General features: G+C 39.1%; 4 protein-coding genes and 1 long non-coding RNA gene across 6 annotated transcripts; 2 read left to right on the top strand and 3 right to left on the bottom strand.

Annotated features, from left to right (window-relative positions):
• Positions 1-13,832: 13,832 nt before the first annotated feature.
• Positions 13,833-15,329, bottom strand: LOC119773295. Its single transcript, XM_038270234.1, has one exon. It carries the CDS (start codon positions 15,213-15,215, stop codon positions 14,247-14,249), a length of 969 nt encoding a protein of 322 aa, XP_038126162.1. The 5' UTR covers positions 15,216-15,329; the 3' UTR covers positions 13,833-14,246.
• A 5,010-nt stretch (positions 15,330-20,339) lies between these two features.
• LOC119773294 lies at positions 20,340-21,402 on the top strand. The gene is made up of 2 exons (XR_005279371.1): positions 20,340-20,662; positions 20,746-21,402. It is a non-coding gene; the product is annotated as an uncharacterized LOC119773294 (long non-coding RNA).
• Positions 21,403-33,480: 12,078 nt separating this feature from the next.
• vsig8b (V-set and immunoglobulin domain containing 8b) lies at positions 33,481-45,186 on the bottom strand. The gene is made up of 8 exons (XM_038270232.1): positions 45,065-45,186; positions 44,717-44,792; positions 42,482-42,642; positions 42,198-42,396; positions 34,573-34,725; positions 34,381-34,503; positions 34,030-34,168; positions 33,481-33,920 (listed from the first exon to the last, which is right to left on the bottom strand). The coding sequence occupies exons 2-8, from the start codon at positions 44,787-44,789 to the stop codon at positions 33,695-33,697; spliced, it is 1,074 nt and encodes a 357-aa protein (XP_038126160.1). The 5' UTR covers positions 44,790-44,792; positions 45,065-45,186; the 3' UTR covers positions 33,481-33,694.
• Positions 45,187-115,552: 70,366 nt separating this feature from the next.
• lrrtm4l2 (leucine rich repeat transmembrane neuronal 4 like 2) lies at positions 115,553-121,104 on the bottom strand. Its single transcript, XM_038270230.1, has 2 exons — positions 120,816-121,104; positions 115,553-120,427 (listed from the first exon to the last, which is right to left on the bottom strand). The coding sequence occupies exons 1-2, from the start codon at positions 120,817-120,819 to the stop codon at positions 118,806-118,808; spliced, it is 1,626 nt and encodes a 541-aa protein (XP_038126158.1). The 5' UTR covers positions 120,820-121,104; the 3' UTR covers positions 115,553-118,805.
• Positions 121,105-154,957: 33,853 nt separating this feature from the next.
• Positions 154,958-283,922, top strand: LOC119773296 (leucine-rich repeat transmembrane neuronal protein 4). 2 transcript variants are annotated; one of them, XM_038270235.1, is made up of 3 exons: positions 154,958-155,444; positions 156,897-158,437; positions 282,567-283,922. In XM_038270235.1, the coding sequence occupies exons 1-3, from the start codon at positions 155,414-155,416 to the stop codon at positions 282,783-282,785; spliced, it is 1,791 nt and encodes a 596-aa protein (XP_038126163.1). In that variant the 5' UTR covers positions 154,958-155,413; the 3' UTR covers positions 282,786-283,922. The 2 variants fall into 2 exon arrangements, with proteins under 2 accessions (XP_038126163.1, XP_038126164.1); XM_038270236.1 differs by having other exon boundaries at positions 156,897-158,486; positions 282,567-282,688.
• The last annotated feature ends 4,436 nt before the right edge of the window (positions 283,923-288,358 follow it).

Genomic DNA, 288,358 nt, shown 5'->3' with positions numbered 1-288,358 from the left:
GGTTATTCTCTGCGGTTCTCCTGCACTTAGACGGTGTTTGGATCCTGGTAGTGTAACAAATTACACATCCAGTTTCAACACATCCAACAAGCTGGCATAAAAACAGGTGATTAATGCTTTTCAAATGCCTGGGGTCAGATGAAGGTAAATGATGCTGCTGTAGCTCAGGGTGATTCACACGGGGTCGATATTGATGGGGGGGAGGGAGGTTATAAGATGTTAATGGTGGGTGTGTGTGTGTAGTGGGGGGGTTCGGGTCTGGCTAATCAGTATTTTTAATGGCCTGTACCCTCCTGTCAGATTGTGAGGTAAGGGAGATAACTCTGCTAGGAAATCTCAGGAGCAATGAACACTTGTACTGATGTTCGCTCATGCGAACAGAGCACTGTTGTAGCTGCCAGCTTTAACTAGATCCTCAGGAACTCCTCTGTGGAAGCTCCCTGCATAATGCAACATGCTTACAACTTCATGCTAAATTGATAAAAAAAAAAAATATATTTTTTTTTTTTCGGGGGTAACTTTATCGTTCTTTTTATTCCTTTTTGTGTCTTTCCAGCTTCCTTTCAGTTGACTGGAGGCCAGCGGCCATCTGTGTGTTACTTTGACTCTCTGTAGAGACACGCACATTGGAAGCTGAGCTGAACGTCTGTTAAACTTTAAAAATCTACATCTTAGGACTATTATGGAGGAAAAACAGGGAATGTTTTTGAAGTTTGGTATACCCACTAATGCATTTCTCTGCTTCTGTATTTGGGCCTGCTCCGTTCCACATAACAGAGGAGCAATTTTCATTTCAAAAGTTTGCAAAATGTTGATCAACCGACTCTAAAGGGCTGGTTATCCTCCCGCAGGAGTGTGTTGCAGTGACCTTGTCGCAGCTATGATGCAGATTTTTGATTTATGCCCAATTGTGAAGCGTGGTCTGCGCTAGGTTATTCCACGCCACAACACGAGGGACAATCAGTAGGGCTGTGAATATTTGGGATTCCCACGATTCGATTTAGAATCGATTCTTGGGGCCACAATTCGATTTATTTCCGATTCTTTTAAATCCAAAGGATTCGATTCATTTACGATTCAAAACGATAGGGCTTGGTCATCATGACATAAGCACTTTGCGTCACCGCCATCTTGAATGCCTCTTTTACCGCTGCTCATACTACTGCCTATGACTTACCTTTGTACGGATTACTCCACTCATTGTTTGGAACTTCATATGGATCCAAATTATTAATAATGCTGATTTTTTTCAACATACCGGTCCCTGGCTTCTCTATTAATGTGTCCCGGTAAATTCCAGATCCTTTTCGGGATTTTAACATCTTTTTTTTCTCTCACAACGTTGTGTCGGAGCTGTGCTTTCGGAGCGATGCTACCAGAGCTACGGTATAAGAGCTATGCTATCGGAGCTATGCTATCAGGGCATAGCATTCAACATGGCCGCCGCGTCCCACAATGCAACGCGGAGCCCGAGCCCTATTCTCAGGATCTATTCCAGTCTGCTGGCATGAAAGAAGAGTACATTTATAAAGTAAATGTTTATAAAGTAAATGATGATGTAAAATCCAAACTGTTTCCAAATGGTTGCTTTTAAAGACCGTGGAGGCGGTTTAATTTCTTTTTCTTTGTCCTCCATACTTTAGCGGCAACAAACACAGTAGCTTACACAACACTACACACCACTCTGTAGCCTGCTAGGCTAACGCTTGCATGCCTGTGCATAGCTCACGCTGCTCTTTGGTTTCGCCAAACACTACGGTGCCTGATAAGGCACATCCGCACCCACAAAAGAAAAATCGTTTTTAAAGAAAATGAGAATCGATTCTGAATCTTTAAATGTTAGAAACGCGATTTGAGCTCAAATCGATTTTTTTTTTCTTCACCCCTAACAATCAGGACCTAGCTGTGGGTTCTAGACATGGCCCAAGCGGCAAGGAAGTTGAAAAATATAAGGGCCAGGTTTGTGTGACTACGGAGGGACATGAGGGCGAAAAAGAGCGAAATCCAGGTGGAAAAAGGGTCCCAGCGTTCTATAATGGCTGGTTAATGTTCAGAAACCATGCTGTCTGCATGTGTGCTGTAGTTAATGCAGATATGCTGCCCACTTCCTTCCGCAGACACCTCTCTAAAATTATAGGTGACAGCAGACAGTGCAGAGAGGAGGCTTCTGATTGGTCAAATCTACATCTGCTCCACAGCTAGTTTGTGATTGTCCCTCTTGCTTTGTGGCGTGGAACAACATAGAGCAGACCACGCTTCACAAGTGGGCATAAATCAAAAGTATCTGCATCATACCTGCGACACACTTTTGTGGGAGTATACCCAGCCCTTAAGGCCTCAGTACATGGGTCATGCTCTCTAGACACTGCGCCACCGAAGCACAACTGACAATTTCATTTAATTTGTTTGTTTTTTTTCCAGTGTCCTGTCTGCCAATGTGGCAATAAGAATGATTGCCTTGATGCCAAAAAGAGCCCAACAGATTTTACTTTCACAAGTGGAGCAGTACTAGCCTCATGAGACCATCCTGATCTCGCGAGCTTTCAAGGTTTCACTCGCAGATCAGTCTGGAGACTCTCCCTTAAAGAAAATTTGGAGCCGTTCACCAAACGAACGTCCAATCAGCGTTGGCTTTGAGGCGGGTTGAGGTGTGACGCAACGAGAAGCGCGACAGTTCAGTCTAAAGAACATGGTGGCTTCAGCCGATGAAACTAGCGTTAGCGTGGCTATCGAGCAAGTTTTATCGGAATTACAGAGTATTTCTTCACTGAAAGAAGAGCAAAACACTGCTCTGGAGGCTTTTCTCAGAGGAAAATATGTTTTTACTCTTCTCCCGACTGGCTTCGGCAAGAGTAGCCTGGCTTGTAGTTGTGTTTTCGTCGTCGCTCTGTTAGTACGTCATATGCTTCGTTGATCTGATTGGTTTATTTGGCCCGTCTATCACCAACATAGGCCAATCAGCTAACCAGTATTTTCTCCCCCTCCCAAAATTACTTCAACGGAAGGTTTCCAGATGGATATGCGGAGCAAATCCATCTGGCGGAGTCAGGTTAAAGCAGTATGGCTACTTCCATATTGTTCTGCTGGATTTATGCATATAAATAGCTTTATTATAATTATGCAGGGAGTTTTACAGATTATATGGACACTGCAATGTAAGTAGAACAGGTTAGGAAAAACGGGAAAAAAGGAGAAAAGATGAAAGAATGAGGAGATTAAAGGGCGATAATGATAAAACATTTTCAGTCTGCTTCATCACCTGCAAAGAGATTTAAAAAGAACAGCACAACCAACGGACATGGTTCGAGACATACAATAAAGTAACACCTAGATACTATCGCTGACAATTTAATTTCTAAAGTTTGGAAAATCTTGATCAACCTACTCTAAGGCCTTACTACCTGGTGGGACACAGTTGCCATTAAAATGAAGCTGAAAATGCAAACCAGGCATTCTCATCCAACATTAGGTCCTGACTTCACAGATGCACTTCTAAAAGGATAACCCAATGTCCCTAAAACATGTGGACATCCTCTCTAGATAACTGGGACGGCTGCAGATGGTGGGCTGAAAGAAATGCATGTTATAAACTTTGTGTGTGAAAGCTAATGGTTAATTCTCTATGGTAAGATGGTTCCTTATCTCAACATTTAAAGAGCTCTAGTCTCCTCATGGCTTTTTAAATATACATAGCCTTGTCAAAATATTTAGCCACATTGCACTTTTCAACCTTTTTCCACATTCCAGATTTCAAACATAAAGATATAAAATTTTAATTTGTAGTGAAGAAACGACAAGTGGGACAAAATCATGAGGTGGAATGAAACTTATTGGATATTTTTAACTTTTTTAGCATGCAGTGCAGCAAACTCTCTCCAGAAGTTCAGTGAGGATCTCTGAATGATCCGATGTTGGACTAAAGGTCTGATGATTATAAATAGAATCCACCTGTGTGGAATCAAGTCTCTGTATAAAAGCACCTCCTCTGTGATCGTCTCATAGGTCTGTTTAAAGCGCAGAGAGCATCATAAAGGACAAGGAACACACCAGGCAGGTCCAAGATACTGTTGTGCAGAAGATTTAATTTGGATTTTGATACAAAAAGATTTCCCAAGCTTTAAACACACTAAGGAGCACTGAGCAAGCAACCAGTATTAGACCACTGCAAATTCAATTAAATTTAGTTTATTTATATAGCACCAATTCACAACACGTCATCTCAAGGCACTTTAAAGAGACATCCAGTTAAATTGATTCAATTTTCTATCTAAGTAAAGCCAGATTGCATCGACTCATTGACTCAAATGCAATCCCTCATGCTAAGCATGCTTGTAGTGACAGTGGAGAGGAAAAACTCCCTTTTAACAGGAAGAAACCTCCAGCAGAACCAGGCTCAGTGTGAGCGGCCATCTGCTGAGGCCGACTGGGGTTCAAGGAGACCGAAAAGATCTTGAAATAAGTAAAAAAAAAACATTTAATTAAGTGTATTTATCCTTAATTTGAGCAGGTAAATGAGATACTTTGCCAATGGAATGAGTATTTTTACTCTTAAAATAAGATAATTAGATAATATGCACTTGGAACAAGACAATGCAATTATGTTAAGTGTAAATTGTCTTGTTCCATTGGCAAAATGTATCTTCTATCCAAGAACAAATGCACTTCTTTTGGGGAAAAAATTACTTATCTGGATTGAGATTTTTTTCCAGTGGCAGATACAAAAAGCAGCTGTAAAAGGCGACACCATCCAGGAAACACACTCCAAATGCTCCCATGTCAGAGGATGAAGAGAGCACATCCAGTTAGTCACAGTCAGAGAAACAGGACTACACTGGAAAAACAGGCCGATCTCCAACATTTATAAACAAAGGTGTTGATGGCAGCAGCACAGCTGACATTTCTGTTCGTCTGTTCACCGCACCTGGTGCTAGAATGGCAGAGTCTGAAAAAGGGCTAAAAAAAACCCTCTCAGAACTGGTGCTTTGTGTAAATAACCTACTTTTTTTTTTTAAGATTCAAATGGTTTTTATATTTTCGTATTGCCATATAATGTGACAAGGCCACCTTTTAAACGCAACCTGTGCTGCTGCAACCTCATGTAACAGTAAGGACTTTTATCACATAGAATCTGAATTTCTGTAGGAGACACTGAATGGTTGATGTAAATAAAAAGAAACAGGCAAAAGTTGGAGTCTCTAGATGTGCAGGGCAGGTGAAAACATACCCTAGAAGACCTGCAGCTGTAATTGCAGCACCAAAGGGGCTCTGCACATCATTCCCTCAGGTGCCTGGGTACAGATGCACACAGCACATTTCAGATTTTTTAAATATTTGTAAAATGTCATACGCTGAGGTTTAAAATTAGATCCTCTCCCTGTTACTTTACCAGATATATGTTTGACATGTTTCATCAGATTCTTGTCATAATGAGGGATTCAAACTAGGTTAATAAGTCCTCCATCGACGAAACTTCAAATTTATCTGGTTGAATCCGAGTTTGCGTAAAGCAGCATATTGTTACCTGTGTGCGCCCAGAGTCTGAACAGGAAGATCATCTCTGGGTGATTCTTTCAGGTCAGAGAAATGGTTTCAACTGCAGCCTTTCAGCTCCGTTTCTGCTCTGTTTCTCCTGTGTGTGTGTTTAGTTATAAACTGTAGGCACAGCTTGGCTCTGTGTCTGTCCGAGGGACGCACTGAGCTGTCTCCCTGAAGCAGGATGTTTCCCCCCCCTCTTATAAACAACTCTTATAAACAACACGGCTCCGTGTGTTTCATGGAGAAACACGCTACTGTGATGTTTCAGGGAAAAATAAACAGGAAGCTCATCTAGAGAGAGAGAAGAAGGGAGGATATATTATCAAGTTAAAAAGTTTGAGACGTTTCAAAATGAAGAAGGATTTTGTGTTGTTTTCAAATCAATAAATGTATTACTTTATGCCCAGATAAATAGAATTAATTAATGTATCCTCTTAGTCGGCTCTCAGTATTGAATTTCTACTCCTGCACTGACTGTGAACCTGGTAGATCTGACTGTTTTTGCACATATTTCACTCCCAGAAACGACCTTTGCAGAAAGCCTTCATCATAGCATAAGTTTGAACTTATAATGATCTATTTTTATTCAGTAGAGGATGTTTCTGAGGCTGCCAAAACCATGCAACCATGCTAATGTTCAATTAGATCCATGTTGATGCAGCTTAAGGTATCTATTTATTCTGATGGTGTAGAACAGAGTGAGCTACTGTGAGGATTCATATGTAATTTATAAGTGGGTTTTGTAACATGGATTACATACTTCAAATGCAATACTGTTTTATTAATCCTTAACAGCTTAAAAACCTTGAGCCCCTTCAGCTTGCAGCCAGAAAGAGATTTTATCCAACAAAATCTCTGAAAACTTTAACGATAAGGTTGAAAATGATAATCAGAGCTCTTTCTTGGTGGCGTGTTGGCCAAGTGCAGAGGTCACGGATTAGCCTGATTTAAGACATTTATAAATTACCGCATGTTGCCCGACAACAGTGTCTAATTTCACTTGCTCCGCTTCTCCTGTTAATACGGTAAAGCCCTCAGGAGCGTCCGGCTCCAGGCTGCACGTGATCCAAATTAGCCAATGAGCTGCTGTCAGTCTGAGTTGCTGCTGCTGCTACTTTTAGACACAGCAGGCAAACCTGTGGCAAGCCGAGCGATGGGAAAGAAGGAGAAGACGATGAGAAAAAGAGAGAAGAGAAAGTGTGGACTGCTGGAAGAACTGCGGTGAACTGGTGAAAGAAAAGTGAAATGGTGCTCAAAGATGACCCTGCACATTTAGAGGATGTTTGGCTCAACCTGCTGCTGTGAAGCAGGATTCTCCACCATGAACAGAATCAGAAATAAATCTGGATCCAGGCTCAAAATGAGCACCTTGATATGTGCTTGAGAATGGCTTAGTCTCCATTCAAACCCAGGTTTAAAGCCTTGCAGGGCAGCCTAAAGCCCACTGCCAACATTAAGACAGAAAAAAGAAGGGGGAAAAATGGTCAGTGTCAGGTTCATAAAATGTAAGTTTTTGCTTAAGAAGAACTGAAATACACAATTTATGGATACAATTCCTGCAGGAAGGAGAGATAGTTGAACCCCAGACTCAAACACACTGTCTCCCACTGGATTTCCTCCGCAGAGCGTTTTATTAACAGAACATGACACATGGTTACAAACAGAGTATTGTTCTGACAGAACAATTGATCAGTTCATGAAGACAGAATTCTCCATCAGAATGACAAGGAAGGATGATCTCCTGACTGAATCATGACACAGGAGTGGAGCATCCTCTTGCAAAAATGTTTCATAAGCACACATTAATTTTATAATCATCATTGAATAAACCCAACAGTCAGTTCAGATATTTCATAAAATATGTGAATCAGGAAATTGTCTATATATCAAACTGAACGATTGTTGTTCTCTACATGAAAAAATACAACAAAAAAACTTTAAATTTTAGCATGGAAAACATTTTCAGTTTTTAGAAAAATATTTTTTAATCTAAAAATTCAATGTATAGCATAGATGCATAAAAACATGCTTTTTATTTCAGTGTTAAATTCTTTTTAAATTAACAGATTTTAATTAAAAATGTCTCCGGACCTTTACTGGTTGATGAATTTCTTTATTCTGACCCCACTGCGCTTGTGCGCTTAGATTGGTGCCCAGTAGTCAGTTCGATCCCCACAGCCTGCACTCTGCACTGGAAAAAAATCAAAATCTAGATAAGTATTTTTTTCTTAAAATAGGTGCATTTGTTCTTGGATTGAGGAGGTAAAAGTGACATTTTGCCAATGGAGGAAGACAATTTACGTTTAAAATAAGAAAACACAATTGCAGTATCTCATTTCAAGTGCATTTTATCTAATTATCTTATTTAAAGAGTAAAAATATGAATTCCATTGGCAAACCACCTCATTTATCTACTCAAATTAAGGGTAAATACAATCAATTTAAGAGATTTTTACTTATTTTTAGATCATTTTTCCAGTGTGGGACTCGTAGCAAGACCCTTAACCCCACACTGCTCCCCGGGCGCTGCACAATGGCAGCCCACTGCTCCCCAAGGGGATGGGTTAAATGCAGAGGTGAATTCTTTAATTTGAGATCATCAATAAAGTTAAATTTTTTATTTGGTTTTATGGTAATCTCTAACCTTATAACAGTGGAGTCCTTAATTCTTATTGTGCACATTGGCATAATGCATCAAAAGCACCAAATCAATCAAGTTTTAATTCCATATCTGCTCATGTTCAGTTTAAATCCATTTATTATTTTCTTTCCCTGCTAATTTTGTCCGCATGCTCGACATTCTGGACAGGAGGCCAGTCTGCTGCAGGACGACACAGACTCATGCACACACTCACAAGCAGAGCAACAGATAAACCTAATGTGCATATTTAGAGGCAGGAAACCAGAACACCCAGAGGAAACCGCGCATGCATGGGAGGAACATGCAAAGTTAATGCAGAACTTTTTCACCAGCCAGGATACTGCGCTCCTCTGCAACCCCGAGTCCTAATAAATGATTAGTTGAAGCAGATTTATATACAGAATTATGAATATGTATTAGTGTAATAATTGATGGGATAATACTCGATTCTGTTAGTGGAAGTTCCAATATGTTAATTACCTTTTTTATTGAGCTTTTAACTTTAAAAGTAAGATATCTTTTTGAATCTATGAGGTTTTCATAAGAACTGCACCCAGATAGTTGACTAAAGCAGAACATAAATTTGTGCGATGTTTTCAAATACCTTATGTATAAATAACTTTCGGGCAAATTGGCTATATTTTTAATAATTTTTTATTCATTTATACATTTTTGGGAGCTCTTTTTTGGAAATCCATGAGAGCGTCCCTGAGTTGATCTGAGTCGATCCACAAAGTACATTTCTGTCTTCATTAGCAATTTTTTTTAATACATTCATCATTTAGAAGTATCCTTTTAGGTAAAAAACCTAAAATAGCCAAATAATTTATGCTGTAATTGTCAATCTGTCATGCTCTCTGTAAAATGAATGCGGATAAATATTTCATCTGTGAATAATTTGTCCATAGATATAAGGAAAGAGATTTAATCATCACTTTGCCTTTAAAGACCAGTTTCTTTGCTGACTTTAATTTTTCTAAATATGTAGACATCACTTCCGCTGCTGCTGCTGCTGCCGCCATGTTGGTCACAGTTTTGATCCCTTTGACCTGCTCTCACCTCTGCACTGGAAAAAAATCTAAATCTAGATAACTCATTTTTTCTTAAAATATGTGCATTTCTTCTTGGATTGAGGAGGTACAAGAGACATTTTGCCGATGGAACAAGAAAATTTACATTTAAAATAAAAAAACTTAATTGCATTATCTTATTTCAAGTGCATGTTATGTAATTATCTTATTTTAAGGGTAAAAATGCTCATTACATTGGCAAAATACCTAATTTACCTACTCAGATTAAGTGTAAATACACTTTTTACCTATTTCTAGATCATTTTTCCAGTGTGTCATGTTGACCCCAACTCTAAAGACGGTAGTTATGAGAGCAGAGGCCTTGCTATGACTTTATCCCTCTGCATCAAAAGAAAAAATAGCCTTTTATTTACTGTCCACTGGGCTGCTGGAGGCATCCTAACCTAGAGGATGTAGCAGCACTGACTGCATATTAGTCTTCAGTCTTTGAACCTCACTAGGTGGTGCCAGAGGCTGTGAGCTAGTGTAGCTTTGCAAACACGTCTGCTCCTTTTCTTTCCTTAAGAAACTTTTGTTTGCTCAAGGTAAGGGTTTCTTTTTTTTTTACGTTTAAAGTCACACCTACAAGCTGTCAAAAGCAGCCATGTGCAGCCATAAGGAGGGCCAATAAACAGAGCGTGGAGGAGGAGGAGGAGCTGCTTTTCCTCATCAAGGTTATGTTTTGTCACTCGGATGGTGTTCAGCCTGGAATATTTCCACCTACAAGCAGGCCGCTGAGGTCCCCTGAGGTGACGGGACCTGGCCGAACAAAAAAAAGAAACTGTCCTGGAGAAATGGAAAAAAAAATCAGGTTGTATGTGCTGTCTTGTTTTATTAATACGCTCTGCGCTCTCTTCGCAGTCACATTTATTTTTTAACGTTTTAGATGGGCACAGTCTTACATCATGTCCAGCCAAGCATGCTAGCAGATAGACTTCCCAGCCAGGCCTCTCTATTATTTGTCTCGCTGAAAAATTAATAGCGATCATGCTACCTGATGAGGTTGTGTTTAGCATGTTACGGTGGTTACCTGCTTACCATGTGCACAAGTCAAACAGCTCTACGGTTTCTCCTCTAACAAGCAGGAGAACGGCGACGGTCTCCTACCGACGAGGGGACCTGTCATGCTGCGGGACATCAGTCATTACTGAAGCCAATGAGATGAAAGACCTTCAGCAGAGAGCTCCACCGCCTTTTAGAGAGCTTGACATTTTTCACATTTTGTCACGCTATGACTGCAAACTTTTATGTTTTTTTTATGTGACAGATCAATCACAAAGTAGAACATCTTTGTGATGTGCAATTAAAACAATGTTTGATTCTTAACATTTTTGTCCAAGTAAAAAGTAACATTATTTATTCCCACCTTAAGTCCATATTAAGTGTTTAGAGGGACGTGTCCACCAGCTTTGGACAGTCAGATTGGATTTATAGTGTAAACACATAGTAAATGTTGATTCCTGTCTCAGCTTCTTTATCAGATTCATGTGTGGACAGCAGTGATGGGACTAACGGCGTTGAAAGTAACGGCGTTACTAACGCCGTTACCTTGTTTTAGTAACGAGTAATCTAACTAATTACTTTGACTGTAACTATAACGCAGTTACCATTGCAGACACCCCGTTACTGCGCGTTACTCAGGTCGCACAATGAACCTTTTTTCATGATAGGACTCGTGCGCAGCTGCGTGAAGCTGACACCCCACCCACGTCAAAAAACTCTGCAAATAGACTGAATGGTTAGTGCAGATTTGTGCAGAAAAAAAATATTGTTTGTGCTACTTTTGTTTAAGAGATATTAAAGATAATTTTTTAGGTCATCCAGAGGTGCGCGCCTTGTCATGAGAGAGGGGAGGATGAGAATGGCTGATGTATGGTGAGATTCCGTCTGTCAGTTGGGTAGGATGGTGTTTCTGCTGGTGGGTGTTAACGTACAGCACACACAGAGAGATGGAGAGTGAGGAGGACTCCAGCAGCAAAACAGAGTTTTCCAGATGGAAATACCGGTGTTACATCGAGCTGCGTTTCCCCACTACATACAGTTTCCCCTGCATCTCCGCACTGCGCAGGCGGCACGAGTCAACACGCAAGCGACCGGAAACGCGCATGCTCGCTAAAGGCGCGTAACAGTCGCCCTGTGCTCGCGCCACAGGAGAACTATGGAGAGCGTGAACGATCAAATAAAAGGGAGAGATCTGGATGGATGGATGGATGGATGGATGGATGGATGGATGGATGGATGGATGGATGGATGGATGGATGGATGGATGGATGGATACTCTGCCTTTTCAACCTACTGTATTTTTTATTTTAAACATTATTTGATGGCCTTTGTGGCAGGGATGGAGATCCATATTTTATGTTACCACGCAGAGCATAGATCTAGATAGATAGATGGATAGATAGATGTTGCAGTATCCATAACAACCCAAACACACAGGATTTCAGAATTAGACATCCCCAGTTATTAATTTCATTCACTCACCGGATCTGAATGTCCTGTTATAAAACTTCACATCGCGTTCCCCCATGATGTCATTTACGTTGAGTTGCAATAAATGCTAAACTGTCTGCAGGTTCTTGTCTTCGTCGTCCACTCTATTCAGCTGGCTTTGGAAACACACGGCGAGAAGGTGGGGGCCGGGTGGTGAGGGTTACCGGGGCGAGAAACGCAAAAGTAACGCAATAGTTACTTTTACTAGTAATTAGTTACTTTTATTGTGGAGTAACTCAGTTAGTAACTCAGTTACTTTTTGGGAGAAGTAACTAGTAACTATAACTAATTACTTTTTCAAAGTAACGTGCCCAACACTGGTGGACAGTGACTAAAACCTTATAGCTACTGGCTGACTCAATCTAACCCATTTAGAGTCATCCAGCTAGAAGGTCAGTCTCCACCTGTCAAAGCGTTTACTCCTCTGCAACGGTTTTTTCTTCTGCTGTTTCTATGTATTTTCTATGGAGCTAAATTGGGGTCAAGGAGTTTGTTGAAAAGCATTTTTGTGTCAGACACCACAAATACATACATACATATATGTGTCACTAAAAAAGTTAAAAACAACCCACTGGACTTTTGTTGCCAACTTTGAAGACGTTTCGCTTCCCATCCAGGAAGCTTTTTCAATTCAAAATGTATGAATTACGGTTGAGTTCGAAGCTTTATGGAGGGGATCAAAAAACAAGCCTTGTTTAGACTTAGAAAATTTACAAATTGAACCGGACGAACGGGTCCACTAACCTGACTCCGCCAGATGGATTTGCTCCGCATATCCATCTGGAAACCTTCCGTTGAAGTAATTTTGGGAAGGGGCGAAAATACTGGTTAGCTGATTGGCCTATGTTGGTGATAGACGGGCCAAATAAACCAATCAGATCAACCAAGTATATGACGTACTAACAGCCAGGCTACTCTTGCCGAAACCAGTCGGGAGAAGAGCAAAAACATCTTTTCCTCTGAGAAAAGCCTCCAGAGCAGTGTTTTGCTCTTCTTTCAGTGAAGAAATACTCTGTAATTCCGATAAAACTTGCTCGATAGCCACGCTAACGCTAGTTTCTTCGGCTGAAGCCGCCATGTTCTTTAGACTGAACTGTCGCGCTTCTCGTTGCGTCACACCTCAACCCGCCTCAAAGCCAACGCTGTTGGACGTTCGTTTGGTGAACGGCTCCAAATTTTCTTCAAGGGAGAGTCTCCAGACTGATTAGCAAGTGAAATCTTGAAAGCTCACGAGATCAGGATGGTCTCACGAGGCTACGGGTCCACCCCTTAGGAATGGGGGTCATTTAGCCTGAAATACCCCATACTTGTCTATTTCTGAACAGGGGGTCGGTAAAGTCTGGTTATCCTCCTGCAGCAGTGTGTCGCAGTGATCTTGTCGCAGATATTTTTGATTTACGCCCAATTTTCTAGCGTGTCTATGTTGTTCCACGTCACAACACAAGAGGGACAATTACAAACTAGCTGTGGGTCTAGATACGGCCAAGGCGGCGAGGAAGAGGAAAAACGCAAGGGGCAAGTTTGTGCGACATTGGAGGGACATGAGGGCGAGAAAGAGCGGGGATCCAGGTGGAAAAAGGGTCCCAGCGTTCTCACGCACCTTGCTGTTCTAGCTGGTCCATCTTCACGAGTCATTTTTTTCTGAAATGGCGGCCATACAAACAAAACAAGCTGGTAAGGTACCAAACAGGAAATATGCATAGAGTAGAGCAGATCTAGATTTTACCAATCAGATGCTTTCTGTATGCGGCACTGTACAATTTTGGGGAGGTGCAGCAGAGTGTGTGTGGGAGGGGTGGGGCCAAATTTGCGTTAACTGCAAGTGACACGCAGATGACCTTGTTTCTAAATCTGGGAGTAATGATGGACTCAGCTGAGCCTTCTATCACCTGGATAACCTCCTGGATTAAAGGTCTAATGTCTCAGCAGATAAAGATAAACAAACAAATTTGTGTATTTATCTTTAGTAGAATTGATTTCTGCAGCTGTGTCTTCACAGGTCTGCCTAAAAACTCCATCAAACACCTGCAGCGGATCCAGAATGCTGCTGCCAGCATCCTCACTAAAATTAAGAAAGTGGAGAACATTGCTCTTTGATAATAGACTTTAATTAATTCTGTTAGTCTCTCAATCACTGAATTGCCAAGCACCAAAATAAAACAGACTTATTGTCAGTGGATCAAACAACCAGACCTCTGGCTCTAATCTTCATCTCTAATCTACTTCATCTTCAGCAGTCTGCTGTGCTTTTGTGTGTTTCACTGATGTTCTCTAACAGACTTCCTCAGAACAGCTGTCAAGTAGAATATATTTAAAGATTATATTTTAATGACATTAAGTTGTACTGTTTTATTTATGCTTATTCAATTAAAAGAATAAGAATAGAAATAAATGCAGCATGTTTGGATTTTAAAACCTTTCATCTTTCTCTAGCTTCACATTTTTACTCTAGTTTTGGTGTAAAGTGACAAAATAAGAAAAGTTCAGAAGATAAAAAATCTGCATCTTCATTTTTCTGGTGGAGCCTTTTCTTCTGGCAGTTGGATGTAGGAAAAGCATGGATATGCACCCAGGCACATGTTGATGTCCTTCACCATGTTTTTCCAAACTGTGTGTTTGCCATAGATGAGGAGCATGGCTGTGAAAGTGGTATAGACAGACGTGATGAAGAATGTGACCCCAATAGAGTTATCGTGTTTCACCACAACCTGGTAGTTGATGTACAGGTCGACACTGAGGAAGATCAGGAAATTCACCACCAGGGACAGAGACATCTTGACCACCCTCATCTGGGAGCTGAGCTTCGGAGGGTGGGCGCCGTTGGTGCTGGCTTTCATGTGGCGCAGGTGGATGACCAGGTGGATGGAGATGGAAATGCAGCACTTCAACATCAACAAGCCAGGCAGCACATCAGAGAGCAGCAGGTAGATGATGTCGTAGACCAAGCCGGTGGTGGAATTTGGCAGGAGAAACCCACATGTCATCTCAGGATCTACCTCCTCAGTGATGTTTTCATAGTTAAAAACTGCAAATATCGGAATGCAGGTCGCAAAACCAAACAGGGGGATGAGGAAAACGGCTAGGGTCACGTGTTTGAGGATGCTCGCTTGGATCTGGGTGTAGCACTGGTTGGGCGTGCTGACCAGCTTGGTACTGTAGTAGAAAGTCAGAAAACTAGTGTCCCAAATGATGATGAACTTAAAGCTGGACAGGATCACCATCAGGACAGAGTAGAATATCGGCACAATCCGGCAGTCGCTGTCAATTTCGTCCATGGTCATCCAGGTGCAGCACACAAACTGGTGTGTCAAATCAGCCGCAGCCAGAGCCATGATGATGGTGTCACTGGGACTCCTCTCCTTCCCCGCCGTCTTGTTCCACAGAGTCATCAGAAAAATGTAGACGTTAAAGAAGATGGTGGTGCCAGACACCAGGCCTGTCAGGACCCAGAAGGTCAATTTACTCACTCCGAACATATCACTAATTTTCCTCACAAACACATCTGAGCCGTAAACCCCTGAGAATAATTCAAGAACGCCGTGTCAAACTCCGCCGTCTCTCAGGGGCTCTGCAGCAGCTCGATTTTTTTTTTTTTTCTGTGTTCAAAGAGATGACAAGTAGACAAAAAATTAGGTCAACACACTTCAAACCAGACGATTCATCACTGCTGTGACAGAATAAAATTGGTCACATTCACTATCCGAGGGGGCCTAGGGAAAAGATTCTCACATTTGGCTTTTGAAAAACAGAAAACAGACCCAAATAGGCTCAGTTCAACTCTTCCATTGCAGTTTAATTGGTCTCATGCAAATCAGGTTTAGATACGAAGGTTAGATCAGTTAAGACAATAAAAGTTTTCTATTTTCACCTGAAATGGAGCTCCAGATAAGGTCAAATGAGGTGTTTCAAGCTTTTAAAAGTTCTTCTGAATAGAAGTTTGTAGAAACTCTAGCTTTATCTGCAGTCGACGAATTCCTTTCCCTCCTATCAGTCACCTCCTAATGTGAAGCCCTTCAATCCGAGGGAGGAATTTATATGTCAGCACCAGATTTGCATCCTGTCTGACCACAGGTAGTGGGGAGGCAGGATCTGCACTAACACAGGCTGAGTACCTTACTGTACGTCTGTCAGCCCTGCATGGCGGCTCAGTCTGCCCACATACCACAGTCTACCACATGCCAAATGCAAATGGTTATTCCTGCAACAGCACCGCAGATTTACAAACACCGGACCAGCTGCAGACCTGTTTACCTGATAATGACAGCAAATCACCGCAACATTTCCTCTGGGAGTCTCCCATATGCAGGGCCTTATCACTGCATGCTCTGCAGTGCAGGAGGTTAAGTTTGTGGAGCGCTTTAAATTTACTATAAGTTATTTACCATCTCTTTATAGGATTCTTGTTTACTTGCAATGATGCAAGATGATAAATCCCATCCAAGTTTCAGTCTGTATCAAACAGAAATGAGAAATTACTTGCTTTCAAAATAATAAAAAAAAACCACTCTATTTTAAGTGCTTTGGAGGGATTTTCCTGCAGCTTTTCCTTTTTTGCATATTTTAGCTAAAGGCATCATTTGCAGTGGAATACAGAATTAGCTAATACATTGTTCATTAACTTTTATCAAGTTTAGATTTGAGAAATAGAGAGAATATCAGTTGAGAATAATAGTAGAGAAATATCAGCTGTGCTGCTGCCATCAACACGACTGTTCATAGATGTTTGAGCTTGGCCTGTTTTTGAGTGTAGTCCTGTTTCTCTGACTGTGACTTGATGGATGTGTTCTCTTCATCCTCTCACATGGAGTTGGCTCGGAGTGTGTTTCCTTTTACAGCTGCTTTTTGTGTCTCTGCTTCTGTCTCCTTGAACCCCAGTCAGCCTCAGCAGATGGCCGCTCACACTGAGCCTGGTTCTGCTGGAGGTTTCTTCCTGTTCAAAGGGAGTTTTTCCTCTCCACTGTCCCTACAAGCATGCTTAGTGTGAGGGATTGCCATTCGAGTCAATGAGTCGATGCAATCAGCTGGTTTTCCTTAGATAGCACCTTTAAACCAATCTGACTGTATGATCTGGTTGAATCGTCTCTGTAAAGTGCCTTGAGATGACGTGTGTTGTGAATTGTCCCGATATAAATAAACTGAATTGATATTTTGATTATTTAGTGATGACTTCCAGGTTTTTTCAAGAGCGCAGGTATCCTTGACATCACCATAATCTTTAGCTCCCTTCATGGAGTCTTAATCGGATAAAATTTGGGGCTTCAGCTGGGACTCTGATGTACTTTTCCATCAGTAGTAGAATTTCCAACTTAAAGGGATCCATGATTAGTTGTAACAATAGAATTTTTAATGTAAATGTAATATAGTATAAATACTGCTCTTTAGTTTGAATAACTTTGTATAAAATAATTTCACAAGGATGTTGCCATGTTTTTTACACCAAAATCAATTTGACATAAATGGCATCTGCAAGGTGCTGTAGTGCTAGCTCCATCCACCAAAGGCAGTAATGAGTAATGTTATGTTAAATAGAAATGTTGGTAATTTTAAATCAGTTCACTCTGAGTCGGAGCGCATCACCCCGTAATGTAGAAATCACAAGAGATGATGAAGATGCAGAAGACCAAAGGGAGGAGGAGGGGAGAGTTGTCCTAAGACGCTTGTCACTATCCGATCCGTCCCAGAAGCACGTCCTGCGCATGTGTGAACAGATATACATCCGGGTGTCCATAAATAATCTAATTATGGTACTAAAATTACTTATTTCTATCCTTAACTCTCTAAAGAATGCTGATACACATCTTTAAAAAATGTTTTATGACTTTTGTGAGACAATTTTGATGCTTTCCGGTGCAGATCGTTTCTGTCATTCATTAGACTATGTTAATTTACTAGTGTGCTGCCGCGGGTTGGATACCATGCTCTAGCTACCTTCACGTTGCCAGAACCTAGCTTCCATGAACTTGTGTTGATTAGGCTTCAAAATAATTAAATTAAAATCCAAATACATGTAATAGTAAAATAAAAAACTTTAAAACATTTCCCCAAATATTCATTAGAAATTAAAAAATTGTGCAAATATTTTTTAATAAATATTTTTTTTATCTCCCACTTGGGGGCCGCTGCAGCACCCCCATTTCCCATGGTCTCATGTATAAGGGCTCATGAAAAATTTGAGGCAGTAACACAGTGTAGCATTGTCTACGTTTAGTCAGTCAAAGGAAATAAACAACTTAAACCAGGCATACACTGTACGACTCTTTACCCTTTTCGGGCTGATTTTCCAGTCGTACAAGAATTTTTTCAATCGGGCTGAGTTTCAGCCTTATTGTGCGTCTTGCATCGTCTAGTTTACAGGCATAAAGAGGGGTGATCAGCCTCTCATAACCACCTCACGATCAGAAATCGTAAGGTCGGGAGAAAATCAAACATGTTTCAATTTCAGTCGGCCGTCATGAGGTGTTCGTGTGCAAATCCTGCAGTTGAAGCAGAGCGATGAGCCGATTTACCAGAACCTCCAGCATTGCACATGTGCAAACAAGGGAGTTCTTCTTCTTCCAGAATGTCATTGCCATCTCTTTGCGCTGGGTCTGACGGGTGGTTTTTGGACATGCAGTGTCAGCAGGTAGATCGCATCAGAGCGTCGGGTCGCACAGTGTGAGATCAAACATCGAGAGCTGTGAACTATTCAACCCTACGGTTTTATCGTACAGTTTGAGCTGTAGCTGTGAGCAACAATTGAAAATATCGGACAGTGTATGCCCGGCTTTATGTAACCTTAGCATTTCACCGGGCATGTGAGAAGATGGTGACCCTTTCTGGTGATAAATATAAAAAAATGTATACAACTTTTGAAGTAATCATGAGTTTTTTCTTTTGTTTTTCCAAACAGCAATTTTAAGTTAACTTCCAAAAGGGAAAAAAGCTGGAAATTTTTCTAAAATTCCAGAATGCGGGTGTCATGATTTTTCTATGGGCTTGGACCCACATGCAGCAAAGCCAAACAGAGAGACACAGTATAAAAGTTCAACGGTTTTTATTGAAGAGTATATGAGTTCGGTGCAGAGTTCCTCCGAACTCTGCTCAGCCGGGAAACTGGAAGATGAGGGGAAGACAGATTGTTAGATTCAGGCTCAGTGGGAAATTGGAGTTGTTTATCTTGAAGGAGAGGATTTGTTGCCACTCACGTTTCCAGAGAAGAAGAGACACGTAGACTCCAGTCTGTGTGTTGGTCTTCCAGAGTTTGATTGATTTGGTGGAGGGTGGAACAGGGTTTACCCAGAACTCGGACGGAGTGGAATGATGCAGCCGCTGGTTGCAACTCAGTTTTCCTGTGGTACTTGAACGGGTCATGGTGAAGATGAATTCCTTACTCAGAGAGTGGTCTCAGCGTGCTCAACGGTGGCTGGATCCAAACCTCCTGTTTGGAATCCGTCGCTCAGTGTAAGACTCAGTTGATCCCACTTGGGAGAAGGCCTTTCGGCAGGAAAGGCAAAGAACAAACAAAGTTGAGACTCAGGGAGAAACAAGCGCTCAGTTAAACTCAATGAGATCTCAGCTTGGCTAGAGAACAAAAACTCAAAATGCAAAAACTCAGATTAGACTCAGAATAAACAAGGCTTGGCTAGAGTACCCCAAACTGGCAAACACTCTGGCGTCGAAGTAGTGGCAACCAGCAGCTTAAGTCAGTCCGGTGATGAGGCAATCGTTTGCAGGTGCGTGAGGAGGCGAACTGGAGCCAGGCGCCTCCTGGTGGTGGAAGGGAGAAACACAAAAGACAAGACAAATAGACAAACACAAAAACTGGGATCCTGACAGCAGGAGATAAAAATGGGGTCAGGGAATATGCCAAGAGGCTACCAGCAACATTGTAGGACCAACAGGAAATTCTGCACGCAAAAACTTCCCTCTGTAATCTCAAATTACCTTAACCTAGACAGGGTTTTGAGAGAAAATCCTTTACTTCCTTTGCTAGAACTGTCTATAATCTCCCTAAAACTGTGACCTGAAGAAATCACTGCAATTCCGGGGTCCAAATTTTTATGTATATGGCCCTGAAAAAAAACAACTTTGGATCACTTCAAATGTAACAGGCGCTGAAACTTAGACCCAATATTCTTACTTTGATTACAAGGAGATTGATCACAGGTTTATTGGCTAGTTGGAGCTGAGGCCAAAAACATCAACTTTTGCAATACTGAAATATCGTCAGTTAAAATGCTATCATAGTTTATGCCAATATCGGTTGTATTGATTGTATGGTTATTTTGATTGATTGATTGAGTTTATTGATCTCACAGTGCAGAAATCTACTCGTTACATCGGCTCAAGTAGTGAAAGGAGAAGAAAGGAAGAAAAAGTGCATATATAGTATATACAGTTTTTTTATATACTAGGATTAGTATACATCATTGCACAGGGTGTTTACATTGGGTATTTATATAGATGTGTATATATATATATATATATATATATATATATATATATATATATATATATAGTTATTGCACTGGGTGTTAAATATAGAGAAACAGGTTTCTGCATAGATAATTAAATAGTTGCACATTATACATTGCACAAGTTGTTGCTGCCATCAGAGTCAACTCATTTAAATGTTCTAATATTTAGTTAAAAACGAGAGTTAATACATAATAGTATTGAAATTAAAAGTTTAATCATAAATAAATAAATAACTTTTAGTAAATTTATGTTTTTGTACATTGGTTAAAAAGCTCATTAAAATGTAAGGAGGAACCTATGTTTTTTGTTCCGCATTTCACGTTGTTGCCCACGGGAAGATTGATTGACACAATTCTTTTTTTTGCACGTTTCTTCAAGAAGTTTCACCAGAAAGCTTTAAGACTGATTTTCTAAGAAAAGCTGTATAAGTTATCTTTATTCCTCTGGAGTTTATGCGGCCAATGAGGTATGACTTTGTTTTACCTATATTTATTTGTGTAAAGCTTTATATTTGTTTAGAGCTAATTTGGGTTCTGTTTCCCTTCTTAGTTCTGACGGCATTTTTTGGGGCTTTGTAAGACGTGTCCACAATAAATGGCTGTTAAAACCAAAAGAACGACGTTGAGCCTTGATTATCTCTAGAGGAGTAACAGTCAGAACTCAGCCTGCTTCGGGTTGGAGAAGTGCAGAGAGGGGAATGGAGCCTGCAGCCGCTGCGGAGCCGACAAGGAGCAGCTCGTTAAGGGGTGACGTCACTCTCTAGCATCAAAGGAAAGACTGACCGCAAGCTGAAATGACCCGAACCAAAGGCAGCAGATGTCCAGGAGTGCAGCGGGCTTAATTTACCACCAAGTAACACGTTTAAAATAAGTTAAATGTGAAGAGGTGAATTAATCTTGCTAACTTTGAAAGGGACTCTATAAGTGCTTAAGGGGGTAAGCAGTGTTGCATAAAGTCAAGCTGAAGTTTAAGAAATTTTTTCTGTTTGAAGCACGGTAATTTTTACCAAGCTATTTAGGTCTATTACAAGAGTTTTAACAATTTAAGAGGGAAATAAGGTACTTTAAAGGCAAGTTATAATTTAGTTTCACATGAAAGATATTTTTTCTGTGTTTTGTAACAAGTGAAAGAAGATTTATTGTTCTGTTTAAGGTGTTATACCACATTTTAGTTCATCCTGAAGATAGAAATAATTTAAGTTTAAAAAGATTAATAAAATAAAAAAATAAGGAAAAAAAGGTGGTATTTAAGTAGAGTTAAAGTTACACTAAATTTGAGTTCATTTAAGGAAAAAATAATAATTGAAAGGTTAGTGCTAGAAGCTACATTTTATTATAGAAATATTTTTAAGTTAGATTTAAGTAAACCTTTATCACATAAACGAAATGGACAGTGAAATGGCCATGCAGGAAGACTGTATGACTGAAGCTGTGAAGGTGCAACAAAAAGGAAACCCTGAAGAGGTGACCACAAGTGAAGCTGCTTCTGCAGAAGGCTTAAGGAAAAGCACAAGACAGAGGAAATTTACTGAAAAAGGCCAAGTGATGCACGAAGAAAAAATGAATAAGCTTTATGCTTGTTTCAAGGTCAGTTATGACAAATGGAAAACTGCTGCTAAACAAGCTAAAAGAGCACTTGAAGCACATATAACAACAAGTTTGCACAATCATATTGTTCAAATTCAACATACAGCAGGAGAAGTGATGCAAGTCTATGAAGAGCTGCGCAGTTTTGAAACACCTGATAGAGACACTCGTCGTAGAGTGGACACATGTGATGCAGTTTCCAGAAAAATTATTAAGCAAGCCCAAGAAAATATGGCTGCAAAAGAAGATGATAGGGATCTAGAAAAGAGATCATTGGGCCGTACTGAAGCTAGTTCTGTGAGCACTCCAAAAAGTTACCAAAGTTCCAAACAGTCAAGTAGTGTACGTTCAAGCCACTCAAGTAAGCTGTCTGTCAAAAGGCAAGAGGCAGCAGCAGAACTGGCTGCCATGGAAGCCACTCTAAAGATGATGGAAGAAATGGAGTGTGAGAGAAAGAAACTTGAAGAGCTTGAATTAGAAAACAAAGAAAGGCTTGCAAAACAAGAAGCAGAAAATGCTGAAACTCAAAGATTATTAGAGCAAAGAAGAAGAGAGCTTAAGCGTTTAGAAGCTGTAAAGCAAATGAATGCTGCTAAAGCAAGACTGAAAGTGTATGATCAGGAATACAGCTCTGATGAAGAAATATCAGATATTTTGCATAATAGGAACCAATCACAAAGAAGCATAGACAATGTTGTAAACCAGTCTGAACCCAAGCTTCCAACTTCAAACCTCAATCCAAGAGCACAAGCTTTCAACATGCCACAAGACACCTCTATTGGGCAACCTACCAACATTACGACACAGGAAGACGGAACAGCAGTACTAGCTAAGGTTTTAGCAGAGACCATCAGCATTAGCCGGCTACCAGTTCCTGAACCTGCTGTTTTCAATGGTGATCCAATCAAATACAAGGACTGGAAAATTTCCTTTCAAATGTTGATTGAAAGAAAGAACATTCCAGTGGGTGAAAAGATCTACTACCTACGAAAGTATGTTGGTGGTCCTGCAAGAAAGACAATCGAAGCTTACTTTCTACTGGAAACAGACACAGCATATCAGTCAGCTTGGAACATTCTAGAGGAAAGATACGGAAGTTCATTCATAATCGCTAAAGCCTTCAGAGATAAGCTCTCATCATGGCCGAAAATTGGAACAAAGGACTGTATTGAACTGAGAGAGTTCTCTGATTTTCTCCGGGGTTGTGAAGCAGCAATGTCTCAGATAAAGAGTCTCGAGGTTCTAAATGACTGCAGTGAGAACCAGAGAATGCTCAACAAGTTGCCTGATTGGCTTACAGCAAGATGGAATAGACAAGTCATTCAGATTGAAGAGGAGACAGGTTCATTTCCAACATTCAGCAACTTTGTTGACTTTGTCATAAGAGAAGCTAAAATAGCATGTAACCCAGTGACATCGCTACATGCTCCCAAAGCAAATGACTCAGAGAAAGTGAAACTTTAAAGGCTCAAAGTGTCGGTGCTAAGGCCTTTGCAAGCAGCACAGAAGAGAGAACAGAAACAAACAAATGTGTTTTCTTTGAAAAATTAAATCACAACATTCAGAATTGTCGGAAGTTTATGGAGAAAGCCATACCTGAAAGAGTGAAGTTTGTAAAATTAAAAGGACTATGTTTTGGATGTCTCAGCTTGGGACACCAATCCAAAAAATGTGAAAGAAGAAGCATTTGTAACACCTGTAAGGGAAAACACCCAACATGTTTACACGAAGAACGGGACAAAGAGTCCAGAAGAAACAGGGACAGCGATAAAGAACAAAGTGAAGTGAAGTGAAAGTAACCAAAGAACAAGGTAAAGAAATATCAAATGAAGCAATCTCAAACCGTGTTGTCCAAGGTGATAAGAGCAATCTCACATCTACAATGATTCCAGTTTGGTTATCCACAGCAAGCAATCCAGAACAGGAAATATTAGTATACGCCCTTCTGGATAGTCAAAGTGACACTACATTTGTTCTCAAAGAAAAGGCAGATGCTCTGGACACAGAGAAAATAGAAGTACATTTAAAGCTCTCTACATTGTCATCTAAAGATACGGATGTTGCAAGTCAAAGGCTCTCTGGGCTACAAATCAGAGGCTTCTACTCTTCAAAGAGAATCCTTCTTCCTATGACATATACTAGAGAGTTTATTCCTGCCAATTTAAGCCATATTCCCACACCAAAGACTGCAAAAGCATGGCCTCACCTGGAGCACCTTGCTGAAGAGATCGCCCCTCTTATTGAATGCGATGTTGCTCTACTAATAGGTTATAACTGTTCGCAAGCATTGGCACCAAGAGAAATTGTGTCAGGTAAAGACAATGAGCCCTTTGCTCAAAGGACAGATCTGGGCTGGACAATAGTTGGAGGTGGTGATCATTGTGTTGACTATGGAGACATTATTGGATGTAGTCAAAGGATAATTGTTAAGGAAGTGACACCCAATTCACCATCTGATCAGCTATCTAAAGAGGTGGACTTTATTTGCCGCACTCAGGTCAAGGAAGTTTTCACGTCATCAGATGTGATTAAAGTTCTTGAATCTGATTTTAATGAAAGGAAAGTGGAAGATTCTCATCTCTCTCATGAGGATTTATGCTTCATTTCCATAATGGAGCATGGAGTGAAAATTCAAGAAGATGGACATTGTGAGCTACCTTTACCATTTAAGGAGGATAGACCGATTCTACCAAACAACAAGAGCTGTGCGGAACACAGACTCAAGTGCCTTAAGAAGAGATTCGGAAAGGACAAACAATATCATAGTGACTATGTGAAGTTTATGAATGAAATAATAGAGTGTGGAGATGCAGTGAAGGTGCCTCCTGAAGAGCTGTACAAACATCCAGCATGGTACATACCTCACCATGGGGTTTACCATCCTCAGAAACCAGGAAAAATAAGAGTGGTGTTTGATTGCTCAGCAAAATATGAAGGAGTCTCATTGAATGATTACCTGTTGACAGGACCAGAGTTAACCAACACACTTGTAGGAGTCCTATGCAGATTCCGAAAAGGGCAAGTGGCAGTGATGTGTGATATCAAACGCATGTTTCATCAATTCAGAGTCAGAGTAGAAGATCAAGATTATTTTCGCTTCCTGTGGTGGGATGATGGAGATTTCCACTCAACTCCATCGGTCTACCGAATGCGTGTCCACCTGTTTGGAGCCGCTTCATCACCAGCATGCTCAAACTTTGGTCTCAAGTACATTGCAGCACAGGGTCAAGGACAGTTTAGTGAAGCAACAATAAAATTTATTGAAAGAAATTTGTACGTGGACGATGGATTGATCAGTTTTCATTCAGAAAAGGAAGCAATTCATCTAGTGAAGGAAGCAAAGCAACTCTGTCAAACTGGGAAATTACAACTTAATAAGTTTGTTTCCAACAGTCAACAAGTCCTCAACTCACTTCCTAAAGAAGACTGTGCGGAGACAGTGAAATCTCAAGACCTTGCACTTGGTGAGCAACAGACAGACAGAGCTCTAGGAATTAAGTGGTGTGTTGCCTCTGATTCTTTCCAGTTTCTAGTGGTTGTGAAGGAGCACCCACTTTCCAGAAGAGGTGTATTGTCTACTGTGGCCTCCATCTTTGACCCACTTGGACTTGTGGCACCTTTCGTTTTACTCGGCAAGCAAATATTACAACAGATGTGTCGTGATAAAGCAGATTGGGATGTGCCACTCTCAAGTGAACTCAAGCCCCGGTGGGAGTCCTGGGTCTCAGATGTCAAGAACCTTGCAGATGTTAAAGTTTATCGTTGTTACCTTCCTAAGGACTTCAAAGAAGTTCAGAGATATGAACTCCACTATTTTTCAGATGCAAGTGTTGCAGGATATGGAGTTTGTACCTACCTAAGAGCCATCAGTGTATCAGGACAAATCCATTGCTCTCTTGTATTTGCCAAATCCAGAGTAGCGCCCACAAAGGTGACTACAGTACCAAGATTGGAGCTGTCTGCAGCAGTCGTCGCGGTACGCATAAGTGACATGCTCAAAGCAGAATTAGAGCTGGAAAATGCTCAAGAATTCTTTTGGACAGATTCCCAAGTTGTGTTGGGATACATCAACAATGAAGCAAGACGTTTTCACGTTTTTGTAGCGAATCGAATCCAACGCATTAAAGAGAGTACTGTACCAACACAGTGGAAATACATTCCTTCAGATGAAAATCCTGCAGACCATGCGTCTCGTGGATTAAAAGCCAAAGACCTTGTTTCTTCCAACTGGTTTAGAGGACCGAGTTTTCTCTGGCAAGAAGAGCTACCCAGTGGAGAGGTTAAGGTGGAAGAACTTGGATCAGAGACCCAGAAGTAAGGAAAGTAGTTGCACACCATACGCTGGCAAGTATAGATTCTTTGGCGGAACGTTTTGTGAAGTTCTCCAGCTGGTCAAGACTAGTCAAAGCTATCGCAAGACTCATCAGGTTTGGGAAAGAGTTCAAGAGAAAGCAAAAGATAACCAATGAACCTACAAGTCTTGAAGAAAGACAAGAAGCTGAACTTGCGATCATAGCCATCGTACAAGGCTCAGTCTTCTCCAAAGAGATCAAGGAGCTTCAGTCCCGAAAGGAGTTAACGAAAGACGACAAGTAAGCTCTATAGACTCAACCCCTTTCTCGACCACAAAGGTGTCCTCAGAGTGGGAGGTAGGTTAGAGCAAGCTACTCTTCATCCATACGTCAAGCACCCAGCTATTTTACCAAAGACCAGCCACATCACACGGTTACTGATTGATCACTATCATCAACGTGTGAGACATCAGGGCCGGGGCATGACAATAAATGAGATAAGAGCAAATGGCATTTGGATACTTGGATGTAGTCAAGCAGTGTCATCCTATATCTACAACTGTGTCAAATGCAGGAAATTCAGACGGGGAACTGAAGAACAGAAAATGGCAAACCTGCCTAATGAAAGAATGGAAACAACCTCTCCATTTACATATTGTGGGATGGATTGTTTTGGCCCGTTTTATGTCAAAGAAGGACGTAAAGAGCTCAAACGCTATGGACTTTTGTTCACATGCTTGTGTTCCCGTGCAGTACACATTGAGTTACTCGATGATTTGTCAACTGACGCCTTCCTTAATTCACTCCGCACTTTCATTGCCCTACGTGGAAATGTGCGGCAGCTACGATCGGACCAGGGTACTAACTTCGTTGGGGCAGGAAGAGAATTCCTTGAAGCGGTAAGAGAGATGAACCAGGAAAGCCTGAAGCAACTTGGCTGCGAGTTTGTTATGAACCCTCCCTCTGCTAGTCATATGGGTGGGGCCTGGGAGAGGCAAATTCGTACAATCAAAAGCGTGTTGTCCTCCATCCTAGACCAGTCTTCAAGAACATTGGACAGTTCATCATTAAGGACCTATCTCTACGAAGTGATGGCCATAGTAAACAGTCGACCCATCACCCCACACCTACTCAATGATCCTACTGGACCTCAACCGCTCACTCCCAATCTTCTTTTAACAATGAAAACATCTGTAATACTACCACCTCCAGGAGAGTTTGTGCGGCAGGACCTGTATCTTCGAAAGAGATGGCGTAGAGTTCAATACCTAGCCAATGAGTTCTGGAACAGATGGAGAAAGGAATATTTGTTGGGTCTACAGCAACGACAAAAATGGCAGAAAACAAAGAGAAATGCAAAAGTCAATGACATAGTCATCATCAAAGATGAAACGGCACCAAGAAACGACTGGAAACTTGCTAAGATCACAGCAGTTTATCCAAGTGAAGATGGATGTGTGCGAAAGGTGCAGCTATCGATCAGTGACTCTTCCTTAGATAACCATGGAAAGAGACAGACTAAACAAGTATAATTGGACAGACCTATTCATAAGACAGTGACATTGTTGGAGGCAGAGTAGACGCTTTTAAGTTATTAAGGAAATCACAAGTGATTTGGTGGGAGTGTAGCTGCCATCAGAGTCAACTCATTTAAATGTTCTAATATTTAGTTAAAAACGAGAGTTAATACATAATAGTATTGAAATTAAAAGTTTAATCATAAATAAATAAATAACTTTTAGTAAATTTATGTTTTTGTACATTGGTTAAAAAGCTCATTAAAATGTAAGGAGGAACCTATGTTTTTTGTTCCGCATTTCACGTTGTTGCCCACGGGAAGATTGATTGACACAATTCTTTTTTTTTGCACGTTTCTTCAAGAAGTTTCACCAGAAAGCTTTAAGACTGATTTTCTAAGAAAAGCTGTATAAGTTATCTTTATTCCTCTGGAGTTTATGCGGCCAATTTGGTATGACTTTGTTTTACCTATATTTATTTGTGTAAAGCTTTATATTTGTTTAGAGCTAATTTGGGTTCTGTTTCCCTTCTTAGTTCTGCTGGCATTTTTTGGGGCTTTGTAAGACGTGTCCACAATAAATGGCTGTTAAAACCAAAAGAACGACGTTGAGCCTTGATTATCTCTAGAGGAGTAACACAAGTTATTGCCATTGTAGAGTCTGGTTGCAGCAGGGATGAATGACCTGCAGTCTGGCTCCTTTTTTACACATAATTCCATTAAGGAAAATCTCATGAACACATCTGAATCATTGCGGAGGAATTTCCCAGGAGCGTAAGACCCCCCCGCTGCGCTGAGAGCCTCTTGCAACTTCAGCTTGGTTTTCCCAGCGGCTCCTGAGTCTTCGTCGCTGGTTTCCCTGCATACCCTGTGGGACGAGGAAACATAAAGGGGATCGCTTCGGAAACCCTTTAAATAAGTAAACCTGGGAAAAACAGAAAAGTGCAACACAGCCCAAATTAATCTGCTGTTATATGTAACATAACTATAGAATATTAATGTTTTTCTGTAATTCTGGCACCTCCTGCTTTAATGTTGATGTAAGTGATGTCAGAGATGAGTGAATTTAAGGTTTTTATGTTGGATGACTGGTCCAATGCTAAATGACCTGAGTGAAAGTTTTATTTTTATATAACTTATCTTCATGTTCACCTTTGAATTATCGCCACCATGCCTGCTACAGCTCCTCAAATAAGACTGCGTCTCACAGAAACCGTGAAGTCAGTTTCTTTATTATTTATTTCCATTAATGTTTCACCATAAAATGCATTATATAGCATTATATAGGGATATTATTGCTTTTTATTTCTACACTGCGTATATTTCAGGGGTTGTGGGAAGAAATAAACTTAAATCAGTGTAATTTTACCTTTACTTTAAATCTGAAAACTTGTTTTAATATTAAAATAATTTCAGAGGTACAAATTGTCTTTCAGAAGGAGTTTAAATTTACTTCAGAAGTTCAAGGTTCAAAACTTTCAGGAAGTTTTTAGGACTGAGCAACTATTTGAAAAGTTATAAGACAAATCAATAGTAATGCTTTCATTATTATGCTACCATAGTTGTTTATTATAGGTAAAATGATTTTTATATACTTTTGCTTTTATTAAATTTAATTTTTTTTCATTTTATAATGTCATGATTTTAGTTATTTTCTAGTTTTTCAAAAACTTCAAATTCCTTCTATCCGGATTGTTCCCTTTTTTGGTTTTATGTCATACTTTTGCTTGTTCAGCACTTTGAGTTTTAAAAGGGCAATACAAATAAAACTATATTGAACTGATTCTAGTATAGAAATGTCTAGGCCCTTATTTAAAAAGATGGCAGATGGAAATTCTGTAACTGTTTTTACAAACAAACATTGCAGGGAAGATGACTAATGCAGGTAAAATACTGAATTACGACATATGTTAAAGGGGAACGCCGTTTTTTTTTTTTTTTACGTTGGCCCCTTGATTTTACGTTATTACATCATGTTCTACTCACCCATATAAGTTTTGTGTCATTTGGAGCCATTCTAAAGGTATTCCATTAGGTTATATCCAAGTAACGTCTATGGGCAAACAACTTGAAGGCACAAACTAAACTGTTCATAATTTATCATTTATGGTACGCTAGCATTCATTAAATGTAGGCGAATCACTGTCCCCCAGACATCCGCGGTTATATTTTTTATATCTATATCTTTTAAAAACTAAGCAGCACGTGTATGACATAAAAAAAATTTCACTCTCAAAGTCTGTGTTTAAGTTTTCATTATCTAATGCAGGCCAGTAAGTTAAACGTCAGCTTGTACACCTAAGCTCGGCCAATCATATATCAACGGTCATCTGTCACTCAAATTTTTTCGGTCATAGCATCTTGATTCATATGTCACAGCTAATATATGCAACGGTTGAAATAAGAATCATTTATTTCCCATTGAGTTGCGTCCCAGTGTTCACGGGGATGGACGTCTGTGTCTTCGGCAGCCGTAGAGCTAATAGAACTGGCAGCGTTGCGAGGCAAGGGCTCAAACATGGACGGCTGGAAGCCTTCTACACCAAACCAAGCCTCTTGCATGTTTCCGCTGTCCATAGCGTTCCTTGACAGTGTCGTTTCTAAGTCACCAATTTAGTGCTACTTGGTCCCAATGGAATTTCCCATTGGGAACCTACTAGCACTAAGTTGCTAACTGGTTAGCAAGATGCTTCAGACAAACCGGCCACCATCAAACTAGCTTGCGAACCTTCCAACAATCCCGCCCCCTTGATAAACGACCAATCACATTCACTTTATTCACTCGTGTAAAGTCGAGCACCATTCGGGAGAATTCGAAAATAAAACGGTCGGAACAGCCGCTTCCCTACAAGTTTAAAATGAAAGTCAGATTTACTGGTGATGACTCCTCTAATTTATCTCAAATTGAGCCAATAGTTGGGTCACAAGTCAAGCAGTGTTGCTTGAATTTCTCTATTAATCGACTTTATATTCTTTCTTGTGTTTTGAATTGCAGCAGGATTCGCCATCATGCATGCAGAGCTTTTTCAGGTGTTTGTCATGATCGGTAAATGAGGCTGTCGTATTTGTTACCAGTTCCTGTTTATTTTTACTTGCACGTCAAATAAACGTGATCCTATTGAAATGTTTGGTTTTAGCCAAAGGTGGCAGAATTTTGACCCACCATGTGTCAATTTGACTTTAAGCGAAGCACAAAACTCAAACAGAATGGAAGGGCTGCTAAGGTCGAAGGAGTACAAATAGAGACGATTCCGCTATATTAGCACAGGACGGCCTGTTCCTCCGAGAGGAGCTGGAGAATATTTTTTTTTTTTGCTGACATCACAGCTCAGTTTAGCTGCTCTTATTAATTCAACAGAAATTCTGAAGCTGGGATCGGAGCATGAAGAGGTTTTTAGAAGAGGTTGGGCCGCGGGCACATTGGTGACTCTGCCTGCCGAGGTTTCTGCTGCAGGTTAGAGCTTCAACTGTTCACAGTCGACTAATAAAGCATTTTAGTGGCTGCTTGGAAGAAACACCGGAAGGAAAGACACAACAGAGTGAAAAAAGAAAAAGTCAATTTTGGAGCTTTGTTTCTTCCAAAACAAATGTTTCAGGGGGAAACTGGGAGGAAGATTGTGAGCACAACAGGTGCCTCTTCCTCCTCACGCTCTGACTCATGAGCAGCTCAAAGTTCAACCTCACATTGATCGATAAACACTAGAGAGATGTCTGTTTTCTCACTTTCATTTTCAAAGCAACGATTTTTTATTTCTTTAACCTTGCCTAATCTCAGAGGTTACGTTTTTAAACTTTTTGTTTTTGTCTTGTTCTTCCAGACAATGGAGTCTTTTAGAAATCACTGTTTATTTAAAGATATAATTAGTCAGAAAATGAGCAAACAGAGATGAAGACAAGAGATGGTGCAAAGCTCTGAAGGCAGGGAATCCAACCCCACACAGCCTCTGTAACTGCACCTCCACCATTTAGACTCAAAGATAAATTATTTATATAATTTATATATATTCATTTATATTACATTTAGGACATAAAGGTATAGTATAAAAGATTTGAAGCTTTTAATTAGTTATATGTTGCACTGTCACAGTATTGCAAGTATTGAGAATTTCTTTTTAAGTATATATATATATATGGTGTGTTCTAGATTCATTTACATTTCTTAGGTTTTTCTTTGTCTGTCCTCTGTTGCCCTCTTGTGTTTTCTTTTCCCTTGGCTTCGTCATCAGCTCTACTCACACCTGCTCCTTATCAGCTCGTTAGTCCTGCCTTTGTTCAGTCAGCCATTAATATTCTCCCCCTGCAGTCCCTCTGTTCTGGTTCCTCGTCTTACTTTGTCTCACCCTGGCTCCTTGTGATGGTTCTCCCCTGATGTCTCCGTGGTTCTGGTTTGTGTTTTATTTTTATGTTGGATTTTTTGGATTTGTGTTTTTGCTGCCTGATCTTTCATTAAATATTTAAATAAGTCACCCCTGACTGTCAGCCTCTGCATTTGGGTCCTCACAAACCTCCAAACAAATCGTGACATATATATGAATAGGAGAAAAGCTAACCATTAAACATGTTTTATTGATTTACTTTTTGATCCTCTGAGATTAAATAGATGTAGCAACTGTAGTAATCCACACTTTCAAAGAAATCTAAGCTTAATTTTTCCACAAATAAATCCCCGCCACATGGAAATGTAACAAACGCATAAGTAAGCATCATGGGCCCAACGAGCGAAGAAACTAGTTGCAATATGTCAGTATTCAGAAAGTAATCCTTCCCGATCAGTGCTAAATATTAACTGCTGGTTATATTTTAACTGATTGCCTGTAATAAAGGTGCTGATAACTAAGCTGTCACACAAGAAGCATCTTAGAAGCTTCACTTTTCAGAGGGGTTAGAGGAGAGCTTTGGTTATTTAAAAATAAAATTAAGAAGGGTATTTTATTATTTAATTTTATTTTGTGAACTTTATGTCTTTAATAATGTATATGTTGACAAGAAATGGGGTTAAAAGAAGAGGAAAGGCCTCCATACCTGGGTAACACCTGTAGAATAGATTTTAAAATGAAACTTTTCAGCCATTTGGGTGTCTGTACAGAAGAACTTGTTTTGATGGTTTATTTAATTTCCCTCTATTTTGAATGAGGCTTGCATCACCTCTTAACACCAGGTTACAGAAATTTGAAATGTCGTGACGTTACGCGACAGCACGTCACCAGACCCACGCTCGAGGGCGGGAACATCAGGATTGCGCCACTTTAGGCATGTGCACCCTCACGCTCTGTTCAACGTGGTGAGTATAAACCTAGCTTAAGTCGGCAGCAATACTCATAAGCTTGATAAATGTCTTTTCTAGGTTAGTGAATCTCTGACGTCGGGAACAAGCCTTTTCTCTGTTGTTTGTAGAGCTACCAAGACCCGCCTCAAAGTGACTCTAAACTAGTATTCCTATTGGTGCAGTTTTCTGTCCCTCATAACCAGAATATTTATCCATTCTGGATCCATAAAATTCATAAAGCAATTATTTATATTGTATTTTTTGTCGGTAAAATTGTTAGATTTATTCTGTCCAACTCTAGATGCTATTTTTTTTACTAAAAGGTTGTATGTGACCTTTAATGCATAAGATATTTATAATTTATTTCTCTCTGCTCCTTAAACTGAGCCGTTCTTCCAGACACGTTCGTAGAAGCCGTCTTCTCTCCTTGGTTTCTGTTCTTTACACTCCTGAGGTCAATAATCTAGACGCGGTGACCAAACACTCGGTTCAGTACACAATGATATGAAGACTCTGTGGGGGTCACGGCCCCAACGTTTCCAACAGCCCCCAGTCTGACCCTCCCTTTGAGACAACGCAATATCTGTTAAAAATAAATGATTTATTTTCCTTTACAAATAAAAACAAACATTACTCTCATGTCAGGGGTAAAAAAAAAAAAACACCTCAAAGAGTTATATAAACCTTTGATATTATACATTTTACATAAAAATTCAGCTAAATTTGTGCTTAAATGGTGAGAACCAGTCCTTCCCATGTTTTAAAGAGCATTTCCCTAACAGTGCATTTTCATATTTTACATTTTATACAGTTGGTCAAAGAATAACCCATCCTGCAGTTAGACGGCGTATCCGTACTGATGGTCGTATTTTAGAGAAGTTCTGCCTCCCGCCGTGCTCGGTGCATTGCTGCCAGCGGTGAAGATGGGGCCCGATTCGTGGATCCCGGACAGGTTACCCCTCACTGAGCTGTACTGCACCCCATGGTGGGTACGGTATCCCATTACTGACTGGAAACTGGAGTGCCTGCTGGTGGGTCTGCTCTCGGGAGCAGGGGCATCCTCCCTGTGAAAACAAGGTAAAAACAGGAGCCTCCATTAGAGGATGCTCTGATCTGGGATTTCCGCCCATCACCACCCGTGGGCACCAAACACTCCCAGCTGTGATGTAATACCTGATTTCATTTGCTGCCTCCTTCTGGTAGCGCTTCTTTTGGCAGCAGCAGATCAGGAGCCAGATGAGAAGCAGGAGGAGGAGGAGGAGCAGCAGGGCGCCTATCACCGCTCCGACTATGACGCCCACTTTATCGGTCGCTGGAAGAGAGGACGCGGCACCAAGACATCAAACCACTGGATCCCCCTCTATACATATCATTTGATTTCACTGGAGGCCTTTACTGATTTTCCTTCTTTTTGTTTTTTAATAAGGTCTCCAGCAAAATAGAAAAACAGCATAAAGAATAAAAAAGCAGCTTGAGGGTATTTACATGTTCAGAGTTTTGATTACATGAATATCATGGACTTACGGTTGTATGCATTCAGTTTGTATTTGCACTGCGCCTGGCCCACTGCATTTTTCACCTCGCACACATACGTCCCGGTGTTGCTGTCTGTGTGGTTCTTTATGAGGAGCTCTCCGGTCTCCGGATCTAAACGAAAGGAGGGATGTTTCAGGACACCCGTACATAAAACACAAACGTCTCTGTGGAGCTGCGTACCTTGGGTGGCGGTGGTTGGCATGGTGCCCCCGCTCTCTCTTTTCCACACATAACTGAGAGGGATGGTTCCCTTGGAGGATTTACAGCGGAGGGACACCGTAGATCCTTTCTCCTCTCCGCCTTCAACCCAACACTTTGGCACGGAGGGGGGAACTAATGATAAGACAAACACAAATCAGGTCATATACAGAGCCTCACAAAAGGCCTCAGAGTGTTTTACTGAGGTTTTATATGATGCAGCACACTTGCATAAGCGTGTGACGTGGATTTAATTCTGCTCCCCTGAGAAAACTCTTTGTAGAACAACCTCCTGCTGCAGTTACAGCTGCAAGTCTTTATGTCTCCGCCAGCTTTGCGCGTACTGAGACTCGACATGTTGTCAGTTCTTTGTAAAATAGGTCAAAGCCAGGCAGATTGGATAGAGAGCGTCAGTGAACATCAAACTTTTGAGTCATTCTACTGATCTTTAACTGGGTTTGTGTCTGACTGAATGGGCTTTGATCTAAATCGGTCCACTGTGGCTGATAGTGCTATTAGCCTGTTAGCTTCCACATGTTCCCATCAGCTAGGAAGGGCTTCACTTTAGCTGCTTGATGACCATTTCCCCGCAGCATGCTGCTGCCAACACCATGCCTCACAACTACCACCTTTCTCCATGTTTGTGCTGAATGTTAAAAAGGACTTCTTATAGCTTTTTCTCATGATTTTTTTTTTCCTAATTAGTCTTTTTGGCAAACAGATAAATAAATAAATCAATAAAATCAAGAAGATTATATACATCAGTTTTCGTCGACGGTCCATTTTGAGTATATCAACCAAACAAGACACAAACCAAAATAAAAAGAAAAAAAAGGTGACAAACCATACATAAAACATTGACTTCTGAGCAACTCAAATTGGTACAGGAGTATTGCATAAATGACATTTATCCCGTCATGTCTTCCAAATAATTCAAAAATACCCCCCAAACCTGATTGAGCACTGGAAAAAAATCTAAATCTAGATAAGTCATTTTTTCTTAAGATAGGTGCTTTTGTTCTTGGATTGAGGAGGTAAAAGATAAATTTTGCAAATGGAACAAGACAATTTACATTTAAAATAAGAAAACACTATTGCATTGTTTTATTTCAAGTGCATATTATCTAGTGATCTTATTTTAAGAGTAAAATACTCATTACATTGGCAAACTATCTTATTTACCTTCTCAAATTAAGGATAAATACACTTAATTTAAAACATTTTAGCTTATTTATAGATCATTTTTCCAGTGAACCGATCGTCTCTCCCTCCACCATTGAAGGTTACCCTCTCATATAAGGCCATTTTTTTCATCAGTTCTGTCCATTCCCTAAAGCAGCAGATGACAGCTGTTATCCAATGCCTCAGTATTATCCTACTACATCCAGTTACGGTTGCTATCGTATCCAAAGCCTCTGTCTTCCAGATAGACTAATATTCACTGGTAACACTCCCAGAATTTATAAGGCAGGAGATTTAGAGAAATTAAGCTGAAATAGATTGTGGAGTAAAAAATGTTGAGGTATGTCAGCCTCGTTCATGGCACGAAGGGGAGGACTGTTGTTTTGAGAAGGTCTATCCGGACAGTGAAAGATATATTAACCTAACAGGGAATGGCCCTGATGAACTCAAGTTATTTTTCCTCCAAATGTTCACGTGTGAGAAAGTTCTTTATACAGGAGGTGGGTTGGTTCCCCGGGGGGAAGTGTGTGTGTGTTGGGATTTTAGGTAGAAATGAATGTACTGAGTTTTGCTTAGTCAGAGCCCTATATCTCTGTCTTAGTACGTTAAATAAATTTAAACCTTATTTCTTGCAGGAAATGCCTCAGCTTCTTAAAGGAATAGTACACCCAAAACATGATTAGCCTTCATTTTCTACTCACCCCCATGCTGAACAACACTCTGGAGTACTTTTTTGATATCTCAAATGCATCTGGAGATCTGGGAGGCTTCTTGCTGTCTGCTGACATTGAAATAATGGAGGTCTATGGCGCCCGAGGCAGAAAGGTCCATAAAAATCCACAAAAAACGTGTCAATATTCCTCCATACTGCTCGTCCAATGTATTCCAAGTGTCCTGAGTGGGTAGCATCCAGAATTTACTCGAAACGAAGTCATTTAGAATGTTTTTAGAGCATAAACAGTAGTGTATAGGATTTCCTGAAAGCGTGCACCTGCGCGTTCACGACGCTACGGAAGCCGGCAGACCAAACCAGATGAAAATGCGCATTCAGCGTCTGCTCTGCCGATAATGCAAGCGTAGAAGAAGAAATGTGCTGTTTACCTGTGCAAAGAAAGAAACAACGAAAGAAAAATGTCTGAGGACTTCAGTGTTGAGGAAGAGCATGAGTTCTTTGCCGAGCTGAATGCGCACTTTCATCTGGTTTGGTCTGCCGCGGTTTCCGTAGCGCCGTGAACTCGCTTTCAGGAAATCCTATACACTACTGTTTATGCTCTAAAAACATTCTAAAGGACTTCGTTTCGAGTAAATTCTGGATGCTACCCACTCAGGACACTTGGAATACATTGGACGAGCAGTATGGAGGAATATTGACACGTTTTTTGTGGACTTTTATGGACCTTTCTGCCTCGGGCGCCATAGACCTCCATTATTTGAATGTCAGCAGACAGCAAGAAGCCTCCCAGATCTCCAGATGCATTTGAGATATCAAAAAATTACTCCAGAGTGTTGTTCAGCATGGGGGTGAGTAGAAAATGAAGGCTAATCATGTTTTGGGTGTACTATTCCTTTAACTCCACCAGTTTTTTTTCAAGAGAGTAATAATTCCAGCCCAAAGCTGATAATTTTTTTCACAACCAAAGAGCATATGAACTGCCCACTTCTTTCTGGCATTTCCAGCAGGAATCCTTATCTGTTTATATTCTATTTGTTGGAGCCTATTAAGAATTAGATTAATTAATTTTTTGCAAAATTATTAATGTTAAAGATCTAAAGTTGTGTGAATGGTAGAGCTATTGTTTATTTGTTTATTTACCGTATTGGTTTTGCTTTGACCCTCTTCCTTGTCAGTCCGCCTCCTGCTGAGATTAACAAGTAGAAGCAGCTGATGAGGTGGATCTGATTGTTTGTTTGAAGAAGTGAGGAGTGCAACAGTTTTTTCACACACACATCACTTAACTTTATATTTAAATTTTTTGTAAGTCAACTCTGAGAATATTTCTGTTATTTTTTATAAGTAAAGGAAACACCCCTTTTTCGAAACAAGAAAAACAAGTGCTTTTTGTTTTGTGAGTCGAAAAAACCTCCTAAGACTACTCTGGCAGTTTTTAATTTTTTGGGAAACTAATTTACTGAGGGTCCAAAACTTTCTAGTAAGTATTTTGTACTGAATCATCTGTGCATGTGTTTCCCTTGAACGGATGTACCAAGAGGCCAAAAGCTTCTCCCAAAAAATTTGAGTATCGAAATCGTTCTCCCAGCCCTTTCTCAACCCCTCCAACTGGGGTGCCTGAGCCTCTCTAATAACCCTAAAGGATTTTGATGCCCTGCTACTACTGCCAGGCGTGAGACATTTCCTGAATACTGGATGGGGGGGTCTGGATTACCATTAGGGATATCTTTGATGCAGGGTCTAATTTGTAGTTTTCAATGATGATTTTAATCTTGGATGATCGTTCTACCATCAACAAACTAAATATGATCTGATAGATGTTCTTCCCTTTAGATGTTGTTCTATATCCCAGTTTGCTTAATTTGGCCCCTTCAACATGATTTTTGATATATAATGCAATTAAAATAAGGTAATGGAGAAGTTTTTAAAAAGGTTTTTATGATAATTTTGCTTAGCTACTCAAATCAAATACTTATTTTAAGAATAGTTTAGTAGTATCCCTTTTTGCACTGGCTGTTGCCTTCCTTTGTCTTCATGATGCTGTACTGTTGTCTAAAAGAGGCTCTGGGAGCGTTTTTATTCTGAGTAAATCACAAAAAGCTGCACCTCATCTACTGTCTGAGTGCAACATGTTCCACAGGATTTTATTTAGGGATTCTGAGGTAAAGGCGACCGAATACAAATGTACATCCCAACTTCTTCAGCTTTGTTCTGTGTTTTTCAGAGAATGTTGACAAATTCAGTGGATATGAAGAATGGGAATGTTGAGGCAATGTCAAAGAATACAACATCGTCAGTGTTTCTGTAGTAGTAAGAAGGAGAAAAACAAAAGATATATACTTGTTAGCCGTATATATGCAAGACCAGGTCTTAAATTTGGATGGGGGAAAATGTAAATAATAAGATCCTGTTTATTAATGGCGACTTCAGCATCGATCTATTAAACTGAAATAGCCATGAAGAAACCCAGGAGTCTAAAAATACCATTAATACATTTACTAATCATGGTGAAACAATAATTGATAAAACATTTACCGATTATATGGAAAGCAACACAGCAGGTGGTTTTCTAATTAATATTAGTGATAAAATTCCAGTTTCTGTCAATCAACAAAAGACGAATAAGTCTATTATTATAGAATCAGAACGTCAAGGAAAACAGTTATAGAGATTAATACAGATTATTTTGAAATCAGTCAACGTATCCTGGATTTTTTGGGGCCATATCGAAGCTTATATTCCTTTTTATTTCTCCATTAACGTGATAAAAACGGACAGATGGAAAACAAATGTGATTCAAGTAAGTCTAAGTTTAAATTTATCCACAAACAAAAAGAAGTGTTAACAATGGATAGAAGATGGAGGGAGTGGCGTTTGCATTCCTGCTAAATGCGCCAATCCATCTGTAAATGCATGAAAGTATCGACTGATGCAAGAAAAAACCTGTTAGCGTTGAACAAAGATATCTGTCTATCTCTACGCTGGAATGGCTTCCCTACACAAAACAGGGAATGAGTTCAAAAACTGAAACAAGTAATAAATATAGAGACACCTCACATGTTTATAGCTGAGATTTTTTTTATTTTTTATTCCTACATCAGATGATACCTGCATGCATTCTCCGCATAATTAGCACATTGAGCAGCCATGTCTTAGGATAACATGAAGTACACACATTGCACCCTCCATTTGGAAGCATTTTAAACTGTTAATTAAAGTTTAGTTTATGTTTTAAAGGTCCAGTGTGTTATAACTACAGGGATTTACTGGCATAAATGGTATATATAATCTATATGTATATTATTTATTACCATCTATAAACTGAGAGTCTCAATCTTTATGTTTGCCTTGCCTTAGAAATTGCTATTTATTATTACATAGCAGTGGGTTCGCATTTGTGGAGGAAGACATCTACGACAAACTAGTGACTATAGAGATCACTATTACGCCCAAATGGGACTGTAATAGGCCTATATGCTTAGCCTGAGGTAGTCCTACTCAATTCTAGTCAGAATATGAGTCTGATGCTGCTCCATAGAGCTGTGATTATGGGGCGTGTTTCGAACGAACCAGGAAAAAAAATGCCTCTGCACTCAATTGGATAGACCTACAACCAATAAGAGCAACGGAGTGCGTGACGTATGTTAAGCGACGCATAGTTGTTGTCAACAAAAATCAAAGCGTGCAGTTGCACGCCTAGAATAAGAAGATGAGCCTTGATCACGTTTCTCTGTTCCTCTTTTAAAATTAATTTGCTGTCGATATCTTCTAGAACAGACCTAATAGCAGAATCTACTCACCTCAACTCTCCAGCGGCAGCCATTGTTGTTGTCACCCAAGCGCGCTTTGGTGACGTGGTTGATTACGTTACTGTTGATCATCTGTCCATCATCGTATAAAGCCCGCACTGACAATTTGATTGGCCCGCCAGATATTGTGCGAGCATACTCGCACTACTATGGAGCAATGCCAGACCGAACTTCCCGACCTCAAACGTTGTGGGCGGGACTACGTTCGGAATGGCATCCAGGCTACTATATGCTATCCTACACAGACTAATAAAATACTATTTATAAAATTCACTATGTAAACTAGACTTACACCGGCCATTATCAGTAACAACCTGGTTGTTGAAGACGGCAAACTTCAAGTGTCAGTTGTTGTGTTTTTGTTAGTTGTTTTCTGACCGGACGCATATCTTTCTCCTGCCCTCGGTCCATGTTTGTTTTGATCATAATGCTGAAAACAGGTGGACCAATCACCTGGACAACAGAGGTAAGGGGACACAGCATTCCTGCAGAGCTAATGCAGAAGCAGCGGGGAATCACTGATCACTAGATCAGGAAGACGGCTGAGGAGCACAGCGGCAGATCGAGAGGCCTGCTGGGAAACAGCGCTAATGGCCCGGAAGAGGGTAGAGCTGGCCCGGGCTAACTAGAGGCTAACTGCAGAGGGTTGAAGCGGAACAGAGGAAGATCAGATTAGTCCACAGGGTGGAGGGAGGTCTGAAGACAGGGGAGATAGGCTGTGGCTTATTGTGAGGAGGACGGTGCGACGTTACAGGAGCCACCAGGGAGACGGAGAAGAACGAGACGATGGCAGGCCAAGGCTAGCATCCAGAGGCTAAGTGCTGGGTTTTATCCCGGAGTGAGCGGGATAAAAGAAGCAGCAGTTGGAGGTAGGATAGGAAACAGCCCTTCTACGGCTAAATAAAAACAGCTTTTCAAAAAGCTTGATGCTGCGATTGAATGCAAATGAATTTCGTTATCTCTTGATAATATAGGTAGAGTGATGTTTCGGAAGCCATTTTTTACCATGACGGCCTCTGAATTGTTTAAGGTGAAAGACAGTGTGAGGGGGTGGTTCATGTCGCTGCAGTCTGACCATTAGAAGTCACTGAAAGTTACACATTGTGGCTTTAATTGAGATTCGTGAAACATTTGTTATCATCGTGTCAATTTTTATGATGTAAATAGAGAAATAAAAAGGAATATCAGGCCCATATATAAGTTCAAAAAATTTATGATCGGTTGAACTGATTTCAAATAATCAGTATCGGCCTTAAAGAAAGTAAAACTGTATCAGTCCATCTCTAATGAATTGCTACAGGTATTTACAGTAGCAGACATTCAAAATGGCCCTTCCCAGTCAAATGCCAGCAGAATGGTAGCCTACTCCCAGCAGCAAAATCCCCTCCAACTTCCAGCACTGGCCCTCTGCTGGGCGGGCATATTTTCTTTTTACTCCGACTCCACCCATTCACTGAATTACAGGATCTGACAGGAGAAGGCGTTTCTCTTTAGATCTTAATGTCCACAAATCATGACAGAAAGAATATTTTAGTGCAAAGATTGATTGATGAATGAATGAATTGTAGGGGACCTGCCGAGGGCCCATCAAGGAAAGTGGCGAAACCTTGAATGGCTTCTACTGTATGAAATTATGTAACCAGAACTCTCACTATTGAACAATGTTGAAAGATTTTTCTTATTTTTGAAATTCTGAAAAGATAATTGCTGTGTTTAAATGTGTGATGTCATATTTGCTCTTTGCCAACATGTTTAAATAAATAAAATATTCTGAATTCATTCTGGAGGTTTTGAGAAGTGTGAGGTTCCCACCTAAAGCTAAATAAAGCGTGAGAGAAGTAGGAGCGCAGACATTCCAGGTGAATGACAGGGACAGGTAGACAATGAAAGGGAACTTTGTGATAATAAACAGGTACAACCGGTAAAAAGCAGAAGTTCCACCTTACCTTGAACAACCAGTGTGACTTTTCTCATGTCCACGCCCGGTGCCTTTTTGACTTTACACTGGTAGGTTCCTGTGTCTGAATCTGTCAGAGCTGAGATGGTGATGGAAGCATCCCCCTGCTTTGGGTCTGTGGAAAACTTCAACCTTTTGGTAAGGTCTGGGTCATGGATGTGCGTTTCAGTGACTGTGTATGATAAGATCTGAGATGCAAAGTTTCAGACTTTTGTTTGGTTTAAAATATAAACACCAAAGATCCACCGAACACAAATAGCATGAACAACTCACCAGGTGGTCTTTCTGTGTCATGTCAGGGCTGACGTTGGACCACTCTATGTCCAGGTCTCCTGTGTCCCCCGCTGCCGGGGTGTAGGTGCACCCCAGGCTGACCGTCTCCCCTTCTGCTTTCTGAACAGTCTGCGGCCCCGATGATGTAATCTGCATCGCCTCTGTGATGGAAAAGGTTCCAAACTATCAACTTATCAAATCTACTTTTTCCTTCCTTTTACATTTTAATTCCATTAAACCCAACACGCACAAGAGGGGGGAAAAGAAAAAGAATAAAACTAATTTCCCTCAGAAATGCATTAACCATTTTTTTTCTTTGCAGCTTAATGATATTCAAGCTGTGGGCCAGAGCTCCCTAGAATGCTCCGAGTGGGAAAGACGTACTGACGTGAGACTAATTGGCCTCTTAAGTCAACTGAAGATTGAGGACTTAGAGCTGGAATACAAAAAAAATAGAGTGATACATTTTTTTTTAAAGGAGCTGCAACCCAATATAATTCTGGAGGCTCATTAGCTGGAAGTGATACACACATACATATGAATATGTATATATACACATACATATGTATACACACACATATATATATATATATATATATATATATACATATATACACACATATATATACACACATATATATGTATATGTATATGTGTGTGTATATACCGGTATATATATATATATATATATATATATATATATATATATATATATATATATATATATATATATATATATATATATATATATATACACAGATATATGTGTGTGTATATATATGTGTATATATATATATACACATATATATGTGTGTGTGTATATATATATATATATATATATATATGTGTGTGCGTGTATATCTATGTGTGTATATATACATATATACACACATATATATAAGTATATGTGTGTATATATATGTATATACATATATATGTGTATATATATATATATACACACATATACACACTCACACATATATATATATATATATATATATATATATATATATATATATATACACACACACATATATATGTGTATATATATATATACACATATATATACACACACATATATCTGTGTATATATATATATATATATATACACACACATATATATACATATACATAGACATATATATAAATATATATATATGATATGATTATAAACTGATCAGAAAAAAGTTGAAAACACAGCTAACAAGATGGTATTTTTTCCCCTGGGAGTCTGAGCTTCCACACACACCCTCATGACTCACTGTTTACAGCAATGAGCTTCAACCATTTCATCCTCACAAACAGCAATTTAGTGGAAATAAACTGAAACAAACCCGACTTCTTTATTCATCTGTGAGGCATAAAAATAATAAACTTTTATTCCTCACAGTTAGATCTTTAACCTTAACTGTATACATAAAAAAAAACAAAAAAGGAGCGCTATTTAAATCCTCCTGTTGCCGCTTCATCAAAACCGACACTCCAAATTGAAGCAGCAAACAAATAAAGTGTGTCGCAGGTATTTATGAAAGCATGCAAATGTCAGACATGATGAGGAGAGGCAGGAAAGCAGCTAAAACTAGTCCATCAAATGTTTACACGGTGAAACAGCCCCCCTGGGCGTAACACTGCTGTAAGGAAGATGTGGAGTATTTTTTTTTTCTCCTCTATCTTAGGAGGCTTGCCAATGAGCCCAGTCACTAAGCTTGATACAAAGAGCTGAAAATATTCAAATCCTCCCCATCCTCTGGCCTGATGTGCATCATGTTTTTATCAGTGTTTTTCAAAGGAGCCATCAACATGGCTTTTTCACTTTGCACAATAAACTGGTCTGATGCTGAACGGTGAAGATCTGGATGCTTTGTCTTAACTATCACTGTTCACCTGCTGCATCATGCATCTGATTGCATTTACCTCAGCTGGAAACAGAAAGCTTCAGAGAACTCTCAGAAATAATTTCTCTCTCAGGGACAGAAAGGGAAAGAAGAAAAAAGCTGTCTCTCAGGGTTGTGCTGCACATGCAGACACAGCTCTGATCCTTAGCAACAGGGGAGGAAGAAAAAGGATGAATGTTACTCAAGGTGCTCATCAGACACCTGCATTTTTTACATTTGGTTTCCTGAGCGCCCCGAAAGGAATCCGCCAATCAGTTCGAGGCTGAGGCATGGAAGGTTGATCAACAGGACCCATCTGAACACCTAGAGCACTTTGTGTAGATCTGAAAGCAAGCCTCACCTGTCCTCGGGTGAACGGCTATTAGAAACAGCACAGCCAGCTCCAGCCACGCTCTCCAGCCTGTAGGATCCATTCCCTGAGAGCAAACAGGACGTTAAGCAGAGAAAATATCCTGAAAGTCACTTCAATCACAGCCTGTTATCTCTGAACGCTTCGTCCTTCAACGGGAGTCTCAAAAGAGAAAATTAAATGCTGTATTTTTTAGATTTTCAATGCATGAGTGAGGTCTGGAATACATCATGATCTAGCAGAAGCCTGACAAACAGGGTCTGTCAGTACACAGCAGGAATATCAAGATCTATTCATCAATAAAGAAAGAGAAATAAAAACCGAGGAGCTCTGATGTACCTTAAAGAGATCAGGTCCAATTTAAATGTGGTTCCTTTGAGGCCTGTCACTGTTTCACTGTTTCACTGCTGCTTGCCTGTTTTGCTCTCAGGTGAAACTCAGCAGAGGTAAGCAGGCCACACCCTCTCTGATCATAGTGCATGTTCTGGCCCCTCCCAGAGATACAAAACCAGATGAACTTCCTTCATACTGGTTTTATGGGTTTAAAGTCCCCCTGCTAGAGCTCTTTGCTTTGATATCACGGCACAAAATGAGAAATATATATCAATTGATAGAGCTGCTTTTATTCAGGACGAAACAGCAGTGGATATTGCTTTTTACAGTTGTTTTTAGCACTGTATAAAGATGTCTTAGATTTATTAACTATGATATACATTTTCATTCGTATACTCAGACATTAATCTACAATAATAGCAAAGTTTGTGGGATTTTTAATCTTCCTGTTGAGTATATCAGTGGTTTGTTGGTTTTTTCTATACATAGGCAAAAAATATATACCATCTGCTCCGGTAAGTTCAGCTGCATAAGGAGCCATTCACCATTTCCAACATTTCAACAAATATACAAAACGTCTCTTTTTGGACATCGCCTCTAAAATAATAATAAAAAAAAATTCTAATTTATTTCCCCATCCCTATTTTATTGTAGACCAGAGGTGACCATGTCTGTTCTTTAATTTCTGATTACTTTATCCCAGTTTATTTCTTACTTTATTTCTTTATCTCATTACAAACATCTGTACTTTCTACTCCTTACTTTCTACAGAGCGTCTCGTTACGTCTATGTTGATATCAACAAGATTTAACAGCTGCGATAAAACAGGGAGAATCAAAAGCGCAAAGAGAATCGGTTCAGTTGAAGACCAGTTAGTTTATAAGAGCTGTGCTGCTGCCATCAACACCTTTGTTTATAGATGTTCCAGATTTTCCAGTGTAGTCCTGTTTCTCTGACTGTGACTGGCTGGATCTGATTCTGTCTACAGTGTTTACACTGTCATTGTAACCAAAGTAAATATCTATTTATTCTGGACCCTTAAAATTTTTTACAGATTTTTCTTTTTAGTAGAATAAATTTCTTTATTCTCCACCACGCTTGATTTTCTGTGGATTTATTAAATTTTGATTGAAAAAAAAAAAGGTTGGTAAGAAAGTTGTTATTTTGACCTTTAAATTTACATGTTATCCAATCCAATCCACTTTATTTATATAGCACGATTTCAATAAACACAAGGTTTCCAAAGTGCTGCACAAAAAAGATAAAATAACTAAAATAAATAAAAGTTAATAAAATAAAATGAAATAAAAGCACTGCCCGCACAGGATAAAAATATGCATGTGTAAACATACATGTTATGCAAATTTTAATGCTATTTGCAACTTTAATCGTCTGAACATCGAAGCTCTAAAAGTATTCGACTCCCTATTGAGAACTGTCTGCTTTAATCTGTATCATTCTGTCTGAAATATGGATCTAGAAGAAAACTAGACCAAGTCAGTTTTGTTCTGTTCTCCCAACCAGCACACTGAGCAAAGGAGGAAAATTAACCCAGTTTCTATTTATGGAGTTTCTTCTTTTAAGAAAAGAGCTTTTAAATGATCTTGCATCTTTTAGTGCTAAAGCTTAAATTTACTTAAATATATGATAAAATCTTTAGTGTTTTACTTTCAATTATGGAGCCTAATCTGTACTTTTATCTTCATTGGATTCTTTTTAACCCTTTAAAGCCCGATCCAAGAATAAAACAAAACAGAAAATTACTTTTTTTTGGTTTGAAGTCCTTATTTGGCCTTTTAATAAAATATGTAAAAAGAAAAAACAGAAATAAATTTTTGATATTAATAATTTATTACTATGCGATAAGTCAAGTTTATTTTTGTGTAGTCTTCTGCCCTCTGTTATCAGGTATATCTGATTGTGTACAATAGGATTTGGAGCAAAGTTTTTACCATTAAATTATGCAAAAGGTGTCAGACGCAAAACATTTCAGAAACCGTATATATCAAATACGATACATTTGGCATTATAGGGTTAAATGATCTTGTATCGTTTAGTGCTAATGCTTAAATTTACTTAAATATATGGTAAAATCTTTAGTGTTTTACTTTCAATTATGGAGCCTAATCTGTACATTTAATTTTATTAGATTCTTTTTAAAGCAGGAATCTTAAGCTTTACGTACTTTCGACACCTCTGGCACAAAGAACTCATGATTATAGGTGACTATTGAAAATGAATTACGGAAAAATTTAAATTGCTGATTACTTACAAGCTTTCTATTAAAAAAACTACATATGGATATACAATACCTAAATGAACATCAATTTAAATTAGCTAAATCAGTAAAATGTGTACAACCGCTTAATAAAAATGAGCAAATAACCCCTAATAGATGCACGGCATCCACTTTAATGGGGCTTTATGACTCTCCACCCAGGACGCTTCAGCCTAGGGGGTGGCATGAGAGAAAGTCAGATAAATCAATGAATGAATACATGATTTACGAACAAGGCAAGTCTTTTCCAAAAACACTTTTATTTATAATAAAGAGCCTATCAGGTTGTAAAAAAGTAAAGCACAAGAAAATGGTTGAAAAAAGGAAATGTGCTACTGTCTCTTAAAAAAAAATCTTCAGTTTTTAAACAAAAGAATCTGATTACTCTTCTTGAAAATCTATGACTGTGTTTAAACACCACAGGCTTTAAGACCCAGATGTTCATGGATACATAGTTATGCTCAATACTAAGCTGCAGTCTCAACTATATTTAGCTCTGAAGAATATTGCGTAATCCTCATCGGTTTGACTTCGGATGATTGTATGCATGTATTTACTGCGTGTCCACGGGATACTCCCTCTGTTGTCTTGGTTGGTGTGAAGACTTAATCAAGCCTGGGCTTGTTATCCATCACCGAGCTGAGAGTTTAGATGATTATTATTTGTTTTATTTGTAAATAAATAAGTTGCAATATGCAGTTTTTTGATATTTGAACACGTATCCTGGTACACATCTAGGAATAGATCCATTTATCTCTTGATGGCTCGTTTGGAGCATCAAAGGGGTGGGGCATTAGGATTAGACAGTAACAATGGTTGCCATGGTGAAAATATTTGTTAAAAAAAAACATTTTTTTTCTATTTGTAATTGAGGGAAAGGTTTCACCGCCTTCTTTCATACAGCTTAATGGCAGTGCACAGCAATACTAGGTGGGGAGGGGCTAAGGCTGCCATATGTGGAGTTAATTTAGTTCCATAAATAAAAAAATAAAAATAAAAACACATTTAGTAAATGGAAATTAAAAAAGTTGAAAATAATTAGTTTCTAAGATTTTTATTTAAGTTTTTTTATTATTATTTCCATTATTATTTTTTGATTTTTTTTTCCATCCAGATTTTATATTTTTTAAATGTTTTTTTTTTTATTTCTCTTTTTTCACAGAGCCTTAAAAACTGTATTCCTTTCCAATTGCATTTTTTACAGGTCACATTGTCTTTACTTTAATAGAAATAGATTCGCTAACGTCCAGCAGACCCATAGAAAAGCAACTTTGCTCCTCACTCAGGTCAACCTCCAAGAATAAAGAAAATAAGATCTGTGAAACGCAATTGGAGAAAAAATTCAAATATATAAATAAATAAGTAAATGAATAAATAAAACTGAATCTGAAAAAGAGACATTTGAAAAATAAAATATGACATAAAAAAGGAAGAGAATCCGAAAAAAGAAAATTGAAAAATTTAAATGAAAAAAAAAAACAGCAGTTATTCTTTTTTTCTTTATTAAGGAGGTGATCAAGGTTTCGTTTCTGGATTGCATTTTGTTTTATTTTCAATTTATAAAAAGTGTTCTTTGCTTGCAATAATGGAACAAAATCACCTCCATAGGTACGACTGTTTTCTACATTCCATGAATTCAAAAGAAAAAAAAAAAAAAATAGAAAATTCATAAACCGAAACTGTGAAACGGTACAACAGGATATTTCAAATGTTTTAAAACCAAAACATTTCTGCAAACATCAGGGCCTTGATGCTAGTAACCTATATGGGTGGCCTGTTCCTGTCTGAGTGATACCGGTTTTTTTTTATGTAAGGTTTATGTAAAGCAGCTGATGACAGGAGTTAAAATGCACCCAAGTGTCTCATGAGTAGCTCAACAACTATGTTGCTGAACAACCTTTTGTGTAGATCATCTACCATGATATGTTGCTGGGAAGCAATGCATGTCTGCAGGCACGCCTCTCTGTGAAAGCTGTAAAAGTCTGCAGTGGCAGAAGTGAACAAGTCTCCCTAAAATAATGAATGCATTTTTTATCTTTATGATTTTTTTTTAAAGAAATAACTAAGTCTGACAAGCCCCACAAGTTGTTTCCCCTCATTCTTTCTTTTTTTGTTTTTTTGACAACACATTCACGGTTGTTATTCCGCACTGACAGACAGCAGACAATAGGAGCTGTGACAATTTGACGGCTGCAAATTTAGACCTGCAAACTGTGTGACAGCTGCTGCTGCTGTTTATGCTCCTTTGCCTTTTTTTTTTTGTTTTGTTTTTTTAAATTTTGAGTTCATCTAAAGAGTCACAGATGGCTTGAATTTTGTATTAAATATCACAAAATCTCCCTGTGTGTCTCCTCCAATGAACATCAGTGGAATCACTTGGTATCGATTACAGGAGGGCGAACAGGAGCTATATGATGTGAGCACAGAGTGTGACGTTAGCCATTAGGAAACTTAAGTGCTGGTTTAATGCTGTGCTGCCAATAACGTTCATTATGGAGATCAGTATGAGGCATGATCGGAAAGCAAATTCCAACTCCACCCCTGTCGTCTCCTAGATGTGTATTTTCATGGCGTGAACCTGCTGCTGTATGCAGAGTGGCTGACTAGCACCACGCCCCGACACTTCTGCTATGCAAGGTGCTCCTGATTGAACCTGCAAATGTCAGTGTTTGTGTGAGATTGTGAGGTATTGGCTGCCTTCCTAGCGGATGGTTAATTGCTCCTCTTCCTCCTCCTGGGGAGGAGGTGTTCCTGGCACGGAGCGTGGAGCCAAGCAGTGTGACCAGAATAGAATAGTTGAATAGAAATATCCTTGAATGTCCCACAATGGAGACGTTCTAGTGTAAGAGAAGCAAAGTTAAAGCCACAAACACACAAGGGTAAGAAAATAAATACTGGATATCAGAGTAAGAGACATTTAAATACCACTCTGAAATGCAGGAAAATAAAGAAATTACTTTTGTTCAGTCATTGTTGAAAGGAAAGAACACGTTTTGTAAATTAAAATAAATAAGGAAAAAGCAATTCAGGAATGAAACTGAAAAACTTTTGAACAAAAAACTTTTTAGAGAGTAACTTTGTTGTTATCGTAGAATTCATTATTTTAAATATTTCATGCTTCAGTTTTTAATTTTATTTGTTTAACAGATTTCATTTTAAGTATAGTTTTTTTTTTTTTACAGATTCTATTTTGTAATTTTACAAATTGCATTCCTTTCAAATTGCCTGTCACATTCTTTTCTGGTGACGCACACATTGACCAATGAAAATGCTGTTGCTAACTTCATACAGACCAATAGAAAAGCATCTTTGCTTTTTAATCAAGAGGAAAGCCCGCCCCCATAATGTAATTAATTTATGCAATCTGAAAAAGAGAAATTTGAAACAGAAGCTGAAAATATGAAAGCTGTTAAAAATTGAAAGAACTAGTTTGAAAAATAAAACTAAAATATCAAAAATGTATTTGAAAAAAACTATTCTATGAAAACACCTTTTTTTTTTATTTCATTTTATATATTTTTTGTATTAAAAAATTGTATTAAAAAAGTTTTATAAAAAAAGTTTTTATAATAACATTTAACAAAGTTTCATTTCTGGATTGCATTATATTCTAAATATAATTACAAAATACGTATTTTTTCATCTCTATGTTTTTCTAATCTGATATTCAAAACATGTTGTTTGCTTGAAAGTATATTGTAACAAAATTCACTCCATAGATATAATACTATGCATTAAAAATAACATGCTCAGGTCAAAGTAATTATGTGACTGAGGTCATTTGTAAAACGTGCAAAGTGTACATGTGTTTTCATGTATTGAAAATAAATTATTAACAACAAATGAAAAAAAAAGGTGTAAACCAGCATGGAGGTTAGCAATTTAATAAATTGACAGCTGCTGGGAAGAAGGATCTGCGATAACGCTTCTGAGAGCTCCTGGGGTGCAACAATCTGTCACAGAAGCTCTGCAGCAGCTTCATGCTTTGGGATTCAGAGTCCAACAGTGATTTAATTAATTCTAGAGTTCTTTGCTCTCTTGTTAGAGGTAAGAGGAAGTTTCTGATGAACTCAACTCATCCACTTCCTGTCATCTATTTATACCATATAACTACAGCAGAGAAGACAGCTGATAAATAAAGAAAAGTTATTCTGCAGCGTCCTCTTCCAAGGGTAGAGATTCCATCCAGTTCAGTTTTCGGGAGATTTATCTAAATTATTCACAAAATAATTCTAACTATTCACCAATTGAAAATCCACCCTAAAGAAGAGGATAATTAATTAAATCATAACAGCAATCAAGCAAATATCGAATCAATTAATTCAGCCGTCGTCAAAAACAGTTTAGACACTAAATTTTCTTTCACCCTTTTTCTTTCTACGCTCCTTTCTCTCCTCTGAGTCTCAGCTCTTTCACACATCGCTTGGACAGTGGCTCCCGTTTAAAACTCCTTAGACTTACATTTAGATAACTTTTATTGTCATATTGTATACACAGAGTGTATACAAAATAAAATTCGCTTTTTACATCTTTCAAACAGTTTCAGAAGTAACATTGGTTTGAGTATTATTGAGTAAGTTTAGCTCATATTTACTCCCTTGGCATAACAAGTAAATGGGAACTAATGGCAATTAGTTCCCAGTAACATTAACAATTAACATTTGAACTTAATTAAAAGTTAAAAACACTTAAAAGATATTTTTCAATTACTTTGAGTGTCTTTATGATGCTGTCTATACTTTACTGCATTTGGAAACTGATGAAGCAGCTCCTCTCAGATGTGAGGCACAGGTAGGTTCACACTAACCTGACTCCGCCAGATGGATTTGCTCCACATATCCATCTGGAAACCTTCCGTTGAAGTAATTTTGGGAAGGGGCGAAAATACTGGTTAGCTGATTGGCCTATGTTGGTGATAGACGGGACAAATAAACCAATCAGATCAACGAAGCATATGACGTACTAACAGAGCGACAACGAAAACACAACCACAAGCCAGGCTACTCTTGCCGAAACCAGTCGGGAGAAGAGCAAAAACATATTTTCCTCTGAGAAAAGCCTCCAGAGCAGTGTTTTGCTCTTCTTTCAGTGAAGAAATACTCTGTAATTCCGATAAAACTTGCTCGATAGCCACGCTAACGCTAGTTTTATCGGCTGAAGCCGCCATGTTCTTTAGACTGAACTGTCGCGCTTCTCGTTGCGTCACACCTCAACCCGCCTGAAAGCCAACGCTGATTGGACGTTCGTTTGGTGAACGGCTCCAAATTTTCTTTAACCGAGAGTCTCCAGACTGATTAGCGAGTGAAACCTTGAAAGCTCGCGAGATCAGGATGGTCTCACGAGGCTAGGTTCACACTTCATGCACTGCATTCTGAAAATACCTTTACTGCTTCGGTATTTTCACACGACCTCTAGCTTTTAGCTACAGAACAGAGCAGCTTAACAACCAGAGTGCAGAGGATCCAGAGTGTCAGAGCGTCAAAGCAACTTGACCTGTGTTTGACCCAGCGTCCAAATTTCTGCGTTTAAATGTTTTTGATGCTCAAAATGCATCCGGTTTGAACGCACCATTAGCCTCATGGTAAGCATGTTAAGCATAACTGGTGCTGGTTAGCCTTCATTTTCACTCTTTCCTGTTTATTTTATCTCCAGTTTCTTTCTCAGTGTAACGCAGGCACTCAGTCTATCACCACTCATCGGTGTCTCCATTTGCACCACCAACTGCACTTCATCATCTTCAGCGCGATCAACTGCGCTAACACAATCTAACCATCAGCACCCCCATCTGCATGGTCTCAGTCTAACTAGCTGGAACATCAACAGCACTAAGATTGCTATAATCCCTGTCCTAGGTTACTCATCTTAGTGAACATCAATCCTCAGCATCAAAATCTGTTGCCAGGGCCTGAGCGCCAAAGAACTTATTTAATTCATGTCAGCGCCTGTATTTCTACCTTTTCTCCTTGAACCCGAGTCAGCCTCGGCAGACGGCCGCTCACACCGAGCCACCGAGTTTTCCTCTCCACTGTCGCTACAAGCATGCTCAGTATGAGGAATTGCTGCCAATGAGTCGATGCAATCAGCTGTTTTTTCCTTAGATAGAAAACTTTGAACCAATCTGACTGTATGAAAGTGCCTTTAGATGACGTGTTGCAAATTGGCGTTATGTAGATACACTGAATTGAAAGTCAATATTAATTTCCAAATTTAGAAAACAATTATTATTTATAATTATTTATTCATTTTTCCCAAAAAATTGAGGCTGGAAGTCGCAGGGAAGCGGCTGTTCTGACCGATGCATTTCCGAATTTTCCAGAGTGGTGCCCGACTTTACACGACTGAATAAAGAACCTTTAAATCCTAAAGAAGAAAAAGCTGGAAAATATAAAAACAAAAGCAAAAAGAAAAGCCAAACACCTGGATGTGATGATAGAAAAGGTCCCACAGCGCCTCTTTAGTCCCATCAGAAGAAGAAAAAACAAGTCTGGATCAAACAGACATCACAGAAAACTGGACCAGATGAGCACAAACGAGATGGGGGGGGGGGGGCGTTGGACAAGCAGATATGAAATGCTCTGAACTTGTTGCATCCCAGCAGCCTCTTTTTGCCACCTGGCGCCTTCTTAATTATCCTGGTAGATGAAAAGCAGTGGGAATTTGGCAGCCTTCACAGCCAAGACCTGCTCCTGTCTGCATACATCTTCGCTAGTTTGGAAAAGGCGGCCTAATCAGACAACAGGGTGGCGAGCACGCCGCTTTGACAGATCTCCAAATTACATGTAAACAGGAAAGCAGGGGTGGAAACAAATGGCCAAAACAAGGAGGGGAGAAAAATCTGGGGCTTGCCAGCAGCCATGTTCAAACAACACAGCATCATGACTCACCGTGTGTCAATGTCAGAAAGCCTGTTGGACGGATATATTTGTCTTCTAAAGGTGGAAATTCACTACGATGAGGATGTTGCCTCTGGCAGGAAGGAGAGGATGCAGTCAGCTCTTTAAAGAGGAACAGAACTGATATACAGCTGGACTGAGTATCAGTGGTCCACTGATTTTAACAAGATACTCATTATGCAACTTTTTATGTTTGAACAACAATCAGTGTTCAGTCGATTTGTCCCCCACATGCAGGCTCTGCAGTCTGGATGGTGCTAGAGTTTAAAAGAAGTTGCAGAAGGGGGATTCATCATGTTTAGATCAAGTTACCATCCAGAAGCAGCTTTTTATCTTCTACCACTTGGAATTTAACACCCACCAAGAAAAGAAGAGAGAAGCAGCAGGGAGCGCTGTTTATCAGAACTAAACGGCTGTACGGAGCGAGGGAAACATCCTTCTCAAGTTTTCCCTCAATGAAGCAGAAAAAAAACATGTTTTTAATGGGCAGTTTAAACTAAGAGCTTATCAGAGCTGGGCAAGTATGGAGGGAATTTTGTTCCATTATTTTTCCCAGCAAAGGAAACTGGAGATTCTAGAAAAAAAAAAACATTTTGAGGATTGAGATTTGAAAAACAAGAAAAAAACAAAAAAACGAAAAACAAAAGACAATCTAGAAATTAAACTTTTTTTAATATATATTTTTCAAGTTTAGTCTTTTTTAGATTTAATTTTCTCAAATACTTTTCAAAGATTTTAATGCTTTGAAATGTATTTTTATCTTGTATTTTATGTTTCTTTTTTGGAGATTTTATATTCCTTTTTTTCCCCTCAAATTTCTGTTTCTAGAGTGAGTTTTACATTTTCCAGTCCTTTAAAATTGTATTTTCCAGATCACACTCTCTTTAATTTTTTTTGGAGCAGGCTTTCCTCTGGAATGAGGAGCAAAGATGCATGTCAAGAGTGAGCTTAGCAAAGTGAAGTTAATGTGATCTAAGAAATGCAATTCAAAAAAATGCAGTTTGTAAAACCCTAACTGAAAAAAAGGGAATTTGAAAAGAAATTATGAAAAAAAAAATATATAATATAATATAAAATCTGCAAACAAAATTATAAATTAAAAATCTTAAAAAAACAATTTGAAGAAAGAAAATGACAAAACATTATCTGTAAACAAAAAAAATACAAAACTTAAAAGGATACATTTTGAAGAAAGCTAATTTTAAAGACAAAATCTGCAAAAACAAAAATTCATAAAATAAAATTTGAAAATATAAAATAAGAAAAAATTAAGAAATTCAAATGAGATCGATGAAAACAGAAAATTTACTCCCAAAACCTTTTTACCAAACACACTGGTTCATAGGTTCATTTTAGATTGCATTGATTTTAATTTACAAAATATGTCCTTCGCTTGCAAAGATAATGCAACAAAATTTACTCCAAACAGGTTCCACCACAGCAAAGTATCTTGAACACTTTTGTAGCATCAAGATCAAAATGTTATCCACTAATTAATTTTTATTTTACAGATAATCAACCTTTTATTCTGTTGCTTTTATCCCCAACACAGCAAACACTAGAGGCCATTTCCCGTTGTGTATCTTTATTAGATGAATTAAATAATTAAAACTGCAATAAGTGGACTCTCAACAGCTAAAAAGTTATTTTGGCCATAAGATTTTCAGCCCAAATATAAACATGTTATGCAAGCAGAGGGAGAATTTGTACAGCCCTATTCTATGGAAAGCCAAAAAGGCCACATATTCGACACTTTGAGTGACAAAAAATTATATTTGGAAAAAAATCAATGTGACTTCAGACATATCTGTAAAGTTATTTATCTTTACTCAATATAAATGAATAAATAAATTATAGTTTTTGTTGAAATTATTAGTAATTTACATACTCTCACTTTACGGCCAAGTGGTGACATACGTATAGAGTCAAAAAAGACAAAATAATTTTTCTTATCTCTTCACCGCACAATTGCCATTTATTTTTACTATAAGAAAGTCATTCATAATGTTTTGGTTTGTAAGGTGATCTGCAGCTGACTTTCATTATTTGCTCTAATTTAGAATGGGATGTAAAATGAACATTTCTAGGCATCATTTTGTAAACTATTTTATCTAGAATTCTATTAGATTTCGCATTTTACTCGCTAAGTCTTTTGATAAATACGTTCCAAGTATAATTAAAATTGTATAATTTAACAATAGAGTTGAAAAGGATTTTTAAAAATTCCCTTTTTTATGTAACAAACCATAATGTAATTTATTTTTCCCATGCTTTTATGTAGCGACAATGAAGCTATCAGTGTGCAGTTATATCAATTCCAAGCCCAACTAAGGAAAATCATTAGGCTGTTTAGTTTTCATGGAAAACATAAGGTTCATAATATCTTTTTTAGTTTACCATACATTGGTTAAAATCAAAATCAAGGACTTTTCTGGGGCAATTATCTGAAATTAGAGAACCACACACAGCCTATTTGGTGTTAGCCTGATTGGTGATAGGCCAGCTGGAAATGAAAATTTTTAATCTTTTTGCAGGCCTTTTCAAACCTCCATATCTCAGTTGTGACAGGCTTTCCTAACAAAAAACAACAAAGACAAAAACGCATATTTAAAAAAAAAAAGACCTGAAAGAAAAATGTTTTTCCTATGGGCTAGCCATGTTAACTCTTCAGGTCATTTTAATGTTCCTGTAAGAGCAAATCAAGCTGATTTCCTTCTGTTTCATTGGAAAGCAGAAACTAGAATTTTGATTAAGTCTGTTGTTTAATTTTTATTAAGCTGAAAGTAAAGAACGTGACTGATCATCAGCTGTGCTCGGTAGCATTTATTTGCTCAACAAACTGCATCAAGAAGATCAAATTGACCCTGAGGCGACTTCAAATAATTGAACTGGGAGGGTTGAACATTTCACAGCAAATTCCCTCCTTTCTAATTTTAACATTTATCTGTCAGTGAAGACAGTGGAATTAAAAATGCTGGCAGCTTTTAGGGAAATCTGAGTTATGGTGATGATGTGTACAAACAGGGAAAGTTATGCAAACAGCTAGACAGGCTAACTCTACTAGCATCTATGCTAACGGATATTTTAACTTTCAGATCACCAGCTGTTTCCTTATTTTATAACAACTAAAAACCATGATTCTATAGTATGAGGTTGATATGATTGGCTGACATATAACTAACTGTCCTGCATAAGATAAGGGAAAATAAACAAAGATTTTAAGACAGGGTTTTTTTTTTATTAGAAATTTTCTAACTTTTGGGACAATATTGTCTGATAAAGAGTACATTTATATACACGCGTATGCCAGAATGATTTGACATTTAAATGTGACTTCCCTCCCACTTTAAACTCAGACCCAGAGCTGTTTCTTCTTTATAACGACTAAAAATCATGTTTCTATAGTATGAGGTTGTCTCTGCTCCATATATTAAGAATTAAAGCTCACAGCAGGAAGGCAACATTCTGAGCTAAATACAGTTTTGAGCTGAAAGCCGCGTTGGCATATTTTTAGCTTTCAAAAATCTGCAGATTGGAAGTTGTCCAAAAACACAGCAGAGGTGCATCTTTATAATAAGGGCGAAAATAAAACAAATCAAACAAAAACATGTTATTTTTAATCACTCTCTGTAGCATTTAATAACTGCCCTTGGTCCCACATCAACAAAATATGTTTCAATGGTAACTGCAGGCTTACAATTGAGAGTAAAATTATAGTTATATTACGATATGAATCAGTATAAGCTCAACAACATGTTTTAAATGTTTTAAATATATCACCTTTCTTTACAAAGTTATTAGCTTCAATTAACTGAGACAACTTTGGAAGTATATGTTAGGCTTATTCAATGATGATTATAAAATTAATTTATGTATATATAAAACATTGGAGAAATGAGATGCTTCACTCTGTCTTATGATTCAATCAGAAGACCGCTCTACCTTGTGATTCAGTCAGTGGAGCATCCTGTCCTACAGTATGACCTGATCAATTGTCCTGTCAGAACAATACTCTGTTTTGTAACCATGTGTTATGTTCTGTTAATAAAACCGCTCTGCAGAGGAGGTCCGAGAGAGAGAATGTTAGTAAGTTGGGTGCAGCTCTTTCCCCTTCTGCAGAAGCTGTTGTTGAGAATCCCTTTCTGTGTGAACTCAGTCCTTCTTTTACGAACCTACATTTTTGAACCTAACAGTATATACTCATACAACATTGTTGTTTTAATTCAACTAGTAACTCACTGTATAACAAGATCAGTGATAAAAAAAAACAAGTTAAAAGAAGTTAATTTTTCATTTTTACTGTTAAAAGCTGGTATCGCAGAAAAACAGAGACAGCATTAAAGAGGGGGATGAATAAAATGTTCAGCTCTACCTGGAAACCAATCACTGAAATGTTAAAGTCGTAGGGAAGCGACTCCATCTTTTGCATTTCCGAATTCTCCCGAGTGGTGCCGGATTTTACACGAGTGAATGAAGTGAATGTGATTGGTCGTTTATCAAGGGGGCAGGATTGTTGGTAAATGGTCAATGGCATGTACTTATATAGCTCCTTTATTTAAGTCAGGAGACTTGACCAAAGCGCTTTACACTACATTCATTCACCCATTCACGACTCACACAATGATGGTGGTAAGCTACATTGTAGCCACAGCTGCCCTGGGGCTCACTGACAGAAGCGGGGCTGCCATACACTGGCTCCACTGGGCCCTCTGACCACCATCAGTAGACAATGCAGGTGAAGTGTCTTGCCCAAGGACACAACGACACTGAAAGTCGGAGTCGGGGCTTGAACCGTCAATCCTTCAATTTCAGGGCAAACTCCAACATTCAACGCCACTGTCGCCCCAGGCTTTTGATTGTTGTGGCGAAAGGTTCGTAAGCAAGTTTGGTTGTGGCGGCTTTGTTGGAAGCATCTAGCTAACCAGTTAGCAACTTATTGCTAGTAGGTTCCCAATGGGAAATTCCATTGGGACCAAGTAGCACTAAATTGGTGACTTAGAAACGACACTGTCAAGGAACGCTATGAACAGCGGAAACATGCAAGAGGAGGAGAGTTTAGTGTCGGAGGTCGTGGATGAGTCTCCTCCGTCATACATTTTTTATTTAGAGGAGGAAAGCGGGAAAGAAGATGTTGTGGAAGAGGACGCCAGGGCGGCAGAAGCTTGGTTTGGTGTAGAAGGCTTCCAGCCGTACATGTTTAAGCCCTTGCCTCGCAACGCTGCCAGTTCTGTTAGCTCTACGCCTGCTGAAGACACAGACGTCCATCCCCGTGAACACTGGGACGCAACTCAATGGGAAAGGAAAGGATTCTGATTACTTATTTCAACTGTAGCGTATATTAGCTGCGACATATGAATCAAGATGCTATGACCGAAAACAAGTTGATTGACAGATGACCGTTGATATATGATGGGCCGAATTTAGGTGTTCAAGCTGACATATAACTAACTGGCCTGCATAAGATAACGGCAAAAAAACACAGATTTTAAGAAAGGATTTTTTTTTAATTGGAAATTTTCACAATTTTGGGACAATATAGTTTCATAAAGAGTTAATTTATATACATGTTTAAGCCAGAAGGATTGGACATTTAAAGATGATTTCCCTACGACTTTAAGGGGTTTTAAATGCATCAAACAAGAGACTGAGACTACAGATAGAAAGCATGCCAGTAAATCACTGCTACTTCAAATCTCTCATTGTGCTCAATTATGCAGCATTATATCATCAGCAGGGAGTCCAACGAACAGAGACAGAGCGCCAAAAGCGTATCCTCTCTGTGCAGACACAACACTCCCCCAGGACTGAAATTAGAGTGCAGCAGTTAAATCCATGTGAAACAAGAAGCCCTAATGAGCCTTGAAGTGTTGAACTACCGACCAATAGACATGGGAAGGCATCTTAAACAAGCAGGTAAAGTTATAAATTTACCATCCTTTTTTCCTATGATCTCAAGCTGACCATATATCCCACGCGCATTCACAAACACACAGCCTCCAGCTGCATGAAAAGAGACAGAGGACTCCATAATCCAATAAATTGTGCTTCTTGAGCTAAAACCCGGTGAAGGCTGGCACACGGAGGGAGACCATGGAGAGTTTGGTCCTCTAAGCTGGCCTTGCAGCAGTAGGGTGGAAACTAGCCTGTGAAGAAGAAGGAAAAAAAAAAGCAGGGAAATCTCAGCCTGTCTCTACTGTAATGACAGCTCTTATTTCCCTTAAACATCAGGGAATTATTATTTAACGATGTCATTTCGAGCTCATTTCTTTTATTTTTCTTCAGAAAACACAAATTAGGGAAGAGTAGCGGCGCATTCGCCCACCAACTGTGCCGTGGAGAATAACTGCTGATGAGGATGAGATTGGACGGAAGACGTTCTGCTCCACCGTCCGTCGTATCATCCGTCAATAAGAGGCAGGCATTCATTTGGAAAGCAAATTATTTCTGGAGAGCTGAAGCTTCTCTGAATGGAGTCGCCTACATGTGTACTTGAAACCGAAAGAAGAATTTATACAGTAATGGCAATTTTTTTTTTTTTACATCCACACACTCGTGAGAAAATTAATTTTCGTTCCTCTTGATGCCGTTTGTTCTTGGCCAGAGCTGCAAATTAGCAAATATCACTCTGTTCTCTGCTCGGCCTTAATGCAAAAACAAAACAAAAAAAACTTGAATCCCAAGCCTGTGTTGCACGGTTTGGAAAAGCTTTTTATTTGCATACTGCTGCTCTCTGATTGTATTATTTTAAATGTGGGCAAGCTCGACTCTTAGCACCAAACTAGCTTTGACCACAAATCTAGGTCTTTGTTCTGCGTAGTTTGAAGTGTTGTAAATTTGATTTAAAACACTTTAAATCAAATTGGTCTGGTTCATGCATATTTATAGGATACTCTCACATGATTGCAAGTATTTTACAGCTTGATTATCTGGAGTGTTTTGATTTCAATTGATTTGCTAAAACGTAAACTTGGCCTTTGTTTCGCCCTAAGAGTGTGCTGAAAAACCTCTGGCCGGGTTGTTTCATTTGATCACCTCCTATCAGCTCTTAATAACCTTAAAGGAAAATCCGGTGAGCAAGGAATAATCAATGGATCATTATCTATACCTAAAACTATTACGTGGCGTTAATTAGTAAAAACGAATAAAGTAATACATTTTGTCGCGATCACTGAGTCCAGAAGTCTTCATTTTTGCAAAATTATAGTAACCCCTCCCTCCTGCCATCTTCCAGCAGTGATGTCACGGTGTGGTAAGCCTAGCGCCATTCTCCCCGCTTTACAAGCAAAATCAATGGGAACTACTAGACACACCTGCAATCAACAACAATTGTTGAAGATTTCCTGAGGACTTCACCATTGAAATTCACCAGAGCTATAGTGAAACTGACAATGCCCACGTGCATGGCAGCTGGATGTCGGAATACATTGGGGAAAAGTGAAAAAAAAGAGTTATTCCACCTTTCGGATTCCTGATCCTCCACGGACGGGTTGGTCGTTGGATCGCCAACTTGAAGAGGGAGGATTTACCATCGAACTTCTGGCCAGAGAAAACACGTAATATGTAGCCAACATTTGGAAGAAGAATGTTTTCAAGATGACTTGGATAATAGCGCGTTGTGACAAACACCAGATACAGAACTGGGACTTGATCAACAGCGGATACTGCACCGTGACGTCACAAACCAGTAGGTGGCAGTAGTAGTGTTTAGTTGCTACGTAGCGTAGCCTTCAGCTGGGAACGCGTTGCCTAGCCTTCGAGCGGCACAGGCCCACCTGCAAAATAGGAGGCTAATATGGGAGGCTAGTGTTTTTAAACTCTACGTCGGACGTGCATCTCTGTCTTCAGAGATGCTTTGTTCCGGTCACATTGGCGAGAATGGATCGCAACAACGTGTACATTTGTGAGATATTATTTTATATTACTATAATCTCAAAAGCTGTAAGTTCATCTAATACTTTAAAAAAATAGTTTAAAAACTTGGCTTTTGAAAATTATTTTTTTTCTTCTGTAAAAATGCCAATTTATTTTATTTTACATGTATTAAATTGTTTAAAAACCTGCATATCACCAAAAATAAAGAGCAGTAAAAAAAGAAATGGAATAATTGTACAAATAATTACTTTTGACACTTTTGAAAACACACAAAAAGACAAACCTTAAAACAAAGTCCCTTAATGTTTTTGCAAGGACATATTTATTAATGTTCAGATTGCGTTTGGGCCTCTGCCAGGTGTTATAAATGTATGGAGTCGGAAAGGAAGGAATCAAAAGTATTGTTTATTTGACAAAAGAGCTGTGGAAGCTGAAAAAGTTCAAGCTGCATATGAAATATTTATCTTGTGATATATCATCCAGGTGCAGCGATACAGTATTTTCCTTCCCGCTATCATTGCAAACCCCACCCCGCCTAGAGGGGAACAGAATACCTCCCACATTTTACGGAATAGATATTGCAGACTAACATGGAACCCAAACGACCCCCATTCCTATTGGGTTACCCATTATTCCGGGTCATTTTCATGTTTTCTATGCCAGAACAAGGCTTTGTTTTTGGTCCACTCTATAAAACCTCCAACTCCCTATTTCTGACATTTTGAATTGAGGAAACTTCCTGGATGTGAAACGAAATGTCATCAAACTTGGAAACAAAATCCAGTGGATTGTTTTTTAATTTTTTTGGAAGAATTCAGTTGATTTTTTTTAAACTTATTTTTTTATTGTTGCATTTAATTCATTTTTCAAGCTATTATCTATTTTTGTTTGAAAGTCACTTTAAATTTTTTTTTCATATTTTCAATTTAGTTTTTTGTAAGTCAATTTTGACCCCAGTCTGACATGAGTGGGCGGGCAAACATGATTGGCAGCCTTTAGTATCACCCCCTTCCATGTTGCATTCATGGACTGTGGGAACTGCAACAACTTTTTCAACACACTGTCTGCAGAAAGGAAAATTCAACGAAAAACCTAATTTTAAAGACTTTTATGTTACAACTGTCACTAATCGAAGTTCCAGACAGTAAAATAAAACAGCAACAGCTTAGAGCATAGAAATTTGGGATAACCACAAAAACACTCGAGCATCAATTCACAGAAAGATGCCGTCTGGATTAAGTAGTTGTCAGTCCAGACGCCATCTTTCCCATTTTTTTATATTTAAGAGAAATGAAATGGACAGATTTTTGCTGTCAAATATGTATTGACCGCTATATGTAGCCCCAGGGAGCATTTGAATTCAATATAAAGCTTTGAGAAATTAACTATTGTTCGATACAATTGCTGAAAAGCTTTATCAGTGAAATGTGAATATTAATTAATGTTATAAATATGATCAGTTTTAATGCTGGCTGTATAACTATTTCAATTTTTATTCATTCTGGTCGTGCAACTTCTAAACCATTCAGTTTTCTTTTATTTAAATGTAATTTTCATTGTATTAAAATGGTTTAATGGTCAACTTCAGCCGTCGCAGTTGGAATAGGCCATTTACATTTTAGAACATTTAGTCATGAAAAGTCCTTGAATTTGATGTTAACTAAGGCGTGGGAACCCTTAGAAGCGATTGCAAAATGTTCCGGTACAGAATTTATTCGAGGCACGTTGAATTCAAAAAAAGGTTAAAACGCAAGACCGATGGACTTCAGTTCTGTAGTTAAAGACGTTTTGATCTTCATCTGCTGAGCTTCTTCAGTTCACTCTGAGGTTAATGAGGGAGAAGTTCCACGGTTTAAAGCCGCATGAGCGAGCTGCTATGCAATCTAAATTTACATGCAGATTAAGCTGCCTTAACGATGGGACTCGTTAGAGCCTTTGTTTGCCTGGTTCATTCAGAATTGTTTTGGTCTCATTCAATGAACGAGTGATTTAGGCTGAAACTGTCTCAGAGCTGAGCCAAAGGTTTCATAAAGCTGCAATCTGAGACATCCTCTTCTGTTTGGAGATGGTTTCTGTCATTTGATGAAAAGGTCTTTCTTTATTTCCCTCTCAAACCATCTATCTTCACTATAGACATCTTGATCCTGAGAACCTTAACCTTGGGTTATATGTGCTCTGCTGTCCTGAACAGCTGGCTCTTCTGTTTTGAGCCATGCAACATTCTCTCTTGCATCTGATTTGTATTTTTATCAGCCTGTCTCAGTGTAATCGTTTTTTTCCACTCCACTGATCAACCTCCCAAGTATTCATATTAGTTAGATTCTAATTATTTTGTCAGGTTCTTCTGTTACAGCCTTGTGTCTTTATTGCACATTGGTTGATTTCATCTCAGAGTCATCTTTTATTTCTATAGATCTATTTATTAAGTGAACGGCATGACCTTGCCTGTATTTGGGTCCTCAAAACTACTCCATAAAACAGGGTACAGTGTGAGAAAAGAATTAGGATCTACTGATTATCACCAGTAGGATAAAGTGAGTTGTTCTAGGCCCAACCCATTGGACCTAATTGTTCACTTGCCTGAGATTTCTTTTATACATTGAAAAACATAGTTTTGACGCTTATCAATATTACAAAGTACCTTTACAGTAACAGACATTCTATCATTTGGTTGAGGCACAGATTCAGTTAGATAATGTCCAATAATGTCCATTGCAACAAGCAAATGTTTGTTACTGCATATAGCTATTGTCTTGTTCACTTAACCAATTTTGTGGTAACAGATCTTGTGGAAAGTCAAGAGATCCCTCTCCCGTTTAGCACTTTTTATTTAATTCTCTGGGTTTCAAAGGTGTTTCACCTTGAAAGAGGATATTTAGTCCCCTCAATAGGTTCCGGGTCTGGCCTAAGGTGTTATCGCTAACTATTGGGTTGAGAAAACCTCCAGATGGAGGTATGCAGATCCAAGAACCACCCCAGATGACTGTTTTTTGATAAAGAGGAGCAGTACCTTAAACGTAAGCTTCCCCAGATGACAAAAACTACATTCACAGCCCCTTATGGTAAAGGACCTCTATCCTGGCTCTCATACTTCCAGCCCTGAAATTAAAAGAATTCTGTTCATTTATATAGGCACATGCCACCTCAAGACAATGACATAACATAATTCATTCAGAGTGCTTAAAAGTTTTCTATAGAGGAAAAAAACTGGTTACGTCCAGTTTTGACGTCGCATGATTTGCTCACTACAAAGCATGTGGTAAAATGAGCTATTTGGCCCTTCCACAGATACATGATCATGATAAAAGTAGCCATTCACAGGTAGTTTGCTTTCTCTGGTTGGCCCTTAAGTGTGTTAAAAGTAAACCTAGGCACACAGAAACTGGTCCACACGCAAGTAGAAGAGAATCTACAGCTGCATTAGAAAAAAAGAGGGCACAAAGAAGGAGGATGGACTCAGGTTTGTGACATATGGCGTGCATAAAATGTCCAAAATGGACGTAGAGGATAATTCACGTACATATGTGTTTGAAATAAAACTGCTGGTATGAGTACTTGATTCTGGCATCATGCTGTTGGGGCTTTAAACAGCAGGTCATATTCAGTTTGATTCAGTTTATTTATATAGCGCCAATTCACAACACAGGTGATCTCAAGGCACTTTACAGTTCAACCAGATCATCCAGTCAAATTGATTCAAAGTTTTCTATCTAAAGAAAACCAGTTGATTGCATTGACTCATTGACTCTTCAGCAATCCCTCACACTAAGCATGCTTGTAGCGACAGTGGAGAGGAAAAACTCCCTTTTAACAGGAAGAAACCTCCAGCAGAACCAGGCTCAGTGTGAGCGGCCATCTGCTGAGGCCGACAAGGAGACAGAAGCAGAGATACAAAAAGCAGCTGTAAAAGATGGCCCAGTCCAGGAAACACACAGCCAAGCAGACGAGCTCCGAGCCAGCTCCCATGTCAGAGTATGAGGAGAGCACATCCAGCCAGTCAGAGTAACAGGACTACACTGGAAAACAGGCCCCTCTCAAACATCTATAAACAAAGGTGTTCATGGCAGCAGCATAGCTGAAAATTCTCTCCAGGAGGGAGTAACAGCCAAACAGGAACAGACCAGATTAAGCTACTAAAAAAAGCAGAGAGAGCAGAACGTTAGATATTGAACTAACAGATTCTGCAGAGTGAGAGAATAGAGAAAGAATGAAGCAAAAATTATGAAATAAGGGTCCCTATGTCCTCCAGCAGTCTAACCCTATAGCAGCATAACTATAGAGATAGCTCAGGATAACCTGAGCCACTATAACTTTAAGCTTTATAAAAAAAAAAAGTTTTAAGCCTAGCCTTAAAGGTAGACAGGTTTTCTGCCTCACGGACTAAAACTGGTAGTTGGTTCCACAGGAGAGGAGCCTTAGATATTCCACATCTTCTAACTGTTGGCGGGGTCTGAGTAGAGTGATGTTGGCTTTGCTTTTTCTTCACGGCATCCTTTCTTACTTTTTTATTTGTAATATTGGCTTAAAAAGTACTGAATCTTTCCACTGGCACTAACCTTTTCATTTAGGTTCAAAAGAACAAAAAAAGTGCTAGTGCCTGTTTTACATCTCTGGCATTTACTTTTTAATTTTACAGTGATGCCAGAAAAAAATGGCAAAGAGAAAGCCAGCGCAAGTTCATACGCTGGGATCTAAGCCACAGAAAATACAGTTAACACGGCTTAAACAGCTGGTCACCAGTGGGTTTAAAAAAATGTTTTCACCATTTTTGCAATGTTAAAAAAAGTTTCAGCTTAAGCTGCTACTTACCAAGGCACATGGAGTTCCACTTCTCTAAGAGTTGTTTTTCATTTATAAACTGCTGTTGCTGCTGGTATAAAAACATACTCCCACAAGGTTATCCAGATGAATGAGTGGCGTGGGCGGGTGAGCCAGCTCTAAACTCAGCTGCCCATTCTCGCTGGAGAGGGAAAAAAGGAAGAGTTTTGACACCAGACCAGCTTGGCCGAAAACACACAGATGGCAAATATCAACAGGTTCAATGGGGATTACATGGGCTGACCCAACCAGTCTGAGCAGTTTTCCTCATGGACCACAAACAACAGGATAACTTTCAGACATATGAGCTGCAAAAACTTGTTTAAAAACTGTTTAGCTTCAAACATTTACGGATCTCTATTTGCTTTGACCTCCAAAAGGTTTTGTGTTCTCAGGAAAAAAACCCTTTGAGATAAAATGTCCGCAAAGGCTGACGTTGATAGATTTAACTTAAAAAAAATCTACTTATACAAATATAAGCATGCGATTTCTTTATTTAGATATTATTATATAAGTTGTATGCACTATTTTTATCAAAGTGCTGATTAAAAAATAAATTGTCATGGATTTGGTCCTGAAACAAAACAAGCAGACCAAGCTGTCAAGTCTTAGGATATAATCTCTTCAGAAAAATTCAATTTTCCGACTGTTGAAATGTGAAAAGCTGCTGCTGGCGGAGCAGTCACACAGGTCAGTCTTCATCAAGATGTTTTAATGAGAAATTTAATGATTGGCTCAAAGATCTGACGAGTGTCTGGATGTATAGAGAAGACTCTCACTAATAGAAAGCTGATAAATTATGGAACACAAACAACATTAAACTGAGTGAGACTTCTAATTAAATTCTGTTTTATTGTATCAAATTGTTACTTTATTTCTGGCTTTAGATTGAGATGCTGCAGCTCAATCATCTAATGTGAAAGACTAACTGCAGCTGAGTTCGATCACCACTGGTGAGACTGTTACACCTTGCTAATTTAATGTTTTTATGTTTTTTTCCTGTGCACATTATCCATTTTTCATGATTTAACAGTGAGGAAGCTGTTAGATTCTTAAAAGGGGATGGTGTTAACGGGTGAATACTGTAGATTTACAATTATATAAATTTCCTTCCTTTCATTCAACTTTCTCATGGATTGATGGATGGATGGATGGATGGATGGATGGATGGTTCATAATGGCCCAGGGTCATAAGAGAAAAAGTGTCTACGAACTGTATGAGAACAAAAGAAAAGAGGTGGATATGTCCCAGAATGCTTTGCAGAGAGCTCTCCTCGCAAAGCATTATGGGATTTGCTTTCACAGCGGCCCGCTGTCGCCATAGGCTGCCCAACATAAGCGACTGATAACAAAGATGGCACAGGCTCAGCGCAGTGGAGGAGGAGTTATGACACCAATGAGAAGCAAAAAATAGTGTGAGTGATTTATAGTACTGGCTCTATATAGTGATTGAGGGATTTAGGGCCGACGGATGGATGAATGATGAATGATGGATGGATGGATGGATGGATGGATAGATGGATGGATGGATGGATGGATGGATGGAAGGATGAATGATGGATGGATGGATGGATGGATGGATGGATGATGGATGGATGGATGAATGATGGATGGATGAATAGATGGATGGATGGATGGATGGATGAATGGATGGATGGATGGATGGATGGATGGATGATGGATGGATGGATGGATGGATGGATGAATGATGGATGGATGGATGGATGGATGGATGATGGATGGATGGATGGATGATGGATGGATGGATGGATGAATGATGGATGGATGAATAGATGGATGGATGATGGATGGATGGATGGATGGATGGATGGATGGATGGATGGATGATGGATGGATGGATGGATGGATGATGGATGGATGGATGGATGGATGATGGATGGATGAATAGATGGATGGATGGATGGATGGATGGATGGATGGATGGATGGATGGATGGATGGATGGATGGATGGATGGATGGATGGATGGATGGGGGTTCTTCCTGTCAGGGCAAAACTGACTTAATTATCACTTTGTGTTTTTTCATCTTTAATCTATATTTCTAGATTAATAGTTTATTCCCATTCATTGATCTAAATGTTTTACTCTAATTAATATTTAATAAATCCTCATTTCTAAAACATAATTCAAGTGACATTAACTCAACATAAGCAGCTCTCCATCCATGTAAAATGTGTAGGAATGAGCCCTCCTGTCACCGCCTCCTCTGATGTTTCTTTGTAAATTGGGTTCTTCAAAGGATGCAGCCCCTGAATTGGGACACGGCCAGTGTCTGTTCAAACTAGCAATAGTAGCTTATTACTTTAAGTTCTGTTTCTTACTGGAGTTATTTTCTTTATGAATTCTACATTACTCCATTACTCCTTTTTCTTATACTAGATTATTTAACCTCTTGGGAAGATCCAGGTCACAGCACTGTTACCTTTTCAAAAAAAAGAGCCACCATGAAAAAGAACAACAAACCGTTGTTTTTGCAGAAGTCCTCTTACACCGTTCCTGTTTCTGGAGCTTTCTTCCTGTTAAAAGGGAGTTTTTCCTCTCCGCTGTCGCTGAACGCATGCTGAGTGTGAGCTGTTAAACCATAAACCATGATATTAATTTTGAACATTGAGCACCAATGTTAACATTAACTTTGACCTTTTGTATAGGGGGATGATTTTGTTTTTCTTTTCTGTTAAACTCTCCTCTCCAGCTGCAAACCTCCCCTCCCACGAGTCCCTCTCACAAGACCCTGTCTTCCACTGTGCTTGGGGACAAAGACCTTACTTCACAGACTCTCATTCTCTTTGCCGTTAATCTGTCTTGAGGGTCCGACCGGGGAGAGAAGATGATTGTTTTTAAACACTAATTAAACACTTAGTCTATAAAGACAAATACAATGTTTATGTGTTTCCTTATATGCTTATTATATTTCATTACCCAGAGTCCTTTAAAATAAGTGCCCTCATGTCCGCTAGCTAATAGCTTTTTAGGTTAAGAATCACTTAACTAAAGGTTATTAATTTCTAGCCCTTATTCTAAATTCTTCAAGATAAAGTTTGGTTCTCAAACATAAAGTACGTGAAAAACTGTGATGTCATTTAATCGTTTTATCGATTATAGTTTTCAGTGGAGTATTGCTGGTTCAGTCAAAAGTTTATAACTGCAATATGTTTCACTTGGGGTTGAATGGAAAGGACTTTAAATGTATTCCACATGTGTGGAGAGTCAGCTGTTTGACCATCATTTAAGCTAATCCCACTTTTCATCTCTTGTCCTAATGACTGGATGCCATCAGCTGGTGTACAGTGGATCCATGTCTTATACTGTGGAAGTCATAAAGCCTGCTAAGGACCCTGTTGTTTCAAGTTCTGTTAAGTTTGATGTGAGGAGACTAATTATCCCGAAGGCTTTATGGTTCTGTGCTCCAGTTTGCCTCCAGAACATGACGTTAGCTCATGCTTTGACGCATCAACAGTAGGGAGGGAGCTTGGGGGCAACAAAGGGTCCTTTGAGTTTGTCTGACAGTCTTTGATGGCTCCTTTTCTGAACATAACTGTGCCGGACCAAAGAAAGTCGATTGTCCAATATCACCCCAGGGTTTTAAAACGGTCAATTATTTCCACAGCTTGATCCCTGAAAAAGATGGAGTAAAGAGGGAACGGGGGTCTGATTTTTATTTCCTTTGTGTTAGTGGCATGGAGATCGTCGTCCTCGCACCCCTGAGTCCAAACAATCTTTATAATTTATTTGTTTTTTCCTGCTACAAAAAAAAACGGTTTGATTATAAGAAAAATAACATCTACCAACAGGAGGTCATTATTTTTGATTATCACAGTAGAATTTGAGATATGATTATTTTTACTACTTATTTCTTTTAAAAGCACATTGATACGTAAAAGCCCATTTAAAGAGCCATAAGTAAGACAGGTTAAGAAAAAGTTGGAGAAAAATCCTATACTAATGATGTTTTAAATAAAATTCAGGACAAATTATGATCTTATTTCAATTTTCCTTTTCACGAACCAAAAGCATGTATGCTTTCATTATTTCCATGACCTTCAAAGCTTGCTTGTCCAGAGGCAATTGAATGCAATGCAAGGCATTGCAGGACTTTATTGCGACTGTTTTATCATAAGGTATTACTTTTTATATTATAAGGTATTAGTAGGAAATTCATATTTTAATTTTAACTCAATCTGGCTTGTAAAGCCACAGAGTACAACAACGTTTGAGCTTAAAATTGGAGACCAGCAGATAAGAGACAGTCAACAAATAGCCCAGGAATTTAATAATTATTTTGTGTCATCTGTGGAGGAGCTGGTCCAACAGTTTGATTTTGGAAACCTTACAAGACCAATTCAACAACAGGTTACATCAGGCACAACATTCTCCATAGAGCAGACTGGTGAATCTATTGTGCCTGATGCCATAAATACAATTAAACAAAGCAATTGCATGGATCTCTCCCACATTAATACTGCTTTTGTAAAGCGAAACAAAAATGCACTCATAAAACCTCTAACGCATGTAATTAATTTGTCCATTGAGAGCGGGCAATTCCCTGCACCCTGGAAACAGGCTAGAGTTATGCCTATCTTTAAGTCAGGATCCCAAGACCAGGCCTGTAACTATCGGCCTATAAGCATCCTGCCTGTATTTTCTAAGGTGTTAGAAAAAAATAGTCTGCAATCAGTTAATGGCGTACATACAGCATCATAAAATCTTACATCCTTTACAGTTTGGCTTCCGACCACATTATTCTACGGATACAGCAAACTGTTATTTTGTTGAACAAATAAAGTTGGCAATAGACAGTGGGGAAATAGTAGGCGCAGTCTTTTTGGATCTCAAAAGGGCATTTGATACGTTAAATCATAAAATTCTAATTGCAAAATTATCCAAATAAAAATTTTCACCGAAAACTTTACAGTGGTTTGAATCCTACTTAGAAGGAAGAGAGCAGTGTGTCACAATAAACAATGAAAAATCATCATTTTTAAAGATAAATACAGGAGTGCCACAGGGATCCATCCTTGGCCCTCTACTCTTTACATTATACATTAATGACTTGTCAGATTCTTGTCCAACAGCAGGTTTTCAGTTATATGCTGAATGCAGTAATTTATGTTCGTGGAAAGACTGTGCAAGCAGTTTCTAATGAACTGTCAGGACATCTACAAACTGTGTCAGTGTGGTTCCATAATTCAGGGTTGTCTCTGAATGTTAAAAAAAAAACTATGTCTGTCTCTTTCTCTTCTAGGACCAAGCACATATCTCAAGAACTAAATTTACAGATAAATGGAGCTAGAATCCAGCAGGTCTCAGAAATCAAGTATCTAGGACTAATACTTGACTCACAATTGAAATTTGACATTATCTGCACTCCATGATATTTTCCCATCTAAGTTACTGCATTAGTTCTTGGTCACAGGCCACAAGCACTACTATCAAGCCTCTTCAGATGATATATAATAGAGCTATAAAAATCTTAGATAAAAAACCAATCAGGTCCCATCACTGTGTTAGTCTGAACAATTTAAAAATGCTGAATTTCGAAAACTTTGTGAAATTTGCTCAGTTAAAACTGGTTTACAAATGCTTGCATGATAAGGCCCCTAAGGTTTTGAGTAACTGTGTAGTTCCTCTCAGAGCTGTGGGCTCAGTCACAAGAGGAGCCCACAGTGGAAACTATCAAGTTCCCAGACGCATAACCTCTTTTGGTCAATCAGCTTTCATTGCAAAAGGCACCAAAACATGGAATACATTACCTGCAGAACTGAAGGGAGAGTCAAACTGGGTCATTTTTAAACATAAACTTAAAGACTTTTTATTGAGAGGTCAGTCATGTGAACATTGATAATCTAACTGACCTGATTTTATTTCTGTGATGTTTTAATGTGTAATTTGCTCTGTTGTTCTTGTGTACAGTCACTGTGTTTGTGTAAAAGCCTAACTGGGGACAGACATTGAGAATTAGCCTTAGCTAAAATGTTGTAGTGAAACATACTTGTCCCTATCAAATAAACGAATAAATAAATAAATAAAATAAATATGTTTATAAATGTACTCTTTATCAGATAATATTGTCCCAAAAGTTTTTTTCCCCCTTATCTTATGCAGGCCAGTTAATTATACGTCAGCCTGAACACCTAAATTCGGCTAATCATATATCAAATATAAATTTTTTCAGTCATAGCATCTTGATTCATATGTCGCAGTTAATATTCGCAACAGTTGAAATAAGAATAATTTCATTTACTATTGAGTTGCGTCCCAGTGTTCACGGGGATGGACGTCTGTGTCTTCGGCAGGCGTAGAGCTAACAGAACTGGCAGCGTTGCGAGGAAAGGGCTCAAACATGTACGGCTGTGTAATGGTTTTGGTTTTGTCCAAGTTTTATTTTGAGTTTTCATTGGTGTTATTTTGATTCTTGCGATCTAGGTACCGTATTTTAGATTGTATTTGAGTTCTTGGATATTTCCTGTTTGACCTCTTGTGTCAGTCTCCTAGCTCCCTTCTTGCCTCTGTCCACACCTGCTCCCAATCTGCTAATTAGCCTTGTCTTTGTTTCTCTCTCTCATATAATCTCCTGTCCAGTCACTGTTGTTGTGAGTATTCTTGGTTTTGAGCATTTTTTGGATTTTTGCTTCTTCTGAACTTTTGGTTAATTAAAGTTCAAGAAAACTCCTTCAGCTTCAGTCTGCATTTGGCTTCTGTCTAACCTCCACCTCCACTGTCACAGGCTGTAAGCCAATAAATAAATTAATAAAATGGTAAAATCTCCATCTGGTTCACTATAACTTCAATTCACCAAGAAAATTGAGTTTATTACAGTAATGATTTCTAATAGAAAATGTTGTTTATGTTATTTTTTTATTATTTTTTTTTATTTATGTTTTTTTTTTTTTTACAGTGTCCTGTCTGGCAATGTGGCAATAAGAATAATTGTCTTGATGCCAAAAAGAGCCCAACAGATTTTACTTTCACAAGTGTAGCAGTACGGCAATTGCCATATTGCTCCACTTGTTTCATGCATATAAATTGCTTTATTATAATTATGCAGGGAGTTTTACAGTTTATATGGACACTGCAATGTAAATAGAGCAGAAAAACAGAAGAAGAAAAGAAAAAAAAAAAAACGAGAAAAGATGAAAGAAAGAAGAGATAGAAAGGAGATAATGACAAAGCATTTTCAGTCTGCTTCATCACCTTTAACAAGAATAAAAAAGAACAGCACAACCGAAAGACATGGTACGAGACATACAATAAAGCAACACCTTGAAACTATCGCTAAAGTAATATTATTAAGTCTGACATGTACTCTGTGTTACCTGAAGATATGAATGTGGGGTTTCTGTATGGAAGTGAATCTCTGAGTACCGTGAGTCAAGCACCTGTAATTATATTGTTTATGTTATTTAAAAAATAAGAATATACTAATAATAAAATCATTTTCAAGGTCCTATGGAAAACTGAACACCGATCTGAAAGGTAATTCACCTGATACAGCTGCTAAAGAAGTAATTCAGTGTTTTTAGATCCAGTAATCATTGAACTCAGTGTGAAATAGAAAACCTTGCATCTGTCCCTGAGTGCAGCAAACCTGAATGGATCATACTGTCATAACGCCATTTAGGCATACAATGAGTAACAGAGTGCTCACTTCAAACCATTAGTGTGTTGTAAAAACCAAAGTAAACATTGCACTGAATTGTGAAGCCCATCATATCTTGCAGCTAACCTGAGCTCATTTTATAACTATGAAAAGCATGGCTATGAAACAAAGGCTTCGAATGCAGCAGACGTCCTCTATTCATTAGGGGAACATCATCATTAGTGAAAGCATTTTGAATATCTTCATTCTAACAGCACTCAAATTTATATCCTGAAAAAGGCTGCTGCTTTAAAAAAAAAATCACCTCACTAACATTGAATTTCAGCTCATATAAATTCATTAAATAAATGAAAAAAAAAAAAAGATTTGAGCTAAATCTTTGCTGAACCAAAGGCTAGACATCTGTTTTTTTCCCACCAGCTCAATACAGAAACATATGAAATTTGCAAAGTAGAAAAAAAAGACCTGAAAATTAATTTGTTTATTTTCTACACAATGCATTATAAAAGTATCCGGGACTCAGTGACTTTACATTGAACTGACCTTAATATATTTATTTAGCATTTCATGTGAACAAAGAACAGTACAACATTGTGGAGAACTAGGCAAGGCAAGGCAAATTTATTTGTATAGCACAATTCAGTACAAAGACAAGGCAAAGTGCTTTACATGATTAAAATATAGGAAGATAAAACAGAATCAAATCAAGTAGGGAAAAATAATCTAACATTGAATTTCAACTCATATAAATTCATTAAATGGAAGAAGAAAAAAAAAGATTTGAGCTAAATCTCTGCTGAGCAAAAAGCTAGACATCTTTTCCCCCCCAACCAGCTCAATGCAGAAACATAAAATTTGCAAAGTAGAAAAAAAAGACCTTAAAATAAATTTGTTTATTTTCTACACAATGAATTATAAAAGTATCCGGGCCTGAGTGACTTTACATTGAACTGACCTTAATATATTTAATTAGCATTTCATGTGAACAGAGAACAGTACAACACTGAAGAACTAGACAAGGCAAGGCAAATTTATTTGTACAGCACAATTCAGTACAAAGACAAGGCAAAGTGCTTTACATGATTAAAATACAGGGAAATAAAACTGAATCAAAGCAAGTAGGGGAAAAAACTAATAAAAAAAACTATTAACCCTTTATAGGGCACTTAGTGAAATACTTTGAAAATCAAAATTTCAAGCTAGTGGTTATTGTAATCCAGGAGAAGACCTTATCACCCTTGTAACATAAAAAAAAGGATATTTTGATGGCAAATAATAATTTCAATGTAATAATAAGAAATGCCAACTTGCAAAAGTGCTTCTATAAGAAATTCATGAAAAATGCACCTAGAATGAAAGAAACACAAATTTGTTTGGTATAACCTAACATTAGAGGCATTAAAGCTGATACTGGCACTGACATTTTGTAGTTTATACAGCTAAATATAATTGTTATCTAGGCCTATACACTTTTTAACTTTACTTTTTAACTTTTCAATTAGCATTTTTCTTGACTTGTTTCTTAATTTACAGTAGGTAATATATCATTCAAGCGCTCATCTAATCGGTCAATGCAATTGGTTAAAAAATGGTAACTTGGCCTATAAAGGGTTAAAGTATGTTCTATTGTTTCATTTCTACCAAATCTGAAAACTATGGTCTGATATGACTCATATTCAGGGTACCTAGCTTTATCTACCTTCCCATCTCACCTGACAGGTTTCCTTGTCCTGCAGCTGAAGAAGAGCAACAAAGCATGATTTACTGTGAGGAAAGTTAGTTACCTCTGCAAGGAGGTCATGCTTTCATTGCTTGTCCGTTTGTTTGTCTGCAAAATAATAAAAAAAGTTAAGGACAGATTTGCTGAAATCTTTAGAGGTGTGTACCAAATAATTACATTTTGGTGATGATCGCCATCTTATCAACATCTGCATCCATTAATGTTTTGAAAGATTCTGTGAATACAGGCGTTGGGAAGTCATATTTAAATGTCAAATCCTTCTGGCTAAAACATGTATATAAATGTACGCTTTATAAAATTATATTGTCCCAAAAGTTAGAAAATTTCTATTAAAAAAAAAAAAATCCTGTCTTAAAATCTGTTTTTTTTACCCATTATTTTTGTTTACTAATTAAGACATTTGTAAGGATACCAATGTGCTTTTATTTAGGAGGATAAAGAAATAAACTTGGACTGAATAGAAATAAACACCACATTTTTTAGATGGTTTTTGAATAACCTGCTTAAAAAAATGGCTAACAGATGTTTGTTATCACATTCAGGTAAGCACAGCACAGTTCAAGGCACTCAGCCTACCAAATCCTCTTACTAGCTACAGGGTCCACCCTGCATAGAGTCTATTAGAGGGCCAACATGAGAAAAAACAAAACAATCTTATGAACACATTCATGCTTTTAATTAGGAAGGAAAAACATGGAAAATCCACAAAAATTGATATATTATGGCTGTAGGAGCTTTCAACTAGTTCAGTATAGGAAGAGGACCCTCAGTAGGGGGTATCGTTTGCTTTTAGTTTAAGGATTTGGTTAAAAGTTGGCATGAGATGAAATGCAGAGCAATCATTTCAATCTGAATCTGCAGCAGGAGTTATGCTAAAAACAAACCCAGTGGCCTCTTTTTGGGGTATTTTTGCAATGTTTCTGCAAATCAACTGTAAACATGCTGTATTTATTGTAGAAGTTTATTTGAGCATAAGAACATCACTTCCTTGTACATTTGTTAGGAATACAATGAGACACGTGTCAAAAAGGGAAATTTACTGACCCCTCTATCTTCCGGTTAGATGTTACCCAGTAGCATTTACAGTAAAATGAAAAAGTTAGGTCCTAACAATAATAGGACCCTCGAAGTCAAAGATTCCCTCCCCTGAGCGTGCCCCAGGGTTCCATTCTTGGTCCTATGCAGTTCACCCTCGTTCTACTGCCATTTGGGGCTGTTTTTAGGAAACATTTCTATTTATGCTGATGACTGCCAGGTCTGTTTATCTCTAAAACATTGTATAATGGATGGTTCTGAATTTGCTTAGCTTTAATAAAAAAAAAACTGACTATATAAATCTATTATTTGCTTTTTAAGCTACTTATGTCTGTCTGGTCATGATTTTTATACAGAAATCTTTCACTGCTCCTTTAATCAAAGAAGGCTGAACTTGTAACTTTAAGAAATGAAGTCTAATTTAATCTACATTGGATCAGATTAACTGTGTTCCCTTCACATTATTTACTAAAAACCTGTGGAAGGAAATCTTTACTTCACAATGTTTAGTTCAGCTTGTTTATCTTCTGAATGGGATCACACCTCAATTCTGACAACAGATCAGGTATGGTTCTACGAATAATACAGTATCGTTAATACATAATTTTATGATTGCTGATTAGAGTGGTGTCATTTTTTAAATCCCAATCACAACAAAAAATGATTGGTCACATGAGATCCTTTGCTGTCTGCCTATAGTAACAGAATTGAAAGTTGTAGGGAAATCATATTTAAATGTCAAATCATTCTGGCTTCAACATGTATGTAAATGTACGCTTTATCAGACCATATTGTCCCAAAATTTAGACCATTTCTATTTAAAAAAAAATCTTGTCTTAAAATCTGTGTTGTTTTTTTTTTCATTATCTTATGAAGGCCAGTTAGTTATACGTCAGCCTGAATACCTAAATTCGGCCAATCATATATCAACGGTCATCTGTCAATCAAACAGGTTTCTTCCTGTTTTTCCTCTCCACTGTCGCTGCAAGCATGCTTAGTGTGAGGGATTGCATTTTAATCAATAAGTCGATGCTATCAACTGGTTTTCCTTGGATAGAAAACTTTGAATTAGTTTGACTGGATGATCTGGTTGAACTGTAAAGTGCCTTGAGATGAAATGTGTTGTGAATTGACGCTTTATGAATAAACTAATTTGAATTGAAATTAATTAACACAGACTAATTGTTTTCGTTAAAAACTAGTGCTTGTTTGGAAGGAGCAGTAGATGAAAAGTCAACTAAGACCTTTGGCCCTCTCTAGGTATTTTTGTAGCATGCATGTGTAATAATTACAGGGTTGTCAGTCTTGCTCTTGCTGTGGATTGGAGTCTCGCTCAGGAAGCACATCTAGATTGAGCAATATTGAATGCATGGATGAGGCAGGTATAGAAAATGAATAAATCAAATCAAACAGTGGGTTGGCTGAATTGTTGGGCTGAATACAAGATAAGAGATGTTTGATTTTGTCCTAAGCTCCCAGACAAACAGAGAATATTTTTCAGGAAAGGTGATGGTCGTGGAAAGCATAGTGTGACCCAATAATTAAAAATAAGCAAACCCTACGGCAGAATAATAACAAACATCTAAACTTTCTTACATGCTAAAATAGTTCGGATCATTAAACCAAGTTTTACATCCAAGTAAACATTTTTAGAGGGAGGAGTTTCTATTACATCTGACAAAAAATAAGCAGAACAACAACACCACACCTATAGGAAAGGGCCAAAGGCAGTGTGATGGTCTGGGTCTGCTTAACTGCTTCAGGAAATGCAGTATTTGACATATTTGATGGAAGTTTTAATTACAAAAATAAATTTGTCCAATGAAAAAAAAGCATGCATAAAAAAACAGCCTAAAAGAGTTTGAAAGAGTCCTAATATAATATGTTTTATATTGCAAGTTACCTTTCATGGAAAGTAATACGGTTCTTTACAATATTACCATGTGTGTAAAGTAATTAGTTGAGCAACTTTCACTAAAATGAAAATTTTAGTGAAAGTTGGGGATTACAAAATGAAGGTGGGCAGTAAATTGCCTAGCCTCGTGAGACCATCCTGATCTCGTGAGCTTTCAAGGTTTCACTCGCAGATCAGTCTGGAGACTCTCCGTTAAAGAAAATTTGGAGCCGTTCACCAAACGAACGTCCAATCAGCGTTGGCTTTGAGGCGGGTTGAGGTGTGACGCAACGAGAAGCGCGACAGTTCAGTCTAAAGAACATGGCGGCTTCAGAGAAGAGCAAAACACTGCTCTGGAGGCTTTCCTCAGAGGAAAACATGTTTTTGCTCTTCTCCCGACTGGTTTCAGCAAGAGTTTGATCTATCAATTGGCTCCTCTTCGTCGTCGCTCTGTTAGTACGTCATATGCTTCGTTGATCTGATTGGTTTATTTGGCCCGTCTATCACCAACATAGGCCAATCAGCTAACCAGTATTTTCGTCCCTTCCCAAAATTACTTCAACGGAAGGTTTCCAGATGGATATGCGGAGCAAATCCATCTGGCGGAGTCAGGTTATAAATTGCCATGAATAGCTGAATCACAAAAAATATAATGAAATAGAATAATTAAAGGTATCGTGGAGAATTTTCTCAAATTTTTTAAAAGACCCGTCCTCTCCACTTAAAAAAAAAATGCACGTGCGAGAGCGTGCACAAGCCCATTTCTCCTTGTGGGCTTCTGTTTAAAAGTTGCTGTTCTCATAGCTTGTACAAGCTTTCCGAATAACCCCTAAATCCCTCAATCACCATATAGAGCTGCGACTATAAAGGGAAACGCCGTTTTTTACATTGGCCCCTTGATTTTACGTTATTACATCATGTTCTTCTCATCCATATGAGTTTTGTGTCATTTGGAGCCGTTCTGAAGATATTCAGAATATTATTTATATTTATATCTTTTAAAGACAAAGCGGATTGTGCATGACGTCTGCTATAGGTTTAGACTTCTGGAGGACATAGGGACCCCCATTTCATCATTCTGCTTCATTCTATCTCTATTCTCCCATTCTGCAGAATCTGTTAGTTCAATCTCTAACCTTCTGCTCTCTCTGCTTTTCCTCAGAGTAGCTTTGCCTCATCTGTTCCTGTTTGGCTGTGACTCCATCCTGGAGAGAAACATCAGCTGTGCTGCTTCCATCAACACCCTTGTTTATAGATGCTGGAGATCGGCCTGTTTTCCAGTGTGGTCCTGTTTCTCTGACTGTGACTGGCTGGATGTGCTCTCTTCGTCCTCTGGCATGGGAGCTGGCTCGGAGCTCCTCTGCCTGGCTGTGTGTTTCCTGTACGGGGCCACCTTTTACGGTTGCCTTTTGTATCTCTGCTTCTGTCTCCTTGAACCCCAGTCAGCATCAGCAGATGGCCGCTCACACTGAGCCTGGTTCTGCTGGAGGTTTCTTCCTGTTAAAAGGGAGTTTTTCCTCTCCACTGTCGCTACAAACATGCTTAGTGTTAGGGATTGTATTTGAGTCAATGAGTCAATGCAATCAACTGGTTTTCCTTAGATAGAAAACTTTTAATCAATTTGACTGTATGATCTGGTTGAACTGTAAAGTGCCTTGAGATGACATGTGTTGGGAATTTGGCGCTATATAAATAAACTGAACTGAATTGAATTGAATCCAGGCTTTTTAAAATTTAAATGTTAAATCACTCTGGCTTACACATGTATATAAATGTACTCTTTATCAGATGATATTGTCCCAAATGTAGAAAATTTCTATAAAAAAAAGAAATCTGTGTTTATTTTTACCTTATCTTATACAGTCCAGTTAGTTATATGTCAGCTTGTACACCTAAATTCGGCCAATCATATATCAACGGTCATCTGTCATTTAAAATTTAACATTTACTTTATTTACTCGTGTAAAGTCTTGCACCACTGGGGAGAATTTGGAAATGCAACGGTTGAAACAGCCGCTTCCCTACGACTTTAAGCTGTTGGCTGAGGGTGTCACGTTTTGGTTGTGGTTTGGAGGACCCAAATGCAGAGGCAGAGAGGCTGAGGTGAATACTTGTAGTTTAAAGGTATACTATGCAACCGGTGTTGATTTTCCAGCGAGGCTCCCCCTAGAGGGCGAAAGTAAAAGTGCACTGTCGTAAATATGCTCAGCTGTTCTCCTGGTTTCTCCGTCAAGCCAGGCGCGGTTGTTTTGAGGTTAGCAGACAGGCGAACGCAACGAATCACTATGTCTACTGCGGTAAGTGACTTTTTTTTGTTCCAATTTTTGAGTTTGAAAATTTAGCATGTTTTCATACATTATTTGTTATGCATGTGTCTAAATAACAAAGATTGTAGTTAGCCAAGTTGGAGTTTCCCATACATTTATCCGACTGTCGTTGGGGGTTCTGATTTCTGTGGTTTTGTACCTCGAGCACTGAATTAGTACATTTCAAAGAATTGAAAATGGTCTAAACAACCTTATGCATGCATCAGAAATATTTGAAATAGTATGGTAGATAATCAGACTATTCTAGTCTATTCTGGGCTTTCGCTGTTTTCTCGCTGGTTCCGCCATGATAACTGCACAAATATCGCCACTGCGCTAGCAACGAGCATGCCTTTCACTGGGGGCGTGTAGCAGTTCTCGCCGTAAAGCCAGACCGACTCTCGCGATGCACGAGACTTCTGAGCCTGTGGGTGCGGGCCGAGGGCTCCTGCTATTGCAAGTATGGTATTTCCCCCACAGACCACCAGGGCGGCCTAGAAAACCTTTGTTCGACCTGAAATGACTCATTTAATCATCCAAAACGTTATGGAACACATTAATTAACTGAAAAATTTTGCATAGTATGCCTTTAATGATGAAAATGGATAACAAAGGCAGTCCAAAAATCCAACTAAAAATGTAACAGACCAGAACCATGAAGACATCAAGGGAAAACACCTACAAGGAGCCAGGGAGAGACGAGGTGAGACAACGACAGCGATGACAGGACCAGCAACAACAAGGAACCAACAAAGAGTGAGAGCAGAGGGAGAGCATAAATACAGTAGCTGACAGAGACAAAGGGAGGGCTAACGAGCTGACAAGGAGCAGGTGTGAGAGGAGACATCAAGGGAGCCAAGGGGAAAGGAAAACACACACACACACGAGGGCTACAGAGGACAACAGAAAAACATGAGAACATAAATCTAGAAATCACAACAAAATTGGAATTAAACCAATAAAACTAGAAAACAAGGAGCAAAGTAAAGTACAACAGAACCAAGACCATGGCAGTGGGTTTATTTTTTTTTTTTTAACTGACAGCTTAGATTGTAATGTGTTACTTGCCTAAGAAACTGTAAAAAAAATACCAAAATTTTGTTTGTGGTGCATCATATTACTCCTTTATTGCCAAATGTAATATATAACGGTGATGCATTACTTTTGTAAACCCCCGTTCACCTCTCAAAAGGAACAAAAAGAACCCCTAATGAAATAAACAGCTTCCACAGCGGCCGCCCAATGCCGCTCACGTACACCAGAAAGTCCACCTCTCAATAGCTTAGAATAAACAAGCCTGGAGGTTTAGGAATGGCTTAAGTCCAACAGAACTGCTGTTCTATGACCTTAAACAGAACCATTTGTGCTCAAAACCCCTCAGTGTGCTTTAAATTGTTTAATTCTGCAATGAGAAATGGACCAAGAAGCCTCCATAGCATTGTAAAAGATTTGCTGGCATTTAATGGTAGTTTTGCCGCCATCTGTGGCACAATTATTTTTTAATTTAGAGTAAAAGTATCCTGTCACGTAGGCTCAGGTTGATTCTGAGGACAGTCACTCTCATATTAAAACTAAGACTAAAGAAATATGCAGGGGTAAATCATTTTTATTAACCCTGTATAACTAAAGAAACAGAATATATTTCAGGGACGTTTGATGTAGAGGTGAACCCATTTAAAAAAGCAATGTATTCAAGTTTCCTTTGTAAATTTTCATGCTAATGGAGCCTGGATTCATAACTGAAAACCAGATCTGAGGAGGAAGGTTTAGGTCAACAAAAGTGATGATGGCGATTAGGAGTTCAAAAATATTCAATCACATAAATCCACATGTCAGAGTTTTGCTTACAATATTGTTCAACTGATTCCTTAAAAAAACTAAATAGCACCAAAATTTATGATCTGGGATGAGTCTTTCCTTGATCTTACATGTCTGCTAATTAAAACCCTTTTTAGGCAAGTTAGCATCTTTGATCACTTGCATACTCCTTAGAAATGGAGCCCCCCCCCCTCCCTCAGTGAGGTCTAGAAGAACAAGATCTATATCCAGCCATTAAAAGATCCTGCTACATGACTGTACATCTAATTTTGGCAATTGCCCAATTAGATGAGACTTTAAATGATAGATTACCTACTGTAAATTAAACTGAAAAAAAGTTAACAAGTCAAGAAAAAAGGTAAAATGCTAATTGAAAAGTTAAAAAGTAAAGTTAAAAAGTTAATTAGCCTAGTTAACAATTATATTTAGGTATATAACCTAAAAAATGTCAGTGCCAGTATCAGCATTAAAGCCTCTAAGGTTATGTTGTACCAAAAAAATGTGTTTCTTTCACTCTGAGTGTTTTTCATGAATTTCTTATAGAAGCACTTTTGATATTTTTCTTAATATATTTGGGCAAATTGGTTTCTTGTTATTGATATTCATTTTTGTCATCAAAATATCAATTATTTTATGTTACAAAGGTAATAAGATCTTTTCCTGGATTCCACACTGCAAAAAATTTAAATTTAAATATTTTTTTCTCAAAATAAGTGCATTTTTTCTTGAATTGAGGAGATAAATGAGACACTTTGCCAATGGAACAAGACAATTTACATTTATAATGAGAAAAAACAACTGCATTTTCATATTTCAAGCCCATATGATCTAATAATCTCATTTTAAGAGTAAAGATACTAATTCCATTGGCAAATCATCCTATTTACCATCTCAAATTAAGATTAAATACACTTTATTTAAGAAATATTTTACTTATTTCTAGACCATTTTTGCAGTGCAATAACACTATTGGCTTGAAACTTTCATATTTCACTGAGTGCCCATTAAAGGGTTAATAAACCGGTAATCAGCCTTTAATATTCACCTTTGTTTCGTCCAACTTGCCCGGCTTACGTTGGATGCCGTCACAATATTTCCCAGAAGAGGTTAACAAATGCCACATATTTCTAGAGCAAACTCATAAAAAAGTGGTAAAAGAACGAGCTGCTGTGGAATCTGATAGAACCCCGTGGGGTAAATTTCAGCTGCCATAAGGATCAAGTCGTTAAAGGCAGTCAAAGCTCATTAATGTAACAGTCCATTCATCGCTGTAAAGCCACGTTTTTTTCCCCCCTCTGCCCTTTAACGACCTTCAGCATGAAGCCTTCTCTATCTTCATTAAGACGGGCATGATACCTTTTATCTCTGAGAGGACAGTGTGCAGCACTGATGCTGTTTTCATTAATGCAGCGGTCAGGACGACCACAGCATTGGACCACAGGTACTTTAGCCGAGAGAACTCCTTCCATCAAAAACAATATAGGAGAAAAACATTTTAATGCTTTATATTTGAGGGTGCTTGGGATCTAATGTTGTTTTCTCTATGAATTAGAATAAGTGATGCTGCTGTAAATGCATTTTACTGCTTCTTCCTAATAATTCAACTATATTCAACTCTGAGGTCTCTGAGTCTCTTTGACATTTAATGGACTTGGTCAAAGTAAGAACTAATTTCTAAATGTTTTAAGTATTGCATTTTTTCTGTAGTTTATTGGTGCACACGCGGTACGAGTACATGATTTTCATGCAAATTCAAAAGGCTGTGCAACCTTAAAGTTAGAATATACACAAAACACATGCAAAGGAAAAATTGCTGCATGTAGCAAAAACAAACGCAAGTTGAGAAAAGCTTCGGGGTTGCTCCGCAAGAAAGAAGAGCTACAGTAAAGGCTGATTTATACTCAGAAACCAGGTCGTCTGCGTGTGTCGCAAATGTGCCCCCGTCCCTGCCGCAGACAGGAGGCCTCGTGACCCTCCAATGCCGCACAAACTTGCCCCCACTTCCTCACCGCCTCGGCCGTATCTAGACCCACAAGTGGTTTGTTATTGTCCCTCTTGCATTGTGGCATGGAACAGAGGTGTCAACTAGCGAAGTACGAATACTTTGTTACTGTACTTAAGTACACTTTTTAGGTATCTATACTTTAGTCCAATATAGGGCTGCAACAACGAATCGATAAAATCGATAAAAATCGACTTTTAAAAGCGTTGGCAACGAATTTAATCATCGATTAGTTGTGTCGCGCGATTAATTCGTCTTCCGCCGCCGTCGTCATCACTGCCACTTGATTGAAACGCGGGAAGAAAAAAAAAAATACGGCAGAGCGAGCCAGCGCTCTATTGACCGATACCGCAAACGCAAGCTGCGTCTCAATTCGCAGACAGCCTGCGCTTTGTAAAGCGAAAAAAAGTGGTAACATGCAACTTTTGTAAAAACAAATGAACATGGCACGGAAGCACCACTGTTATGACGCAGCACCTGAAAAGGAAACACGTTGGAGCCTTCGATGGCAGGGAAGAGAGCTGATCAGCAGGGTGAGCGACCATGCTTGTTTGGTTTTAAAGTGGGGAAACGTAACGTTAGTTTCTCAGGTAGCTCATCTGATGCTTTCCTTACCTTGTTAGTAGGTTACAGACAGTGATAAGGTTGGCTACTTATTTTACTTTTAATTTCATTTGAATTAGCTTAAGCAGCGTTTATATTTACTTTATAAATAAATTAACTTGCAAATTATGAGGGCAAGGCTTTTAAAGTTTAAATCTTCTGGCAAAGATAAAGAAAAGAAGATCCTGCAATTTATGGAAGTAAAGCAGAATAAAATCCAGCAAGATCAGTAATATGTCAATTAATTATCTGCCACATTCCCATGTAAATATCTGTCTTTGGAGGATGTGTTTTTTAGCACCCCTAGTTCTCTCATTTTTATTCCAAATACAATTTATAATTTGAATCACAGGGCTATTTTTATCTCTATGGTTCAGTATTTTCTCAAATAGCAACTTTAACTGCTATACTTTCCTGTCTTAAAAGGCAGAACTCTTCTAGTCTAAAAAAAACTCATTTGTTGAAATGGGGGGGCCTGTTGTTTGAACCCCTTAGAGGCTTTTAAAAACAAAAATGTCTTTTTTGCGCTTTATGAAACAAAGTAGCCTATATTTTGTGGATGTACAGCTACATTTCTCATGTAAGTTTGCGTAGTTTTAACACAAACATTTATTTTTCATATTGCACCAGTACAGTTAATGAGCAACCTGTACTTGTGTGCTTGTTTGTTCTGTCTAAAATGTTTATTTTGGAATAAAGAGGTTAATATAAAAAATTTTTTTTTGGCCAATTCATCGATTAATCGAAAAAATAATCGGCCGATTCATCGATTTTTAAAATAATCGTTAGTTGCAGCCCTAGTCCATTACTTATTTTTCTTCCTACTTCTGACTTCTACTCATTACATTTTCACACAAGTATCTGTACTTTCTATTCCTTACATTTTTAAAACAAATGTTACTCGTTACTCTTGGCTTCGGTTTAATGTTTATAAATATTTCCCGTCATGTACTCCATCCAATGCAGATCATTGGCTCCATCCACATCTAGTGAAAACTAGTGTCATTGGATGAGTCATATAACGCAACCACTCATTGGTTAGCTAAAGGAAATCATCAGAAGCAAGCAGATATTCTTCAAACTGCTAACGTGAATTGTCTATGCCATGCTACAATGTAGGATTCAGAAAAAGATGTTGAAATGTCTGAAAGGTCGGACACAGGCGAGAGCGTATCGGCAGACGGAGACCAACAAAGCCTCCCTCATCCTTGGCCCTATCTCAAAGAATTTTTTTTTCGAAATAGTCGAAAAAATTGAGCTTTCAATTCATATAGTGGCATCTGGCTGTTTTTTTAAAAGGTTACTTTCTACTTTTATACTTTAAGTAGTTTTTGGAGCACATACTTTTTCACTTTTACTTGAGTAAAGAGGTCAAGTTGATACTTCAACTTTTACCAGAGTGTTTTTAAACTGCAGTATCTGCAAATGTGTGTCCTTGTGACACCACTGGCGTAGAATAACATAGCGCAAACCACGCTTCAATATTGGGTATAAATCAAAAATATCTGCGACAAGCTCACTGCGACACTCTGCTGCGGGAGGAGAACCAGCCCATAAGGGGGACAATCATCAGCTCATATGGAACCAAATCATATTACCACTAGTTAATCTGCATAGAGCAGACCCTTAGAAAAATATTGACGTAAATGGAAGGCCATTTGAAGGAAAAAACAAAAGCTAAGGTTTCTTTTGATTCTGTATATTTAATCTTAGCTTATCTTAGCATCATAAAGGAGATTGTTGGGCTAGTGATTAGAGCAGTGCGCTCGTGCTCTGAAAAGATTGCAAGTACGCGGTTCAGTCCCCACAGCCTGCACTCTGGGCTCCTGAGCAAAACCCTTAACCCCACACTGCCCCCCGGGCACCGCACAATGGCACCCCACTGCTCTTCAAAGGGCATGAGTTAAATGCAGAGATACATTTCTCCAATGTGAGATCAATTAAGTTCAATTTTTATGTTATATTATATGTTTGTGCATTTCTGTCCCATATGAGATGATGACTCTCTACCTCTTACACTTATTTTTGCTTCCTGCAGAATTTCTCTTTGCCATGTGCTTTTGTTTTTATCATAATTTTTTTGTTTGCTAGTCAAATTTTCAGTTTGCTTGACATTTTGTGTGAATTTGTGTGACTCAGTGTTTTCACATCTCTGGCACCGTTATTTTTCCATAAAGTCTAACTAATTCCTTTTTCTCTGAAAGTAAATGGTTCACTCTGAATGATTTCCGCTTCACCATAGAGGTATAATAATGTGTTTGTGAAAATGTGCTGTTAGATGTTTTTTTTTCTATCACAGGTTGTTTTGCATAAGTTTTAGTTCTCCCTCTGACTCCAGCATCTTTCATTTTTGTGGAGTCCCTGCATGGCTTTTAACAAACTGCAGATGGAAACTCATGTGGTGTTATTCTAGCAATGGCTGTGTCCTTGCCATCCTTTTAAAAATATCAGATTTTTGGAGTGTATTTCAAATAGTGATTGTTTTGACTGATTTCCCCCCCTGCACCAGAGATACTGGTGATTTTTTCCAGTTGAAGCTCTTCTTAGAAAAGAGTTTGTGATGACAGCATGCAGGGTTTTGGTAAATTTGCATTTCTCTTTCCCATTTGATGGATTAAACTTCTTCATGAGGTGTTTAAAGCTTGGAATTGTAAAAAAAAAATGCAAATATTTATTGCAAGACCTGTTTGCTGTGTTCCTTTATCTTTGTTGTTTTTCTTCTTTTTTTTTTTTTATTTATCTTGACGGTTAAGCTGATGCTAACCTTTTGTTAGTGTGCTGGGGAAGATTCCCAGTCATCCAGGTCATAGTCATTCCAAAAAAGTGAATTTAAGTATTTATTTATGTTAAGTAACATTTTTTTTTTTGGGGGGGGGAACCTTAGGTTAGCATCAGCTTACCTGTTCAAATGCAAAGCCTTAAAAAAAAAAACATTAGCAAACAAACTAAGTTTGGCTATAATTTCCGTCCAACATGAGGAAACATTCGATGGCGACCATTGGCCAAGAAAAACTGACGCTCAGGGATGTTAACACATTTGTTCTTTGGGTCACTGTAAATGGGTGAATACTCCTTTGGGTGTTTTAAACAATTTCTACTAATATACATGGAATACTTTAGTTGAAAATAACAATTATTTGAGTATGTTTTAATTATTCCATTAAGATAAACACTTTGTTAAGAATGGAGCATGAAATTATTTGCAATGCCATTAAATTGGCTTTTTGGATGTTCCATGTATGGAAGATGATTATGGCCACTGAAAAAATTAAAAAATGACTGATTTTTTTATGTTATTTCCGTATTATATGAGAAAAAGACAAAATTCTGACAGAATTCTGACAGCTAGCAAACATGTTAGCATCAAGCCGTAACCATGTCTGTTTTAGAGACTGAACTATCTCTCTTGTTTTAGTCACCTACTGCTCTCCCATTAATGAAATAGTATCAACGGGGACGCCTGGGGCACGTAAAAAGTCGTCTAATTCTGTAATTTTCCACCAGTTTGTTAATGGACCTCACTGGTCACTGGCTTCATGGTGCCCATCTACATTAAGATCCAAAGTTCCGTTTGGAGACAGATGAATGTTTTTCTAACATAATTTTATCAGGTGAGCAACTGAATACTATCTGAGGTTTATGCGTACAGCTTTCATGACATAAAGTGCTGCAGTGATCAAACATAAACATTAAATTCTGTTTATTTCAATAGCGCCAATTCACAACACATGTCATCTGAAGGCACTTTACAGTTCACCAGATCATCCAGTCAGATTGGTTTAGTTTTCTATCTAAAGAAAACCAGTTGATTGCATTGACTTATTGACTCGAATGCAATCCCCCACACCAAGCACGCTCGCAGCGACAGTGGAGAGGAAAAACTCCAACCCCCCCAAAATGAAGAAACCTCCAACAGAATCAGGCTCAGAGCGAGCGGCAATCCATCCGACTGAGGGTGAAGAAAGAAGCAGAGGCACAAAAAGCAACTACCGGTACAAAAGGAGAAAAATGTTGGTTAAAAAAAGATGCATTGATGTGGTCAGTTGGATGCAGAGATTGTGATATGATTTACAGTTTTTTAAACATTCAGATTTTTTTTCCCCAGTTTTTTTTATTTTTTTATTTTCAGTTTTATTCAGCTGTCTGGTGGCGGTGGGGAAGAAGCTGTTCTTACTGCTGTAAATCTGCTGTAAATCTGATTCTATATTTTTATACTAGGGTGACCAGACATCCTCTTTTTTCCCAGACATGTCCCACTTTTCATACCTAAAAAAAGTCCAGGGGGAATTTCAAAATCGTCCATGATTTTGGTCGACTACAGTGCAGCAGATTGGAGCCGTCAGCAGCACTGCGGTGAAGTTGGTTTGAAGTTGGATATTTTTATATTCAAGCTCCGCAGAGTCAGCGGAATCTATCATCCATCCGACTGAGGGACTCTGATGTCGGCCTGCGTCTCTCAGGTGCTCCCTCTTCCCACACGCGGTGGTGCGGTTAGGGACCGTCAACAAATCTTTGAACCAAGCACAAAAAATTCAATAAAGTCCTTATCTTATGACCAGCGAAGACGAAACTAATATAAAATCATGCCAATAGATATATGTAAGGCACACTTGCTTTTATGGAATTTTAAGCTATTTTCAATTTTTAAGATGTTTTTAAAAACAAAAGTTTTCTTCAATAGCTTTCAGGTCATGTGACCCACTGACTCAAATTCTTTGTGAAATTGTTTTACTACATTAGCCTGATGAGGCACTCTCCTTTTTATTCCATTTTAGGCCTTTGTATATTTTAAAATAATTTTTATAACAAAAATACTTGATATTTCTTCAATAAATTCCAGGTCATGTGACCCACTGACTCCAAATCTATGTGAAATTGTTCTACTACTTTAGCCAGATGGGGGCACACTCATTTTTATTCCATTTGAAGCCTGAAGATTTTTTGGGTAGGCGGGGGGAAGCATACCGTCACTGGGTTGGGTTTGGTCGCTCTTTCCCCGGCTGGCTCCGGACCGGGACCTGCTGATGATGTGTTAGATTTGTTTGTACCACTTTGAGATAAATTACCTATGCAAGGTGATGTATAAATATTCACTAATATTATTGTTATTCTTTAAATAATAATACTTATTACCTCTACTTGTCATGAACCGAGGACAGATGGACCCAGTATTCAAGGAGAGACAGTCAGTAGGAAAGTTCAAAAAGTTTATTAAATAAAACAAAAACTAAAGTGGAGCTGTGGCTCGCGGACACTGCAGGTTGGGAAGCGGGGCACCGCCCAATCACAGACACTCTGCAGGGGGAAACACAGGTAAGTAACCACGATCATCTGACAGAAGATGATTATCTGAGTTGGCCACTTACCTGGTTTAACAGTCCAGTCCTAGAATGTCCCCAAGTGCTGCAGTCCCAGAGGACTTGCTGGAAGCCGATCCTGGTCAGGGATCCAGAACAGACAGGAACAGAAACAGGTGGAAGGATCCAGACTTCCAGGCATCCACAGGCTCCCAGGAGGGTTCAGAGTCTGACAGGGTCCAAAAGCGTGACCAGGCGGTCAGGCACAGGAGCAGACAGGATCAGGTGCAGATGAGCAGGCTCAATGGAAGAGGGTAGCCGAGACAGGACGTGGAACCAGAACTTGATGCAGGACTTTAAACTGGTCCAAAAACCCAGAGGACTCCGCAGGGGAGGAACAGTGGACGATCAGGAGACAAGACAAACACAAAAACCCTCTTTCCACTGGCTGCCAGGATCCAGGACATGAACCATGAAATAAATATAACAGACAGGCTAACAGAAAGACAAGTAATGATCTAGAACTGAATGCTCAGGCTGAACTAAATATAAACCAGAGGAAACAGGTGAGAGGAATAAATTATAATTGAGGCAGAGAGAGAAAACGACAGGTGAAAGGAATGACTAATTAAGGGAGAGCAAACAGGCCAGATCATGACACTATTTCCATGGCTGTGACCCTCATCTTTTTTTAAACTCACTCCAGAATTGCCTGTAGCACACGAAAATCTGCTCATTTTAACAGTGCAGAGCTAGTGTGTTTACACGTCCTAAAACTTGCCGTGCAATCTTTTTAGATCACCAGCAACACTCCCAATTATTGCACGCACAAAAAAAGAAATTGCATGTGCAATTTTGCTTCTTTTGTTTGGAACCTTTGAAGATCAGGCCGAATATCTGCAATAAAACTGCGGGTAGAGAAAGTGTGAATTTTCTCATTTTTACAGGTCCCTTGGCTGAATCGAGAATCTTCGCCAGCCCTCCTGACGCTAGGACTGGACCAGCGGTGTGAAGCACCAGGAAACAAATAAGTTTGATTACCCTCTGCCATGTCTGAGACTAATGTGGCAACTAATAAAAATAAATAATTAAAATTGTAGAATCCCCCCCGATGATGAGTAGATGTAGCTTTATACCTTGCAAAGAAAGACCGTTATCTCTGCTAAAAATTATATTTGATACTCTTATTGTTTTTGTTCTTTATTTTTCTCTAAGTTTTGAGTCTAGTTTGACTTTTGAGAGAATAACAGTGAAAACATGACAGAGGAAACTTATCATAGTGAAATCATTTTTTCTGAGTTTACACGGGGCTTATTTTGGAACAGCTTTTCTTCCTATTTATACAGTAGCTTCCTTATGCTGCACTCTTTACGATCTCTGGCCGGTCCTTTCACAGGCACAGCTGTAAGATTTTTCCTTTGTGTTCCCTGCTCTGAGTGCCCCCCAGGACATGCGATAAAGGCCGTAACGCCTCAGTATTCAAATGAATTTTACAGGTGACGTGCTCCACACAAAGGGGAGATTAACGAAAAGGTCTTGTTGTGCAGCACAAAGGACGGAACAACTTTTTTCCTCTTAAACTGTGACAACTTCCCTTTGAGTACTTTTATTCTTCATTGATTCTATTTTCATTAATCGTTTGAATTTAACAGCCTGGAACTCATTACTTCAATGTGCCAGCTTAAGGGTATAGTGCACATTGAATCCTTAGATCCATCTAGAGAGAAAGGAGGAAGCTGGTCTTGTCCCCGGGGCTCGTTTTGTCCAATGTAAAGTGCCATGGCTCAATCATCCTTGAAGAAATTGGACGGCAGCTCTACAGAAGCAATAGGCCACAGAATTGTGAAATATACTCAAGGACAGGAGCTGGGAGAATTTATAGAACTTTACAGTCATCACGATTATTGAGCTGCTCTGTGTTATTTTATTCAAATGTGAATATAATTCATTTTGCTGCTCAGAGATCTACCTGTTTCATCCCAAGTCCCACCAGCAAGCTCGTATAATCAATTTCATCATCTTTGAATACTCTGCACAAAAAATCCCTGTGAGGCAAACAGCTGAAGGCTTCGTTATTTCCTACCAAAGCTGAATCGTTCCTCTTTTAATGCTGCTGAGTTCTGTTTAGGTTTGACAGGAGGCCTGTGGTCTGTCGTGATGATCAGTGGGGCCAGGAGCATGCTGGATAGGTCATCCGTCAATTTATTCAAGTGTCAACAGAGTCCCATGACAACGATGGATGTTCAAACAAGGCGCGGATTTACCATTAGGCAAAACTAGGCAGTTGCCTAGGGTCCCAAATTCCTGGGGGGGGGGGCATTACTGTGATTTATGATAAAAAACAAACAAAAAACAGGTACATCACTTTGCATAGTCACTATAAAGTCTACTAATTGTGTAATATAACATATTATACAAATCCTTCACAACAAAAGTGTTAATATAGCATAATAATACTTTACCACCCCCTCCCTCCCACACACACACACACATACATTATATAATAAACCGTCATTTAATATACATGTATTGATTACATTGTTATTTTAGTAACATTACATTACAGGCAGTTTTATGGCGTGACTCTGTGAGAGTGGGGAGTACCAAGATGGCAGCAGCCAGGTGACTTCCATTTTTTCATCCTATCAGCAATACAGTAAATAAATAGAGATCAGTGGTTTAGCCCTGCTGACGGCCACTGGTGGCACTGCATTTTTGCAAAGCCAGTCATCCTCCATGTTTTGCAATCTGATTCACTGCAAAAACTATCTAAAAATGAGTAAAAGTGTCCTAAATTAAGTGTATAAACCCTTAATTTGAGCAGGTAAATAAGATGATTTGCCAATGGAGTGAGTATCTTTACTCTTAAAATAAGGCAATTAGATATTATGCACTTGATATAAGACAATGCAATTGTCTTTTCTTATTTTAAATCTAAATTGTCTTGTTCCATTGGCAAAGTGTCTCACTTACATCCGTGATTAAAGAACAAATGCACTTATTTTAAGAAAAAATGACTAATTTACATTACATTTTTTGCAGTGTAGCACACCGTTTTGAACCAGCAGATTGAGAAGTCATGGAGTTACTTGAAAAGACAAGAACAAATTCACCCCTCTAGATTAAATCCTAATCTATAAGTAAGGCACATTTATTTATTTAGCATAATTGTAAGTGCTTTAAATAAATTGGGTACTTTTTATTGTATACTATGAAGTCAGAATTCTACTAAAAGTGCACACTCTTAATACATATTAGTATAAAGAGTTTTTATTTAAAACATATTCTCATTACAATGGTTTTTTTTGTGTTGTTGCTGTCATTACACTGTCACAAGTACAACGCAACGAAATTCACTCTCTGCATTTAACCCATCCCATTGGGACGCAGTGGGCTGCCATTTGCGGAACCTGGGGAGCAGTTTGGGGTTGAGGGTCTTTGCTTACAGACCCAGAGTGGCAGTCTCTGGCAGTGGATTTCGAACTCACAACCTCAGGATTCCAGGCTCTATGCTCTAACCACTAGGCTGCCACTACCCCTATAAAGGATTAGCTTGCAAGCAAGCATTATTCTTATAAAAAATAATTTTTTTTTGTTTAAGGCTGCCAGCTAATAACCTGACTCCGCGAGATCTGGAAACCTTCTGTTGAAGTAATTTGGGGAAGGAGCGAAAATACTGGTTAGCTGATTGGCCTATGTTGGTGATAGACAGGCCGAATAAACCAATCAGATCAACGAAGCATATGATGTACTAACAGAGCGACGACGGAGAGGAGCCAATTGATTGATCAAACTCTTGCCGAAACCAGTCGGGAGAAGAGCAAAAACATCTTTTCCTCTGAGAAAAGCCTCCAGAGCAGTGTTTTGCTCTTCTTTCAGTGAAGAAATACTCTGCAATTCCGATAAAACTTGCTCGATAGCCACGCTAACGCTAGTTTCATCGGCTGAAGCCGTCATGTTCTTTAGACTGAACTGTCGCGCTACTCGTTGCGTCACACCTCAACTCGCCTCAAAGCCAACGCTGATTGGACGTTCGTTTGGGGAACGGCTCCAAATTTTCTTTAACAGAGAGTCTCCAGACTGATTAGCGAGTGAAACCTTGAAAGCTCACAGGATCAGGATACGAGGCTAGCCAGCTAATGGGCAGCGTCAGATTAGAGGTCTGGGGTTCAGGGTCTGGCTCAAGGACCCTAAGTGGCAACCTGTGGGGCTTGAACTCACAACCTGAGGATTCTAAGCTCTGGGCCACCACCTCTCCGTAGACATAACATGCAGAAAACACGCACACTCAAACTTCTCCACCCACATTTTGAATCTTAATGTGCACAGAGACATTACAGTACCATGAGGCCCAAAATATGTTACATGCATCAGTGCATACATGTGTACTTTCCACACGCCTGTAGCCTCCCTCCTATCTCTTCCAATGGTGCCAAATCTTCAGCTAGGAAAGTCAATATTAGTTGGCCTAAAAGTGGCTAGATGATGTCATCACCTAATTTTCATATTCGGTAATGCTTTGATCCAACTGTAGGAAAGAGGAATATCAGCATTGGCAAAGCAAAGTGCTTTAAAACCACCATAAACACCTTTAAAACAAAAAAACCCAAGTACTCACTAATATTTTAACTGAACCAAAACTTTATGATTCATGTGCTATCAAATTCTACTTAAAACAGTTTTAAAAGAAGGAGGCTGTTTTTGATTCAAATGCAGGGAGGGATCTATTTTAGTGTAACACTTTCTAACAAAAAAAAAAAAAATTAAGTTAAGTGTTATATTAATTTCCTGTTCTTCAGTCGAAGCTTTGTAAATGTGTGACTAATTTTCAATAGGGAAGCGGGGGAGAGTTATTGCTGAGTGCTAGCTCTGAATGTCAGTGAGGCTTAAAGAAGCCCTCACTGCTCGCTGAAGGTATTAAACTCAGAGCAATTGGTGCTTTTGAATGTAGCTGCTGGAGAGGTCTGAAAGGTGATAAATATAGTGACAAAGCCACCAGGATGGAAACGGTGTCTGCTGTATCTGAGTGTTTGACTCAGCTTTTGTCACTTAGAGAGTGGAACAAACCATATGGATGTCCTTTGTCCACAAGGTGTATATGGACAAGACTCTGCAATACATCTAAACCTTGTGGACAAAGGACATTCTTTTGAGGGCCAGAAGGTTCATATTTTGGGGGAAAGAAAATAGATGGTTTGAGAGGGGCGTGCAGGAAGCCATCTATGTTAAGAGAGAAAACAACCTTAAACAGAGGTGGTGGACTCAGGTTCCAGCTTCCAAATACATACAATTCAGGAGTTGATTCCTTCCAGGTATCACTGCAACCCCCAGCCCATTACAGAGGAACAAAGTACCTCCTCTCTTCAGCCAAGTGAACAATCCCCCCTTTAACGACCAACCTTTCACATTCATAGACAGGTTTCAGGTATTACAGGCTAACAATGGAACCAAACGACCCCCTCGTCGGTTTAATTTGCATTATTCCAAGCAATACAAGGCCTTGTCTATATAAAGACTCAGGCCCCGTCCACACGAAGCCGAACCCTGGCCCAAACGCACAAATTTTTCACCAAACCAGCCTCTTATCCACACGAAGCCGGCGTTTCGGGGGTCTGTAAACAATCTTCTTTTTATTCAGCCTTTATTCAGCCTTCATTTTGAAACGCTGTTTTCGCGTTTCCATCTTTAAGCTCTAACCGCATTTTTTTTTTTACACGCATGCGTCATAGCGTCGCCTCTAAACACGCATTATCACAGTATCACAACAACAATGGCGCCGTACTGTGTTGAATGGTTGCTGCTCATGCTGTTCACCCTGCTGTCGGGCTTACAACAGAATCTTCTTCTTCTGGAATATCTCCAGGAAGAACAGAGCAATATCGACGACATAGTTCAGCACCTGAATTTGACTGAACCACGAAAATGGACCCGCAGGGCAACCATGTATAAATATTAGTGCGCATGCCCAACATTTCGTCGCTTATTTTTGCTTTGGCACCACATCGCCACTTACAGGCCTGGCATACATTTTGCAGCGTTTTCATGCATTCGTGTGGACGATCACATTTATTTTACGTCTCCGTCTTTACGACAAACGTTTTGGAAAATATCAGCGTTTCGTGTTCGTTTTGACTTCGTGTGGACGGGGCCTTAGAGAGTGGAACAAACCATATGGATATCCTTTGTCCACAAGGTGTATATGGACAAGACTCTGCAATACATCTAAACCTTTTGGACAAAGGACATTCTTTTGAGGGCCAGAATGTTCACATTTTGGGGGAAAGAAAATAGATGGTTTGAGAGGGGCGTGCAGGAAGCCATCTATGTTAAGAGAGAAAAAACAACCTTAAACAGAGGTGGTGGACTCAGGTTCCAGCTTCCAAATACATACAATTCAGTTATTGAGTTGATTCCTTCCAGGTATCACCACAACCCCCACCCCATCACAGAGGAATGAAGTGCCTCCTCTCTTCAGCCAAGTGAACAATCCCCCCTTTAACGACCACACTGAAAAAAAAATAGAGGTTGACAGAACTTACATTTTCTAGGCAACGTGATGCATTTGGTTTTTTGAGTTTTCCTTACTTAAATTCACTGTGGTTGAGTTTACAAAGATTTTTGAGTTCTGCCAACTTAGGTTTTTGGAGTGTTACATAGAAATTTTGAGTTCTACCAACTTAGGTTTTTGAGTTTCACCTTTAAGTTCTGAGTTCTATCAACTTTGTTTTATGAGTTTGACATATAGATTTTGAGTTCTACAAACTCAGATTTTGTAGTGTTATCTGCAAGTTGAGTTCTATCAACTCAGTTTTTTTAGTCCTACCAATCGTCTTCACTACCAATCATTCAACACACAAAAAATTATGTTAATACAACATTTTTATTGCTTCAAGCCAAACATTGCATAGATACAGTACCATGTTCAACAACATAATCTTAACTGCACAGATCAAAGTAACATGACACTGGACCAGAATGTTCTAGATTCGTAAGAGTGATGATGAGGGAAAAAACAGTAAGACACCATTTTAGTAAGAGGAAAACACACAGGTAATTTTTTGTGAAGTAAGTGTATTAACATATATGAAAAAATAACAGTTTTACAAATTTGGACGGCCTTCAGTTTGTTTTTTTCAATTGTAGTCTCTTTAAATTGGGTGCACCCTTTTAAAAAAAATAAAATGAAATAAAATGTCTTGTTTCCCAACGGAAAAAGAAAAAGGTTTTCCCTTTTTATCTCTGAGTTTTTCTTTTTAGTCCTACCACTCCGACAGGACGATGAATGCAAAAAAAGAAAGTCCTCTTCAGTCCAAATCCTTCTCTTCAATCCAAATCCAGATGTTCACACGGTTGGCTCGCCATCTCCATTTAAGGAGAGAATCCAGAATCCAGGGTATCCAAAAAACCCAGCCTGCATAGCACAACAGGGCTTAGTTAAATCCATTCACTTCTTGTTCTTAACTGTACAGTTTATATCTCTCCAAGTATGATAAATTTCAGTGTGTAATGTAACTTTTCTAACTCATTACGAATTAACTGCTGCATTACAGGGTTAACATATAAAATGTTAATGTCACTGTTTTTCTTGTAAAGCAAATAAAATCATGAAAGCAAAAAATCCACATGTAAATAATGTAAATAACAGTAAATACCCACATCGGATTAAGAAAGTAAAATAATGTAGTCTTGTAATATTCTGTGCCTGAGTGCAACAACACTGCACTACATAAAACAATTTAGAAATTTAATAAGTTATTACACTCAACTTAATGTCTCTTTTCATTTGTACAATGAAAATAACAGGCACACTCTTTTCTCTATGCATAAACACTCACCCGCACATGCGCGGCATAAACACGCACGCGCACACGCGCATTATACACGTGCACGTGCGCTGCTTTTCCTTTCATCAGAACGTGAAAAACATGTGAACTCATGCTTCAACTCGGTGGCAATACACCACAAGGGAATGCTAACTCACGGAGCTAACCGCTAACTGTCTGTACTTTGCAGCACTCACCGGGAAAACTGGTAAGGTCCCAGGGTCGTTCCTCCGTGGTTCTCCAGATGCATAAAATCACAATGTCCGCCAATCTTCTCAAACACGAGGGAAAAAGGCTGTGCCCTTGAAGAAAGGGATAGGAAACCCCGTACCGTAGTGGGCGTGTCCATGAACATAAGCAGTGCGCATGCCCATGAGTTTACAGTTGAGGGAACTCAAAAAATCTTGTATAGGCGATTTAAAACTCCTTGTTAAACCAACTTCTGAGAATTTGAGTTGGGCAAACGTGTATTTATTTGTTAGATGTCAAATTTATATTTCTGAGTCGGATTACAATACAATTGTGTGTTAGAACAACAATTGCCATTTACTTTTTTAACAGTGCAACCTTTCACATTCATAGACAGGTTTCAGGTATTACAGGCTCACAATGGAACCAAACGACCCCCTCGTCGGTTTCAATTTGCATTATTCCAAGCAATACAAGGCCTTGTCTATATAAAGACTCAAACTCACTGCGGATCCAGACATTTTGAATTGAGAAAGCTTCCTGGAGGGGAAGCGAAACGTCTTCAAACCTTGGAAACCAAGTCCAGTGGATTGGTTTTTAAACTCATGCATGTTCTCACACACTTTCAATAGGCGTTCCCTCTCGGGAGCGGGAACAGGGGAGAAGGTGGGTCTTTTCAAAAATTGGCGAAAATCCTCCACTACATCTTTAATATCAGCAGAGTCAAATTTTTGAGAAAGGCAGCCTGCATGGAGCATCAAGAGGCACCAAGTGCTGAATAATGACCTGAAAAATCATTTGATATATCTCAAATTAAGCAAATCCTTGGCTTAGAAGTTATGCATTGCTTCTTTAAAGAAGCTAAAATAAACCATAAAAGCTTTTAACATATAGATTTATGTTTCTCTTATCTTTTCTGCTGTGATCGTCTCTTACTTTCTTTGTATCTTAAATGTTTGCTTGGCGTTTATCCTACATAGAAAGCAGCTTACGGTCGGCGTCAGGATACAAATTGATTAGTGTATTAACATGTTTGTTTATGGTTCAGTTGGGTCTTGATAAAGTTCTTTGGGGAGTCTGTATTTCAGTTTGTCAAACTGTCCTGGTTTAGTCCATTTACCACTAGAACAAAGCAGAACAATCCAAGATAATGTTTTGTAGCTGTTTAAAGAGTTTAGACAACAATGTGGGACGATCAGAGCACCATTTAATCCATCACCTGGAATAGAAATAACAGTGCTAGACTTCGTCTAGCTGAACTGTCAAGCTAAATCTAGAGAATTTGTAAGAACATAAACATTCAGAGAAGCAGCTGGGAGGTTTATGGTTACAATAGAGAAGCTCTAAGGTTGAATAATCTGTCATCAGATCAGCTTTCAGGTGTGTCTCCACCATTTCAGAGCTTATTAAAAGGTGAGAGGCAAGGTTCTTGCAATAATCAAAGAAAGCGATTGCAGCCCCCATTGGAGGTTTACAACAAATCATGCAGGGAGAACCTGTGGGGGACGGTTATAGAGAGTAACTCCAGGGTAGCTGCAGGGATCCACAGCTCGCATGAAAGAGTCTCTGAACCATTTTCTTAACTTTTTTTCTTTTTGCTCTCTACAGATTAATCCTTTATTTAAAAAAAAAGACTGCTTAAAGAATAAGCAGGGGGTGGGGTTGGGCATATATATGTATATATATATATATATATATATATATATATATATATATATATTAGTGCTGTCAATCGATTAAATTTTTTAATCGCGATTAATCGCATCAATGCCTGAGTTAACTCGCGATTAATCGCATTTTAATCGCACATTTTTTTCCTGATTGAAAATCATTTAAATACTCTTGATGACATACAAAACAATACATACAGGCTAGTTTTGTGCCAATGTTCTTTTTTTAAAATGAAAACAGGTCACAGATACTGATTTAAGCCATAGAAACATATGGCAAGAAGATGGGGAGGCATGTAGCAAAAAATAACAAATATGTAGCCAAAAAAAAGGCCCTGAAAACAGGCTGATGTAAAAGACAGTCTTTACAGTTAATACAGTCTTTTGAACAAAGACAAGCATTTTACCCTACTGCTATAAAATGCAGTAGAGTTAACATTAGATGTTAATTAACCAAGGTAATAATGAACAATTTTCAATCAATACATCAAAATCAATAGACCGACATCACTAGATGGAGGTAGTCTATGCTCTAGAAAGTTACTTTTCAGCCTCTTAACAAAAATGAGAACACACACACACCCACTCACCCACACACAGACACACCCACCCACCCACACACACACACGATACCGACCTGTGGCGTACACAGACAGCAAGAGTGCCGTAGCAGATTCCATTTCACCTCAGTAATCTGTTTTCTCAGCGTATTTCAGGTTGCTACTAGTTACCAGACACTCAACTTGTTTGTTGGTGGTGGGGCTTAAAGAAAAGGCACTAGTGTAATGGCATGTTATGGCCACTTGGTGGCACTCTGGGTTTGAATGGAAAAATGTAGAAGAACAAGAAAAAGTTAATAAAGTTATCTAGTTACATCCTGATCGTTGTGTCCTTGAATATAGAGAATAGAGGAACAATACATGGTGTCAGAAGATCATAACTCACGACAGAAGGAGTCTAGTGACACAGATAACGTGTCGGAGGAGTTATACGGTGGGAAGAAAGAAACGGATCACCTGCGGTGCAAGGAAAGCAGTGAGTCGGCGAAAGCTAAAAACAAGCTAGCGACTAGCTAAAAGCACGAAGCATGGACAACGTATTTACCATTACCCCACCGGGACCGTTCGATTTCGAGCCAAGCTCGTGGCCAGCATGGATAAAAAGATTCGAACGCTTCAGAATGGCGTCTGGATTGATGGAAAAAGACGGCGCATATCAGGTGAATACTCTCATTTACACAATGGGGGACAAGGCTGATGACATCCTAAGTTCATTGCAACTAACAGAAGAAAAACAAAAGGACTATAAGGAGGTAAAAGAGGCTTTTGATGGACATTTTATCGGAGTGCATAATGTTATTTATGAACGAGCCAAGTTTAATAAGAGATGTCAGGAAGTTGGCGAATCTGCAGAGAATTTTATCACCGCTGTGCATAAGCTGGCTGAACACTGCAACTACGGCCTCTTACGCGAGGAGATGATCCGAGATAGGATTGTTGTTGGCATACGTGACGCCAAATTGTCTGAAAGATTGCAACTTAACCCAGCGTTGGATTTACATACGGCCATTGTTCAAGTGAGGCAGCACGAGGTGGTGAAAAAGCAACAAGCTGTTCTACGGTCAGCTGAGTCACCAGGGCAAATGGATGCAGTTTTTCATAACTATAAGAGACAGGCTCATAAAAATAAATCTTGGCAACGTGCCAACCCTTCTCAGCCTCATGCTACCACGACAACGTCCAAACAATGTGGAAAGTGTGGCAAAACCCCAAAACATTCATGGACTGAGTGCCCAGCTAAAGATGTTGAGTGCAGAAAATGCCATAAAAGGGGACACTTTGCGAAAGTGTGCAGATCGGGTCCAAAGCTAGAATCCATTGAGGAGGACGCAGCTAGGGCTTATCTAGGAACTATTGACCACCCACATTTGTCGACATGGACAGAAATACTTACCATAAACGGCAGCCCGTTGCGTTTTAAGGTGGATACTGGCGCGTCTGTGACTGCTATCCCAGAGACGGAATATGTACGGGATCGATATGGCAAATACACAGTGCCACAAAGACCACTGCTGGGGCCCGCCAATCAACCTCTGGATGTTAAAGGGCAAGTGAAGGCTGTCATTCAGAGAGGCAACAGAAGGATTGAGGAGGAGGTGTTCATTGTGAAGGACCTGAGCACACCCTTACTGGGCCTCCCTGCAATTCGCAGACTGCAGATGATTCCACAGCTTCATAGCATAGACGATGCAGAGGCATACTTCCGCTCAACCTACCCAGATGTCTTCACAGGGCTAGGTAAACTTAAAGGAGAGTACAAAATTAAGCTGAAAGATGATGCAACACCCTATGTTCTCTCTGCTCCGCGTCGTGTAGCCATTCCCCTCCGCAGCAAAGTGAAAGAGGAATTGGACCGGATGGAGAAGATGGGGGTCATAGGCCGCGTGGAAGAACCAACTGAATGGTGCGCAGGCATGGTCCCTATTGTGAAAACATCAGGGAAAATACGCATTTGTGTAGATTTAACACATCTGAATGAGAATGTCATCAGGGAGAGGCTCATCTTACCGGCAGTGGATGAGACGCTGGCCAAGCTAGAAGGAGCCAGGATCTTCACAAAGCTCGACGCGACATCAGGCTTCTGGCAGGTACCGCTACATAAAGACTCAATGCTGTTGACCACGTTCATCACACCAGAGGGACGCTACTACTTCAAGAGGCTCCCTTTTGGAATATCTTCGGCTCCCGAACATTTTCAGAAGAGGATTTCTCAGCTGATTGATGGTATTGACGGAGCCCTGTGCCATGCTGATGATGTCCTTGTCACGGGAAAGGATCGAGCAGAGCATGACGAACGGCTGCACAAAGTGCTACAGAAATTCAGAGAAGCTGGACTTACTCTAAATGAGAAATGCCAGTTTGCTAAGGGTGAAATTCGATTCCTGGGCCATGTCATAAACTCAACAGGCATCAGAGCAGACCCAGATAAAATAAAAGCGATCCTTGATATGCCTGAGCCGAAGGATGTGGGGGACGTTCGCCGTTTCATTGGCATGGTGAATTATGTGGGCAAATTCTCACCACGTCTGCCTGACCTGACAAAGCCCATCCGTGACCTGTTAAAGTCAGAGAACAGCTGGATATGGCAGGCACCCCAACAGAGAGCGTTCCTGGAGACGAAAAAGGAACTAGGGTCAGAGACTGTGTTAGCCCAATACAGCCCGAGTCACGAAACCATGGTATCAGCTGATGCTTCTTCCTATGGACTGGGAGGGGTGTTGACACAAAAACAGCCTGACGGTGAATGGAGACCTGTAGTTTTCATTTCTAGAAGTCTGACCAAGGCCGAATCGCGGTACGCCCAAATAGAAAAAGAGGCTCTAGCTGTGACCTGGGCGTGTGAGCGCCTGCGAGGATACCTGAGTGGGCAGGATTTTACTATAAGGACTGATCACAAGCCACTTATAACCCTCCTGAAGTCCAGAGCACTGGACGACCTCCCTCCAAGGATTATCAGATTCAGGCTTAGATTGCTAAGATTTAATTTCAACATAATCCATGTCCCAGGCAAAAACTTGATAACCGCTGATGCCCTGTCGAGAGCGCCTCTTCCAACCACGGCTACGGAGGCAGAGCAAGACCTGGAAAAAGAATGTAAAGCGTACCTGGACAGTGTAGTAGAAAACCTCCCAGCCACACCGACAAAGCTGGAACAGATTAAGAGGGCGCAAACCTCAGACAACACATGCAAACGTCTCAGTCACTACATTGCAAATGGCTGGCCCGAACACAGACGAGATGTACACGAGCTGCTGCTGCCCTACTGGCAGGACAGGTCAGTTCTGCACGATGGAGGATTACTCATGAAAGGTGAGAGACTCATAATACCTGAAAGCATGAGACCTGATATCCTGCAGAGACGTCAACAGGGACACCAAGGCATCAACAAATGCCTAGCTAGAGCTAGAGAATCAGTCTGGTGGCCAGGCATCACGTCTGCTGTGAAACAGATGGTGGAGAGATGTGAGATTTGCGCACGGGAAGCTCACACAGCAGTCGAGCCCCTGCTCACTACCGACCTCCCAAACAGACCATGGCAGAGAGTCGCGGCAGATCTTTTCCAATGGCAGAATGGGAATTACTTAGTCATGATAGACTACTTTTCTTGTTTTATTGAAGTTTGCAACCTACCTAACAGCACATCTGCAAAACAGACTATTGCAAGAATTAAAGCTGTGTTTGCTAGACATGGATGCCCAGAAGTGCTTGTCACGGACAATGGCCCACAATTTTCCTGTCACGAATTCGCTCTGTTTGCACAAGAGTATGACTTCAGGCACGTGACAAGCAGCCCCCGTTATCCGCAGAGCAATGGGGAGGCTGAACGGGCCGTCAGAACAGTGAAGTCCCTTTTGGAGAAAGAGGGAGATTTCCATAAGGCTCTGTTGGCCTACAGGGCCACCCCATTGGCACATGGGAGCTCCCCAGCACAACTACTGATGGGGAGGAGAATCAGAACACCAGTCCCTGTGTCACCGGAGCAGTTACAACCAAAGTGGCCGGATCTCAAGACATTCAGAGAAAAGGACACTGCCTTGAAACTGAAACAACAACAAACGTTTAACCGGAGACACCGTACTCAAACTCTGCCACCTCTTCAGCCCGGACAGCAGGTGTGGATCAGACCCACACGCACCAGAGGGACAGTTGTGGGACCTGCACCTACACCGCGCTCATATGAGGTGGAAACCCCGGAAGGAGGACGGATGCGGCGCAACCGTTCACAACTCAGAGAGGTACCAGTACCTCCAACATCAGGTGAGGTGACGACGACTAGGTCAGGGAGACTGTCCAGGGCTCCTGAAAGACTGGACCTTTGAACAGTATACACACATGCACATCACGGTGGACAAGGAAGAAAATAAGACATGTTAAAAAGAAAAAAAAAGTCACAATTTTCCTGTTTGAAAGTTGAAATGTTATTAGGAAAGGCAGGTTCTGGTTGTTGAAAACTAAAGGTTTAAGTAATAGCCACAGTGAAATGGAATGTCTTCGGTTAGCCGCTCAGGTTACGTCCATTGATGAATATATTACAATGATTTGAAGTTCTGCCAAATCGGTTAAACGTTTATCTAAAAGGGGGAGATGTAATGGCATGTTATGGCCACTTGGTGGCACTCTGGGTTTGAATGGAAAAATGTAGAAGAACAAGAAAAAGTTAATAAAGTTATCTAGTTACATCCTGATCGTTGTGTCCTTGAATATAGAGAATAGAGGAACAATACAACTAGCGCCACCCAGTGTATGAGCGTCTTTTTCCCTTGAGGAGGTCCGCTCTCGAAGCCTATGAGAAATGCATAGACTGGGGGAAAATAGCCCCGCCTTCCCGCAGGCTGCAGCGGGATGTACTTGGAAAATTGTGCCATAAAACCACATAGCGTTAATCTCACGTTAAAAAAATTATCGCCGTTAAAATAGCCTCGCGTTAACGCGTTAATAACGCGATAATTTTGACAGCACTAATATATATATGTATATATATATATATATATATATATATATATATATATATATATATATATATATATATATATATATATATATATATATATATATATATATATATATATGCCCAATATATTGAATATATATATTTAAATATTCTATTCAGAAGGAAAGGGAGACATCGTCAGAGCTGATCTGTTTAGATCAGTGTTAGATTGGCCCAATTAAAGTTCTAATTAAAGAAATGTTGACAAAACTAACAGCAACAGGGTGCAGCTCTTAGCCACTAGGGGCGCTAGACCTGTAACTTCCAGATAAATTTCAATTGAGAAATACTTTATTAATGGGAAATTAAATGTTTTAGTAACTCATCAGCTTTTTCTCAACCAGTTGTTGTAGATGTTGGTCGCTGTAGGCAGGAGGATTCCTTTGTAGCTGTCTGTCTTGCATCAGATCTGGAGAAGCCTCTGACTGAAGAAAATCTGTTGGTGTTTCAACAGTCTGATGATGATGTTCATTATAGTTCATAATGTTCTTCAGTTTAATGATTTTCATTTCGTTTTTTATTTCTTTTGTTTTACTCTTTTTAGAATACCCTAAAGTTACTGCATCGCAGAATGAACCACTGTCCATTTTTGGAGTCTGATAGCAGACATCACAGAGTTCCTGCCAAAGAAAAGGCCCCCTTCACCCCTCTAGATTAAATCCTACATCAAAATAACAGAAAATATGTCTAATCTGCAATGTTTAGCTTACTTAGCTCGGGGGTTTTAGGGGAGCTCAGGCTGCTTTAAAGCCGTGCTCTTGGTCACATGACTTATCACATAATTTAGAGAGAGATACGTCAAGCTGAAGTTATGCAAGTTTTTCAGAAGCCTGAACTAAGCATTAATATGCACCAAATGCTGAATATTGATCTGAAAAATCATCTTATACATCTCCAAATCCACACAGTCTTTCTTTAAATCTTAATATTCAAAGATGCTCCCCTTCTAATCTGAATGATAATTGAACTTTATTGATCTCACATTGGAGAAATTTATCTCTGCATTTAACCCTTCCGAAGCGGTGGGCTGCCATCATGGGGCGCCCGGGGAGTGGTGTACGACTTTACACGAGTGACTAAAGTGAATGTGATTGGTCCTTTATCAAGGGGGTGGGATTGTTGTGGTGGAAGGTTCGCAAGTTTGGTTGTGGCCGGTTTGTCTGAAGCATCTTGCTAACCAGTTAGGAACTTGGTGCTAGTAGGTTCCCAATAGGAAATTCCATTGGGACCAAGTAGCACTAAATTGGTGACTTAGAAACGACGCTGTCAAGGAACGCTATGGACAGAGTAAACATAAAAGAGGAGGAGAGTTTAGTGTCGGAGGTCGTGGATGAGTCTCCTCCGTCATCCATTTTTTATTTAGAGGAGGAAAGCGGGGACGAAGATGTTGTGGAAGAGGACGCCAGGGCGGCAGAAGCTTGGTTTGGTGTAGAAGGCTTCCAGCCGTACATGTTTGAGCCCTTGCCTCACAACGCTGCCAGTTCTGTTAGCTCTACGCCTGCCGAAGACACAGACGTCCATCCCCGTGAACACTGGGACGCAACTCAATGGGAAAGGAAATTATTCTTATTTCAACCGTTGCGTATATTAGCTGCGACATATGAATCAAGATGCTATGACTGAAAAAATTTGATTGACAGATGACCTTTGATATATGATTGGCCGAATTTAAGTGTTCAAACTGACGTACAACTAACCGACCTTCATAAGATAACAGGAAAAAAAAATTATTTTAAGTCAGGATTTTTTTTTTTATAGAAATTTTGTAAATTTTGGGAGAATATACACTGATAAAGAGTACATTTATATACATGTTTAAGCCAGAATGATTTGGAAATTCTGATATAATTAGGTCTTGCTCAGAGTGGCAGTGGGTTTCGAACTCAAAACCTCAGAATTCCAAGCTCTTTGCCCTAGCTAACCACTAGCCCGCTAACCTGACTCCACCAGATGGATTTGCGCCGCATATCCATCTGGAAACCTTCCGTTGAAGTAATTTTGGGAAGGGGCCAAAATACTGGTTAGCTGATTGGCCTATGTTGGTGATAGACGGGCCAAATAAACCAATCAGATCAACGAAGCATATGACGTACTAACAGAGCGACGACGAAAACACAACCACAAGCCAGGCAACTCTTGCCGAAACCAGTCGGGAGAAGAGCAAAAACATCTTTTCCTCTGAGAAAAGCCTCCAGAGCAGTGTTTTGCTCTTCTTTGAAGAAATACTCTGAAGAAATACTCTGTAATTCCGATAAAACTTGCTCGATAGCCACGCTAACGCTAGTTTCATCGGCTGAAGCTGCCATGTTCTTTAGACTGAACTGTCGCGCTTCTCGTTGCGTCACACCTCAACCCGCCTCAAAGCCAACGATGATTGGACGTTCGTTTGGTGAACGGCTCCAAATTTTCTTTAACAGAGAGTCTCCAGACTGATTAGCGAGTGAAACCTTGAAAGCTCGCGAGATCAGGATGGTCTCACGAGGCGCCTAGCCTGCCACTCCCTCCACTTATTTTAAAAACGAAAATAAGATATTAAAGCTACTAGAGGGAGATTATAAAGAACAATTACTGAGCATCTTGTTTCTACAGAGAGGCTGAATTGAAATCCTGTTTTTTTCTTTTAGATTGTGGTTTCACCAATAAGGTTTGTGGCTATAACATGACAAAACATGAACATTATTATTAGGTAACCAGGAAGTCCAATAAACGGATCTGCTAACTGAATGATGGGATATTTGGGTTTGATTTACAATGATTTTATTCTCTTGTTTAATAAACATTGCAACTTTTGGCAAAGCTTTTCACATTTTTTGGAAGAAACCCAGCACCTTCTCCACAGCAGTATTTTTCAAGGTATTGATGAGGTTCTCTGGTCACAGACAGAGCTTTTGAGGAAACACACACTTGTTTTTCCATATTCCTTCCCATGATTTTATTGATTCTGCATTCGCTCTGATTAGAACACGTCATCCTATCTACCAGGATTCTGGTGGTTTTCCTCATGTCTGGAAGCATGTTTTTCTAATATTCTGTGCCTGCAGCAGACCTCTGTTTGTGCATTGTTTTCCTGGGTCAATACTTCACACTCTCACTGTATTTCACCCCCAAACAAATATCCTCAGTAATGATCAGCAGCATATGAACTACAGCTACTCTAATCAGCATTCCTCTCCCAGCTACACAACAGCAAAACCTTTCAAAACACAAGGAATTGCGTTTCATCAGTCACAATATGACAAATCAAACACTAATTACAATATCTGACAAAATTATATCAACAAATCATTTTTTTTGCCTCTCTTATTACGTTTTTCCGCCCGTTTGGCTTGAAGGTTTTTTTTTTCCCAGTGGACCCTGAAAGAAATTCATCATTTATGCAAGAGCTGGAGACTGAATTTATGGATATAAATTCTGTTGGCAGCATGCCTCTCTGCTTGCTTGGAGCATAAAGAAAGCCTGAGTCATGTTTAAATGTGGGCTGTGGGAGACCATAAATCCTTATCGCAACAACCTTTGACCACTCCGAAACTCTGAAGGCTGTGAGCGATTGATGAACCTGATAACAAGCAGGAGGAATCAAACAATTACATATGACTGGAAATAACCACACAGAAGCTCTAAACAACACAAATGTCTCCTTGCAGCAACAGCCGACACAAATGCATCCCCCACCCCCCCACTGGTAAAGATGAGTAAAAAAAAATTTTATTACGGAAGATGTGATTTTCACAGAGAGGAAAGCAGGTATTGGTAGCCATACTGTCACGACTACAGTGACTGTAGACAATACCCCCCCCAGTCCTCCCTGCATTATTTCACAAGCTTATTTTTGAAATGACATTCGTATTTTTACCAGAATTTATGTCTGGATGGCTATGAAAGAAGATTTTGCACAGATCTGATCAAAAGTTTTGGATAAATGTATGGAGTGAATTTTGTTCCATTATTCTTAAAAGTAAATAACACATTTTATAAATGGAAATTCTGAAAAAAATTAAATAATGCAATCAAGAAATTAGAGTTTGAAAAACGCCTTTAATAAAAAAATAAAAAGACTTAGAGTGGAGGTCTACAACAGGGGGTCTGTGACCCCTAGGGGGTCCATAGTGGTACTGCATGGGGGTCCTACAAGTTTTGGTTGATTACACTTTTTTTTAATATTCCCCCCTGCAATTTTTTCCACTAATTGAAATGTCTTTAAATCCACATTAACATGAATTCAACAGACTGTAGTAAACAGATAAATGGACAGAAGATGTCTTTCAGTCATCAATGCACACATTCAGCGACACACAGGAGCTCTTTCAAGCTGGGCACCATTTCATTTACAACACCTGTCCCATCAACCAGGAATCAGAATCAGAAATACTTCAATAATCCCAGGGAGGAATTACTTTCATTACATTACTCTATCTGTAATAGAGTGACTATAGGACCAGTTTGATAGAACACAATTTCATACAATATACATAATCAGGGGCTCCCCGCTCCATCTCGACATCAGTATGGGGGTCCTTGGCCTGGAAAAGTATTTATTCAATTACTATATAAATATTATATATATATATATATATATATATATATATATATATATATATATATATATATATATATATATATATGTATTATTTTTTTTTAAACAGATCATATGTTCTCAAATGTATTTCTCATTTCGCATTTTTATTGGTCGATATGGACGTTAGCAACAACATTTTTATTGGTAGAGAGCGAGTGTTGGTATTGGGCTTGAATTGAAGAGAATGTGGTCCATAAAATGCATTTTGAAAAGAAGGCCATTTTAAAAAACTTATAAATACAGCAATCTAAAAAAGAAGTTTGAAAAAAATATATAAAGATAAAAATAATATGTCTTAAAAAAAATCTAAGAACACAGGAAAGTTACTTTTAAAACCTTTTTTAAAAATAAACTTTTTAAATTTTCATTTTTGGATTCTATGCTTTTGCAATTTCCATTTACAAAACATGTTCTTTGATTGCAATAATAATGGAACAAATAGCACTCCATATAATAATTAATGACCCAAAACTTCCACCAGTTTATTGTCTAAATGACCAGGTATGTCAAATAATTGATCTCATACAATCTGTAAGAAACCCTGAACCTTCAGACGGAAAAAACCCCCACAGCATCATAGATTTTCTACACTGCTTTGTTTTTTTTTTTGATAAAACACCCTAATCTTAATCCAAATAAATGGAGTCCTTCTCCCATTGAGAAAGTGATTTAGCGGAAATTTAATCCAGAACAAAACACAATCAGTGTTTTTACCAGAGCTGTGAAGGGAATCATGCCCCCATGTAGACATTAATGGTCCATTTCATGACCAATGAGCTTTCATAGACTATGATGGTAGAGTTGGACGTTGCTCTGCTTTAACATGAACTTCTCCTCATGTAAATCCCTCCTGCTACAACCCAGTATGCATATTTCTAATTTCACTTTAGGGATGTTTTTCAGCTGCATTAATTGATCAATTTTCCTCCTGACACGCATCCCTATATGTCTTTTACATCTTTTAAAGGACTTTTGAGGATGTTCCTCATTCTGAGCTGAACTTCTTGATGAAAATAACATCATGAATTCATCCAATTTAGGAAATGTTTTTTTCTTTACATGCCTCCTGGAAAACCCACAGGGATGATGTCTAATGATTGTCATAATAATAGTTATTATATTAATAATGACTTTGTTTATGAAGAAATTGCAGACTGCTGAACAGCTACTAAAAGATTAAAAGTAAATCTTTGAGGTAAAAAGTAATGATCTCATGGGGAGTGGTGGCCTAGTGGTTACGGCATTTTGCTTAGGATCCAGAGTTTCTGAGTTCAAGCCCCCCTCCCACAGACCATTCTGGGTCCCTGAGCAAAGACCCTTAACCCCACACTGCTCCCTGGGTGCCGCACAATGGCAGCCCACTGCTCCGCAAGGGGATGGGTTAAATGTAGAGAGTTAATTTCCTTACTCTGTACTTGTGACAGTGTAATGACAATAAAAAGTTGGGGGAAAAAAATAATTATCAAAACAGACCAGGATAAAAACAATAGACCTTACATCAGTGTAAAAAGGCACAAAGGAGTGTGAACCATTGGGTTTTTAACATCATTTAAGAAACCTCTAGAGAAGATGGCTCCCTGATATCTTGAGGGAGATTGTTCCACATAAATAGTGTAAGATAAGGGAAAAAAAAAACACTTCCAGCAGTTTTCCTTCTGGCTTTAGGGACCTTAACAAGGCCAGTGCCCTGAATTTGCAGAGCACGAGGTGGAATATACAGGTGCAAAATAAGGAGCCAGGCAATTTAAAGCCTCGTATGAAAGCAACTACATTTTAAAATATGCTTCAAACTAAAAAAACGCAAAACAGATATCAGTACTGGAATAATATGTTTATTAAGTGATAAAAAGCAGTTCTGACCTCCTCTTTTATATGAGACTCGAAGGAAAGGAGCGGGTCAAACCACTCACCCAAGTTCCTTACCTTATCCCTCCATTTAATGACACACTCATCAAGTTTCAAGGGAAAGTTATGGAACAAATTATGACATCTCTGATGTCCAATGAGCATCAAATTAGTCTTACTGTTATTAGGAAACATGAGATTACCGGATAACCAGCCCCTACGTGCAGCTAACTCTCCCGATTCTTTACATCTCTGAACAGATTCCTGTGGTAACAACACATATAGCAGAAGATCATCAGCATAATAGTGAAAAGTTGCATCAAAAGACCAAAGAAGAAGCCCAAGATGCAGGAGGTAGAGAGGAAACGTCAAAGGATAAGCACAGACCCTTGAGGGACTCCATCTTCAAAATCTCAGAGAGATCTTTCCTTCTAGCATCTTCCCGGTACCATCCTTTTTACTGGTTGTGGTGCCAAGATTAGTTTGCTTCCTAACTAGTGTCAGGACTCCTGTGTTTTTGTGTCTGTGTTTCTTTGTTTGTCTCCCTTCATCCACCAGGAGGCACCTGTTTCTGGTCCACCTCCTCACACACCTGTGGATGGTTTCCTCGTTAAACGGAGTGTTCTTAAACTGCTGAATGCCACTACTTCGACGCCGGAGTGTTTGCCAGTTTAGGGTACTCTAGCCAAGCTGAGTTTTTGCTGAGTCAAGCTGAGCTCTTGTCAACCTGAGTTTAACTTTGTTTTTTTCTTTGCCTCTCAGCAGGAAGTCATCCTACAAACTGGTTTTCTTGGGCCTTCACACCCTGGAAGGATCAACTGAGCTTCAAACTGAGCTGGGGTTCAAACAGGAGGTTTGGAGCCACTTTCCCTAAGAGATCGTTTGAGCTTCTCACTGAGAAATGGATTATTCACCACAACGACCCGTTCAAGTACCGCAGGAAATCTGAGTGGCAGTCAGCTTTCTCCGTTCACCAAGGAACAACCGCAGTCTGAGTAAACCCTGTTCTGCCCTCCACCGAATCAGACAAACACTGGAACCATGGCACACAGACAGGAGTCAAGGATTCAACAACTTCTCTGGAAACGTGAGTCGGCAACCAAATCCTCTTCTCCAAGTTCACAAGTCAAATTCCCCATTGAGCCTGAACTAACCGCTGTGTCTTCCCCTCACTTTACAGTTCCGGTTGAGCAGTGTTCAGAGCAACACTTCTCCCTCTGTTTAACTTCTTCAATAAAAGCCGTTAAACCTTTTCTCTGGTCTCTCTGTTCGATTTTCTGCATTTGGGTCTGAACTTTGTAACATCATGAGGTCCAGACTGTTAGCCATCAGGGAAACAGAACATTGTGGATTACTAATTAGCAATTTTAATGAAACTGATTCACTTTAAAAAGTAGGAAACCATGTTAGGAATGTATCTCTAAACTTTTTTTTAAATGAGTAGCAGCTATTATGCCGTCTGTAATTCTGTCAAGCAGTAACAAGTGTGTAATTAAAGGATATTTCTTTCTTTAACCAATAAATGCCCTTGAGTTAATAATGATTTTTTTGTCTTATTTCTGTAAAGAAACGCTGAAAGGTTCTTTGCACATCTTTAGCAGGGCTGCCAACAGATGAAACAATGTCTGTATGGGAAGGAAGCAGCCCTGCCTCACTTAATGCATTCACACAATGTTCTCCGCTCTAAATGAACGAGTAATGGAGGCAGGAAGAAAAGGCCGTAACAAGGTGGATGATGATAACTACATGACAGCAAACCTGTCTTGACCTTCTGCAACCTTCTTCCACTCCCTCCTCCTCTAGAGTAATTCTTCTGACTGTGCAGAAAATCTTACAGAGTTAAACAAAAGCTTTTCCTTTCAGTTTCAGGAAATAATAAGTTTATGTCCCACAGATAAGAATGATATTTGTTATATAAGCTCCACATTATCTTAAATAACATCCTAAATGTTTAAACCTGCAACTGACAGTCACTGACACAACACCTCCGCAACTAGAAAGTATAACGAATGAGTTTAAACCTTTTTTTAACTCTTATGTGTCATTTATTGTGTTAGTTAATCATAAAACCCAAATAATCTGCTCAAGGCAAGTAAAAAAGCAAAAAGGGGAGCAGGTTGTTAAAGTTTGCACACCCATTAACTCAGTTGTTTCAAAAAATAAATGTCAATTGCAGTAAATACACATTACAATAAAATATTACAATAAAATCAACCACACTCTAATTAAATAAAAAAGAAGCATTTTTTAGGCTCAGTTGCTTTTTTAAGTGTTAAATACAATGTTACATATCTATTGATCCGTCTTGTTTTTATTTTATTTTATTTTTTTAACTGTGTCCTGTCTGACGATGTGGCATTAAGAATAACTGCCTTGATGCCAAAAAGAACCCATCTTTCTTGCCTATCTTGTTTTTTAAAGACAGATCCTAAAATGGGTACCTTTATTTATTGATTTAATTTCTACCAGCCCAAGTGAAATAACACAGCCTCTCCTCCAGGGGGCGCACCCCTCACTTTGGGAACTCAGCTTTGCTGAAGCGTCTTTTTAGTTAATTTCACTAAAGATTCTTTTTTTATATGGATCTATAAACATTCTGCATCATTTCTCTGAGATATTGGCTCAGATGTTTTGTCAGATCAATAAAGGGATTTTCTATTCTATTCTATTCTATTCTAATTCCATTAGATTTTTCTTGCTGATTTTGACTCATTTTAATGTGGAAACTTCAAAACTTTATCCTCAGTGTAAACATTTAAATCTCAGTAAGTCCCTTTTTCCTAAGATAGGTGCATTTTTCCTTGATTCGAGCCGACAGTTTGCCATTGGAATAAGACTATTAAAAATAGCTGTAATAAAGGAAAATATTTGAAAAATAAATGGTCGTATTTTTCGGATACGTTTTTTTCCCCCAGAGTTTAACTTTTGCTGCTAAATCTGAAGACTTTAGGTTAAACTACGTAGAACCTTCAGGAGTTAAAATAAACCCACAGCATTATACTGCCACTGCTGATAGGGATGGCATTCATCTGGTGATGTAAAGTGTTTTTTATGTGCCAGTCTTTTTTTATTACATCTTTATTCTTTTTTTAAGACGATTTGGTAAAATGTAAACTAAGCTTACAATTATGTGGCGCGGGGAAAAGCATCCTTGTCTATTGAGCATAATTGAGATACCACAAATGCAGCGGTGTTAATTTTGACAGCTCTTCCACTCCTCATCCCTACAGCAGATGACAGTAATTAAGTCAAACACTTCAGGGCTGCATGCTATTACTACAACATGCGATGTTACATAATGTTGGTGAATGCTGTCCTAATGAAACATGTAAAAGGTGAAGAAATACCTCACTAGACAGCATCACTGTTTCTGCTTTGGGTTCCTTTAAACATAAAACCTTTATTATCTATGCAGGAAAAAAAGGAATTTATAATTTATTTTCCAACATGTTAAACTGATAGCATCCGTCCACGTCTGGTTGAACATAAGGATAGATGGGGTAGATGACATGTCCCGTGCAGACCTAAATCTGTAGTTTGGATCTAGCTTAAGATGACATTGTAAATTAAGCAAACTAAAAAGCAAAAAACAAAAAAAAACTTAAGGTTTAATAATGATTGTTTCCACAGGCACATTAGATGCTTCAAACATGAAATATAAGTCTTTTTTTCTTGAACTAAGCTGATTTTCCTTAGATTTGTCTAAATAAGACAATTAACCAAGCAATAAGATGATTTACGTTTGAAATAGGAAAAAGTACCTCCACCATTTAAAAAAAAAAAGCATAATATCCAATTATCTCATTTTAAAGGGGTAACAATTACTCGTTCCAATGGCAAATCATCTTACCTGCTCAAACTGAAGGTTATTAGACTAATGTTCAGAATTTTTTTCTTAACTTTATATCCGTTCTTGCATTAAACTGCATCTTATGTCTCACTCAGCATTTTTCAAGCTGATCCCACCTTTCAACATCCCTAAAATAAGATCTAATTTGGTTTATTTCTAGTGGTGCAGTGCAAAATGCATCAATCTAACCAAGTCTTATTATCTTATATACTGCAAAAAGTATTATTTATTTATTTTTTTTTATTCTGAGATTGATATAAGACCATAAAGACTTGTTCAGATGGGTAGTTTTTGCAGTGTAGTTCTATTCATATGAAATACCTTTCTGATTTTTGTCTTGTTTTCATCTAGTAAAAAAAACAACAACCTTAAAACAACAGTTTTACAAGAAATTTTGGGTAAAAATCAAGACTGAGACAAAGAAATCAAGAGGTTTGCAGAGAATTTAGCAGCTTCTCTTAAAGCTAATCTGCTGTTTAGTAGAAATAAACATCATTTCACTTTTCCCCATCAACCATGCACTGAAAATATTAAACTATAAGTTAGTTTTCTCGAAATAAGTGTATTTTTCTTACAATTTAGGCAGGTAAGTAAGACAACTTAAAAATGGGAAAGGATGATTTACCTTTTAGATAAAACAACAACAACAACAAAAAAATCATTATCTTATTCCAAGAGTAAAAAATATCAAATTTTCTTTTTTTTTTAGGCCCAAAATACTCACTATGTCATTTGAGGATTATCTTAATTATCCTTTTAATCAGTTTTTGCAGTGTGGAATGGAAACAAAACTTTAGAATTGAATAAAACTTTACTGATCTAAGGTTGTTTTTTTTTTTTAAATCTTCATTTCTGGAATGTTTTTTTTTTCTTCAAATTTCCTTATAAAAACTGGTTCTGTCTTTGCAACAATAATGGAACAAAATTCACTCCATAAGAGTTCAACAGTTTGCATATTGATCCAACCAGTTTATCACACCTTTTACATTTCTTCTCTATCTGATCTTAAACAGCCTTTTTCTTCTTTTTCCTCATAAAATGTTCTCCTTTGCAGCTGCTGTAGATAAAATAAAGACTTTTGTTTTTCTTTTCCATTTTTTCCATCAACTGTCATTGTTTCTTTTTATTTGTACACCCAAATAAACACATCTATTTATATACCTTTACACAAACAATGCATAAATAAAATGACGAGAAAAAAGAATATGAAATTTGATATGAAAATAACCGTTGTTACTTTCTTTCACACTCACACACATTCAGTCACACAAGGCCTTAACTGGATCTGACACATTTGTACGTCTCAGTCCTGAGGTTAGTCTCATTAGCTTTAAATATTCCTCATTTGGGTCGATTGTTGATGATACAAACTGAATGTACTTCTATTCTTTTATCCGTTGAGACAGATCATCTCCCATGGAAAAGAAGCATCTTTAATAAGGAGAGTGATTTCATGCAAATGATGCTCTCTTTGGGATTGCCCCCTCCCCATCTCTCCCTCTCTTTCTCTCTCACACACATACACACTTTGTGGCATTGCTACGGCTCAGCCCGTCTGCCAACTGTGGGATAACTGAACCGCACTGATGTTATCTGAGAGAAGAAGGTGCAAGAGTCGTTACTCGCCTGACCAGATGGCGTCAGAGCGGACTCGCACACGTACAAACTCTCGGAGAACACATATGTCCTAAATGCTTTACAAGCTACGCCGTAAGAACAAAACGAGTAAGTAGAAAGTGTGGCTTTGCTGGCTCATGGGAGTACGCTTTGACTGAGAACAAGGTCAGCCCAGTTGTATCGTAGCAGATGTCCTGTCATGATTTTGGATCACACACAGCTAATCCCACTACTCTTCCTGTGTCAGTCAGGTTGATAATTAGCTCCAAATACATCTCTCCATTCAGTTATTCCTTTTCTGAACACATTATTGGACCAAACCCCCAAGTATTCCCTTCATTGTTGCAGACTATCTGCTTGCATCGGAGATAAAGCCTCCTTATCTTCCGCAGAGAAAAATAAAATCCATTTGTCTCTGCTTGGGAATCGAGACTGTGCGTCTCTTAAAGGGCTCACACCTCGCATTCAATGGATCCTGAAATAGTGCACGTGCAAGGCCTGTTCTCATTCACCAAGGAGTCCAATGCCTCTGAGTTGGAGTGATAAGTCAGATAGTACTCCTGCAGCTGAGAGTTGAGGTCCTGCTCTTGCTTGCGGGCCTTTTTTCTGCGCTTATGGTTGACTGAATGCTCCTGCAGCTGCCTCATGGTGTTGGGGTAGCGCCTCCACGACACGTAAATAACCAGCAGGATCAATGCCACTGACAGGAACAGGGCTACGCTGCCTGCAATGATTTTATGGAAAGCCATATGTTCAAACTGCAGCTCTGGAATAAACGACGTGGAGGTCTCTGTGGAGGAAGGGAGCGTGGAGCTGAGGGCGGTGGGTTCTGCTGTCTGTATGTGTGTCCCGGCAGGACTCACAGGAGAAAGGGTTGATTTCTGTGACGGCGATGATGGATGACTCAGGTCTGTAACTCCACGGGGAGCCGGCCAAACTGTGACGCTCACAGCTTGGGTTGAGTTGGAATTAACCCCGGCTGTGGTTGAGAACATGTTTGCGGCGTCCACACATAGCGAGCGGTTCCTCACCACATCCACCACCCGTTCACCCTGTGCAGCCTTGGGGCCGCTGCAAATCATGTTGATGTCCTTGGGGTCCCTGAAGGTCCGGAGCCACCCCATGAGAGGGCAGATCCCGGGGCTGCAGTCCCAGGCGTTGCCCGCTAGGCTGATGGTGGTCAACGAGGTCCACACCTCCACCACTTCTACGGGAACGCTGCTCAGCTTGTTCGTTTCCAGGTTCAGCATCTGCAAGCTCGGCATACAGCGGAAAACGTCCGGTTCCAGGGTCTGGATTTCATTCCCAGAGAGGTCCAGTTTCTGCAGTTTTGGCCAGGTCCAAGGGACCCCCTGGCTTATCGATCGGATCCGGTTCCAAGACAAATACAGAGCCTGGAGGTTGGTGAGGCGTGGGAAAATGTAGAAATTAACCCGGGAGAACTGATTGTGTTCCAAATGTAGCTCTCTCAGCTTAAAGAGTCCCAAGAACGTGGTGCGAGTGAGACTGCGCAAGCGATTGTAACCCAAATCCAAAAACTCCAAACTGCGGCATTCCAGAAATGTGCGAATGAGGATCTGTTTTAGCCCATTAGATCTGAGGTGGAGATTCTGCAGCTTGCGAAGCCCGTAGAAATAACCCGGCTGCAGGGACTGCAGCTGATTATAGGACAGGTCCAAATTTCTCAAGTTGGGTATGGCACTGAAGGTGTTGTTGAGCAGAGAGCTCAGCTTATTGGAGCTAAGGATGAGCTCCTTCAGCCTGCGCACGCCGTGGAAGGCTAAAGCATCTATACTGTGGATGGAGTTGTGGTCCAAGTAGAGCCAAATGAGCTGATTGAGATGAGCGAACTGGTACGGCAGCAGAACCAGCAGGTTGTTATAGCGCAGAGACAAACCCTGGCACCCCGTTGTGATGTTTATTGGAATGTCTTGGAAGACGCCGGACTCGCAATAAACAATCTTCCCTTCGCAGCGACAAGTCGCAGGGCACATCCTCTCCCCCTTGCTGAGCAGCAGCAGAACAGCTGTCTGCAGAAGAAGACAAGATAACCTCCAGTCCAACATCACAGAACCTGTTGGGGGTAGAGTGGGGCACAGGCAATCAAAGGGATGACTCAGTTCCTTAAAAAAAGGCATGCACAAACATCATTATATGAGCGAAGGTAAGACTTTCATTTCCTCTAAGAGTGGAAATGTTCTGGGAAACAGCTTGAGGTCTCTATAAGACCTGCTTCATTAACAGCTGCTCTTCTGACATAGAGAGACTATTTCTAGATGCATGAAGACAAGTTTCAGACAAATGCAGCTTTGTTTGAATACAAGGATGCATAAAAACTATTTTACAAATGCAGATGGTGTTATTTTAGGAGAAATCTGCCAGTTTTAGCTGTCTTTCCTGGCTGAGGAGACCGAAGACATAGAAACTGTCTCAGTAAAACACTAAAGAAATGAGTGACTTACCCATTGTCACTGAATAAAAGGGTAATCCTCCAGAGGGAAGGAGAGAAATGAAGAGAGAACGCTCTAAACTGTGCTGGGCTCAGTCCGCATACTGAGAGGAGCAGATGCAAGTTTCTCTGCAGCAGTCAGAGCCGCACCGGGGGTCTGGGTGATGCTCACAGTGGGGACCTCCTCTCACTAGGCTCGCAGTTGGACCTAACCTCGCTCCACTTCTGTCTGCTGTGCTCGCAGTTACCCATTTGAGCGCCAGCGGACCGATGCACATCACCCCCTCCTCCTCTCTGCGCTCTCTTCCTTCTGCCTCTCTTTACCTCACCCCTTTCTCAGAGACGTAGGCGTCCTCAAGAACATTAGCTTACAAACGACGGGTTTGTGCCACAGGAATACCGCCATTAACTAATTGATACTTAGACCAGGAGTATTGTCAGTTTGATTTACTGTTGGTGTTTTTGCATAGAATCTAAAGTCTATGCTCTTTGCTATGGGTGAAACATTATAAATTTCAAGGAAATTTCTTCTGTGTTGTCTAGATTTTTCTTTATTTTTCAGACGCTTGCCAAAGTGTGGTGTGACCCTTTCTGGCAGGTTCTACTAAACTCTAAAAATGGCTGATTTATTCATATAAAGCACAGGGTCACAGAAAAGTGAGCTGAAACAAGGCAAAGTTGGTCAAATAGAACAGCTGTTATGCAAATGTCTATCATTACAAAGGGAATAGAATACTTCAAGAATGTCAATTATGTGGAAATACATTTGAATTGCGTCCAAAAATACTTTAAAGCAAAATTAAATGTAGCTTACATAAAATGTGTTTTATTAAAGAGCTGTTGTTGAAGATTTCCTGCAGCAGTCTGTATCACAGCGGCTGTAAAGGAGCCTCTGACTGAAGACGTTCTGTTCTTGTAACTGTGAAGAGGATTGCTCCATGTTCTTCTTCAGGTTTATGCTGGTGAAGATTCTTAGTCATCCAGGTCATAGTTATTACTTAAAAAACAATCCACTGGACTTTGTTTCCAAGTTTGAAGACGTTTGCTTCCCTTTGTAACAGTCGTAATTGTGTTGTGTCTCTTTAAGATACTATTGCTACGCGCCACTGCTTCTCTGTAGAGAGCTTGGGGGACGTGATGCAGAGCGATACAGGTACTCAGACTGACTTTTTAATTCCCTATTTTTCTTTGTAATGTTACGGGGTTTTTTTTCATGTTTGAGCAGCCGTTCCACCGTTCTTTGTAATGTTGGTGAAGAGTGTGTTTATTAAAAGACAACACTGTGGAATTCCAATGTAAATGTGAGTTTTTGACCGTCCTCTCCTTCCATAAACGCTACCCTCAGCGTTACACCATCCAGGAAGATTTTTCAATTCAGAGAGGACCAAAAACAAAGCCCTGTTTTTGCTTAGAAACATGCAAATTGAAACAGACGAACGGGTCCGCCCTTTAGGAATGGGGGTCGTCTGACTTCATTGTTAGCCTGCAATAACCCATACTTGTCTATGTCTCTGAAAGGGGGGCATTAAAGGGAATTTTTGGCCTGGCTGAACATGTGAGGTCTTCTGTTCCCCTGTACAGGGGTTGGGGTTGCGATGATAGCGGGAAGGAATCAACTCAACTGATGCATTGTAAGTTTTTGAAAGCTGGAATCTGAGTCCACCCCCGCTTAAGGTTGGTGTTTCTTTCTTCACATAATGGCTTCCTTCGCACCCCTCTTAAACCACCTATCTTCTTTGTCCAAAATGTGAACATTCTTGTCCTGCATACACCACTCTGCTCTGATCTTTATATTGGAGAAACCAAACAACCTCTCCACAGACACATGGCCCAACACGGAAGAGCGCCCTCCCCTGGACAAGACTATACGGTACATCTACACCCTATGGACAAAGGATATTCTTTGGAGGAACAGAATGTTCACATTTTTAGCTCAGTTGATGTTCAACACAGAGACATCTTTTACTTTATCTTTCTAGGGGGTAGAAATCGAGTGGTTTGTTCAGTTTCATGAGAATATAATAATAATAATGAGAAGGGAAAAAAATCCTGTAAAAAGAACACAGGGCTTTTTCAGCAGGATACCAATGCTGTTAGAAAAAACAAAGCAAAAAAATAAAAATAAAATAGTTTTTGTCTGACTGCATCTCCTGAAAGCAAACAAACAAAAACATGATTTTATTATCTATCTGCTGTGTGACGAGTGCCATCATTGGACAGAGGGAACTGTTGGTGCTGTTTGTGTGCAAAGTCAGAGAAATCACAAAGAACTTCTCTGTTCCCAGATGCCTGCATAAAGACTAATTAATTAATGCCTCAAACTTTATTGAACATGTTTATATTTTACAAACTAAGAAAACAAAAGAGGAACCTCTAAAAAAGTTCAGATCAAGCTGATATTATAAGTATATATAAACAAATATGGGGACGTTGCCGTGGTTCACCAAATCAGTGATTAAAAGGACAAGATGGTTTCCCTAAAACATCAAATAATCTTAACAGATATAGAGAAAACATTTTTGTTTTGGTTTCAGAAAATGATACAAGGTTTCCTCATGTCATTGGAATCCTTGAGAGTTTTTGAATTAGACACCCATCCTTGAAAGTCTTTAAATATCCCACATATGGCGACTGCTGTCAACATGTCATTATTCTTATTGTTCCATGGTTTTCTTGTGTAGCTAACATGTGTGTAACAGGATATGCATCGCTGCACATAATCATCTAGCGGGTGAATTTGTGAATTGCCAATCACGCTTATTTAGTCATCAAGTTAGCTGGAAAATGCAAATTTCAGGATGCATGGCTTGCTAAAAGGACAGTTAAAAAGGAACAAAGTATTTATGTCAGTATTTGGGGATCATTTTTAAGCCTACATGAGGCTACAAGAAATGAATCTTTTAACAATATATTTGCTGAGGAGCTTCAAGGTCCAAAAGAAACTCTAAACAATAAGTATTATCGATAAGAATATAGGCTATATATCCAATCCTCTTTTGTTAATGAGTTTGATCCAACACCTTCTATGTCATTCAGTTTTTTTAACAGAATTTGCAACATACAAAAAAACCCTTATTATAATGTTAACGCATTCATTAACATGCAAAAAAATTCAGATTTTAAAATTTTTTAAGGCTTATGTTCATAAGTAATTGGAAAGAAATAGTTGATCAGGCTAAAAATTTGTTACGTTAGCATGCGAGCTGGAGCGTTCTGACATAGCGACCAGTCACTCAAAGCAGAAATGCGTAACGATTACATGGCGTGGACGTGCGTACTCCTTCAGGCTAGCTTGATCCTGTCGGGAGTTTACATTCCTACTGATCGTTCTTTGGCTGAAACCTTTGTTCTCATTTAGATTAGAATTTCATTCCGATCCTTACATGATGCTTACACTGTGCTTGCATAACAGATATTAGGTCCGATTTGCCATTTATTGCAGTTCAACAGCAAAAACGTATTTGTAAAATAAAATAAGATTTTTACATTTAAAATAAGATAACTGAGTGAATTTTATTTTAATATAAACAAAAATCATATTTTTCCATTGGCAAGTTGTCTTACTGATCTGCTCAAAACAAGGGAAAGTACAAAGAATGATTTAATTATATTTTCCCTTTTTTACAGTGTACTTTAGTCCACATAAGCATAGCTCCAGGTGACACTTTCAGTGGTATGAGGATGTAAATGGTGCCACTATTGGTGCCTGAGTATGAGGAAATCCGTCCTGCAAAATCGTTTAATGTTTTTTTTTTTTATTTTAATGTTTACTAAGGTGTGGAATCCCTATGTGTACGAAGAACATTTCCACCTCTAGGTGACAATAAAAGTATCTGTATTTTGAAAAATGTAAATCCTTCAATGTTCAATTGAAGCCACAAATAATAAAATTGAAGTAATTCATTACAGCTGAAGTTAAAATTAGTCCTTTGCAGTGTTCCTCCAATTACTTTAAGCCTTTTTAGAATTAAAAATGTATCCCCATCATTGCAAAAACTGTAAATTTTAAATAAGTGAAAATGTCCTCCAAGTGAATTTGAACATTTAAATAATTTTTTGCAAAGATAATTAGATATTATGCAACAAATACGATTATGTAACTTATTATTATTTTTTATTTTGCATGCAAATAATCTAAATCCACTGGAAAATTGCCCTACTAACCTGCTCAATACAAGGTGAAATACACGTTTAATTGCTTATATTTCAATTTGTGGAGTTTGCGTACCGGGTTAGTTTAACCTCAGCCTGAACGGGCACCTATTTGACCAAGGATGAGCTAAACCACACAGCTTGGGTTGATATTCACCCCAGCAGTTTTCAGAGTGCACGATGACCATGATAAAGATGATGTGATGAGGATGAAAGCTAAGATAGGTGGTTAGCAAACTCTAAATTTGCGGCTCATTTAGTCCCAACCAGTCATTAGGAACTGATAATTAACACTGTTGCTCCGATTACAGTGGTGTAAAAGCTTAATTATGCAAACAGCTTAAGTGTGATGGAGACACATTTATGAAAGCGGTTCACACCTCTTCCTGTCTGTGATGCAGTGCCACGAGATCATGTATTTAAACCATTGTTGGCTCTGAATTAACAGAACGCTGCAGAAAGGAAACATCAACATCCTCTCTGTCTACCAGCAGAAATAGATAGTTCTCATAATGAGCCAGTTTCATACCAGTTATTCCTAACCGTTGGCTCATCCTGCTTTAAACAGACACACATGATGCTGAGGAAGGCCTGCATTTCCTGCCTGCAAAAACACTCCATCTAAACATGTGGTAACAGCGCCACCCTGTGCTCACAGTGAAAAATGACTTGTTTTGCAAAAGCTGGTGACAACAGGCTATAACTCTGTGACCTCAGGAATGTCAAGGCAGAAAACATCCAGGTCAGCTGTGGCTTAAGGAGGTGATAATGAGGGATTTACAGCAGTTTGCAGCGTGGAGAGTGGGGTTAATTTCCACCTAAACAAATCTTTGCCTATTGCTTGTGGACGAGTTATAAAAAAAGGTGAGTTTATGTCTGCTCCAGGAGCATCTCAGCAGGAGAGGATCTGAGAAATGCGAGATGAGCTGTTTTGTTCATCTAATGCCTCCCAGACGTGTAGTCGCACCGGCTGTAATTGAATGTCAAATAAAATCCACTCTTCAAAGAGAGAGCTGGCTCACACGTGTTGAGGAGCTCACATGTCTTTCAAGTTATACCCACTCAAGACTGGAAAGGGGTGGAGGGTGTAGAGAGGAGGGGAGGTGGTTAGCGCTCACAAAAGGAAACCTGTTTGGAGATGGGAAGGAGTCCTCTGCACAGGCCGTCTGGTCTCGGCTTCACAAACACATTATCAGTTGGATATCGTGTTGAAAACACAATGCACAATCTGTCAAACGGACAAAGTGATCTTCATAGATGGAAACCATCAGATGCAGGTGACCCATCCTTAAGAGGGAAAAGGAGTGCCTGCCTTTTAAAAAAATGCCATTATGTATGTTGAAGTTGAAATAGAGCATAGAATATACACCTTCCAGGCACATCCTTATGGCTTTTGACAGCTGAAGTGGTAACAGTGATTATCTCTTCATCATTGCACCTGTCAGAGGGTAAGATCTGTCACAACCTATTTTCTGCCCTACTGACTTGTCCCTTTTATACCTTAATGTTTCAGATCATCAAACCATTTTAATGTTGGTAGATTTTCTATTAGTAGAATTCAATTAGTTTCGATTCAGTTTATTTATATAACGGCAATTCACAACACGTCATCTCAAGGCACTTTAGAGAGACAGTTCACCAGATCATCCGGTCAAATTGATTTAAAGTCTTCTATCTAAGGAAAACCGGTTGATTACATCGACTCTATGACTAGAAGGCAATCCCTCACACCATGCATGCTTGTGGCAACAGTGGGGAGGTAAAACTCCCTTTTAACAGGAAGAAACCTCCAGCAGAACCAGGCTCAGTGTGAGCGGCCATCTGCCGAGGCCGACTGGGGTTCTAGGAGACAGAAGCAGAGATAGAAAAAGCAACGGTCAACCAGCTCCACAGGCGGCCCCGTCCAGGAAACACATAAAGGCAGACGACCTCCAAGATTAAAAAGTTTTTCCACCTTAAGTTTTCCAAATCAGTGTGCTACTACATGTCCGACAAAGTAATCACGCCGGTCGCAGTTTAATATGATCTGGTGAACTGTAAAGTGCCTTGAGATGACGTGATGTGAATGTTGCCAAATCAATCAATCAATCAATCAATCAATCAATCAATCAATCAATCAATCAATCAATCAATCAATCAATCAACCCTTCCTTCCTTCCTTGCATGGTTTTTCCTCCACTTCTTCATTGCAGAATTATTGAATTTGGTTAGAGTTTTCTGACATAAAGACCCAGTTTTAGGTAATGCCTCAACACTTCTGTTGGATTTATGACTTTAAGACTTTGACTAGGACAAATCTAAGCTCCTTTTTTCCACAATTAAGCCATTTTTTATGATCTTTCATGATCACTGTCCTTCCGTCAAGCTTAAGATCACAAACTTTGCTAGAACAAAGCAGCTCCCAGACCATCCCAATACATTCTCCTTGCTTTACTGTTGATATGATGTTCTTTGAAATTACTATTTTAGATATAACAGAATGCACAGCTTTTGAAAGGCTAAGCTTTTTCTGGTCTACAGACTATTTTTTTTCCAAAGGTAATGATTTGGAAAGACAGCTGGAGTGATGAGGGCGGCAAATGTTAATCAGAACAATCTGAAAAACTGACCAAATAATCATGTTTATGGTGAATTAGCTAAGTTGGAGTGTGATTTATTAGTGTGGGGTGCTAATTTATTGCAAAGTGATGGGTTCAGTATTTTAGGACAGCTGTAAAAAACACTTGTTTCCAATTAAAATGACTCAAAGAAAGTCAGCTGTTATCTTTGTCTGGAGCACGGAAGCTGCTGGGAAAAAAATAAGTTGCAGCTTTTGGAAAACTGAATGCAGGACAGATTCAGCCTTTGAAATCCCACCTTAATCTGCTGCCTGGCTTTGTAACAGAGCCCTCTAAACTGTATCTTATAGAGAATATATGTTCCAACATGAAGGGTAGAATCGGATTCCTAAAGCATGTTGCAAAGAATTTCCCATCAGTGGAAAAAAACCGTGTTTGAAAGGAGTGAATGAGGATGAACTATAGTAGGTTTTTAGCTTTCATGGTCCAAGGACCCATTAGTCTACTGACATACAGATGGTAAAACATAAATTAGTTTCACTGAGGCTTGTTTTTGTACTTTTAAATGAGAGATTTGGAGTTTTGCACCACTTTACATCCTAACAATAGGTTTTTGTGTTCATGCAAAGTCAATGTTTCCATTTTTAGGCTTTTATAGTTTTATAAAAAAATATATATATCCTGTCATTTTTTTATCAGTCAAATAAAGCAGACTATACATAGAGGATATCCAGAGGTTATCCCGCATGCTAATAGTAGAAAAAGGTAATGTCTTTACAATAGTTGAATGGTTTTGTTAGAGGATAATACTGAGAACCGGACAATCACTCAAACGTGGCGATGCGCTTAAAATAGTTTTTGAGGGTTTGTGATATAGTAGGCAAGCAGGCTGTTTGCAGGCTTGAGAGGAAAGATTCAGCCAGGTCAGTCACCAGTCTGTTCAGCCATCAACCAACCAGCCTAAAGCTTACTACTAGTCTGGAATGAACTCTGATGCAGCTGCAGTGGGGAAAAAGTATTCAAATATTCACCCCAGTTAAATAAACCAAGATCGATGGATTTCAATCAGTCAGCATTTTATTTTCATATCTTTGCAAAGAGAGAACAGTTCATCATACAGCCCTGGTAATCAGCCCTGTTCTGCCTGGGCAGCGTTCGCTCCCCCTTACTTATGTAACCCTCTTTGAAATGGTCACGGGTTGTGTTGTTTGAATTCATGTATTTATTTTAAGTGTTCAACATTTAATGTGTTAAGGTTGTAATAAATAAGTTAAAAACGTTGTTTATACAGAATAGGATATCTTAAAAATATGAATAAATCTAATGTTTGGTTAAAAAACGTTTGTTAGAAAGAATCTTCACATCTTGTTTTATTTTGAAATGTCTCATGTTGCATAAAGGAAGTAGTGTAGAGTAGAAGGATTTTACTGGTTTGTCATTGGTCCATATACAGGGAGTGGGAGGTGCAACAGGGAGACAGGAAGTGGCAGAAGAGTGTTGTAGCTTGACCACGGAGAAAAAACGTGCCGAAGTTTGCTAAAAAACGGAGTTTTGTTGATGTTTGTGGACTTTCAACTCGACAGTCATTTTAAAATATCAGCTCTACATCGTTGTCTGCAACTACTAGTATTGTTTCAACCCGAAATTTGCTGTATAGTAGCTGTGAGTATTGTTTCAGTGCTCGCTAATGCATTAGCATTCACCAGCAAAGTGAATGCATTTTCAGTACTGGGAGCTAGCTCAGCTAACAGAGACTCTAGTAAAGTTTCCGGCGTGGAAGCTGGGAGAGTCAAGCACTGTGCAGAGAGGTGAGCAATACTGATTTCTATGGATCTGATTCGGAGGACTGCATCTTCACTGGACTTTTCTGCTGCATGCTGAGTTGCTGGGGACCGAGAGACTGGTGACGAGTGAACAACATCCTGCATCCATCTTCCTTTATCAGCCGGGACCAAAGGACAGGTTCATTACCAGACGGATCCAAACTTTTGGGAGAGGTACCACACTCCAACTGTTCCACATCAAATCAGGCCTGCAACGGGGGAATTTTGGTTTATTTTTAACTTTATGCCGGCTTAGATGTGAGTTAGGAAGTGTGGGCCCACATATTTTAATTAAGTTGGATAATTGAAACTGAAACTTTATTACAGAGAGAAATTTATTTTTATTTTATTTTTTGAAAACATCTCAATTGTTTGTTTGTTTGTTTTGCTCAATATAAGTTCAAAGTTCATAAAGTGTTGTGAGTTGTTTGGTTATTTCAAATCATTAGATAAGAAATAAGCAGATTTAAGACTGGATTATAACCCTGATTCTGATTTCCTTAGGTTGTGTTTAAAGTTGTTACTGTCCTCAGAGGTAAGTCAAACTCAAGTCAAAAAAGTAAATAGAGTTTAAGGGGTTTTTTACGAACTCAGGGGCCCTTACCTACTTCAATGGGGTATAGGTGGGCTACATAAATTGGAGGCACCGCTGGGATTATTTTTGTCTTGAGTTATAGATAGGCTAGTTAAAACATTTTAGACTGTGATTGTCAGGGCAAAAGCAAGAGAAATGCAGCAGGCTGGGATTTTTGTGAATAAACTGAAGAACTGGTGCAGAGGAGAAGGCTTGGATGAGAGCCATGCGTTGTTGACAAAAGTTCCCCAAAATACAGAAATCGCACAAATAGAAGAGACATTGCAGACTTTGAAATGTCTTGGGCGTGTGCGTGTAAGGGGAAGAATGTTGGATGAATCCACAGATCAGATATTAGTGCTTTGTGAGTGCAGAGAAAGGCTCACTAATGCTGATCTGCCAAACGAGGTACTATCTTCAGATGAGTCTACAGCCTGGCCGATATTCATTATTTCAGAAACTTCCAGCGATGAGGGGGATTTTAGAAGTAAACTAAATGCTCTTTTGCACGCAGAAGGGAAGACTGTTGATGATGTGCAGGCTCTTCTAGCAGAACCAGAACCAGTTCCCTCATCCACCGAGTCTCTCATTCGTGCTGTAAGTGATCTACTGGATAAAGCAACCAAACCTGCAGAAAATGGAGGATATCGACGTCTGCGTGTCTTCTCAGGCATCACACCTACTCCTGTCGGTGAGGAACAATTTGATCACTGGTTAGAGCAGGCTTACATGATGGTGGAAGTGAGTGAATGTTCCTCAAAAGAAAAAAGACGGAGAATAATGGAGAGTTTAAAGGGTCCTGCTTTAGAAATTATAAAAGCTGTTCGTCTTTCTGATCCTGATGTCACCCCTGAAAAGTGCTTAGAAGCTCTTGATAGTGCATTTGGAATGGCAGAGTCAGGAGATGATTTATATTTTGCTTTCAGACTGTTGCAGCAGCAGTCTGGAGAAAAGTTGTCAGATTTCCTACGGAGAATGGAACGCTTGTTGTCAAAAGTAGTGCAAAGAGGTGGCCTTCCAGCCACGAATATGGATAAAGCACGGCTCGAACAGCTGCTTAAAGGTGCAGTAGGTTCAGACTTGATGCTAATTCAGCTCAGATTGAGAGAGAGAAAAGACACTCCTCCAACGTTTCTTGAACTGCTTCGTGAAATCCGTGCTGAAGAAGAATATGAAGCATCTCGAGCTAAATTAAACCCATCAGTACGTGCAATCGTCCCAAAGACTCAGGTGGACCCCAATCATTCAGAGATTCAGAATCTGAGGGATGAAATTAGAGGAGTAAAGTCAATGTTTGCTGCCTTTGCTTCACAACACCCTCAAAATGTCGCAGATAAACCTGAAAAATGTTCTAATGAGAGAGAAAGAGACAAAGAAACCAATATGGATTCTGAAGTTGAGGCTTTAAAGAAACAAGTGAAACAGTTGCAACAGAAAGTCAAGTCAAAAGTGTCTTACCAGGCTGAAACATCACCAACGGTAAGGACAGTAAATGCTCCAAACAGAAAATCCGATGCAGATGAGCGTTTTTGCTACCGCTGTGGAGAAAGTGGGCACATGGCAGGAAAGTGCAGAAATCCTGAAAATCAGAATAAGGTTATCCAGAAGCTTATACAAGCACTGAAAAAAGCTAAAACCGCCAGTCCACAGCCAACCACTGAAGAGACCACTGCAGAAACTGCCTGTAGCGTGAGAAGTGAAGTAGCTAATGTAGTTCCTCATAGTGTACCAGACGGCTTAATCGGTCCGCCATCTATTGAACATGTGAAAGTAAATGGACATTTATGTGACGCACTGCTCGATAGTGGCTCCAGAGTTAGCATAATCTTTGAGTCCTGGTACAAGAGGTACCTGTCTGACACATCTATTAATCCAGTTGCAAATCTAGACATATGGGGTTTGAGTGATTCCAGCTACCCCTATCTTGGCTATGTGATTGTAGATATGGAGTTTCCCAAAAAAGTGACAGGAGCTCCAGCTCTTTTGTCTGTTCTAGCTCTGATCTGCCCTGACCCACCTGGTCCAGATCAGACCCCTGTCATAATTGGGACCAATGCCAAAGCCAATCTTCCAAAGCGTTTGTCTGAACTGTGTGATGAAACACCTGAGGGGTTTGGTCAGACTTTAGGAATACACAGCATTTTGCCTGGAAATGAAGGAAGGCATTTGGATCCAGAAGAGGAACATAATGGTGAAATTGGACCTGTAAAATGGGAGGGTCCTGGAAACTTGACACTATCTGCTGGAGGTAAATGTACAGCAACCTGCAAAGTGGATGTGGAGAACCCTCTTCCTACCGACATCTTGTTGGTGGAATCTTCAGTGGGCAATCCTCTTCCTGCTGGTATTCTGTTGCAAGCCATGGTAATCCCAAGTAATGCTGTAAATGGTAACCAGCTGACTTTGTTGTTTCAGAATGAATCCCTGAGAGACATCACAATTCCCCCTGGCACCATTGTGGGTTGCCTGTATGTTGCTGATGTTGTCACCACGGCTTCCAAACAAAATGTAATAAATAAGGAGTTTGATGCTAGTCTAATTAGCTTTGGAGAGTCACCTGTGCCAGAGCAGTGGAAGGAAAGACTTTGTCAAAAGCTTTCTGAAAGAGCAGCTGTCTTTTCTCTTGATGAGCTTGATGTGGGACTAGCTAAAGGGGTGGAGCACACAATTAGACTATCAGATTCACGCCCTTTTCGGGAACGATCCAGAAGGATTGCTCCTGCTGATATTAATGATGTACGCTGTCATATACAGAAACTGCTTGCTGCAGGCATCATTAAAGAGTCTAAAAGTCCATATGCATCTCCAATTGTAATTGTGAGAAAAAGAAATGGAGATGTGAGAATGTGTGTCGACTATCGAACACTCAATAGTCGAACCGTGCCCGATCAGTACACTACACCACGTATTGATGAGGCTCTCGACTGTCTCTCTGGTAGTCAGTGGTTTTCAGTTTTAGACCTGAGGAGTGGCTATTACCAGATAGCTATGAAAGAGGAGGACAAAGAAAAAACTGCTTTTATCTGTCCCTTGGGTTTTTATCAGTTTGAGCGGATGCCACAGGGCATCACAGGAGCCCCTGCTACTTTCCAGCGTTTAATGGAAAAAGCAGTGGGTGACATGAATCTGCTCCAAGTACTGGTTTATCTGGATGACCTGATTGTGTTTGGGCGCACTCTTGAAGAACATGAGGAAAGACTCTTAAAGGTTCTTGACAGACTCCAAGAGGTGGGGCTCAAAATGTCCTTAGATAAATGCCAATTCTGTCAGACAAAGGTTAAGTATGTGGGACATATTGTGTCAGCAAAGGGTGTTGCAGCTGATCCAGACAAAATAGAAGCTGTCACCAAATGGCCTACTCCTACTAATTTGAAGACCCTGCGGTCATTTTTAGGATTTTGCGGATATTACAGACGGTTTATCCACAATTATTCCTCCATTGTTCGGCCTTTAACAGATCTAACTAAAGGTTATGGCCCCACACAGCGTGGGAGGAAACCGAAAAACGGTGAGAATAGAGTCTACTTGGATGAAAGGGAGTCGTTTGGAGAAAGGTGGGATCAGACATGCACTGATTCGTTTGAGAAAATCAAACACTGCCTCACAAGCGCCCCAGTTCTAGCATTTGCCGATCCAAGCAAACCATACATATTGCATGTAGATGCTAGTTTAAATGGACTAGGTGCTGTTCTATATCAGGAGTATCCAGAGGGACTGAGGCCAGTTGCATTTGCCAGTCGCAAACTTAGCTCTTCTGAAAGAAACTATCCCATTCATCAGTTGGAGTTTCTGTCACTGAAGTGGGCAGTTGTGGAAAAATTCCACGATTATCTCTATGGAGCTCGCTTCACTGTTCGGACTGACAACAATCCCCTAACTTATGTCCTCACAACAGCAAAGCTCAATGCTACAGGTCATCGTTGGCTGTCAGACTTATCAGCTTATGATTTTGACATCATATACAGACCTGGAAAAGCCAACATTGATGCTGACCTGTTGTCACGCATGGAAACAAGAGGGAAAGGGGATGAGTGGCAAAGTATCTCTCAAGATGGAGTGAAGTCCATATGTCAGAGGGTTGGAACCCTGGATGACTGTACAGATTCTCCTAAATATGCAGAACAGCTTGGAGCTCCTCCCGAGTGCATACCTGATGCATATGCTTTTCCTACCCGTCTGCAGCTCAACTCACTGGTACACCTGTCCAGAGAGGAGTTAATGACTGCGCAAAGTAAAGATTCCCTCATAGGACCAACCATCCAAGCACTAAATTGTGGAAAATGGCCAGATGACATCAAATCTAATTCAGACATGATGGTTATGAGAAGAGAGGTTGGAAAATTGGTCATGGAAAATGGACTGTTACACAGAGTGAGTGAAAGTCAGTCAGCAGGGAAAACCCACCAACTTGTCCTGCCTGCTGAATTTAGGACTATTGTGTTGAAATCCCTCCATGATGATTTAGGTCATCTTGGCATAGAGAGAACCATTGATATGCTCAGAAACAGGTTCTTCTGGCCAAGAATGGCTACTGATGCTGAACAGTACATCAAAAACTGTGGAGAGTGTGTGTTACGAAAATCCCCATGTCCAAGGGTAGCCCCTTTACACCAGATTGTTAGTACTGGGCCTATGGACCTGGTTTGTATAGATTTTCTCTCCATGGAACCTGACTCAAAAGGCATAAGTAATGTGTTAGTAATAACCGACCATTTCACCAGATATGCTCAAGCATTTCCTACTAAGAATCAGAAAGCCCTTACGGTTGCTAAGGTTTTAGTAGAGAAATATTTTGTGCATTATGGACTTCCAAATCGTATCCACTCAGATCAGGGAAGAGACTTTGAGTCTAGACTCATTAGAGAACTGTTGACTCTGCTAGGCATTAAAAAGTCTCGTACAACACCATATCACCCACAGGGCGATCCTCAGCCCGAGAGGTTCAACAGGACTTTATTGTCAATGCTTGGAACTTTGAATCAAGAAAAGAAAAGACAATGGAGCCAGCATGTTGTTCCCCTTGTACATGCTTACAATAGCACCAAGTGTGACGCAACAGGATTTTCTCCCTACTTCCTTATGTTTGGCAGGGAGGCCAAACTTCCAGTGGATCAGTGTTTTGGAGCACATTTAGACAAAGATGGAGACCAACAGCACTCGTCTTATGTTGCAAAATTGAAAGATGACCTGCAAAAAGCTTATAAAATGGCCCAAGAAGCAGCAAACAAAGTGCATCTACGTAACAAGAAAGCCTATGATAAAAGGATTGGATTTCACAATCTGGAACCTGGTGACAGGGTTTTGCTGAAAAATCTTGGACTGAGAGGTAAACAGAAACTTCAGAATCGTTGGTGTGATGTTCCCTATGTTGTTGTGGGAAAGATGCCAAATCTGCCTGTCTATAAGGTAAAACCACAGAATAGAAGAGGGAAGTTCAAAACCTTGCACAGGGATAATCTTCTGCCGATTGGAGAATATGTGCGGATCCCAGTAAGTGATAAACCTCTGGAAGTGCACACCAGGTCTGCAGCAAGCCCCAAAACGAGGTCTAAACGAGCAACCACCGAGCATTCCAAGCAGGTGGCGTATGAAATGTCAACTGAATCATCTGACTTTGAGTGGGAATTTCCACAAAGACCATACAGAACTTATCTGGAGAGAATGCTCCAAAGAGACAGCAAAAATGGTCATGAACATGAAAAGACTTCTCTCAATGTTGCAATGGAGGACCTATCAGAGAGAGCAAGCCCTATTCCGGATGAGCAAGACTCTGATACAGGACCACAAACAGAATCTGAACCCGATAGTGTCTCTAGTGAAGATGATATGCAATGTGCTAGCAACTCTAAGAGGACCCATGGTCTAACACATTCAAGACCAAAACGTACGTTAAAACCAGTAGTGAGACTTACGTATGATGAACTTGGCAAAGTAAGTGAACAACCGCTTACGATTGTTCACAGGGGTGTTGTCATAAAAATACAGAGCTAATGTACTTGCTAAAAGCTTCCCATAACCTTTCTAGAGTTACCTACATGTTTGTGAAGTCTGTTGAGGACACCAGCCATTAAGAGGGGGGAGGGTGTAACCCTCTTTGAAATGGTCACGGGTTGTGTTGTTTGAATTCATGTATTTATTTTAAGTGTTCAACATTTAATGTGTTAAGGTTGTAATAAATAAGTTAAAAACGTTGTTTATACAGAATAGGATATCTTAAAAATATGAATAAATCTAATGTTTGGTTAAAAAACGTTTGTTAGAAAGAATCTTCACATCTTGTTTTATTTTGAAATGTCTCATGTTGCATAAAGGAAGTAGTGTAGAGTAGAAGGATTTTACTGGTTTGTCATTGGTCCATATACAGGGAGTGGGAGGTGCAACAGGGAGACAGGAAGTGGCAGAAGAGTGTTGTAGCTTGACCACGGAGAAAAAACGTGCCGAAGTTTGCTAAAAAACGGAGTTTTGTTGATGTTTGTGGACTTTCAACTCGACAGTCATTTTAAAATATCAGCTCTACATCGTTGTCTGCAACTACTAGTATTGTTTCAACCCGAAATTTGCTGTATAGTAGCTGTGAGTATTGTTTCAGTGCTCGCTAATGCATTAGCATTCACCAGCAAAGTGAATGCATTTTCAGTACTGGGAGCTAGCTCAGCTAACAGAGACTCTAGTAAAGTTTCCGGCGTGGAAGCTGGGAGAGTCAAGCACTGTGCAGAGAGGTGAGCAATACTGATTTCTATGGATCTGATTCGGAGGACTGCATCTTCACTGGACTTTTCTGCTGCATGCTGAGTTGCTGGGGACCGAGAGACTGGTGACGAGTGAACAACATCCTGCATCCATCTTCCTTTATCAGCCGGGACCAAAGGACAGGTTCATTACCAGACGGATCCAAACTTTTGGGAGAGGTACCACACTCCAACTGTTCCACATCAAATCAGGCCTGCAACGGGGGAATTTTGGTTTATTTTTAACTTTATGCCGGCTTAGATGTGAGTTAGGAAGTGTGGGCCCACATATTTTAATTAAGTTGGATAATTGAAACTGAAACTTTATTACAGAGAGAAATTTATTTTTATTTTATTTTTTGAAAACATCTCAATTGTTTGTTTGTTTGTTTTGCTCAATATAAGTTCAAAGTTCATAAAGTGTTGTGAGTTGTTTGGTTATTTCAAATCATTAGATAAGAAATAAGCAGATTTAAGACTGGATTATAACCCTGATTCTGATTTCCTTAGGTTGTGTTTAAAGTTGTTACTGTCCTCAGAGGTAAGTCAAACTCAAGTCAAAAAAGTAAATAGAGTTTAAGGGGTTTTTTACGAACTCAGGGGCCCTTACCTACTTCAATGGGGTATAGGTGGGCTACACTTACAACAATGGAAAGTAGTCAGAGTCAAAACAAATTACAGACACTTTGGTTAAACAGTAACATGTTATAAATAAACCTTGAGAAATAATCTGGTTTGTTATTGGAAAAGGATAGGTTAGGTCTAAAAACACCCTCAAGCAGGGGAAATGTGTTAGCCTGACGTAGTCCTACTCAATTCTAGTCAGAATATGAGTCTGATACTGCTCCATAGAGCTGTGATTATGGGCAGTGTTTAGAACGAACCAGGAAAAAAAATGCCTCTGCACTCAATTGGATAGACCTACAACCAATAAGAGCAACGGAGTACGTGACGTATGTTAAGCGAGGCCTAGTTGTTGTCGACAAAAATCAAAGCATGCAGTTGCACGCCTAGAATAAGAAGATGAGCCTTGATCGCGTTTCTCTGTTCCTCTTTTAAAATGAATTTGCTGTCGATATCTTCTAGAACAGACCTAATAGCAGAATCTACTCACCTCAACTCTCCAGCGGCAGCCATTGTTGTTGTCACCCAAGCGCGCTTGTGTGACGTGGTTGATTACGTTACTGTTGATCATCTGTCCATCATCGTATAAAGCCCGCCCTGACAATTTGATTGGCCCGCCAGATATTGTGCGAGCATACTTGCGCTACTATTGAGCAATGCCAGACCGAACTTTCCGACCTCAAACGTTGTGGGCGGGACTAAGTTCGGAATGGCACCCAGGCTAGAAATGTGTGGCCTTGCAGGTGAAACAGGCTGAGTGAAAACTTTTTTTGTGAGTAAATACGATAAATTAATATATGAAATAAGAGAAACTAAATTTTCTTACTACACAGGTAAGAAGGCAAGAAGGCAATCCGGCAGAGACTGACAGAGAGTCGCAGGTATGATTAAGCAGGATAACAGCTGGGAGGACTGAAGGCGATTAGGAGAGAGACAGGTAGGTCTCTTCACTCTAATTAAGAGAGAGAACTAGAGCAGATTGGTAAGCAGACAATCAGCCAAAAAAATAAATAAACATAACAACCACACAGAAAGACTGCATAACGGACTACCTTTAAATTTAACACAAATAATAATGTAATTTTTTTTATTTCTAATATGTTATTTTTGTCTTATATTTTTAAAATCATGACATCTTAAAACAAAGAAGAAGAGCAAATAATTTAAATGCAACTGAATCATAGAGGAAAGTCTGTCCTTTTTTCTTCTAAGTAAAAACTTTTCTCATGGATGTTAGAAGGGGCATTTCATTAATTCACCTCCATCTCATTGCTCATGCAAAAGCACAGCTCCATGTCTCTCAAACTGTGGAGCTTCATTAAAATTTTATTTGAATCTAAATTACAAACAAGGCATCAAAAGCTTCAGAAGAACTTGATAACAGGTAGCAATAAAAAAGAAAAGTATGCAATGATTTAAAACATACCTTCTGCCTGAACCTTTTTTTCTCAGAAGTAAACAGACATTAATTGAATAATCTGATTTGTGGTGATCTCTGGTTTTTATGTAAAAATGGTTTATAGATGCAGTTCGTTTTTATTGCCACCTCTCTTTTCAATCTGTGAGAAGTCTTTAAATAAAGTCATTAATTATTGCAGAAGCATCACTGAATTGGACTTTTCAGCATTTTTAGTTATTTAACCAAACATATTCCATAAAACATGCAAATCATCATCAATATGAATATATTAGACATTTGGTTTAAGTAGATTTATTTATTCATTCACTTTATCTAGATTTTCTTCCTGGAACATAACTTTCTCAATTCAGTGAAATCTCGATCAACAGCATTTACGTTTAACAAAGCTACATTACCTAAAAAAATCCTTCATTTCCCATGATCCATTACAAGTTAAAGAGGTTGGACAAGATTTAAAAATTGATTTATTAAGCTTTCTATCACCCAGAATAAACATTCAAGATAGTTTTTAGGCGAGGATGTAGCTTTGTTAAACTTATCTACTGAGTCGTCACTGAGTTTATAGAAAAGCACCATTGTTTCTTGAGACCTGAAAATGTACCCTTTCAATTCTGAGGATATCTTTATTGATAATATTGTTACCCAGATCCACATTGTTCATTGGAATATATTAATTGTATAAATCTTTATGTTTTAAAAATGTATTTGAATTTGAAATCTTGCCTTATCACAAAATTTTAATGTTAAAAATCTGTTGGTTGCTATGGTTGCAGCGCTAGCCACTACCTTTGCTAACTAGTTAGCCAATGAGTGCTTATTGTAAACATTGAACAGAAGTTTTTTTTTGTGTGGTTTTAATTGATTTAGAACTTAAATACAAAATTCAACCACTAAATACATTTATATGCTTTTAATATTTTATCTGCTTATATCACAAATTTTATTGGTGTATTTTTTTTAATTCAGTGCTGGTTTCTACCATATAACTTAATTTTATGCTTTTATGTAATTTTTTTGTAATAAAAACTACTAAACTAAACTACACAAAGGAACTAAAATAAGTACTTTCTTACTACATTTAGCCTGTTCTTTATTAGGTTATGGGTTTATCATTTACTTTCTTTTGTTAAAGGTTTGAGATAAGTGTGTAGTTAATACGGTTAGCCAAATTATTACAAAATACTGAATTTCAACCAGGGATGTCTCGATTCGATATTAATATTGCATATAGGTCCAATAATAATGGAAAAATGTATATTTAATTATTCTAAAATATCCAATATTTTCATGCTGATAGAAAAACTGTTTAAAGTTTCTTTAACTCATTGGTTAATTTTACATGAGTCAGTTATTTTTGAGCCTTTTTTGTGGTCTTTTGTTCCCTGATATAATAATATCACTTTATCAAGTCTTTTCTAACATTAGTAGAAGTGATAAAAGCTGGTATGAGTCATGCTAATATCGTATAGTTTAAATATCGGTATCAGCCAATTCTCAAAGCTGCTATATCTGTATCATGAAGGAAATAAATAAAGAGACACCTCTAGTTTCTGCTTAAATGGATCTATGTCTGTAATTGAAGCAAAATAAGAAAACGTTTAGAAAAGCTACTGTTAAGTTTACATGCTTAGCTGCATGATCTTTTTGTATAGGTCTGTATCCCCAGACAGGAGTAAGCAGACACCCCAATCCCTCAAATCCACTTCTAGGAGCTCATCTGGTTTTCTGTAGCAGATGATCTGAGTTTTTTAATCAGCTGAAGCTCCATTTATTGTGTCATCCTTTAATTCTTCTTTCCTTTTTTAAACACAGGTCAGGTACATGCAGCCAGACTGACAGTCTGACACACAGCAGAGAGTGATGCCAGATTAACGGTTCTCGGAACCTGCATTAGTAAATGCACCTATTTTCTCTTCCTAAATTAGAAGCTTGAGTGCCGCACAGGTGAGGGTCACCCATCCCGTACCGAGGTAATGAATGAAATTATTAACAGAAAAGCTCAGCACCACTCCACTCTTTATTTTCCTCCCATTCTTTGTGTAAATAAAAGTCACAAGAGATATTAATACAATCCCAACCGAAGAATGTGTGCCTATTTTACATTTTCAATTTGCAATTCATTATGTATAAGAACTGCAAAAGAAAGAGAAAATACTCAACTCTAAAAAAAAAACAAAAAAACCCCCCAAAAACTTGGAAATGGAAAAAAAAAAAATTGGGAGAAACTATCAGCTCTTGTAGCTGTTTGATGTTGGATGTAAACCAGAAACCTATCAGTTCTCACAGCAGACGTATATTTGCTTTATGCATGAGGAGGAAATGAAAAGGTAGACATGATGAAACTCAGTGAAAGTTCATCTTCTGCTGAAGGATGGTGACAGAAAGGCTGAACACAGATTGTTTGTCTGTTTTAGGGAAAAATAAAATCTTGATGGTGCATCATTTTTGTCAAATCAGCTAAGCTAATATCAGCCGTCTCTCTGTTATTTTATTTTGGCTTTTCAGTAAAAATTTGTAAGATTAAACACTTGTGTAAAATAGAATTACTCCCCCTTTTAAATCATAAAATAAATGTTTTGATAATGTTTTTAATTACTTTCTCTTAAAAAGAGTTGCACCTTAAAATTAAACTTGAAATAAGCCCCTTTCACACCTTGCCGATTTAGCCACCATATGCCTGATGTCCCAGAATGTTCTAAAGCACTGGCATACGCTGAACTTTCTATGTATATTTTCAATTTTGGGCGTATGTATAGAGTATTCATAACGAGTCCAGAACTTATGTCCAACGACAGCCTAACTTATGCATAACATATGACAGCGTAATGCCCATGAAACGATGCACAAGCATCCTGAGGGGAACAGCAATGCCCAGGAGGTGCCCGTTCTGCATAAAAAGATGCCTTTGATCGCGGTATTAACCTAGCTGCTGTTTACTGCCTGCCCAAAAAAAAGAATAATAAGAAAAAAGAAAAAGAAAGAAGGTTTGCAGTCGCAGCAGATTCAGGGATATATCTGCTAAGAAGTGTTATTTGTGGCTATGAACGCAGGGAGGATCCATCATACTGACCTTCTGGCTCACCCTATGATGGGGATGAAGTCTGGAGGAGAAGTGATGGTTTCCTCCTGTGAACCCCCTTTATACCAAACCGCTGCCAATACGCCATTATACAGTAGCTGGAAGTTAGAAACACGTTCAGTGGTCGTCTGGAACACGTCAGATACGTTGGAGAGAAGTTCTTGATAAGTTACGCAGAAGTTATGCACAAGTTACTCATTGGATTTGGATAAGTTAGACGCCATGATTTCTAAGTACGGTAACTTACATTTAATGTATGTGAATGATCAGATAACTTAACTGTGGCTTATACCCCATGTATGGCATATCCTGGCATACGTCGAGAAATAGCAGAATTTCTCGAGGTACTTGCCTTATGCCAACGTGTGTCAGCGTGTTTCAGCGTTTTTCAGCGTGCTCATAACTTACACAAAACATACCCATATCTTATCCAATGTATGGCGTTTTTGTCAGATTTTTCATACGTCAGGCATACGCTGGTCTAAATCGTCGTTCAAAATGACCCTTCCCAGTGAAACGCCAGTGGAATGGCAGCCAAATCCCCTCCAACTTCCAGCCACTGGCCTTCTCCTGCGCATGCATTGTTTTTAATCTGACTCCACCCTTTCACTGAATTACAGGGTCTGGCCAGGAGATGATGCTTCTCTTTAAATCATAATGTCCACAAATCATGAGAGAATATTTTAGTACAAAGTTTGATGTTTAAAAATGAATTGTAGGGGACCAGCCAAGGACCAGCCAGGAAAGTTGGGAAATTTTGAATGGTTGCTACTGTATGTTATATTTTCCACATCTTCAGCTACCTCCAGTCCCTAGTTTTTCCCTTCGCCATTCCTTATTTTCTATCCATTGCTCCTAATCCCCTTTTGCTTCATTTAAGTTATATTCTAGTTGTATTTAAGCCATGTTTACTCTTGTTGTCCATCTCCTTTCCCCTTAGCAGCTTCTGTCCACACCTGCTCCAAATGAACAGATCACTCCACTCTTCGTTCTGTCTCCCATATAATCTCCTCTTCTGCAGTTCCTCATTGCTGGATTCTCTTCATTTTCTATGTATGTTCCTGCCAAGCGTCTCCTCTTTTTGGTTTTCTAACTTCCCTGCCTGTTCAGTCTGGATTTATGCTTCTGTTGCCACCAACTTCATCATTACACCTACAAAAAACCATCTCTGCTTCCTTCTCTGCATTTGGGTCCTCTACAAACATCAACCAAACCTGACAGATTTAATGCAATTCTGCCAAGAAGCATAGGCAGAGAATCCTCCACAGACTTCCTGGCAATGCTAGTTTTTAGGTTTGGGAAGTAATTATTTTTTTTACAAAAAAAAAAAGGCATAGTTTTGGGTAACTTTTCCTCAAATAAAGCAAATCAGCATTTTAAAATTATATTCTGTATTTAATCACCTTATCTATGATTGAAACACATTTTAATCTAAAAGAGAAAAACTCAGGGAGGAAATCTGTAGATACACTGCAAAAAATGTAAATCTAAATAAGTCATTTGTTCTTAAAACAAGTGCATTTTTTCTTAAATTGAGGATCTAAGTGATACACTTTGCCAATGGAACAAGACAATTTACATTTGAAATAAGAAAAAAAAACTATTTCTTAGTCTTATTTCAAGTGCATATTTTCTAATTATCTTATTTTAAGTGTAAAAATACTAATTCCATTGGCAAACTATCTTATTTACCTGCTCAAAATAAGGGTAAAAAGACTTGAATTAAGACATTTTTACTTAATTTCAGATCATTTTTGCAGTGTACACTGTAGAAAATCTAAATCTAGATAAGTCCTTTTTTCTTAAAATAAGTGCATTTATTCTTGGATAGAGGAGGTAAAAGATACACTTTGCCAATGGAAAAAGACAATTTACACTTAAAATAAGAAAACACATTTGCATTGTCTTATTTCAAGTGCATATTATCTCATTATCTTATTTTAAGAGTAAAAATACTCATTCCATTGGCAAACTATCTCATTCACCTGCTCAAATTAAAGGTAAATACACTTAATTTAAGAAGTACTTATTTCTACATTGTTTTTCTAGTATTCAGGATGCACTGCAAAAACCATCTAGAAATAAGTAAATATTTCTTAAATTTAGTGTATTTCCCCTTAATTTAAGGCAGGTAAATAAGATAATTTGCCAATAGAATGAGTAGTTTTGCTCTTAAAATAAGATAATTAGATAATATGCACATGAAATGTAACAATGTAATTGTTTTTTTCTCATTTTAAATGTAAATTGTCTTCTTCAATTGGCAAAGTGTCTCACTTACCACCTAAATTGAAGGAAAAAATGCACTTATTTTAAGGAAAAATTATTTAGATTTAATTTTTTTTGCAGTGTGTGAGTCACCTTAGTGTGCAACACTGATCCTCAGTGTCTCTTTCTGCAGAGGAATAACCTCCACCATAACATTTCATTAACAGACAAACAGTCTTAGGATACATGTACATTTAAGGAAGCTCTGAGAGCAGCAATTAGAGGTAAATTAACAGACCGCATTAAACAATAAATCAATGTGTACCGTTTGACTCCTAGAGGATGCACTTGGGTGATTTAATGCCAGATGTTTCAAGACTAGCCCTGAGAGAAATGTTTGCCTTCAGAGGCCAAACGTTCTGAAGCTCATTAAAGCTCCACATATAGAAGTTGAGGTCAGCATTAATTCAAAGTTGCTTTAGCTTCTCTTTGCACAAATTATGTCCCTATATATTCATCCCTTAAAACTGTTTTCATGGGATTCATTAGTCTTGGAAAAAGCAGATCCCTCCCTTACTGTATTATTCAGGACTTAGTCAGTCACAGACAGCCATTAAAGTTTCATGGTAAGCAATTTACAGGCTGAATTATTTGCAGAGGAAGGTGAGTGTGCACGGTGGTGATAAATGTTGTGTCATAAGAGTCATATGTGATGGTGATCTCTCCATGGGTCGGCTCCTTCCTGATGACACTGAAGAAGTTTCTTGTCATACATAAGTAGTTATAATACAGGAAAGTGGATTTTGAGGGTGAAAAAAGTTGATTTAAGTCGAAAAACACCCAAAATACCATAATGTGAAGCAAATGTGCCACACTCAATCCTGCATAGCTTGCAACTGCCTGATAAACAGAAAAGCTAAATGAAACATGAAAAATGGGTCACACCAGATTTGTTCAACAACATAAATAGAAAGTGATCCACGACGCTGAAAGAATCCATTGAAGCTAACCATGTGATGATTGTACTACGTCGCCTCGGTTTGATTGGGGGTTTGGCTGCACAAACTGAGCAGTTGTTAGCTCGGTTGTCTCGCAGCGAGAAGGTTTCAGGTTTGAATACCAGCCAGCAATATCTCTGTGGAGTTTTTGTGCTCTTCCTGTGCAAGCTTGGGTTTTCTCTGAGTAGTCCTGCTTCTTCTTTCCATCCAAAAATCATGCCTGTTAGTTTAATTAGGCACTATTCACTCGATCCAACCTGCCAACAGCAGACAAAGCAGGCATACAAAGAGGATGGGAACTATCCTTGCATTGTTAAGGGTGAAGGTTGTATGTTTCAACCATTCGTATGGATTCTATGATGTCATTAGTTCTCCAGGTATGCCATGCATTCACACCAGGCTGTCTGTTTTCCAACACTGGACTGTCTCTAAGTCAGGGATTCCCAAACAGTTCAGCCTGTGACCCTAAACATAAAGCATCAAACTGGCAACCCTCTAGAAAAACAATGATTTACTTCAATTAGGGTTCATTTAAACATATTGGGTGAGCTAATTATACTCAGTCTTACATAAATATTCATCATTATTTTAAGTATTTAATTGTAGATTTTCAAATTTTTTATATATTTATTGTTTGAATCATATATTATGGAAGCTCATCGGTAGAAATCCCTTATGACAGAAAGGCAGCCACGATTCACACCCTTTTATCATCCGGAGGGGGGGAACATTTAATTCATACATTCAGCACTGCATCGTCACATCTCAGTTTATTATTCCCCCACCTTCAGTCCATTCTAGGCGGCATTTATAGTTTCCACATCACGCTGTGTGGATGCACGTGCACGACTGGACGCTCTTCCTGGAAATCTCTTAGCTTGTGACCTGATTGTGTGCGAGTCAGCCAGTAAGAACCCTGTTTTTGCCAAGATTCGTACGTGACTTCCAGTATGTAGACACCCTGTCTACATGCTGCATTCTTTGTGTTGCTAAGTGAGCATAAGGTCAGAAACAGGACTACATAACGCAGTACAACTGCTTCCATATTTGGCAAGCCAGCCAGATATTTACATTCTACAATATTAGATAAATCATTTTATTTTACATTTATTTATTTTTTAATGGGAACTTCATATTTATGTATTATATATTCTGGCCTTACATATACCTCAGTGATCACATCGTGACCTCCACTTTTGGGATGACTTCATTCAGACGTTTCAACCCACCTCCAGCCCCTCCTGCATCATTGTAGCTAAAACTTCATCAGAGTTTCATCCCTCCAGGACTCTTACTGTGTTCTGCGTCTTTTTTCAACCGGTCCGGCAGAAGACCGCCACGATGAGCCTGGATCTGCCAGAGGTTTCTTCCCAATGGAAAGTTTTTCCTCTCCACTGTCGCTTCATGCTTGCTCATCATGGACAGGTTCTCTCAACCTGTGTTATCCAAACTGGACTTTCATCTTCCAGGTCCCTGAGTGAAGCTCTAGTATCAGCTCACGCAGTCTGCTGGATCTCCCCATAAAGCTCAGCAGACCGTCTCTCCAACCAGCAGTCTACAGACTGACCAACTTCATCTATCTCCACTCCACCACCAGTTCAACATATTCTCATTATCCGTTCGTATGAAATCGTACGAAAAGTTATGCACAGTATTTCGTGGGTTTTTGACGTTCTTCTTCGAAAAAACATATCAGTGCACATGCGCAGCCAGCCAGACGAAAAAAGCAGATCAGCGGACGGACGTAAAACTGGGATGGACGAGCTTTCGACAGTGCAATAATTACTTCATGATGTCTCTCACTAGGTTGCTTGCTGTTTTGTATGTTAGGATTAGGGTTAATTGTATGTTAAATTGTATGTTATTGAATGGTGCGTAAGATGCGCATGCGCACTGATATCTTGTCTCGAGGCAAGACGTAAAAATACGACGAAATACGACGAAAAAAACGTCAAAAACCTACGAAATACTGTGCATAACTTTTCGTACGATTTCATACGAACTGGAAAACAGTCCTATTCTTTACTCCTGTATATGTATATCTATTAAAATTCAGCGCTATGTTTCCTGCCGAGGTCTGAGCACCAAAGTCTAAGTAATTGTATCAGTAAATTTCTGTCTTTTCTCTCCGTGTGAGTTTTTCAGATTGAACTGTTACACCTGATCTTTGTACATCAATGTTTTAAACAGAGAAACTCAGCTGCTTTGTATTTATTTCATAATATCTGACAAAAACTGATGATGCATAAGATGGAGCAAGAAGCTAAACTGTAAGAAATTGGACGAATTTCATGTGAATGAAAAACTATTTTGATTCCTGTTTGTGTTATTTTTTTCTACACACGGGAAAGTCGTGCTAATCTAACAGGATCTGCTGCTCAATGACCTGCAGAACCAAAATGAGGAGACGTTACTGGAAAACGTTTCCGTCTTTTTGAAAAATAAGCATCACTCTCAGTGATGTTAAACTGAGCTCATTTAAAATAAATCTAAAAAAGTATCTCTGTTCAGCTATATTCTGCACGTCTGGAGACAAGCAGAGAGCAGAGATTTGATTTAAACAAATTGTAAAGAATCCAGCTTAGATTTTTACTTTGGGTTAACAGACCTCTTTGATGTATGCACCAGCTTCAATTTAACCTCCCACACCCCCACCGTGTCACATTTCAGTTTATAAAAACATGCAAGACTAATCAATTGCAAGCATCACCAGACCTTTTGATGGAACAGATTAGAGTGCTGCAGGATGTTTGATTCAGAGCTGAGTTAACGTCGCTGACATGTCGCAGTCACCTTGGTGTGGATTTTTGTGTGTGTGTAAATAAGCGTGAATAAGGAGGAGCAGCTTGTGTGTGTTTAGATTCCTGACCTGCCCTTCATCCCCCGTTAGCTGATTGGTCTAACAATGGAAATTCAAACACAGATTGCAGCTGAGGAGATCGATGCATCTGCTTTTGGTCTGACTTTCTGCCACTATCTGTGTATAAACAATCGCTTGCATTAATTACTGGTAATTAATGTTCCTCATTAAGTACAGGGGCAATGGGATATATTAGAAATGATGATTTTGACCCTGTTCCAAGAGTCTCATTAAAAAGGAGTTAAAGCAACTCTTGTTGACATCTTTCAGCAGGAATATGCAAGAAAAGGCAGGAAACAGAAATAAACATGCAAAACGCATCCATCTTTACTTAAATGTCACGTTCACACAGCAAGCATCAGAGGCAGCAGGAGCAGCTAGTTTTCATGCAAAGTCAATGTTTGACGTTCATCAAGGCGCCGCAAAATGTCCCACAGTGCGTTTTGAGCAGCAGCAGTAGCCCCTCGTAAGCTTCTGAGCATCTGGCTGCAAATGCAGCAGCTGCTGGAGTTGGGAAAACTGAACTTTTGCTGCTTGACGCGCCGCATCAACCAATCAGAGAAGCTGATCTGTGAGATGCAGAACGCTATGATCACTCCTCTGAAACAGTTTAATAACGCCTAAATTGACATAAAATGCAGAAATCTGCTGGCAAAACATGTTCGCTTTTATTGTCCTGGTGCCTGCAGTTTGGATTACGTACATGAAAACCGCTTTCCAGCTGCCGTGGCAAACTGGAAGGAGGCGACCGGGCCAGAGCCTGCTGTTGAATGGGATTCCCAGTGACAGAGCACCGCCGTTGTGCGGGGGTCTGAGCGGCTCCGATAGAAACAACATTTGAAAGCAGGATCATAATCTTGATGAACTGGCTGCACTGATGAAGTTTTCAGGTGGACTTCAATCAATTTAAAATAGATTCAAGCTACTTTTTACCCACTGATGACAGAAAATATAGCTGCCATTGTTCCAGGGAAAGAAAGGATAGGGTAGCTCCACCCAACGTGCATCAGACCCACTTTTTCCACCACGCAGTTAGAGCAGCAAAGATGCTTCAGCCGTGCGTCAGAACTGAACTTGTACAGGCATTAAAAATGAAGCAGTTTCTGCATTTTTGCTGCTTCTGCTGCTTGTGATCTGAACGTAGCATACGCGTAGAATGGGAGATCTTTTAGTTATCAGGCTCCTTTCCTGTGAAACCATCAGATTTAGTCCGTGAGGCAGACACCCCGTCTACTGTTAAGGGTAAAAGCTTTTCCTTTTGCTTATAGTTAGAGTGGGCCAGGTTATCCTGAGCTTCTGTTGCTATAGGCCTAAACTGAATTAACAAAATATTTATGTGCAAAGAGGTCCCTGATGGAGCGCATAACCAAGTGGCTGGAATAGTAAACAGGAACATATGTGCAGAGTATGGGCTGGAAACCCCAAGGTCAAAGTGGGAAACACCTCCAAAGGTGGTAGAGAGTGAGAAGGACTTCCAGATACGGAGAGAATGCTAATGGAAAACCAACCGAACATGGTGGTGGTGGACAAGAAGCAGAGGAAAGCCGTTGTGGTAGATATGGCAATACCAGGTGACTGCAACATCAGGAAAAAGCAACATGAGAAACTAGAGAAATATCAGGGGCTCAGAGAAGAGCTGGAGAAAACCTGGAAGGTCAAGGCATCAGTGCTATCCGTAGGGCACTCGGGGCAGACATTTTCAAACCTGGAGCGGGCGGGCACAGAGTAGCCTACACAACACATGGAGCAGACAGGAGCTGGATTCACGGCGAGGCGGCGACAGGTTACAAAGTAAAACATGCTTTGCACGGGGCTCGGGAGAAAGAGGAGACTTGATATATGGATACATTTTTGCTTCATTGAATTGGAGAACAAAACCAGATGCTTGAGTTTAGTGGAAGGAAAGGCATGACTGTAGAATTTTTGTAGTTTAAATGTTAAAACGTGTACAACTGGGATTAAAAATTAATTCCTGTTCAGTTTATTTGCAAGTTAAAAAGATTTCATAAGTTCGAGCAAGCTATGCATTGTTTCACCTTAAATAGTGTACCTTTATATACCATGTGAACTAGCTGGCAGGAAAGCACTTTTGTTGTATCAGTTGTATTAGTTATACCATGTGAACTAGCTTTAAACAGACAGCACTTGTGTTAAGTTCATAAGACACTTAATTTTATTTATTTGTTTCCTTTATCAGGTGTATTTTATTTGTTTTGTTTGTGTTTGTGATTTTGAACCTTAACAATGTTCAAAATAAATATGCAAATATTGTCAGAACTTCTTCCATGTCTGCATGTGTTCCTTAAAATTTTTTTTTTTAATCAAAAAGATGAGAGAAAATGTAGAAATGTGAAATAATTTTAGGAAATGTTAAATATTATCTACTGACAAAAAAGTAAAAGGTTAAAATGAAGTCCTGACTAAAACTAGACTAAAATGTTGACAGTTTTTGTTGACTAAAACTAAACGAATAAAATAAATTTTTTTGGAATAAAATAAAGACTAAAATGCTCGACTTATAGTCGAATAAAACTAGACTAAATAAAAATGGGATGATGTTGACTAAATGTAATAAAAACTAACAAGCGATGCTGAAACTGGACTAAAACTGAAACTAAATTTAAAAATGGCTGCTAAAATTAACACTAATACATTAGACATCTCGGTCCAGAAAAGTGCAGTTCTAGGAACAGCACAGATAGTGCGCAGAACCCTCAAGCTCCCAGGTCTCTGGTAGAGAACCTGAGCTTGGAGGAAAAAAGGAAGGAAGACTGTGTGTTTTCTTCATATACAGGCATACCATTTATTTGTAATAAAATAACTACTCTTATTCTGTGCCACTTTAGACGGTGGATGTATTATTCTTTTTAATTTGTTATGATGAAATAGATGTTCCTATGACCTTTCAAGCATTGCTGTCTGATTTCCAGACAGATAAAATCAGTTTTGCAGGTAAACATCAGCTAATCACAGATCACACAATATTAAGGAAATCAGTGCAACTATGAATACAAACACAGGTTTCATCTAAAAGTCTTGCTGCTTTAAGTCTTCTCATCAACTTAATATTTAATTAATTAATCCATTCCAAAAGAGAAGAATATCTATTTGACTGCAGTGACATGAAATATGTTTAGAAGAGCATAAACGGACAAGAGTTTCTAGTAACGTTTCCGTTTGTTTGTAGTAGAACACACCAGATTCAAAGGGTTTAATTACCTCTTCAACATGTGGCCAAGATCTACAAAGTATTTTTATTTACCTGATAATCTGACCCAGGTTTGTTGAAACAGAGACCTAAATGCAAACATTGTGAATTTTTAGTGCGTTTTGCTGCAAAGTTCTCTAAGAAAGATTGTCATTCATAACACTGGGGGTTAATTTGAGCTTGTGTAGATTATTTTCACCATGTGTCGCACAATGAATTTAACCTTGCCCACCACTTGTGTCATTTTTAATTTTCTGAAGCTGCTTATTGTGGAATATTCCACCCTGGATGGATCTGATAAATCAATAAAATAATATCCATTGCATAGATCTGGATGATAATATGAATGTTTCTGCACATTTGGAATATTTAACCACACAATGTCTACATGAAAGCATATTTGATGTTTACATGACACATAATTGGTCGTTATAACCTGACGTGTCCATCACAGCTTCACCTTGTCAGTAATTACAGCCGTAAGTGTTTAGGCGTTCATTTACTCCTTTAGGCCTCTTTGTTTACACCGGCAGAAGAAGTAATTAGGGCGTAGGATTCTGTTTAAATATATTTCCCTTGTTACACCCAATGCTTTTAAAAACAATCTTCCTCTGAAGGTTGATTTTATCATATATATTTTGCCCTTAAATTCAAACACTAGATTCTTTTTTAATATGTTCCACATCATATAGATAAAACTTTGAATCAGAATGACTCAATTTTTCATAATAATGAAAAAATAATTTAAATTTTTATACATAATTTGATTTTGCGTTTGGTACAAATCTTACGTAAACAATAGCTTTAAAATGAAGTTGTTTAAGTTAAGTTATCCACTGTTTTTTGTGTGTAAATTTGAGAACAGAGAGGCTGATATGTCTGTCAGGGTTTTTAATAAAAAAAAACAAAAAAAAAAATAGGTTATTATTCAGGAACCATTATAGGATCTGGTGCCTGCTAAATTTTAAGTGTTAAAGCAGGAATTTAAATTTGGTTTCACCAGGAACCAAACTGCTTTGAAAAATGCTAATGCTAAAGTGTAGCTTGCTACATTGCTAAAAAAATCAATTTACAAAAACATGTCTTTATTTGCAACAAGAGCTATGTTTCATTTAAACATTAAATTACATGAGTTGTAACTGCAAAAAATAAAATCACTAAAGGGAAAGACTGCAATTTCGAAAAAACTCATATTTTTCCATAAAAGGTTTTTACATTTTGATGAGGTGGTTTTTCTGTCATATCAAAGTTCTTATATTTTGCAAAACTTCAATGGAAAAAATGTTGTTTGTTTGCATCAGATAAGCTACGTGATCTGCAGCTGCCTTGTAAAAGACGAAGAAGACGAACAGAGGTAGATGGAGGACGATGGCGCCATCTAGAGCCTTGGCTGAAAAACGGATGTATGCCATGAGGCTTAAAGGAGAATTCAAGCTGGAAAAATCTTATCACCATCCCCTCAACCAGATGCAATGGCCCTCATTCAGCTTCAGCCAATGGGCATCTAATTCTCAGACCTCTGGCTTATTCTTACCCCTGTGGAACACTACTCTAATCTTTTTCTAGGTTACTCATCTGAGCAAATGTGGATTCTCAGCATCAAAGTATTCTGCCGGGGCCTGAGCACCAAATAACTTTTTTCATTTATGTCAAAACCTGTACATCTGCTTCTGTCTCCTTGAACCCCAGTCGGCCTCTGCAGATGGCCGCTGACACTGAGCCTGGTTCTGCTGGAGGTTTCTACCTGTTAAAAAGGAGTTTTAGACTTAGACAACTTCTATTGTTATTTTGTATACACTGAGTGTTTATGAAATGAAATTTCATTTTGTAAAGCTCTCATGACTTTTCCATTTCTTAAAGTGCAGCGGTGATCAAACTTAAACTGTGTGGGAGAAAAAAACATGGTGCAAAAAAATGCATTGATATGGAAGTTCAGAGGATTAAATAGATATGGTGAAATTATGCAGTGTTTTAGTTTGGTGTTATCAGTGTGATGCAGAGTCATGATTTAGAGTTTTCCCAACAGTTCAGCAGTCTAATGGTGGTGGGGAAGAAGCTGCTGCAGAATCAGCTGGACCTGCTTCGGATGCTTTGATGTCTCTTCCCAGAGCGCAGCAGGGAGAACAGTCCATGGTGGGGGTGTGAGGGGTGATTTATAATGTTACGGGTACAGTGGTGGGTATGTTACGGGTATGTTACGGGTGGTGGGTATGTTACGGGTGCTGGTGGTGGTGAGGATGGGTGGGGGCAGCTGTGCTCCCTTCATCCCCGTAGGTCGCTACAAGCATGCTTGGAGTGAGGAATTACAGACAGTCAATCAGTCCTTGCAATCATCTGTTTTTTCCTAGATAGGAAACCTTTTGTGTTACTTTTTTAAATGAAATTAACTAAATAAAACTTCTCTAATTTGCATCTTTTCCCTGTGTGAGTCTCTCTAGGCGGAAATGTGTTTACATGCACCACTGCCATGGTTTCTCACAAGAACAAACACATTCAAAAGCAATTTTTAACTGTAGTTGTAATTCAATGGAAATACCGAAATCGTGAAACTTTGCATTTTCATAATTAGCAGTATATCGATATCGCTTTATGCAAATCTGTAAGGGAAATGCAGCCAGAAATGTTGAGAGTATTTTGTTTAATTGTTGGTACAGGTAAAGAAAACGCTTTAAAAAAGAAAAATTAAAAGCAAAAAAAAAAAAAATATCATAGAAATAAAAAATAATAAGTAAATAAATTTAAGAAGTTTTACATAAATTTATTTCTGGATGGCATTTTTTGTCCCCCTAAATTTCCATTTTTTTTCTTCTTTACAAATATAATGGAACAAAATGGAATAAAATTATTTCATACCCTTTTTTCAGGGGCGGAGCTAGATGGGTGGCCACCCCATGGCCACCCCTACCATTTTCCCCCTCTATAACCGATGGTGGCAGCAGTAATACTCTCAAGTGGAATATTCAAAATATTAAAAATCTTCATACATTAACAATTACTTAACAATTTTGGTTAATATGGTTATGTACATCAATATACTAACATTAAAGATGATAAATACAGAACTCATGCTCTCTTTAAACATATTTTGTCTTATGGGGTAAAGAAAAAAAAGATTTGTGTCTCTGCAAGTCATCTAGGAGTCTTCAGTGAAATCATAGATAACTGTTTTAATAAAAACTTAGAAATAATCAATTTATGTATATATTAGTACATGTAAATATCAATTTTATGCAGAATGATTATTGATAAAAGTAGGTAAGTGACGACAATGGAAAAGATGTTCGCCCCAGAACTCAAACCTGAAACAAATTTTATCCACTATACCTTTTATCTAGAAAGCACATCTATGTTCAAATATATACGTCTATTTGTTTGGAAAGGCTGTAGGGAAGTATATTTTGTCTTTATTTAGAAAAATATGGATATTTTAATTTTCCTGTTGGAACAGTGTAGATTGACCCTGAGGTTCGGCCACCCCTCAGTGGTTATTGCCTGGCCACCCTTATAAAAGGGTTCTGGCCACGCCTCTGCCTTTTCTCCTAAGGTACAGATAGATTAGTCAGTGTAGAATGACCGACTTTTAATGAACCTCTTTTAAAGATAAAGAAGTAAAAAAAAAAAAAAAAAAAATCAGATTTGAGCCATTAAATGAGTGAAGCTTCCTATCGGATATAAATGCAAAGCAAACAGTGTTCCCATTCCTCTGGTTCCCATTAACATGCAGGCAGTGTTAATGGGGACAATGGGGACCAGTTCCCTGCATGCTGCAGAGTGTCACCCAGTGACCAGGAGAGGGCATCTCTAGTCCTGGAAAACAAGCAGCAGCTTCCTTATTCCACACGCAGGAGCATCATTCCTGTTGCTATATAACTGATTTATTCTCAGTGTCAGGGCCAACGCGTCTAATCCCCCCCACCCTACAGCCTCACGCAGGATACCGCAACTAGTCACCTCCGGAGCGCAGCTCAGTTCCCCTCAAACTGCTCATCTCCTTCTCTTCCTCACTGTCTCTCTTGCAACTTCGGATCAACAATTGGTGACTGTGTGATTGGAGAGCGTCCCCCCCAGCCTCCCCCAGCCCTGAACACAGTCATTATCATGCCTCCCCAAGCTGGAGCGCCTCCTCTCCCATCCTGCGTTAGGATGCAGGCGGTAAATGTGCGGGACCGAGCGGATGTGCGGTGAAGTGGGGAGGATTGACGCGCACCTTGAGGGAGCCGCTGTCCTCTCCGACAGGTGATCACCGCAGCTGGGCTCCGACTTCTGCGCAAAGTGCGTTTTTTTCTTTTTTCCGAGCTTGAATGTGCAACTATTTGGGACCAAACGCAGAGAGCGTCTAACATGTGGAGCTGAAAGGCATCGGGAAGACTTCAGTGAGGATGAGGAAAAGCAGACGTCGTGCAAGTATGGGTATGAGCCACTCTTCTGCTTTCTAAGTGGAGTTTGATTAAAGATGTCAGTGGTGCTGTCCTTCCATCCTGCGGTGTCTGAGTGATGACTGCAGGCTGCAAATGTCTATAGGAGCATTTTCCTCTTAAAATGCATGTAAAGAAAAGCTTATCCATTAATATTTTCGTTATCTTTTAACATTTCTAAACGCACCCTTTGAGGCACTATGAGGTTCAGCAGCTGTGGTTTTTGCGTTAATGGGAGAGATTTGCTAATGCACTCAAACCCACTCCTTATTTCTTTATTTCATTAAATTTATGATAAATTCTTGTTTTAAGGAACCTGTAATCAGTGTCTAATGATTCTGATTGTTTGAGTAAATCTAATAGAGGCATAATTTAAAAACAGAAAGTATTTATGCTATGTTTGTGGTTTAAATAGGGTTTTATTAGAACTATGTTTAAAGAAAGGGTGGAATAATACAGTTCTGGTTGGTATAAATTAAGCATTGTAGATTTTAAATTAAAGGATTAAAATTTCAGTTTATAAAAACTATAACACAGCTTTTCCAAAGTGTAATGGAAATGAAGCAGAATAAAGCAGCTGAATAGTTATTATTGAGCAGCGGCCATATTTTCTTACCGGGCATAACATGAATCAAAGGCAGGACACCTCCCATTGATTGGAAATAAAAGTAAGCAGTAGAAATGTTTAGGGCTCAAATAACAAAAAATAAAAAATAAAAAAAAATATATATTTTTTTACTTATCTTGCTTTTGTGCCGCCCCCAGTCACAATGCTATCCTGAGGACAGAGCCACACTGCCCCCAAACATACAAATACAAGTGGTGGGACTTTTATTATACCCTTAGTAGGACCAATAAAAGATTCAGATTTCAGCCATTTACAAGATTAATACAGAGTTGATTAACTGTAATGTTGAGCTTAAAAAATGGAAAAAAAAAAATAAAAATAAAATGTTCTTGCAAAAAAAAGAAAGAAAAACAGGCCCAGATAAGTCTCTAAAAAGAGAAGTGCAAGTGGAGAATATTTCAGAAACTTTCGATTCGATTTAAACTCATGCAGACAACAAAAAGCAAGACTGAACAAGTGATGCTGGCATCTCGTTTTACCAGAGATCACGGGTCTTGGAACAAAATAAAATAAATCTGAAATCTGTCTAAGTCTAAGTCTGAAATCAAATCAAAGATGACCAAATCTTAACACAAAGTCAAACATCCGTTGAGATATGCTAAGATATGCTAATGGTGCTTTCTATTTATGGATTTTCTGGGTTCCCCGTCAGAAGAAAATTCAAGGACTGAGGATGTGTCCAATATGGCTGCCATGTATGAAAACATGTCAAAAAACATGTCAGAAACTATAAGCTATTAGTTAGTTTCTAATGTAACAAAGAGGTCACACAAGATGTTAGGCAAGATGTTATATCTGTCATTGTTTTTCTGTCTTTAGGTCTCTCTGTGCTTTTCAGTTGGCTTATATTCACAGTGGTGATACCCACCTGGCTGCTCGCAGCTCCAAGCGGCATCCGGGAGCGCCGCTGCCCCTCCAGCTGCAGATGTGATGGGAAAATAATCTACTGCGAATCGAATGCCTTTCGCGACGTGCCAAACAACGTGTCCGTGAGCACGCAGGGCCTCTCCCTCCGCTACAACAGCCTGGTGAACCTCAGGGCCCGCCAGTTCGCAGGCCTCAGTCAGCTGGTTTGGCTCTACCTCGACCATAATTACATCAACTCCGTGGACGGCCAGGCCTTCCACGGGATCCGCAGACTCAAGGAGCTGATTCTCAGCTCCAACAAGATCACGCAGCTGAAGAACAACACGTTCCACGACGTCCCGAATTTACGGAACCTCGACCTTTCCTACAACAAGCTGCAGGTTCTAAAGCCCAACCAGTTCTTGGGTCTGCGGAAGCTGCTCAGTTTGCATTTAAGGTCAAACTCCTTAAAAACAATCCCCATGCGGGTTTTCCTCGACTGCCGCAACCTGGAGTTCCTGGATATTGGCTACAACCGGCTCCGGAGCCTGACGCGTAACGCTTTCGCCGGACTCCTAAAACTCATCGAGCTCCATTTGGAGCACAACCAGTTCTCAAAGATAAACCTTGCCCATTTCCCCCGCCTGACTAACCTGAGGGCCCTCTACCTGCAGTGGAACCGTATCAGACTGCTAACCCAGGGCCTGCCTTGGATGTGGACTTCCTTGCAAAAGCTGGACCTCTCAGGAAACGAGCTGGAAGTGCTGGAAGCTAGCACCTTCCAGTGCCTGCCTAACCTTCAGACTCTGAATCTGGACTCCAACAAGCTCAGCAACGTGTCCCAGCAGACGGCGGAGACGTGGATCTCCCTCACCACCATCAGTCTGGCTGGGAACTTGTGGCACTGTAACCCCAACATATGCCCGCTAATGTCCTGGCTCAAAGCCTTCAAGGGCAACAAGGAGACTACTATGATTTGTGCTAGCCCTAAGGAGGCCCAAGGAGAGAAAGTGACAGATGTGGTGGAGACTTACAACATCTGTACAGCAACTCTGACCCCAATCCCCTCAACGACTTTGCCTCCCACTTCCCCTTTCCAGCCTGAATTCCTGCCTCTTCCCACACAGCTGTGGGTGGATAACGAGCTGACCCGGAATAGGACGGCCTCGCCGCCTCCCTCCGAAGCCTCCCCCACCGTCCCCGTCCCCGACACTGACTACGTGTCCTTCCACAAGATCATCGCCGGCAGTGTGGCTCTTTTCTTATCCGTGGCTATAATTCTGCTGGTGATCTATGTGTCATGGAAGCACTATCCCAGCAGCCTGAAACAGCTCCAGCAGCGCTCGGCGGTCAAGAAACGCCAGAAACAGGCGCGGCAGACAGAGCGCTCCTTTAACTCCCCACTGCAAGAGTACTATGTGGACTACAAGCCCTCCCACTCAGAGACTATGGATATGCTGGTTAATGGGACGGGACCTTACACGTACACCATCTCAGGCTCCAGGGAATGCGAGGTATGACCGTTGCCCTCCAAAAATCCATTTCCAGTGCGAGGCATGCGAGGTAAATTTTCTAACACTCTGTGGGATAAAAAAAAAAACTGTTTTCTCCTCTGCCCCTGTCTGCTTTGGGATAAGGAAAGGAAAGGTCACTCCACAGTGACTTGCTTTTCCAATCTGCTGGTTGTTTCAGTTCCATACAACTACCCTGCTGCTGCCCGTCCCAATCATCTAATGATAAATTTGAAAACATGGCCTTAATATTTTTGGGAGTAAAGTGCAATGCATTCCACAAACAGCAGGTTTATTCGTCATTACTCGCACAAAGATTCCCCTCGATTAATCTGCGCATTAGCAACCAGCCTTTTTGGAGTAAAAACAATCAATTAGATCAAGTCACTGTGCAGGTGTTCCTCTCTTATCCTGTGTGTTTGATGCAATGGCTGTGGTAACAAATGCACGAGCCGTGTGGGTTGTGATATTTGTTTGCTGTCGTGTAAAATGTGTAATTCTTTATGATCCTACCTGCTGATGAATACATATCTCATTCCCTGTTTCTGCCACTAGCGATTGTGTGTTTAGCATTTTCCTCATTGGTTCCATTTACAAAGTTCAAACAGTCGTTGCGCGCCGAGGAACACCATAACGGCCTGTAGCCAAATGGAAGATAAATTATGCATTTGGGCTCAGTTTCTGTTGGGGTATTACGCGTTACTGCAGAGGGAAACTGCATTATGCTACTTTTGTTTAGGATCATGAACATGAAGAAACAGTTCAAAGACTCACAGCTGTTGGATTTTAAATTCTACTAAACTATTCTGGTTCTTGCCTTTAGCAAAACTATTTCTATGAGGCAAAGGCCAGAATAGTGAGAGAGGTTTTAAAAACTTTTTCTACCTTTACACAGTTATGGAGATGATGATGTTACAACCTTTTGACAGTTTGGTTCCTTCTGGATTTTATTTATTTTCAGATGCCTGAATCTGTTTATCTGTTCAAAACCAACATTCACAAGCAAAACCATGATTGGACTGACAAGCTGACTCATTAGGAAGGAGTATGGAGTGAAAATTGTACCATTATTTTCTTAATGGAAAAAAAAGTTCAGTCCAGGGATAAAAATGTGAAGCATCTTAATGAAAATGTTTATAGAGTAACTGCGCATTTTTTTTTTTTCAGATTTTATTTTTTTATTATATTTTTCTTTCATTTTCATATTGGGTCTTACAAATTGCATTTTTCTGTAAAATGGCCTTTGTCACTATCACATTTTCTTCACTTTAAGCTCAATATAAGTGCTCAATCACGATCACCGTCCATGCAGCTGAGTAGGTGAAAATAACTGTTATCTGTACAATACAATTTCAAAAGATTGCAATTGATTCAATCTGAAAAACAAAAATGTTCAAAAAGCATGTGTTTTAATCTAAAATCTGTAAAAAATAAATAGAAAAAAGGAAAAAAAAAAAATATGATCTAAGAAAATAGCAAAGTTTCTCCCAAAACATTTTTTTAGATTGCATTTTTTCTCCATTCATAAAATGCGGTCTTTAATCTGTTTTGCTTGCAATAATAATGGAACAAAAAACACACTATAGTGATTTGTTCAGTGATTTGTTTCGTTTTCCCAGAGGTGAGAGGTCACAGAAAATGCTAGATCATAGCCTGCAAATAGTTTTAGAAATAAAGATTTTCATTAGTATAAAAATATTCTGTTTGGTAGCCTAAAGCGTTTTGATCAAAGACGGCCATTACATTTGGTATAATAAGGTGAAAACTTTAAACCATAAGAACACCTTCCTTTCTGTGAAGTACGGAGATGGCAGCATCATATGTTATTTATTTATTTAGCCAGTGAAGGGACTGGTTTGTTTTGAAATGTTGCAACTAAAGCAGAAATTTTAACGTTGTGTTCAAATAGCTCTTCCAACGACCTGCACCTTCTGCCAATTTAGTTACAGAGTGGTTTAAGGAAAACAAAGGGATTGCTTTGGAGTGAGCTTTACAACGCTCTAAGCCGGACTGCCTACGGACGCATACAAAACCTGAATCAGTTACACCCCTTCTACCAGGGCACAGCTACATAAAACAAAATCCAGATTATATTCTGGGGTCATTTCCTCAATTTTCAGGCTGTTCAGTTTCAGAAAGCTAGGAACTGTTTCCCTGAGAATAATTATGACAAAAAATTAGTAGCAGGGCTGTTTGGAGAGACCCTGAGTATTTCCTGCTTTTCAGCCGTTGCCATGGTGAATCATGTTATCTGTGTCCCACTGATAAGGGCTTCTTACTGTATATGCCTGCATTCACACTGAACTTTGCTTAGAAGCTGAGTTTAGTTATTGAAATCATCGGTTTCTGAAGCAGAAACCCTGAGTAAAAAAGAGAGGGGTAGAGATAGTCAGGGTGTGTTTGATTTCAGAGGCTGCATCCTCCAAGGACCCGCTCTATCTGGACTGGATCCTTTGAAGTCCATGAAAATAAGGAGACCGAAAGAGTTTTGGCTGTGAATTCAAACAGGTCCAACCTTCTGCGGCTTTCACCGCTGTACGCTCTGTCGCTTAGCAACCGTGAGAGACACACAAAGCAGGAAAAGAATGAATACTGAGCTTTTCACTACTGTTTCTTTTAAATTTTTTTAACCTTTTTTTATTGTAAAATGAACAAAGACTACACTCATGAGAATACAGAGTGACAAACACCGGGAGCATGAAAAAATAAAAGCCAATGTAATGATATAAAAGGGGTAGAAAGATATGAGTAAATGTAAACAATGAGTGTGTAAAAATTTATCTGCAAAATCTCTTATAATTAACAACAAAAAGTACCTTGTTAAGCAAATTGTGCAAAATAGCAATTAAAAAATAAAAATCCTATCAGATTTATAGTCCCCACCAAGCAGTTATATTAGAATCTGTCCTTAAATTTCGGCCAAACCCATTAATTTGTACTGAATTGTGCTATACAAATAAATTTGTCTTGCCTTGCCTTGCCTTACACAGTAATAGATAAAAACCTTTAGATAAATTAAACATTACCGCCACATATCTGACTCAATAAACATTAAAACAACTATTTTCATTCATTTGAGACGGAACTATTCACTGACTGGTTTATATTAAATTACACTTCCAATATTCACCACTGTTCGCTGCCAAGTACCTTTTTCCTCTGATCACGGAGCAGCTGGCTTGCTTGGACTCGCAATGAATCCTGGGATATCCAAGGCTACGTAGGTTACACCAGACCCGTCCTTCAAATAGCGCAAAAAGAAGGATGCATTTTTCGGCCACATAACAAGGAGTCTTGCGTTCTGAACAGACCTCGGCGGCGTGCTATGACGTGACCGACAGACCAATCTGGCCTTCAGAGGATGCGGCCCCTGAATCGCATTCAGCCATTCTTTCTCAAACGGGGGCCTGGAGGAATGGGCCTAAATTCCAGCAAATAGAAGTCTGCAGAGCTACTGCAGCCTCTAGTTTAGAGTATGTTTGTTATGAACCAACTCTAAAGGAGGTTTGGGTGTGTTCCTGCATTTTTTTTTAAGGTTATGGTGTTTTCTCAGTTTTTTTAAATGAAGTTTTCTATCTATTGAACAACTTTTAGGCTGCTTGTTTGATTGTGCCAGCTAGGTCTGGGACTACAGGTAGAGCTAAAAGCTATAACCTTATTCAGGGCATCTTTCTGTTTTCTCGTTAATGTTAATGTTCTCTGCAAATTGTCCCTGTTTTAAATAAATCTGTTGTAAACCATAAAATCTGCATGGTTTTAGCCCTCCACTACTGGAGATGGAGACCCCTGATGCACAGCTTGTTGAAGGACACCCACAATGTTTGACACCATAAAACTGTTGGAAATGATCTTGAAAAAATACAAAGATATACATTTGAACCAAGGTAGTAATAACTAAAGACTTCTCTCTCTTTTAAATTTTTCTGGTACTTTACAAATCCTGTATGACTTGATAAAAAATTTATTTAGTTTGATTGATTTATTAGACATGATAAAAAGAGTTAGCTGATTTGATTATTTTTTTTATTCATCGTGAAATATGAATGTGCTTATTCTTAATCTGACACATATATGGCCGTTTCAACTGAACCCACTGAGCAGAGATTGGTTGATGAGACGGTAAAAAGACAAATTGATTTATGTCAAAAACTTTCCACATTGATTGAAAAGTGAAATGGATGAAATCAGTTCGACAAAACACATCCCAATTTCCAACAAATATTCCTGGACTAAATGAAGACTGATGGACCGACTAGATTTAGCCTAAAAACCAAAGTCGAAATGACGTCTGGTGTTTGGGGGGGAAATGTTTCATATGAGTCTCCTGTTTTTGCCTCCTGCTCTCGAGTTTGGTCTGATTACCAAGACATGCTGTAGAGGGAGAGGTTTGATCAGCATAGAAGACCTTTCTCTTCCTCTGTATCCGTCCGTAGAGCTTCAAAAAAAAAAAAAAAATGTTAGAACTGTAAATTTACAGTCATTTTTACTATTTTTCAAGGCTGCACTTTTAAAAATGATGAAATTGTCCAGAGAGCTGTTTCCAAATGAAATTTCTTTTTGTTTTACACTTATATAAACAAAATGACAAAATCTGTCTTAGTCTAAGGCCCCGTCCACACGAAGTCAAACCCTGGCCTAAACGCACAATTTTTTCACCAAACCAGCCTCTCATCCACACGAAGCCGGCGTTTCGGGGGTCTGTAAACAATCTTTTTTTTATTCGGCCAGAGTGGGAAGATTTTGAAACGCCGTTTTCGCGTTTCCATCTTTAAGCTCTAACCGCATTTTTTTTTTTACACGCATGCGTCCTAGCATCGCCTCTAAACACGCATGCGCTACACAGTATCACAACAACAATGGCGCCGTACTGTGTTGAATGGTTGCTGCTCATGCTACTCACCCTGCTGGTCGGGCTTACAACAGAATCTTCTTCTTCTGGAATATCTCCAGGAAGAACAGAGCAATATAGACGACATAGTTCAGCACCTGAATTTGACTGAACCACGAAAATAGACCCGCAGGGCAACCATGTATAAATATTAGTGCGCATGCCCAACATTTCGTCGCCTATTTTTGCTTTGGCACGACAGCGCCACTTACAGGCCTGGCATACATTTTGCAGCGTTTTCATGCATTCGTGTGGACGATCACATTTATTTTACGTCTCCGTCTTTATGACAAACATTTTGGAAAATACCAGCGTTTCGTGTTCGTTTTGACTTCGTGTGGACGGGGCCTAAGTCTAGTCTAAAGCGGAGGTCTTCAACAGGGGGTCCGCAACCCCTAGGGGGTCCATGGAGGTACTGCATGGGGGTGGCGAAGGTTTTGGTTAATTTGACTTTTTTTAAATATTTCCGCCATGCATTTTTTTCCATTAATTGAAATGTCTTTAAATACACAATTTCAAACAATATATATAATTAGGGGGTCCCTGCTCCATCTCAGCATCAGTTTGGGGGTCCTTGGCCTGGAGAACATTGAGGACCCCTGGCTTAAAGGCAAACTTAAATCACTGCCAGATATCTATCCTGATTTTGTAGATTGTTTGGATTCTTTGGATCCTACGTTCTCTCCTAAAGTGAGAAAAGAACCATTAGCAAGAAGTTTACTTGTTTTCTGTAGCATCAGGTTCTACAAGGAGCACAGACGGGTAAATCAGCTCTTTGTCAGATTATCTGTTGCAGAGCGTTTCTCTAGCACTAGGAAAGCTTGAGGTGAGATGCTCACCTTATCAATCTAGCAGCTTTCATGTGAGAATGTGGCGTGGGAGCATTAAATGGCAGACTTAATGGGGCTTTTGCTAGCTGGAATAACTAATAGCCCATCAGAGGTAAGGAGCCGAGTCGTCCCTCAGCTTTGTTATTCCATGCCCTCTGCAGCTCAGGGGACCAGCTTGAGCTGTTAAAATTGTAATGGGATTTTATTTTTTTTTTTTCTTGTGTGTTGCATTTCATGCCAATCTCCATGATTCAAAAGGCGGACTTTCTCCTTTGACTTTTTTTTTTTTTTCTTAATGCATGTTAAAGTGAGGGTGGAACATTTTGTGCTGCGGTTTAGAAATTTACATACATTCATCATGAGTGTTAATATTTTATGGGAAACGTAATTTTCTCCAGAGTGGAAAGACTTTATAATAGAAAAGTAAAAAAAAAAGTGTGCATTAGTTAACATTTAAATGGGATTTTCTCCAATTCACACAGGGTGAAAGTATCAAGCTCGGTTTTATACTTAAGTTGTGCAGCAACCACTTGCTTTCTGTAGTCACCAGCAAGGGTCCTGCATGATGCTGTTTGGGTATTAGACCAGTACTCAGAGCAGAAATAGAAAGGTTCACTTGTTTAATTTATTGGCAGGTTTCTATCAGTCTTTCAGAGGCCTGAAAGCTGTTGATTATCTTTAAATATTTGTTTAATTGATTTGAGGTACACCTACTGTCCTAATATTTCATCCATCCATCCATCCATCCATCCATCCATCCATCCATCCATCCATCCATCCATCCATCCATCCATCCATCCATCCATCCATCCATCCATCCATCCATCCATCCATCCATCCATCCATCCATTTTTTGTCACGCTTATTGCAAGCGGGGCAGGAGGGGTGCTGGTGCCTATCTCCAGCTTTCAATATGCAAGAGATGGGGTCCACCCTGGAGAGGTTGCCAGTCCATCGCAGGGCAACACACAGACAAACAAGCATCCACACACACACACTCATATCCAAGGAGAATTTAGAGAAGCCAATTAAAGGAATAGTACACCCAAAACATGATTAGCCTTCATTTTCTACTCACCCCCATGCTGAACAACACTCTGGAGTACTTTTTTGATATCTCAAATGCATCTGGAGATCTGGGAGGCTTCATGCTGTCTGCTGACATTCAAATAATGGAGGTCTGTGGTAGAGATGTCCCGATCCAGGTTTTTGCACTTCCGATCCGATACCGATATTGTTTTTGGACTTCCGATCCGATACCGATACTGGCCGATACCAGCCTATCCGAGCATGTATTTAAGTTTAATTTAAAGTATTTAGCCTTAGTTGTAAGACTCATGTTGAAAAGGGTTTTAGTACTCTTGATAACATCTAGCCAGCTAAATTAGGTGAGATTGAATAAAACACAATGCTTGGTAACAACAAACTTATCTGTTTATTAAGAGATAAACACAAACTGGACAAAATTATGAATAGCAATCTGAAATTGCACAGTGAGCAGTAAAACCGTAAACAGTTAAAGGTGCAAGTATTACTGTAAGTTTTAATAAAAATGCAAAACAGGGGAACACTGGCGCAAAATAGATGAATGGATCGTTTCAATCGGCGAAACTGGAAAATACGGACCGGATTTTTTTTTAAAAACTGGATCGGCAGTCTGGATCGGCATTTTACATGCTTTGCCGATACACATTTTTTGCCAATATCGGCGTCCCGATCCGATACGTAGATCGGATCGGGACAAGCCTAGTCTGTGGTGCCCGAGGCAGAAAGGTCCATAAAAGTCCACAAAAAACGTGTCAATATTCCTCCATACTGCTCGTCCAATGTATTCCAAGTGTCCTGAGTGGGTAGCGTCCATAATTTACTCGAAACAAAGTCATTTAGAATGTTTTTAGAGCATAAACAGTAGTGTATAGGATTTCCTAAAAGCGTGCGCCTGTGAGTTCACGAGCCTACGGAAACCCCGGTAGACCAAACCAGATGAAAGTGCGCATTAGACCTCCATTATTTGAATGTCAGCAGACAGCAAGAAGTGAATTTTAGAAATTTAGAAAAAAAAAAAAAATTGCAACCCTGAGGTGAAACTTCAAATTCATTTCAATTTCTTTCAAATTTCTCTTATTCAGATTGAGAAATGTATTATTTTCAAACTGTGTTCCACAGTTCACATTCTCCTCTCTTCTACAATGTTGTTGCTAACGTCCATTCAGACCGACAGAAACGTGTCTTCACTTCTTACTCTGGAGCAAATCCTGCAGCCAGAAGTGAAGAGACTTTGATCTGTAGAAATCTATTTAAAGACAATCCAATCTAAAACTCAATCTGAAAGAGAGAAACTTGAAATGTAGAGTTGGGACACATTATTCCTCCGGGTGTATCGAGAGCTCACTTATCAATAGGTAGATGTAAATAGGAAACACTGTTTTTTAACAGATAAGACCCTTTGTGGTAAACTCAGTTCTTGTTTCACTAATTTACTAAAGATGTACTCATCATCTGACTGTCATGATTTTACTAAGTTCTGACTCAAAAATGCAGATAACCGAACAGAGAGACCAGGGAAAAGGTTTAAAAGGTTTTATTGAAGAAGTAAAACAAGGGGCGAAGTGTCGCTCTGAACAAGGCTCAACCGGAACTGCAAAGTGAGGGGAAGACAAAGTGGTAAGTTCAGGCTCAGTGGGGAATTTGACTCGTGAAATTTGAAGAGGTTCTTGGTTGCCGACTCACGTTTCCAGAGAAGTTGTTGTATCCTTGACTCCTGTGTGTGCCGTGGTTCCAGTGTTTGTCTAAATCGATGGAGGGCGGAACAGGGTTTACCCAGAATGCGGTTGATAGTTGGTGAACGGAGAAACTGACTGCCACTCAGATTTCCTGCGGTACCTGAAAGGGTCGTAGTGGAGAATATCCCTTTCTCAGTGAGAAGCTCAAATGATCTCTTGGGGAAAGTGGATCCAAACCTCCTGTTTGAACCCCAGCTCACTTTGAAGCTCAGTTGATCCTTCCAGGGAGAGAAGGTCCAAGAGATCCAGTTAGCAGGACAACTTCCTGCCAAGAGGCAAATACAAAAAAAAGTTAAACTCAGGTTGACAAAAACTCAGCTTGACTAGAGTACCCTAAACTGGCAAACACACTGGCGTCGAAGTAGTGGCAGTCAGCAGCTTAAAGGAATAGTACACCCAAAACATGATTAGCCTTCATTTTCTACTCACCCCCATGCCGAACAACACTCTGGAGTACTTTTTTGATATCTCAAATGCATCTGGAGATCTGGGAGGCTTCTTGCTGTCTGCTGACATTCAAATAATGGAGGTCTATGGCGCCCGAGGCAGAAAGGTCCATAAAAGTCCACAAAAAACGTGTCAATATTCCTCCATACTGCTCGTCCAATGTAATCCAAGTGTCCTTGAGTGGGTAGCATCCAGAATTTACTCGAAACGAAGTCATTTAGAATGTTTTTAGAGCATAAACAGTAGTGTATAGGATTTCCTGAAAGCGCGCACATGCGCGTTCACGACGCTACGGAAGCCGGCAGACCAAACCAGATGAAAGTGCGCATTCAGCGTCTGCTCTGCCGATAATGCAAGCGTAGAAGAAGAAATGTGCTGTTTACCTGTGCAAAGAAAGAAACAACGAAAGAAAAATGTCTGAGGACTTCAGTGTTGAGGAAGAGCATGAGTTCTTTGCCGAGCTGAATGCGCTGGTTTGGTCTGCCGGCTTCCGTAGCGTCGTGAACGCGCATGTGCGCGCTTTCAGGAAATCCTATACACTACTGTTTATGCTCTAAAAACATTCTAAATGACTTCGTTTCGAGTAAATTCTGGATGCTACCCACTAAGGACACTTGGAATACATTGGACGAGCAGTATGGAGGAATATTGACACGTTTTTTGTGGACTTTTATGGACCTTTCTGTCTCGGGCGCCATAGACCTCCATTATTTGAATGTCAGCAGACAGCAAGAAGCCTCCCAGATCTCCAGATGCATTTGAGATATCAGAAAAGTACTCCAGAGTGTTGTTCAGCATGAGGGTGAGTAGAAAATGAAGGCTAATCATGTTTTGGGTGTCCTATTCCTTTAAGAACTCTCAGTTTAACGAGTAAACCATCAGCAGGTTTGTGAGTGTCAACGTGAGGGTGGAGGTTGGTTGAGGACCCAAATGCAGGGATTAGTACTTGCAGGTTTAATAAAATAAAGGGCAACAGAGCAAAATACTAGAAACCAAAAACCAGTGGAAAACACACACAAGGGGCAAGGCAACAAAAGAGTAACAAAACAACAAGAAACCAGCTATGAGGAACTGCAGAGGTGGTGTATATATGGGGAACAGAACAAAGAGTGAGCTGATATGGAGCAGGTGTGGATAGAGCTAACTAGAAGGGAGCCAAAGGGGAAGGAAACAAGTATAAGAAGGCAACAGAGAGCAACTTAAGAAATACAGAACTGCATAACTGAAACTCAAAACTTTTAAAATAAACTCAAACAGAAGTCCACAAGGGGAGAACCAAAACGCTGAGTGCTTTTTACTTTTACCCACTACTGTAGAACCTGTATCTTTAACTAATTACTTTCTCCAAACTGGCTTAATATTAATATGCATATGTATAAGGACGTTATGTAACGGCTGCAACAAAACAGGGAAATTTAGAGTAAGAAGAGAATCCAGTTTGTTTATAGAAAAACTCTGATAGTGACATGGATGAAGAGAAGGATGGAAACATTACAGATGTTGGATCAGATTATGAGAGGAAAGACATTCCCCATCCATTCCCCCCTTTATTAGATTTGAAATTGACATGTTGATTATGTTTCCGGTTCTATTTCAGTTTAAATGATATTTGTAACTTTAAGCTGTGTTATATACCAGGGCTCTAACAGCATTCAGCTTCCTGTGAAGTCTGTATATCCTGTCTGAAATATTAAGAACAAAACTAGACAAAGTCAGTATTTTTATGTTGTTTTCTACCAACAGAGGGAGCAAAATAGGTGGATTAGCCTTTATTTATTCAAAAATGTATTTTTTGTGATTTGATATTTAAAGAAAAATGTAGAACTTGCAGCTCTTTTTACTTCGACTTTACTTTAACTTTGCCCAAAGTCTGTTCTTACACATGTACTTTTACTTAAGGCAAGAATGCAAATACTTTCGAGACCTCTCAATTTTTCTAAGTTAGATGCCTCCAACTTTTTTTAATTCAGAGTCTCTTTTGGCTGCAAAAAAAAATTTGTGAAGGGATGTATTAAAGATGTTAGTGGTCCTATCTTCTGCTATTTTAAGCCTTTCAAAGTCACCTACAAGCAAATATGTGATGAAATAATCGTTTAGAGCTACAGAATACTAATTTGTTATATAGTATATTCTTAGTGCTGCTCTATTGTGATGTTGTTGCATCACACAATTCTCATGGCCAAAAAACAACATATTTTATGCGTTAGATATAAGCCAAATAGAATTTGCCTTACTATGCAGATTAGCTGCTATAGGAGCCTATTTTTTATTAACTTTAAGATAAAATCAACATGTTCTGCCTCCATCATACCTCCATAATCAAAGAAAGTGGGTGTTTGTTGCAGTGCAGGCACAGCGTGGCTAAGCTAGGTGCTTCCTGGAGGAGGCTTCCTTATGTAGTTATCCTCCAACCATATAGAATTATAGTATGGTTAAAAGTCAAAAGAAGTTGATTTTACATGATATAAGTCCTTTAACAGATTTGAAAGCAAGACTTTCTCCTTTCTTATTTTCAGACATTAAAAGAAAAAATATTTAACCATTTAAAAGGGACCAAAACACATTTATTTAGTTGAATACGGCAAGCCGCTTCCACCTAAGTACCTAGTTTAAGCAAAAAAAATAAAAAATTTATTACCTTAAAAGCCTCGTAGCACTGGTGCAAGGTATAGACAAGCCCTTTTTTATTGCCTTAATAATTAGAGCCACGTTAAAGGGGCCAAAGAGCGACGCGTGGCTCTGGAGCAGCAGGTTTTAGGCCCCTGATCTAAACAAACAAACAAAGCCTCACAATAATCCAACAGAGAGGTAATAAAAGCACAAGATCTTTGGTTGGGAGATTTGACTTTACCTAGGCAGCTAGTCTAAGTGGAGAGAAAAACAGCATAAATCTGACAAATTAAAAAATATTTTGTTTTGAAATGTGTTGCTTTTTATTAGCTTTTTTAAATCAGTTTATAAATCCAAGGACTTTTCTGTCCATCAAAAAGTGTTGGATTAATTTCCTAGCAAGCTAATTGACCTTCTTTCCTTTTGAGTCCAGAGAGTTGCTGCGTGAGTTGCTCTCTTTTGACATGTGAGAGAGGCTTTCTGATCACAATGACTGGTAAGCACAGTCTGGAGGAAGATGAAAGTGGATGGGAGACTCTGCATTCAAAGGAGCGGCTGCAAGGCCAAAAAGCCACACTCAGGAGGGCGTTCAGCAGCAACGCTGGAATCCAACGCACCCCTCGCACATACACTATATTGCCAAAAGTATTTGCTCACCCATCCAAATTATTGGAATCAGGTGTTCCAATCACTTCCATGGCCACAGGTGTATAAATTCAAGCACCTAGGCATGCAGACTGTTTTTACAAACATTTGTGAAAGAATGGGTCGCTCTCAGGAGCTCAGTGAATTCCAGCGTGGAACTGTGATAGGATGCCACCTGTGCAACAAATCCAGTCGTGAAATTTCCTCGCTCCTAAATATTCCACAGTCAACTGTCAGCTGTATTATAAGAAAATGGAAGTGTTTGGGAACGACAGCAACTCAGCCACGAAGTGGTAGGCCACGTAAACTGACGGAGCGGGGTCAGCGGATGCTGACGCGCATAGTGCGAAGAGGTCGCCAACTTTCTGCAGAGTCAATCACTACAGACCTCCAAACTTCATGTGGCCTTCAGATTAGCTCAAGAACAGTGCGCAGAGAGCTTCATGGAATGGGTTTCCATGGTCGAGCAGCTGCATCCAAGCCATACATCACCAAGTGCAATGCAAAGCGTCGGATGCGGTGGTGTAAAGCACGCCGCCACTGGACTCTAGAGCAGTGGAGACGCGTTCTCTGGAGTGACGAATCGCGCTTCTCCATCTGGCAATCTGATGGACGGGTCTGGGTTTGGCGGTTGCCAGGAGAACGGTACTTGTCTGACTGCATTGTGCCAAGTGTAAAGTTTGGTGGAGGGGGGATTATGGTGTGGGGTTGTTTTTCAGGAGCTGGGCTTGGCCCCTTAGTTCCAGTGAAAGGAACTCTGAATGCTTCAGCATACCAAGACATTTTGGACAATTCCATGCTCCCAACTTTGTGGGAACAGTTTGGAGCTGGCCCCTTCCTCTTCCAACATGACTGTGCACCAGTGCACAAAGCAAGGTCCATAAAGACATGGATGACAGAGTCTGGTGTGGATGAACTTGACTGGCCTGCACAGAGTCCTGACCTCAACCCGATAGAACACCTTTGGGATGAATTAGAGCGGAGACTGAGAGCCAGGCCTTCTCGTCCAACATCAGTGTGCGACCTCACAAATGCGCTTCTGGAAGAATGGTCAAAAATTCCCATAAACACACTCCTAAACCTTGTGGACAGCCTTCCCAGAAGAGTTGAAGCTGTTCTAGCTGCAAAGGGTGGACCGACGTCATATTGAACCCTATGGATTAGGAACGGATGTCACTTAAGCTCATATGTGAGTCAAGGCAGGTGAGCAAATACTTTTGGCAATATAGTGTATTTTTAGCTTTCCAAGATAGCAAGCACTTAAGCTATTAGCTGCATTTTCAATTAGGAGAGAGAGCTTTGTAATTGAGGCCCCGTTATCTTGTGCACATGCCCAGACCAACAGACGTGGAGTTAATTTGTTTCTATAGATTTCCTCCAGCACAGCTCAGCAGGTCGGTGCAGTTTGGCGCTGCAGACTGAACTCTCAGGGTGTGAATTTTGATGAACACTTTGAACTCTTATTTTCCAAGGTCTTCCTATAGCACCTTCTTCTGAAGGAAAAACATATATTCTCACCCCTTTGTGCCATCCGCTCCTTCGGTGGTTTCTGTCCACCCACAGACCATTTCCTGTGAAAGTTGCTTCTGCAAATGTGAAAAAAAACGTGAAAATCCCTCCATCAAAGCCAGCGGCGAAAGCTTTATGCCTGGACAAAATGTGCAGGCATTAATAAGGGGAGGAGTTCCTGCTCACAGATAATTAAAGTGGTGCCGTGTGAACGCAGATGATGTGAGCAGAAAGTCATGCCTCTGCTGCATCCAGCTAGCTGCACAAATCCGGTCTAAAATAATTACATTCCAACCCGACCAATTTTCAAGCAGGAATTGTGCGAATGGTGTTTGTGTTTTTTGAGTTTGGGCCAAGATGAAACACGTTCAGAAAGTTTCCACTTTTTCTTTCATTTTGCATAGAAAATAAATCAACCTGACCCCGTTTCTAGTTACATGGGGAGGGAATAACTTTTAGGACCAGCTCTCTCTTTCTCCTTGGGCAGACCCTCAATGTGCTGCAGGGTTTTTTTTTTTCTGTTTACCAAACATTTAGCCTAATTTGGAAGCAGTGGAAAATGAGTCCGGAATTTTAAAGTGTCAGGAATGAGAAAGATGATGGATGATCTAACCACGCTGTCTTCAACTGCCAAAGTGACAGCTTGCAAATCAGCTGTGCGTGAATGCACAGACGGGAGGCTGCCATCGAGTGAGGGGAGTTTTGACAGGTTGCAGTATTTGTTGCCAAATTAATGCTCACCACTTAAGCGCTTGTAAGAAAGGGACGTTTCAGTTTTTTTTTTTCTGAACTTCCCCATGGACATGCTGCTTTCATTGATGAAATACTGACACATTTATGAAAATCTGCCATTCAATAACACAGAGTGAGGAGAATAATAATAAGGCATCTACCTGTTCCTGAAAAAGGTGCAACCTCTGCTATTAATTATCATTTTGATTGCTTGTCTTTTGGTTTAGAGGGATTTAAAAAGTTGCTGTAACTGCAAGACTGGCTGGAGTAAAGCTACCTGATGGTTCTGTGTAAAGTAGGCCGAGGTCAACTCTCTGCAAACACATCCCCATGCACCAACAACCTGCTTATTAGGTGAATTAGCTGTAGTATATGCAGCAGGAGTTAACATTTGTTATTTGACTAAGGTTAAAAGAAAACATGTTTTTAAAAGTTTTAAGCCATACCTGTAAAGTTTTGAATCTAGTGGTTGGGGCTTGGAATCCAGAGGTTCTGAGTTCATGCTCCACTTCCATTGACTGCCACTCTGGGTCCCTGAGCAAGACCCTTAACTCCACACTATTCCCCAGGCGGCGCACAATGGTGCCCCCCTGCGCCCCAAGGTTAAAAGCAGAGAGTGAATTTCTCCAGTGTGAGATCAATAAAGTTAAATTCAAATCAATTTGACTTATGTCATTCTGTATTTTCCAGGTCATTGGTTTCATTTCAATTTTGTGTCATTCTACTTGTTTTCTGGTTATAGTCGTTTGTGCATTTAGCAGACGCTTTTATCCAAAGCAACTTATAAAGTAGACACAATCTTACAATGAGGTAGGCATTAGAATGAAGGATTTTGCCCAAGGACCCACACTGGCAGCTCATCCCCCCCAGCAAGGATTCAAACCGGGGCCTCCTGTGTGCAAGTCAGGTGGCTTACCACTCAAGCCCTATTTGAGTTTTTCCATATTTCTTGTTTACTCTCTGTTGCCCTCTTGTGGCAGTCTCCTTCCCCCTATCTCCATTCTAGATCCTTCTGTCCACTCCTGCTACCAATCAGTTGATTACTCCATTTATTGTTCTGTTTGGCATTTATACTCCTCCTCTGCAATTATTCTCCATTTCTTCATTCCCTCATTCATTCTTGAGTTTCTTGTCGATCGGTTCTGGGTTATGGCTTCTGTATTTTTACTTCTTCATTTAATTTAGCAAGAAATCATCTCTTTCTCTTCACATTTGGGTCCCAAACAACATCCACCAACCCTGACACCCAATCAAGCTCCAGTATCCATTATATTTTAAGACATGAAATCTAATAGAAACACCTGTCATCCAATTGCAAAATACAAAAAGGTGATGAGATTTTGAATTGCAATGCTACAGTTCCATTTGGAGAGGTAGATCAATGTTTTTTCTATATATCTGATTATATAATACATTACTATGGAGGACTGCTACAAGGGGAAAAAGAGGAAACAGGAGGCTTGATAGCTATGTATGTATTAAGCACATTTTCCTGACATCCCTTACTGTTGTCTCGTTCTGTTTGCATAATGCTACCTGCTGCTGAATCCTTCTGTTTTTCCAACCAAAAAAGAAATCCTAAAATGTATCACTTAAAGGAGTCACCTGTTGAAAGTCTAGTTTTCATGTTAAATGTGCGCTGTGTTGGACTTGGAAACCATCTCCTCCTGTAAAGATGCTAACATTTACCCAAATTGCTATCATGACTGACATCTCTGTTCCACTAAGAGGGGCAATTTCCACCAATCAGGGCCTCAACTGCAGGCGGCAAGAGTTGCTGCTTGTCTAACTTTTATCTAATTGTGTAAGAGACCAGGATACAATGACTAACTAATAATATTGCTAATGCTACATCTACATGTAAAATCATACAAACAAGTTTAAAAAGGATCAGAAGGAGCTTTATTTTATTATTTTCCCTCCTAAAAACGATTCAACATGAATTTAAAACCTATTTGAGAAGGATTTTATATGTAAATAAATGACTGCTTCAGAAAAAGCTTTACACAGCCAGCACCAAAGTTAGTAACCAAGTAACCATTGGTAAGGGCGTTACTTTTCTTGTAATTTCACGCAGCAGCACTTTACTTCAACTCGATCAGTAAGGGACGAGCAGGGACACAGTTAGGTTTCATGAATTAGATTCTTTTTAAATTACGTTTTACAGATTTACACATTCTCTTCACCTCTGGTGGCGGGATTTCATTTGGAGTGTGGAGAAAAGCTGCATTTCTAATGGTCTACTTGGACGTTAGCAAGTTTCCAAGGAAGGCAATGGATAAAACTAAATCGGAAAAAGTGACCTGTGAAAAATGAAATTTCAAATCAAAAAAATAAATATATATGTATATATATATATATATATATATATATATATATATATATATATATATATATATATATATATATATATATATATATATATATTTATTTATTTTTTTCAAAAATGCTGTTGCTTTCAGTATTAACGAAACAAAATCCACTCCATAGAAACCTTACATCTCACAATGGAGAAATTAACTCTCTGCATTTAACCCATCCCCTTTGGGAGCAGTGGGCCGCCATTGTGCAGCGCCCGATGAGCAATCAGGGGTTAAGGGTTTTGCTAAGAAATCCAGAGTGGCTTTCTGTGGGAATGGGTTTTGAACTCACAACCTCAGGATTTCAAGCCCTCTGCCCAACCTTCCATAGTGTGGTGATAATAACCTTTCTGTGAATATGGTGGGATTTTTTCAACCATTTCCTCTGTATAAGGATCCGCCGGAGTTTACAGGAACTGGCCAGTATCTGTGGTTCTGAAAAATGTTTAAAGTTGTAGGGAAGCGGCTGTTCCAAATGTGGCATTTCCGAATTCTCCCTACTGGTGCAAAACTTTACACGAGTGAATAAAGTTAATGTGACTGGTTGATTATCAAGGGGGCGGGATTGTTGTGGCGGAAGGTTTTCAAGCAAGTTTGGTTGTAGCCAGTTTGTTGGAAGCATCTTGCTAACCAGTTAGGAACTTGGTGCTAGTAGGTTCCCAATGGAAAATTCCACTAAATTGGTGACTTAGAAACGACACTGTCAAGGAACGCTATGGACAGAGGAAACATGCAAGAGGAGGAGAGTTTAGTGTCGGAGGTCGTGGATGAGTCTCCTCCATCATCCATTTTTTATTTAGAGGAGGAAAGCGGGGACGAAGATGTTGTGGAAGAGGACGCCAGGGCGGCAGAAGCTTGGTTTGGTGTAGAAGGCTTCCAGCCGTACATGTTTGAGCCCTTGCCTCACAACGCTGCCAGTTCTGTTAGCTCTACGCCTGCTGAAGACACAGACGTCCATCCCCGTGAACACTGGGACGCAACTCAATGGGAAAGGAAATGATTCTTATGTCAACTGTGCCGTATATTAGCTGCGACATATGAAACAGGTTGTATGATGGAAAAAAGTTGATTGACAGATGACTGTTGATATATGATTGGCTGAATTTAGGTGTTCAGGCTGACTTATAACTAACTGGCCTGCATAAGATGACAAAAAAAAAAACCACACAGAATTTAAGAGATGATTTTTATTTCTTTTAATATAAATTTTCTTAATTTTGGTACAATATCGTCTGATACGGAGTACATTTATATACATGTTTAAGCCAGAATGATTTGACATTTAAATATTATTTCCCTATGACTTTAATTTGCATCTTGTTTAATGTCTGTTTCCTGCCTCAGATTTATGTTCAGGCAATCAGTAACTTTTCCCATAATGTTACTAACCTCATCAAATTTGTCTTTCATCATTTATGCAAACGATTCTCAGTCCTGCTCCACAGGAACAACAGTCCTGCATGTTTTAGACGTTTCCTCATTAAACACTGTTGATCTAATTGAAGGGTCATTAACGGCCGTCTGCTGATCTTGATGATCTCCTGAAGATGCAATTCATTTAGTTCTAGAAGGTGTGCTGGAACACAAAAACAACATGCCGGACAGCGGTTTCCCAGGGCTTGGATTTAGTCAAACCTTAATTCTAACTGATAAAATCCATGTTTTAGTGACATTTTATTGGTTTCAACGCTGTGCACTCAGCTCAGAAGATAACAGAGAGGGTCTGGGTATGATAAAAGGTTCGAACGTACATCAGAGTCACCTCCAATTGCTTTGCTGCACTCAGAGCCATCAGCTTAACAAGAGCATGAAGACTTTTTCCTGCCCCTGTCTACCACAGACTGGGAGCCTAATTTACAATTGGATTTTAGTGAAAGTGCACGGTGGTACAGACCAAAGTGTGGGTATATCTAAGGAGATCAGAATATTCTGAAAAGTTCAGAAAGTGAGACCAATATATTTCAAAGATGCATTACACATAGTGGAATATTTCAAGTTTTTGTTTCAATGTTGATCAATAGCTTGAAGACAGTGACTTAAAAGTGAAATTCTGTGTCTCGCAAAGTAAGAATACTGTGAAAAAACACTCAACTAATCAGCTAATAGTCTCAAATTACCTGTAAAGGTTTTCTAAGCCTCTAAATGGCCACTCAGCCTGGGTCAGTCGGAGTAACCATCATGGGGAGGACTGCTGACTGGACAGATGTCCTGAAGCCAGTCATTGACTCCCTCCTCAGCCAGGGGAAGCTACAAAAGGTCATCACTAAAGAAGCTGAGTATTCATAGAGGGCTGTATGCAAGCATATTCATAGCAGGTTGAGTGGAAGGAAAATGCAAGCAAAATCCATCACATGGACTAAAATGAGGGAAACCCAGGTTAGGAAAGTTTACAATCATCTGGAAATCAGAGTCTGGAGGAAGACTGGACAGGAAAACATCTACTGTGTACATAGAAAGGAACAGATCTTTTAAAAGTCTTTGACGTTTACACCAGTAGATCACCACATCCTGCTGATGTATTATTTGTTATTTTGGGGTTTAACATTTTGTTTTTGCTTATTAAGTAGGTAAATAAATTTTCCTTCCTGTGTATTGATATGAGAATGAGGGTCAAAGAAGTAGCCTACTGTGGCTAAGCTAGTTAGCATCTCTCAGAGAAATGTGGAAATAATGAAGGAAAGTCAAAGATCCAATTGAAAAAAACCTAAAAAAATCCGTGATTAAAGGAGGGATAAGACTGGAACAATCCTGGGGAAGCGGTATAGATGTTGATGTTGACTATTGTCAAAACTAGGGTGACCAGATTTTGACCACTGATTGGACCGGACCGAGCATTCAAACCGAGCCATCAGCTCTGGGGCTGCCAGCCTGGGACAGAGCGGCCAAACCCCACCGGGGTTGGGTCGTTCCCTCCCTCGCTGGCTCCCTCCTCCCATCTGCCAGAGTTCCCGGACCAGCATCCGATCTGACGGCTCGGTTCTGCTGCACTGTAGTTGACCAAAGTCCTGGTAGATTTTGAAATTCCCCCTGGACATTTTTCAGGTATGAAAAGTAGCACATGTCCGGGAAAAAGAGGGAGTCTGGTCACCCTAATCAAAACTTAAGTGCAAAGTTGTGGCTGGTTAGTTGATGGATGTGAGAACAAAAGTCCTCATTAACACTAATCTTAGTGATAGCAATGCTATTCTTAGTTTCTACAGTCCAAGACCAAGTGGATGGATGGATAGATATGACAGGACAAATAACATGGATATGCACTTTTAAGCACTACTTGTGGTTACCCGATGTTCCAAAAAGGTTAAAAAGCAGTCCACTGGACTTTGTTTCCAAGTTTGAAGACATTTCGCTTCCCATCCAGGAAGCTTTTTAAATTAAAATGTCAGAAATAATGTTGAGTTCAAGAGTGGACCTAAAACAAAGCCTTGTTTTTGCTTATAAAACATGCAAATTGAACCAGATAAACGGGCCACCCCTTTGGAATGGGGGTCATTTTGTTTTTTTGTTAGCCTGCAATGCCCCATACCTGTATATGTCTCTGAAAGGGGAGTCATTAGAGGGAATTGTTGGCCTGGCTGAATAGGCAGTCTTCTGTCCCCATGTAAAGGGGTTGGGGTTGCATGTTGGGCTACTGTATAAAGCCTCAAACTCAACGTTATTTCTGACATTTTAAATTGAAAAAGCTTCCTGGATGGGAAGCAAAACGTCTTCAAACTTGGAAACAAATTCCAGTGGATTGTTTTTTAACATTTTTGGAATGACTCTGACCTGCATGACTAACAATCTTCACCAGCACACTTACCCCATGTTAGTATGATAATGAACAGATTTCTTTTGCCTTTATATTATTGTTTGTTCTTTGCTGTCCACCAGTGGCGGCCGGCCCATAGGGGGCGCTGGGGCACCGCCCTCCCTGATAAGAAGAGAGAAACGTAAAATATATTTTTAGAAATTAACTCATAAATGTCAGTTTTAACAAATTATATAAACTACATTTCCCTATCTACTGTCATTAATTTGTGGATTTCCACAGACAGACTCCTACCGTCTCTGTTCTGGGGGCGCTGATCAGACTGACCCACATTTGCAGAGAATCTGTCAATCATGTACTATTGCTAGGTGAATTTAATGGCCAATCAGCGTCTCGGAACTTTATGGTCTTGGGGCGCTGAAAATACTGCGCTTTAACAGGCTTCTGAACCCAAGCGCAGGTGCAGACAATTAGAGGGGAGATGGCGAATGTAACGACCGAGATGCAGCTTCCACCTAATTCGGTGAGATCCTTATTTATCTACCCGTTTGCCAGAAGAATATCCCTGTTGTAGGATATGAACATTTCATGTTATGGTTATTGTGACTGTGACGAATCCACCTCGTCGCTTAAAACAACCTCTCTAACTTTGCGCGCCACACACACATTCCTGTTATACTGTGTTTGTGAGGACCAATACACTCGCGCTGAGACCAGTAGCTCCATGAACTTAAAACACACAAATTGAGGGTGCACGCTTAATATTTCAGTGGGGTTAGCCGTGTGTGTGTGTGTGTGTGTGTGTGTGGGGGGGGGGGGTGTGTACGTGTTTATGCTACGGGGACTTGTCATCTTCAGTCTGGCTGCGTCTTTGCTGGGTTCAAACTAGGGGTGTAAATCACATCCATCATGGCGATTCCATTCAGTATCGATTTCCTGACCCAACGATTCGATTATTTTCGATACTTAAGAATACACCACGATTCGATTCGATTCGATTAATCGATTAATTTTTTTTTATTATTATTATTATTTATTTTTTTTTTTTACACCTTACAGGCTAAACAAAGTTTCAAGTTTGAAATAAATCAATGAAAGCTGTAATATCATTATGCATTTTCTTTAGAAACAACAGCAAATAACAGAAGTAGAAAAGTTGCATCAAAAAATACTGCAAAAATACTGCACAATATCAGTGTAATGAGTTCAATGCAATACCTCGGCTCCAGAGAAACTGTCCAACATATTTTTTTAGAATGTAATAAATATATTCAGGAAAGAGAGATGTTGTGTAGAGAGTTAGACAGGAATAAAAATAAACTAGATATAAGGGAATTGTTTCAAAGGTCATCTGGGGATGTAGTTTTTGGTAGTATTTTTAATTTTCTAAGAAGAACGGGTATTTTAGGGAGAATATAATAGTTTGTCTGGTCCATACTCCATTCTGGAAGGTGGCGGTAATGCAGCTATAAGTTGTTTGCCAACCGCCATTAAAAAAAAGAAGAAGAAGAAGGCTCCAGAGTGTTGACGTCACCGCCCCTTGAGAGACGCTCCGCTGCTCCTCTCCCAGATTGTAGCTGACCGCAAACAGTGCACCAGACAGGAGGCCGGCTTGTTTTGTTTTTATGACCGAAATTGCGGAAAACAACTCGTGAAGTTTGACCCGCTAGAAGAGCGAGGTGCGCGAGAACGCTGGGAGCCTTTTTCCAGCTGAATCTCCGCTCTTTTTGCCCCATTGTCCCTCCGTCGTCGGACTAAACTCGCCGCCACTTCCTCATCGCCTCGGCCGTATCTAGACCCACAGCGTGTAGCCCAGACCACGCTTCAATACTGAGCATAATTTAAAAATGTCTGTGTGAAGCTTGCTGCAACAAACTGCTGTGAGAGTATAACCAGGAAGCGCGGTAGGAGGGCAAAATAGGTTTAGCGGCACCGCAGCACGGGAGGGAGAATTACGCCCAGGAGCAAATGGATAAAAATAGACCGGAGGGAAAAATAAAACATTAATCGATTATCTTGCGGACGTGTCGATGCATCGGATCGTCGGCTTTTGGATCGATGCATCGATACAAAACGATTATTATTTACACCCCTAGTTCAAACCCAGTTTGGTGTAATTGAATAAGTCAATGAATCTGTGTAAAAGAATTAAGTTGTAAAAATTATTTGTTTTTGTACATCAATTGTTTGTGGAGGTAATATATGGACAAAACTGATTAATGAGAAGAAATCAGAAATAAGAGAGCCTGATGTGAGGGGCTTAAACTATTTAATGAGGGCTGTGGGAAGAAAAGTGGCAATTTTTGTTTTCTGTTTCTTTGTTACATTGCTGGTAACTGGAGGGAGGCTGAGGCCCAGAGTATCTTGTATGTTTAGTTTCTTTTGCACCCTGTTTTGAGTTTTTGAGCTCAATAAATCACCAACACCGGTAACCCGACTGAGACTGGATTCTTGGAGGCCAAAGAACCCCGTCACAGTGACCCAAATCATCACTGTTACTGTTATTATATAGTAAATTAAATCATTACTGTTAAATTGTATGTATTGTCCAATTGTTTATTTGAATTCTTATTCCGGATTAGTTGGAGACATACACTAGGCTATATCAGCCCCACCAAAAATATTTTTCACCAGCCGCCACTGCTGTCCACTTCAGGACATAACCTTAGACACAGCTTAAGGAACTCATCAAATATTACTACCCTTTAAAAACTCCAGTCTTTGTAATATCTAGCTGATAATCAGAGACTCTACATGGAGCTGGTTAAGGCACATAAGTGCAAAAATTGATTCTGTCGTGTGTAATATATATAAAGCAGCTGAAACTAGAACAGATAGAGGGACTTGGCCTATTTGTTCAACCCAATCTAGTTTAAACAGCTCCTCAAACAAAGCCTGGTGTCTGTCGGTAGTCTCCTGGCTTTCCCAGAGGATCCTTATTAGAGCCTGTTTCATACAATCCCAAGGGAGCCGATTTCATTTGGTGGTTTTGACATTAGAGAATGTGAAGAGGTTGAAGGGTGTGGACACATAGAAGGTTCTGTCCTCTACGTTCTAAAATATACAGATAATTCCTGGATAAGTTCAACTTAAACCTGTTCCAGCACCACTCCTCTCCATTGCATTAAATATAAATAATTTTGTGTTTAATATAAGTATTAACATGAACCATAATGCTGGTAAACAACAAAGCTAATATTTTTTGACCACATCATATTAGATTCAACTCATGCTGGGCATGGAAAACATGCATTGCTTTCCTCGTACAGTAGATTTCAATGCAGTTCAGTAAATGCAGCGATTTCACACAGCGTTAAAAGGCTCCAGTGGGATTCATTTGCACAAATGCACATAATCAGACTGCAGACCTATCTTTAGTTAAGCACCTCTCTGGCTGCTGTGTGCGTGGGGTGAGATCTCCTCCAAAAACATATTCAGCAGTGTGTGTGATTCAGACTTTTGACAGATGTTCCTCTCGGGGATGGGATGTTGGTTCTGTTGAGGAGGTGGGAATCATAAAAAAAAAAACTTAACAGCAAAAAGAGGCAACAGGGCATCTTTTTAATAATGACTTGTAGTCTAGTGTGGCCTGTTAAAAGGAATGTGACAATTCCTTTGTTTTCGCAGTGAGTATTCTTGGCATCCCTACCTCATCCAGTTTTTGTGATTTTGTTATTCTCATTATGATGTGCTAATGGCACATGTCGCAGCAAGCTAATAGTTTAATCCGGCACAGGCGGAAAATATGATGTTCCTCCGAGCTTCAGCATAGACAATATTGAATTTCACTCGAGGTTACAAGTGCTTATTTACAGAGCAGGTGTGATGAAGTGCTGTTTGGGTCTCTTGATCACTGATCATTAGTTTGCAGATTGTTGAAGAGTCAGACAAGAATGGGGGGTGGGGGAGTATTGCTGGAGCACAATGCTGCCGAGGAGAAATCAGTAGAAGCTAAACCTTTGTTGACCTGTAAGCTTCTCCTTTAAATTGAGGTCAGCATTGATTTACAGCATAATTACTCTTGATATGGACCTGATCTTATCCAATAATGTCAAACCTGTTCTGTAACAAAAAGCAGGAAGTTATAAAATACGTTTTTTTTTTCCTCTTTTACTGATTTAAAAGGGGGATAATAAAGAAACCCCAAAGACCTATTGTCGTGATGTTACAAAGTACTGACCCAAAAATGCAGAAAACCGAACAGAGAGACCAGGAGAAAGGTTTAACGGGTTTTATTGAAGAAATAAAACAAGGGGAGAAGTGTTGCTCTGAACACAGCTCAACTGGAACTGCAAAGTGAGGGGAGAAACAGTGGTTTGTTCAGGTTCAGTGGGGAATTTGACTCGAGAAACTTGGAGAAGAGGTTTGGGTTGCAGACTCACGTTTCCAGAGAAGTTGTTGTATCATTGACTCCTGTCTGTGTGCCGTGGTTCCAGTGTTTGTCCGATTCGGTGGAGGGCGGAACAGGTTTAACCCCGAAAGCGGTTGATAGTTGAAGAACGGAGAAACTGACTCAGATTTCCTGCGGTACTTGAACGGGTCGTAGTCGAGAATAATCCCTTTCTCAGTGAGAAGCTCAAACAATCTCTTGGGGAAAGTGGATCCAAACCTCCTGGTTGAATCCCAGCTCAGTTTGAAGCTCAGTTTATCCTTCCAGGGTGTGAAGGCCCGAGAAATCCAGTTAGCAGGATGACTTCCTGCCAAGCGGCAAAGATAACTGGATGCAAAGAACTCTTGAGAAGTAGATCTTTGTGAAGATTTGATCAAAAACAACTAAGGGCCTGATCTTTGTAAGTGTGCAATAAGTGGGAGTGTTGTGGTTGTTCTTGCAAGGGATAAAACACTTAACAAAGATTTATGATCAAATTCATGTTGGAGGTAATAATGACAATATTTACTTAAAAAGATAATACTAATTAGTATTTCTTGAGGACTTCACGTACAGTAGCAACCATTAAAAATGGCCATTCCCTGTCAAACAGCAGCCGAATGGCAGCCCACTTCCCTGCAACTCCCTGCAGAATCCTCTCCAACTTCCAGCCACTGGAGTGACCTCTCCTACCCCTGGGCGAACATATTTTTTACCCTGACTCCACCCTTTCACTGAATTACAGAGTCTGACCAGGAGACGACGCTTCTCTTTAGATCTTAATGTCCACAAATCATGACAGAATATTCTAGTACATAAAGGAATTCAAGGCTACTGCTGTAGGTAGCCTGTCTCAAACTGCTGTGAACAAAAGAAAAATAAATTAAATTATAAAAATAAATAAAGTTAAAGTTCTCCACCCTCCTTATTTATACTAATTTTGCTCTGTTGTTCTGTGAAGCCCACAGGAGGTCAAATGTAGAAATAACTTTGTGCCTTTTTTGAACACCTCCTCAGTGCATACATGTTATAAAGCTCTTGAAACATCAGGCCTTTACACTCAAGTTAAAAAAAGATTTGTTTCTGTAACGGTTCAGAACAGAGGACTCAGTATTCAAGGCGAGACAGACTGTGGGATTATTTAAAAAGCATTTAATTAAAAGCAGAGGATCGGAGTAGCAGCTGCTAGGGCGTCAAATACAGGAAACTCTGCTGGAGAGAAACGCAGGTTATTGACCATGATAATTTGACAGAGGATGATCCTCCACGTGAGTTACTAACCGAGTTTAAAGGAGAATTCCGGTTTTTAACACTTTTAGCCCATTTTCTGTAGTGTCCAGGATGAAATCGAATGATCGACACCAAAATTTTGACAATTGGTCCTGTCTCTGATATTTGGCTCATGTAGAATACCCCCCTGGCTGCTTCAGAATGGCTTGCATAGTGCATGTCCGATAATGTCCTTAAAACAACCTTAAACATTCTTTTTTTAAAATATGTTACTCACCGGGTCGTCAGCGCTGTTCAATGACGTTCCAAAAAAAGTTTCGTAAAGAAAAAACGTTCCTGTAGTGTTTTATTTAGCATTTTGTAAATCCCATTGAGTTCTGTTGGAATAGTCAATATTCCCCTGCCACCGGAAACGGAAATGGGGCCTGTTTACACAGTTGTAGTCTTTTCGCTTCACTCTGTGTACTCCGACGTCGAGGTGCTAACGTCTCTGTTAAACACTTTAAAAAACTCTGTAAAATGGAATACGAAAGGTGGATTCTTGATTCTCGACGTCGGAGTACACAGAGTGAAGCGAAAAGACTACAACTGTGTAAACAGGCCCCATTTCCGTTTCCGGTAGCAGGGGAATATTGACTATTCCAACAGAACTCAATGGGATTTACAAAATGCTAAATAAAACACTACAGGAACGTTTTTTCTTTACGAAACTTTTTTTGGAACGTCATTGAACAGCGCTGACGACCCGGTGAGCAGCATATTTAAAAAAAAGAATGTTTAAGGTTGTTTTAAGGACATTATCGGACATGCTCTATGAAAGCCATTCTAAAGCAGCCAGGGGGGGATTCTAAATGAGCCAAAAAGCAGAGACAGGACCAATTGTCAAAATTTTGGTGTCGATCATTCGATTTCATCCTGGACACTACAGAAAATGTAGCCTGGGTGCCAGTCCGAACTTAGTCCCGCCCACAAGGTTTGAGTTCGGGGAAGTTCGGTCTGGCTCTGCTCCATAGTAGCGCGAGTATTAAAGCCCACTGTTAGGCGATCCAATCAAATTGTCAGGGCGGGCTTTATACGATGATGGACAGATGATCAAGAGTAACGTTATCAACCACGTGACCAAAGCGCGCTTGGGTGACAACAATAATGGCTGCCGCTGGAGAGTTTGGGTGAGTAGATTCTGCTATTAGGTCTCTTCTAGAAGATATCGATAGCAAATTAATTTTAAAAGAGGAACAGAGAAACGCGATCAAGTCTCATCTTCTTATTCTAGGCGTGAAACTGCACGCTTTGATTTTTGTGGACAACAACTATGCCTCGCTTAAGATACGTCACGCACTCCGTTGCTCTTATTGGTTGTAGGTCTATCCAATTGAGTGCAGAGGCATTTTTTTCCCTGGTTCGTTCAAAACACGCCCCATAATCACAGCTCTATGGAGCAGTATCAGACTCATATTCTGACTAGAATTGAGTCGGACTACGTCAGGCTACAGAAAATGGGCTAAAAGTGTTAAAAACCGGAATTCTCCTTTAACAGTTCAGTCAGTGCCCCGAGAACAAGGTAGGATGGAGCCGGTGGGCTGCCAACAAGATGTGGCAGGCGCCACCCAGAGTGTCCCAGATGTGGAGAACATGCAGGAGTCCGAAGCCATGACAGGCAAACAGACCAGAACAGGAACAGACAGGCTCAGTGGTTAAGAGGCAGAACAGGTCGGGAAATCAGAAATACTAAAACCTTCTCAATACTGGCACGAGAGAACAAGAATAATCTGGCACTGATAACTGGATGCAAGCAGCTTGAATAGAGGCAGGAGCAGTTGGATCAAATGAGAAGTAATGAGCAACCGGGCAGAGTTAGACAGGTGAATGGAATGATTAATTAAGCCAGTCCTCAGTGCGAGGATCATTACAGTTACAGCCTCAACCACTTTACTCACTATGTAAGTGAAGAAATTTAAATGTAAACCTAAATAATCTTATTGTAAAACACAGGATGAACTGCTGTCTCCTGTCCATCTGCTGATCTGGCATCCAGATGTGGATGTAGCTGATTCAGGCTAATCATCCAGCTGACATTCCTCCTTTCCGAGGAGTCCCGTGGCGTCCGCCGACTAGCAGGGATGTCTACTGTACGCGTTCAGGGAAATACTTTGTCTTACATTCTGGTAGGACTGGGAAATCTCTAAAATTGATCACAGATAAAAGAAGCTAATTTTAACTTGTGTTTGGGATTTCCTTCCTTTATTCATGATCTGTATCTTGTGACCATTGAGTCAGAGCATTGATGGTCGGTACAGCGAGAGTTTTGCTTCTCAGAGCAGCTCTTCCCTCTCCACAGCAACCCCCTTACAACAGACAAGGCTCCATTCCCTCCATATCCAACGTATGTAAAACAGTTGAATAAATAGTCTGTTTTTATACCTCAGGCATCAGTTTTCAACTTTTGGTTAATGCAATGTCTTTTTTTATTTGGTTTTTGCTGAAGGAACCAAAAAAACAATAAGCTTTCATCACTTTCAACATTCCTAAGAGCGTCTACAACAGATGATTTGTTCACGCTGTTTTATTGGAGGGCGATTGAATAATGTGCTTTGATTCTCTGGATTGATTTTATTGTTAGGAGGACTAATTTGTCACGTGCTGCAACATTTCCTCTCCACTGTAACTGCAGGGGGGAACATCAAGCCTCGCTGTCACACGCTCTGACAAATTGGTCCACAATTTCACACAGGCATTCAACAATCCATCGTAAAAAGAGGAATGCATTTTAGAAGAGGCACAGAAACCAATTTCTCCGCTGACAGCAGCCTCAATAGACCTCAGTCCAATGCGGCCTCTTGATATGTGGTGGTTTGAGTGAGGGATATGACTTCTTTGACTTTCACACTCACTATTGCTTCTGTGATGTGCCCGGATTGGTAACTCATCCTTATGAAAATGGAGAGCGCGGACACAAACTTCCTGGCTGGGTGTTGAGAGGGAAGAGTAGGAAATCCCCAACTGAGCTATTAAACATGTTGGCAAGTTAAGGGGAGTTATATCCAAGAAAAAAACAACAAAAAAAGCACGTGACATCATACAGCAAACTACGGAAGAGGATTAGGGCCACTGGAAAAAAAAAAGTTAACTGATTTTTACATTTTATTTCAGTTTAACATGAGAAAAAAGTCCGAATTCTGACTTTTTTCTCAGAATTCTGACTTTTTTCTCAGAATTCTGACTTTAATCTCAGAATTCTGACTTTTTTCATGGAATTCTGACTTTAATCTCAGAATTCTAACTTTTTTCTAAGAATTCTGACTTTAATCTCAGAATTCTGACTTTTTTCTAAGAATTCTGACTTTAATCTCAGAATTCTGACTTTTTTCTCTGAATTCTGAGATTAAAGTCAGAATTCTTACTTTAATCTCAGTATTCTGACTTTAATCTCAGAATTCTTACTTTTTTCTCAGAATTCTGACTTTAATCTCAGAATTCTAACTTTTTTCATGGAATTCTGACTTTTTTCTCTGAATTCTGAGATTAAAGTCAGAATTCTGACTTTTTTCTCAGAATTCTGACTTTAATCTCAGAATTCTAACGTTTTTCTAAGAATTCTGACTTTAATCTCAGAATTCTGACTTTAATCTCAGAATTCTGACTTTAATCTCAGAATTCTGACTTTTTTCTCAGAAATCTGACTTTAATCTCAGAATTCAGACTTTTTTTCACAGAATTCTGACTTTTTTCTCAGAATTCTGACTTTAATCTCAGAATTCTAACTTTTTTCTCAGAATTCTGACTTTAATCTCAGAATTCTAACTTTTTTCTCAGAATTCTGACTTTTTTCTCAGAATTCTGACTTTAATCTCAGAATTCTGACTTTTTTCATGGAATTCTGACTTTTTTCTCTGAATTCTGAGATTAAAGTCAGAATTCTGACTTTTTTCTCAGAATTCTGACTTTAATCTCAGAATTCTGACTTTAATCTCAGAATTCTGACTTTAATCTCAGAATTCTGACTTTTTTCTCAGAATTCTGACTTTTTTCTCAGAATTCTGACTTTAATCTCAGAATTCTAACTTTAATCTCAGAATTCTGACTTTTTTCTCAGAATTCTGACTTTTTTCTCAGAATTCTGACTTTTTTCTCAGAATTCTGAATTTAATCTCAGAATTCTGACTGAATTCTGACAATAAAAAGTCAGAATTCTGACTTTTTTCCCATACTAAACTGAAATAAAATGTAAAAATCAGTTAACTTTTTTTTCCCTCTGGCCCTAATCCTCTTCCGTACCAAACATTAGATTAGATTAATAATACATTTACAGTTTTTCTGGATTGTTTACACACATTTCTGAAAACATGCCTCGTATTCTCAGAACTCTTCACACAAATCCAACAAACACACACACAATGGGCAAAACCCTTCAAATCTCCTGCAAAATGAAACTTTACATTCAAAACAGTTTTATCTCTTCACAAAAGGCCATTTTGTGTTCAGATGACACACACAAACTATCATATGAACAGACAATTAAAAAAAGCATTTAAACACTAATGTGCTCAGTGTAAAACACCATTCTCCATTCATCATAATGACTTTTTGTTCAGTGTTACAGTTACTACAGACATTAAATACATAAGTGCGTTGTAAAATACTTTAGAATATTGTTTTTATACTCAGAACACACAAATATACTGTAACAAACATGTTTTATTTTTGCCACAAAACAATGTACACAGTGTACATCCCAACCGACACAAAGTTGCACATACAGTGCAGAAGATTTTACTGTATACAGTTACAGTAATAATAAAAAAAAAAAATAAATAAACTATGCTGCATCCTCTCTTCTGTTTCGGTCTGGCCACAGCACCTCATCTACATCACAAGCAATGTTTTCCCTGGCCAAGCAGCGGGGGAAATATCGCCTAGCATGGCGAATCCAGCCATGAAAAGCATCAACTGCTATATCTCCACATGCGTCTTCCATAGCTTGGAAAAGGGGTATACGCGTTTCTGAATTTAGGTCGTACACTTTCCATCTCCAGGCAGAAAAAAATTCCTCAATAGGATTGAGGAATGGAGAATATGGAGGGAGATAAACAACTGAAAAGCGTGGGTGGTCAGTGAACCAGAGCAACCCGGTGGAAGCTTACGTTGTCCCAAATGACAACGTACCTGAGCTGCTCTGGGCCGTCTATCTGATCTGGTGGAATGAGTGTGTTGTGTAGAGTGTCCAGGAATGTGATCAGAAGGGCAGTGTTGTAGGGGCCAAGGGTAGCATGGTGATGGATGATGCCATGGTGGGTCATCGCTGCACACATTGTGATGTTCCCTCCGTGCTGGCCAGGGACTTCAACAATGGCACGCTGGCCGATTATATTCCTTCCCCTCCTTCGTCTTTTTGTGAGGTTGAATCCAACCTCATCAATGAAGAAGAACTGGTGCTCCACTGCATCCACCTCCAGCTCAAGGACTCTCTGAAACACACATGACAATATCAGAAGTAGACATGGAGCGGTCACTATTGTGAAGCACAATCATTATGATTACAATATAATAGAAAGAAATATGTATGATTTATACAATGTTGACAGTATGCATCAAGGGTGGGAATGTATAGGACGTACTTGCACATAGTTATATCGCAATTCTTTGACTCTTTCTGAATTGCGCTCAAATGGCACCCTGTAGACCTGCTTCATCCTCAGTTTATTTCTTTGCAAGACACGGTCCAGCGTTGATAAACTTACCCTATCAATATTTTGAAATATCTCATTGTTTTCTATTGTTTTTCTTTATATTTGTCGTAAGGTAATGGCGTTATTTTCAAGAACCATGTTCATGATCTCTGTTTCCTGTTCAGGAGACAGAAGACGGCCCCGTCCACCTCTTGTTGGTAATCTTTCAGTTCTGCAATACAAAGAGTGCAATACTGTAAATACTGTGTAGGAATACATTTCCCAAATACTTGAAACACAATGTCCTACAGAACAGTCCACAGGTAATACTGTACTACTGTACTCATTGAGTACTGTATTGATATGCAGTACTGCAGTTTTGTAGTGAGAGTAGACATGGTCAACCAAAGTGGCTCGGAACTCATCAGACATGCTTGTCCTTGGCCTTCCTCGTCCTCGTCCTCCCCATCGTCCTCCTCTTACTCTCACTCCTCTGGCTCTCGCTCTGCCTCTGTTTACAACATTGGCCTCCATTGCTCCAAAACAGAAGAGCTCACCTGTTGCCATTTTATGCTAAAGCTCTGATTGCTGAGTGGAAACATGTGTGTTAGGTGTTTGCCCATGTGAGGAGTCAGTGTGCATAGTAGGGAAATTAACTTTAGAGTTTTGAATAACAGTGTGTTCCTTGTGAAAACAAAGGATTTTCTTTATGACAATTGTGTGTAGAGTTTTGGAAAAAGTGTGTTTTAGAACTGCAATTTGAGTGTAAAGCAGGAATTGTGCTTGTAGTTTAGCAGAATTGGTTCAGGGGGTTGGTGCATGAGTTACATTTTGTGGTCATTGTGTTTCAAGTACCAATATTTGTGTGTAAACAATCAAGAAAAACTGTAAATAACTGTGTATTTGGGTGGATTCTTCCATTGAATCTTCAGCCTGAGCAAAAGTTGAGGAGAAGCCAAAAAAAGGAAAGTAGCTATTTCAATTCCTCCAGAACAGTTTCTTCCTTTAAAAGTATTAAAGATATCAATGAATTTATAATAACTTGACAAAAATGTGAATCCCATCTTGAGTGTCCTATTACGATAGCATATCAATCAGTAATCACATGCCCTGGATTTCCTCCGTTAAAGATTCTGTTCTCTCCCAGCGACACTTCTGCTTTAATGGGATTTGGCAGCTTATCTGGCACTTTATGAAAAACCAGCCACTGCAGACAGAATGAAAGATATAGCGTGGAAATATTAGATACAACTATTTATTCCCTTTCCTGGTACAGCAGTCGCTCTAAGTTTGAAGCAGTCATTGTCTGTTTACTCTTTTATTATATCATCATTCAGTTAATTAGTTTACTAAATTTACATAACAGCTTGAAATGATTCTTTTAAGAGGAAAACAAAACAAAAAAACATGTCGACTAGAATATAGGTCTGTGTTTCCCATTACTTTAGTGTGTTTAGTTAGACCAGGGGTCTGCAACCTGCGGCTCCAGAGCCACATATGGCTCTTTGGACCCTCTCCAGCGGCTCTTAATAGTGGCTAAAATGTATATAAAGAGCTAAATAATTTACTACAATATATACCGGTATCAATAGCTTTAGCGTTTTTTATAAGATGGAAAAGAATGAGATTAAAAGAACCAGAAATATGTTTTAAGAGACATTTTTCTATGAATTAGCTTGAAAATTATACGTTTTTACATAAAAAATATATGAATTGATTGTTTGAGATGGCAACAACTAATTTCCTATACAAGATAAAAAAAAAAAAAAAAGGTTTTCTAGAAAAAGTCATGGTATATTTTGCGGCTCTAAACAACTTTTATTTGGTCGTACTCTGGGCAAAACGGCTCTTTGGATATGAAAGGTTGCAGACCCCTGAGTTAGACGGTGCTATTTCTTTTATCTTCTCCTGCCAGAATTGTATTTCACCGACAAGCGGGAAAAGAAGCCGTTTATCTGTTAGCAAAACACCTTGGTCACTCCGAGGAGACAAAATGTTTCAGTCAGTCAGCACAAACAAGACTAATGTAAGTCAGCCGCCGTCGTCACTGTGGGATGATATAAAATAGGAGTGTCAAAACACAGAGTCACTCGCAGGGAAAATGCTAATGTTCTACAGGCATTCGCCATGCGCACCATCTTTCTGTGACATTTTCAGGTAATATGTCATAAATGCAGTTTATCTTAGTGGCAGGTTTTACCCAGAGGTGTCAAGTAACGAAGTACAAATACTTCTTTACTGTACTTAAGTACACATTTTAGGTATCTATACTTTACTCCACTACTTCTTTTTCTTCCTACTTCTGACTTTTACTCATTACATTTTCACACAAGTATCTGTACTTTCTATTCCTTACATTTTTAAAACAAACGTTTCTCATTACTCTTGGTTTAATGTTTATAAATATTTATTTCCCGTCATGTGCTCCATCCAATGCAGATCATTGGCTCCATCCACATCTAGTGAAAACTAGTGTGATTGGATGAGTCATATAACGCAAACACTCATTGGTTAGCTAAAGGAAATCATCAGAAGCAAGCAGGTGTTCTTCAAACTGCAAATGTGAATTGTCTATGCCATGCTACGATGTTGGATTCAGAAAAAGATGTTGAAATGTCTGAAAGGTCGGACACAGGCGAGAGCGTATCGGGAGACGGAGACCAACAAGACCTCCCTCATCCTCGGCCCTATCTCAAAGAATTTTTAGAAATAGTCGAAAAAATTGAGCTTTCAGTTCATATAGTGGCATCTGGCTGTTTTTTTTAAGGTAACTTTCTATTTTTATACTTTAGGTAGTTTATGGAGGACATACTATTTCCCTTTTACTTGAGTAAAGAGGTCAAGTTGATACTTCAGAGTGTTTTTAAACTGCAGTATCTATACTTCTACTTAAGTAAAGGGTTCCTACAGCATAAGGCAAGTTAAATTCAAGACTTTTTAATGCCACTTGAAATAAAAATTTAAGACCAAATTCACAAAAAACACAAGAAAAACCCGCTTGCGACAACTTAACCCAAAGGTTTATTTTAACATAAACCACTGCACTAATGTTTTACATTTTGAAAAGCTTCCCATACAGGAAGAAAGCTAAAAACACACAAATGACAGATATATTTTAACAATTAATTAACTGAATTCACAAACTTTGTTTTAGCAGGGAACAAAACAAATCAGTTTTAAAGCCTCAACATAACCAGTGCTAAGTCTTTTTAGCAGCTATTTTTCTTTGGATGGTTTTCTTAGTATGTTTGATTTGGTGATAAGTGGAGGCGTTGCAGAGACAAGGGTGGAACTAAACTGAGAAATACCGGCTGTTTCTCGGTAATTCGATTTTGACGCTTTGTGTTTCGTTCTTCGCATGTGTGACTGCACTGCCTTAATTCCCATCGTTCTGAGCTTGAATGACTTCTTGCACAAAATCCACTGAGCCTCATGTATGTTCCCTGGTTTTAGCCGTGGAGAAAACTCTTGGCTGGAGACAATTTTGGTTACATTTACACTTGCTCATATTTTCCAGACAAAAAGTTAATGGTGCATCTCCCAAATGTCCCGGCCGCAACAACGCTTTATTGGTTCCGCTATCGGGACAGAACCAATAATGGTGAGCCATTTTTTTTTTTTTTATAAAAAAAAAAAAAAAAAAAAAAAACAACTGTCAATTTTAACGTTTTATTTAGATTACAAAAATAAATTGTAATAAAAATAATCCTATTTATGATGTTTTAAAAATTAAGACCTACGAAAGACTGATTTAAGAAATTTTAATACCAATTAAGGCCTTAGTTTTATTTTGAAGAATTCAATGCCTTTTAAGACTTTTTAAGGACCCGCGCGAACCTTTTACCTCGTTATGTTGTCCAAATGATAAAAAAAGTAAAATCAGGTAATTTTTGAAGGACACTTGTGAAGAAGCTAAATGTTGTTAGCGACATAGGCTGATTTAGCTATAGATGCCTTGCATTTGACATCACAGATGTTTGAATCTAGCTGCGGACATATTGAGTAGCCGATCTGGTCCTCTGGGCGTGAAAGATGCCGTCTGCATGTTGTGCCATCAGGTGTGAAAATAAAAAATGAATGTGGTCAGAGATGACTGTCAGTGATCAGAAGGTAAACTAAGAATTTCACAACCCTAATTATTAGTTATTGTATGCAGTTCAAGTAAAATAAACAATGGGAAACAAATAAGTTATTAGTGGATTACTGACACTGATGCAGGAACCAGTGCATCGAATACTCTGCAAACTACACTGTGTATGAATATTTGGTCATAGTCTGAGGATTAAAAATAATAACTCGTTATCTCATTAGTGTTAGATAATGAGATAAAAGAAAACAGCTAAAGAACTCAGACCTTCAGAGAGCCAAAGGTTCCTTAAAGAAGATTTTTTACCAAATTAAAACAGGTGAAGTTAAAACTTTTCCACCTCAGGAGTTCTGGATAGGGCAATTTTTTAATTTCAAATGCAAACTGTTTTCATATTTTTTTCACAATTTTGGTATAATTACTGCTCTAAGTGGGTCGCTCTGTCAGCTAAAGACGTGTTTTAGAGTCTCTATATTCCAGTTAATGATTAATCGATTACTAAATTAGTTGACGATTATTTCAATAATTGATTAATCATGACTAATCCAATTAATTGTTTCAGCCCTGATAGATTCTATAAAAAGCCTCAGCAATGAACGAAATAATGTCTGTTCTGTAGGCTATTGGAAAAAAAATTAACAAATGAGCTAATTAACAAAAAATACCTCTTGTCTAGCAAAAATAATTCAAAATGTACCAAAAACGAACAAACATATCAATAGACTATCTTTACTTTCGGGTGTCCAGGTGGCTTTTCAGATCCCTTGAACCTCCATTGGACACCGAGACATATGCCTGCTTTGCACACTGTGCACAAGGCCCCCCGTTTGTCTCGAGCCGGTCTGAAAGCGCAGAAACTCTTTTGTACATCGTCGGTAAACATACATTTGCGCTTTTGCATGTTGTTGGCGTACTGAGAGCCACGCTATCTATCTTCTGATTAAGAACAGGGCTGCCCGCACTGATGCGGCTCAGGTAAGGTAATTTAAAAAATCAGGACATTTCCTCACTTTCTAAAAAAAACCCGGAAAAATACGGACGTTTGGTCACCCTATCTGAGCACCATCAGTAGGCAATGTGGATGAAGGGTCTTGCCCAAGGACAAGTGATAAGTGACCATTTTTTCTTTAATCTTCTCGCTGCTGTCGCTCCCATTGTGGGAGAATAAAGGGATTTTCTATTCTATTCTATTGATGGTGAAGATTCTCAGTCATCCAGGTCATAGTCATTCTAAAAAAGTTATAAAATAATCCACTGGACTTTGTTTCCAAGTGTTAAAATTTGGAAACAAAGTCCAGTAGATTCGTTTTTTTTTTTTACTTTTTTGGAATTCAATTCTATTCTATTCTACAATAACACTGAAAGAGCTGGGGCTTGAACCAACAACCCTCCGGTTACAAACTCCTTCATCTGATGCCACTGTCCCCCAAGTGCATTCTAAATAAAAATCTAAACATTTTGCTATAGTAAGCTATAATAAGCTTATAGTTCAGCACAAAGCTGGTCTTATTTTTGCTTTAGCTATGACTATCTTGTTTTTCAGATGCCGTATTTTCGGGTCAGTAACCCAGCCAGCTGTGAAATACCGATCTGCATCTGTGCTTTTAATAGCTTTCAGACTTTCTGCAGTCTATGAGGACGGGTTGTGCATAAGATATATGTATCAGCGTTGAAAGAAAAAATCTGGAAGCCTGTAGATTTTATCTTAAAAATATGTTTAAGCTTTTGTTAAAAAGTTTAACATTTTATTTTATTTTTTTACAGTTTTTTCTATTTTGTAATCAGTTAAAGTTTGCAGTCCTCTTAATTATTTATGACATTTATTAAGTAATATTAAACATCCTAGATTGAAAATTGAGGTCTCAGTTGTATTTAAAGTTACAGGAAATTTGTCCAAATGTATTTAGATTTTAGACAAAAGCAACTTCATTGTTACTTTACCTTCTATGTCATTACTTTGATTAGAAAGCAGTTACTGAATTACTATCTCAGTTACTTTTTGGGAGAAAGACTAGTATTCTATAATGAGATACCTTTTAAAATACAGAGGTGTCAAGTTACAAAGTACAAATACTTTTGGCTATCTATACTTTACTTGAGTAATTATTTTTTAGACAAATTTTTACATTTTCTCCTTAATTTTTTAGCAATTATCTCTACTTTCTACTCCTTATAATTCAAAATAGTCTCTTTAGTTTTGTTTCATTTAAACAAATTATTGTTATGGACTGTTGGTATCTAAAAAAATGAAAACTATCAACCTAATTGTTTCATCTAGATAATGAATTTCTTTGTGGTTGTGTCGGTGTGCCACAACTTGTCATTCATATATACCAAAATAAATAGTTTTTTAAAGATGATGCAAATTTTTATAGAAAATTCATCATCCAGAATTGTGGAAAAACTTTCCTTTTAAAGGGTAGTGCAGTGAAGCATCTCTCCTTTTTTTCTCAAGTGTTTTTATTGTCATTACACTGCTACAATTACAGAGCAATGAAATAAACTCTCTGCATGTAACCCATCCCCTTGTGGAGCATTGGGCTGCCATTGTGCGGCCCCCAGGGAGCAGTGTGGGGTTAAGGGGTCTTTGCTCAGAGAGCCAGAGGGGCAGTCTGTGGGAGCAGGACTCAGATTCCAATAGTGTTGCACCGATACCAATACCAGCTGCTGCATTCCTGCATTACTCTTACTTTTATACTTTAAATAGTTCTAAAAATGGCACTTTTACATTAACATTACATTACATGCATTAGCTTGGGTAAAAAGCTTAAGTTGATACTGTAACTTCTACAAAGTGTTTTTTAAACAGTAGGATTTACATTTCTGCTTCAGTAATAAACATGATTACTTTTGACACCTGTATTAAAATAATGTTCCCATCACTGGTTCTAAAAAGGTGGAATGGAGTGAACCTGGTAGTTGGTTCCACAGGAGAGGAGCCTGATAACTCCAGTCGCCATCTCTGCCAATTAGCAGTTTAATGAATGATGTCAGATATAACAGGCAGATTTTCATAATAAGGTGGAGATCCTCAGCTACCAGAGCTGCTACTGATCCCAGCTAACATTTTATACCATGTTGGATTAAAGCTTATTTTGATTATGATAAACCATTTTTCAAACAGTTCATCCTAGTTGATTGTCCAGTATTTGTGGCTTGTTGTTACATAAATCTTCTGATCTGTATCAGACCGCAGGGTTCTGCCAGGCTGCAGCTCAGCTGTGTGCAGAACATCATCCTGTCATCGTATGGATCTGGAACAAAAACACCTTGAATTGATTTAAGTTACTTAGATTTTTCTCAGGTGTATGATTGATATAGAGTGAGTGGACAGTGTTGCAAATTTACATTGATATTGCAGTGACCCAAAAAGGCTTGTGTGATTTATTGCACGTGTTTCTTAGAGAGCTGGGCTGCTGCAGCCTGCTGCAGCTCGGAGCTCCCACTGTGTCGAGACAGGATGAGAGATGCTGTCCATAAAGACCTAAAGAACACTAGACCCATTAAAAAACAGCCAAATGTTTATGTTTTTTGCACAACAACAGTAAGTCCTTTATAAGTCATTGCTAACTTCAAAAAACATCAGAAAAGATGGTATTTAAAAGACCTCTGAATATTAGCTGTTGAAACGTGTGAGACTAAACTGTTGCCTGGATCATAGTGATAAACCAACAGGAGCTTATTTAAAGGAATTCAAACTTCTGAAAGTACGTGAAATATAAAATTATTACATACTTTTCGATCAATCAGTGTTTTTAATTAAGAGTAATTTTCATGTGAATGTGCTTTACTGGAGGCATCCATGTTTGTCAAAGAACACTACTGCCACCTACTGGTTAGTGACGTCACGGTGCTGTATCGGCTGTTGATCAAGTCCCAGTGCTGTATCTGGTGTTTGTCACAACGCGCTATTATCCAAGTCATCTTGAAAACATTCTTCTTCCAAATGTTGGCTACATATTACGGGTTTTTTCTCTGGCCAGAAGTTCGATGGCAAATCCTCCCTCTTCAAGTTGGCAATCCAACGACCAACCCGTCCGTGGAGGAGTTTTTTTTTTTTTTCACTTTTACCCAATGTATTACAACAGAGGTAACCAATTAAAGATCAGCAGAGAAAATCATCAACCGCTAAAGGTCTGGACACAGTTTTAATTACAATCCATTACTTTAAACAGCATTTACATAGAAAATGAGGTTTTATGCATCCATGTTATACATTCAATTTTTAAATTAAAAATGTAAAAATCTAAATTGTTTTTGAAGTACAGAACATCAATAATTCAGTTTGGTAATTAGACAATTAACTAATTCACATATTTTATAAAACACCTGAACTGACTTTTTGTTATTTATTTTAAATGTTTTCTGTCTTAATGTTGGCAGTGGGCTTTAGGCAGCCCTGCAAGGCTTTAAACCTGGGTTTGAATGGAGACTAAGCCATTCTCCAGCACATATCAAGGAGCTCATTTTGAGCCTGGATCCAGATTTATTGTTGATTCTGTTCATGGTGGAGAATCCTGCTTCACAGCAGCAGGTTGAGCCAAACATCCTCTAAATGTGCAGGGTCATCTTTCAGCACGCCATTTCACTTTTCTTTCACCAGTTCACCGCAGTTCTTCCAGCAGTCCACACTTTCTCTGCTCTCTTTTTCTCATCGTCTTCTCCTTCTTTCCCATCGCCCGGCTTGCCACAGGTTTGCCTGCTGTGTCTAAAAGTAGCAGCAGCAGCAACCCAGACTGACAGCAGCTCATTGGCTAATCTGGATCACGTGCAGCCTGGATCCGGACTCTCCGGAGGGCTTTACCGTATTAACTGGAGAAGCGGCGCAAGTGAAGTTAGATACTGTCGTTGGACAACATGCGGTAAATTTTATAAATCAGGTTGGGTCCCGATAAGCCAGCGGGTGGGTCCAGATCCGGACCATGGTCCGGTAATCCGTGACCTCTGTATTCCAGCATCCAGCTGCCATGCACGTGGACATTGTCAGTTTCACTATAGCTCTGGTGAATTTCAATGGTGAAGTCCTCTGGAAATCTTCAATAATTGTTGTTGATTGCAGATGTGTCTAGTAGTTCCCATTGATTTTGCTTGTAAAACAGGGAGAATGGCGCTAGGCTTACCGCACCGTGACATCACCGCTGGAAGATGGCAGGTGGGAGGGGTTACTATATTCGGGCAAAAATGGCCGCTCCCAGACTCAATGATCATGAAGAAAAGTATAATGCTAAATTCATTAAATCACAGTGAACATATTAGTTTTAGGTATAAATAATGATCCACAGATTATTCCTCGCTGACCGGACTTTTCCTTTAATATATGTTTGAGTTTAGTATGGATTTTTGTATGGATCGTTGAGTTTCAGGGTCTATAGAGCAGCGCAACAAAGCCTTGTTTGTTGCGATTGAGTTGATTCTTTCCCGCCATCATCTCAACCTCAACGCCATGCAGGGGGCCGAAACATCTCGCCTGAACAGCCAGGCCAACGACGACCCAAACGACTCCCCTTTTCAGAGGCATAGACCAGTTTTGGGTATTGCAGGCTTATAAAGACCTCAATAATTGTTGTTGATTGCAGATGTGTCTAGTAGTTCCCATTGATTTAGCTTGTAAAACGGAGAGAATGGCGCTAGGCTTACCGCACCGTGACATCACTGCTGGAAGATGGCAGGAGTGAGGTGTTACTTTATGTGGGGAAAAATGGCCGCTCCCAGACTCGGTGTTATGGTTTTGGTTCTGTTTAAGTTTTATTTTTGAGTTTTCATTTGTTTTATTTTCATTTTGTGTTATTCTAGTTATTTTTTATTGTATTTGAGTTCTTATGTATCCCTTCTAGACTCCTCTGTTCACACCTGCCCCCAAGCTGCTGATTAGCCTGGTCTTTGTTTCTCTCTCCCATATATGCACCTCCTGCTCAGTCACTGTTGCTGGTTTGTCATCATTTCTTTGCCCCCATTGTTGTGAGGATTCCTGGTTTTCAGCATTTTTGGATTTTGGGGATTTTTGATTCTTTTGCCTTTTTGTTATTAAATCTTCAATAAATCACTTCAGCTTCAGTCTCTGCATTTGGGTCCTCCTCAAAGACATCACCCAGCTTGAGACTCAGTGATCAGGACGAAAAAAAAATATATATATTTTTACTGATTAATGCTAAATTCATTAAATCACTGCAAACGTATTAGTTCTAGGTATTAATAATAATCCATTGATCATTCCTTGCTGACCGGACTTCTCCTTTAATCCCTGTTTAATTAGTTTGATGCATTTAATCTAAAAATGTAGTCATTGAAACTACAACTAGTACTTTACAGAGAATAGACTCTGAAAGCATAGAAGTCATTGGACTTTATGATTATTTTTATGCAGGGCGTTAACAGAAGGTGGGGATGTAATGATGCATCCGACTCCAGAAAATACAGTCTCTGCTTTAACAAATGTAGCAAGAATTTTACAAATATTTAATTATGTTTAACATAAAATGCTTTTAGTGTTTAACAATCCTGTTTCCAATTGTAATTTTCCAATTAGCAACAGACATTTTCTGTTGAAGTAACCCAGAGGAATGTGCTGTGATATGATGTTTCTCTGAAAGCTAAGGTGGAAAAACAGAAGGCATCATTTAAGCATAGACGTATAATGTGTTCTGCTGATGTAATGTAGGGTGAAATTGATGAGCTCTAAAGTAAACAGCTTTATAAAAAGTAAATTGCTTGAGAGAAAAGCAAACAGCGGTCAATGGTGGTCTGAAGGGCAGAGTTTAAGAACAAATGACTACCTCCTTAATGTGTTTTTAATTGTTTCATTTGCTTCTCAGATTTCCTATGTGACACGTCCCACGGTGGCATTTCATAGAAAAGGGAAAGAAACAGCTGCTCAGGTTGTTCCTATGGATTTTTTCTATTACTGATGTTAGTTGGTAATGCATGCAGAGTGAAAAGGCTCAAATTTTACAGGTAAACAAAACGGATAAAAGACCACAAGGTCAAACAGGGAATGAAAAGAGAAGAAAAAACAAAATAAAGATGCCTGTTTACTGATGGGTTTGGATATGGGGACATTTTATCACTCAGAGACAACAAGGATGGAAATATTACAACAAATAGCTGGTAAGAAGTCATTTGAACTGTTGCTTATCCATGTCTATCTTCAATAAACAGATATATAACAGATATATATATATATATTATTTATATTATATATATATATATATATATATATATACAATATATATATATATATATATTATACATATATATACACTATATTGCCAAAAGTATTTGCTCACCCATCCAAATTATTGGAATCAGGTGTTCCAATCACTTCCATGGCCACAGGTGTATAAATTCAAGCACCTAGGCATGCAGACTGTTTTTACAAACATTTGTGAAAGAATGGGTCGCTCTCAGGAGCTCAGTGAATTCCAGCGTGGAACTGTGATAGGATGCCACCTGTGCAACAAATCCAGTCGTGAAATTTCCTCGCTCCTAAATATTCCACAGTCAACTGTCAGCTGTATTATAAGAAAATGGAAGTGTTTGGGAACGACAGCAACTCAGCCACGAAGTGGTAGGCCACGTAAACTGACGGAGCGGGGTCAGCGGATGCTGACGCGCATAGTGCGAAGAGGTCGCCAACTTTCTGCAGAGTCAATCACTACAGACCTCCAAACTTCATGTGGCCTTCAGATTAGCTCAAGAACAGTGCGCAGAGAGCTTCATGGAATGGGTTTCCATGGTCGAGCAGCTGCATCCAAGCCATACATCACCAAGTGCAATGCAAAGCGTCGGATGCGGTGGTGTAAAGCACGCCGCCACTGGACTCTAGAGCAGTGGAGACGCGTTCTCTGGAGTGACGAATCGCGCTTCTCCATCTGGCAATCTGATGGACGGGTCTGGGTTTGGCGGTTGCCAGGAGAACGGTACTTGTCTGACTGCATTGTGCCAAGTGTAAAGTTTGGTGGAGGGGGGATTATGGTGTGGGGTTGTTTTTCAGGAGCTGGGCTTGGCCCCTTAGTTCCAGTGAAAGGAACTCTGAATGCTTCAGCATACCAAGACATTTTGGACAATTCCATGCTCCCAACTTTGTGGGAACAGTTTGGAGCTGGCCCCTTCCTCTTCCAACATGACTGTGCACCAGTGCACAAAGCAAGGTCCATAAAGACATGGATGACAGAGTCTGGTGTGGATGAACTTGACTGGCCTGCACAGAGTCCTGACCTCAACCCGATAGAACACCTTTGGGATGAATTAGAGCGGAGACTGAGAGCCAGGCCTTCTCGTCCAACATCAGTGTGCGACCTCACAAATGCGCTTCTGGAAGAATGGTCAAAAATTCCCATAAACACACTCCTAAACCTTGTGGACAGCCTTCCCAGAAGAGTTGAAGCTGTTCTAGCTGCAAAGGGTGGACCGACGTCATATTGAACCCTATGGATTAGGAACGGGATGTCACTTAAGCTCATATGTGAGTCAAGGCAGGTGAGCAAATACTTTTGGCAATATAGTGTATATACACTCACCGGCCACTTTATTAGGTACCCCATGCTAGTAACGGGTTGGACCCCCTTTTGCCTTCAGAACTGCCTCAATTCTTCGTGGCATAGATTCAACAAGGTGCTGGAAGTATTCCTCAGGGAGTTTGGTCCATATTGACATGATGGCATCACACAGTTGCTGCAGATTTGTCGGCTGCACATCCATGATGCAAATCTCCCGTTCCACCACATCCCAAAGATGCTCTATTGGATTGAGATCTGGTGACTGTGGAGGCCATTTGAGTACAGTGAACTCATTGTCATGTTCAAGAAACCAGTCTGAGATGATTCCAGCTTTATGACATGGCGCATTATCCTGCTGAAAGTAGCCATCAGAAGTTGGGTACATTGTGGTCATAAAGGGATGGACATGGTCAGCAACAATACTCAGGTGGGCTGTGGCGTTGCAACGATGCTCAATTGGTACCAAGGGGCCCAAAGAGTGCCAAGAAAATATTCCCCACACCATGACACCACCACCACCAGCCTGAACCGTTGATACAAGGCAGGATGGATCCATGCTTTCATGTTGTAGACGCCAAATTCTGACCCTACCATCCGAATGTCGCAGCAGAAATCAAGACTCATCAGACCAGGCTACGTTTTTCCAATCTTCTGTTGTCTAATTTCGATGAGCTTGTGCAAATTGTAGCCTCAGTTTCCTGTTCTTAGCTGAAAGGAGTGGCACCCGGTGTTTTCTTCTGCTGCTGTAGCCCATCTGCCTCAAAGTTCGACGTACTGTGCGTTCAGAGATGCTCTTCTGCCCACCTTGGTTGTAACGGGTGGTTCTTTGAGTCACTGTTGCCCTTCTATCAGCTCAAACCAGTCTGGCCATTCTCCTCTGACCTCTGGCATCAACAAGGCATTTCCGCCCACAGAACTGCCGCTCACTGGATGTTTTTTCTTTTTCGGACCATTCTCTGTAAACCCTAGAGATGGTTGTGCATGAAAATCCCAGTAGATCAGCAGTTTCTGAAATACTCAGACCAGCCCTTCTGGCACCAACAATCATGCCACGTTCAAAGTCACTCAAATCATATATATATATATATATATATATATATATATATATATATATATATATATATAAAAAACAGTTTTCTCACCCCTCATGGGGTGGTATGTGTCATCCTCAAGCTTGGGTCCTCTACCAGAGGCCTGGGAGTTTGAGGGTTCTGCGCAGTATCTTAGCTGTTACTAGGACTAGAACTGTTCCTATATATATATATATATATATATATATATATATATATATATATATATATATATATATATATATAGGTCCATTATATATGTATGGAAATACATATAAATCTCAGTCCAGAAAAAGGGGGGGGGGGGGGGCTGCGGTTGATGAGCGGACTAGGACTAGGACTGTTCCTATATACATATATATATATATGTATATATACATACTATATATATATATATATATATATATATATATATATATATATATATATATATATATACATATATATATATATATATGTATATATACACTCATATATACAACTCAGTGCATTTAGGCATGTAGACATGGTCAAGACAATCTCCTGCAGTTCAAACTGAGCATCAGTATGGGGAAGAAGGGTGATTTGAGTGACTTTGTTTTTTTTTTTTTTTTTTTTAACAGTGTCCTGTCTGGCAATGTGGCAATAAGAATAATTGTCTTGATGCCAAAAGGAGCCCAACAGACTTTACTTTCACAAGTGTAGCGGTATCGCAATTGCCATACTGCTCCACTTGTTTCATGTATATAAATTGCTTTTTTATAATTATGCAGGGAGTTTTACGGTTCATATGGACACTGCAATGTAAGTAGAGCAGAAAAACAGAAGAAGAAGAAGGAAAAAGAAAAAGAAAAACACAGGACAAAAGATGAAAGAAAGAGGAGATAGGAAGGAGACAATGACAAAACATTTTCAGTCTGCTTCAACACCTGTAATGAGATGGAGAAAAAAAAAAAAAAGAAAAGAAAAAAGAACAGCACAACCAAAAGACATGGTACGAGATATACAATAAAGCAAACACCTTGAAACTATCGCTAAAGTAATATTATTAAGTCTGACATGTACTCTGTGTTACCTGAAGATATGAATGTGGGGTTTCTGTTTGGAAGTGAATCTCTAAGTACCTGAAGCCTAGCACCTGTAGTTGTTTGTGAGGGTGAACTTGTGCATGTAAAGTTTTAACCTTAGAAAAAATGCTCAATAGTGGTTGTGGAGAGCCGGAGAGGCACACCCCCCAGAGCACTGAGTCCAGCGCCGGGAGACCCAAGGCCCCAGGCGCCCAAGGGGACCCCAGAAGCGAAGGCACCAAGGAGGGGCCAGCCCCGGAAACCAGACCCCCACCAAGGCAGGAGGAGAGACAGCCACGAAGAAGCCCCCCAGCCACCGCCATGCCGGCGCCCCGGGGAGCCGCGGGGACGAGTCCGCGGGCCCCGCCGGCAGCCGGCCACCCCGAAGTAGGGCCGGGCACCAGGCCCCAGACTCCAGGCGGCAGCCGGAGAACAGGGGTGTGAGAAGACCCCGATCCTCACTGCGCCCGCTCGAATGTGGTGTTGTTGCGTGTTGCTCTCAGATGCAATTAAAACTGGGAGTACCAAGAGGGGGTGTCCGGCACACTCCACCCCCCCTCCAGGAGATAGACGGTGCCAGCACACCCCCCCCTTCGACAACCCTCAACCCTCAATGTCTACATGCGAGAGGGGATGGAGGAGGCCGACCGTGGTGAGGCCCATAAAATAAGCCCCCCCCCGGTGGCCCTGACCCCCACCCCCCGAAGATGCCCTACATAGATGTGTGTTGTGAAAATGATGTAGATGGAAGTGTCTAAAATGCAAAATAAAATTGGGGTGGGGGACGTCATCAGAAGGTGTGGCCCTCCAGTAACGACCCCCTCCCCAAAAACCTACATGTGTGGCCGAGTGATGGAGCAGGCAGAGGGAGGATTTCGGGGATGGGGAGCAAAGGACTGGGGTGCTTGCTGCACTCCCAGGGAGCCAGCTCCCCCGCTGACTCCAATAGGCACCCCCGTTCCCCAAGAGCCCCCCCAGAGAAGGGGGCCCCACCAGTTTCACCACCGTAGCCCGGGGGCACGGGACCGGCAGCAGGACCCACCAGCCAGCCGGGCACGGAGCCGACACCACCACCCTCCCCCCGTCCTGTCCATCCAAAAAAATAATAATAATAATAAAAAAAAATAAATAAGTAGATAAATAAATAAAATAAAATAAAAAATAAATAAATTAATTAATTAAAAAAATAAATAAATAAATAAAAAAAAAAAAAATAAAAAAAATAAATAAAAAAAAAATAAAAATACACAATAAAAATATATATATATATGTATATATATATATATATATATATATATATATAGTTGGATGGGATTGGGATATATATATGTACATACATATATATATATATATATATATATATATATATATATATATATATATATATATATATATATATATATATATTTATGTATATATATACAGTGGCAGATAATAGCAGATTATAAACTAATACTTATATAAAAATAGTTATATGCTATAGTTCAGAAGTACATGTAAGTGGGGTTGGATGCCTAGCTCGGTGTGTCTGGGTGTGTGTGTGTGTCGGTGTGTGTACTTGGTGTCAGGAGGCGTTCAGGAGCGTGACAGCTGTGGGGAAGAAGCTGTTCCGGTTCCTGGTGGTTCTAGACCGTAGGCTTCTGTAACGCCTCCCACAGGACAGGAATGAGTGAGTGAGTAATGATAGCTAGATTATTCAAACTCATCTGCCATGGCTGAGCACGGGGGATTTAGAAAAGCTTTATATGTGCAGTTATTGATTTCTTATAAATAAATGTTTAATTTAAAGACCGTAAGAGCTTTTGGACATAAAGGCTATTTTTTTAGTGGCAGGAAAAGAGTTTTAGGACAAAGATATCTTACACCTTCTAATAGATTAGCTTTATTTCTGTGGATTTGTTCCATTATTGCTGCAAGAAAAAAAAAAAAACAGTTTGTGGATTGAAATAAAAACAAAAAGCAAATTGGGATCCAGAACCTTGAAAAACTTTGTTTGTTCCTTTGTTTGTTGTTTTCTCAAATCTTGTTTTTCAATTTTTTTCTTTTTCAAATAGATTTTTTTTATGGATTTCATAATTTCAATGTAGATTTTTTTCAAAATTAATTTATTTAAATATTTTTGTACACTTTTATATTTTCATTTTTTTTCTTTTTTTCATATTTAATTTTATAAATTTAATTCTTTCTAACTGCATTCACCTGCATACAGATCGCACCTTCCAGTAGGATTTACTGTTGCTGACATTGCTGCTAACATTCATGCAGATCTACAGAAATGCATCCTTACTGAGAGGAAAGCCTGCCCACATTTGAGTAGAAAGCACTCCATGAACCTCAATCTGAAAAATAAGAATTTAAAAAAAGTGAAAATATAAATATAAAATATATTTAAAAAAAAAACAGAATCTGAAAAAACAGCTAAAAGCTGTTCTCAAAACCTTTTTATGAAAATATTTTTTCCAGGGTTTCTTTTCTAGCTTACTTTTTTTTTTTTTTTTCAATTTGCAAATGTTTATTGCATGCAACAATAATGGAACAAAATTTACTCCATATAATGTAACAGGATGACCTAATCCCAAAGTATTTTTGTTTTTATATTTACATCAATTTTTCCTCTGGCTATTATTTTTATTCATGTTCCATAAAACAAAAAATGGATAGAATATGATGAGAGTGATTCTAATTGCACAGGACATTATATTTTTGTGTGTCTTCTTTTAATAAAAATCTGCCTCTAAAAAGCGCTAGTGAAATTAGTCTGCACTTTGCTGCTTAGCTGCCACTCTGCTCATCCCAAGCTACTAGTTTAAATTAGTGCTGTTTTCATTATAAATTCATGTTTTTTGTCTTTTTTACGAGTTAGAGAAAAGAGTTGTTTTATCTTTCTCCATGTATTATAAATCTCTTTTCTTGTTCCATCATTTGCTGCCTCTCTACTGACCTAGAGTCGGTGGCTGTAGGTGTATCATCCTTTTCAAATCAATTTCATCATCAGCTTTTAAAGAATACCTGAAATGGCTTCACACTATCAGCAAATTGACATAAAGGGTGAAACCGCATCTTTCTTCCTGCGTGAAACGCTCAAACATTTGCTGTCCTATAATTTCCAGGCTGGATCAACCAAAGATGGAAGAAAAGAAGAGATTCATCTGTTTTCACTGTCTGTTCTTTTTCATATTTTCAAATCAAACAAGTGTTTCAGCCTTTTGTTGGCTTTTTTGTGATCAGCAGAGGTTTTTTAGCAACCACATTTAAAACGTTTTCTGGATTCCTGTGACTATACAGGAAGCAATTATCCAACAGGGGGAGAAATAAGCCCACACTGGGAAAAATTACACCTAATTTGGTCATTCAGAGAGAGGAAAAACAACACTATCTACACAAAACAGTATGTGGGGCGCGTCTTCCTCTTAGGATTATCCTTTGCTCTGTCTGAGCAGAATTATAACAGGCCTCAGCTGATTTTGGACTTTCTTCCACTCATTTTTCCATTTCCCTAAGGTGCATAGCTTCACGTTTTCAATGCTTTTCTACGGCTTCTTCCCCCGGCTGTATATCCTCAGACAGCGATAAAACAAACGGGCTACTGTAACATGCAGCAGATAGACAAACGGTGCTGCCAGCAGAATTTTTATATGTTGGAACACAAAATTGATTCATCTGTTTGAAAACGTTATCTTGTTTATGTCGAGGTTAAAAGTGGAAAACATTTTGCATGAAATCATAATCACGGATTAGAACATTACCAGCGTTGTTCATATTTCCCTTGAGTTTCTGTGACATAAAAGAATCCATTTCAGTTTTAATGTTTTAAAAATTCACATGGATATATATGGAGCATAGCACATCCAAAGCTTTTTTTTTTAGTATTATTATTTTTTAGCTGAAATCATGTTTTATAGGAGGCAGCTAAAGCAATGATGCAACAGGGTGCGTAAATTCCCTTTAGTCAAATGAGGCATGTTGAATGGTACAGTCTATTACATGCTGAAATGTCTCGATTCTTAGAGCTGGGAAACCATAAAAGCAGTTCGATGTGTTTTTATTGTGGAAAGCACATTAGTTAGAGAGCTTTCTGTTGGCTTTTGTTGTGTTTAGTTGCTTTAAAAGAGAAGACAGGGTTTGGTTATAATGTGTCCCCCATCGTCGCCCTGGTGACAAAGATTACTGAAAAGATGTTGAAAGGTTTTCAGAAAAACTAATTAATCCATAGGTGGAAATACTGCAGGAAAATACGTTTTCCATAAAGATTTCCCCCCTTAATAATTACCTTCCTGATAATTCAGAGATCGAAACACCCCAATCACAAAAAAAGGAGGTTTGGTCCAAATGCTGCTCCAGTGGGAGGGGCCACCGGCTGCCAGTCTATCCAGATGGATCCAGACATTAAAGTTCGAAAAAGAGGTTTTAAGAGTAACTTTGCTGATTGTAAACTTTTCATCACCCCCCACACTTCTGCAAAGTTTGTATCCAGAAGGGATATATAGGAATGAGTCTGCTCCATATAGAAAAGTAACAGTTTTTTTTTTACGAGGAGAAATTTGTTCCAGTATGTATTGCTGAAAGCAAAGCTCATTTAAAAAAAAAAAGGACATTTTAATCTTTTATAAAGCACTCAGTCAAATACTTAAAAATTACAAATTTCACGTCAAGAGTTTTATAGGAGGACAGAACAAGACTTTATTACGTTTGTAAAAATTTTTTACAAATTTTTATGGCAAAAATCGGGGTCAATGTAATTACCGAAAAACAACTAGTTGCTCTAATATAGTAAAAAAAAAAAAAAAAAAGTGAGCTTCTATAAAAAAGAAAATGCTTTAAAACACAAACAGAAAGAAAGAAACAAATTTCTTTGTGACAAAATAACCCTCAGAACATTATTGCTGATACAGGAACTTAGTAAGAAATCTGAATAGAGAATTAAAAATAGCAGAAGTTATAAAAATTTCTATTGGAATTTTTTTTTTAAATGTCTGGTTAAAATGAGATGCTCTTGTTGGTGTTTTTTTCAGCCTTTGTCCAGTTACACGTCCTGATGCTGGTAGTATCAGGGTTTTTTTTGTATTGCAATAACAACAGTTACTAGGGTGGAGTAAATACACAAGCCTGCGGGGGGGGGGGGGGGGGGGGGGGGGGGGGGGGGGGGGGGGGGTGGTTGGGGGGGCTCTTGCAGGAAAACTTGACACTTTGCTTTTAACTTTTTAAATTAGCTTTTTAACTTTTTACTATTTAAATTTGTTTCTATTTAATTTACAGTCATCAACATATTACACACAGTAGGCTACATTAGCCTGGAAAGACAAAGAAAAGATGCAATTAGAAAGATTTTATTGATATGAATTAAATAAGTTATTTGGCGCCTGGTCCCTGGCAGAAGACCTTGATGCTGTAAATTGACATTTGCTTAGATTAATTTAATTAATTTAAATTAATTTATTAAGTTAAGAAAAGGATTGATTAAGTTAAGAAAAGGATTATATTGTCATGATTTAACTAAAGATCAGTCCCAAAATGCAGAAGACCAAACAGAGAGACCAGGGAAAAAGTTTAACAGGTTTATTTAGGACCAGAACTGAAAGGTGAGGGGAAGACACTGCGGTTAGTTCAGGCTCGGTGGGAAATTTGATTCTCAAACTTTTTTTTTTTTTGACTTTTGAAGAGGAGAAATAGATTGCTGACTCACGTTTCCAGAGAAGTTGTTGACTCTTTGATTCCAGTCTGTGTGCGGTAGTTCCAGTGTTTGTCTGATTCTGTGGAGGGCGGACAGGGTTTACCCAGAATGCGGTTGTCTGTAGGTAAACGGAAAAGCTGACTGCCACTCAGATTTCCTGCGGTACTTGAACTGGTCATAGTGGAGATGAATCCCTTGCTCAGTGTGAAGCTCAAACGATCTCTTGAGGAACAGTTGATTCAAACCTCCAGTTTAAATCCTCAACTCAGCTTGAAGCTCAGATGATCCTTCCAGGGAGAGAAGGTCTGAAAAAAATCCAATTTGCAGGATGACTTCCTGCCGAGAGGCAAAGACAAAAAACAAGATTAAAACTATGTTGACAAGAACTCAGTTTGACTCAGCAAAACTCAGCTTGGCTAGAGTACCCAACACTGGCAAACACTCTGGCGCCGAGGTAGTGGCAGTTTAAGAGCGCTCCGTTAATGAGGTAACTCTCTGCAGGTGTGTAGAGAGGTCGACCAGAACCAGGCGCCTCCTGGTGGAGGAAGGGAGACAAAAACAGAAAAAACACATACACAGACAGGAATCCTGACATATATTATATATTATTCACATTATAAGAATAACCCGAAATAGGGCGGAGCTGTAAAATATTTAATCATTAAAATCTTAAGAAAAGTTGGAAAATAAAATCTGAAAACAAAACATAAAATAAAAAAAGCCAATTATTCAAGTATTGCTTTTACTTTTTATAAAACCACTCTTAGAGCATTTTCTTTTAATGAATAAAAAAGTTTCTCAAATTTCTTTCTGTGAAAACATTTTCTTTATTTAATATTGGAATAAACATCTCTCCATACATACATATGAGCATGATCTTCCTGCATCACATTTTCTCCAAAACATTGCAGCTAGGATGTCTCAGGAGAGGAAACCCACACTTCATTACCCTGCTATGTTTTTATTGTGTACATTTGATACTGAGGTGATAAACCGCTGGATGGTGTCTAAAAATGGTCTCCTGGTTATAAATGTTCCTGTCAAGAGAAACATGAGGGTTGCTTTGCTTTTTACTTGAGCAACTTGATATTTCCAGAGCTATTATGGGTTGGTTGTTCATGGCAACATGCTTTAGAAATCCTTATTCAAAACTGGAGCTGGTAGGCATGGCTGAGATCCAGCTGCAGAAATGAAATGTGAGTACTATGTTTGTAAAAATAACCACTCTGACTGCTCCAGTTAAAAATAATACCTTCTGGGCTAATTAAGGACTTAATAAAAAAAAACACACAAAAAAAACAGATGTAACCCCAAGTCTATTTGATAGATATTAAGCAACTGATGTGGCTGTTATTCCTGCAAGGAGAGTCTTCTGGATTTATGTTTTTCTCCCTAATTTGATTTTACTCCGATGTAATAAACGGATTTGAAACACCTCGGTAAATGAAAGGACCTCAAAAGAAGTAGGTACGCGTTCTGCAGAGCTTTCCTTGCCTGAGATAAATCAGGAAGCGAGATTTTCCATGCCGCCGCGCAGAAAGGCTTTTCATTAATTTGAGAGCGAGAATTTGCATAGATTTTCGGGGCCCGTACATGCCTGGTGTTACTGTTTTTATGCAACTTTTACTCAATCCCTGTTTCTAAAAGGCACATGCTGCTCCAAACACCATCAGGGAGAGAACTAGGGGGATGCCTGACTTCTTCTTTTAAACTATGCTGCTTTTAACCCCTCCTTAACCCCCCCAAAAATATATATTTAACTAAATAGCTGAAACATAAGTCCTAGCTTTTGGTTTCACTCATTCTTTTTGTTTTAGGTTTTGGTTCCCTTAATTTGCTGTCAAAGCTAATGAGAGAAAATGGGACACTCTCAAATGGAACATGTTGTTCTCCGTATTAACTCTGCTTTATTCAAACTCTAATGTCTTCTGGGAATATCCTAGAGCAAAGGAAACTATTATTCTGCACAGCAGTTATTGCCTGCAATATGATGTAGCGGCAATGTTTTCTGGCCACAGCTAATCTGTCACCAAACAGAAACATTATACCAAATCTCTGAGCCTTTACATTGACATTTCAGAGACACATGTAGATCTGACCAATCAGAGGGCTCCTGTCTGCGGTCACCTATAATTTTGGAGAGGTGCAGCACAGTGTCTGCAGAAAGGGTGGAGGCACATTTGCATTCACTGCTACACACGCAGACGACCTGGTTTCTGAGTATAAACCAGCCTTTAGCCTTTGAGTCTGCAGATTCTGGTCTTTAGCATGTGGTCTTCCATGATGGCGCCACTACGATGTGGCCAACCCCAGAAACTCTGCCCAGAAAAAGGCAGAGTTACTTTGAGATGATTGTTTTGTCCTCCACCACCATGGGGGGCTGGGTCCCATGCCCCTGTAGGAGTGTCTTCTGAGAGTTTGTGGGGGGAAGAGACTTGCAGATACTGGAGAGACGATGCAGAGCCAACATGAGCATGTCCCCAATGTCCAAAACGTATATCATGGTTTATGGACCAACACTCAAAACCTTTATAAAAATCTTTTCCAAGTTTCCAAGCTCTGATTACATATTTTTATTTCCAATCACAAAATCTGTCACTTGGAACAATTGAACAAATTTCCCTCCAAACTTATTGATCCTGCAGGTAAAGCAGAAATCTGTCTCTTTGTGCGGCTTGTTAAAATGAATGAAGCTTTCAGAAAAATTAGTCTGATGTTTATTAATTTGTGTTTTATTGAGGCCAGGATGAGAAACAATAATCAGAATAATATTTATATGTAAAATATTCATAATCAGCCTAAATCACATAATTTTGTTCCAACTTTTTAGGCTAAATACTGTAACATATCACGTGTCTATGCCTGAATCAGTGGCAGCTACAGTAGCTAATTCCAGAAAGTACATACAAGCAAAAGTTTATTTTTCAATTTTAGTTTTCCACTGCAAAGACACTTTCCTCACAAAGTTCTCTCTTGATTAAAAAGTGTATTTATATCGACTTGCTGCACTCAGAGAGGCTTCTTTCAGGGGTAATGAAGCCTCTGGGGACATTTTACGCCGTTTTGAAAACTTGGAATACAATTTATTTTCCTGCTGATTATCATAGTGTCAATTTGTTGTGTCATTTTCAGCATCCTGGTTTCCTTCTTTATTTTTTTTTAGAAATAGCACATTTTAACTATGCTATTATGACTGAGAGGAAAGAAAATCCTAAAGTTGAACTTCCTGACATCTTTAAATTACTTTCATTTATCATAAGCCAACAACCATGAGCTCTATTTACGAGAATCAATGGTGCAGTTTATCAGGTTCCTTCAAAAAAAAAAAAATCAACTGGTCCGCTCTACAGAGCAGGACACTGAGCTCTGCTCACATCGTTGAACTTCTCACCCTATTATGCAAAGCGAGCCGTTTGCTCTGCAGTGAAATTCCATTTGGCTGCTTGTGTCAGTAAAGACGAGCTTTAAGTCCTTCATAGCTAAGAGCCAGAATAAAGAGCAAACACTCTGTCTGAGCTCTGTTTGTGGATCATATTGCAGCTGTGACTCAACGCTTTTGGATTTCATTTTCATTTAAATTACCATTATGGTAATGTCCATCCATCCATTTTCAGCGCCTTTCAGGGTCATGGGTCGACTGCTGCCTGTCTCCAGCGGTCAGTCAACCAGAATTAGGCTTATATTTACATACCGTCTTGCCTTTCTTGCACTGGTACTCACAAAATAGGATAATATTATGAACGAATCAAGGTACAATTTGTCTTACCTTTTATACTGATGTGTTTTGTAACTTTAAATGTTCTTAGAGCTGCACTGACACCAACTTGCTCCTCTTGTTTTTGCTTTTTTTGCGATAGATTATTAATTTTTACATAACGCAACACATTCGTGGCACCAAGAGGATAGGGATCAAGCAGAGGTCAGCTAGATAGGGCTTGCCAGTGATAAAATCATTCATGAGTAATCTGCTTAGGGGCATCAACTCAGACCCTTGGGAGGATTCTGGGATGTTAGAGATACACATGGCCTCTTTCCAAACCTGAGTAGGCTCCAAAACCTGAGCCCACTCAGTGGGAACTGGCTCTTCTCTGCTTATGCTTGTTGTATTGTTGGAAGCTTAAAAACGGCCAAGTGAACATCCAGATCGAGTGATCTTTGATCGCAAATCTCAATTAAAAAAGAAATGTTTTTTTAGAGAGTTCCCCAGAGGACGTAATGGGATCTCAAAAGATTAGCTGTTTATGCAGAAATTTAGAGTCTTTTTACTGCCTTTTTTCAAAGGTTTTACAATCTTAGCTTTGCAAAGGAACTTATTATGTCTTTAAATAACACACACACACCCACCCATCACACACCATCACCATGGTGGTGAGGCTGTGAGGCTCTGGCCTGCCATCAAGAGCAATTTGGGTTTCAGTAGTGATTAGTGGACAACGCACTCCAGCAGCTGAGCCACAGCTCAACTTATTAACCCTTGTGTGATTTTTAGGTCATTCTGACCTTTTTTCAAACTCCACTGAAAAAAAGCACAATGGTTGCAGGTTGATGCCAGAGAAGCTTCTCTACTACCAAAAACCACAGAATGTTGTTCATCTGCTTTAACATGTGGTTTACTAGAAAACAGGCACCACAGAACGGCTAAAGCAGAACTGACTCATCCAAATAACATCCTGGTTAAAATCCTGAGATCTAATTTCACTGTTAAATGCCCACAAAAATAGGAGATTTTAAGCCTTATTTATTTTTTTCTTCTGAGATATTGAATCTACAATGTTTTTATGCATTTTTAGAATAGGGCTGCAACTATCCAGCTACTACACTGGAAAAAATCAAAATCTAGATAAGTCATTTATTCTTAAAATAAGTGCATTTTTTCTTGGATTGAGGAGGTAAAAAAGACATTTTCCCAATTTACACTTAGAATAAGAAAACACAATTGAATTGTTTTATTTCAAGTGCATTTTATCTAATTATCTTATTCTAAGAATAAAAATACTCATTCAATTGGCAAACTATCTCATTTACCTACTAAAATTAAGGGTAAATGCATTTAATTTAAGAAATATTTGTTTATTTCTAGATCGTTTTTCTAGTGTATCCAGTAATCTTTTAAGCAGTCTATGATTTTTTGCATTGATTAATTAATTTAGAAAAATAAACTTTTAGTCAATTTAAGTAAATAATTATTTGAAATTTACATTGTGCTATTTTGATTAATTAGATTAAAAAATGTATTTGTTTAACAGCCTTAGCTTAAATGAAACAAAACTAAAGAGTATATTTTTAATAAAAGATAGAAAGTAGAGATAAATGTAAAAAAAAATGTGAAAAGTAGAAGTAAGAAGTTGTCTATGGGTTAATTACTCCAGTAATGTATAGATAGTTGATATTTTTACTTAAGTAATGTAACAAAGTATTTGAATTTTGTTACTTGACACTTCTGCATATTATACCATAACATCTAAATTAATATGTTATGAAAAAATGTTTCGGTCCAAAACAGCAAAAAATTGAAATCTTAATAAGTCATTTTTTCTTAAAATAAGTGCATTTTGTCTTGAATTGAGGGGGTAGGTGAGACTTTGCCAATGGAACAAGACAATTTACATTTAAAATGAGAAAAAAACAATTGCATTGTCTGATTTCAAGTGCATACTATCTAATTATCTTATTTTAAGAGGAAAAATATTAATTTCATTGGCAGATCGTCTTTTATACCTACTGAAATTGAGGGTAAATACACTTAATTTAAGAAACTGTTACTTATTTCTAGATTGTTTTTGCAGTGAAATCTTTACAGATTGGTAATCAGTGATCGGCTACACTGGAAAAACCATCTAGAAATAAGTACAAATCTTTTAAATTAAGTGTATTTATCTTTAATTTGAGTAGATAAATGAGATAGTTTGCCAATGGAATTAGTATTTTTACTCTTAAAATAAGATATTTAGATCCTATGCACTTGAAATAAGAAATAAGTGTTTTGTTATTTTAAGTGTAAATTGTATTGATCTATTTGCAAAATGTCTCTTTTACCTCCTCAATCCAAGAACAAATGCACTTATTTTAAGAAAAAATTACTTATCGACATTTCGATTTTTTGCAGTGTATAAATCTGCAATCGTTACCCCCCCTAGTGTGTTAATTTACAGCCAACTATTGACATACCAGTTACTTAAAATCCAATTCAGTCCTTAGAAAACATAATTTAGTCAGATTAAAATCCAGATAAAAGGACTCCAATACACAATAAAAACACCAAAATGCTGAGCTCATTGAAAAATCATTAAATTATAAATAAAATGCACAAAATCAGAAAAAACAATTGATCAATGATAGGTTCCAAAAGGTATCAGTTCAAACAAATAACACTTAACCGTTCTGCAGATATTTTCAGTTATTTTAAACCAGTTTTCTAAACCTGGATTTTTGTTCGTATTTGATTCAGAATGCTGCATTTTGTTGTTGATGTTATTTTAAGGGGCAGTGTTGTGTGCATGTAATGCCGTGTTTGAAACAGGATAGCAGTGAATGGCTCACGCAGAACTGAAGATGTATTTGATTTGTTTTTCCTCTCTGTGTAACAGCAGTTCAATGCATTGAAAAAAAACAAACCTAGACCTTTGATCCCACATAAAAAGAAAAACAACAAACACTTATACATGCACCCGTCTTCAAAAATAAAAGGGTGCTTTTATTAACCTTGGATTGTTTGTGATGAGCTTTGACATGCATATTGTGATGGTTTGGGATAAAAACATTTGTCAGTTGTAGGAAATTAAATATTTATTACTGAAACGGTTTTTTCCTCAGAGAAATCAGCACATGAAGTCTTAATAATGCAGCTATTGCTCATCCTGAGAAAGCATGACTCCATAAATCCATAAATCCCTGACCTTTACCCAATCAGAAATGTGTAGCCCATGCTTAAAAGCTGAATTCATACCAGAAAACAAAGTTTATGAAAAAATAAAAGAACTATTAATTCTGCCAAGACGAGTTGTGTAAAAAATGCAGCCAAGATCAAACCAGAAATTTCTGGATGGCTACAAAAAGTGTGGCCGAAGTGCAGCTTGTGTGGGGCAGTTAAACTAAATTTAAGTGGGGGTGTTTAAAAACACAGGCGGGTAAATCCGTTGGCAGCCATGTTGAAATAACAACTCTATAATAAATATCAAGTAGTTTTGGAAAAATTGGTTTTACTTTAATACCAGCGTCCAGGACCAAAAGAGATGAAGCAGCTTGATAGTGGCATACTAACCGGTGCCCATAAAAGTTCATTTAAGTTAAACGAAACTGAGGCGTTTAACTTCTAATTGGTGCTCCATAAAGTTTTGTTACCTTGTGGTATAAACATGATGCGACTCAGAGCTCCATTTCATTTACTTACTTAATTTATCTTTCCCCCATAATAAAATCAACACAATAAGAAGGAAGGTGTGGAAAATCCTTCCTGTTGGGAAGGATGTCCCTAAGAAAAACATCCTAAATAAAGTTCACCAGATTCCACTGAAACTGAGATCCAGCTCAGGGGTTGACGTTAAAGGTATACTACGCAACCGGTGTTGATTTTCCAGCGAGGCTCCCCCCAGAGGGCGAAAGTAAAAGTGCACTGTCGTAAATATGCACAGCTGTTCTCCTGGTTTCTCCATCAAGCCAGGCGCGGTTGTTTTGAGCTTAGCAGATAGGCGAACGCAACGAATGACTAATGCTGCGTTCACACCGCAGCTGGCGCGACAGAAGCAGCGAGTTTACATGCAACGTAACGTCAAGGCGCAGCAAAAGGTCCCGCGGCGCGTTTTGAGCAGCAGGCGCAGCATGTCTGAGCAGCTGAAGCAGCGCATCGGGCGCGTTTAAGCATCTGACGCAGGGAGAGAGACACAGCGCTGATGATCACTCCTCTTAAACAGTTTATTGACGCCTAAATTAACTTAAAATGCAGAAATCTGCCGGCAGAATATGCAGTTTGGATTATTTAGATGAAAAACACCTACCAGCTGCCGCGTTGAACCGCGAGGAGGCGACCCGGCCAGAGGCTGCTGATGAAGGGATCCCTACTGTCGGCGCACCGCTGGTATGTGGGGGTCTGAGCCGCTCCGACAGAAAAAATATTGGAAGGCAGGATAATAATCTGAATGAACTGACTGCACTGATTACGTTTTCAGGTGTATTTTCTCACTTAAACACATATTAAAACTACTTTATTCCCACTGATCACAGCAAATATAGCTGCAAGGCAGAGAAAGGATAGTGAAGCTCCGCCCAACGCGCGTCAGAGCCACTTTTGCACCGCGCAGCCAGAGCAGCAAAGCTGCTTCAGCCGCGCGTCAGAACTAACTGGTACAAGCAGCAAAAATGAAGCAGCAGACGCCATTTTGCTGCGTCCGATGTGAACGTAGCATAACTGCACAAAGATCGCCACTGTGCTAGCAACGAGAATGCTTTTAACTGGGGGCGTGTAGCAGTTCTCGCCGTAAAGCAAGACTGACTCTCGCGAGACTTCTGAGCCTGTGGGTGCGGGTCGGTGCTCCTGCAATTGCAAGTGTGGTATTTCCCCTACAGACCACCAGGGCGGCCGAGAATACCTTTGTTCAATGACTCATTTAATCATCCAAAACGTTATGGAACACATTAAGTAACTGAAAAATGTTGCATAGTGTGCCTTTAAGGATTTTTACCACTTGCCCTTTGGGCAAGAAACTTAAACTTTTCATTTGCTCAGAAACAATTTTTACTAGCCCAGCTAAAACTAATGTTTGATATAGTTCCTAGTAATTCAGTATTTCTTAAGTTTACAGGTGGAGGATGGGTGAAGGGTAAAAGTGGATGTTTAGGGAATGGATGAGGATGGGTGGTGGGTAAAGAGGATCTCCGATGCCAAGTGGGTGGTGGGTGAAATAGGTGGTGGGTGTGTTACTGTACTTAAAATTTTTTTGCCTTGTTGTTGTTTTTTAGCCTGCCAAGTCGAAAAAAAGTGTCTAATTCGCACCAATTCCCGGACAAAAATCACGCCATCAGCCTTTTTCAAATCACGCGAGAATGTGCACAAAACAACAAAAACGCTTGTCGTTTTGGTAACTACATCAAAATTACCACTAGGTGGACAAAAATCAAGCCATCTGGCGGAAAATCACGCGGCTTTTTCAAATCACGGGAGAATGTGTACAAAACAACAAAAATGGTGCCGGCAACGCTTCTGGGTCGTTTTCATCGAATGTCGTGATTTTAAAGTAATTTTCAGTGATAAATAATTTTTTTTTGCGATCATTGCACTTGCCCAGCGGGCAAATGCAATGAAATTTGTACTCTCCCAACAATAAAAAGTACTTGCCCCGGGAGATCGGGCGATGGTTAACATCAAGCCCTGCAGCTTTTTTATAGTTTCCTTTTTACTATGGAGTTGGAATTGAAAATGCCATCATGCACCTGCTTTAACAAACCCACTGTCATTCAGACAAGGCAGACAACACTGTCAGGATCACGCTCTGTGATTTCTCCAGTGCATTTACCACGATTCAACCTGACTTACTTTGTGAGAAACTCAAAAGACTCAGTTGGAGGCATCAACAATCGCCTGGATCAAAGACTACCTGACAAACAAACCACAGTTTGTTAGGCTATGTCCACAGAGCAGCCTGAAATGACCCAAATCCAATTTTTTTGGCCCATATGCGACCTGTATCTGATCTTTTCATGACAGTCTAAACAACACAGATCTGATTTTTTTCCAACGCAACCCAGGCCGGTTGGCTATATGGTCCTGAATCCGATACAAATCTGATCTTTTCAAATGCGATCTGTGTCTGAAGGGCCAGGTCGCATTCATCCAACCTGAACGCCATTAAAGGAATAGTACACCCAAAACATGATTAGCCTTCATTTTCTACTCACCCCCATGCTGAACAACACTCTGGAGTACTTTTTTGATATCTCAAATGCATCTGGAGATCTGGGAGGCTTCTTGCTGTCTGCTGACATTCAAATAATGGAGGTCTATGGCGCCCGAGGCAGAAAGGTCCATAAAAGTCTACAAAAAACGTGTCAATATTCCTCCATACTGCTCGTCCAATGTATTCCAAGTGTCCTGAGTGGGTAGCATCCAGAATTTACTCGAAACGAAGTCATTTAGAATGTTTTTAGAGCATAAACAGTAGTGTATAGGATTTCCTGAAAGCGAGTTCACGAGTCTACGGAAACCGCGGCAGACCAAACCAGATGAAAGTGCGCATTCAGCTCGGCAAAGAACTCATGCTCTTCCTCAACACTGAAGTCCTCAGACATTTTTCTTTCGTTGTTTCTTTCTTTGCACAGGTAAACAGCACATTTCTTCTTCTACGCTTGCATTATCGGCAGAGCAGACGCTGAATGTGTTTAATGTGAACGCATCAAAGGGCTGTTATGGAGAATGTGATTACTTCTGCCATCCTCTGATGGGGTAACAGAATAGGAGGAGATGCTGGTGAAGATTCTCCTCGGGACGAGACTCGGCAGTACATCTACACCTTATGGACAAAGGACTTCCTTTTGAGGACCAGAATGTTCATATTTTGGACAAAGAAGATATGTGGTTTAAGAGGGGCGTGAAGGAAGCCATCTATGTTAAGAAAGAAAAACCAACCTTGGAGGGGATGGACTCAGGTTCCAGCTTCCAAAAACCTACAATGCAGCAATAGAGTTGATCCCTTCCTTCTATCATCGAACCCCAACCACTTAAAAGGAGAACAGAGGACCTCGCCTATTCAGCCAGGCAAAATATTCGCTTTAACGACACCCATTTCAGAGACATAGACAGGTATGGGGCATTCCACGCTAACAAAAGAAGTCAAATGACCTCCATACCAAGGCGGTGGACCCGTTCATCCTGTTCAATTAGCATGTTTTCTAAGCCAAAACAAGGCTTTATTTTTGGTCCAGTCTATAAAGCCTCGAACTCAGCGCTACTCCTGACATTTTTAATTGAAAAAGCCTCCTGGATGGGAAGCAAAATGTCTTCAAACTTGGAAACAAATTCCGGTGGATTTAAAAAAAAACAACTTTTTTTTTGGAATAAGAGCAGATGAACTGAAGAGGCTCAACAAGCTGATAAAGAAGACTGACTGTGCCTAGAAGTAGACTCTTCATAAAATGATGAACATTACGGACAACTTTCAGCATCTTCTTCATCAGTGTTTTGTACAACAAGAGTGTTTTCAGTCAGAGGTATCTTTAAAAGGGCTGTAGGACAGACTGCTACAGGAGATCCATATTGCCCACAGCTCTTACCTCTACAACACCTTGTTGAAGAAACCCTATAAGACAGAAATAGATCTGCTTTTTTTATTTTTGTAAATGCTATGGGCTTGTTTCCCTTTAAAAAAAATCCTTTTGAATCACTTTTAAGTGGCGAAATGTTCTTTCCCCTTTTCAAAGAGATCATGTTTAATGCAGCTAATTGATATGATTTTCATGCTCGCCACAAAATGTGTTGAGCACCTAGATAAAACCCTTCACAGGTACTAACTGGATTCATTCAGACATTAAAACCGAGTCAAACCCACTCCTGAAAAAATGAGTCAGACACATCTGTGTGGGTTTCTGTGTTCCAGCGAGGCAATGCCACCCCATTACAACACTTTGCCTCGGTTTGGGTCCAGACGCTGGTCGACCATAAGAATTACAGTCCAGGACAATGAAACGGATTATTACTGTCCTGTTGGGTGATTAGTTGTGTCCAAGAGCAGATAAATGTTAAGAAATAAAACACAGATCAGTTAGAAAGATTAATTAATCTTTAAAGCTACAGATTATCATACAGTTCTGTGTAGCCGGGGCCTTTCTTGTACGTCCAGAGAGTTGAAGATGTTTGCTCTGTCTGGATCCGATCCAGATTAGACGGTGGCGGCAGCGTGCTGTGTCCCTCACCTCCTCTTGTGCCCACACTTTGTCTCAAAGCACAGTCATAAAAAGTGACTCACACACACACACACACACACATGGCAGTTCCTGTTTCCAAACAGCACACACACCCTGCATCGCTTCATTAACCGAGAATCTCCTTCACAAACACTGGAGGATTTGTTAAGAGTAAAAAGTGTGACCAGATCCTGGGTAATTTTCTCTGCTGTGAGTCGGTGTACGTCTTTTAGAAAAATCAAACTTGTTCCTCATTAGCTCGAAACAAAGTAGATCTAAGACGTATCGCAGTGCGGATAGTAATCTCGGTACCGCTTTCTCCGCTTCTGTAGGAATTACTCCCACTCGTACAACACAGATAATTAATTCGACAAAAGCAGCAGCAAATCCAGTTACTTTGATTTGCTTACAGCTAATGACAGCAAAGACATAGACCTTGATTTCCCTCAGTGTGACTAGAGAAAAGATAAATGAGTTTGTATCCTTTGTGCCTTTCACCTCTGCTGATTTCACTATAGTCTGTTGAGAGCAGAGCCAAGACTAGGGTGATAATTTGCAGTTGTGAAATGACTGATATCAAGGATGTGGGCACTTGCCAAATGAGTAAAGCCTTGTGATGACTCATGTGTTAGTTCAGAGCTTTGAAGTCTCAGTATTGTTTGTGCAGAATGGAGATGTCAGATTTTTTAGGAAGAAAGATGTTTAAATCAGCAGAGTTATCGGAGGGGGTGACTATTATAGTGGTACAAGGTGAGAAATCTGATTAACTTTATTTTTGTCAGTCGCTTCAGTGTTCTCACTTATAATTGTCAGGATAAAGGTAGATAATTTGCTTTTTATGTGTTTTTTTCCCCTTTTTTAAGAGAGTGGACTGAAATAAAAGCACACTCATTGTCTGTGAATCCTGAGGTACTTGGAAGTCCAAAATATAGAATGAAACACATGAATATGAATGTCCCAAACAATAAACACATTTATTTATTTATTGTAAAATGCAAAATTAAAAACTTACCCAAATAAATAAAAAATGAACAATAAACATGAAAATGGTCAATAAAATTTACTAAAAAGAATATGTTTAAAACACAATTATCCATCCATCCATCCATCCATCCATCCATCCATCCATCCATCCATCCATCCATCCATTTGCCATCCAGTGTCTATCTCCAGCAGTCTATGGACGTGAGGCAGGATACACCCAGTCTGTCGCAGGGCAACACAGAGACACACAAAGACACACAACCATGCACACACACACTCACACCTTAGGACAATTTAGAGAAGCCAATCAATCCAACAGTCATGTTTTTTGACCGTGGGAGGAATCCAGTGTACCAGGAAAGAACCAGAGGGATATATATATATATATATATATATATATATATATATATATATATATATATATATATATATATATATATATATATATATATATATATATATATATATATATATATATATATATATATATACATAAAACCTTACATTATGCATATTTATTTGTGTAGTACAACTTATTTTTTAAATATATATTTAGTAATGATAAATTATACTTATTCAAAAACTTATACTAATTAGTCTATTTATTTTAAACACATAAAGTTTATTGTTCTAATTGCATGGTGCCTATCTCCAGCAGTCTATGGGCGAGAGGCGGGGTAGACCCTGGACAGGTCGCCAATCCATCACAGGGCAACATGAAGACGAACAACCATTCACACACATATGACCCAAGGAGAATTGACCTAACATGACTATTAGGTTAATTAGCTATGGGAAGAAGCCAGAGTACGAGGAGAGAACCCACTCATGTTCAGTTAGAACATGCAAACTCCATGCAGACCCCAGGTCTGGAATCGAACCCGGAACCTTTTTGTTGCACGACAGCAGTGCTACCCACTTTTCCAGATTCAAATCTGATAGAAAAAGTCAGCCTTTCCATAATATAATATAAATATTATGTATTATTTCAACCCAATCTTCCCTTTTAGGAGCTTCTGCCTTCAGCCATTTTCTAGTAATGGCTTGGTAACCTGATTATTATACAACGATAAACTTTATGCATTTGCAATAGATACACTGAATAAACCTGTTAATTATATATTTTAAACAAATAAGCTTTATTATAAAAATGCCTCTGCCTAGTTTAAGGTTTATTTAAAAGGGTTTGTTTGTTAAAATTATCTAAAAAAATAGGTATTATTTATATAGGTTAATCCCTCAATTAAAACAGAAACCTGTTCAAACACATAAAATGACAACAAATAGATGCAAAACAATTTTTTTTTATCACTCATCAATAAAAGTTGATGCATTAATTACACTGGAAAAATCCAAATCTAGATAAGTCATTTTTTCAGGTACATATTATCTAATTATCTTATTTTAAAAGTCAAAATACTCATTCCATTGGCAAACTATCTCATTTACCTACTCAAATTAAGGTGAAATACACTTAATTTAAGAAATGTTTACTTATTTCTAGATCGTTTTTCCAGTGTAAGCAACTAAACTCACCCTTTTCTTGCCATATAGTGACCCTAATCTATTTAGTATACATTTCCTCTAGCGTTGCATTTCAGACCAAGCTATTCCATTTTAAGCACAATAGGCATTTGCAAACATATTTTTTTAAGCATCTATAATGCAATGAATGCATAATAAATTGATTTAATTTAATAGAGGTTGCAGATGAATAAATAAAACATTTATAATCTCGTTTCCATCTATGCAGTGAGCATTTTTACTAAAGTGGTACCTTATTTTTGATAAAGATCTCAGCTGATTTTCCCAAATAGCTTCAACAAGTTGTCTTCTGTATTTATTATAAAACGCAAATTCAAGACTTTTAGCCTTTGGCTTAAATGTGCAAAGGTGAGGGGTATGTAACAGGTTATAGTCAGTGCTGAAAGGATAGTGGGCCTCAGAAAGCAGAGCAACATCTCAGACTTGTTTCTGCAAACATTGAGAATAGCTGTCCTTGAGACACAAAGGAATAAACAGAAAATTTCTGTTATGATTTCTATTTTTTTTTTTTTTACCAAATGAAAGCAAGGCGGTCTTTTTACAGCATTGTTACCTGCAGTGTGTGGAGTTTCTGTTCACGCAGTGCATTTGTTGCTTTTATTGCAAAAGAAAACTTCAAAGGTTTTGTTGTATTTAGCTTCTGCTTATATTCCTTTGGACAAGCGCAATCTCTCCCTCTGCAGAGTTCTTTATTCCGAGCCGTTGTGATGACAAAGCCCTTCCAAGATGAAAGTGCTTCTTAACTGAAGACAACATTGTGTAGTTTGGACAGAAATCTGCTAATATTAAGAAGGAGCATTTTTCCTTCCATAAAATAACAGAATTGTATGGGTTTATTCCAAGTAAATGTTGAAAAAGGTGATATCTTTGAGCATTTTTAGTGTGTAGATTTGTAGTCTGTGTCAAGAGGTTTGAGCCTTTTTTATATACAGGCCTGTTGAAAGCTGCATTTCTGATCTGAATTGTTTGCATCGTCTTGATCAATTCTCCAGAGCAGCCTGTAGTTCCCTGAAATATTAACTACCATCTTCTGCTGGGAAAAAAAAATAAAGAATGAAAAGGGCTATGGAAGGATATGCTTGGGTAATTTTAATCTCTGCTTCTGCATCCTGAAGACGGTCAGGATTTCCTTTTCTTCCTTAGCCTCTCTCACCGTGTACAAAGAATATTTATTCTAAATCCTTACAGAACTTAGAACTATACGAGTGCCTTTATAGCACCCCTAAATGTATGATTCTCAGGCATAATAATTCCCAGATATCACAGTATACTTAAAAAAAAATAGTAATGCAGTCTAATAAATTGTACAACAGGTTCATTAAAACACATGTTTTTCTTGTTGATATAATACAGGATTTACAATAAAATAAATACTTGTTGGCTTTCAACCTCTTTTTCCCTCATCTAAATGTAAGACGTCGGCTTCCTAATATAAATGTTTCTTGTAGAGTCTGCATTTTTCATCTCTAAAGTGAGATAAATATAACATAGGAACACAAAGTCTTAATTAAAAAAACTTTTTTCACCCTTCTAAAAATCTCGGTGACTAACGTAGCCGTGATTCTTTTGTTACAGATCTTTTTTACCTGAAGTGTGTCAAATTATTCATGCGTTTATTATCAGCAGTCACTGAGGCAGAAAGCACAGCCTCCAAAGGCTGCTTGAAGAGGTCCCTCTCCTCCCTCTACATCTTATGTTTGAGAGGCACTCACAACTTCTCCTTTCTTGTATTCCTATTGTGTCATTTCGGATCTGAAATATCTAAGAAGAAATCATCAAATAAATGATAATGCAAAAAAAAATGTCCTTTGTCTTGTCTCTAGGTTGATCTTGTACTGTGAAAGAAAGAGTGGGTAGCGTCCATAAATTACACGAAACAAAGTCATTAAGAATGTTTTTAGAGCATAAACAGTAGTGTATAGGACTTCCTAAAAGCGCGCGCCAGCGAGTTCACGAGTCTACGGAAACCGCGGCAGACCAAACCAGCGCATTCAGCTCGGCAAAGAACTCATGCTCTTCCTCAACACTGAAGTCCTCAGACATTTTTCTTTCGTTGTTTCTTTCTTTGCACAGGTAAACAGCACATTTCTTCTTCTACGCTTGCATTATTGGCAGACGCTGAATGCGCACTTTCATCTGGTTTGGTCTGCCGCGGTTTCCGTAGACTCATGAACGCGCTTTTAGGAAATCCTATACACTACTGTTTATGCTCTAAAAACATTCTAAATGACTTCGTTTCGAGTAAATTCTGGATGCTACCCACTCAGGACACTTGGAATACATTGGACGAGCAGTATGGAGGAATATTGACACTTTTTTTGTGGAATTTTGTGGACCTTTCTGTCTCGGGCGCCATAGACCTCCATTATTTGAATGTCAGCAGACAGCAAGAAGCCTCCCAGATCTCCAGATGCATTTGAGATATCAAAAAATTACTCCAGAGTGTTGTTCAGCATGGGGGTGAGTAGAAAATGAAGGCTAATCATGTTTTGGGTGTACTATTCCTTTAAGGTTCCTAACCCACATGCAGAACACACTGAAGCAGGAGAAAAGTTGAGATGTCTCTGTACAGAGAATAAACAGATCCAGAGGTTATCAGATCCAGGACTGGTCACGAGTGGGTTCACTGCAGAGGGTGACAGAGGAGTTAGCAGATGTCCAGGTAATTTGCAGGATGTGAGTGTGCAGGTCTGTACCTGTTCTGGAGTTTGAGCAGAGCGGCAGAGGGGGGGATCCAGGAGGGTCCAGAGGCTGTCGGCAGGCTGAGGTCTAGGCGGAGGCAGAGCTTGGTTTGAGTGTTTGCAGATCACAGGTTTGAGTTTCCCTTCCAGTTTCTTCAGAGAGCGGGCAGGCAGGTCTTTGAGAGGAATAATTCTTCAGGGTTCTTCAAAGAACAGACAGGCAGGTTACTGACAGAGAAACTCTTCAGGGTTTCTGGTTTCAGGCAGGTTCAATCTAGGAAGCAGAGAGGAGAAAACAGATCAGGTTCAGGTTTTCAGGGAGTCAGAGATTCAGACAGGCTGGTTGGCTCAGGCTTGCTTACCATAACTGGCAAACACTCTGGCGTTGGAGAGATGTCCTCTGCCTCCTTAAATACGGACCTCCTGATGAGCAGATGAGCGACAGGTGGTGCAATCAGCTCCGGCTCAAGGAGATCTACGCCCTCTGGTGGAGAAAGTGGACAGACCTCCAGATCCCAACAATATTAGTCATGGCTCCCACAAACTGAATAACTTCCAATTTCAATTTCTTTTTTCTTTTGAAGAATTCATTTTCTTCAAAACCTAGGTTATTAATTTTATTGAATGTTATAGGATCATCACATTACTAAGCTATGAATCCGATACTTGAAAACTTTCACAATTGCTACAAGTGCTAGAAAGGCGCATGGCTCAACACAGGAGGCCCAAATCCTCAGGGCAGGACTCAGTGGTTCACCTACACCTGAAGGCTAACGGACACTCGTTTGAGGACGCCAGCGTCCGTATTCTTGCAAAGGGAAAAAGATGGTTTGAGCAAGGGCTCAAGGAAGCCATCACGCTAATGCCTGCGATGTGGGAGTTGCTTAGTGGTTAGGGCATAGGGCTTGGAATCCTGAGCCATTCTGGCTCCCTGAGCCTAAAGACCCTTAACCCAACATAACACTAACTTAAGCCATATACTTTCCTTTACAGATGTGCTAAACTATTTTACAGTAGCAGCCATTCAAAATGTCCCTTCCCAGTCAAATGGCAGCTGAATGGCAGCTAACTTCCAGCCACTGAAGTGCCCCCCTTTTGCATATTTCTTTACTCTGACTCCACCCTTTCACTGAATTACAGGGTCTGATCAGGAGAGGACGCTTATCTTTAGATCTTAATGTCCACAAATCATGACAGAAAGAATATTTTAGTACAAAGATTGATGTTTAAAAAGGACCAGCCAAGGACCCATCTAGGAAAGTGGGGACATTTTGAACGGCTACTACTGTACACTGCAAAAACTATCTGAAATTAAGTAAAAATGTCTTAAATCAAGTGTATTTACCCTTAATTTAAACAGGTAAATAAGATAGTTTACCAATGGATTGAGTGTTTTTACACTTAAAATAAGTCAATTAGATAATATGCACTTGAAATAAGACAATGCAATTGATTTTTCTTATTTCAAATGTAAATTGTCTTGTTCCATTGGTAAATTGTCTTATTTACCTCCTCAATTCAGGATAAAATGCACTTATTTTAAGAAAAAAATGACTCATTTAGATTGACATTTTTTGCAGTGTTCTTTTTAAATCGAGGACAATCTGTAAAGTTTATGAGTTTTCGTTTCTATTTCAATTGTTATTTAAAGTTTAATTTGGATCATAATAATTTCAATTGAAAGGGAATATTTAAAATGTGCTTTAATTTTTCTTACAATCTGCTCTGAGTTTTTTATATATATATATATATATATATATATATATATATATATATATATATATATATATATATATATATATATATATATATATATATATATATATAAATATGGGTACCTGTTAATCTAAGAGATTTTCATAGGTCTATATGAGGTTACAGAGCGTTCACTGCATCACTGAAAACTGGCTAAAGCAATACCATCCTTCTGGTTAAGGAATATAGGTATTTGTACTGGTGTCCTAGCTATACTAATTCTTCATACTTTACTCTGTCTTTTTTTTTTTTTCATTCTCCAGTCCATTTCGGAGCCATGAAGCAAACATTTCAGAAGCCCTTGTGGAAAAAGGTTTTTACCAACCATCTCATTGCTCCATAAAATGAGATCCGTGTCCCATTTTGCACCAAGGTTCCTATAGCTCCTTCTCTGCTACAATGAGAGAGAATGGTCAAAAGGCTGGCGGATCACATCCATGGGCTAGGGGTTCAATTACCTCAGTTGTCATGGAGCAATAAATGACAAATTAAGTGGCTGCCACCGAACACTGCTTGAAGGAGGCTGTATCAGAATACTAATGTCAGCTGTGTCTGACAGCGGACAAAGACATAGGAGAAGCCATGAGTGGTGCAAAAAGAAAAGCAGATGACAGTTTTTTCTCTTCTCTTTCACTTGGATTGGGAAAGACTCAACCATATGTGCTCATTTGTTTCCTATGCGACAGCATAGCGATGGTAGAATAGCTACTTAGATTAATTACTTATTATCTAAGAACATACACATCAAGCTGTATGTTCCTTTACATTCATTTAGACAAACCACTGTGTCATGTTGATTCTTTTCAGATCTTTGCCCGCTCTGACAGGTGTTGTGTTTCTGTGATTAATGGTATTTTCATAGAGATTTTAGATGCAGCGCTGATGTGCTTGTTTTCATTAGAACGAGAGTCTTTGTGTAAAACTTGATGGCCGTATCGTGATGCATAGACGCTCCTAACATTTTGCTGCTATCATTGCCGTCACGCCAGCGGACCCAGACTTGCGCTGCGTGAAATGCCACATCATTTCTAAATCTGTCATGTGAACCAAGCATCGTTGGTCAAGCTCATCTTCCTTGTTGTTGGACTGAAATTCAAAGTGAAGCAAAGGTTGCATCCTCCCTCTGTCGCTGGCGATGTTTCACTCCGGAGCGATTGAGAGAAACTGTGAAGATGTGCCGAGGCTTATGAGAGCAGAGGATTGATAGTCTCCACTTAAACCTCTCCATCTCTGTTAGCAAAAGGAGATGTGAATAAATGAGGCCTTAACCGCATTTTATTTTGCCAATTGAGTTTAAAACAGACACCTCCCACCATTAAACGCCTCTGCCAGCTATTGCTGACCTATTTATATGTATATATATAGTATGATTTTATGTTAATGCTCTTCAGTAGTCACTCTGAAACAATTTTATCAGGGTTCAGGTCATAAGACTGAGAGTTTACATTATTTAAAATCTACCAGCTTAAGTAAACAGGAAACAACTTGTACCATGATATTGTTTTATTTTCTAAAGAAAATTTTGACTATGATTTCATTTTTTTTATCCCATGTATGGCTATATTTGGAGTGACACCCCTGTGAAGATGCTTTTTGCAGCCAATATCTTCCCTGCAGTAGATCATTCTTGGTGTCACTTTAATGAAAGATTAGTGTTTGCCATAACGACTAATCAGTGCAAAGTAAAGAGTGATTGTCTGCCAGGATAAATCAACTCCAACCTTAAAAATGTCTTTGCTCTTCATGCAGACAGTGATTTAGAAACATTGGAATCGCTGCCATGTTTGTATCAGTTTTCATGATGTCAGTAAACCCTATATGTATGTCTAAATGTACTAAATGTACATTTTTGGTGCAACAGCAAACTTGTGCAAACTTGTAAACGTATTTGTGCCTTAAATGCAATAACTGTAGGATACATTTGTAAAACAGAAAAACAGGCCACATATTATGGCGATAGTCCACTTTTTCCACTTGTATTTCCTCTGAACTCTTGCAGCAGTGAGGAGTTGTTTGTCTTTAAGTGCTGCAGAGTAAAGCTGAGTAAAGCAATGTCAGCATTTAAATTACTTACAGTTCGTCCCCCATACTGCTCTGTTGTCTCCCGCTGTGTCTTGCGTGAGCAACACTTGGCTCGACCAATGGGAGGAGGGGATTCTGGGTCGTTACATAAATCTTGTCAGCTCATTGGTCACAACGCAGGACAGGGCCCGGGTACAAGTTTACCTTAAGTTTTGTATCTAACGTGCCCTTGTTCTTCATTTTCCATTAGCTTTTTACTGACAGTTTTTTTTACTCTCACAGTAATACTGGATAACGTGCGTTCCTTTCCACTAAATACGGGACAAGTAGTTCTATTTATAAATATGTAATGATTCTGTTTTTCAAGGGACGGTTGGCAACCCCTTCCTAAAGGTCAATCATTCTGGTGATACGTTTACGTAAGGCCATCCTACATGCTCGTCTCTTTAACTATCTTTTTCCGCGCATGCGCACTTTAAAGCGTATATCTGTGGTGAGCTACGGTTTCGGACAGTACCTGAAGCTCACCTTTGTCACCACGGTTTTTTGAAAATGGCCGAGGGTCGTAAGAGAAACAGTGTCTACAAAGTGTATGAGAAGTAAAGAAAGGCCTCAGAAGAGGTATATATATCCCAAAATGCTCTGCGCGGAGAGCTCTCCCTGCAAAGAGTTATGGGATTTACTGTCACAGCGGCTTGCTTTCGCCATAGGCTTTTGCTACCTGACAGCTGCGACTAATAACAAAGATGGCCGAGCATGGTGGAGGAGGAGTTACATGACCAACGGGGAAAAAGCAGTGATCATCTATCTGAACGGTCAGTTAAGTTCGCTAGAACTATATATTCTCCGCTGTATGTGGATACTGTAAGCTTGTATGAGCTATGAGAACAGCACATTTTAAACAGAGTGTGCACGAGGAGAAATGGGCTCGTGCATGCTCTTGCACGTGCATTGTTTTTTTTTAAGTGGAGAGGACTTTTAAAAAATCCTCCAGAATACCTTTAACACAGATGTGAACATTTCCTGAATATGCTTTAAAGCTACAGTGTGTAATATTTACAGGGATATACAGTCAGAAATGTAATATATTATACATAACTATGTTATTTATCATCATCTACGAGCTCAGCCTCTTAACCTTAATATTTGCGTTGCCTTAGAATTCGTTATTTATAATTACATAGGAGCGGCTCTCGCAGCCATGGAGGCAGACATCTTTGCGCTACGGCAGCGCAGAGCCAACAAACTAGCGATTGCGAGATCGCCCATTACGCTCGAAAGTAACTACGGCAAGTTGAGAGAGATGAACTGAGACGGTACTGAACAATAGATGGCAGTATTAAAATTATCTATGTAAACAAACCTCATCACTTGAGAAGGTAGGTGATGCGGACGTCGTGGAAGACATTTTGTCCCGTAACGCTCGCCGTACTGTTGGGGGGGAGAAGCGGTGGGGGGGAGATGTTCATGTTGCTGCGGTCTGCAGTCTGAACGTTAGATGTCGCTGAAATTACACACTGTAGCTTTAAAGTTATGATTATTCTTAAATTTGATAGTAGAGCCGCTTCTCCTCCACATGTAGAGGAGTCAGCTAAGGTGGATCTGACATCTGTTCCTGAGGCCCCCTAGACAATTGCCTCAGGAGGCCCCGGGGACGAGTAAGTAAATGATTCAGTTGCTTTAATATAAAAAAAAAAAATCCTAAAGTCCATAGACCAATGTATTTTAAGAACTATAGTAGAGAGGAATAAAAATATAGATTAAAAGTAACTTTACCTCATTTTGATATGGCAGAAGTCCACCTTAGTCCCCTCTCTGTGTCTTAATGAAATATATTGAAAATTCTTAACTTTTCATAGAATGCATATTAAAACAAAAAACTTAAATGATTGTTTTTAAGCAGTTTGGTCTAATTTATTTAATTTTTATTCATATCTTGATTCTGTATTTGGGTTAAATGTTGATTAAAAATGAAAAATGTGTGTTAGTGCAGCAGGAAGTCCAGCTGTGATCTAAAGTCTCGCGCTATAGCTCTGCCTCCCTACTGTCTGGTCACCAGCTCGACTAAATCTAAGGGGCTCAAACTACAGTACAGGACTTTCTGTGTTAAGGTCATTACTCAGGTTAGTTAATTAACAGCAATCCTTTAACTTGCTTGTTGTTTACTTCCCAGTGTGAGCACAACTGAGACCTTACTGGACCACTTGATCTTGTAATTAATTACATTTACTGCCTCCGTTCCTCCGGGGCGGAAAGAACAGATGCAGGGCTGTGCTGTTTGTACATCATTGTTTGCTACAGTGTTAGAGCAGAAAACAGACAAACTGCACTGACATCCTCAATAGGCCCAGTCCTTCTTCTTCTTCTTATCGGTACATTTTAATGCATGTTGCTCAGAAAACATTGAGGTTGCTGACCTCTACTCCCCGGCTCCCGTGCTTGCTTTTTCTTCAGTGATTTATTACTGTACGTTTTTGCAGCCCGTTCAAAGAACAGACAGGATAACTGAGTCATTCTGCGGCAGTTTTTTTTGTTGTTGGGGGGAAACTAAACATTTGTAACAGGGCTGCAGAGTCACATCACCAAGGTGACTTTCCGGGGGAACCTGTCAGGCTAACCAAGGTGATGGCTGAGCACCTGAGGCTCGCCGCGCACGTGGAGAAGAAACGCAGTAAAATCAAGGAGGGCGTCATGCGGATGAGATTCATTCATCTTAATAAAGTGGACCATCAAAGTGATGTGGCTGCAGAGCTGCTAGTTAGGCTGAGAAAGGGATCCAGGGAGACAGAGGGAGAGAGAAAGGGTGAGAGAAGCAAACAAGGGTACGTTGGATTTCCAGCTGCAAACAAAGTCTTTCTTCCTGGCTTTGAAAAGAACACTACGTGTCAATCTGCGAGCAACGTTTCATACAAGTGCTGCGAAGCAAGATTTAATTTTAAAAAACAACAAAAAAAAAAGCTTGGCAGGATGGTAAATCTTTGAAGCGGAAATCTGCCATGGGTTCACATAAACGAAGGCTTTTGCAACTCAACTTGATCGTGAGCTGACACGTTTTAGCACAACGATTCAAAGAGCAGTCGTATCAAAAGGTACATCTTCCAAAAACTTGGTCTGTGTTGCAGAGAGTAAGCATTTTGTCTGATGTTTGGCTATTAGAAAATACATAGAAGGTAAAACAACAACAACAAAAACAAGGAAGCATACAGGAGAGTTTCTGGCATCTTCTGTCCTAGATACACAGAACAGTAATGGAGTTAGGTGAATGTTTTCGCTTAAGAGATCGATAGGTTGAAAGGCCTTTTCTAACACCCTTAGGCCGCATCTGCAGCCGTGGAGTAAATAGGAAAATGTGAATGTTTGGAAGCAAACACGCTCATACAGACATAATTATCTTAATGTGCTTTAATTCTTTTTAAGGTGACAGTTTGGTGTCCCATCATCACACATACAGACAGAAAACAAACCCCCGGGTCACATGGGTGGGATATCGATCATTGCTGGCTCCTCATTGTGCTTCTCAACCAAATGACAGCATTCGTATTTTAAGACCAGTCACCTCCACAGAAACAGAGCAAGCACAGACAAATGGAGAAATGTAGCAGATAATATTTGAAAACTCTGCTTGATGGCCTCCATATTGTTTACGGGCCTCTATTTCTGTCAATAAGAAAGACAGATGGATGGATGGATGGATGGATGGATGGATGGATGGATGGATGGATGGATGGATGGATGGATGGATGGATGGATGGATGGATGGATGGATGGATGGATGGATGGATGGATGGATAGATAGATAGATAGGCTCAATAGACAAAAAGATGGTGCTAAAAGTATCATGTTGGGGTTTGACATGAGGACCCAAATGCAGAGACTGAAGCTGAATTGGTTTCTTGCAAATTTAGTAACAAAAGGTGGTAACTGAAGCAGAATCAAAACTAACAAAATCCACAAAGTCCAAAAAATACTTAAATCCACAAAAACTGGTCAAATGAAGGGTAAATAAATGACGACAAACCGGCAACAGTGACTGAGTAGGAGGTGCATATATGGGAGAGAGAAACAAAGACCAGGTTAATCGGCAGATTGGGCGCAGGTGTGAACAGAGGAGTCTAGAAGGGAGCTAGGGAAAATAAGACTGACGCAAGAGGGCAACAGAAGGCAAAAAAGAAATACCTAAGAACTAAAATACAATCAAAAATAACTTGAATAACACAAAATGGAAATAAAACAATGGTGGATCCCAATGGTGGAACTAAGGGTGGATCCCAGATGAGCTCAGAAGTCCAAAAACAAAAAAATAACAAACCAAGGGTGGGTTGGTTTTTTTTTGTTTTTTTGATGAGGGACCAGGAAGGAAACAACCAACCAATGGTGGGTGAGGACAAGCGCATTCTCTGAAGGCTAAGCAGAGTCTCTGGATATATTCAGCTGTGTATATATATATATATATATATATCTATATATATATATATAGATATATATATATATAGATATATATATATATAGACATATCTATATATATATATATGTACACCTGAAGTCTTGCATAGGGTATAAAAAGGGTAGAAAAGGTATTTATATACATAGGTGTTGGTGAAGATTCCCAGTCATCATAGTCTTTTTTATAAAAAAGTTGAGGTTTTATTCAGTAGTCAACTGTACTAAACCTCAAATTCAACGCTATTTATGACATTTTGAATTGAGAAAGCTTCCTGGATGGGAAGTGAAATGTCTTCAAACTTGGAAACAAAGTCCAGTGGATTGTTTTTAAACTTTTTTTTGGCATATATATATATATATATATATATATATATATATATATATATATATATATATATATATATATATATATATATATATATATATAGTCATTACACAGGGTATTAAACATTTATTTATATAGATAGGTAAATACCTATTTAATGCTGCAAACAACATATGGTCGCTCACACCCCTAATACAAACTCTGCATCATTCCATCACCTGTAATTTACTGTTTTCTATTTGTATGCAGCATACAGCGTTAATTAGATTAATAAAATCCACTAGTATGCATTTCATTTTGTGTCATGCTGGTTATAGTTTTTAGTTTCCAACTGCAACATTCAAAAAAATCCTGTAGTACGAGAAACACAACAAATATAACAGCTGTAATAAACACATTATAAATTGCTCAAAACCGACATAATTACATTCAATAAACAATAACATATCAGGCATGCTTTAAAGTTACCTGAAAGACAGTAGCAAATTAAATAAAATTTAAAGAAGCATAATTAGCTTTATTTTTTTCAAGTAATATAAATACTTCACTATATTTGAATGTAAATCTAGAGTAAAACGATTGGGTGTGTTGTTAGGGGGTTATGTCCATCTGGCCCCAAGATCAATATTTTCCTCCCTGATTAAGTTACACTGATGTAAAAAATCATGAAATTGTGTTTTCAGAGACGTCAAGTAACAAATAGATGACAGTTACTGTACATAAGAAGTTTTTTCTTGTAGCTATACTTTACATGGACTGCCTTTTTTAGTACTTTTTACTTTTGCTCCTTACATTTGAACACATATCTTTCTTTTCTACAATTTTTTTCTAAACTGGTTCATTACTTCTATACATATCGATTATAACATGTTGAGCAGCTGCAGCAAAACAGAGAAAATTTAAAACAGAATGTTTTTAACTGGAGCACAGTTGGTTCATATAAAAACTCTGCTAGATCTGTAGATGAAGACAGGAGGACACATTGCAGATGATGGATTCGATTCTGAGGGAAAGGGAATCCTCATCCGTTCTCCTTTTATAAAATTTTTCATGTTGATTATGTTTCAGGTTCTATTTCTGTTTTAACGATATTTGCAGCTTTAATGCTGTGATAAATACCAGAGCTTTAAAAGTACTCAGCTGCTTATAAAGGACTTCTGTTCAGTTTAACTTATATTATCCTGTTTGAAGTTAAATTGATCAAAACTGGAACAAGTCAGTATATTTTTTTTGTTCTCTTTATGCACATCAAAGTGCACAAAGGAGGACAGTTAACAGGTTAAGTAAATACTTAATTTTCTTTTTGTTCTTTAGTGGCGGCCTAGTGGTTAGGGCATAGGGCTTTGAATCCTGAGATTAGGAGTTCGATCCCCCACTCCCCCAGACTGCCACTCTGGGTCCCTGAGCAAGACCCTTAACCCCACACTGCTCCCTCGGCGCTGCACAATGGCAGCCCACTGCTCCCCAAGGGGATGGATTACATGCAGAGATAAATTTCTCCAATGTGAGATCAATAATGTTCAATTTATTTAAATACAGTATGGGACATTTGCTACTATATTTAAGGAGTCCAGTTGGTACTTTTACTTCTACTGGAGTCATTTTTTTTAAATTTTTTTTTACACAGGTATCTGTACTTTAGAATTAATTGAAAATATTTCATTTATTTGCGATGACATTCTTTAGTTGTTACCCGGCAATACTGTTCAGAAGTGAAACGATGAGGCTCTTTTTCAGATTAGAAGTACTTTTTGAACAGTATACAACCTTTAAGACCTAAAGAGGCTTAAAGGATTAGTTTGTGGTTTTTGAACTAAGGTTCTGCTTAAAGGATGAACATTCATTTGAGATAAATTACAATGTGTTCAATTCAGGGCGGTTTGATGGATAAAAAATACATCTATTGGAAATAACCTTTAAGCTAACTGTTCAATGAGATAAAAATTCTTTAAAAAATATTTTTCCTGATTGTTTTAAAGGGTAATTCCATCATCTAAAATATGTTTTTATTAGACCTAAGAGGAAAATCATCATAATTAATGGAAAGAAAGGCTTAATAATGCCTATCTGTCTGTAATAAATTCTACATAATGAGTTACTGATAAGGTTATTATCATTAATATCATTAAAACTAAAATTAAAAAAAACATTTTAGTTAATTAAAATACAAATGAAAATTTGACCTCGCAAAAAAAAGGAAAATAACTGAGTCTTTGAAGAACATTTACAAATTAAAACTAAATTAATTTTAAGACAGAATAAGCTTAGTTTTTGTTCTTTACGATAATGCATAACATGATTAACTTATATCCAGCTTTCATTCACTGAGCAGATGGCAGGTTTGACAGTCAGGTCATAACTAAAACTAATAAACACTTAACTGAAACTAAGCATTTTAAAAACTAAACTAGCTAAGAAAATGCCATGTAAAGTAAATATTTTAGACTCTATGCAACAGAGATCTGAAATTCATTTTTAGATTCATCATCATCCAGAATGTTTATTTTAGGTAGGAGTAATTTAATTTTGGATATCTGAAAGTAGTGGCCCGAAACACATGATTGGGGAAAAGTGACGTCATTTGAATTAGTAAGAAATAGATTTCTGATATCTGAAATGTTAATTTTAAAAGGAGGAATAATAAAAAAGATATCTGCAATACAAATCCAGTCAGGCAAACAAATTTTACGAATTTCTACTGGTAGAAATGTAATTAATGATATCTAAAATACAATTATGAGTAGAAACGTTGTAATAGTGATTAGGCAGAATGATTTAGTGCTATCTGTTATAGAAATGTGACTAATCAGCCTGCCTATTTTGTTAAAACTGAGCCTCATTATTCTTTTGCAAGTATCTAAAACTGCATTTTAGATTGGCATTATTAAAATTGAGATATCTGCAATTCTAATTTAACTAGTCATAAAATAAGTAGTTAAGATCTGTAATGACATTTCTACTAGCAGATCACTAATTGGATTTCTGGATATCTGTAATGTTATATATCTGAAATGGTCATTATGACTATATGTCACTCTATTATTGATATCTGATATTAGAGTTAATGCTTGTCACAATTCTTTTTTTAATAGAAAGAATGGTAATTTAGATATCTGGAATTAAAAGCCCAATATACATGAATAAGAAACATGACTAGTAAGAATTACATTTCAGATATCTGCAATCTTTATTTTAGATAGCTGAAATATTTATTTATTTATTTTTATTATAATCCAGATGTGTCAAATTTCGTATATATATATATATATATATATATATATATATATATATATATATATATATATATATATATATATATATATATACACTTGTTGATGGCATTAAGATTATTTCTAAGCATTAAAAGAGCATTAAAGAGTATTAAATTACAGTTATTTAAATATATAAGCTTAACAGCTTATAGTAGTTTTACTTTTTACATTGAAAAGTCATGACTAATGGATCACTTTAACAGCCACTTAAAAAAGGAAAATCAAAAGCCCAAAACATACACTGAATGTGTTACATCATTTTCTAGATCTTAGCTTTAACTTCAGGGGAGATCAAACAGAGCATTACGAAACATAATTTCCCCACATTGCACACTTTTCTGGTTTTGCTTCCTGTGCTCTCAATGTTGTTTTATTTTGACTTTTTAACAAAATACTGTAGAGGAATGTCAACTCCTGGGACCTTAGTTCACCACATAAATGCTCCGTATTAGAGCAGGTTTCAAATAGTTTTGTTCAGCTTCCTGCCCGGTGGACCGAATTGCTCAGACACAGCACTGCTGCTGCAGATCACCATGATCACTCCTCTGAAACAGTTTATTAAGGCCTAATTTAACTTAAAGTGTCGAAATCTGTGGGCAAAATATGTTCAGTTTTATTATTCTGGTGCCTTCCAGCTGCTGCGAACAGTAGCGGTAAACCCCAAAGAGGAAACCGTGCCAGAGGCTGCTGTTGAACGGGATTCCCAATGACAGCGCACGGCTGATATACAGGGGTCTGAGCGGCTCCAACAGAGAAATAATATTTGAAGGCAGGATGGTAATCTGGATGAACTGACTGGACAAAGGAAGACTTTCTCACTTCAAAACATATTAAAACTACATTTTACCCACTGATCACAGCAAATATAGCTGCCATTGTTACAGGCAAAGAAAGGATGGGGTAGCTTCTGCCAACGCGCATCAGACCCACTTTTTCCACTGCGCAGCCAGAGCAGCAACATGCGTTTTGGCTGCTCCTGCTGCTTGCGATGTGAACTTGGCATTATAGCAGCTAAAGTAACAAAATAACACAAAGTAGATGAAGAAACAGACATGTGATCGTCCTTTGTCTGAATATTCCAAACTGACAGTGATGCAGGACACATACTTTCAGTGGTATAAAGATAGTATAAAAATCAGTATAAATCAAATCAGTATAAAAATAGAAAGTAACCTTCATAAAAAAAAAAAAACTGCCAGATGCCACGATATGAATTGAAAGCTCAATTTTTCGACAATTTTTTAAAATTCTTTGAGATAGGGCCGAGGATGAGGGAGGTCTTGTTGGTCTCCGTCTCCCGATACGCTCTCGCCTGTGTCCGACCTTTCAGACATTTCAACGTCTTTTTCTGAATCCCACATTGTAGCATGGCATAGACAATTCACGTTAGCAGTTTGAAGAACACCTGCTTGCTTCTGATTATTTCCTTTAGCTAACCAATGAGTGTTTGCAATGACACTAGTTTTCACTAGATGTGGATGGAGCCAATGATCTGCATTGGATGGAGCACATGACGGGAAATAAATATTTATAAACATTTAACTGAAGCCAAGAGTAACGAGTAACATTTGTTTTAAAAATGTAAGAATAGAAAGTACAGATACTTGTTTGAAAATGTAATGAGTGGAAGTCAGGAGTAGGAAGAAAAATAAGTAATGGAGTAAAGTATAGATACCTAAAAAGTGTACTGAATTACAGTCAAGAAGTATTTGTACACTGCAAAAACTATCTGAAAATAAGTAGAAATTTCTTAAATCAAGTTTATTCACCCTTAATTTGAGCAGGTAAATAAGATTTCCAATGGAATTAGTATTTTTACACTTAAAACAAGATAATGTTATGGTTCTTATTTGTTGTGACTCTGAGTTTTCAGTTTTCTGTTATCAGTTTTGTTTTTATTTTCCATGATATTCAAGCATTCTTTAGTTACTCTCTGTTGCCCCCTTGTGATAATTTTCTTTCCCCTTGGATTCCCTCTTGCCAGTTCCACCCACACTTGCTCCTTATTCAGCTCGTTAGTCCATCCTTTGTTCTGTTCTCCTTAAATACTCCACCTCTGCAGTCACTCAGTGCTGGTTCCTTCTCTATGCTGTACTCGTCCACTCAGCTCATCTCTCCTTGGCTCCTCAGGCTCGTTTTTCCCCTGATGTCTCCATGGTTTTTGGTTTGTTAAACATTTTAGTTAGATTTCTGGATTTGTACCTCTGTTTCCTTTGTTCTTCAATTAAACTTGTCCGAACTAATCTCTACTTCACTCGGCTCTGCATCTGGATCCTTAAGCAACCTCACCACCCATTGCTGACAGATAATTAGATAATACGCACTTGAAATAGGACAACGCAATCGTTTTTTCTTATTTCAAATGTAAATTGTCTTGTTCCATTGGCAAAGTGTCTCACCTCATAAATTCAAGGAAAAATGCACTTATTTTAAGAAAAAATTACTTATTTAGATGTAAATTTTTTGCAATTTTTTGCATTTGACACCTCTGCATACTTTGAGATTTCATTGGTTTGGATCATTTTTCTCCAGAGACACAAAAGACGTTCCTTCCTCCCTTCTGTCCTTATCTCATGTGGCTTAGTCCTTTCAAAGACCATGATGCACACTTTTGTGTGTAAAACATGTCAGTGGATATCTTCCTTCTGCTAAGAGCCAGATCAGGAACACATGAGCCGAACATGACAGACATCATGTGCTGTCGCAGCCACTGTAAACATCAGGCCTGAACCATATCCTCTAAAACGTTCCCCGCGACTCCAGTGCAGTCACACCGGCTGAGCAGGTGAAGACAGTTTAATGACGGCGCAATTATCCACTGTTACAGGGGGTGAAGCTTCATGTAAGGACAGCGTGATTAAAGTCACCGCTTGTATACTCGGCCTTGAGCGAAGCGACAGGCTCAGGACCAGCGACTGTGAAATGAAACCAAAACAGTTCATCTTGAGGAGCCAGTTTGAGACTAGTGACACGGTCCCTCCGTTTGACAGAGAGAAGAATGACAAGATAATGTGTCTCCGTGCTGCAGATACCGTGTCAGAGCTCCGGCTTCACACCATTTCGCTTGACTTGCATTAATATCCTCATGCAATTCTCACATCTCATCACCGTAGATGAATCTTAGCTGAGCATTGCCCCCGAAAAACATCAGATCATCCCCCCCTCCCATCCTACTAAGGAAGATTGTCCCTGTGTGGAAATATCTCACTAGGCCAACAGCTGGCTGCTGTTAATCTCTTGTCACCTCCCAGTTTCGCTCACATCAAAGCTGGACGAGTCTGTTCAGGATCTTAGACAGATGGTCGTCCTCTAGGCCTCTTAGAGGAAACAAAACTGAACTAAAACTGATCGCTTTCTTTCTTCTTTATTTTCTTCTTGTTTTGAGGGATTTGCAAAGTCAGAACTGGCCTGTAAATTCTGCTGAGGTTTTCTCGCATGCACCAGCTTCAGCTGGGTCTCCTTAAACATTTAATATCGGGGGATGTTCAAGAAAATGACGCAGTACATAAACTATCAGTCGGCGTACACCGACACGCACACACAAGCCTGTGCAATGGCAAGCATGCAGTGTTTCCCTGTATTAAAGACGTACAGCCCATTCTGTAGAGTTATCACCATGGAAACTGGACAGCAGAGGAAAAAAAAAGGGCCTGTATGATGGTGGATGGAACAATGGTAACACACCATCCCAGGTCCTACGGTAGATCGTGACATTTCTGGGCAAAGTGTTTCTGTGCTGAGTAAAATCCATGTAAACTCGCCTGTGATTCAAATCCATGCAACAGTTCACCGTCTCCATTCATGTGCAACACTTTTATCACGACTGAGTCGGTGTCGTTCAACTTGTGCGTGGAGAAGAAGGGAGGACAGAGGTGCAGTAGAAGCAGAGCTGACGTTTCAGCTATTAATTGGCTGAGCAGGTTGGTTGCATATTTATTCGATGTTTCATGAACTCTTTCAATGTTTGGCATTTTCAAATTAAACCTGACCTTGCAATGGCCAATGAAAAACAGCTGTTAAAAATATTTGGCCTTATCAAAACACTTCATTATTAATTTGCTGTGCAAACAACAAAGGCTTTGGGTCTCACATGAACAGCCGTCCCCTCCAGTCCAAAGGGGACGGTTGTAGAAAATCTTTGTTAATGAAACACCTGCTAAATTGTATGGAGTTAAATTTGTTCCATTATTGTTGCAAGCAAAGAACTTTTTTTAATGTAAAATAAAATAAATAAAAATCAGGTTTTGTTGATGGAAATTTGAAAAAAAATATGCAACTCAGAAATGAGACTTTGAAAAGTTTTATTTTATATTAACTTTTCTGTACATTTTATTTTACATTTTTTCATATTTCCTTTTTTCCTGATTTTATTTTTTTTATACAGATTTTACGTTTTAAACTGTTTACGTAACACATTTTCCTTACTCTGAGCACAATATAAATGTTTTTGCTTTTTCAGTCGTCGCAAGCAGCTACAGCTCACACTGTGCGACTAAACCGCAGGGTTTAGTCGCACAGTGTGAGTTCACAGCTCCCGATTTATGTTCGACCCGACGCTCTGATGCTATCTACCTGCTCACACTGTACGACTACGTGTCGGACTCAGCTCGGACTCAATGTAGTGAGATTGAGCTGCTCTGACTCATCTACCCAGAAGCCAAACAAATAGAAGAGGAATATGAAGCTCACTAGAGTGATACGCGCTGCCTTGGCAATTTTGTGCAATTTTGTGCTGAAAGCCCAAAAAAGGAGACAACGTTTTTGGAAAAAAAGACATGGGTGAACAAACGTGGCTACTACAGTCTGTCAGTTTTACAGAGAGAACTGCATTTCACTTCCATGCTGCTGTGTTTACATCTGAGAGGAAGAATTAAAAAGAAGAATCCCTGTTTGAACACTGAGCGAGTTGCCCTCGACGGTTGTGACTTCGCGATTCCTGATCAGGAGGTGGTTGTGAGAGGCTGATCTCCCCTTGTAACCCCCTGAACACTACAGGATGAACGATCAGGCTGAAAGTTGGGCCGATCGAAAGATTCTTTCACGACTGGAAAATCACCCCAAAAATCGCAGTGTACGCCCGGCTTAACACCTACACTGACCGATAGAAATCTCTGTTTGCTCCAGAGAAAATCCCATCCCCAGAAGTTAATGTTTTCTGTAAAACACAATTTGAAAAAAATGTGAACCCTAAGATTCAATCTGGAAAAAGGAATAATAATAATTAAAAAATAAATTTTAAATACAAAATCTGTAAAAAAAGGAAAAGTATTTTTGAAAACAAGGAATATGAAAAAATTGAAAAAAATTCTGGGTTGTTTTTTTAAAATATATTTTCATTTAGAAGACCAATTTTCTTTATTTACTGTTATTTACCTGTACCAGTAATAGAACAAAATTAACTCAAAGAGAACAGATAAAGAATTTTAGTACAAAATGAGATTAAAAGACTGCGGAACAGTTTATAACTACGTTAGGCCATCAGAGGGGATTTCCAGAGAGATTTCTGAGAGCAGCAAAAGAAACACACAGTTGAAAAAGCTGCTTCTGTCCCCTGTTATCTGATATTCATTAAGTTTGGTCGTCCTATCTGGAGGGATTTTTATACAAGCTGCAGCTGTGAATCTGACTGATGGGAAAGGGAGGGGTTTGTTGGATTACTATAATTTGGATGTCCATTCAAAAAAATGTAGATATTTTAAAGGAAAAGTCTGGGCCCATCAAGGAAAGTGGGGAAATTCTGAATGGCTAATAGTGTTTAGATAAATGGTTGGTGTTTGCTTGGTTTGCTCGGGGTAGTCTCCAGTCTCTCCTACTGTACTGTGAAGGCAGGGTGATGCTGTTTGTACAACCAAGGCTGAAAATGCACAACGCAAGTCTCGAAATCTAACTAGGAATATAGAGGAGGATTTTTGCATATTTCTTAACAGGCCCACCTTTACACAGAACCCTGCATCCGCTCCCGAGAGGGAACGCTTATTAAACATGTGCCCGAGCATGCACGTACATGAGCTATGAGAACAGCAACCTTTACACAGAACGTGCACGAAGAGAAATGGGCTCTTTCACGTTCTGTTTAAAAATTGCTGTTCTCATTGCTCATACAAGCTTACTGTGTCTGAACATCCACCCTAACCCCTAAATCCCTCAATCACTATATAGAGCGGGGGCTATATTCTGGACTTTATAGTGATCTCAGTTATCTGACCTATCATGCAGATGATCACTGGTTTTAGTTATTAGTCGCCGCTATCGGGTAGCGACAGCCTATGGCGACAGCGGGCCACCATGACAGCAAATCCCATAATGCTTTGCGAAGAGAGTTCACCGCACAAAGCGTTCTGGAATATATCTGCCTCTTCTGAGGCTTTTCTTTCCTTCTCATACACTCTGTAGACACTTTTTATGTTACGACCCTTCATTTTCCGGTTCATTTTCAAAGAACCGCGGTGAGAAAAGTGAGCTTCAATGACTGTCTGAAACCGTAGCTCACCACAGATATACGCCTGAAAGTGTGCATGCGCAGAAAAAGATGGCTAACAGGACGAGCACGTAGGACGGCCTTACATAAACATATCACCAGAATGATTGACAGTTAGGAGGACCACTTATTTAGATGATCCACCTGGAGATAAAAGATCGTCCTCTATACCTTTAATGAAGCCACACTAAAACCACCGATTTTAGGTCTAAGTTTCCTGCAAAAACGTTTCCTGGTGTAAACTATAAAAAAAAAAAAAATGTATTGACAAAAATGTAGATGTTCAATTATCCTCTTAAAACCCACCGCTGTTTTTAAGCGTTTACAAATAATAACTCAGAATACATGAAAATTACACTTGTAAAATATTTACCAATATAGACATATTAGACAACGTTGGAAAGCTTAGATTTTGCACAATTCAACCACCTAGTTCATTTTTTGGACACAGCGAGCAACAAAGCACAACTATAGCAGCATGTCGAAATGTAGCATGACAAAGCAGCCACAACAAGCAAGCATGTCTCTATTACTGCTGTTCAAAAAAGATTTATTATTTTCGAGAATAAAAAAACCCAACTTTGAGTCATGTTTGAACTGATGCAGCTTGGGCTGTGTTTTACTCACCCAATTGTCGTGTATTTATTCACAAACCAAAAGGTGTTAGCTTTCAAATTACTTATCACACATGTAATTTGGGCTTACAGTCCTAAGTTATTTGCTTTTCCATTTGAGTATAAAATAGGCGAATTTCCCAGAAATTAGGTGGATATTAAGAGGTTAAACAGAGAAGATTGCTGAAAAAATCTCTACCAACAGCAGTCAGGGGTCATTTATGCAAAAAAAAAAAAAAAAAAAAAAAAATGAAACAGCTTAAAATTAGGGGGAAAAAACTAAAACTTAAATTGCTTAAAGTGTTGAGATCAAACATTTTAACAAAAGATTTTAAAATTTAATCTAATTAACCAACTTTTGGTTTGTATTTCCGGTATATAGAGAATGCCTCTACTAAATTTTGCCTCAGTATTAATGTTAAAAACCAGACTTGCCAACAGCCAAACTCCCGTCAACCTCAAGTGTTACATCTAAACCAGCTTGGGATGATTTAGAGCTTCATGACACGGCACATTATCCTGTAGGGCTGCACAATTAATCACATTCATCATTCAGCTTCAGCTCTACACAATGACAAAAACAATCCAGTAATCAAACAGTGATTTTGGTTTATTCTGCTGTGAAGTTTTGCAGTTTGGACATTGTAAAATGGCAGGAAGAGAAAAGTGACTCATGGTTGGTGGAAAATGTCCTGTGGTGGACGACACCTCAGACGGGTAAACAGACCCAAACCAGGCAGCAAAAGGAAAGAAAATAATTTGCAGTTATTTCATTTGTTTGGCAGAAGTTTAGATTCTAAGAAAGATGTGGATGAAAGGGGCAAGACATCTTTCAGCAGGGGTGCCCAAAGTGCAGCCTGAGTAAAAATAAAAAAGAATTGAGTAAAAAGGCAAATCAAGCACTGAGTAATTGTTGGATCATAGGAAGTGTTATATTGTTTAGACATAATGCAGACAGACAGATTTATTAATTCAGAACAAATACTTTTTCTTAATCCTTTATTCAACATAAAACTGGTGTAGGTACCAGATTGACTCGGGCTGCCAGATTGACTCGGGGGTCTGCGCCTTTTGATGACGTCATAATATGGCAACTCCGCCCGTCACTATATGGCAACGCCACTCGTAACGATATGGCAACTCCACTCAAACAAACTACATTGCGCCCGCGGTCTCTATTTGTCACAAATCTATTTTATTTAGCCAATAAACGGTAATCGTTTGGCACTGTCCGTTAATTGACCAAATACCTATAATACATTAAAACATTAATTCTTCATTAATTTTACGCGTCATTGGGCGGGATCTGCCTATGCTGAGATGCGTCAGAGCGTCCTCCATCTTAAATGTGGCAAATCTGCAGTTTCTCAGTCACTTAAACAGTATCAGAGGGACTTTAATCTCTGAATATACTTTGTATTCGTAGTATTTTTGTTTTTGTAATATTACAAGTTTATTTTTTGTATCCCTTTAGTTTCATTCTCCTTTTAATTTATTCTCGTTACAAATGCAGACCGCGGGCTCAATATAGTTTGTTTGAGTGGCGTTGCCATAATGTGACGTCATCGGGAGGCGCAAGGCCCATGGCGAATTCGGTGACGTCATCGGAAGGCGCAGGGACCATGGAGAATTTCTTCGTAAAATTGTCCGTTTACAAACCGCAATCTCGCTTTCAAATAAAACCTACACCCCGCTATAATTACTTTAGTAAGCTGTCCAGACCAATCAAAATGTTTTGCGCAATTGTGCAAACGTTAAAACAATTATGTATTGTGACGTCATCAAAAGGCGCAGGCCCCCGAGTCAATCTGGCAGCCCGAGTCAATCTGATACCTACACCGGGCATACACTTAATGATTTTTTGCCCCTCTCTGGTCGATTGTCCAGTCCAGGGAGAATTTTTCATCATGTAATATATAGGGGGTAACGAGGGGCGATCAGCTTCTCGCAACCACCTCCCAATCAGGAATCGTGAGGTCGGGAGAAAATAAAACGTGTTTCAATTTCAGTCGGCCATCTTGGGATAATCACACAGTGCGCAAACAAGGATTCTTCTTCCTTCTCTCAGAGGAAAACACAGAAGCATGGCGGGGGTGCGGGTGAAATGGAGTTCTGTCTGTAAAATTGACAGACAGTAGTAGCCGCTTTTGCTTAGCCATGTTTTTGTCCAAATACGTCGTCACCTTTTTATTTATTTTTTTTTTTAGGGCATTTTTTTAGCACAATATTGCACATATTGCCAAGGCAGCGCGTTTCTCTTTAGTGAGCTTAATATTCCTCTTCTTCTCGTTTGGCTTCCAGATAGATGAGTCCGAGTAGCGCCAACTCACTGCGGAGCTGATTTTGACGTGGTTTTTAGACATACAGTGTGATCGCATGTGTAGATCGCATTAGAGCGTCTGGCCGCACAGTGTGAGAACAAACATCGTGAGCTGTGAACTCACACTGTACGACGAAACCCTGCAGTTTTGTCGTACAGTTTAAGCTGTAGATGCGTACAACAATTGAAAAAAGTTGCAGTTAAAGTAACATTTTAAGAGTTAAGTTTAACAGTAATCCGAGTGCACTCTGAATTAGTGTTAAATTAACTCTCTATATAGCGTATATATCTCACTCCAGTTGTTGTTGTAATAACTCTAAAAGACTCAATGTACTTTCACACTGCATATTTAAAACTGGAATTTACTGTTTATTGGTACATTCAGAGGAAGGAGCAGAAGCTATGTACAGCAATGGTATGCAGGCTAGTTGATTAATACACAATCAGCTGTTAGGCTCCCAGTGTTGCTCAAAATGCAAAAGAGGAACAATATTTAAAGCATTAAGGAAAAAAATCTCAATTAAAAACAAATATTCAATTATTCAAACTGACCTTGAATTTATTGCTAAAGTAAAATTTTTTCTCCTGATCATTTTAAATATCTTGACTGGAAATAAAAATGATTTCTAAATCTTTTGTTGAGTAAGTAGGTAACAGGAAATTGACTATCAACCCTTTTGTGTTTTTAAACGTATAAAAACTATAAATAAAATTCCTAAATTGCCATTTTTACAGCAGCAGAAATTAGCAAAATGCAACTTTTGGGACAATATCATCTAAAAAACAATATATTTATAAACCAGAATGATATAAAATTTAAATATGACTTCCCTACGACATTAAGTGCCTAATCTTCTTTATCCTTTTAAAAGTAAACAAAAAATCTTAAGACATAGAATAAATACTAAATATAGTATTTACTGTACTCTATAGCAGAGCTATGGTGATTAGATGTGGAGCATGACTCAGTTAAAGTGGCTCTGGTTATATTTTTTATCAGTCCTTTTTCACACAGGTATCTACTTTTACTCAAGTCAAGACTGTAATGTTTGACACCACATGAGGGAAAGGAGTCCAACTTCTACGGAAGAGGATTAGGGCCACTGGAAAAAAAAAAAAAAGTTAACTGATTTTTAAAGTTTATTTCGGTTTAACATGGGGGAAAAGTCAGAATTCTGAGATTAAAGTCAGAATTCTGACTTTAATCTCAGAATTCTGACTTTTTTCTCAGAATTCTGACTTTAATCCCAGACAAAAAAGTCAGAATTCTGAGATTAAAGTCAGAAGTCTGACTTTTTTCCCATGTTAAACTGAAATAAAATTTGAAAATCAGTTAACTTTTTTTTTTCCACTGGCCCTAATCCTCTTCCGTAAACTTCCTATGATCTCAAAGGTGTTAATGTAGCGTCTGATGCGATACATTAGAGCCTTTCAGTTGTGGGATTTTTTTGCAGAAGTAGAAGAACTTTAGGATGCCTGGGCAAAAATGTAGCTTCTTTTGCAACAGACTGCATCCAGCTGTTCAATGATGATGCTCAGTGGATTTGTGCTCTTAAAGAAGAATGGGGCAATTGCACTTTGAAAGCTAGGTACTGACTCACAGCATAGGAGTATCTGGGTTTATTTTTTGAGTTTGTGCAGATGGTGGTGCTACTGCAGGCGTAAACATGCTTGTTACCTTTCCTGCTTTTAGACAATAAATCCATGTCTTTTTACTTTTCTCTATTTTTTTTTTTTTTGTACCAGAAAGACTTTGTCAAATCAAATGCCCAAAGTGAAAAGCTAAATTTAATCCCCCAGTTGGATGAATCTCTTTTCCTTTTGGATGATTTTGAACACATGAGGCACCATGATCAGTTAAACAGCATTAAGGTCTAATAAACAGTATCAGGAAATGTATATACTGGTATGGCAACGATTTAATTAGGGTGCAATCACTAAATAGTATGGTTTTCTCTGCATTGGCACTTCTAAGAATAGAGTCATTTGTGTGATAACTTCCACCAGTCTGAAAATTAACTTATTTAGGCTACCTTTTCTTCAGAATGAGCCATCGATGCTCATAAATGTCAACAACAAAGGCTTGAGCTGTAATTCCTTGTTATAAAAGTGCAATCACTAAAGAGCACAGTTTCCTCCACTCTGGTACATCCAAAAATAGAGCAATTTGTGTGATGACTTCAAACCAACTTATTTAGGTTACCTTTTCCTAATGCCTTGGTATAAATGTCAACGATGAACGACTAAAGCTTGGGCGGCACGATTGACTTCCACCGAGTTTATCCTCAGATGAAATAAAAAGCATGGTGCAAGCAGGGGTAATTATTCTATTTTATACAACTGAATTCATACATTTTTATGTAAATTTAAAATAGATTTATAAGAAGGGGCATGTTGCTGCATTTTGCCGGTCATTTCCAGTGTCAGAGCTGCTGCTGGTGTTGTTGGTGCAAAAGCAGGACAGCATGGAGGGTAGAAAGAGATTCTGGACGTGTTAAAGTCGAGGACCCTCTCTAGCCTTTATTTGGTTGACCGCCTGTTGTCGCTGCTGTCCCTGATTAGTTTAGTAATAGTTTTAACTTTCCTTCTTTAACTTCTTGCTTGGTTGTTAGAATGTAGTCATGACTAACCATTAGCTCAGACACTTTTCAGGTTACCTTGCCCAGCTCCTTCTGTACCTTATCCTCTATTCAACCACCAAGCAGAAAGGATAAAAAATGATGGTGTCTCATGATTGGACCATGGACCAATCAGTTTTCTTCAGTATCAAAACACGCTCAGTAGCTGTTGTGAGTTCTTTTGAAAGCAGTGTGTCCGATTGTTGTATAATCTGATAGAAGTAATCAGATTATCACCTGTTTAAATCCAGATCAGCAATTTCCTGGTATTGGTTTTTAGCATCCTTATGGTGAGTCCGGCCGGGTTGAGGATCATCACCTCCATATCTGAGGCCATGGTTCTCCACCAGAGAAAGGTAGACTCCCCTCTTCAGGTCGGTGGAGATTCCTTGTCTCAAGTGGAGGAGCTCAAGTATCTCAGGGTCTCTTTCATGAGTGAGGGAGGGATGGAGCGTGAGATTGATGGAGGGATCAGTGCGGCGTCTGCAGTGATGCGGTCTCTGTATCAGACTGTTGTGGTGAAGAGGGAGCTGAGTCAGGGGGCAAAGCTCTCGATTTACCGATCGACCTACGTTCCCATCCTCACCTAGGGTCATGTGATCTGGGTAATGACTGAAAGGACAAGATTGCAAATTCAAGCGGCCGAAATGAGTTTCCTTCGCAGGGTGGCTGGGTGCACCCTTCGAGACGGGTAAGGAGCTCAGTTACCCGGGAGGAGCTCGGAGTAGAGTCGTTGCTCCTCCACGTCGAAAGGAGCCAGCTGAGGTGGTGCGGGCATCTTTTCGCCTCCTGTTCGCCTTCCTCGGGAGGAGTTCCAGGTATGTCCCATTGGGAGGAGGCCTTATGGAAGGCCTAGGACACGCTGGAGGGACTTTGTCTCTGAGCTGGCCTTGTGTCGCCTTGGGGTCCCTCCAGAGCAGCTGGAGGAGGTGTGTGTGGATCGGGAAGTCTGGGAATCTGTTTAGACTGCTGCCTCCGCGACCCGGCCCCGGATAAAGCGGAAGAAAATGGATGGATAGTTTTTAGCATAAACAAGTGGTGTGGTGTGATAAGTTCGTGGTGTCCCTTCAACGGACCCCAGGCAGAATATTGTGTACAGCGGGGGTGCCTTTACATGTCTCATTTCCGTGCGGAGGGTACATGCGGCCTGCATATACAATGCTTAAAAGGAAAAGAATTACTTGACTTCTAGTCAAACAATTACATTCAAAGTGAAAGATGTCCTTTTGCAGAGAAGATCATCCTCCGTTACCTCAATCTTTCTGTGGATGTGGGGAGCTCACCTTCAACCATTTGCTTCCTGCGTTGTCAATTTAACATGTGAAAGGCACCTCTGCAAAAACCAGAAAGCCCCACAGAGTTTTTCAATCACCAGAGGCAAAAGGGCTGCAGAAATAAGACAATTCCGATTTTTTTTTTATCCGATTTTTTCCCCGTTGCCGTTCACATTTTCAAATATATGCGACTTATAAGCAGTGTTGGGCACGTTACTTTGAAAAAGTAATTAGTTACTAGTTACTTCTCTCAAAAAGTAACTGAGTTAGTAACTGAGTTACTCCACAATAAAAGTAACTAGTTAGTAGTAAAAGTAACTATTGCGTTATTTTTGCGAGTGTATGAATCAATCAATCAATCAATCCATCCATCCATCCATCAATCATCCATCCATCATCCATCCATCCATCCATCCACCAATCATCCATCCATCCATCCATCCATCCATCCATTCATCCATCCATCCATCCATCCATCAATCATCCATCCATCCATCATCCATCCATCCATCCATCCATCCATCCATCCATCCATCAATCATCCATCCATCCATCCATCATCCATCCATCCATCCATCCATCATCCATCCATCCATCATCCATCCATCCATCCATCCATTTATCCATCCATCCATCCATCCATCCATCCATCCATCCATCCATCATCCATCCATCCATCCATCCATCCATCATCCATCCATCCATCCATCATCCATCCATCCATCCATCCATCATCCATCCATCCATCCATTCATCCATCCATCCATCCATCCATCCATTCATCCATCCATCCATCCATCCATCATCCATCCATCCATCCATCCATCCATCAATCAATCATCCATCCATCCATCCATCATCCATCCATCCATCCATCCATTCATCCATCCATCCATCCATCCATCCATCCATCCATCAATCATCCATCCATCCATCCATCCATCCATCCATCATCCATCCATCCATCCATCCATCAATCATCCATCCATCCATCCATCCATCCATCCATCATCCATCCATCCATCCATCAATCAATCATCCATCCATCCATCCATCATCCATCCATCCATCCATCCATTCATCCATCCATCCATCCATCCATCCATCCATCCATCCATCCATCCATCAATCATCCATCCATCCATCCATCCATCCATCCATCCATCCATCATCCATCCATCCATCCATCCATCCATCAATCATCCATCCATCCATCCATCCATCCATCCATCCATCATCCATCCATCCATCCATCCATCCATCCATCATCCATCCATCCATCCATCCATCCATCCATCCATCAATCAATCATCCATCCATCCATCCATCATCCATCCATCCATCCATCCATTCATCCATCCATCCATCCATCCATCCATCCATCCATCCATCAATCATCCATCCATCCATCCATCCATCCATCATCCATCCATCCATCCATCCATCCATCCATCCATCCATCCATATTTCTCTCTTTCTCCATATAGGCTAATGATCGTTCACGTTCTCCATAGTTCTCCTGTGGCGCGAGCACAGGGCGGCTGTTACGCGCCTTTAGCGAGCATGCGCATTTCCTGTCGCTTGCGCGGTGAATTGTGTCGCTGCGCTGTGTGGAGAAGCTGGGGAAACCGTATCTGATGGGGAAACGCAGCACGACTATTTCCATCTGGAGAGCGCTGTTTTGCTGCTGGAGTCCTCCTCACTCTCCATCCTCCCCTCTCTCATGACGCGCGCACGAGTCCTATCATGAAAAAAGGTTAATTGTGCGACCTGAGTAACGTGCAGTAACGGGGTGTCGGCAATTGTAACTGCCTTATAGTTACAGTAGGAGTAATAATTTTGATTACTCGTAACTAAAAAAGGTAGTGGCCTTAGTAACGCCGTTACTTTCAACGCTGTTACTCCCATCACTGCTTGTAAGTGATCTCCTGTGTGAACTCCATTCATACAACGGAAGTATCCCACATGCGCAGTAGGGGACGCAATGACGTCACAAACAAGCGTGCTCTGTGTTTACGGAAGTAAACATGGATGGTAGTGCTGGAGTGCGTCTTGTGATCTTTCCCAACCTTAAAAAAACTCAATGTTTTCAAGATGGTTAAAAATAAATACTACTCTCCTCATTATCGTCTGCCATGATTGTTGGTTTTCTTGCCACTTCCGTGACCTAGAATATTGACTTATGTCGGGGTTAATGGCGTACAGGTTGGATGAATTTGACCTGGCTTCAAAAGATCAGATTGGTATCAGATTTAGGACCAAAGGGCCAACTGCAAAAACTATCTAAAAATAAGTAGACATTTCTTAAATCAAGTGTATTAACCCTTAATTTGAGCAGGTAAATAAGATAGTTTGCCAATGGAATGAGTATTCTTACAGTTAAAACAAGATAATTAGATAATATGCACTTGAAATAAGACAACGCAATCGTTTTTTCTTATTTCAAATGTAAATTGTCTTGTTCCCTTGGCAAAATGTCTCACTTACCTCATCAATTCAAGGAAAAAATGCACTTATTTTAAGAAAAAATTTTTTATTTAGATACAATTTTTTTGCAGTGCGGTCGCATTGGAAAAAATCAGATCTGTGTTGTTCAGACTGTCATGAAAAGATGGGATCCAGGTCGCATGTGGGCAAAAAAAATCTGATTTGGGTCGCTTCAAGCTGCTGTGTGAATGTAGCCTTAGTTGAACTTCATTCCAACATAAGATTTTTTTCATTTTCTATTCAAACTCCAAGCTTTATCTTCTTTGTGTTTTTAAATGCAGCAGCAGTAATCCCCAAATTAACCTCTAGCCAAAGCTTTGACCTATCTGGCGATGATGTCAACCTATGGCTCAACTTTATACTTTGAGCACAATAACTGCATAGAAAACAGTCTAATAATTGTTTCCTGAAACACCTGAGTTTTAACACATTTCACACAGAGCGTAGATGTTTTCCAGTAAGAGTAGGCCAGTAAATTCAGATACCATTAGTGGGTTTAAAATGTTCCTATCAAATGCTGTTTAGTGCGGCTCCTGTGGAGCAGCCTTCTGCTAACAAAGGTGATTATATTTTTTGCCTCATCCATTATACACACCTTAGTCAGTTTGGGCTTTCATATCCTTTTCTGAATTGAATAATTTATCCATGATTTGGAACATTAGGTCGGTATTTCATCTGGACAAAACAAGGCTGATAAACTGCATGGATCCATTAAACTCTAAAATAGCTTGGACATGGTGTACTGATTCCTTTAAATCTGTTTTTTTAGTGTAACTGACAGTTCACTGCTGTGAAAAACAACTTACCCAACTTGCCCTACTCCTCCTTGATATTTGGCTTCTCAAAGCAAAATCGTTTCATAACCATTAATATAGATTCAAGGCATTTTTTTTTTTAGGCTTTTTGAAGATTTAAAGCTTTTTGCAGCACCTTAGATTTGTACTGTCTTCAGTTTCTTGATACTTTTTTCAGTGGTTCTCTTGTTGGGCAGGGAGGCCACTTAAATCTAGTTTGTTAGTGCGCTTCTGACACTTAAAAATCAAGCATTTTTGTCAGATATCTGTTGTTTATCTTTCCTAGATACAGTTTTAAATAGGACCGGTCCAATAGATATCGTTAAGAAGCGGCGCTGTTTCTAATTTGATCTCATTTGACCTCGACTGACAGTAGGTGAGTCCATCACTGCACCTGCAGGATCAGACTTGAGATAAACAGCCGAGAATAAAACAATCCTGCAATAGAATCAAAACCGCAAAAAAAAAAAAAGGTTTTCAACTTAACATTTTGAGCTCAAATGTAGACATTTCACACAAGCAGAAGTGAAATGAATTATTGAAAATGATTGCTGTACTGTTACTTCGTATATATGGAAGGCCAAAAAGGCCACAAGTTTAATTAATTGAAAAGAGGAACTAATTATTTTTGTACATGTAAAAATGTTATCAAATCCATAAACATATTAATATTCTAAATATATATACTGTTGTGAATACTACATAAATAAACTGAATTGAAAATTTTAATTGAAAGCTTACCAGAAGATTATGAATATATTAAAAAACTAGAACTGGAATTTGTAATTAATTAATAGGTTATTCAAATCAAGGGTAAAAGTAGTTATTTATTATCAGTTGAATGATTATAATTGTAATTTGCTTACTGACCAGGGTTTTAGTGTATTACATAAAAGGTTGGACTCCTGAATCCAGCTGTTAAAAATCAAGTTGTCTTTTGCCAATTTAGTAATTAACCATTTAAAGCCTGATCCAAAAATAAAACAAAACAGAAAATTACTTTTTTTTGGTTTGAAGTCCTTATTTGCCCTGTTAACAAAATATGTAAAAAGAAAAAACAGAAATACATTTTTGATATTAATAATTTATTACTATGCGATAAGTCAAGATTATTTTACTGGCTGTTATCAGGTATATCTGATTGTGTACAATAGGATTTTGAGCAAAGTTTTTACCATTGAATTATGCAAAAGGTGTCAGACAAACCGTATGTATCAAATACGATACATTTGGCATTATAGGTAGTGTTGCGCCGATGCCACTTTTTGTCCCCGATACCAATACCCGATACCTGGCTGTGCAGTATCGGCCGATACCGATACCATAATAATGTAAAATAATTGCCATCATGGCTTTGTCAAGCTGCTGCCTACCTTTGTGAAGCAGGAAAAAATCTAATACAAAGTGAATCCAGTAGAACTTTTTATTGCCTACCAGGAATGGGGGACAATAGTTGAATAAACTTATGGCTCTCAAAATGGTATCGGTGCCCTATTTGTCGATACCGATACCACCATTTTAGGGCAGTATCGGGGCCCCGTCCGATACTGGTATCGGTATCGTTGCAACACTAATTATAGGGTTAACGAAATGGCTCTTAGTAACGTTATTAATCACCAACCAAATAAATGTGTCTCTGTTCATTCTGATGCCACAGAAAGAAGCGTGAATATAGCCTGAGTTGTCGAAAGTAGAAAACAATAATTGTCAGTCCTGAAGGAAAGTACTGCGTTCTAAGCCTGAGCTCTGCCATTTAACAAGGTGACAAAAAAGTCTCCGCTTATGTCATAAAACGGGATATATGGACCCAGTATTCAAGGTGAGACAGCCAGTAGGAAAGTTTATTAAAACGTTTACTGTTTTACATCATGTGGCAACATTCAGTCAATCATGAAGCGTAACATCACTGGCATGAAGCAGGATCCCAGTAGATCTGGTAGCTACACCCGGCTCGCCTCACCAGTTTGTCCAGTCTGGAGGTGTCCTTCTTGGATGTGCTGCTCTACCACGGTTTAGAAGAGGACACCGGCATCCACAGACTGCTAGAACATCTACAGCAGCTTATTACAGATTATTTAATCTTGCAATAGTAAAAAAATATCATGTTTTTCAAATATGACTATGCTAATACAGGGTTCCTACAACATAAGGCAAGTTAAATTCAAGACTTTTTAAGACTTTTTAATGCCACTTGAAATAAAAATTTAAGACCAAATTCACAAGAAACACAAGAAAAACCCACTTGCGACAACTTAACCCAAAGGTTTATTTTAACATAAAACCACTGCACTAATGTTTCAAATGTTGAAAAGCTTCCCAAACAGGAAGAAAGCTAAAAACACACAAATGACAGATATATTTTAACAATTATTTAAGTGAATTCACAAACTTTGTTTTAGCAGAGAACAAAACAAATCAGTTTTAAAGCCACAACATAACCAGTGCTAAGTCTTTTTTGCAGCTATTTTTCTTTGTATCGTTTTCTTAGTATGTTTGATTTGGTGATAAGTGGAGGCGTTGCAGAGACAAGGGTGGAACTAAACTGAGAAATACCGGCTGTTTCTCTGTAACTCCATTTTGACGCTTTAAATGCTTTTGACGCTGATGTTTTAAAAATTAAGACCTACGAAAGACTGATTTAAGACATTTTAATACCAATTAAGGCCTTAGTTTTATTTTGAAGAATTCAATGCCTTTTAAGACTTTTTAAGGTGTGGTACATGGTCATATTTCGCATACATTACTGTTAAGATTTCATAAAAACTCAAGGTTGATTGTATTTTCACTAAGACAAATATTAAACTAAAACCAGTAGTGTCCTATAAAATGTTTTTTTGTCCTCAAAGTATCACAAACATGTAATGACAGCCCTAACAGGATGATCTCCCCCGATTCTCACTCAGTTGGGGCGCAAAAGCTCAAAGAAAGCACAACCTCTCAGCAGCCGAGGCAGAGAGAGGAGCTGAGGTCATGAAGGACACAACACCCAATCCAAAAACAATTTTTGGTTGACAGTAAAAGCAAAAAATACAAGCTTCTTATAAGAGATCTGGGAGACTTTGAGAACAAGTTAGTCTACTGGAGACCAACCAACACCCCAAATGACACAAAACATTTTTTATTTGGGAAAGAAGCGTATTATTTTCCAGAGAACGGCTAAACAAAAGGCTAATTTAGGTTAAAACATAAACTCCAGCTGGCCGGGTGAAGTGAGCAACGAAAAAAAAAAAGACTCCCTGGAATTAAAAGGTCAAAATTACGAGGTTTGTTTCCCTACAGCAGGACATACAAGTTCAGTAATCTGGGATACCAACCCGCTGAAATACTCTTGGCTGCAATCTGCAGGAATATAATAACAATAATAAAAAAAGAAAATTACAATGCAACCAAAGGATTAAGCAGTGACCCTTCCTTGAACCACATGTTGTTTGCATTGTGAGATAAGCCTGGAAGGTCATTCTATAACGTCTCGAATCATCTGCTGGGGTCAAAGCGGCAGACGTCTCAGATGTCCCTGCGGCATTAAAAGTATTAGTTGGAAAACAAACAAAAAAAAGATGTTATAAAAATAGAAGAATGTAAAAATGACAAGAGGAGGGAACCACATCCTCAGCTATGTCAATGTTGCAGAGTTTAGATGTATTAATTTAGGCATCTAGAGCTGCAGTAATTAGACCCCAGTAGGATCCATGTAACAGCATGAAAGCAGCTTCATGTTATGTCTGTTTTGCATTAATATACAATGAACTTATGCGTGAATTTTAAAGGCTTCCCCACTGTGACTAGCATGTAGTTTCCAAGTAAACACCCCTGACCTTATGGGCAGCATATTTTTTTTTCTCATTTTCCCAGAACAGAGGTTTTTAATGGCTGTGTTTGACAGGCAGCAGCTGCACATACTGCGTGAGGAGCAATGTGCGCTCTTAGGAAATAGGTGTGTGGGAGTGTAAAGGGGAGAGAAAAACAGTCAACTAGAGAGAGTGAACCAAACAATGAATTGCATGTCTATGCCGAGGGTAACATCTATATTTCCTAGCCTCCATATTCAGGTTACCTGTATCTGCAGCGATCAGAAAAGACCACGCAGTGACTCATACGCTGTCCATCTAGTAAATAACAGTAAATCCGAGCTGGCATTGCCAACATTGATGAGCAGAAAATGGGATGAGCAGCATTAGGAAGAGATAAATCCCCACATCTGAAGGATTATGGTTATTTTGACAAATCTGAAATGCTTTTCATATAGAAAAGTAATTACATGGGAAATATTAAAGTCAGCAAAAAAAATGTATCTTTCTTGAATTATAGCACATACTTTATTAATTCATAGGACTTCCAGTGGCATCTTAGACAGATGGCAGTTTGTTTTTCCTGAAACCTCTAAGAAGGAAACGTCTGTCTGTCTTGTTTGATTCCTGCTAAGTTATAGAATATTATCCTTAAAAGGGATTGCATCTCTGGCAGTTCACTTTGCTAGATTAAATGCTGAATTGCTTTATATTAATGCATTTGATTATTGATCAGATTTTACATCTGTTTTTTTGGTAATATGGGAATACATGGGAAGAAAATAGGGTCCAGGAATTATGTCACTAAAACATGTGATGAGGAGAGGGAGGAATGCGTCAATTAAAGACCTTACAGTACATTTCATTCATGCACATCAGTTAAATACTTTCCCCCTTTTCAATATGGAGTATTCTCAATATATCAGACACTGACGTCTGTGCTGCTCCCAGGAAATCAGACTCCTCTCTAACCTTTGTGGTCTTGATCAGCAGTATATCAGGTTTTTTAAAGTGTTTATTTGGTCTTTGGAGATCCACTGAGAAATTTGCTTGATTTATCTGATTCTCAGCTTCTGCTTCTGCTTCTGTCTCCTTGAACCCCAGTCGGCCTCAGCAGATGGCCGCTCACACTGAGCCTGGTTCTGCTGGAGGTTTCTTCCTGTTAAAAGGGAGTTTTTCCTCTCCACTGTCGCAACAAGCATGCTTAGTGTGAGGGAATGTTTTCTAGTCATAGAGTCGATGCAATCAACTGGTTTTCCTTAGATAGAAAACTTTGAATCAGTTTGACTGGATGATCTGGTTGAATTGTAAAGTGCCTTGAGATGATATGTGTTGTGAATTGACGCTATAGAAATAAACTGAATTGAATTGAACAATCCAGGTAGAAAAAAAACATAGACATGATGTCATACCAAAGAAGAGAGCAACAAAAACCTTAAACCTTTTTCACAGTCCCGAGCAAATGCACACTACTTGAGGGATTGCAAGCCAGTGCCATTAACCTTCAATTGAAGCCTTGTTAGGAGGTAAGCTGGGGTGTTAAAAGGATCTAACACACATTTAAGCTGACAGACTCAGTTCAAGTCCACCAGGAAAACGCTTGTCTCACCGATTGGTTAAGTTCAGGACATAATATTCTTGGTAAGAAAGTAAAAAAGTGATTCAGTGAAATAAATATGAAACATAGATATTAGTAATAAAGCAACTAAAATCAACCATATGGTAAAATATATAATAAAAATTCAATTCAGTTTATTTCTATAGCGCTAATTCACAACATATGGCACTTTACAGTTCACCAGACCATCCAGTCAAATTGATTCAAAGTTTTCTATGGAAAACCCGTTGATTGCATTGACTCATTAAATAGAAACCAATCCTTCACACTAAGCATGCTTGTAGTGACAGTGGAGAGGAAAAACTCCCTTTTAACAGAAAGAAACCTTCAGCAGAACCGGGCTCAGTGTGAGCGGCCATCTGCTGAGGCCGACTGGGGTTCAAGGAGACAGAAGCAGAGATACAAAAAGGCAACTGTAAACCAGCTCTACAGGTGGCGCCATCCAGGAAACACACGGCCAGGCAGACGAGCTCCGAGCCAGCTCAAATGTCAGAGGAAATATAAGCAGAGAACAGAAGTAGAGTCTCTGCAGATGGTTGGATACTTTGCTTATACCCACAATAACTCACAGAACTGGAAAAAGGTTATACTCCTATAAAATAGTGCATTAAATCCTTTCTCCTGGAATGATTAAGTGAGATTGTGTTTTAAACTCATTGAGTTACATGTCACTTTAAAAAGAAACATATTACAGCTGCAGTAGGAGAGCACTGAAAAGAAAAAACCATAAAGCTAAGGTTATGAAAAGTTTACTCCTTTTTATCTTGGTGTTCGTTAGAGATGCCAGGACTAATCATCCGATATACATTTTCAGTTTTTTGCCTCCCACAGGTTAGGAGATACAGACAGAGGTACGTAGCAGCCCAGACCGAGAGAAACAGTGACTCATAGATGTCTGTCATAAATTGTTTAATCAATATTCAGTTGCACCTGGCATTATCATTTTTATCACCAATGCATTCTGTGTTTTTCAATATAAACTGTAATTTATACAGTGGAAACATTTATATGGCGTCTTTTGTAGATTATAAATGGGAATTTTAGCATTTAATTTATTCTTCTTAAAATATATTTTCAGGAACCAAAAGCAAGAAATGAGACAGGATTATTGCTTTATAGACGACCGAATAACCTGATCTGATCCGAGATTGTTTTTTTGTGTTTAGGTTTAAGGTCAGCTTTCATTTAAATTGAAAATAATTAGCTTTCTGGAGTGAACAGTGACAGGCTTTGGTTTTTGTCTGGTTCTGATGGACGATTTCACTTTCAGATACTCTAGAAATCTTGTCTCTCTCTGATAAAGGCACACATGTTTGTTTCTGCATATCTTACCCTACTTAATTAAGTTTACTATCCACTTCTTATCAGCTTCGTATTTGTGTCATCCACCAAGAAATCATTGTTCAATCTGTCTGTGCCAGGCAACAATCACAGAGAGGTCGTGTGGTCCCTTACAATGCCATTCTGTATCCATGGGTGTGTTGTCTAGCAGACAGCCATGATAATAGAGGCTTGTCTGTGCTCCCTCGCCGCAACATTGACCACTGAGTGAATTATCCAGCTGACAGGGAGCAGCAGCTCAGCTCAGGCGGAGGATGTTGTTAATATGCCGATGAGAGCTCGCATCTTTGCAAGTCTAAGGCATGCTGGCTTGATGCAGCTGCCTGTCACCTAATTGGGAATCATTTAGCAGCAGCTTGACCGACATTCGCAACATTTCAACGGGGGACCACCTATGTGAACGCTTTCATAGGCGATTGAAAGCTAATAGCTAGAAAATTAAAATTAATTGCTGTGCGCTGTGTCACTGGGGCATACACTATTGTGCTTTTCTACTGCTGCTTAAAAAGTGTTTTGGATGTCTCCAAAGGCTTAATTTAAGTCCCGTTTCTCTTCAAACACAAAATCTGACTTAAACGCTAGATTTTATTCATTTAAAAGGAAGATTTTCCCTCTGATCAGTGTTGCTGCTTCCAGTCACTTACTACAGTATATCTTGGTTTAGTAAACTGACGGGAATTGAGATGCAAAATATTTGTAGTCTTAATCTAAGATTTCAGATTTTTTGTTTATTTATTTAGCATCATAATCCTCTTAAAGGGCTTTACATCATGCTATGTTCATGTCAACTGTGTTTTCAGTGTAAAAAAGGTGTCCAACGCCCCATCTTTGACGGCTGCAGTAAAGTCAAACATGCATTGAGAGCATTTTTGAGGCCCTTGATGAGCTTCAAACAAAGTATTTACAGAGACATTGGAGACCCATTGTTTCTGGTGTACAGTGGCAGATGCAACGGAGAGAGTGGTTTTGCTTTATTAGCTGTGATGAGTGCAAACAAGTAGCTTTATAATGTTTTTAAAGGAATAGTACACCCAAAACATGATTAGCCTTCATTTTCTACTCACCCCCATGCTGAACAACACTCTGGAGTACTTTTTTGATATCTCAAATGCATCTGGAGATCTGGGAGGCTTCTTGCTGTCTGCTGATATTCAAATAATGGAGGTCTATGGCGCCCGAGGCAGAAAGGTCCATAAAAGTCCACAAAAAACGTGTCAATATTCCTGCATACTGCTCGTCCAATGTATTCCAAGTGTCCTGAGTGGGTAGCGTCCATAATTTACTCGAAACGAAGTCATTTAGAATGTTTTTAGAGCATAAAGAGTAGTGTATAGGATTTCCTGAAAGCGCGTTCACGACGCTACGGAAACCGCGGCAGACCAACCCAGACGAAAGTGCGAGTAAATTCTGGATGCTACCCACTCTGGACACTTGGAATACATTGGACGAGCAGTATGGAGGAATATTGACACGTTTTTTGTGGACTTTTATGGACCTTTCTGCCTCGGGCGCCATAGACCTCCATTATTTGAATGTCAGCAGACAGCAAGAAGCCTCTCAGATCTCCAGATGCATTTGAGATATCAAAAAAGTACTCCAGGGTGTTGTTCAGCATGGGGGTGAGTAGAAAATGAAGGCTAATCATGTTTTGGGTGTACTATTCCTTTAAGGGCGACAGTACACCTCAAAACATCATCTGCAGTCAGTTCATCAGTATCATCATCATACTCCATTCAGTTCCAACTTACTGACTTTGTTGCTATATTTAGGAACTTTTCATACCCCTATAGCAACTTTTTTTCTTTTTAATGCTTCTGGCAACAATTCTAGCAACTTTTTTCTGTGCTGTTGGAAACTTGGGAGATAAAAAGTACCAATTGCTGTCTTCAGCAAGCAGTGAAAGAGAGAGCCCCTCCCTTCTCCAAAGCAATGACAGGTGGTCAGACTTAGCAGCAAGCCGAGCCAGCAGTCAGAGAAAGAAGACTTTTCTTGTGTTGTTGGAGACTATGGCAACAACATGTAGGCATTGATGTCTCTGAGTTTACCGTCTTCAGTGAGCAGGGAGGGCTGCTGTGAGCCCTTCCTAAGCACTAACAGGCAGAGTCAGTAGGAACTGTGCCTGAATGACTCTCCTCTGCTACCTCATTGAAAATGAGTCACATTCTGCAAAGCTTCCACAGGTTTTCCCTAAAGCAGGATGTAAGAATAAAATTAAATACTAGATTTTTATGTCTTTGATACTATTGCACTAAAATAAACCCTTCCGTGCATTTATTTATACAGAGCCTCATCCATTGTGTGTGCCTATGCTGACTGCCCTTAAACTGAATTTTAACATGAGGTTGATTTATAAAGTATTGGTTCAGATAAAATAATAAAGATACTTTAAATTATACATTTTTATTTAGTTTTAATTATTATTCATTTTTTAGTTTTTAAACTTATTTACAGTGTTTTACTCATGAAATAATAGGTTAGACAAAGCTGAAAAGTAATGGAATTAGAGTCTTGATTTTTAATTGTAAAAGAGATGAAGAATATACTAATAATAGTGTGTAGGTCTGTAAACATTTTGAATAAAACCAATCAAGTATACAATTAGAAGTCAATAAAGAGAAGAAAAAAGATAAAAGAAATAATAATAAATATAATAAAAGTAAGCAGAAAGAATGTTAGCTGCAAAAAAGGGTTTTCTAGTATAATAGAAAGTGTTGCAACGATACCAGTATCGGGCGGGGCCCCAATCCAGTACTAAAATGGTGGTACTGGCGAGTACTAACAAATATATATATATATATATGTATATATATATATATATATATATATATATATATATATATATATAAGAAATAGGGCACCGATACCATTTTTAAAGCCAAAAGTTTATTCAACTATTGTCACTCATTCCAGGTAGGCAATAAAAAGTTCTACTGGATTCTCTTTGTTTTAGTCTTTTTCCTGCTTCACAAAGGTAGGCAGCTGACAAAGCCATGATGGCAATTATTTTACATCCAAGTAGTATGCAGTTCTTCATATACACACACACACATCAATTTCAAACAGATGGTATCGGTATTGGCCGATACTATCAGGACCAAAAAAGGCCAAAAAATGGCATTAGCGCAACACTTATAATAGATATACTCTACAACCCTCAAGTCAGAGCTCAAAATAAAATAAAAATAAGATTTTCTTTTTAACACTGATTTTTTTCATGGTAGAAGTTTATCACTTATTATTAAAGCAGTTGAATTTATAGTTTCCTGGTTAAAGTGATAAACAATCAGTTAATATAATTGAAAGAGTGATGAGAAAGACCAAATAATAGTATGTGGTTACTATTAACAGAGGTAACGATACATTATAAAAATTTAACAATGTGGTTTCAAATGAAGCATCAATGAATAGCCACTTTTTCTGAGGACCTGCTGTATATTTTTTTTCTCCTAAAATTCACTTCAGTGTAAATAGGTCAAGCCAGCAGTTAGCAAAATAAAGACAAGATCCGGCTGATGCCAGATGTCTACTTTTTCGCTTTGGATGGCCTCCAGTGAGTCACTAAACAACAGCAAACACCTATCAAGAGGCAACAGGGCTGTCCTCAAACAGCTTCAGTGATCAACAGATTTGAAATTGTTATATATTTTGTTTGTTCTTGTATTTAACAACCAGTGGAGAAGACTTCCTGAACTATTAAAGCTGAGCAAAGGTGTTGATACACCTGCAGAAACCAACTTCACGAAGGATCCAGTTCTGAGCAGATCTGTTGGCAGATATCCAGTAGGCTAGCCAGTGAGTCACCTCTAAGAGCTCCAAGCATAACAGCCAGCTTCTCCCCAATATCCCTGATTAAACTTGAATGCTCTCTCAGTTCTGTATGCCAAAAAGGCTTTTATTCTTCTCTTCTGAGCTTAGACATGAAACCGATCCTGTTTCAGGTTCCCGCTTCTGCACTGCAGACATAAGAGAGAGGAAACGTGTTAGTAGTCAGGAAATAATCTGGTTAAAATGACAAAAATTGTTTTGACAATGTGAAGGATTTACATATTTTATGCGCAGCAGGTTTTACTGTAGTAGTTAATCTATATTGAGCCTATATCACACTTATGGGAAAAGATGACATAAAGTAATTGCTTTGGTATTTTATTATAGTCATCGGTGGATGATGATGCCCACCTATTTTGCCATGTTTTCTAAAAAATAAATCACTGTGACTTTCTCTTTGGTTAAGACTTTATGAAGGTCTAACTTAAATTAGCATTTTTTTTTCTTTACCTGGTATAGTTAAAATAATGAATACATTTTTACATTTTGTCATTTTACAACCACAAATGTCATGTATCTTATTCGGATCACAAATTATTTGCAAATAGAAAGACATCCTATGTTTCTTTGCTCATGTAAACATCCTTGGTTTTCAGACCCAGTGCAAACAATTTGTTGTCAAAATCTCCATATTAATAAATGTGTTGCATAATTTTAGCATAGATATGTTTCTAAAGGCTTTAATGTTCAATCAAATAGAACAAGGGAAATCAACCTAAATGGAAAAGCTGCCAGGAGGCCTATACTGAATCTGGAGGAGCTGCAGAAATCCACAGTTTGGACAGTCTTTAGTAAAATAATGTGGTCTTTATGGAAGAATGGCAAAAGCAAAGTTTTTTTTTGAAAGAAATCCTCTGCTAACTGTTTAGTATGGGGCACAGTTTGTAAAGTTAGGCGAATTAGGAGCAATATTTATGGTTATTTAGCGTTTTTTTTTTTTTTTAAATAAGGGTTTTTTTTTTTTTCAATTAATTTCTTCACTCTCTTTCATTCATTCATTCATTTATAAAAATCTTACTTTGTTAAATAAATATGTAGTTTGGAGCTAAATATTTAGTTTGTGAATAAATAGTTAGTTGGTTAAATAAATAATTTGCTCCAAATTAAGTATTTATTATGCAAATTAAATATTTAGATTTAAAATAAATATTTAGCTCCCAACTAAATATTTAGTTTTTTTAAACAAATATTAAGTTCCAAAATAAAATCAAATAGAATATTTATTTGACATTTAGTTTGGAGCTACATGTAAAACAAGCTAAATATTTGGCTCAAAACCAAATATTTCTTTAACAAAATAACTATTTAGTTAACAAAGTAAGATTTTAATAAATGAATGAATGACAGTGAAAAAACGATTAAAAAACAAAACAAAAAACAATTTTTTCTCTTAAAACAGGTTAAATAACCATAAATATTGCTCCTAATTTTGGACTGCCTGGCTTTACAAACGTATTTTCCATTGTGATACGAAACAACTGTCAGTTACAATGACCCCAAGTTAAAATTGATTTACAGCAAGGTGACGAAGAATCTACATAAAAGACAATAAAACAATATAAATAGCGTAGATGTGCTTTTTGTAAAGTCTAACAATTTCATCACTGCTTTATGAAGGAAAATGTTGCCCTATTTTTAAGGAACAGAGGCAGCAGTAGAGCATCTTCACCCTGAAGAGAGCAGCACAGATAAAGAGCTTAAGAGTCTGTTTAATGTCTGCTGTTATCTTTATGGCCTTCCTTATCACTTTGTCCACATAAGTTAGATTAGCCTTCATTTTCTACTCACCCCCATGCTGAACAACACTCTGGAGTACTTTTTTGATATCTCAAATGCATCTGGAGATCTGGGAGGCTTCTTGCTGTCTGCTGACATTCAAATAATGGAGGTCTATGGCGCCCGAGACAGAAAGGTCCATAAAAGTCCACAAAAACGTGTCAATATTCCTCCATACTGCTCGTCCAATGTAATCCAAGTGTCCTGAGTGGGTAGAGTCCAGAATTTACTCGAAACGAAGTGATTTAGAACGTTTTAGAGCATAAACAGTAGTGTATAGGATTTCCTAATAGCGCCCCCATGCGCGCTCACGATTCTACGGAAGCCGGCAGACCAAACCAGCGCATTCAGCTCGGCAAAGAACTCATGCTCTTCCTCAACACTGAAGTCCTCAGACATTTTTCTTTCGTTGTTTCTTTCTTTGCACAGGCAAACAGCACATTTCTTCTTCTACGCTTGCATTATCGGCAGAGCAGACGCTGAATGCGCACTTTCTTCCGGTTTGGTTTGCTGGCTTCCGTAGAATCGTGAGCGCGCATGGGGGCTTCTTAAAATCTTCTCAGAGGCTTTGTGGCATTTCCAAACCAATATGTTCTACAAGGAGTAAGGATTCCTTCAATAGGCGCAAAATATATGCTAAAAACATTCATAGAGCTACTGACTCTGGAAGACACCAATTTCTCTGCTCAGCTTTGGTTTAAATAGTGAAAGTTCTCTTGAAATTGGTCAAAAACCACACCCAAATATCTGTAGCTGAGGACAGCAGCAATGAGCTTTTTTTGTATTAAAGTCGTAATGAAGCGGCTGTTCCAACCGTTGCATTTCTGAATTCTCCCAAGTGGTGCACGACTTTAAACGAGTAAATAAAGTAAAGAGTCGTTTATCAATGGGGGCGGGATTGTTGTGCCGGAAGGTTTGGTTGTGGCCGGTTTGTCGGAAGCATCGTTGCTAACCAGTTAGCAACTTAGTGCTAGTAGGTTCCCAATGGGAAATTCCATTGGGACCAAGTAGCACTAAATTGGTGACTTAGAAACGACACTGTCAAGGAACGCTATGGACAGAGGAAACATGCAAGAGGACGAGAGTTTAGTGTCGGAGGTCGTGGATGAGTCTCCTCCGTCATCCATTTTTTATTTAGAGGAGGAAAGCGGGGACGAAGATGTTGTGGAAGAGGACGCCAGGGCGGCAGAAGCTTGGTTTGGTGTAGAAGGCTTCCAGCCGTACATGTTTGAGCCCTTGCCTCGCAACGCTGCCAGTTCTGTTAGCTCTACGCCTGCTGAAGACACAGACGTCCATCCCTGTGAACACTGGGACAGAACTCAATGGGAAAGGAAATGATTCTGATTTCGGATTTCAACTGTAGCGTATATTAGCTGCGACATATGAATCAAAATGCTATGACCGAAAACATTTGATTGACAGATGACGGTTGATATATGATTGGCCGAATTTAGGTGTTCAGGCTGACGTAGAACTAACTGGCCTGCAGAAGATAACGGAAAAAACAGATTTAAGACAGGAGTTTTTATTTATTTTTTTTATATATAAATGTTCTAACTTTTGGCACAATATCATCTGATAAAGAGTACATTTATATACATGTTTAAGCCAGAATGATTTGAAAGTGAAATATGACTTGCCTACGAGTTTAAGCGGGTGGAGAGTGACTGAAGCTCTTTGTAGTTTAGTTTTCTGTGAATGCAAAGCTGCTAGAGACAAACCCCAAAATACCTACAGTTGTAAAAGCACTAAAAAGTGTTTTTTTTTTTTTTTTTTACAGTGTGGACTGGATACAGTTACAGCCAAAACATTTCCGATTTTATTTTACAAGCAGTTTCTATTTTTCTTTCCTCTTTACCATTTTTCTCTCCTTTGTTTTATATTTAATGTAAAAAAAAAAAATGCACAATAGAAAATTGATAAATTACAAGGTGCAGTATTTGATACTTCACTTTATTTGATTTCTTTTTTTCTCGCCACACTCTACGATTCCAGTTGTACCAGAAGCACGACAGAGACAAATAGAAGTCATTTGGTCCTTGAAGAGATAACAAGCAGTTCAGGGGTGGCTATCTGTTGTTATACCCATCATATCTGCAGGAGTGCGGCAGTTTGATGCCATATCAAAGAAAACTTAAGCAGTTCAGTTTGCAGCAATCTAAGCTAGATCTGGTTGAACTTTGACCTCTCAGCATTTGGTACAAGCAGAGGCATTCTGACGGGAAACTTTCCCTTTAAACCAATCAGAGGTAGTAAAGATGTCAAATGAAGCTTCCTGTTTTCTAACTGCATGGCACATTGTCTGAATAAACATTTAAGAAGCCAGTCAAACAGTCAAGACTGATTATATGAACATAAACAAGCGCTCTCTTTGTTTCTGTTTGACAGCCCTTCAGGGTTCTAAGGTTTACAAAAGTAGATATTTCATAGAATCATCACAAATTTTTTTTTTTTTGCAAGTATAATAAAGCGTGTTACAAGATCTGAAAGTCGTTGTGAATTTTCTGACAGCCAGGAGGTCAAAAATTCCATATAGGCTCAATCACCCACTAATATTTCTTACTTTTTGTTGCCATGAACAGCTTTTTCTTTTAATTGTCTCTGGATATTTGACAAATTTCCTCGCAGAATCATTAAATTGTTCCCATAAATTAGCTGGTTTCTGGCTCTGACTCTGTTTTTACTCAGAATCTATACATTTTCAGCAGGGTTAACACATAATAAATTGAACTACATGCATTGTCAATGTCAAACTCGTTTATATAGCACATCAGAAGCAACAATTGACCAAAGAGCTTCACAATTACTAGCCTCAATTCTAGTCAGAATATGAGTCTGATGCTGCTCCATAGAGCTGTGATTATGGGGCGTGTTTCGAACGAACCAGGAAAAAAAATGCCTCTGCACTCAATTGGATAGACCTACAACCAATAAGAGCAACGGAGTGCGTGACGTATGTTAAGCGACCAAGGGAGCCAGCTGATAAATTTAACTTTTGCCGAATCCCGTAGGAAGGACGGCAAAAACATCTTTCTTTTGAACAAATGCCTTGATCTCGTTTCTCTGTTCCTCTTTTAAAATTAATTTGCTGTCGATATCTTCTAGAACAGACCTAATAGCAGAATCGACTCACCTCAACTCTCCAGCGGCAGCCATTGTTGTTGTCACCCATGCGCGCTTTGGTGACGTGGTTGATTACGTTACTGTTGATCATCTGTCCATCATCGTATAAAGCCCGCCCTGACAATTTGATTGGCCCGCCAGATATTGGGCAAGCATACCCGCGCTACTATTGAGCAATGCCAGACTGAACTTCCCGACCTGTGGGCGGGACTAAGTTCGGAATGGCACTCAGGCTACACAATTACAACAATAGATTAAAAAATGCAAAAAAACCTAATAAAATCACAATGGCCAAGATTACTAGGATAAAGGACTGATGTCAATTCATGTTTTTATCAGGTAAAAGCAACAAAGAAGCAGCATTTAGTTCCTATGCTCCACTTATCTTTAACAAACTTCCAGAAAACTGTAAAAGTGCGGAAAGCCTGAGTTCCTTTTCATCAAGACTAAAAACACATTTGTTTAGGATTGCCTTCGACTGTTCTAGTTAAACAGTTCAACTGAAACAATTCGTTCAACTTTTTTATTTTCTTTAGTCCAACTGTTTTTAACGTTCTTTCTTGTTTATTTTTTTTCCTACTTGCTTTGATTCTGTTTTATTTTCCTATATTTTAATCATGTAAAGCACTTTGCATTGTCTTTGTATTGAATTGTGCTATAGAAATAAATTTGCTTGCCTTGCCTTGCCTTAGTGCTGCAGGGATGTAGCTCGATGTATAAAGGAATACGATAGTTGAATTGGTGGCGATGGTCAGTGTCAGTGTGTATATTTCAATCTGAAAAACTCAGAAAAGAAATACAATTAGAAGAATTATATTGATACTATTACTTTAGGCTTTGGTGCTCAGACCTTGGCAGGACACATTAGCGCTGAATTTATTTAGCTAGATATACATGAACAGGAGTAAAGAATGGGGGTATTTCCCCCCCAGGCCTGAAACTGGTGGTGGAGTGGAGATAGGTGAAGCTGGTCGGTCCATGCCTTACTGGCTAGTGAGACGTTGTGCTTGAGCTGAATAGAGACGTCCAGTGGACTACATGAGCTTGTACTAGTGCTTCACTCTGGGACCTGGAAGATGAGAGTCCAGCTTGAATAACACAGGTTGCATGAACCTGTCCATGATAAGCAAGCATGAACGACAGTGGAGAGAAAAAACTCCTCTTTGGGAAGAAACCTCTGGCAGAACTGGGCTCAACATGGCGGTCTTCTGCCAGGCCGGTTGATATGAGACAGGGAACGCAGTAAGAGTCGGGGAAGAATGACACTTTGATGAAGCTTTGGCTACGATGGTGGAGAAGGGGATGGAGGTGGGTTGAATCATTTGATGGTGCAACCACAGCCAAGGCTTTGGGTAGAAGACTGAGATGTGGATTTGGCAACCTTTTCAGATGAGTGATGAATGCTGATTGGCTTTTGTGGAGGTGTGTTTTAAAACTAATTGGCTTGTGATGGAGGCGGGTAATGCTAAGTAATCATTTATTCAGTTGAACTTCCAGCTAAGCTCCATTTAACAGCAATCATCAGATCAAGTAGGAACTGCGGCTCTAAAAGCTATAGGAATGGAGGTCTAGAGGCCAGTCTGAACTTGTTGAGCTTCAACTAATTGTATTATGGCTAATTCGAGATTTTAAAGTTTGGTAAAAAAAAAGAAATAAATAAATACAAAATGTACACCTTTTGATCTTCACCTGCCATCAGATTGCATGTGAATTAAAAACAACAGAAGTGATCAGAACACTGCTGGATCCCACCAGCTCAGACTAAATACAGTGTTTTTATTGCTCAAAATGAAACCTCACTATGAGAATGTTTACAACAGCGTGACATTGGTTGTTTGATTATTGCCACTTTTGATCCATTGCTTTGAAAAAGCACGCCTCTACCTGCAGCTTTGCTTTAACTGAGACCTGCTGTCTCATCACTGAGCCTGTCCTTGGTTTAGAAAGTTAGGTTTTGCTAATCAAAAGCATAAAGAGTTTAGAGAAAAGGGTGACAAAAAGAGAAGAAAAAAAAACAGGGCAGCTTTTAAAGTCTGTGTTCAGGATTAAACGTCTAGTTTTACTAGAAGTTTACAGCAGAGACACACGGAAAGTACAGGCCTAATTTACTTTATCCTTCAGGCAAAAATGACCATGTACTGCAGGCAAGTAAGTTTCCAGATACTTTTTTAACCTGGTAGGAGGGATTCAGCAGATTTGCCAACAAAATCAATCAACATGCACAACACTTTCACCACTTAGTAGCTCAGTTACAAAAACAAAGGATGCTATATATGGAGACCACACCCACCATCGCTACTGCAACGCTGTGGTAGTAGACATCAGTGGTGGCTGGCCAATAGAGGGCGCTAGGGTACCGCCCCACCCACCCAATGACTCTGATTAAGATGTTTAAGACATTTTTTTCCCCTATAATTTAATTTAAAATAATTTGAAATATAATATATATTTTCTAGATGTGCAAGATAAATATTTTATCTTTAATGCCTAGTAAACCGTCGTTGTCCATAGACTCTTGTTAAAAGCTGTACATGCGCAGAAGCTCCTCTGCAATACAAAGGTATAGGAGAGCTCAGGTTCACCACAGCTGCGCCATGAGGTGACAGGAAGTGTATTTGCTCACCACTTCCCGCCACAGCGCAGACGTTTTGCGGGTGATTGACAGGTCGAGTCGTGGGAGTCAGAGACGCATTGGAGAGTAAGACACAGAAAAATGGCGTGAGAAACGTCCTTTCCCAGGAGCTGACTTAGCAAGAAGGCTTGGCTAACTGCATGTAGCGAGGCTAAGGCTTTATTCTGATTTCCCTCCCCACGTCAGAATCTGAGCCAGCATGGATAAAGACCGGTACGACTGATTTAAAGCACTTTTTAGAAAAGCCAAAGAAGAATGAACAAACTGGGATTCACATGGAAAGTAATAGAATATAGTCTACTTTTATTAGATGTTTGTTAATTTGCATAGTTGTTCTTAAATAAAAAAAATCCTCAGAAAATAAAGTTTTTATATATAAAAAAAATAGAAAGCTAACTATTAGCTTCTCCATTATTAAACTGGTACATAATTTTTTTAGGTTTGTGACACAATATTGGACCATGCAAAACCTTCACAAAGCCTCAGAAGGGCAAGATGTATTAACCAAAATGCAAACCTGGACATGAAATTATGTTTAGTTTTTGTAAAGTGTTTTTACAATGTTTTTTGTTGTTGGCATTTATATGAATATACTGATGTGATAACTTAGTATACATTTGATTGGTTTTTGGTATATGTCTATTTTGAATTTATAGCCCCCCCTAGAGAAAACTCCTCCAGCCGCCACTGGTAGGAACACTATAAAAACCTTTCAAATTAAAGCTTAAACTCTGTGCTTTTCAATGTTATCAGTAACAGTGGCAGTTTCTGTAATGTAGGAATCCGCCCAAAGCAGCTTCCTGTCAGGATGGCATGAGATTCCCCGTCCCTCAACTTGTACTTTACAGGTGTTACAACAAAATCTGTTTTGACCAGACGGGGTGCTTACATGTATCTCTCAATAGACTTCTTTAGGTTAATCAATAATTCGGTATAATTTTGTTAAGATATTTATCTTTTGATATTAGGTTTAGGTATGAATCCTGTGAAATTCCTGTTAGTGGACAGCAGACTGGTGAGGAAACTCCATCACAGCAGGAGCTTGAGTCACAGATTTTTTTCATTTACCAGCTTTGGGGGGACGTATGCGGCAAAGACAAGGCTTAACGGCATCACTGCTCTACATGACAAACTTAATGAACCATACTGGAGAATAATACGGCTAATTTCATGAAATCAAAAACATAAATTCAGTCCTATTAATAAACCAAATCATGTCCTGAATAGAAGAGTCAAAATTCTAAACATTGGTCTTGGTCATTGTCTGGGAAGGTCTGGTCTTGGATCTGCTTTTCTCCCTCCTTGGTGCTTATTAGCTTTGTACCTTCCAGGCTAAATTCAGCCAATATGGTTTATGTATAATACCAATGTTGGTCTATTAGAATAACAATATCATTAAATGTGTGTTTATATATTTAAGTTGTTGGAAATGTGAGTTAAACATGAACCATTTAGTAGCAAGAATTAAGCTAAAAAGATTATTAAATATCCTTAATCTGAGTTGCATAGTAGAAAAAAAAATACCTTCCTTATTCTGTGATGTCAGGATATGAGAAATTTTATGTGCAACATTTTTAAAAGAAATGTCTGTTTTGGAGAAACATTGACTGTAATATGCCATTGTGCAGCAACTTTGTTTCTATGTATTTTTTTTTTTTCAGTTTTGGGCATGTACAAAAAGTATTCATAACGAGTACAGAGCATGTGTCCAACAACAGCATAACTTATGCATAACACACGGAAGCTTAATGCCCATGAAATCATGCACAGGGCAGTGTGCTGAGGGGGGCAGCGATGCCCCCGGAGGCACCCGGCCTGCATAAAAAGATGTCTTTGTACGAAGCATTAACCTAGATGCTGTTTACTCCCCTCCAATCAACAAGATCAAGATGTCCACAGGAAATGTGAAACTGGAGTAACATCTGTGTTTAAATGAAAAATGAATACAAGAACAAACTTAATAACCAACAATGTCTAATAACAAATGATGGGATAATAACCTATTTTAAATAACAAAAAATACTAATTATAAAACAGTAGTAGGGAAAATTAACAGTTCTTCTGCAGAAAGATGAGCATATCTGCTTTTTCTGGAAGGATACGGGATCTTTCAGGGCTTATGGTGTCTCCAGCCGTGGAGAACACCCTCTCAGATGGGGTGGAGGAAGCCTGCACACAGAGGTATTTTTCAGCCAGTCCAGATAGCAAGGGCAGCGTATCTTGCTTGTTCCACCACCACAGTGTGGCGCTATCCCTGCAGGGGATGGAGGGCAAGCTTTTATAGAGCTGGATTTCCTGATCTACCCTCTGGGCTAAGGAAAGACGGGGCTTTGATTCACAAAGTGACCGCAGCTCGTTGTCTTCCTCCTCGAATAGTTCTTCCAACTTGCGTAACTTGCGTAACTTACGTAACTTACGCAAAAAACGTGACGTAAGTCGTGCTCCTGAGAGCCGGCGCTCTAGGCTCTGGTGCTGCGGGAATCGAAAAAAGAATCGTTCAGCGAGCTGCCAAACGATGCCATGGAATCGGAAAATACGGAACCGGTTCTTAACAGGAACTGGTTTTCGATTCCCATCCCTAATGGGGATGAAGTCTGGAGGAGAACTGATCGTTTCCTCCTGTGAACCCCCTTTATACCAAAACGCTGCCAATACGCCATTATAGAGTAGCTGGAAGTTAGAAACACGTTCAGCGCTCGTCTGGAACACGTCAGATACCTTGATATGCGTTGGAGAGAAGTTCTTGATAAGTTATGCACAAGTTAAGGGCAAATTAGACTTCTGCAACCGCACACATCGAATGTCGCTTGGGTCTGGTCTCAAACAAGTTTGGCTGGTTTGCTTCTGCACCGTCTCTCTGGAATTTCTAGGGACGCACAGCTGTTTGTACTTCCGACTACCTTTCATCGTAGTCGTCCGAGTTCGTTGTTCAATTTTTAAAAATGGCGCCCCCCAGCACCGAATCGAGAAGGACGACCACACAGACAGCCGGAAAGGCATAGCAAGGACCAATCACAGCTGCTTTTAGTCTGCAAGCTCCCGCTTGAGGTTTGCGCAGGTTTGCGACCGTCCGAACAAAATGCTGCCAATACCTCATCATACAGTAGCAGGAAGTTAGAAACAAGTTCAGCGCTCGTCTTGAACATGTCAGATACGTTGATATGCGTTGGAGAGAAGTTCTTGGGAAGTTACGCAGACCTTATGCCCAAGTTAAGGGTAAATTAGACTTCTGCAACCGTACACATCGAATGTCGCTTGGGTCTGGTTGCGAACAAGTTTTGCTGGTATGCTTCTGCACCGTCTGTCTGGAATTTCTAGGAACGCACAGTAGTTTGTACTTCTGACTACCTTTCGTCATAGTTGTCCGTTGTCGTTGTTCAGTTTTCAAAAATGGTGCCCCCCAGACGCCACGACTTATGAGTAACTTACACTTAATGTATGTCAATGATCAAATGACTTACCTGTAACTTATGCCCCACGTGTGGCCTACGCTGGCACGCCGGCGTGTTTTAGCGTGTCTCAGCGTACTTCAGATTTGTGAGCCAGACTGCCAGATTTTTTGTAGGTCAGGCATACGCTGGTCTATATCGTCAGGGTGTGACAGGGGCGTAACTGTGTGGTGGCAGGGTTAGCTTGATTCTTCATCCAACTTAGTTTGTTCAAATATCGTCTGTTAAAAACTCTTCATTTATTGCTCTGACAGAACAACCAGGCAAAGTAATACCAATTAACTTTACTTTAATGACATTTTATTTAACCTATGTTCTATTAATCATGTTATTTCCATCCCAAGAAAACATAAAGTCGTGGATTACCATTTAAAGGTTGATTGATATTATGTATTTAAGATGTGAAACATGAATAAAATGAGTGTTAAGTAACATCTGTTTGATATTAATTGCAACAATATTTCATCTCATCTTTTTTTCCTCAGTAAAGCATGACTTCTTCATATGACAGAGGTGCTTAAGCTGCAGCAGAGAGAAAATTATCAAGCAAAGGCCATTAGAACAACTCCTACCATAAGTGTGAAATGCAAGTTTCCACCTCATGTTGTGTCGCACCTCACTCCCTCTCCAACACTTTTAGTGAAACACATTTTCAGCTTAACAAATGTTTCTGTCTTCCTCTGCAGAATCGCTCACTTAAAAAACAAAAAAAAATCTCTCCCGGTGAATTATGAAGAGAGACTTTAAGGAGTAAGTAAGAGGAGATTAAATGTTTCTCTTTTTGTTCTGATCAACCACAGCGATGACAGAAAAACCTTGGCATGTAATCCACCTGCAGCTGTCAAAGGAAAAAAATATGTGTTGAACCTGCTAAAAAAAGAAGAAAACTGTGAAAGAAAAATTACTATTTATTTTTTCAGGGTAAGCAGCTCAGATTGCGGGAAATTTGGGGAGATGTGGGCTGAGGGCGAATTTTATGGAAGCTGAAGTAGGTGACAGTTCAATCCAGGAGCTGGAAACGTAGGAAGTGACTAAGGCCCCGTCCACACGAAGTCAAAACGAACACGAAACGCTGATATTTTCCAAAACGTTTGCCGTAAAGACGGAGACGTAAAATAAATGTGAGCGTCCACACGAATGCATGAAAACGCTGCAAAATGTATGCCAGGCCTGTAAGTGGCGCTGTGGTGCCAAAGCAAAAATAAGCGACGAAATGTAGGGCATGCGCACTAATATTTATACATGGTTGCCCTGCGGGTCTATTTTCGTGGTTAAGTCAAATTCAGGTGCTGAACTATGTGGTCGATATTGCTCTGTTCTTCCTGGAGATATTCCAGAAGAAGAAGATTCTGTTGTAAGCCCGACCAGCCGACAGCAGGGTGAGTAGCATTAGCAGCAACGGCGCCATTGTTGTTGTGATGTGTCGCGCTTGCGTGTTTAGAGGCGACGCTATGACGCATGCGTGTAAAAAAAAAAATGCGGTTAGGGTGTAAAGATGGAAATGCGAATACGGCGTTTCAGAATCTTCCCACTCTGAAGGGTGAATAAAAAAATGATCGTTTACAGACCCCCGAAACGCCGGCTTCGTGTGGATGAGAGGCTGGTTTGGTGAAAAATTTGTGCGTTTAGGCCAGGGTTTGTCTTCGTGTGGACGGGGCCTAAAGTGGTTTAGGAGAGAAAAGGATGTGAGTGTGTGTGTGTGTGGGGGGGGTTTGGGGCGTGCAGAGGGAAGGCTTCTTAGCAGATCTTGAAATTTAAAAATGTATTTTTCCAAGTCTGCAGCTTTTTTTTCTTGCTACTTTTATTATTTCAAAATCAGAAACGAGTCACATTAATGCAGCATTTGTCTTTTACGGAAAAAGACGAGTTAAATATAAACATTTAAAACCTCAGCTGCTGATTTAGCGACCCAAGGCTGGGGATAAAAAACGAGGAGTGGTTTATGTCAGGTCGTTTTAAAAGGTGAAAACTAATCTCCAGGGGAAGTAAAACACGCTTAAATATGAAGTCTCTGCGGAAATGAACACGCTTTTGCTTTTTTTCTTTTGTAGTTTCTTAAGAGCAATGAAAATCGTTTAAAAATTATTTTATTTTGACATTTTGTACACACAAGTGTATACAAAAAGAAATTTTGTTTTGTACACCTCTATAGAAATTTTCATTTTTTAAAGTGCAGCCTTGATAAAGGTGAGCAGCAGTGATAAATAAAAAAATCACTGTGGTGAAAAATGCACCAAAAATGCAGATGGTTCATTTTTTTGCATCTTTTTTTTTGGACTACTCATATTTAGTTTAATGATCTATACTCTAACACCTCTTCACCTCTCCAAAGACGTCTTTCTTATTAGTTTTAAAGATCTGTGTTGGTCTATAAAACTCTGCATTGATGGGCAAACACAGAACTTTATTGCCTGGGCACCTCAGCTTAGTCTGTGGTACAATTAAAAACGTTTAAACGGAGGGAGAATGTGCCGCAGAGGCAAAGGTTGCTAATGCAATGCCAGCTACTGCTGTATATAGACAACAAGAAGCCTGAATTCAAATCAGCTCCTCTGCTCACATGTTTGACTCCTTCTGTAGCAATAATTGGAGAAACAAGTCCTCGGTGTCCCCTTTCCCCTGACAATCTGCACAAAGAACTCCCAGAAGCAGACCACCGCTCCTCCAGCCAGCTCATTGTGCATTCTAAGGATTGTTGCTCATGAATTTTTATGAAGTCATCTCAAGTAGTGTGCAAAGTTCAGCCTCTGAATTAGACAATGGTGTTTTCCACTAATCTTCTTATTAAAGAGGAGAATAAACGGAGGGACACCGCTACTAAAAGACAAGAATGTAACCTTTAAAAAGAGGCGGGTTCAAATTCGGAGCTCTGGAAAGTGACAAGACTGTGAATTCTTGATAAAGCGGATGAAAAGATGAAATAAAGTGCATTTTAGGTCAAATCCGGTTTCTCTAAAGCCTTTTGTGATCCAATAGCATGTACCACTAAGACATACAGTAGTTTATGTCACTAAGTTATTGCTCCCACATACAAGGACTTACAGTTTAGGTCAAGTCTTTATCCTATAGGGGAAGATTTTATGAGTAGGACGAACAGCTGGAGTTTGTGGGATTTAAAAAGAAGCATTTTGCCAAAAGAAATGAAAAATATATGCATTTCTGGATGAATATAGAGGTTCTGGAACTAGAGTCATTATAGAGGAAAAAAATAAACAGCAAAGGTTAGGTGCAATCCCAGGTGACATTGAGAAAAACTACTCCAGCTTCTGCAAAGTAGAGCTAAAGGTCATGAATCTCTCCATGGTTTGCGGCTCAGTGCTTCTTGAAAACTCGCAAATAACTTTGCAAGATCCAAAAATCCAATAAAATCAAAATTGCGCATCAAAAAACTATTTTGGATCTTTTATGGTTTCGGGAAAACATATAAAGGAAACTTTAGAAACTTTGGCAGAATTTCGTAGAGTTTGTTCTTCGCATTAAATCAGCTTTTAACTCCATTTAAAACAACCACAATGGGGAATATAGATCAGGGAAGTAAAGAAATAATCGACTCATAATTGCTGATTAATAAAAAGAAAGGAATACTTTTTGTAAATGAAAACGTGAAAAAATGCAATCCAGGAATTAAACTTAAAAAAAAACGTATTTAACAAAAAAAGATTCCATTTTTTTTTCAATTAATAAAAAACATCTGCATTTTTCTTTTATGAATTGTATATTTTAAAATTCTATTTTTCAAATTTTCTCATTTTCATTTTGAGCTTTGCATTCTGTTCAGAACATTTGAAGTGAAGTGAAGAAGAGCTTTAAAACAACATCTGAAAAGAATGTAAATCTTACAACTCAGTCTCAAAAACATGAATTTGAAAAATAATATTTGGAAATATAAAACCTGGCGAGGAAACAAAACATGAAAAAATATTAAAAAAGAAGAAAAACATCTCAGAAAACAGTAAATCTACTCTTAAAACCTTTTTGTTTGTGAAAAAGTTTCTGGATTACATTTATTCACTTTTTTATTTTCAAAGTTTTATTGACACAACGTGATCTTTGCTTGCAAGATTGTTGGAACAAAATTCACTCCATACATCTGCTGCTGTTATTTTCTTTGGTTTGTTGTTGCAAACTTGTGTTGGACCCTCTCAAAAAGCAGCCAAAACTTCTAAAAAAATATATTTTTTAGGATCTTAAAAGACTTCCATGGGATTCATGGTGAATAAAGTCCAGCCCTCACAAACAGATACCTGCTGAGGTTTATGGGGTTTATGTTTTCTTCTGTGTCTCTCGCTGAGTTTAGTAAAAACCCAACCTGAGAAGTTGAATATTTTTTGCATCTTGTTGCTATGTTGGTTCTGGGATGTATGGGTGCATTCATAGTTTGTGTGAAAGTATAAATATGCATCGATCTATTATTATCTGTATTAGAGAAGCCATGATGCAGCTTTGTTCTCTTTAATTGACATAATTCCGACCACACTAGCATATAAAATGAACATTGGGCTTTGAATCAGCCAAGTGCTTGTAATGTAATAAGCAGCCTCTTCTAAATGGAGCCTTGACTCCATTTAAAAGAGGGCAGAAAATATGTGTGCACTCTTGCTTAAGGCTTTCATCTTGCATATAAATCATTCCAACTCAAAGTGGGTGTTTGAGCGGCACAGATTTCAGGTCTTGGGGCGCAACGCTGCATCACCGGCCAAGTCTCCATTAATGACAGAGCTGTGCCTTGACAGCATGCTGTAAATTAAGCCAATTCTTAATATTCTGAGAGCTGATAAATGTTGGCATGGAGGCTTCTCTGGCTGTTTTTGGAAGCCTCATATGTGATGCTATGTGTTTTATTTTATTTTTCCTCTACCCTTTCTATTTCCTGCTCTCTGTTCTGTCCAGATACCACGGCAGCTGAATCCCCTGGCTCTGTACAGGTGTGAGCAGTCAGTGCTGGATCAGTGCCATGCCCACCTGTCACTGCACCACAACGTGGGCATGGAGCCCTCCACTCGGGCGCTGGGAGGTTCGGGACCAGCCTTGTACCACCCGGGCCTAATGGCTGCCCTCCCCTCCGAGCCTGTGCTGCCTTGCCCCCAGACTCACTCCCACCACCGGTGAGCCGTGCACACCGAGAGGCTCTCAACTCCTGTATTTGTGCAACACAGAGTCAGCGAACTGCTCAAAGGAAATAAAAGGTTGTGTGGGAGGAAACTGGGACTGGTAACGAAGCAAAGGAGAGAGCTAATCTACCGCAGAGCATCCAGGATCCAGGGTAATGAAAAGAAAACAGTTTTTTTTATCAGGAATAAAAGGGGTGCAGCTGTATTGATCGGTGAGAATCTGATCTACATGGCCCCACATCTCCTCAATTAGCAAAGGAGGCTGATGAGTAACACGGCTCCCCAAGTCCTACGTTCCTGCCAGGGGGAATAAGGATAGTATTTTAATGATTTGTTAATCTTAATAAACACATTTCCTCGACTTCTCATAATCTTGGGCAGCTCTCCGCTGCGCAAGTAATGAAATGATTAATGCTACTTGCAGAGTCTGGTAGCAGAGCAAATGAAAGAGTGGCCAAGCTGAAAGTTTCTTCTGCTCGACTTAACCCCCCCCCCCCCCGACTGGCATCATTTGTTTGTTTTTTATCCATAAAACCAGGGAAAAAAACATAACAAAGAGTCTGAATATAGCAGACAGTAAAGGCTAATTTAAAGTGTACAGCCTCCACAGATTCAAGTCTGATTTTTATGCTATTATGATGTGATGTTGAACCCGTTCAGATTCGTTCATCACAGCGGAGGAACTTTCCACCAGGAAGCTGCACTGCGACACTTAGATATTTACTTTTCATCGCTCATTTAAATCACTTTTGTGGTTAATGGTTTTGGATTCCATAACGCCTTATTAGACGAATTATCTAACTGTGCGCTCTTAAAGCTACATGTGTGATCTCTTTTTATTTGTTTTTTTTACAAGACGTTGCAATATGCGGTAAATAAAACTGTGGTAAATGATCAGTAACAGTGTCGTTCATCAACATGCTTCGACCCCAACAACTGTCTGCTGTGTTTAGACAACTGCGGAGGTGGGTGGAAGAACAGGAGCGCCGCGCTGGAGGCAAGACTGTTTAACAACAGTATGTCTTGTTTTTGCATTAGAGACTGACCCCCAATGGTTACTCTTACTTGTTTTTTTTCTTCTTCTCCTGTGACTGTGTGACCGTTTTCTGATGTAATAAAGTAAACTGGACTCTAAGAGCTTCAGGACTTTTTTTATTTGCGTCCACATAAGAAACTGTAAACTTTTACTGTTTTAAAATAACAGACAGTTAATTTTAAAGGTATTTGTTCTCCCTCTGTTTTGCCACAGTTTATCACATTAAAACTATTTAGTTTTACTGCTTTTCTGTAAAGTAGAATGGTAACAATACCTCATGTTCAGCAGGGGTGGATGTAGGAAATTTGGGACCCTAGGCAAAGACAGGCAGGGGGCCCTCTGAATTGAAAAGAGAACACATTAAACAGACCCATTATACAGATACAGGAATTTTTATATAATAGACATGTCCCTCTCTTCTTGTTCCTTTTGTTGTTGTTTTCCTCTCCTGTGTTTCCAAAAAGGCCAAAGTAAATAACCCAGTCCTTATTTTCACTGTAGACAAGCCATGATCTGCTTATCTGTTCTCCATTTTTCATTTGGATTAAATAATAGCTGCATGAATCAATACAGCAGACAAAATAGAGGAGAGCAGGAGGCGGGGTTACCAATCTACTTGCTCTGGAGAGCAGAGTTTGCTGCTTTTACATGTCGCCACTAAAAGTCCCCAGATTTGGCGCTAGCCGCTTTTCTTTTAGAATAAAATTTCTAGAGGGATCTGAAAAGTCGCTAAGTTGCTAAATATAGCGACAGAAGTTTTAAGTTAGCAACACTGCTCTTCGCATTGTTTGTTTTCAAATAGTTTGCTGCAGTCTGTTTGGACCTTTCTGAACATGTGCAGCAAATGGACTGATCCAATATGGTGGACACTGAAGGAGGGGGCCTGAGAAACAATTAATATCATCACCATTCTGATGGTATTTTAACGAAAGGATTTTTCTCAAAAATATAATTAATCTGCACAAATAAGTAATAGCTGTATTAACCATACATGTAAAATAAGTTTTATGGGGCCCCCAGGAATGTGGGGCCCTAGGCAGCTGCCTACTTCTGCCTAGTGGTAAATCCGCTGCTCATGTTCAGCATTTAGTACAAATAAACCTGTAGCAGAGAGCAGCTTGCATTTAGCAGCTCCTTTCTTAGGTTCAAGTCACCTCAATTGAAAAAATATTTACTTTATGATGAAGGACATTTCTATGCAGTGCTTCATAGGGATTGTTTTTTTTTCCCCAGCAAGTTATTGCAGATGTAAGCAGGAAGGATCCCCCACAGCAGCCTGTCTGGATCTGGATCCGATGAAGAGGATGCTCACTGTTGTCCAGAAAGTTCTTCGTTTTATTGAAGAATTCATCTTTGTAAATTCATCTCCAGAAGTTCCAGAATAGTTCCTCTCTTCAGCTTGACAGAAAGACACTGAAGTAGGTGATATGATCCTGCAGCCATGTTTCAGTGAAAAACAAAACATTGCTCCTTTCAAGAAAAGTTAAAAAACAATCCACTGGCCTTTTTTTTTCCCCAAGTTCCTCCCATCCAGGAAGCTTTTTCAATTCAAAATGTTAGAAACAGCGTTGAGTTCCAGGTTTTATAGAGTGGACCAAAAAAGCCTTGTTTTGCTTTAGAGAACATGCAAATTGAAATTGAAACGGGTCCATGCCTTTGGAATGGGGGTCGTTTGGCTTCTTTGTTAGCCTGCAATCAGCCAAAACTACATATTATTGAGGTGGGTGCGAACACATCTTCAGCGCCCCCCCATCCCTCCACCACCCGTCTCATACAACTTTCACTCTTTAGTCATGCACTTACAAAATACAGTAGTCATATTATAGAATTTGTCTTATGTTGCACATTATATCAGATGATCATTTCATTAATAACCAAATAAGAAGTTTAATAAAGTACAAATATACAACAGCAGTGGCACTCAGTGCTCAACATTTTCTGTAGCGCAAATATGAAATCTTAACAGCCTGGACAGCATGTCGGAGTTTTAACATTTATGACATTTAAACTGCCCATTTGTCAAGTATAGCATCAAATGATATAGATTGTGCCACACTGTTTTCAATAGAAATCACTGCTAACTGGGACAAGTGATCGTTGCTCATATTTGAGCAAAGGTATATTTTGATGAGCTTCAGCTTGCTAAATGATCTCTCTGCTGATGCAGCTGTCAGAGGCATGGTATATTACTTGAATGTTGTCTATTGAAAAAAACTCAATTAATGAAAATAGTTTTTTAAATTGTTATTGAGTCAGATATGTGGCGGAAAATCTTTGATTTGTCTAAAGGTTTTTATCTGTTACTGTGTAAATGGGTTTGGCTGTAATTTAAGGACAGATTCTAATATTTCTGCAGTGTGGGCACTATAAATCTGATAGGATTTTTATTTTTTTATTGTTATTTTGCACAATTTGCTTAACTAAGTATTTTTTGTCTTTGAATAATAGATATTTTGCAGAAAATTTGTTATACATAAATTGTTTGGATTTACGCATATCTTTCTACCCCTTTTATAGAATAGAATAGAATAGAATAGAATAGAATAGAAAATCCCTTTATTGTCCCACAATGGGGAAATTCTGGTATTTACAGCAGCAAAAGGATTATTGAATACAATTTTTCACAGAAATATGAACCTCAGAAAAATGTATAAGAATAACATAATAGTGAAGAGATAAAAGATAAACAATAAAGTCCTGTACTGTTAAGTGTTTTAAAAATATAAAACTGTGCACCTGGAGAATAAATAACCAATATATGGACATTTTTACAGTAATGGATATTTGAAAATAGCAGCAACATCAGAGATTTTGCAAAAGGCCAGCAGCATGTTATTTAACTGACTATAGTTTATATCATTACATTGATTTTTATGTGTTCATGCTCCCAGTGGTTGGCACCTTTATTCCACTCTGGATTCTCATGAGTGACGTCTTTGATCACTTTACAATAAAAAAATAAATAAAAAATAAACAATTTTATAAAAGTTCAGTATTCATTCTTCCCACCAAAGCGCAAGGGGGAGCCTAATTCGAGAACTCGCGAGAACTTCGGCGGATGGTCACAAGAACTTCTACAGCGCCGGCGGGAGTGTTTATCTTCCAAAACAACAATGGTGCGTCTGCAAGATATCTTGCTCACAGACATGGATCTAGAGTTGCTAGACACTGAAGGGGAAAAGGTTCTGCAAACAGACAAAGGAGGATGCATAGGTTGTCTATTGTAGTTGTTCCTCTGTTTTTAAAAATGCCACGCCCCAGCACCGAATCGAGAAGGACGACCACACAGACAGCCGGAAAGGCATACCAAGGAACAATCACGGCTTATTTTAGTCTGCGCACTTCCGCTTGAGGATGGAAGGTGAAGGATCAGAGGGGCGCATAATCAGTGCCGTCACTCTGTTATTGATCATTTTATGCTGTTAAATATAGACGATGCCAACTAGAAAAATAATTTCTGACTTTTTTGCGCCACTACCTACAATACCACATACACTATATTGCCAAAAGTATTTGCTCACCTGCCTTGACTCACATATGAGCTTAAGTGACATCCCGTTCCTAATCCATAGGGTTCAATATGACGTCGGTCCACCCTTTGCAGCTAGAACAGCTTCAACTCTTCTGGGAAGGCTGTCCACAAGGTTTAGGAGTGTGTTTATGGGAATTTTTGACCATTCTTCCAGAAGCGCATTTGTGAGGTCGCACACTGATGTTGGACGAGAAGGCCTGGCTCTCAGTCTCCGCTCTAATTCATCCCAAAGGTGTTCTATCGGGTTGAGGTCAGGACTCTGTGCAGGCCAGTCAAGTTCATCCACACCAGACTCTGTCATCCATGTCTTTATGGACCTTGCTTTGTGCACTGGTGCACAGTCATGTTGGAAGAGGAAGGGGCCAGCTCCAAACTGTTCCCACAAAGTTGGGAGCATGGAATTGTCCAAAATGTCTTGGTATGCTGAAGCATTCAGAGTTCCTTTCACTGGAACTAAGGGGCCAAGCCCAGCTCCTGAAAAACAACCCCACACCATAATCCCCCCTCCACCAAACTTTACACTTGGCACAATGCAGTCAGACAAGTACCGTTCTCCTGGCAACCGCCAAACCCAGACCCGTCCATCAGATTGCCAGATGGAGAAGCGCGATTCGTCACTCCAGAGAACGCGTCTCCACTGCTCTAGAGTCCAGTGGCGGCGTGCTTTACACCACCGCATCCGACGCTTTGCATTGCACTTGGTGATGTATGGCTTGGATGCAGCTGCTCGACCATGGAAACCCATTCCATGAAGCTCTCTGCGCACTGTTCTATAGCTAATCTGAAGGCCACATGAAGTTTGGAGGTCTGTAGTGATTGACTCTGCAGAAAGTTGGCGACCTCTTCGCACTATGCGCGTCAGCATCCGCTGACCCCGCTCCGTCAGTTTACGTGGCCTACCACTTCGTGGCTGAGTTGCTGTCGTTCCCAAACACTTCCATTTTCTTATAATACAGCTGACAGTTGACTGTGGAATATTTAGGAGCGAGGAAATTTCACGACT

Source organism: Cyprinodon tularosa, unplaced genomic scaffold, assembly GCF_016077235.1.
Source record: "Cyprinodon tularosa strain WSP-4 unplaced genomic scaffold, ASM1607723v1 ctg757, whole genome shotgun sequence".
NCBI lineage: Eukaryota > Metazoa > Chordata > Actinopteri > Cyprinodontiformes > Cyprinodontidae > Cyprinodon > Cyprinodon tularosa.
Note: the sequence above shows the minus strand (reverse complement) of the source record. Positions and strands in the feature narration are given on the sequence as shown.

Coding starts and splice junctions, on each gene's coding strand:
- LOC119773295 (XM_038270234.1), bottom strand. CDS start 15,215: ATGTTCGGAGTGAGTAAATTGACCTTCTGGGTCCTGACAGGCCTGGTG.
- vsig8b (XM_038270232.1), bottom strand. CDS start 44,789: ATGGATCCTACAGGCTGGAGAGCGTGGCTGGAGCTGGCTGTGCTGTTT. Junction 34,504..34,572: donor GCCAACCACCGCCACCCAAG/GTACGCAGCTCC, acceptor CCTTTCGTTTAG/ATCCGGAGACCGGAGAGCTC. Junction 33,921..34,029: donor GAGGCAGCAAATGAAATCAG/GTATTACATCAC, acceptor TTGTTTTCACAG/GGAGGATGCCCCTGCTCCCG.
- LOC119773296 (XM_038270235.1), top strand. CDS start 155,414: ATGAGGAAAAGCAGACGTCGTGCAAGTATGG. Junction 155,445..156,896: donor CAGACGTCGTGCAAGTATGG/GTATGAGCCACT, acceptor TTCTGTCTTTAG/GTCTCTCTGTGCTTTTCAGT. Junction 158,438..282,566: donor CAGGCTCCAGGGAATGCGAG/GTATGACCGTTG, acceptor TGTTCTGTCCAG/ATACCACGGCAGCTGAATCC.